The 288,358-nt window shown below is 42.4% G+C and overlaps 2 protein-coding genes across 4 annotated transcripts; one reads left to right on the forward strand and one right to left on the reverse strand.

The window, feature by feature from the left end:
* The first annotated feature begins 1,214 nt into the window (after positions 1-1,214).
* ALDH7A1 (aldehyde dehydrogenase 7 family member A1) lies at positions 1,215-73,222 on the forward strand. The gene is made up of 18 exons (XM_060235516.1): positions 1,215-1,463; positions 2,629-2,682; positions 4,607-4,672; positions 25,470-25,550; positions 26,583-26,706; positions 27,389-27,521; positions 28,701-28,745; positions 40,477-40,554; positions 40,989-41,086; positions 42,132-42,173; positions 43,649-43,743; positions 47,492-47,576; positions 49,494-49,600; positions 66,358-66,474; positions 67,768-67,865; positions 69,585-69,658; positions 71,630-71,705; positions 72,793-73,222. Exons 1-18 carry the CDS (start codon positions 1,266-1,268, stop codon positions 72,845-72,847), a joined length of 1,626 nt encoding a protein of 541 aa, XP_060091499.1. The 5' UTR covers positions 1,215-1,265; the 3' UTR covers positions 72,848-73,222.
* A 28,231-nt stretch (positions 73,223-101,453) lies between these two features.
* Positions 101,454-233,764, reverse strand: GRAMD2B (GRAM domain containing 2B). Of its 3 annotated transcripts, none has more exons than XM_060235521.1 (14): positions 233,522-233,764; positions 137,384-137,506; positions 135,818-135,905; positions 135,323-135,389; positions 134,771-134,874; positions 134,387-134,482; positions 125,459-125,530; positions 125,270-125,350; positions 121,854-121,965; positions 120,555-120,677; positions 113,234-113,321; positions 110,483-110,587; positions 107,095-107,188; positions 101,454-103,309 (listed from the first exon to the last, which is right to left on the reverse strand). In XM_060235521.1, the coding sequence occupies exons 1-14, from the start codon at positions 233,689-233,691 to the stop codon at positions 103,268-103,270; spliced, it is 1,365 nt and encodes a 454-aa protein (XP_060091504.1). In that variant the 5' UTR covers positions 233,692-233,764; the 3' UTR covers positions 101,454-103,267. The 3 variants fall into 3 exon arrangements, with proteins under 3 accessions (XP_060091504.1, XP_060091505.1, XP_060091506.1); XM_060235522.1 differs by lacking the exon at positions 233,522-233,764 and adding an exon at positions 203,455-203,895; XM_060235523.1 differs by lacking the exons at positions 101,454-103,309; positions 107,095-107,188 and having other exon boundaries at positions 110,203-110,587.
* Between the last annotated feature and the right edge of the window lie 54,594 nt (positions 233,765-288,358).

A 288,358-nucleotide genomic window follows, 5' to 3' on the forward strand; every position in this document is an offset into this window, starting at 1 on the left:
AGAAGTTTTCAGAAGGTAAATCCTGGCTCATATGAAGACTACTAATTAGTGAAAAAAGTTAATTTACTTTGCTTAATAGATGTGTTGGTAGAAGAGTTAGATTTGTAGCACTAGAGACCAGCAAGATATTCAGGTGTAAGCTTTTGAGAGTTGACAGCTTAGGCTCTCAAAAGCTTACACCCTACAAGTCTTGTTGGTCTCTAAGGTGCTATTGGACTAAAATCTAGCTTTGCTTAATACTAGGGTTATTGACTTCCCAGTGGGAGCTGGAGGTCGCCTGGAGAAAATGGTAACTGCTGCTTTGGACAGTGGATTACATGGCATTCTGTCATGCTAAAGTCTCCTCCCCAAACCCTGTCCTCCCCAGAATCCACCCCACAAATGTCTAGGAATTTTCCAACTCAACACCTTCTGCAAACATCATACCGTATAGAATTGCAAAGGAGCTTAAGGGCATTTTAAAGACGAACATTTCTTAGATATTATCCCAGCATAAGATTTCGTGGCCAACACCAATTTCAGCTCAAATTAAAAATGGAGAAGACCCTACTCTACACCCACAGTTACAATTTAAAACAAGGAAAACAACACCGTGCTTGTTAGTGGAGACGCGGGTTGGCAGGTATGGATGTGTGCAAATAATGCAGATAGATCCAAGTGGGCAGCTGTGTTGGTCTGAAGCAGTTGAACAAAGCAGGAGTCAAGTGCACCTTTAAGACCAACTAAGTTTTATTCAGAACGTAAGCTTTCGTGTGCAGGAAACTTTTATTACCTTCTATGGCTATCCAGACCAAATGGGCTTCTAAATTGCCACACTGTTCCACCATGTGATCCCAGCCAATTTGCCCTCTTAATCAACACACTGCATGTATTTCAGCCCACTATACCTGATCCCCTCGTCTGAAGAAGTGTGTTTTTTAGCACACGAAAGCTTACGTTCTGAATAAAACTTAGCAACTTGACTCCTGCTTTGCAAATAATGCAGCTTGGCTCGGCCTGCCATTAGAAGTGTGCGTTTACAACGGTATAGTAACGAGGGTTTTGTACTAAAAGGCAATCCCCATCCCCGATTCATTCTGTTCCTTCAACTCATTAACGATAAGGTGTCAGAGTTGAATAGCGCGTCTCTTTTACGCGGGCGATGGTTGGAGGAACTGCTTGTGGGTAGAGCTGAGCATTCACCAATCGGCTGCCCGAGTTTGAGGGCGAGGCTATCTTTTGCAGCCCTTTTCTGGGCGCTGAGAGCTTTACGGCTTTGGTGCATTATGTTGTTGAAGTTCAGCCTCGCTGTGGTCTCTCGGCGTGTTTTTCTGAGGAAGGGCGTCCCGAGCTTTTCCTGCAGACCCGCTGCGCCCATGTCGACGCTGCTGATCAGTCAGTCTCAGTATGCGTGGCTCAAAGAGCTAGGACTGAAAGAAGAAAACGAGGGTGTTTATAATGGCACCTGGGGAGGAAGAGGAGAGGTAGGATTGACAGAAGCGGCCCCGCTAACTTCCTAAAAGCTCGAGCTGAAGCCAGATCCTGAAGTCGTGTGAAGTTACAGCCTTCCAATCGATGTCCTCGTCTTTGCTTCAGCTCTCCGGGGTTTGCAACGCTGCCGGTGTTTGCCTTCTCTTTTAAGTACTCGTTGGCTCAGATTGCTAGGCACGAAGGGCAGCTTATTAGAAACGGCAGGGTCGGGGAAGGTTTCTGTCCGATTTTTTAAAAGGTTTTTTTTACTTGCAGTATTACTTCAAAAATTGATCTCTTATATTTAGAAATCATTGTTACAACATACCTAAAATGTTTTGTACACTACAGCTATTATGCTCATAACTGAGGTTGATTTGCTTGCTACTAGCTAGTGAATTAAGTGTGGATTCTTGCTTCTGAATTAGATGTGATATTTCCTGGCTTTTGATTTAAATTTATGCCTATATGACTAAATTAAACTTCTTGGGTCTAGTCACACATGCTAAATAACGCGGTCTCAGACCACTTCAGAAACACTTTGAAAGTGGATTTTGTCATTTCACACAGCAAAATCCTATTGGAAAGTGCCTTGAAAGTGAATTGAAAACGCATTATTTAGCGTGTGTGACTGCACCCCTTCACTTTTAGTTTTTAGAGCTTTACATGAAATGTATGTCATCTTAGAAACCTATGGTGCATTCACAGTACACTAAATAATGCGTCTTACATCTAGATTTTTACTGTGTAAGAATAGCAAAAATCCAGATGTAAAAAACACATTTTTTAGTGTACTGTGAACGCACCACTAGTGTGTGTCCAATGATTCATGGAATTCATGCTCTTGTGTTGGTAAAGCAAGCTTTCTTGGTTTTCTATGGAGAGTTGATATCACCCAAAAAAAAAGCAAAGAAGCCTTTATAAGCAAAGAAGCCTTTATAAGCTGGAAGCCTGTTCATTTTAGGTCAGTGTTGATATGCCACTGGACAATCCATACAGCCTCCCACTGAGTGTGGACTTCCCCTATTGTGCTTCTTCCTATTATGTGCAGAATTTGTGTATGCAGCCTGCTGTACTGAATTTCATGTTGAGCTGAGCTTGGCTAAACCTTTTTCAATATGTAGTGACTTTTAGCTATGTTTCTAATCTGCCCGTGTAAGATAAATGTCTCCTATTTAGGTCGTGACAACATATTGCCCTTCTAACAATGAGCCAATAGCCAGAGTTCGTCAGGTAAGATTTTATTTTCTGTGCCATACTGCAAAAACTGGTTATGCCCTTAAACTGTCACAGGTTAATAGAACAAAGCAGTAGACAAGTGCACCTTTAAGACCAACTAAGTTTTATTCAGAATGTAAGCTTTCGTATGCTCTTAAGCAGACTTCATCAGACAAAATGGGAATGGCAAGCAGCATTCTGGCTTTGTTAGTTTAAATAGAGGGCATGGTTTCTCAAGAGGTTATAACATCCATTATAGTTTGCCATTAGAAAAAAAGGAAGACATTAAAATACAGTGGAGGATGGGTTAGTATATGCAATAAGACAAACAGCTAATATCCCCCAATTGATTGTCTCATTACATATACTAACCCACCTTCCACTATACTTTAATGCACCCTGTTTTTTCTAATGGCTAACTTATATTATTTCTCTTTTAGAACAGTGTATCAGACTATCTGGTTTTTTGTTTTTGTCTTTTTTGTATTGACATACTCAAATGGGGGATGTTACCTAGACGTTACCTAGTTTTATGGCACTTTGCACCTACAACAGCAGTTTGCTTTTTTCACCCTCCAGTGTTGTTTCAGCCCTGCTTTGTTCTAACACTAACAAACACAGATCCCTATTTGTGATTCTTTAATCTGCTAAAAACATTCCCATGATTCTATATACCTACTCACTGTCCACTTGTATTAAGAATTGCTGGCCATTCCAATTTTGTCTGATGAAGTCTGCTTAAGAGCATATGAAAGCTTACATTCTGAACAAAACTTAGTTGGTCTTAAAGGTGCTCTTGTTTACTGCTTTGTTCTATTGCTTCAGACCAACACGGCTGCCTACTGGGATCTGTCACAGATTAAGTTTGGAATACTGGAATATTAATAGTGTAATCCTAAATAGCTGCTGTAGAAATTCTCTGTAGGATTGCAAAGTAAGAAACTAACTGTGATATGGATGCTGAAGTCCTGTGGTTAGACTCTCCTGTCTTTTTCAAGAGTGTTGAAATGGTGCTTTCTTGGAATATCACTGTAGAAGCAGGGGAGAGATGATGCTAGCATTCACCTTTTTTTTTTTTGCTGTTTGCCTCAGTGTTCCTTTATGGCAGTGGGATGTGGCAAAGCATCAGATATGCTGTGTCATTTTTTATAAGAATTGAACTTAAATTGTCTATTAGTCAACCCAGCCCTTTTTTCCTGGCAAAAGTGAAGGTACGCTCTGTAATAGTAGTGTCCTGTTCTGGATATCTGGGAGTCCAGGCTGCTGGAACTTATACTTGAAAAACCATAACTCTGTGTAAGATTTGATTACTAGTCCCTTACTACCTGGTCTTGTTGAAGCAGCTTGCTTTCTTCTCTGAGGGAATGCTCTAGGGGCCACTTTTAAAGATGACAAAGCCTCTTTCTGCACAGTTATGTTGAATAACACCTTTTGTGCACTGCAACTGAACTGTGTAGGTGTCAGTTGCTGCTGGGTCAGAAGTGGCTGTAGCTACTTTTATGGGGAGATCAGGGCCCTTGTTCAGAGCAGAGATAAGACCTTCCTTGTGTCACATCATACACACCACTCTAAAGCAACAATAAAATTTAGGATCAGATGATTTTTTAATTTGTACTGCTTATAAATAGTGTGTTAACTATTTTTGCTTGACAAGATTTGGGATTGGTGGTTTGTGAAACTCTAAATCGAGTGTCTTCTCTCTTCCTTCAGTTCTACATTTTATAGTCTTGGCTATGCTGATACATTTTGTTTAAATAACTGTGTTGCTTTTCACTTTTGGAAAACCTTCCATCTGTAGATCTGAATTAGAATATATCTACTGTGTGTCCCATGATTTCCAAAATCCATTAGAACTTCTTAATGCAGCATTCCTTTTACTTTGTTATTTTGTATAGATTCTTGTATCAATCATAAGCAAAGTTGATGATTTTTTTTTTAGGCCAGCTTGGAAGACTATGAAGAAACAGTTAAAAAAGCCAAAGAGGCTTGGAAAGTATGGGCAGAGGTGAGTAAAATTACTTCACGTTTTCCTGAAATCTCTTTTCTAGAATAAATACACTTCAATGAGCCATGAATCCATTGAATAGTCTTTTCTTCTTAAAGGAATACATTAAGTTTCTGATCTGTTCTCATTTGTTTTTCCACAAGTCCTTCTTTAAAAGGCTTACTTGCGGTACTGCCACTTGAAGTATCCTAGTTGCTGTATGATTTGTGCTCAATTTATGTCAGTTTCCATGGGAGAAAACCTGATCATTACTGTACTATACTGCGCTTTTTTCTGGTGGAATGAGGTGGAATGGAGTTCCAGAACTTCATGGAAACAACATTCTCAAAAAATATTTAAACATTCATGAGGAGCACCCATGTGTTTCTTCTTGATTTCCCTCTTGAGAATTCCAGCACTTCTCTTTCCAGAAAAAAAGGCCTGGTCCTATATTATAATAATAATAATAGATTTTATTTGTATCCCGCCCTCCCCGCCTAGGCGGCTCAGGGCGGCTAACAACATTTTATACATTTACAATTAATAGATAAAAACTTTGAATTTAACAATTAAAAATTAAACATATAAAAACCAGTTAATAAATTTAAAATACATCATTTAAGTTAATTTAAATTTAAATTCATCTGGCAGTAGTAATGGTTAGTTCCGTGACGCTGATTCTGCCAGTTTAAATAGTTCGATAGTAATGTAGATGGCGGGTCCTTTATTCACAGCAGTTCAGCAGTCGATGTCGATATACGCTTGTTTGAAAAGGACGGTCTTGCAGGCCCTGCGGAACTGGTCAAGGTTCCACAGGGCCCGCACTTCCTCTGGAAGCTGATTCCACAGAGCAGGGGCCGCAGCTGAAAAGTCCCGAGCTCTGGTGTTTTGGAGCTTGACCTCTCTCGGCCCAGGGATCACCATTTTATTTTTTCCCACTGACCTCAGTGCCCTCTGGGGTTCATATGCGGAGAGACGGTCCCTTAGGTAGGCTGGTCCTCGGCCATATAAGGCTTTGAAGGTAGTGACCAACACTTTGTACTGGACTCGGTATGTAATTGGCAGCCAGTGCAGTCCGTGCAGCCCCGGCTGTATGTGCTCCCGTTTTGAGAGCCCCAACAACAGCCTGGCCGACGCGTTCTGCACTAGCTGCAACTTCCGGGTCCGGCACAAAGGTAGCCCCAAGTAGAGGGCATTACAGTAGTCCAATCTTGAGGTGACCGTTGCATGGGTCACTGTTGCGAGGTCGCGACGCTCCAGGAAGGGGGCCAGCTGCCTTGCCTGCTTCAGATGGAAGAATGCTGACTTGGCAGTGGCTGCTATCTGGGCCTCCATTGATAATGAAGGCTCCAGTAAAACACCCAAGCTCTTTACCTAGCGCGCTGATTTCAATGGTGCGCCGTCGAAGGTTGGGAGAGCTATTTTCCCTCCCAGGGCGCAGCAACCCATACAAAGGACCTCTGTCTTTGCTGGGTTCAGCTTCAGCCCACTCAATCAGAGCCACGTCGCTACAGCCTGTAAAGCCCGATCCAGGTTCCCCGGGGCGGAGCCGGGCCGGCCGTCCATTAGTAGATAGAGCTGGGTGTCATCTGCATATTGATGGCAACCCAGCCCAAACCTCCGGACAATCTGGGCAAGGGGGCGCATATAAATGTTAAACAGCATTGGGGAGAGAACTGCTCCCTGAGGCACCCCACAATTTAGTGTGTGTCTCTGGGATCGCTCACCCCCAATAGCCACCCTTTGTCCCCGACCTGAGAGGAAGGAGGAAAGCCATTGCAAGGCCAACCCCCCAACCCCAATGTCGGCGAGGCGGCGCTTTAGCAACTGATGGTCGACTGTATCAAATGCCGCCGACAGGTCTAATAACATCAGTACCGCAGCGCCGCCCCGATCCAGTTGCCGCTGAAGGTCATCCACCAAGGCGACCAGCACCGTCTCCGTCCCATGGCCCGGTCGGAAGCCAGACTGGCACGGGTTGAGAACGGAAGCGTCATCTAGGAACCTCTGTAGCTGCAACGCCACTGCCCTCTCAATAATTTTACCTAAAAATGGTAAATTAGACACCGGACGGTAATTCGCCAATTCGGCCGGGTCTGCTGTACATATGGATCTGTGTTTAATATTAGTCTGTCATATTGACCTTTTGCTGGCATGATCTTAGTTTGACTTAAACTGCAATTTATTTTAGGTCTGTGAAAACCAGCTGTTTTGTAATAATTTGGAGTTGGGAGTCTTTATATCTGCACAACTGTTCCAAGGATAAAAAAGGACATTTTCCCTTCATGACCTATGGATCAAAATATATTTGTTACCAGGGCTTTTTTGGTAGAAAAAGCGCAGCAGGAACTCATTTGTATATTAGGTCACACCTCCTGATGTCACCATTGTTTCACATAGGGCTTTTTGTAGAAAAAGCCCAGCAGGAATTCATTAGCACATTAGGCCACACCCCCTGACACCAAGCCAGCCGAAACTCTGTTCCTGTGCATTTCTGCTCAAAAAAAGCCCTGTTTGTTATGTGAGATGTGTCACTAAACAACAGATGACCTCTCTTTTCTCTTCTCTGGGATGAAGTTGACCAAGCTATGTTTGTAGCATGTAATAACTGTGTTCTGATGTCTGATGACTTGGTTGATATTCCATAAAGAAGGAGTTTGGGATTATAGGATAGTCCTGGGTTACAAATACAGGGTTGCCACTTTCTGGAAAGTCAGGGAAATTGGGTTGGATGTCAGGGAAAGCCAGGAAAAATGTGATTAAGACATACTTTTGAAATGGCGATGCAAGAGGATAATCTACACTGGTGGCATAGATCCAGGTGGGCAGTGGCACCCGTGTTGGTATGAATGAAGTCTCCAGAGGCACATTTAAGACCAACAACATTTTATTAAAGGTATCAACTTCTGTGTGCCCTGCACTACATATCACCCCACCTCAAAGAAAAGTATGCTGTTAGGATACATTTACGCATCTGTCTCCTATTTTGACATATTTATTTGATTCACTATTCTCCCCTGAATTAAGCCCAAACAAATGGTGACCATATAAACTTACCTTGTTGTTCCTTTTTATATCTGTTGAAACATCTTCAATATGTTGTACGTTAATTTGCTGTTCAACCTCTACATATATGTATGGACTGGTAACTTCCATTTCAGAGTATCTGAGGAAGTGTGCTCGCATGTAAAAGCTCATAAAACGTTGGTCTTAAAGGCATCACTGGACTCACTTTGAACTTGTGGCAGTTGAAGTAGAGAAGTGGCAGAATACAAGTGTAATATAATGAACATATATTCCATAATTTGATTATATGGTTTTGAAAATGAGTCCAGTGTTACTTTTAAAACCAACAGAGGGGGGGGGGGCGTCGCTGAGTAGTGGCAGACGCGTCTTAGTGAAGTTCCTCAACCTTTCTGGCTAAATCTGGGTGCTACAGCCAAGTCGCAGACTCAGAATATGGTCCCAGATGGGAAAATCTTTAAAAACTAAAGTGAAGGCAAAAGATACAGCAAAAATCAAAGCGAAAGCTGCTGCAGAAGCCTCACCATCGGTAAGAGTCTTCTTTTCTCCGAACTCTTCCCCGGTGCAGGAAAACCACTCTCCTTTGACAGGCTCTAACATGGCGTCCGGGCAGAACTCTCCTGGTAAAGATCAACCCGATACCGATGATGCCCCAATTTGTTGAAAAGACCTAATACAGCTGAGGGAGGATATCCATGTCTACTTCAAAGAAACTGTAGAGAGCTTACTAGCGCCAGTTAATAGAGGGTGGAAGAAGTTGCAAATGTCTTAGAAATAACTGCTAAAATTGTGGAACACACTGCTGAAGTTTTGCTGGCTTTACAATCAGAATTAGAACAGCTAAAGAGTCCCTACTTAACACCAGGGTGGTAGCTCTGGAAAATCGTTGGAGGGCTCTAAACTTAAAATTTCGAGGGATCAAAGAAGGAGCGGAGGAAAATATGGACACAGCTACATTCCTATCGAAATGGCTAGCCAAGGTGTTTGCACAAGTAAACAGCGCAGCCCCTGCCACTGCTAAAGCAATGCGTTTTGGGCCGTTAGTGATGGCGGGAAACGGAAGACCAAGGGATAGACTATCCCAATTCAGCTATCCTAAGACAAGAGAAAAGATCCTTAAGGATGCTAGAAGACTAGGTACACTGAGGTTTGATGGGCAAAAAGTGCTGGTGCTGCTGGATTTGCCGGCTGAGGCTCTGGAGAAAAGAAAAAAACTAAAATTCTTTGCCACTAAGCTCTACAACAAAAACATAAGGTTTAGGTGGAGCCCAGTCTCCGACATACTGGTCTATAAAGGAGGCACGTTGTTTAAGGCATCAGACGTTGAGACGAGGAAATTGCTTTTGGACAACCTCAACATAAAACTGTCGAGAAGGGAAGAAGATTTGCGTGCCTTTTTGCCTGTATCAGAGGACCAACTATCTCCTGCAGCAATCTAAACTAACGACTAATAGAAACTACAAGATAGCAAATACTTGATGATAATGCAGAGTGTTTAAAGAGAAACTGTAAAACACAGACTTCACTAAAATGTCAACTGATTTTTGATTAGGTTAAATGAGTTTAATATGAACAGAGTTACAAAAGGTTTTTGATGACTTATTGCAACTTAAGTTATTTATAGTTATTTTAATCCTATTAATACTATTATGAATTAGATCTGGTAAAAATAATATAGTTAAGAGTTGTGAATAATGAACTTTTGTTACTGTATTTTATCACTTTAAAATAGTTATTGATTGATATATGAAATTTATAGATGATGAATTGAATTTTTTTTTATTAATGTTGATAGATGAAAGGTAAATCAGAAGACATGGTTTTCATATAATTAATTAATACTTAAATTTGTTTAGTAACGGAAAGGGGGGGAGGTCGGGTGGGGAAGTGATACAAAAATTTCAAATCACAACAAAGTTAAGGAGGGTAGTTAGTAATACATAGGGTTCTTAATAATAGGTTATGAAATTTAAAATCTGTGCAAGCAAACATTGCACATGTGTAAGGTTGAATATTTAGTATTGGAAATTAGTTTATTATTCAGGGGATATATAGTTAATGAATTTGAAAAATGTTTGTATTAAGGAATTTATTCTTGGTTGATAATCTCATTTACAATTTCTGAAAAATGTTAACTCATGCTAAATGAAGATGGTTTAGTTATAAGGATGGGAGGGCTAGAGGAAAAAGTGCTCTTACCCTCTACTATAATCCTGAAGGTTATAATTTTTTTTTAAAATAATATAGTTACAAGGAGGATAGTTGGGGTGAGTTGTTTTAAGTAATAGATGTAGTAAATGTTTAAGATGTACTAATATGTCAAAATTAAGTGGTTATGTTAAGCAATATTTTGTTGATAAAGTATAGAAATTCAGGATATGAACTAATAATTACTCCCTTATTGTATGTTTGAGACTATGTCTTATAGGATGAGTCTGTTTTTGTAACATGAAGTCTAGAAGCTTTAACATACAAAATTGAACATATGGGAGTCTGCTTTAAAATCCCAGAGAGGGAAGGTAAGAGAGTTTATTTTAGTGTGACCTGATTTACTGTAGTGTGATAGGCCTCCCTTGTTTGATAGGAAGGTTTCAGGGTAGGGAGAGTGTTGGTAACTCCCTATAAGTGGTAAGGTGAAAAGAGGTTGGAATCTTAGCTCCTGGTGGGGCGTTAGTGTTAAGTGTTCTTAATTTTCAGTATTGTCTTATTTATTTTCTATTCAATAGATCAACCTCATAACTTTTAACTTATTACTTCCTTGGTTTGGCAGTGATTTTCTCAATTTAATACAATTTGCTTTAGTTTATTCTGGTTTAAAGTGCTGATTGAAAAAGGATATAACAATGTCTCAGCGGTACAAAATTATTACATGGAACTGTAAAGGCCTTAACAACCAAATCAAACGTAGACGTATTATTAATTTGCTTTATAAGGAACGAGCTAACATTGTATTTTTACAGGAAACCCACCAAAAAACCACACTTACGCAATTCTTGAAATCCTCATGGTTCTTTCAATCATTCATTCCAAGCTAAGGGCAAGTCTTAAGTCAAGAGGGGTTGTGATTTTAATTTCGAAGATCACTCCATTTCAAAGTCGGCTAATAAAAATAGATCTCTTCGGAAGATATCTATTTGTGCAAGGTCAAGTCAAGTCAAATTTATTTTTATATCCCGCCCTCCCCCGCCAAAGGCGGGCTCAGGGCGGCTCACAGACATGGAAACCATGATTTAAATAAAATACAATACAATGTAAACATGAATTTTAAAATACAGTTCAAATACACAAATTAGTTAAAATAAATAAAAACAGATGTTATAAGGTGCTATAACATTACAAACAAACATAAGATGGCTAGATGGTTACAGGTCAATTCTAATTTCGATTTAGCCAGGTTCTATCTCAAAAGCCAGCTGGAAAAGATAGGTTTTGCAAGCCCTGCGGAATTGATTCAGGTCCTGCAGGGCTTGCATCGTTTCTGGAAGTTGATTCCACCATCGAGGGGCCATCAAGGTGAGCTAAATGGTTCTCCAATCACCCTAGCATCAATTTACGCACCTAATTTGGCACAGATAGACTTTATTAAGGATATCCTAGAAGAGCTAAACACTTTCAAAAAGGGGGAAGTAATCTTTGGGGGAGATTTTAATTTAATTTCAGACCTACTTTATGATAAAACATACAAGCAAGGGAAACCTGCCCGGTCTCTGTTACACACATCTGTTTTGCAAAGTACTATGGATAAGTACAATTTGGTAGATGTGTGGCGTACGCTAAATCCCGGTGCCAGGGAATATACTTTTTTTCTCCGGTACACGAGACTTATTCAAGGATTGATTTTATTTTTGTTTCAAAATCTTATATGAATAACTTTTCTAATGCCTCCATTGGGTTGCAAAACATTTCTGACCATGCTTGGGTCTCATGTGATGTAACCTCACAAGACTCGGACAATAAAGGGCCTAGATGGACTCTAAACAAATTATTACTAACCAACCAGCAATTTCTGAAGAAATTGAACAACAAATTAAAGAATACTTTTCATCTAATGCGAACTGTGGAGAGTCTCAGGAATGTGTCTGGGATGCTTTTAAAGCAGTTCTAAGGGGTAAACTGATTTCTGTTGCTTCTAAATGTAAAAAAGAAAGACAACAAAATTTTCTTGATTTGCAGTCAAAAATAGCTTTATTAGAAAAAAGACACATGAAATATGGAAAAAATTAGAATTAGTTGAAACTTCTGCTATTCAAAAAGAATTATTATACTTAAGACAAAAATACATTACTAGATCATCCAGGTCTCTTAAACTTTTGAAAAATAGGATTGCGCATCAGAAATCAAACTCTTTGATCCATGCTATTAAAAAACCTTCTGGTCAGATTGTATCCAACTCAAAGGATATGGTTGATTCTTTTCTTCATTCCTATAAAAACCTGTATGCCACATCTAACCCCAATCCTAAAGCAGCAGTCGGATATTTGAATTCTATTAAGTTCAATAAAGTCCTATCTCAGGACCATGCTTCATTTTTAGACAGGCCAATTAATTTGATAGAACTTGAATGCAGCTTTAACAAAAATTAAAAATAATAAAGCTGTGGGAAGAGACGGCTTCCCAATAGAATTTTACAAGCATTTTAAAGACCAGATTTCGGAACATCTACTAAACACCTGTAACACTATAATGACTTCTGGTAAATTACCTAACTCTTGGAAAGAGGCTAGGGTCATTGTTTTACATAAGACAGGGAAGGATAAATTGAATCCTTCTTCTTATCGCCCTATATCAATTTTAAATCATGATTTTAAAATTGTTTCTACTGTTCTTGCGGAAAGGCTGAATAAAATTATAGCACATTATATTAACAATGATCAATCTGGTTTCATACCAGGGCGATCTATAACTGATAACATCCGCAGAACACTCAATGTAATACAGTACAGTAGAACAACTAAAATCCCCTCCTTGATACTATCCCTAGATGCCGAAAAAGCATTCAATAAATTGGAAATCCCTTTTTAAAGTCTGTCTTAGTTACTATTCAATTTGGCCCTAATTTTGTACGTTCAATAGATGCGATTTATGACTCACCGAATGCACAACTAGTAATCAGTTTCGTTCTGATAATTTAATTTTAAACAGAGGAACTCAACAGGGATGCCCATTGGCTCATCCTGTGAGGGAAGACCTAGAAATAGAGGGCATTTTGCTGAATGGTACATCTCACAAAGTTATGTTTGCTGATGATACGTTATTTTATCTCAGTAACCCCTTGAATTCTTTACAAAATTTTTTAAAAAGTCATTGATTTATTTAGTTTATGCTCTGGTTTCACAGAACTTTCTGAAATCAGAAATTTACCCTATGGTGATATCTCCTACTTTGAAACAAAACATTTTGAGCAAATTCACCTATAAATGGGTAGAAAAATCTTGGAGATATTTGGGGATTAACTTCCCAGTAAACCTTAAAGATTTATTTCAGGCTAATTATTCCCCTATTATTCTCTCAGTCAAAAGGACGATAGCAGAATGGTCAAAATGCAACTTTTCAATTTTTGAAAAGGTAGATCTCTGAAAATCCTTTTTTGCTCATGTATTTTAGCCATTTTTCCTTCCTCCAATGAACTGGCCCTCGTACGTGCTGGCTTCGGTCCTGGCTTGTGTTCAGACATTATTGTCCTCCCATCACAAAAATAGACATTAAAGTTGGTCTCACAAAATTAAGATTAGACCACAGAATTTTATAGATTAGAACATGCCCTTTTCAATGAGCCCAAAATCGCCGTTCTCAGAGCTTCCTAGTTCAAGATATTAATTTTTTTAAATTTTTAATTTTTTGACCTTCCTTTAATGGCCGCCGAAGTTTTTCTATGGTTTAGTCCTAGAGAAGGTCAGGAGGCTTGACAATTTCCCTTCTTCTAATGGCGCCTTCCCGCTTTTCTTGCCACAAACTCTCGTTTTTGATGGTTGAGAAATCTTGCAATGCTTGAATGACGCCACTTCCTGTGACGTCTTCCAGATCAGCAACTCAGTGACAATGGGTTTTTTTGCAGAAACCACAAGTATTCCAAACATAAATTGTTTCTCAGCTTATAACTTTGTTTCTTGAATTTCAAAAGTCCCGAAATTGCCCCCTTTCCTTCTTCTTAACTTTAGAATATTGTAATTAAGTCCGAATTTCAATGCTTATCTCATAAAAGGTTTATTTTAGTCCCAGAATGATAACGATCTTCTTACCTTGAAACCAAATATATCCTTCTTTACTCTGTCCTTTCCAAAGATAAATTTTAAGATGTTAGAATAGTCCAAAGAAAGCTTGAATCTTGATGAATTTAAGTCAATTTAATGACCACGGAGACCCTCTGTAGACACTGGAATGTAATTCTTTGCCGGGGACTCTTCAAAGCCTAAAAGGAACCCCACTGGGACTCCTCGTCAGCCAAAGTAAATCCCCTCAGAATTTCCTAAGCATGTCTTGGCCTTTTCCCTAACTGAGAAAAGTAGGCAGCCGGTGTTGAAGTCACCTTCTCTGCCTAGAACAGAGGCTCCGGTCCGCTCCTCTTTGAGCAGTGACTCAACTCTCCATGATCCAACCTCCCAGGGTAGCCAAACTTTTTAAATGTAAGAGCTACATAGAATAAACGTCAGATGTTGGCGAGACGAGAAGGCAGGTAGGCTTGGTTTGGCTTGGCTTGGTGAAGTGATTTAAAGAGAGAAATGCCTTCTCCAAGCCATCTAATGGAGTGGTGGGGGCTTGAAGAGCCACACAATAAATGTGAAAGAGTCATATGTGGCTCCCAAGATGTAGTTTGGCCACCCCTGCATTAAATGTTCATTTTACATAAAGATGACAAAAATAATCACCAAAATAGAAGTATCAAAACAGTAATTTCCAATTACTTGACCATTGTATTTTAGCATGTTTCTTGTAGGCCACTGGAACATTTTAACTTGAAGCTGATGGAAGTGTTTTATGTTTATGTAAAATAGACTTAAGACATGGCACTGAAGTATCAGTGGCCTAACTCTGTGTGCTTAACAGTTGGCACTTAGTCATAAAATGTGTGCTTTTTAAAATGGCACTGAACAAAAAAGGGGGCAAAATAGGACTGTAGGAAACTGTTGCCTAATGGATTTAGATTTAGTCAACCTGAGCCAGTCTGGGCTTTATTAAGACCAAAGGAGAGTTACACAATTGCATGTAACCTGCAAATTATCCACAGGAATAGAACATTCCTGTAAGTACTGAGGTTAAACATACAAGGTTTAAAGTTAATTGATAATTTCCTAGCCATCCATACCTAATAGAAAAGCAACACGCGGTGTTGGGGTTCTGAAGGGAATTGGAATTATATATAATTATAACTCAGTGCTTAGTTAAATTCACTTGCAAGCTTTTTGTTTTGTTGCAGTTGGATTTCACAGAGGACAAACATCTTCCATAGTGCACTAGGCAAAGTGAAGTTTGCAAATGTGGTTTCTCTGCTCCTGATGAAACTTATGTAGAAGAGGCTGTCATTCCCCCTCCACTGACCCCTCCTTGTAGATGAGTCTGTCTGCTTCTGCTACATTGTAGAAATGGTCTGCAAGCTTGTAAGCTCCGCCTCCTTCCTTGGTACTGATCTACTAAGTACACATTCTACAACCCAGAATGCTCCAGCCCCAGAAAGCTCCTACTTGCCAAACAGGCAGGTGCTTTTGTGGAAGGCTGCATTGGGAACTACATTTTGAAGATGGCTTTTAAGAGGACAGTTTTTAATATGGAATAGCTGAATGTCAAGCTTCATGCTAAGTTCATTCCATGGCTATCATCAGTTGCTGAAGATAAATACAACAGTTATTGTAAAGTGTGCTTCAAACTTTTGAACTAAATTAATATGGGAATTAGAGTTGTGCAGTCTTATTCACAAAGAAGAACCTGCAAATTCAATCGTCAGCAATCCATTGCAATATGTTTCAGTTCAAGACTAAGTACATCAATAGATAAAATACTTCTCTGGCTAACTTTTAAAGTGTGGTAATCCAATGGTACAAATTTGCTGTGGACTAGAGGGACATCTGATTGGTCCTGTTCTCCTTTCACAAGGTGTTAAACAAGACTGTCTTGTAGTCCCTCTACTTTTTAATCTTTATGTACTCTTCAAATGTAATCTTCAGAAATTTATGTAATCTTCAAAAGTCAGCACTCCACACACCTATAGTGGCCTGTTTTACTTTATGCAGATGACATGGTGCTACTATCTAGATCAGAAATTGGTCTTTTTAAAGCATTAAATGCATTTACTGATTATTGTACTTAGGAGAAGCTATCTGTAAATTACGATAAATTATCCCCCCCTTTAAAAAAGGCCTTGTTCTAGACATAACTGTCTGGGGTGGGGGAGAGCGTAGAGGAGGCAGTGGCTCATTTTAATTATCTGGAAGTTATGTTCAGCCATAATCTCACCTGGAAAGTCCATGGATTGTTGCCTTTACTCTGAGGCTGAAGGTTCTTTTTTCAGTACCCAATGCCCATGATTCCCTGGCTAGGTGGGCATCATACATTGCTATAATAAGCACATTATTTCCCTATAAGTTTTGCTCTGCTAGGTGGTTGGATAATATTATATGTCTTGATAGAGCTACCATTGTTTTTGACAGTGTCAAGAAGTATGTGGAAGATTCAAAGCTCCCTAACAGTAAACCTACAGATTGCATAAAATCTGCAATGCAAGATTGACCCATGAAGTGTAAAGTAGCATTCATGAAAACAATTGCTGGATATTGCGAACCATTTCTACAAAGGTTTCAACCCTGAAACTGTTAGCACTTTTTTTGCATGAAGAAATTCATGAGCTAATCAGGAAGCTTGATGACACATTGCATAAAATCAAGAAAGCTACAAAAATGGTAATCTGATTCACAATTGTTAACAATTGACATGAAATCGAGAACCTGCTTGACAGAAGCAAGGTTGAAGCTGTGCAGGAAAGATCTGAAAAGAAACTAAATTAAGTGAGCATCAAATGGCTTGAGTTTTACCTAGAATGTCGAAACATGGTGGTAGCAGTTTTTGAAAGGTTTGTTGACATAAGTCTTTTGAAGTGCAAGATTGTTTGTGGCTTATCAGCATTAGATCCTACTAGTATTATAAACCAATGTTAGAAACACCAGAATAGGGATAGTACTTGAAAATTTAAATGCAGCAGTTCAGATCAATGACACAACAGCTGAAAAACTAAAGCAACAGAAATTAACATTAGTTGAAAATACCAAGTAAGTTCAGTTAATCATAGAAGCTGGAATTTGATGCCCCTAGGATGTGTTCATAGTGGGGTGAAGTGCTAGTGGAGTAGAGGTGTGATGGCTTGGAGGGGGTAATTGGAGGAAAAACTTTTTTTTCCAAAAGGACCCTTTCCCCTGATTTCCATTGGGAAATTTTGGGAAGCACTGGGGAAAAAACCTCCTATGAAATATTTACTTTTAGGTACAAATAATATTTATTGTGTATCGCTGAAGGCATTGCCATCAAACACAGGACAGAAAACAAGAATGGGTAAAATGATTCCTTAGGCAAGGTTTTTTACTCTGAATATATAGCATGAAAAAGTCTGAGAATGTTTTAATTTTTTTTTTCAGTGGAAAAATTGGGGAATTTTGTGGAATACTGGAAAAAGTCTTATAAAATGTGTGAGGGGAAAAAAGTCTTACAAAGCTTTTCACCAATTTCAAGTGTCCAGCATTAAATGGGTTGAGGAAATATTGGGAAATTTTAGGGAGCACTTTAAAAATAATGGTTATACTGTATACATAAACAACAACTTTTTGTTTGATTGTAAATAATTTGCCACCAATTAATGTGTTGTGGTGTTTCAGTGATAATACATTATTTTTGATGTTACAAAAGTACATAATATCCAAGGATGTTTGCAGCGCTGTCTGTTGTTTCTTGAAGAGAACTTCTGTCCAATTAACACATATTTTTATTTCCTCCAGAATTTTTCTACCTTGATTACCCCCCTCTACTTCTCAGATTGCAAAAATTAAAGATACATATGCTATGGTAGCATAGGGTACATCAGTTTGAAGATTTATTTCAGATTGGAAAATGAAAACATTAATTCTTTAAAATTATATAAATATGCTATAGTATAATTTTGTATGCTAAATTACAAATGGTACATTTTATGTTGTTAAAGCATAGTTTTGATAAGAAAGTGTTGCATATATTTCATTCTCCCCCCAACATTTTTTGTCCCTTCCCCCCCCCCCCCAAAAAAAAATGGAGGGTGGGGAATTAATTCTCCCCCATGGCTTGCTTCAAAATGTCTGACAATTTTACTTCTTTAGATAGGAGCCTGATAATTAAATCTATGATTTTTGCATGGGGGACCATAAAGTCAGTATTTTTCTATTTAACAGTCTATAGTTGCTAAAAACTGCATAATGTTTTAACTATTGGAGGTCTATCAATCAGTGTAAATTTTTTAAAAGCTAAATGAAATGGATTTCTTATGGCAATGCATGTGGTTTGGAGCCTTTTCCAGTGGGCAACCTAATTCTATGTAGATTTCACTGTATTTAGTTTATTTACTTCTGTGGAGACACACACAGCCAAAAGAGATTCCTGACTATGGCACAGCTATTTAAACAATACTTATTTGGACTTGGTGGGATTTTCAGACTTTTTTATGAACAGTATTTAAGAGTAATACTGATATCAGTTGCAAAAGATTAAGGTAGTTTTTGACTTCCCAAGACTTTTCGTCAATGAGTTTTAAACAGATTAAAGGAAAGGGAAAAATTAAGGTAAATTTTCCTTTTCCAGTTGAGTTCAGATTGAACAGCATTTTTGTAAGATAGAAAAATAGCAGGAAATTGGTTTCCTTTGAAGTATTTATGTTGTCTGAAAACTTTCCCTGTAGGCAACATGTTCTTGATATTGTAAAGATTTCAGTTAACACTAACTTTCTGTAGCTTTCCATATCTTTCTGTAGCTTTCCATATTTGACTCTTTATGGTTCTTTTTAATCTTTTTGACTTGAGCAACTATAGTTGCTGTATTTTTGTATTTTTCTTTCAGACTGGTTGCAATGTAGAGATTCTTTTTGTGTGCTATTTTATCCCTGGTTGATGTCTATTCAGCAGTAGTCAAATTGCAACTATGCTGTTTGAAACATAGGGTTAAAAAGTCTTCAGATTAAAGGTAAAAAAGAATAATTCAGCCTCTTGCTTAATTTCTAAATCCTTTGTACATTATATTTTAAATGTTGTAAGCCGCCCTGAGCCTGCTCTGGCGGGGGAGGGCGGGGTATAAATAAAATTTTACATTACATTACATTACATATGAGAGTAAATTTCCTCAAATACAAATATTGTGCTTATGTTAGGTTCCTTGCAGGTTGGGGATACCCATGAAGAATGCTTTACAAATATTTTAATAAGCATTTGTTACATGTTGAAATTAATCATGTGGAATGCCTCTTTGATGGAATGTAAGCAACAGCAGTGCCAGTTCAGAAGTTATCATTTGCAGAATTTAATGGGATTTAATGAAGCTGAATCTTAAGGCATAGAATGGGCAGGAGGTAATGCAACAATGGGGGAACAAGGGAGTATAAATGGAATAAGTGAGATGAAAAGAGGAAAGCAGTGGAGGTTGGGTCAACAGGGGAAGGAAATGTATGGAGTGGTAGAACATATGCCATGACTAATAGTTAGATTGACAGGTTGCTAGATGAGAATATGGTTTGAAAGGGAAGATAGGGCACCTAGAGAGGTTATTCCCTATAATTCTGTCCAGACCCCCAAACTACCTCCTTTTTGATTACCGGTCATATTGAATACAACTTTTCAACTTGCCATCTTTTTAATGTGGGTGAAAACTTTTTCCTCCCAATTTCTTTCAACATTCTTAAACTGAGATGCTATGGAAGGATCTACTTCTCAGGATTCAGCTGCAGTATTTACGAGTGGCTGGGTGATGTTTTTCTCTCACTCTATAGAAATACCTCTCCCTAGGGGTCCCAATCCTCCCGCCCTAGCGGGGGACCCCAGGTTTTCCAGCCTCTTCCCCCGCTCCCCAAAGAAACGGAAGCGGGGGAAGAAACGGCGCGAAGGAGCGTGGCGAGCCGCCCCTTCTCCGCTTCACCATGGCTGCTCCTCAGGCTGGGCCCATCTCGAAGGAGCAGCTGGGATGGGGCGGGGAGGGGGCGGCGGCGGTGCAGCGGCATCGCCCACTCCGCCTCTGAAGTGGAATGGGAGGGCGCGGGGGGGGGGGGCGGGCCGCATGCGCAGTGGCTCCGTTCGAGAGCGCGTGCCGTGCAGTTGAGGAGCAGGCTGAGGGAAGGCGGGCCGGCCGGCTCGCGGCTGTCTGGCCTCGCTCTGTGGCGGTGGTGGCGCCCGCAGGACGTTCCGAAGCCCCCGGGGCTATGACCTACCTCCCTGGCTTCCTCAGCGGCGGCTCTCCCTGCGCCGCCCTCCGCTCCCTGTTCAAATCCTCGGGGCGGCACCAGCAGCATCATCACCATCAACTGCGCTTCACCGCCCGGCGGAGGCGAGGAGGGTAAGCTTGGACGTTAAGGTGAAGCGCCGTTGATGGTGATGATGCTGCTGGCGCCGCCCCGAGGATTTGAACAGGGAGTGGAGGGCGGCGCAGGGAGAGCCGCCGCTGAGGAAGCCACGGCACCTCAGCGCGGATGCTTCCTCCGAGCTCCCCTCGAAAGCTGCCGGTGGGGGGTTCCGCCCCTCTCGGGTGGTGGTGGTGGCCAAGACCACCCGCTATGAGTTCGAGCAGCAGCCGGCTGGCCCGCCTTCAGGAGGACCTTAAGCAGCTGGTGAGTGGCCTTCCTTGGGTTGACTCAGTGCAGGGGTGGCCAAACTGTGTCACATATTGTGTGACTCTCGAAACCCCCACAGCCTCATTAAAACTAAAGTTACTTTCTTTCCACCTCCCTCCCCCTGCATCTATTTGTATCCCTTCCTTGTCTTGCAGCTCTCAGACATCTGCCGTTCATGGCTTGCAGCTCCCAAACATCTGATGTTTATTCTATGTGGCTCTTGCATTAAACAAGTTTGGCCACCCCTGACCCAGTGCGTGGGGGTGGTGGTAGAGTCCTCAGGTGCTTTGTGGGGAGGGCTGTACCACCTCAGAGAACAAGTGCATGATAGCAGTTGGGGGATGATAGCCTAGACAAAAAGTGGAGGGGGTTCTTTACACAAAAAAAATCTGGACTGGAGGGTTTCAGTCTCTTCTCCCTGGGCTGCTGGTATTGTGTTTGCAGAAAGTCCCTTTTTCTGTGCAAGGAGGAGCATTCAGAAACAATACCATCTCATTGCACTACTGTGTGGTCCCTTTAATTGTGATGGACAGAACTCCCTTTGGAGTTCAATTGTGCTTGTCACACCCTTGCTCCTAGCTCCACCCCAATGTCTCCTGGCTCCACCCCCAAAGTCCACAGATATTTCTGGAATTGGACTTGGCAACCCTACCTCTCCCCCTCCCCTGAACATGGTTTTCTGCAGGTGCCATCCTGCAAATGGGCAAGCTCAACAACTGCAGGTACACATAGGCCCTCCTACCCTATGGAGTATCCTGCCTGAAGAGGTCGGGAAAGCTCCGCAATTTTGACTCTCTGCAAACTAAGTAAAACAGAGCAATTCAGTTGGGATTTTTTTTATAAAGGCTGTGTGGAGAAACGCCATCTTAGGCAGGCTGTGGGCCTAGTCTTTTCCTCCTCCCTCCTGCAAATTCTTTTTCCTCAGCAAGTCTTTCAGGCTGGTCTTCCAGAAGGCTGCAGGAGAGTAAACCAGTTCCTGGGATGTAACTGCAATTTTTATATAGGAGATTTTGGGTGGGAAGCAGGGAGTTAAAGTTGGCAGCTCAGTCTTGGAGTTCAGTTCAGTTAGTCATTCTGGCAACAGTCTGAGGAAGGTATGGTCAGGCTTGCAATAGTCTAAGTAAAGTGCCTGCCCTGCATGTCATCCAGTTAGGGCAAGTATTAAAACAGGGAGAGGAGGAGCGTTTTTTCCTATTATGATTTGTGTCTTCTGTTCACTTTTTAAAAAATGCCTGTAAATAGTTGTACACTTTAAATAAATGTTATGTTTGTTAAAAGTGGAGTCCCTTTGTACCACATAGTTTCCCCAACCACTTGGAATGCTAGGAGTGGGTTGGGGAATCCCTAGGGTGGAAAGAAGTGGCACAGTGGCTGGTTGCCAACTCTCCAGGGGCGCCCCAAAGATCCCTAGAAAGCCCTAAGAAGGGTTCTTAGTGAGTCCAGAGGGAGGTTGGGAGACTGCTCCATCTAATCAGAGCCCAGAGAGGGACACTGGTGGCAGCAAGTACCTTGAGGCAGCAAAATAGAATAGCCCTTTCAGGTCAGTATACCAGGAAGGGCTAGGCAGGATTGGGTATATATATTCAGGTATATACACATACAGGTATATATATTCCTGACTATAGGAGCATCCCCCTTTTATACGTCAGAAACCTACATACATGTGGGACTGTTCTGCCCAGTATATACAAGTGCCAGACATTTGATATGACTCTTCATAAGGGTTTGCAGATTCTTAGAAATAGACAGGCATGTGTTTAAAGTCAATAATGTATTAAAAAAGAGTAGTAGCAAATGAAACCAGCAAATTGAATATAGAGTTGGAAACACACAGACACACTGAATAAGTGTACTACAGATTCTAATTTTTGTTAAGCTCTAACCTAAAGAATATTAATAATGTAAAGAGTACAAAAAATATAACAAAGAACCTGTAACAGCAAGTGGAGTCCACTAAGATTTGTCAGAGGGAGAAAATTGCATAGGTGAGAATGGGATGGAAGAGTAGAAGAGCATAGTCTTAATGTGTGTTAGGCGGGAGGGCTGATACAGAGATGCACACATTTCCTACTATGCAATCCACCTGGGGGTTTGAAGCCAGTTGCTGGAGCCTAGTATTGAGGTGAGATCGACAGTTGGAACAATGTGCTGGGTTAGGGTTCTTCATACCCCCATAGTGTTAGGGTACCAGGGCAAATAGGACACTTCTGAAAACATTGGATTGGAGCCAAAAGTTTCAAACCTCATTGGTGCATCAGGGAGATAACTGTTGTCTGGGAAAGATAATCTCTCAGAGTAGGAAATTGGGATGTGATGTCTTCTGTGAGGAATAAGTGGAATAGCAAATTAAGTTTATTTGGTCATCATTTTGTTAGATTGAATTCTGGGGAAAACATCATGAAAGAAATTAAAGATACATCCAACTCAAACAGTTGAGTTTGGTAGGCCACTCCTAAATCTCAGACACAACCTATTAGTGTTTATGTAATGCTAAAATCAATTGAGACACTGTTCTTACCTTTGAGGGAAGGGAGTGAGTGCACTTACATTTGTCTTTTCCTAAGAACAGTGTCAATTACCTTTCTTCCACCCTGAAGTGGAGGATATGCGTCCCTGCACTGAGATTCACTTCTGCCCACTAGATTAGAGGAATACATACCCTTCTCCTATTCCAAGTGTTTGATGAGGCCAAATTAATAAATATAATGAAAAGGTTGAATAACCTTTCTGAAGGATCAATGGAGGAATACAGCTATGTCTATATGTTTTGAACTGAGAGCTTGCTCAATGCCAATATCTGGTCTATAATAATATGTACTGTCTGTTGCTGAATTTTTAATCTTGTTCTCACTGCATTATATTTCTGCTTCTGTAGCATCATTTACTGCATTGTTCAACATATCATGTTTAATACTTATGCCTCGTTCCAGATTTCTGCAGCTCTATTATGTTGTTTATTAACTAATCCTATTGATTGACTAGTTTACATTACCGTGAATCTCTGTTGGAAAAGAGAACTGTAAAGAACATAAATGAGTGTACCCTGTACACAGGTTATACTTATGTTCACTGTAATTTGTGACCAGGGCTTCAGTCTGTTTTACCACAATCCCTTTTGACAACTGAACATGTGTGCTAAGTACCCTCTCCATATCTCTGCTGAATAACAGGTGTTACACACAATGCTTTTAAGTCTCTTATTTTTAATGGGAAATTAGCTAAGAGACTTGGTAGAGAGAATTAGGAGCAAAAATCTTTGCTTTCAATAATATGGAGTTCGGGTTTTCAGCCAAGAATAGACCACATGTTTGTATCTTTTATAGTGTTTACTTAAAATATATGTCAAAAGGATGTATATGCACACACACACATATGTTGTATAAACACACACACATAAGAGTCTAAGAAAATAGAGGTTATCAATAGAGGAATTCAAGGGTTGTTGAAGCGGGTGATATTCACCTGATCCAGAAGAGGATACATCTGTCCAAAGGAAAAATACACGGAGAGGAGCGCGAACGACCTGCGTAACGCATCCTGTAGACCCAATTACAGGAGTAACTGGTGGTACAGACTGCAGACGGCGCCCTACAAAATGCACACTGAGGTGGGGTTCTGACCCACACTTTATAGGGGTATGAGGATGGGGGTCGGTAGTCACAAAAGGGTCTTTGATGTCTTATAGATAGCTGTCTTGAATCGCTATGTTGGGAAACCTTGCACATTTTGCTAGAATTATAAGTTTAGAGAAAATGCATAATTTGTTACCGGGCTGTCTGACACTCAGAAAGAGATCAAAGACTTGAAGGTAGGATCAATCAAGTTATGCATTAGATTGGATTTTAGCAAGGTAGAGGTGATAGACTGGAGGAAGAGACATTTGGCAATTCCAGAAGATCAGAGTGAGAGTACTACTTACCTGCAGTTCCCATGTCATTATGCATCCCGTTTGGGTGGGGATGCTGGAGGGGAAATGGGTGAGATTGTGCTGAGATACAGACTGCAGGCGCCAACCAAACCAGGCTCTCTACTGGGTCCACTCTACCTATTCTAGATGGAGTGTTGTCTTGGCCTGTCTTTTGGTCAGACTCCATTTTGTTCACCAAGAATAGGAGACCCTCTCTCTATATTTGTACTGGGGTACTCCGTTTATATCAGGCAGTGCTTCTCAGTAACACAGGAGAAAGGGGGAAATGTTAAAAGTGTACGACAGACTTCTAAAAACTAAATAAAAGATGCAACAAGTACACTTGAACTTTTGAAAATATTTATACTTCTAGACAATTAGGTTTGAATTACCATTTTTTAGGTGGAAGCACCCAGTTTTGAACTTCTGTAACTTGACCATTTTTCATATAATTTTTCTGAAATTTGGGTGTCTTAGATCCCTTACTTTTCTGTATCAATTTAATACTAATGGGACTAGTATCTTTTTGTAGAAGAGAATTTTTTTGTGGTTTTATCAATGAATGTCTCATACTTTTACTGTGGCTCAAATGTGACATGTAGGCTGTAGTCCTAAGAACACTTCCCTGGGAGTAAGCCACGTTAACTATAATGGGACTTAATTCTGAGTAGACCTGCTTAGGCTTGCTCTCATAACTTATAAATTCTGTTTCTGTTGTTCAGATAACCAGAGCCAGCCCTAGAATGCCTGGCACCCTAGGCAAGACTAACTTCTGGCATCCCCCTGTACTGATAACATCACTGAGTCACATGGGGGAGTACCCAATTTGGTACCCCAGAAGGCTGGTGCCCTAGGCAGTTGCCTAGTTTGCCTAGTGGTAGGGCTGGTCCTGCAGATAACTATAGATTTAGTGCTGTTGTGATACTCTTGCAGAGTGTTGTTAGATAAGCATTCAGATGTCTTTATTCTGTACTGAGTGTTTGAATTAATACAAAATCCTTTCCTTAGTCTTAAGTGTTTTGAGGTTCATAAAATTGGGTTTAAAGAAACTTTATTTTTTTGCATAGGTTCCTGCACCTAAACGAGGAGAAATTGTGAAACAAATTGGTAATACTTTAAGACAGAAAATCAAAGTCCTGGGAAACCTGGTAAGTTTTGCTGCAGAAATCATGGTCTGTTTTTACATGCATCATTTCCAGATTACTTCTGGACATTTCCCAGGACTTTGTCACCATTTATATTGTGTTCCAGCTTTCTCAGTTGCATTAAGCCCACCCTGGTGATACAAAGCCATTTATGGTGTTATGCTCTGATTTACTAAAGATCTCTCTAGAAGTAGCTTTCATAATGGGAAAGAAATGCTTTAAAATATCAATGTGCTATACCTATGGAACTGGGGTGAAAGACTGCAGGCTGTTGAAAGAAGTGGAAGACTACAAAAAAAGGCCAGGTTTATTCTTAATGTGGTCATCCTAGATCTCCACATCTCATTAACCCAGAGATGCATCTATATGCTGAGATGATGGTCCAAACAGAAGTTTCCCTTACTGATTGAGAGATGTAAATGTATCCAAGGAATCAGAAATCATGTGTGAAATTTAAATCTGTGGGTTTCTGTGCAGTCATAGCAGATCACAGTAGAAGAACTTGTAGGCACTCAATGAAATTAATGAGCAGATAAAAGGGAAGTACTTTTTCACTGAAAGAGTAATTAACTTGTGCCAATTACAGCTGCAAAAAGTGGTCGTGGCTACAAGCATAGATAGCTTCAAGACGGGATTAGATAAACAATTTGTGATTGTTCATGGTTTGCAAACTGGTCATTTCACAAACTGAATTGCATTTTCCCAGTTCATGCCTATCCCTAATTCTAACTCTTCTAGAGGTTCATCTTCCAGAGGTTGTTAATTGCTGATATCTGCTTTACTTTCATATAGTGTACTTACCCTGTGGGCTGGGAAGGAGATATTCAGCTTATTTATTGTATAGTATTCTTTTTATTTTATACAAAAAGAATTACTGTGCCCTCTTCTCTTTCTTCTTCTGTGAGTCCTTTTGGATTCTTAGCCATTATGGCAAAGTTATTTCCTTTGTGCAGTGCTTGGTAATAGAGAAACACTAAAAGTAATAGAGAAAAACTATTCTAGTCCACTTCCAATACCTCTATTGAATATCTTCAGGTTTCCTTAGAGATGGGGAAAATCCTTATTGAAGGCGTTGGTGAAGTCCAGGAATATGTGGATATCTGCGATTATGCTGTTGGTTTATCCCGAATGATTGGAGGACCAATCTTGCCTTCTGAAAGTAAGCTTTTATGTTAATCTTCCTGCATATACTGCTTACTGCTAAAATAGCTCATTGAAGAGAGTGTCAGCACTGTGGGCTCTGTGACTGCATTTATTGCTATTGTCTATAATTTGAGGCATACAACTGAGATCAGGCACATTTTCAGGATCTCCAGCCTTCAAAAGTAGACTGAGATATACTATCTATGGCTGGAGCAGGAAATACCATCAGTCTTGTCTGTTACCTTTTGTAATCTTGACCCCTCAAAGTTACTAAAATGAATGGTATCCAGCCAGGTCCTATGCATGTTTATGTGAAAATAAGACCCACCCTTAGGATTGTCGTTTGGGAAATGTTAAAATCCTTATTTTAGATTCTGTAATATCTCTCACAATTGCTTTTCCCTTCAGAAATAAGAATAAAAATTAGAGTGCATGTGATCTTTAACTGGAATTGACTTGAGAATGACCACTGAATTATGCTCTTGTTCTGTGTATAATATCGGGGTCTGTACTCTTTTCATTGTTGACTAAATTAAGCTCACTGGACCAGACTAATTTAGCCTAACCTTTCACACAAGGCAGCTGTGATGATAAAATGGGATATGTTGTGTCAGCTCCTTGGATAACGGGATAAATAAAAAGAAACAAAATACTGTGCTTGCTAAACAAAAACTGTCTTCCTGATCTTTTGTTTTCAGGACCTGGTCATGCCTTAATAGAGCAATGGAATCCTGTGGGATTGGTAGGAATCATCACCGCCTTTAATTTTCCTGTAGCAGTTTATGGCTGGAACAATGCAATTGCAATGGTCTGTGGCAATGTTTGCCTTTGGTAAGATGACCTGGTTTACTCTGTGATGATTATTTTAATGGTTATTTCTCTTAACTTAGCAAACAAGGCAACTTTGCTTTGAGAAAGTATACAAAAAGTCTGTGTTTGCACTAGTTTTGCCTCTGTAACTTCAGCCCTGATTTCACCTGACCTTTTCCTTTGATGTTAAAATAACCCTTTTGTTATTTTTGAATTTCATAAGTGTCCTAAGTGCCATTTTTAAGGGTTTAAGTTAGAGGGTGAACCTATCCCTTTCCTCAAATTCCTGACTAAATAGCTCAAAATATAACTTACTGGCAGGCTGGGACAGACAGGGTTTCTTCAAGAGAAGAATAAAACACATCACCAGGGCTGCTCAGTCAGAGAAGCTGCAAGAGAAATGAAAAGGAAATGGAAGGAGAGAGGGGGGTCCATTATAGTTGTATTGATGAGGGTATCAGCATGTTGTATCCTTTGCATTTATTAATGGAGTCAGCAAGTGCTTAGCACTTATTAAAGGATTGAGTAGGTCTTTGGATTTTGGCACTGAGCAGTGACTGTGCCCATTTCTTAAACCACATTTTTTCAGCACTTATGATGGGTAAATATATAACTGAACAGTCTTGGTATTACAGTAGGAATAGCTTGCTGCCTTTTGGCTGCTGAAAACTTGAATAGGTAGATAATTATTGCCTGGTACATCAGAGCTCTCCATGACATGAGTATGTATTTTGAGTTACATTCTGTGGTAACTTAGCACTTAAGCTGTTTTAGGTGTCTAACTATGTAATCCAATGCAGAATTATTCAGTTTAACCTTGTTGCAAGTTATGGGTTTAGGCTGGAGTAACTTTGTATAGAATTGCACTGTAATCAGGGCTTTTTTTGAGCAGGAATGCACAGGAATGCAGTTCCGGCTGGCTTGGTGTGTACAAAAAAGCCCCGTATGAAACAATGGTAATGTCAGGGGGTGTGGCCTGATATGCAAATGAGTCCTGCTGGGTTTTTTTTCTACAAAAAAAGCCCTGACTGTAATAAATCAATAACTTGTCTTAGGCTGCAGTTCCAAGAATGCTTTCTTAGGAGTAAGTCCTACTGAAGTAAACTTACTTCTTAGTAGACCTGTTTAGGCATGCTCCCTTAATATACTGTGCAATGTATGTTTGAAGCAGGGATACAGATAATCTTTCTTTCTTTGCAGGAAAGGTGCTCCTACAACATCCCTTGTGAGTGTAGCTGTTACAAAGTGAGTTCATCTGTCTTCTTTTGTTTGTTCGTCACATTATTTTTAAGAAGATTGAGGGGATGGGTATACTTACTTTGCTTCTAGGGGGATGTTTCATGTTGTTCAAATGGTTCAAGAATTCCCTATGGCTGCATTCTAAACTGCTTTAGTAATGTGCACAAGAAGGAAAAAGCATGGAGGTAGGGTCCACATTAATGCCCCTACTACTATTTTGAGCCAGGGGTGGGATACTGGCAAGGTCAAATGAGTCCTTTCCATTTATTTCCTTTTTTCACGAGTTACCCAAGTAGAAGTGCAGTCTCTTTCAGGAAGGTGGCATTTCTTTTGCTTGAGTACTGTGATAATACTGATATCATGTAACTATGCAACATCCTACAGAGCAAAAGCTAACAATTCCATTAGATGCCACTTCTATATGTAAGCTGCTGCAAGTATGTTGCTTCCATTCTTGGGAGCTGGCATTCTGTTGTAGAAGGAGTTATTATCAGACCACTTTTGGAAGGAACTGTGTCCAGGGTTGGTGTCCTCAACCCCTCATTTATTTATTTAAAACATCTCTATGCCACCTTTCCGCCCAATCATGTTCCACGAGATGGTGAACATAAAAACATGAAATCATTTAAACAATTGAAAATATGGTTAATTGTAAAATGCACTTAAAAATACCTGTGCATACAGCGCTAGAAGTAGGGCCAGTACCATTATTGGGGGATGCTAGATAAAACAAAAAGGTCTTCACCCATAGAAACCTACCTGCTTCACTTCCATCAAGAAGGGAAGTAGGGCCAGTACCATTATTGGGGGATGCTAGATAAAACAAAAAGGTCTTCACCCATAGAAACCTACCTGCTTCACTTCCATCATCCTCAGAGGACCTGCTTCAGTTGCCCCTGCTATCTGAGGCTGGACAGGTGGTGACATAGACAGGGCCTTCTCTGTGGTGGCACACAAATTTTGGAACCTTCATCTGTGGGAGATTTGTCTGTCTACCTCTAATGGTTAACATCTCGCGCTTTCCTCATCCAGGTCTCAGTGATACATACCAGGTCAGCCCTCTCATCCAGAATTAAATTGTGGAAGGCTTTTGCTTTAGCTATAATGACCTGGTATTAAAAACAAGATACTAAAGCTCAGTGGGATATTGACATGGTCACCAGTATCACCCTCGCTGGAAGAAAAACCAGAAGTGTCAGCAGTACACAAATGTCTGCAGTCCCTTCCCTTTGCCTGGCCTGTTTTTCTTCCCCCACCATATCTCCGTTATCCTACACCAGGGGTGTCAAACGTGCAGTTCAGGGGCTGAATCAGGCCCCTGGTGGGCTCCTATCAGGCCTCTGAGCAACTGTCTGTCATCTGCTTCCTTCTCGCTGTATCTTGCTTCCTTTTGCATAACAGCTTGCTTTGCAAGGCTTGCTCAATTACTCAGGAGCTACAGAGTGAAACCTCTATTTTCTCAATTGGCTGAGGCTCCTCCCCCTGAGTTCCCTGGGGAAGGAAGGAAAGAGCCAGAGCTTCCTTTGCCCAGTTACCTGGATCCCATGGGAGAAATACAAAGAAAGCATCCTTAAGACCAATGAGTGCTAATGTTTTAAGCATGTTTTAAGTTTTTAAAAAAAATATAATTGTGTTCATCTATGTTCGTTATAAAATATATACATGTGCTACCTAATCTAAAATAGGTACACACATGGCCCGACCCAACCCAACATGGCCCGGCCCCTCAAGGTCTCATTTATGTCAGATCAGGCCCTCATAACAAATAAGATCAACACTCCTGCCCTACATTGTATTGATTGTGGCACCTTCCCACTTCTCCAAACACATATTCTCATCCAGCAGGTTAGACAAGTAAGATAACAAATGTAGACAGCAGTCCAGACATCAACACTCACCTGGATCTGGATAAGACAAAGAAACGGGTTAATACCAGCTCTCACCTGGTAGAATACAGAGACAATCATCTCTCACCAGGTAGAACAAATTGAAAGGCATATCCCCAACCTCTGTGCACTGTAAAAATGGAGGTCCTCTACATGCAAGTGGCAAAATTCTTCCATCCACTGCAGCTCATCACAGGGTTTGACATTAACTCTTTCCGCAGTCTGAGAGCCATAGGGCAAGAACCCTTCAGCTCATGCCAGAGGCTTTGGTCTGTTTAAATTGGCTCCTCTATAAATAGGCATGGTACCTGTGGAAGAGCCAAGAGCTTCAGTGAGTCAGCAGCTTGTGCCACCTTAAAAGGCCAGGTGATAAAAGCAGGTGGCACCCCATTGGAAGCCTTAGTGGTCCTGACCCAAGTCAGTTGATCAGGCTGTGCCATGGTATAAGTAGACTTAGCCCTTTAAGAGGTGGATCAGGGAGGAGCTGAAGAGGAAGGGCCAAGCAACTCCCCAGATCCCAGGGAAGAGAACTGCGGTGTTCAGGAGAGAGGGAACAAGGTGTGAGTTAATCCCCCCACTCCTGCTAACTGAGGCTCTTCCAAGGCTGCAGTGCAGGAAAAAAAAGGGAATGCTGGAGAGTGCTACAGCCCAGGATTCTGTTCCTGCACTGAATGAGTCAGATTAATTACTTCGAGTTGAGTTTAGTGTTGCTGATTGTCTTGCTCTAGAATCAAAGATCATAGAGTTGGAAGGGACCTCCAGGGTCATCTAGTCCAACCCCTTGCACAATGCAGGTAACTCACAAATATCTCCCCCTAAATCAACAGGATCTTCATTGCTGTCAGATGGCCATCTAGCCTCTGTTTAAAAACCTCCAAGGAAGGGAGAGCTCACCACCTCCCGAGGATGCTGGTTCCACTGAGAAACTTCTCTAATGGTCAGGAAGTTCTTCCTAATGTTAAGCTGGAAACTCTTTTGATTTAATTTCAATCCATTGGTTCTGGTCCTACTTTCTGGGGCCACAGAAAACAATTCCACACCATCCCCTATAGAACAGCTCTTCAAGTATTAGAAGATGGTGATCATATCACCTCTCAGCCTCCTCCTCTCCAGGCTAAACATGCCCAGTTTCTTCAACCTTTCTTCATAGAACTTGGTCTCCAGACTCCTCACCATCTTTGTCGCCCTTCTCTCTTTTTTTTTTTTGTGAAAACAATTTTATTATTCTGCAATATATTATATTAATACTCATCTATTATTAAAAAATTAGTACCAATACATTACATTTTCCACCTCCCTCCCCCCCCCTTTTCGTGACCTCCACGGTGCATTTTAATTAAAATACTAAAAAGAAATAAAAGGTAATTTTAACATTTTAAGAATTTTCATAAAAAGTCTTATAACTATAATAAAATAAAATAAGGGAAAAAACCATCTACTATGATTATAATCCATCTTAATTATAATCCTTTATTCCTTAATCCTTATAAAATTAAGATTGAAGAAATATATATTCCCATAGTTTCATTTTTAACTATAATCCTTATCAAAATAATAAATTGAGGAAAAAGATAAAGAGAGGGTATGATCCCATCGTCTAATTTTTTAACTGTAATCCATTTACTATTTCTCTAGCGTTCAACTATTGTCAAATCACCAAATGTCCTTTAACCTTCCATTGTTTTTCAACATATTTCTGAAATTTTCCCCACTCATCTTTAAACTTCTCTAAATCACATTTCTTTTAAGAGTCTTGTAAGCTTGTCCATTTCACTCCAATGCATAACTTTCATAATCTAGTCCCACTTTTCTGGTATTTTGTCTTGCTTCCACATCTGTACATATAATGTCCGTGCAGCTGAAAGCATGTACCATATTATTGTTCTATCTTGTTTCAGAAATTTTTCCATTTGTAATCCCAACAAAAAGATTTCTGGTGCGTTCTTAATGTTATAACCCAGAATTTTTGAAATCTCTTGCTGAATCATTTGCCAAAATTGCTTTGCCATTTCACAAGCCCACCACATATGGTAGAAAGACCCTTCATGTTTTTTACATTTCCAACATCTATCCGACACCTGATTGTTCATTTTCGACAGTTTCTTAGGTGTCATGTACCACCTGTAAAGCATTTTAAAACAGTTTTCTTTAATATTATTACATGTCGATATATTCAGAGTTCTTCCATAAGTACTCCCATTGTTCCATCTGTATTTCTTTATTTATATTTATCGCCCAATTTATCATTTGAGATTTAACTACCTCATCTTCTGTAGACCATTTCAATAGCAATTTATAAACTCTTGAAATCAATTTTTCATTATCGCCAAACAGCATTTTCTCCAGTTCTGTTTGTTCTTGTCTTACTCCATCATTTTTGATATCCTGTTCAAGCAAACTCTTAATTTGTTGCAGTTGAAACCAATTATACTTATATTCTAATTCTTCCGCCGTTTTTAATTCCACCTTACTGCCATGTATTTTTAACAATTGTTTATATGATAACCATTTCTCTTCATTAATATCTGAATATAACTTTATTACTTCTGTTGGCGCAATCCAAAGCGGTTTCCTCTCCTCCCCATATCTTTTGTATTTCGACCAGGTTTTTAACAAATTACTTCTTATATAATGATGTAAGAAGAAGCCATCCACCTTCTTTTCCCATAACACAGATATGCATGCCAACCAAAAATGTTTCCATGGCCTTCTAATGTTAATAATTTTCTATTTAGTAACGTCACCCATTCCTTGATTCACACCAAACAGACTGCATCATGGTACAACTTTAAATCCGGCAATTGGAAGCCTCCCATTTCTTTTGCGTCAGTCAACATTTTCATTTTAATTCGTGGTTTCTTGCCAGCCCATACAAATTCTGAGAGTTTCCTTTGCCATTTATTAAATTGTTTGTCATCCTTCACTATTGGAATTGTTTGAAACAAGAACATAATTCTTGATAACACATTCATTTTAATTGCAGAAATTCTGCCCAGTATAGACAGGTTCAACTTATTCCATTTTAATAAATCTCCATCAATTTTCCGCCAAAGTTTCTCAGTTGTTTTTATACACGCCAATGTTTTTTGTTGTAATTTCTACACCTAAATATTTTACTTTTGAGGTCACTTCACTCTCTTCGACTTTGTACTTCTTCCTGTTCATTCTTTGACACATTTTTACACAAAATTTTTGATTTCTCTTTATTTATATAGAAGCCTGCCAGTTCTCCATATTCTTGTATCTTACGAAGCAACAGCGGTGTAACTTGAGTTGGATTTTCATTTATAAACATTACATCATCTGCAAACGCTCTGTATTTATAGGAAAGAGCTTTCAATTTCAATCCCTCTATTTCTTTATCTTCTTGGATTCGCATAAGCAATACCTCTAAAGTCATTATAAATATCAATGGAAATAGAGGGCAACCTTGTCTTGTTCCTTTACTGATTATCATTTTTTCTGTCAAATCTGCATTTATACAGAGTCTTGCTTGTTGTTCAGTATATATCGCCTTCACCATTCTTACAAAATCTTCTCCCAATCTCAATTTCTCCATCACTGCAAACATAAAATCCCAATGCACATTATTAAATGCTTTCTCTGCATCTTGAAAAAATAATGCTACTTCTTTTTCAGGATGTTTCTCATAGTATTCAATAATGTCTATAACCGTTCTGATGTTATCTCTAATTTGCCTCTTGGGAAGAAATCCTGCTTGCTCTTCTTTAATAAAATTATTCAAATGCTGTTTGAGGTGTTCTGCTAATATTCTAGCATATATTTTGTAGTCATTGTTAAGTAATGAAATTGGTCAGTAATTTTTTACGTTTGTGGCGTTTCTATCTTCTTTCGGTATCATTGAAATTACTGCTCCTTTCCAAGTATTAGGTATTTTCCCATCTATTCTTATAGTATTCATTAACTTCTGAAGTTTTGGTAGTAGGGCCTCCATGAGGACTTTATAAAATGTTGCTGTGAAACCATCTGGACAGGATGCTTTTCCCAGTTTCATTGAATTAATTGCCGCCTCTATTTCTTCCTTTCCAATTGGTTCATTTAATACCTTCTCCATATTTTCAGTTAAGGGATTTACATTAATTTTTTGCAAGTATGCGTCAATCTTTTCCTTGCCCACCACTTGACGTTTAAACAACTTACAATAATATTTATAAAATTCTCTTTTGATTTCTTCCTGGTCAACAATTTCCTTGTCTCCTGAAATAATTTTGTTAATAACTTTATTTTCTTTACTTTTTTCATTTGCCAGGCCAAGTATTTTCCAGGTTTATTCACTCCTTCAAAAGATTTCTGTTGAAGTCTTTTTAGATTCCATTCCACTTCTTTATTTAACAAATGTCTCAATTGACTTTTTAATATTGTAATCTCCCTTATAATTTTCTTTTTCCCAGGCCTCTTTTTAAGCCCTTTCTCCTTCTTTCCAATCTCTTTTTGTAAGTCTATCATTTGTTTATCTTTGGCTTTTTTATCTTTATTATTCAATATAATTAGGATGCCCCTCAGTACCGCTTTATATGCATCCCACACCGTTTGAATTGAATGGCCTCATTTTCATTTATTTGAAAGAAAGATTTAGTCTCCTTTTCCAGAGACTCTACTACTACCTTTTATCCTCCATCTTAAAGTCTTTTTTATGGGTTTTGCAGACCATATTAATGGATTATGGTCTGCCCCTATTTTAGGAAGAATCTCTATTTTTTTCATTATAAGACCCAGATTTTTTGTAATCCATAACATATCAATTCTTGAGAAAGAATTATGTCTTGCTGAAAAGAAAGTGTAGTCATGTTCTTTGGGGTTGAATTCCCTCCATACTTCCTCCAAACTTTCTTGTTTAATTAGTTTAAAAAATGACTTTGGAAATTTTCCTTCATTTTTTCCCCCAGATCGGTCCAAGATATTTTTAAATGTTCCATTAAAATCTCTCATTAATATAATTTGCTCATATGTCACTTGCTCTAATTGTTGCATAATGTCCTTAAAGAAAGAGTCTTTTGCTCCATTTGAGGCATACAATCCCAATAACAAAGTTCTTTTATGATTCAACATCACTTCCACTGCAATAAATCTACGATCATTATCTTTAAAAATCAGTTTTGGGTCTAGTTCTTGCTTCACATAAAAAACACACACACATAAAAAACCACCCCTTCACATAAAAACCCACACTCCTTAGCCAATGAGCAAAATTCCACACCAAGTTGCTTATTCCATAAAAATTTATAATCCATTTGTTTGATGTGTACTTCTTGTAGGCAAATTATATTACATTTTTGCTTCCCAATCCAATAAAAAGTTGCCCTTCTTTTTTGTGGTGAATTAAGTCCATTTACATTCCAAGATATTAATTTGTAATCTATCATGGTTTTCTGTTTTTAATCTGTACCCCCAAATTCTTTATGTTCCTCCAAAAACTTTGTTATGTCTTGAGTACTTGTAATAGTAAATCTCTTTCCTTTGTATTCAAAGCTTAGACCCTCTGGAAGTATCCATCTGTATCTCATTTCACTTTCTCTCAGTTTGTCAGTCAGTTTTTTATACAGTCTAATGTCATTTATAACTTTCCTTGGCAATTCTTTCATTATTCTTACACTACTGCCATCCACCTTCAGTTTACTCTCAAATTGTTTACTTAAAATCCTATCCACCAAATCTCTTGTCACAAATCTCACTACCACATCCCTTGGTAGTTTATTTTTCCTTGCATAATCTGAATTAACCCTGTAAATATAGTCATAAAAATAGCTGGTTTCATCAGGGTCATCTCCCAAAAATTCAGCAATGGTTTTTATTATATATGTCCTTAAATCAGTCTCTTCAGATTCAGTCACCTCTCTCAAACGCATCTGATTTTCCGTTAGTTTATAGTCTTGTAGTACTGCTTTTACCTGCATTTTTTAAATAGTGGAATCCACTGTGTTGATTCATGCATCATGGTCTTTCACCTTTTCTTCAACCTCCTGCATTTTCTTTAACACTGCTTGAGAATCTTTTCTGAGCACTCCTGTATCTTTTTTTAATTCATTCTTACATTCAGTTAGAGTCTTTTATCACTTTAACCAATCTTGCCTCCATGGCATCCATTTGTTCCTGCAATTTAGCCATTTTCACTTCCTCAAGTGACTTAGCCCTTGTATGGATCTGCTTTGCTCCTGATTTGTGGATAGACATCACTGCCTTCCTATTGTAAAAATAGGCTTCAAAGTTGACCTCACCAAATCAATTTTTAATTATACAGTCTTATAGATTGGAGCATGCCCTTTCAGATGAGCCCAACATCGCCATTCCCAGAAGCTCCTAAGTTGAGATATTAATTGTTTTAAATTTTATTTTCTTCAAAATGGCGTCTGCGGCTTTTTTCCCCTTTAAAAAAAAATCTTTTTCTTCTAGAATGCTCCAAAATTAGTTCAAATCATATAATCCAATAAATTTAAGCTTCTAATGATGATATTTACCGGCTCTGCTAATTTTTAAAGTCCCGTTGTCTTTTTAAAAATTTTTAAACTTTTGACCTTTTTTCAATGGCCGCCGACATTTCTCTATGATTATAGTCCTAGAGAAGACTGGGAGGCTTGCAGTTTTCCCTTCTCTTAATGGCCGTTTCCTTCCTTTCTTGCCACGAAGTCTTGTTTTCTATAGATGAGAAGTCTCGCGTTACTTCTATGACGCCACTTCCTGTGGCATCTTGTTCATCAGCAGTTCTGTTTTCGGAGGGAGTTGTGTAACCCGACCACAGGTATGCATAACAATATTTATTCATCTCTTTTAACCTTGTTTCTCTAATTTCCTTAGTCCCAAATTTACCCCCTCCTTTGTCTTCTTTATTTTAAAATAATATAGATGAATCCAGACCTTTGCTTTTTCTCCAAATAAGTCCTATTTTAGTCCCGGAGTGATAGATAAAGATATTTACCTTTAAAAATTGTGATCCTTTCGAGCACCATTCTCTTCCAAAGTAGATGTTAATTAGTCCCAAAGAAGCTTTGGATCATGATGCATTTAAGTCAATTTAACGACCCCAGAAGTTCTCTGTAGATGTTGGAATGCAATTCTTCTCCGGGGACTCTTCAGAGCCAAAAAGGAACCCCACTGGGATACCTCGTCAGCCAAAGTAAATCCCCTCAGAATTTAATAAGCATGTCTTGGTCATTTCCTTGTCTAGAAAATGTAGGCAGCAGGTGTTAGAATCACCTTCTCTGCCCAAAACAGAGGCTCTGGTCTGCTCCTCTATTGAGAAGCACCTTAATCCTCCATGACTCAAAACCGGAAGCTTCTTCATCACCCTTCTCTGAACTTGTTCCAGCTTGTCTATATCCTTCTTAAAATGTGGTGCCCAAAACTGAACACAGTACTCCAGGTGAGGTCTTACCAGAGCAGAGTAAAACAATGCCATCACTTCACATAATCTGGAGACTGTACTTCTGTTGATACAGCCCAAAATTGCATTTGCCTTTTTAGCCGCTACATCACACTGTTGACTCATGTTCAGCGTATGATCCACTAAGACCTTTTCGCATATCCTTTTCACACATACTACTGCTAAGACAAGTCTCCCCCATCCTGTAACCATGCATTGAATTTTTCCTGCCTAAATGTAGAACTTTACATTTATCCCTGTTAAAATTCATTTTATTAGTTTTAGCCCAGTTTTCCAGCTTGTCATGGGCATCCTGTATCCTGTTTCTGTCTTCTATTGTATTTGCAACCCCTCCCAATTTAGTATCATTGGCAAATTTAATAAGCATTCCCTCTATTCCTTCATCCAAATCATTTATAAAGATATTGAACAAAACAGGTCCCAGGACAGATCCTTGAGGCACTCTACTTGTCACTCCTCTCCAAGAGGATGAGGAACCATTCACAAGCACTCTTTCGGTGCAATCTGTCAACCAGTTACAGATCCACCTAATGGTAACAGGATCCAAATCACATTTTACCAACTTGTCAGCAAGAGTAGTATGGGGAACCTTATCAAAAGCCTTACTGAAATTAAGATAAACGATGTCTACAGCATTCCCCAGATCCAGCAAGGTAGTCAGTTTCTCAAAAAAAGAGATCAGGTTAGTCTGACATGACTTGTTCTTGAGAAACCCATGCTGGCTCTTAGTAATCACATCCATTCTTTCTAAATGTTCCAGGACTGACTGATTATTTGTTCTAATACTTTTCCAGGTATAGACGTCAAGCTGACGAGTCAGTAGTAACCCGTATCCTCTTTTTTTCCCTTCTTAAAGATGGGGACAACATTCACCCACCTCCAATCTTCCGGCACCTCTCCTGTTCTCCAAGAATTCTCAAAAATAATAGCCAGAGGCTCAGAAATTACATCCGCAAACTCTTTTAGAACCCTTGGATGCAGCTCATCTGGACCTGAGGGATATGTACTATCCCTATGCTGATCCTAGGTTGGAACTTCATACCCTCCTTATATGTTTTGTTTTTGCCATGTTGAGCACTGTTTCCCTCAGAAGAGAATACTGAGGAAAAGTAGGAATTGAGCAGTTCCGCCCTCTCTTCATTACCTGTTACAATTTCACTTTCCTGCCTTCGCAATGGGCCTACCATGTCCTTGCTCTTTTTCTTACTCTGAACGTAAGAAAATAACCCTTTTTTGTTGTTTTTAGCATCTTTGGCCAGCCTAAGCTCATACTGAGCTTTAGCTTTCCTACCTTTTCTCTACAAGCACTGGTGATTTGTTTATATTCATCCTTGGTTATAAGGCCCTCTTTCCAATTCCTAAAGGAGTCTTTTTTATTTCTCCTTTAGAGAGCTGTTTATGGAGCCAACTCAGCTTCTTTAGGCTTTTTCCATTTTTTTTCTCATAGGAATCGTCTTGTGATTGCGTTTTCATTATTTCGCATTTAAGAAACTCCCACCCCTCTTGAACCCCCTTATTCCTAAGTATTTCTGACCATGAGATTTTACTCAGCATAGTTCTAAGTTTATTGAAGTTTGCCTTTCTGAAGTCCAGCCTATAAGTCTGACTGCGTATAGCTTTTCCCTTCCATAAGACTGTAAATTCCAAAATCACATGGTCAATACTGCCCAAGGTGCCCACTATTTCCACTTCTTCAATCAATTCTTCCTTCTTGGTGAGAATCAGTTCCAAGATAGAAGATCCCTTGGTTTCCTTCTTTACTTTCTGGAAAAGGAAGTTGTCAGCAAGACAAGTCAGGAATCTATTCAAACTTTCATTTTTATCAGAGTTGGACTTCCAACAGATGATCTTCCATGATCACTCTATCCCTTCTCTTGGAGAACTTTGCAATCTGTTGTAGGAGTATCTCATCCAAGTCCTCTATAGCAGACCCCCACAATAATATCACTGTTATTTCTTACTCCTTTTATTTTTACCCAGAGACTCTCAACTGAACTGCCATGCTCAAATTTACATATTTCCTCACAAGTACATACCTCCTTCACATATACTGCCACGTCTCCGCCCTTTCTCATTTGCCTGTCCCTTTTAAATAAGTTGTACCCCTGAATCCTAATATTCCAGTTGGGAGTGTCATCCCTCCAAGTTTCAGTAAGGCCTAATGTCATAGTCTCCTTCCTGTATTAGGCCTTTCAGTTCCTCCTGTTTGTTTCCCATACTCTGTGCATTAGTGTAGAGACATCTGAATCCATGTTTTATGCATCCTGAGGGTTTAGTTTTGGAGTAAGCTGAACACTGACATTGTCTTGTTTGAGAGGAAATTAAAAATATACATCTTGCCTTGTTGAACAAAAACATGCCCAAACAAGGATATCATATCATTTGCCATTCTTTGCCTACAAGTGGGAAGAAAGGATCAGTGATTCTAACAAATTCTTCTTTTTGGTTCTAGAATAATTGCCCAGGTTTTGGAGGATAACAAACTCCCTGGTGCAATCTGTTCTCTTACATGTGGTGGAGCAGATATTGGGTAAGCACAACCTTTTTATATAGAATTTGGAATGGTGAGCCCAGTGGAGCTCAAATTGCATGTTCAGTTTTTTAAGGTTTTAATAAAAGAATAATTATTTGATTCTTAAAATTTAGAGATCCTTAAATCTGTTTTTCAATGGACATACAGATGGATTCAATTGCTAAACATAAGACAACAATTAGAGTACTATCTATGTAATGAACCTTGAGTTTTGTAGACCAAGGTACTGAGACCCCTAATGTTTGGGTGTTACTATTCTTTAAAATATCATCTTATTTGGGTACACAAATAAATAACTAATGCTGAAAGAGTACATCTTCATTATTGTAAGTGTGCCAGATAATTTAAGATTGAAGAGCTAGTCCCTGCTGTTCTGTTGCATCTACGTGTCTTATCATTTAATAAGAGCACTCCCGTATTCTCTTGTGTAGCAACGCAATGGCGAGAGATGAAAGAGTTGATCTTCTCTCCTTCACTGGTAGCACTAATGTGGGCAAGCAGGTAGCACTGACAGTACAGGAAAGATTTGGTGAGTAAAGTATGGTTCTGTAGCTCTCCACCCTTCTTTTACCTCCTTTAAAAACAGTAGAGAGAAGCCCATGTGTGAAACTCTATCTTTATACTGTCCTGCGTAACACTGAGTCTTATTAAAAACATAATATTTATGTCCTTTTTATCGTAGTGGGTGCCCAAAGGAACTTCTGTTGTTCTACTGTCCTAAATTTATCCTTCAGCAGTCCTGTGAAGTAGGGTAGGCTGAATGTGTATGCAGCGGGCTCAAGGTCACTCAGCAAGCTTTCAGAGTAGAGTGGGGATTTGAACTTGGGTTTTCAGATCCTAGTCCAACCCTCTGACTTCTTCACCACACTAAGCTTGTGGGTGTCTATAACTAAGAGAGCTAAAAGCACCTTCCTACCTGGTTTGAATAACACAAGATTGGATTTAGTGAGAGGAGCCAGGCCTGGAGCACTCACTTTACCATAATTAACCCTCAAAATCTGGGTTAATGCTGATGGGTAAGAGCTGCAGAATGGACTTTTTCCAAGGAGTTCTGGACTTGTCACCCTGTAGTGTGAGATGCAGTGGTTGTACTGGAGTTCCCACCTTGCTGAATCCAGTCTTTGTAGCAATTCCAAGATGATCATGAACAGAGAGATGCATGTGTAGAAGGACTTCCTTGCCTTATCACCCAAAGTCACAATGTTGGTTTCCAATTCAAGTGTATGTAACTGCTGTCAAGAGAAAAAGGACCCACACCTCGTTGTTGAAGCACTATGTACATGGACTTCCAATTTAAATGACCGTGGGTGGGGTCACATACGTTCCTTTGTTTGCACTTAAGACTTTGTATGTTCGAAAGATACTGTTTTTATAAGTAAAATTCATACTTTGTATAAGATAGGAGTCTGGTCTTCATGGAGGTGTTTACCTACTTTCCCTGCACTACTATCCGGGTTGCTCTTTGTTTGTTACACGTCAAGAGAAAAGGTCATAATATTAATGTGAACAGGTCATAATATTAATGTGAACAGGGAGTAGCATGCAAATGACTTACTGCTTGTTTGTGTTTATAGGACGGAGTTTGTTGGAGCTTGGTGGAAACAATGCTATTATTGGTAATGAATACTTCAGTTTTCGAAGTTACTTAATGTTCTGACAATATCTTTTGGTTTGTGTAAGTCCAGTGACACCTTTAAGACCAACAAAGTTTTATTCAAGATATAAGCTTTTGTGTGCATGCATACTTCATCATAGAGTTGGAAGGGACCTCCAACCCTCTGCACAATGCAGGAAATTCACAAATACTTCCTCCCCAGTTACCCCTGCTCCATGCCCAGAAGATGGCAAAAAACAAAACAAAACCACTCACCCTCCATGATCCCTGGCCAAACTGGCCTGGAGAAAAATTGCTTCCTGACCCCAGAGCAATGACCAGCATTTCACTAGATGTGTGAAAAGAGGCCACAAAAACTGATGCAACCCTTTCTGCCCTCCCTCTCATGATCTGCCTAAGTTCACAGAATCAACATTGCTGTCAGATGGCCATCCAGCATCTGTTTAAAAACCTCCAAAGAAGGAGAGCCCACCATCTCCTGAGGAAGATGTCTCTTTGGTGCCTCTTCAGTGTGCATGCAGACTAAAACTTACACCTAGAATAAAACTATGTTGGTCTTAGGTGCCACTGGAATCAGACTTTGTCCCGCTGCTTCAGATCAGCATGGCTACGCACCCGAATCTAATTTTACTTTGTGTGTGAGGGCTATGGAAGGCCTTGCTTGCTATGCATGTGGTCTTTTGTCTAGAATGGTAAAGACTGAACTGTTTTTATTTTGGTTACTAGCATCTGTGTTAATAAGTTGTTCAAATTCCTTTTTGAGCTATTAAATATTCTTGTTTGCACATCTTCCTTGCTTTGCCTGTTACTTTCTGTTTATTTGCTTAAAAAAATTCCACCCTCATCTGTTAATGTACCTGAAAAATATGACTAGAAAATATTCCCCCTTCTTTCCCATTCCTCAGAAAGTTCACCTGCTTCCTTCTTTCTAATACATGTTATCATCCTCAAACTGGCTTTGAAAAAACAAACTAAAAAATGCCTCAGCTGCTCAGTGGGATTTATTACTCTTCTCAATAAATGATGGGCAGCTGTTGGCCTCATAACACGTGGTGGTAATACATGTCACTATGAACAGCTTAATGTTCTGCTGATTTCTCTCTTGGTATCCCACTATAGCAGAAGTGTACCTTGAAGCTAACTTAAAATTATAGATGCTCTTCCTGCATTATAAACCTTTACAGAGTTTCTCTTTCTGTATGACTATGTAGAGCTATGTTACGTCTCAACAGCAGCCTTGCACTGAGGAGGAAGCTTTCCCTTGATTGAAAATTCTGTTTCTTGGCAAGCTCTGTGTCCCATGGCCTTGGCAGATATGTAGCTTTCGGCTCCATATGCTGTTGGATGTACTTAGACTCAAAATTGCTTCTTCTCTTCCCTAACGCTTTTTGATGGACTTTTCAAACCACCAGTTAGTTTTCTCCATCCATTTGCATCTGATCTGTAACCTGTCTGCTTTTGTACAATACTTTGCAGTATTTGAAGATGCAGACCTTAATCTAGTCATTCCATCAGCTCTCTTTGCGGCTGTGGGGACAACAGGCCAGAGGTGCACAACAGCCAGAAGGCTGGTAAGTAAACGTAGTAAAATGTTTGTGTACCCTAATGCCTGATCAGATGATAGTCACCTTCTGCTGTAGTGACAGTAGCAACTGGATCTCGAGTTTATGCATGCCTCTAGCTCCTCTCCATGTATCATGACTTATCCAACTCTGTTAAAAAGGTTGGTTTTGGTGGTTATTGTGTAATTTTTAGTATTTGTGATAGTGTTTGTGCTGTGGTGAGCAGATTTTTTATAAGTCTCTGAAGATCAGGCATGTGTTGCTGAAAAGTATTTTATCACGAAATAATCAGTCTTTTCGTTTCATTTGTCTACTCAAATTAGCAATAGAACTAATTCATTCAGGAGCTTTAATGTTTCATGCTGCCTGACTAGCGCTGTGTGTGTGCATGCACGTGTATGTGAGAGCACTTTGGTTCTGTGATACAAACACAGTTGTATCCTTTGCTAGAAAGATTACGAGAATATTACCCATGCAGATTTAACAGATTGTGCAAATGAATTCATTGTTCATGGAATTAATAAGAAATATTTCTGAAAAAGCCAACTCCTTTTAACATTCTTGAAGGGATGTTTTAGATCGTAACACAGTTTGATTTTTCAATTTGCCCTTGCTGTTAAAGAAGTGGCAATTTGAAATAAATTATATTGTATATCATTAAATGCTAAACTCATGATTACTTCTAGCTTATAAAATCAGGTTATTTTCAGATCTATCTTACACTGCAGGAGTGGTGGACCAATTCAAATGGTGTGCTTCAGAGAGTAATGGATCTTGCTGGTATCCATGCAGTGCTGGGGTAGACACTTGTAGCTGCATGGAAGGATGGGCTAACTGGGGCTATAAACAGAGTTGTTCCTTGGTGTCCTTTTCCATGCTCTTTGAAGACTCCAGCTCCTTGCTTCATGACATGAAGTGGATGGAAAGATGGTTAGAGTGATATTTATGGAAGACTGGGGGTGAATCAGACAGAGTACATTATAAAACCCATTTGCAGGCCTATGAGGTGGCGGTAATGGCAGCAAAGAAGATTTTCATGTCTGCCACCATTGCATCAGTAGGATCTCATCCAGCTCAGTTGTTAAAAATGTTCATGACTCGATAGCACCTAAGTCTGACCCTACAGGCGATGAAAATTTGGCCCTCTGATGGTTTTGCAATCTTCTTTGCTGACAAATCTTTCTCATCCATTCCAACTTGGAGGTTGAGCTGAGGGCAGATATGGTACCTGAGGTGCAAGAAGTGCCTGCTTGTTCTTTTGTTATGGGGAGTTTCAGATGGATCCTGCCTATGGATGTTGACAGGGTCCTTGGAAGCATGAGGGTTACTACTTGTGCTTTGGACCCATCCCCATCATGGCTTTTTTAATATTGCTGGAAATGGAATTGGAGCCATTAGTGGAAATTGCTAAGTGCTCCCTGACTGAGGAAACTCCCCTAGGCCTTTGAAGGAGGCAGATTAGACCTCTGTTAAAAAAAACTTTCACTGGCTAGGGATGAGGTGGCTAGTTATAGGCTAGCCTCCAATCTACGTTTTCTAGGGGAGGTTATAGAGCTTGTGGGAGGACTTCCAAAGTTTCCTGAGTGACACATCTGCTTTTGATTCATTTCAATCTGGCTTCAGGCCTGGGTTTGGTACAGAGAGACTTTAGTTGCACTGGTGGGTGATCTGTGTTTAAAGTTGGACAGGGGACAGTCTTCCCTGTTGGTACTGTTGGATGTCTCAGTGTCCTTTGATATAGTTGACCATTCCATTCTGATCCATCAATTTGAAAATGGAGTTGGTATTAAAGGTGTAGTTTGAACCCTTTGGTGGGTTCACTCTTTTCTGTCTGACTGGACAGGAAGAGTCTGCACTAGAGGTGCAGAATTAACTGGGTGAAATTTGTGGGGTGCCACAGGATTCTGTTCTCTCACCTATGCTAGTGAGATTGCTTGAAGTTTTAGGGTTGGATGTCACCAATATGTAGATGGCACCCAGATTTGTATTCCATTATCCAGGCCTTCAGATGCATCTGTCTTAATTCTGAACTGGTACTTTGAGGCTGTGGTCAGGTAGCTAAGGCAGAGCAAACTGAAGCTGAATCCAGGCGTGACAGAGGTAATGCTGGGTGGGAAGGCTGGTATTTTAGAGGAACTAATGACATAAGAAAAGCCATGTTGGATCAGACCAATGGCAGATTCAGTCCAGCACTCTGCTCCAAAGTGGCCATAACCAAGGTGCCATCAGGAGGTCCACCAGTGGGGCCAGAACTCCTGAAGTCCTCTCACTGTTGTCCCCCATCGAGAATACAGAGCAGCACTGCCCCAGACATACAGTTTCAACAGTACTTTGTGACTAATAGCCACTGATGGACCTTTGCTCCATATGTTTATTCTCTTGTCTTAGAATAACATTGCCTTTTTTAGAGCAGGTTAATAGCTTGCAGGTGCTGTTTGAAAACCAGGTTGCTACAGTGGCCAGGAGTGCCTTCTATCAGGTGCATCTGATTAGCCACGCTGATCCATGATTCTGTAACCTCATGACTGGATTACTGCAATGCACTGTACATGGGGTTGCCCTTCAAGACAACCTGGAAACTGCAGCTGGTCCAGACTCTTGTCATTATGCATTTTGAAACAGCTTCACTGGCTGTCAGTCAGTTTGAGTTCAATTCAAGGTGCTGGTTATGACCTTCAGAGTAGGACCCACATATGTGAAAGTCTGTCTCCTTCCATATGTCCCTATGCACCAACCAATCATCTGGCAGCCCATCTGTTGGCTGTCCCACCACAATGTACCTCTGGCATTGACCAGAGCCTGGGCCTTTTCAATTGTGCCTCCAGCTCTATGGGAATGAGCTCCCTAAAGACATGAGGGGGAGCCCTCTCCTTGAATATTTTTCCAGAGGTGCTATGAGGCTTATCTGTTTTCCAGGGCTTTTTATGGAGTTTAATTAGCAGGCATATTTTAAGGAGGGAAGGGGGAAGTGATATAGGGCTTGTTATTTCATTTTTTAATTTAGCTGGGGATGTTTTAACTATTGTCAAAAGCTATGGACAAAGTGGAAGGGCAGGATATGAATGTTTTAAAAATAAAGAAACAAATTGGACATGAGTGACTGAATTCTGCAGATTAATAAAACAAAATAATTACATACTTAAATTGATGTTAATAGTACTTAAGCTTTTTAATCCACATAGCTTTTGGAAGGATTTAAGCATACTTAATTCTGTCTTCTGTACCTGGCTATGGCTGCTGATATTGCTTGTTTTGATGTTTAATCTAAATCTTGCTGTGCCTGGCTTGTTCTGTGTTTGGCTTCAAGGTCAGGATGGACGTTTCCAGCCCATGCAAGATAGATTTTCAGCTCAGTTGTGGTATGAAGGAAGGCACTTGTACAGTAAGATGAATATATCCAGGAGGCTTTTATGACTGCTGTGGCGCAACATTTTTGACTTTACTCATTGTAACACTGTGGTCTCTGTTGAAGTTTCCCTTCTCCATTTTCTGTCTTGCCAGAGTTGCCCTGAGATGGATTGAGCACTTTAGATTATGAACTGTAGTATGGCTGGGAATATGGGTTTTCAGTTGGTGCACAAGGAAGAAGCCAGCACACCCCTAACTCTCCTTTTAGTTTAATGATTCAAAGGGATGAGAAGAAATGGAAGTTCTCTAAATTTGTATGATTAGTGGAATCTTCAGAAGATACTAGTGTTGCATGACTCTCTGATGTCCATAAATAGAAACAATCTTATGCTCCTGACTTTTCCCCTAGCTTTTGCATGAAAGCATCCATGACGAAGTAGTGGAAAAACTCTCTAAGGCATATGCACAAATTCGTATTGGAGATCCTTGGGATGGTAAGAGCTCATCTCTGTTTGTGAAGGCATACTGTAATGGCCTTTGGTCATTCAAGAGTAGTTGCTGGGCTTGTGATAGAACCTAAGAGTCTAGAGCAGTGGTCCCCAACCTTTTTGGCACCAGGGACCGGTTTTGTGGAAGACAATTTTCCATGGACCAGGGGGGCAATGGTTTCGGGATGAGACAATTGTGCACGTTATTTTCGTGTGGTGGTTAGGTGTGTGGACTCTTATTCGGGAGAACCAGGTTTGATTCCCTACTCCTTCACTTGCAGCTGCTGGAATGGCCTTGGGTCAGCCATAGCTCTTGCAGAGTTGTTCTTGAAAGGGCAGCTTCTGGGAGAGCTCTCTCAGCCCCACCCACCTCACAGGGTGTCTGTTGTGGGGGAGAATGGTAAAGGAGATTGTGAGTCACTCTGAGATTCAGAGTGGAGGATATAAATCCAGTGTTGTTTTCTGATTGTTATTATTACTACCTCATTGTAAAATTTAATGAAATAATTATACAACTCGTGGCCCAGTTGCTAACAGGCCGTGGACCGGTACCGGTCCATGGCCCAGAGGTTGGGAACCCCTGGTCTAGAGTTCAGCCACTTTCAAGTGATAACTAGGGAATCACCTTATCTTCCTGGGTTGGATTCCACCAAAAAGACCCATGTGCTCTAGAGACAGAACAGTTACCCTCTCTGGTTGTTCCTGGGGATTCCCGTTCCTCCAAGAACAGGGAGCATTTTGAGCTGTTTCAGAAGAAGAGGGCACAAAGTCACCCTTCTGTGCATGGAATTTAGATGAGATCCAGCCCCCTAATTCTCCTCCTCCCCAACTATGGGAATGGTAGTGATGCCTGAAAAGGATCACTGTGTTTTCATATATAGATTTATACTGCACAAAGAAAATACGTGCTTGCATTCAAAGCCTTACTGCCATTCACACTATTCCTTTTTCCACTACGGAGGTGATCATCAACTGCACAGCATGTTCCCCTTGCACTGGTAGCTTTTGTTCATGCCAGTTCAACAATTTTCATCAGGACTTTCTTTGTATCAGGAACTCCTTTGCCTATTAGGCCATGCTCCCTGATACAGCCAATCTTCTAAGAGCTTACAGGGCTCTTAATACAGGGCCTACTTTAAGCTCCAGGAGGATTGGCTTCATCAAGGTGTGTGGCCTAATATACAAATGAGTTCCTGATACAAAAAAAGTCCTGGTTTTCAGTGTGCTTGAAAGTGCTGCACAGTACAGGAGCACCTCAGCAATGGACAAATAGGGGTGCAAATTGAAGGAAGGCTTATGGTCCAAACCACTATCTGCAATTGTTAATCTGCCAGTGAGAAGGCAGTTTTAAACACAGACATATATCTGTATGTTAAGCCCAGTAGATCAGTACACTGTAGAGGGGGGACATTACTGAGTAATCTGGCATATTTCAAAGGCCTGGGACTAATTTTCGGCCTCTTTGGTCACATAGTAGGGCTGTGAAAAGACATAAGTCTGTAAGCTTAGAGCATTGCTTTTAATTAAAGTAGATAGAATAGTGCTAAGTCGTACACTGACTTGACATGAAATTAGGCATCTCCCTTTATCCTTTCATTCTGAGGTGGTGAAATAATAGGATTGTTTCTCCTTCTCTTGCTCATCTTGAAGTCTCCTTAATTAATAATTGACAGTGGACAAGGCTTCATGATGCCTGAAAATTCTTTACCTGTTAATTAAAAAGCAGTTATTGGTGTCTCATTTCGCAGCTGCTGTTGAAGAAGTTGCCACATTTCATTATGAGAAAACTGATTCAAACAGTTCCCAGTGGCGAACTGCAGTTGATTTTTTCTAAAACATTGAGATGAGAATAAAAGATAATGTTCTGAGGACAAGGTGCAGGTAGGCATGACATAAATATTTGTTTTTGCTGTTTCTTTGCAGCTAACACCCTGTATGGTCCCCTGCATACAAAGCAAGCAGTGAAGATGTTCCTGGATGCAGTGGAGCTGGCCAAGCAGCAAGGAGGCTCTGTGGTCTATGGTGGAAAGGTGAATGTATTCTCTCTCTGGTCTTAAAGCTCATTTTGCTTGGGTAAAGTTTCAAGTTAGTGCATATATTTCATGGTTAGTTCACCACACAACAATGCAAACCTCTTCTGTACAACCCAGATAGAACAAAACCCTTTTTATGGCCAGCTCAGGGGATTCCAGTGCTCCTGGGGAGGGGGAGGTATGGCGGTGGGAGCAGATGTTATAAGGGAGGAGGACAGAGACATGCTAGTGCTCGGCCCCCCTCCAATCTGCGGCCCATCCCAAGGGTGACAGGTAGTAGGGCCAGGTGTAACCCGCCTCCGTCATTGGTGTTATGCAACGCCAGGTCCATTAACAATAAGACCTCAATTCTTCGAGAGTTTATGCTCGAACAGAATATGGACCTGGCTTGCGTGACTGAGACCTGGATCCGGGAGCGTGATACAGTGGCCCTCTCGCAAACAGCTCCCCCAGGTTACTCAGTCTTCCATCGCGGACTAGCGGGCGGGGGGGAGGAGTGGCATTATTTGCACGGGAGGCTTACTCCTTCAGGGCGCTCCCGGCCCCAAAGATTGAGGGTATTGAATGTGCCGGTCTGGCGTGGGAGGATGGAGAGGGGTTGGCAATTTGGCTGGTGTACCATACGCCTAACGCACCAGCCAACGCCTTACCGTCCCTGCTTGAGGTGGCGACAGGCTGGGCGCTGGAGCACCCAAGGCTGATAATCCTGGGTGACTTCAACGTCCATACTGATGACCCGTCCTCCAGTCAGGCGACGGACCTAGTGTCTTCCATGGCGACACTGGGACTCTCTCAATTTGTTGTAACCCCCACCCACCAGGCCGGACACATGTTAGACCTGATCTTTGCGGCTGGGATTGTAGTGAGCGATATAACCACAGAGGCGGTGCCATGGTCGGATCACTTCGCCCTCAAGGCCCGTGTAGATATGCCTCCCCAAACCTGTTTAGGCGAGGAGCCGATTATGGCTCGTCCGCGGAGCCAGATGGACCCGGAACGGTTCCAGATGGCTCTGCGGGACCCCTGGCCCTCTGGTGACTCCCTCGATGGCCTGATTGAGACCTGGAATAGCCGGCTCTCTAGGGCCATCGAGGAGATCACACCTCGGTGCCCTCTGCGACCTCGGACTAAGCTGGCTCCGTGGTATACCCCGGAATTACGCCAGCTGAAACAAGGCCTTAGATAGCTAGAGAGGCAATGGCGGCGTACTCGTGACGAAGCGACTAGAACATCTTATAGGAAGTTTATGAAGTCCTATGAGGTGGCAATCAAGGCCGCAAAGAAAACATACTTTGCGGCTAAGATTGCATCTGCAAATTCGCGCCTGGCCCAATTATTTAGAATAATTCAGAACCTTACCACATTGCCACAGGGCAACTCAAAAGCTAAGGAATTGGAGATTGGCTGTGAGGCTTTTGCGAAATTTTTTGCTGATAAGGTCCAATCGCTCCGCCACAACTGCCCTGCCAATTTGGATGCAGTAAGCGAACTCGAAGCCCAATGCGTGTCTTCTGATTTAACCCTGGATTGCTTCGACCTGCTCAGCTTGGAGGAGGTCGACAGAATTCTTGGCACTGCACGATTCACAACTTGTGATCTGGACCCATGCCCCTCCTGGCTAATTAAGGCCTGCCAGGAGGAACTAAGATATCCTATACGGGATATTATAAATCGATCCCTTTCAGAGGGTGCTTTCCCAACACCCCTGAAAGAGGCATTGGTCCGCCCTCTCTTGAAAAAACCTTCATCAGACCCGGCCGAATTGGCACACTACCGACCGGTCTCAAATTTGCCCTTTTTGGGCAAAATTATTGAGAGGGCTGTGGCGTTGCAGTTACAGGATTTTTTGGAGGACGCTTCCACCCTGGACCCATGCCAGTCCGGCTTTCGCCCGGGCCATGGGACGGAAACAGTCTTGGTCGCCCTCATGGATGACCTCCGACGACAACTGGATCGGGGCGGCTCGGCAGTATTGCTGCTGCTAGACCTATCGGCTGCGTTCGATATGGTCGACCATTGGCTGCTGACCCGCCGCCTCGCCGACGCAGGAATTTGGGGGCTAGCCTTACAGTGGCTCTCCTCCTTTCTTGAAGGTCGGGGACAAAGGGTGGCAATTGGGGGGGAGCTGTCTCAGAGGCACCCACTTCACTGTGGCGTGTCTCAGGGAGCAGTTCTCTCCCCGATGTTGTTCAACATCTTTATGCGCCCCCTTGCCCAGATCGCACGGAGATATGGGCTGGGTTGTCATCAATATGCAGATGACACCCAGCTCTATCTACTGATGGACGGCCAGACTGGTGATGTCCCTATAAATTTGGACCGGGCATTACAAGCCGTGGCTGACTGCCTCAGGCTGAGCGGGCTGAAGTTAAATCTGGCGAAGACTGAGGTCCTTTGCTTGGGCCGCGGCGGACCGGGAGGGGAGATTACCCTACCGGCTTTCGACGGTGCGCCACTGATACCAGTGCGCAAAGTCAAGAGCCTGGGAGTGCTACTGGAATCCTCTTTATCAATGGAGGCCCAGATAGCGGCCACTGCTAGATCCGCCTTCTTTCATCTCAAGAGGGCGAGGCAGTTGGCTCCCTTCTTGGAGCGCAGCGACCTAGCAACTGTGATCCACGCAACGGTCACTTCGAGACTAGACTACTGCAATGCCCTCTACATGGGGCTGCCCTTATACCGAACACGGAAACTTCAGGTAGTCCAGAACACGGCAGCCAGGCTGCTAGAGGGACTACCACGGTGGGAACATGTGCGGCCTGGGCTGCGGGATCTGCATTGGCTGCCGGTTGTGTACCGTGTTCTCTATAAAGTGCTGGTTATCACCTTTAAAGCCCTACATGGCCGAGGACCTGCCTACCTAAGGGACCGCCTCTCCCCATATGTTCCCCAGAGAGCACTGAGATCTTGCTCTCAAAACCTTCTAACAATCCCTGGGCCAAGAGAGGCTAGATTGAAGGCTACTAGGGAGCAAGCCTTCTCAGTAATGGCCCCTCGATGGTGGAATCATCTTCCAGAGATGGTACGAGCCCTGCGGGACCTGAACCAATTCCGCAGGGCTTGCAAAACATTTCTTTTCCAGCTTGCTTTTGAGACAGAGCCTGACTAATTTGACATGTAGCCATTTAGCCATCTGTGGATATTATGACTTACAGTATTTTAGCACCTATTTTATCTATTTTAAATAATTTATTATGTAATTGATTATATTTAAAACTGTTTACATTGTTTTACTTGAATCATGGAATTCCATGTCTGTGAGCCGCCCTGAGCCCGCCTTTGGCGGGGGAGGGCGGGATACAAGAATAAATTTATTATTATTATTATTATTATTATTATTATTATTATTATTATTATTATTATTATTATTATTATTATTATTATTATTATTTTAGATATAAATTGTGTTGATTCCGTGAAGCTAAGCTGAGCCATCTGAGATTTATAAAAGTAGATGGTTCATGACTGGCTTATTTTCCATTTTGGTGCATTCCTTACATTCATGAGAAGATTGTGCAAATATGAAGCCTACATTTTTGTTTGAACAGGCTGTTCTATAAATAGTTGATGGGTTTGTCAGGATTATGTTTGGTACATTGAGCTACAGGTGGTGGCTCTGTGGAGGTTTGGAGCAGTAGACAATTCAAGGATTAAGTTGTAAACCTTCCTATGCCTCTTGGGTAGGCACTTCTACTAGTAAGCAATGGGCATCTTTAATTCATTGTACCTAGCCTGCAAAGGGAACAAAGAATGATTCTAACCCTTAAGTACGCCTTAGGCAGAGGTTGGGTATTTTAAAGGAAGTAAACATTTCTTCTGGACTAAACCATGTCTCCCAAAGTTATGTTATTGAAATAGCACTTTATTTTATTTATATCATGTTTTGGCTGTCAAGACCTCAAAGCACTTCACAGCACTGTAAAATACAATGTTATGTACTGCTCTCTCCCATCCCCCCATCCCTTACTGGAGTTGTGAAGGCTCAGGAAAATTCCTCCCCTGAGGGGCTTACTTGAATTTTTGCAGTAGAAGTATTGGGGGCTGATTGGGACAAATGCCTGTGAAATATTTTATTGTTTGTTAATTAGTGAAATGCTTTTAAAGACAAGGTTTAAGTCCCTTAGAATGTATAGAATGTGTGAAGATTCTTATGGTAGTATGCTAATTCCTACATATTTTGTTGATATATACAACATAGTTTCAAGAATGTATCAATATTTAAGTGTGAATAATTTCACTAATAATTAATGTTGTCTTTGTGATAATACAATACTGAAAATTTTGGTATGTTCATTGTTTAATCCTGTATTCAAATATGATACTAGTTATAACAGAATGAGCCTGTTAATGTGCAGTTTTTTATTTGTTTAGAAAGCTTATGCTTCACCTTTCTGCCTTGATCAGAGCCACCAATGTGCCTAACATTAAAAACATACATAATAAGACACAAAAGCCACAAAAACCTAACCAAAACGCATCATTAAAACAGCTAAATTACACATAATATTAAAACAGTAATTAAAACATAAAGAAGGAAGAGAGATTACTGAGGGAATGTCTGACAAAACAAAAACTGTTTTCATCCATGGGTGGAAGACAGCAACAGAAGAGGGCAGGTGAGTCTCTGGGAGAAAGTTCCAGAGTTTTGATGCAACAGCTGAGAAGTCCCTCTCCTGGGTTGCCACCCACCTAATCTCAGAAAGGGGGACACCATAAGCAAGGCCTTGAAAGATGATTGTAGCAGTTCATAAGAGATTGTAGCTTCATAAGAGAGTAGTTTATTTTATATCTGTATTGCTCATTTAGCTGCATAATACTGCTATACCTCAGTTTTTCCTTATAACCTCTCCTGTCCATTTTTTGTGACTAAATAAAGAAAAACCCCTACTTGTATCATCTCAGCTCCATTGTATTATTTGTAGTCAGATCTGCATATCATGCCGAGGGAAAGGTGGGGGAAATTATTTATTTATTTATTACATTAAGCTTATATCTTGCCCTCTCCGCAAGCGGACTCAGGGTGGCTCACATCACATTAATTCCATTAAAAACCAATAAAACATATAAAACATAATTACATATTTAAATTATTTAAAGCATTTCATGGTGCTGTATTAATACAGTACAGTATAGCGGTTCTGAAAGTTCGATGGTGACCATCGGTACTCTGCATGGAGCTCTATATAATGTCTATATAAATGAGGATTCTAGTACAATTCCACTATAAATGCAGTTCTGTTGGCAGTTTCAGAATTTGCCATGCAGACTGCTTAGAAAAAACATTCTCTGGAGGGCTACAAATTTATTTATTTAGAACAGCTTTGTTGCCTTTTCAGGAACTGTCAGAGGTGGATTACAAAATAATAAAACAAAACATTAGGATATCAATTACAGGCCAGAATTAAAAATGCAGGAAAAAACATAGACCATACAAATAGTTAACTGACAGCTTCCAGTTTACAGACTAAAAGATGGGGCATCCAATAAGCAATGAAAAAGGATTAGGATTCTAGAAATCTGAAAACAAGGCATAAAGGTGCAAGAATTATGTTGCAGGATAATACATATAACGTATGCTATATGCCATACACAGTAGTATAGATCCAACCTAATATATCCGTCAGCAACAAACATGGGGCAAGGGGTTGCTCCTCTAGCAGACTTCTGCAGATTCATTCCTTTCTTTCACTATTTTATGACCACAAATAGATGTCTACTTAGGGCCTTAAAGATAAGAATCAGAATTTCAAATTGTGTGTGGAAAGAAATGATCAACCAGGGCAGGTCTTTCAGCATTGGGGTTATACAATCCCTGCATCCCACTCCTGAGAGTAGCCTCCTGCTGCATTTTGGATGAGCAGAGGTTTTCAGACAGTTTTCAGAGGCACCCCCATGTTAAAGCATACTATAGTAATCTCTCCAGGATGTTCTCAGAGCATGGATCACTATGGCCAGATAATACTTTTTTAGGAATGGCTGTAGCTGGTATATCAGCCAAAGCTGATAAAAGGCCCTGGATTCCACAGGAGAGGTTTGACTGAACATCTGTTGCCAAGGTAAAATCTTTTGCTTGGGCCAAGAGTAAAAAGACTACATTTTTGCTTTTTGTAGGCTCAGTTCACACAAATAGGTCCAGAACTACAGCAATAAAGTAATAAACATGACAGTCAGCCTTGATGTCTCTTTTGCAACAACTGATGCAGTTTTAGCCTAGGAGGTGATAATTTTATGCCATGGTGTGACAAACTACACTTTTTAAGAGGCTTAAAAATGCTGTACATACAACTACAGAACTGTGAAGGGTTAATTCTTTGCAGAGCCAGAGTGTCAAGCATGCGAGTTCAATTACGAGTCGAAGTTGATACAAAGACTACGTTTATTGATAGACCAATACTTCGGCTAGAGCCATTGCTTGAGAAGAATGAAACCGATACATTGATACAAAGCTTTTAAGGCACACTTCAAAGGGAGGGGGAAGCAGGGGAGCGTTCACACATAGAATATCAAAACTACATACATTCCCAGGGCGTTATCAGACATTCGGCCTTGCAATGCTCAGATGGCTCATCCTCCCGGAGGAGAATTCATGGGAAGGTGCTGATTGCTTTGTTCCTTCTAATTAAGCAGTCATAAAATGGGAGAAAAGCCAGGAAAGAATAATTAACAACATTTGGTTCTCTGGGATCTTTCCCAGGTCTGCTTCTAGTCAGGCCCTAAACCCATCAGTTATTGATCAGAATTAGCCATGCTTGACATATTGCCCCCCCCCCCCCAATTCAACCCCGCGGTCTTTGAGGAAACTTTCTGTGAAATTTATTGACCAGATCTGGAGCTAACACATCCTTTTGAGCTACCCATTCATTTTCGCTAGTTGGGAAATGTTTCCATTTGATCAAATAATACAATGTCCCATGTTTCATTTTGGAGTCTAAAATCTCCTGTACTTCATGGTGACTCTGATTCTCATTCTGGATAGGATGCAGAGCTATCGATTGAGGGTGCCAAAGAGAGGCACTGGGGTCTCTTCGCAGCAGACTGCAATGAAAGATAGGATGCACTTTACTAAACATTTTTGGTAGTTCCAATTCTACAGTCACCTTGTTGATTACCCGTTTGATTTTAAAAAGGCCTAGGAACCGATAAGCCAATTTTTTGGAAGGTTGATTCAACGGAAGGTTTTTTGTTGACACAAATACCGAGTTCCCCACCTTGAAGTCCCATGCAGGCACATGCGACTTGTCGTACTGCTTTTTGTACGCTTCCTTTGCAGACTCCAGGTTTTCTTGTATCCCCTTCCACCCATCATTCAGTTTTCCCCACCATTGCTCGAATGAGCTGGGTTCCTTTATTTGTTCCTCCCCTGGTAGTAACGGGATGGGTTTTCCTTCGTACCCATTGACGATTTGAAATGGGGAGGTTTTGGTGGAGCTATGCACACTATTGTTGTAACCATACTCGGCGAAGGGGAGCAAGTTCACCCAATTTGATTGCTGATAATTTATGTAGCATCGTAAGTATTGTTCTAACAAGGCATACATGCGTTCTGTCTGCCTGTCGGTCTGAGGGTGGTAGGCGGAACTTAATCCTTGCTCTATCCCTAACAGTTTGCAAAACTGCCACCAGAAGTTGGCAACGAATTGTGGCCCCCTGTCGCTAATCACCTTATCAGGAAACGATTGGAGTTTCACAACATGATTGAAAAATAGATAGGCCAGCTTTTTTTCTGTTGGTAATTGTGCACACGGGATGAAATGTGCTTGTTTGGAAAAAGTGTCCACTACTACTAGAATCACTGTCTTGCCTTGTGACAGTGCAGTTCGACAATAAAGTCCATTGATACTACTGACCAGGGCCGTGTAGCCATTTCTAGAGGTTTTAACAGTCCAGGCGGCTTCCCTCCCCTCCTTTTCGCCATTAAACAGATGAGGCAGGAGGCGACAAACTCAGACACATCCTTTTTTAGGGATGGCCACCAGAACTGCCTACTGATTAGATGGAGTGTCTTCACATACCCAAAATGTCCAGCCACTTTGGTGGAGTGGCAAAATTGTAAGACCTCCGCCCTCATGGTTTTGGGGACATGCAACTTCTCCCGATACCACAATCCATCCTCCTTTTTCTGAATTTCCCCCCGGATGGTCCTCTCCTTCCTTTTCGGTTTCTAAAGCCATACGTTCTCTTCCCCACCCCTCCTGATTGCGTTTCATATTAGACCGAGTTGTCACTACGCCGGCCACTTGGGAGGGGGGAACCAGAGAGTCTATGACCTCCTCTTTTTGGCTGTTGTGCTGTGGCAAGCGAGAGAGAGCGTCGGCCAAGAAATTCTTGGTTCCCAGAATTTCCTTCAGCACAAAGTCAAACTTGGAGAAAAACCCCGCCCACCTAATTTGCTTTTCGCTCACTTTTTTCCTTCCTGTGAGCGATTTGAGATTCTTGTGGTCCGTCCAGATCTCGAATGGGATTTTAGCCTCTTCCAACCATGACCGTCAGGTTTTCAAAGCATAAGTTACCGCAAACGCATCCTTATACCACACTGACCAGTTCCTTTGCTCTGGTGAGAATTTTTTAGAAATATATGTGAAAGGTCTCAGCCTCCCCTCCTCGTCTTTCTGCATGAGAATGGCTCCTACGGCCACATCGGAGGCGTCGCATTGCACAACGAAGGGCCACAACTCATTCGGGTGGCTCAGGACCGGCTCGCTAGTAAATAGTCGCTTGAGTCTGTCGAATGCCTCTTGCCATTTCGGTGTTCAATTTAGGCGGGCTTCCGGTTTTTTTGCCTCGGGGCCCTTCCCCCTTGTTTTTAACAACTCTGAGGGGAGCATGATTTGGGCCAACCCCGCAATGAAGTTTCTATAGAAATTTGCGAACCTAAGGAAAGATTGTAGTTGTCTACGTGTCCTCGGGGGAGCCCAATCCACTACCGCTTGTACCTTTGCCAGGTCCATAGCCAACCCCTGTGCAGACACCTGAAACCCTAGGTAATCTAATTCGGTTTTGTGGAATTCACACTTGGACAGTTTGGCATATAACTTATGCTTCAATAAGGTACTCAACACCTCCCTCACCAATTTTACATGAGACTTTTCATCCTGAGAATATATAATGATGTCATTCAGGTACACCACCACCCCTCTAAACAAGAACTTCTGTAATACATCATTGATAAAATTCATGAACACCCCCGGTGCTCCCTGCAGTCCAAACGGCATTACCAAATACTCAAATTGTCCCATAGGGGTATTGAAAGCTGTCTTCCACTCACCCCCCTCCTTAATGCGTACTCTAAAGTACGCATCCCTCAAGTCCAGTTTGGTAAAAATCTTTCCTTCGGACACCGTGCTTAGTAGGTCCTCGATGAGAGGGATGGGATAGGCATTTGAGGTAGAAATCCCATTAATCCCTCGAAAGTCCGTGCAAAGCCGGAGCGTGCCGTCCTTCTTCCTAAATAAAATGGGGGCGGCGTGAGGGGCCGTCGCCAGTCTAATAAATCCCTGTTTCAGGTTCCTGTCTAGGAACGTCCGCAGTTCCACTTTCTCTGCCCACCCCATGGAGTATAGTTTCGCCTTAGGCAGCGACTGCCCTGGTATCAGTTCGATGGCGCAGTCGGTGTTTTGGTGGGGGGGTAGTTCATCTGCCCCCTGTTCACTAAACACCCCTATTAACTAATACATTGATCCCTTTTAAGGCACACTTCAAAGGGATTCCAAAGGGAGGGGGAAGCAGGGGAGCCTTCACAAATAGAATGTCAAAACTACATACATTCCCAGGGTGTTATCAGACATTCGGCCTTGCAATGCCCAGATGGCTTATCCTCCCGGAGGAGAATTCATGGAAAGGTGCTGATTGCTTTGTTCCCTCTAATTAAGCAGTCATAAAGTGGGAGGAAAGCCAGGAAAGAATAATAAACTAACAACATTTGGTTCTCTGGGATCTTTCCCAGGTTTGCTTCTAGTCACACCCTAAACCCATCAGTTATTGATCAGAATTAGCCATGCTTGACATAGAGAGGCAATCTGATTGATCAGCATCAGATGAGCAAAAACAGTATTGAAAAAGCTTGGATGCTGAGTAGAGTCATTCAGATTCCTGTAATGTAATTTGGCCATCTGCTAATAACCCTGACGGAAAAAGGGTTTAGTGCTGACAGTCAGATTTCAGTCTTGACTGAACGCAGTCTGAAATCAGTGTTAGCTGAGGGCCATCTGAACACAGACAGAGAACTGGGAGAAAGTCTGGCAAGAAAGTTTGAGTAGTAGGGAAGACTCTGGCAAGGAAGTTTGGGTAGTAGAAACTTGGGTAGTAGACTCCCATTCAGGCCAAAGGAAAGGAGATCTTCTAGAGAGAAGAAAATTCCATACCCAATCAAACAGGGAGAAATAGGGGGGGCGTGGCATGCTCAGCTGAGAGGAAGACGTGTTTTGTTTGAGCTCCCGGTAGAATGCTAAAGGGAATTAAGTATTCCTTCTTCTGGTGATAAAAATAACAAAGCCTTGAAGACTTTAAAATAAGTCGGTGATAGTTGTGAAGTGGGAGTCTGGAAGTTGGCTAGAGGCTAAAGTTAAAACTAATTGGTGCTGAGAGAAACGGCAATGGCGACCTCGGACTCAGAAGTTGAAAGTGAAGATAAGGTAATGAAACCAAAAGACTTTCAATTAGAAGTTAAGAGAGCTGTGGAAGCTGCCAAACATAGCATTATTAAGGCAGTATCAAAGATTGTGGATGAAAAAATAACTAATTTAGCTGAGGCCGTTGAAGCCATGGCAGAGACTGTGAATAGTGCATGGGAAATGGCGCAGCTAAATGAGAAGAAAATTAACTTGTTGCAAAAACAGTCCAGACAGTTGGAAAAGCAAAATAAATACCTTAAAGATAAACTGATGGACTTGGAAAATCGGGCCAGAAGGTCAAATTTGCGGTTGAAAAATATTCCAGAAACGGAGGACATGGATAATGTGATTAAATGGATGGCTGAAATGCTCCCAGACTTAGGAATTTCAAGGGAAGATTTGGATCGTATTCATCGAGTTGGGAAGCAGACAGCTGAGTGGAGGTGGCCGAGAGATGTGATAATGTGTTTTGGAAAATATACATTAAAGGAGCAGGTGCTTAAAGGCATGAAGGCCTTGGATAGGCAAGATAAGTTACTGTATAATGATAAAAAGTGTTGGTTTTTGAAGATTTATCACAGGAAACAATCAACAGGAAGAAAAAGTTAAGAGTGTTTACCAAGGTGCTGCAGGATAAAGGAATGAAATACAGCTGGAGAATGGCACCCTTTGCTCTGAAAATGGTGCATGAAGGAGTAGAGCTGTTTGCAGAAGATCAGAAGCAGATGGAGGAGCTATTTAAACGTGTGGGACTGCAGCTGCCTAAGGATTACAAGCATTTCCCTGACTGGGACTCAGAAGGGGAAAATAGTTTGGAAGAGCAAATGGGAAACACTCAGAAACAGAAGAAGAAGAAAAAGGAGGAAAAAAAGACTTGGGACTTCAGGGAAAGGACTAAGACTAAGAAATGATTGAGGGAAGATGGATTAAGGAAGAAGGAAAGAAGATAGAAGGACCGGAATAGCTCAACATGAACAGTTTTTTTGGGGTTTTTTTTAATTGTTGCTGTTGCTCTTTTTGAGTTTACAGTGTGGGAGAGATGTCTTTTTTCTCCCCCCCCCCCCAATATGGATGTTAGTGGTAGCTGGATGTCTGATGTGTTTAGTGGTAGGATTGGGAAGAAGATGTGTAGATGGTGGCTGATTGGGATGATGTTGGTATGTTTGGATGGTGTGATTGGGGTATGGATGGATAATTGGGACCTAAGGGGTGAATGGGTGGATTATGAATGGAGTAAGAAGGTGAGTGAATGCATATTGGGTAGAATTCTTTATACAAGAGATATGCCACGAGCATTGGCATATTGCATTTTTCTTGGATGGGTAGAATTGGTAATGGAGGGTAGGTGGAGGGTAGATAAGCAACATCAGGTGGGGTTGGTTAAGGGTGATTGGGGTTTAGAATTCCAGGCTGGTAGAGAACAGAAGAGATATGGGGAAGAGCTATGGTTAGGTATAATATGATAAAAAATGTTAATGTTATATGTACAACTCTTAATGTTAGAGGGCTAGGAAATCCAGTGAAACGGGCAAGAGTTGGGAGATATATTCAAGAGTTAAAAGCAGATGTGCTGTTCTTGCAGGAGGTATATAATGGGGGGGAAAGAGAGATGAATTTCCCTGGATTTGGGAAAGGTAAGAAATTTATTGCTCCAGGCTCCTCAAAGAGCAGAGGGGTGGGAATAGTATTTAATTCTAAAATAGATTTTGTTGCAGATAAAGTAATGAGAGATAAGGATGGAAGGTTTATTTTTGTACAGGGTCATTTGGAGGGAGAGCCGGTGGCTTTAGCTTCTTTGTATCTCCCTAATGTGCATCAGTTGAATGTATTGTATAGATTTTTGCAGAAGTTTGAAAAATTTTCACCCTATACTAAAATAATAGGGGGGGATTTTAATATTAACTTGCAGGGGAAAGGTAATGTTAAAAAAAGGAAGGCGGAGAAATTTAAAAGAGTGTGCGGGAAATTTGGTCTGCTAGAATCATGGATGGAAATGTTTCCTAATGATGATGTATATTCTTTTTACTCTGCCGTGCATGGAACTTACTCAAGATTAGATGGAATCTTAGTCTCTCAAGAAATGAGGAATTGGGTAAAAGATATGGAGATCGGGATGATTAAGATTACTGATCATGCCCCTGTTTCAGCCTTTTTGCAAATAGGTCATTGTAATAGATCTTATAATTGGAAGTTTAATCCATGGTTAGTGGCAGATGAAGAAAGTAAGTGTAATATTAAAAATGCAATGGAAAGATATTTTGAAGAGAATAGGAAATCAGATACTTCATTAACAATAGTATGGGAAGCAATGAAAGCCACTATTAGAGGTGTGTGTATACAGAACTTGGTGAGATTGAAGAAGGGTAAAGATAGGAAAATTAAAGAAGTAGAAGAAGAAGTTAGAGTATTGGAGGAGAAATTTAGGAAATCTAAGAAGAAGGAGGATAAAGAACAAGTAATTAGGAAAAGGGAAGAGTTGAATGTATTGGATGTTAATAGGACTACGTTAAAATTATGGTATAACAGACAGAAGTATTATGAGTTTGAAGGGAAAGGAGGAAAAATTTTAGCAAATAAAATTAAGAATTTTCAGGTTAGGAAAAATATTAAGGCAATCAGGAACGATATAGGATTTTTGGAAACTGAACCTAAAATGATACTGGAGAATTTTATAGAATTCTATAACAAATTGTATGCAAACAAAGGGATTAAAAAGGAAGATATAGAAAAATTCTGTGAGGGGTTGGAATTTTTAGAATTAAGTGAAGATAGTAGGAAAGAATTAGATAAGGATATAACGGAAGAAGAAGTTAAGATGGCTATAGATTCTATGAATATGCAATCTGCACCCGGACTGGATGGTTTTAATGCGGTATTTTATAAGCATTTTAAGGATATATTGGTGCCTCATGTGACTGAATTGTTTCAAGGAATTTTGGATGGATCTCCTACACCACCTACATGGTTGGAGTCGAGATTGGTGTTAATTCCGAAACCTGGGAAAGATCAGACTTTAAGGGATTCATATAGGCCAATTTCAATCACCAATATGGATTATCGAATATTTGCAAAGGTTATGGCAATGAGACTCAAAAAATGTATTGCACAATTGATAGGGAAAGAGCAATTTGGGTTTATGCCTCAAAAATATTTAGTAGAGGCAGTTAGGAAGGTGATGGGTATGGTTTATTTAGCTAAAAATAAGGATTTGCCGCTTACGCTTTTGGCGTTGGATATTTATAAGGCCTTTGATTCTGTGGATTGGACATACATGAAGACTATATTTCAAAAGTATAGGTTTGGGGAGAAATTTCAAAATATGATTGAGGCAATATATTCTAAATCTAAGGCGTTGATAGGAGTTGGTGGTTCAGTAGAGGGATATGTTCAGGTATTGAGTGGTACGAAGCAGGGATGCCCTTTATCCCCTATGTTATTTATTTTAGCATTGGAACCGTTAGTGAATAAATTAAAAAAGGATAAAAGAATTATAGGCTTTGAAGTTCCAGGGAAAGGGAAAATAGATGGGAATCTCTTAACAATGTATGCAGATGACATGATGGTGACAATTAAGGATGTGGAGCCCGCAGTGGCACCTTTAAAAAAGATACTACAGGAATTTGAGGAAGTGTCAGGGTTAAAAGTGAATTTTTCAAAATCTTCAATGATGTGTGTTAATGTAAAACCAGGGTTACAATTAGCAGCTTCAAAAATTTTGGGTATTCCCATAGCAAATAAAATGGTGAAATATTTAGGGGTTAATATTCCTAGGAATATTAAAAAAATATTTGAGTATAATTATAAAAAAATCTGGAGTGGAATTCAAGTTAAAATGAGAGACTGGAGGAAGAGGAAGGAGTCAATTAGTACAAGGAATGCCATGGTTAAAATGTTTCTAGTTCCTAGGTTGACTTATTTATTTTATGTATTGCCTTGGCATATACCAGAATACGTACTGAAGAGATGGCAAGGAGATATAGATAGATTTGTTTTTGCATCAAAGAAACCAAGGACAGCCAATAGGTATAGATATTATGGTATTAAAGATGGGGGATGGGGGATTCCCAATATAATTTACTATTATGATGCATATCAATTAAGGCACTTAATGATTTGGTTGGAGGGAGAGTTAGGAGAAGAGCTGAACGGGATAGAAAAGGAAAATTTAGAGGTAGTAGGAGGAAAGGAAAGTTTATTTGATAGAACGAAAAGGAGGAAGAAGATAGGTGATAAATTATCAACCTTTATAGGGCCCAGTAGGGTATGGGAGAAGTGGAAGAAAGAACTCGCTCCGGAGATATCATCTATTATTAAATTGTGGTACTATGATAAATTTGCTCCATTAAGGGGATCACTGTCAAAGGAAGTAGGAGATAAACTGAAGAGGATTACGATTCAAGAATTGAAAGAGGTTTGGGGTAATGATGGGGTGAAGAAAGAGGAGTATAATATTTTGAATAATATTAATTGGTTGTTAAAAAGTCAAATCTCCTCATTGCTGAAGGAGGAAGAACTTAAAAACATTGGTAAAAGAATTAATACTCCCTTTGAAAAATTGGTGAAAGAGTATAGAGAAGATAAGTCAAAAATAGTTTCAAAATTGTATAAGATTTTATTAGGTACAGGGAAATCCCCGAGAGAATTTTTGAAGGAACATTGGGAAACAGATATTGGAGATAAAATTTTAGATGAAGATTGGGAGAGGATGTTTAGATTACCTCCCTTTGTTACAACATCTAGGTTAGTGCAGGAGCAGGGATTGAAGATGATACAGAAATGGTATTATACACCCATTAAGATGTATTATATTTCTAAATCAGGGAGTAAAAATTGTTGGAGGAAATGTGGAGAAATTGGAACTTTCAGTCACATGTGGTGGGATTGTCCCTTAGTGAAAAAATTCTGGATGCAGGTTGGCATAGAGATGACAAAGATTATGGGATGGAAAATAAGTATATCCAAAGCAATGGCAATTATTAATTTGGATGGTGTGGGTTTAAGATCAAAAGAGGATAGTAAATGGATTAATTTGATGTTGGTAGCAGCAAGACAAGTGATAGCAAGGAATTGGAAAGAAGCTGAGGAATTGACAATTAATCACTGGAGGGATAGAATGAATAATATAATTATTTTGGAGTATTTAACGATGAAGATACGAAGAATGAACGGATTAAAGGTTAGGGAACAGGAGGAGGGGTGGTTTAGGAAGATGGTGAGATATTTGGAAAAGTTTAAACAATTTAAGACGATTGGTTGGTTAATTAAGAAAATGAATGGATAAGATGTTTAAATAGAGTGACGGAGTTGTATTTGGACGAAATGTTAATAGTTATAAATTTATGGAATATTATAATGTATCTATGGCCTGGGACTCTCACAGAGGTGGATTGGTGGTGGAATACATAACAATAAAAAATTTTATATTAAAAAAAAAAAACAGGGAGAAATAGCTTTGAGGAGTACAGAAATCCCTAGTCTGGTGTGATTAGAAACTTCCTATAGAGACCTAAAAGTCTGTTAACAACTCAAGAAGAGTACTGATGTTACAAGAGATAGGGTCTGAGTACTTGGAAGAGGGTACTGGGCATCAAAAAGAGTCAGTGATTTTACAGATAAAAGTGAATTAGTGTTTGGGAAACACTGAAACAAAAGCCTCTCAGTATAAAGATCTAAGTGACTGAATAAAAAGAACCTCTCATTAGCCTGATACACATACACGCACCCCTCTGTATTTGTATTAGTTATACCTCCATAATTTCAACCCTTGATTTCACCTGACATTTTCTCTTGATGTTAAATAAGACCTTTTGTTTGTTTTGAACTTTAAAGGCATCTCAAGTGCCAGTGGGTGATCCTATCCCTTCCCTCTGGTTACTGGGCTCAGTAAATAGCCAAAACATACCTTACTGACAGGGTGGGACAGCCAAAGTTTCTTCAGGAGATAAGAAAACACGTCAGGACTGCTCAGTCAGTGAAGGGACAGAAAAATTGGAGGAAAATTTTGCTGATGAAGGGAAGTGGACATGGTACATCCTGCATGGTGAACACCTCTTTGTGAATTGAAACAGTTAAGCAAGTTAGTAAATTGGACATCATATTACAACATATTGTCTGAAACTAGTGGGTACCATTTTTTCTTTCTAGGTTATAGAGCGTCCTGGAAATTATGTTGAACCAACCATTGTGACTGGTCTTCCACATAATGCATCCATTGTGCAGACAGAAACATTCGCCCCTATTCTCTATGTGCTAAAATTCAAGGTAAGTAAATTAGGTCTGTGGTGAGATACAAGTGTGCTTTCCAACATATCAGAGGTCAAGGCTCTTCTCCCCCTGCCCCCTAAATTTAGAGGCATAATGGAAGAACTTGCAGTTTGGGTAAACTTTTGTGGCAAGTGATGAATGATGTTCAATTGTGGGTTATGAGTCAATGTAATTACATGAACTGGTCATTGCTTGGAAGCAATGCTTATTTCCTACATTTTAAAGCCTTCACTTTTTGTTTGTGTAACACCATTCTGGTATGGTGTCTGTGCAGGGACTGCCACTGTACCTTGTAATTAGTGTCTGTATTATAACTGTGGAGCTGTGCTATCTTAAACTTTTGATAGACTGTCCCCCCCCCCCAGTTAAAATTATTGGCACATTCTTAAATCAGAGATAGACTTTGTGCATGTATTCATTCTCACCTACCTGAACTGAACAGTGGGCTCTTGCAGCCTAGAGCAGTTAATAGTACTTTGCAGCATGCTGCTTTCCCCTCTTGTCCGGGCAATCGGGTCAGGGATGAAACTTCGCTCTTGGAATTCTTTCATTGCTATCATCTATTTAAGGAACTGTACCAGGGAATCCTGGTGCATCTTTATTGGCTAGCCTACCTTAGGGTAGCCAGAACCACAGTATACTCTTTGAGGGACAACCAGTAATCAAATGCATCTGTCAGACACAGCACGGAGGAAGTCAGTGAGGAACTGGATAGTGGGTTCATATTCACCTGTACCTTCCACTGTTCCCCTCACTGCTAAAGATGATTAAGTGTTCACATCTTTTAATTGTTCACCAGTTCTTTTTCTTTGAGCCCAGGCCAGTTACCTGATCTGTACACACATGGATGGACTTGCTTCTGGGTGAAATAATTGTGTAGAATAATGTCTTAATGTTTTTACAAGCAATAGATTGGATGTCCTTTTAAGATACTGTGAATTGGGACCAGATTGCTGAAAGAATAAAGTGTTTCTCATGGACTGAACTAAAACTTAGGAAGGTATTTTAAGGCCTGCTGTACTAGAAAACTCCTATTTGCCTTCTCATTCTTGGGATTATTTCACATCCAATATATTGGCAAGGAAAGTGGGATCCATGTTGCCTTATATTCGGATGGGCTCAGTAGTGTGTGATTCTAGCATGGTGGCTTGATTTTTCTTCAGTGCAATGTTCAGGACATTCTAAGGTGTCTTAACATGCTGTTTTGAAATCTGTGTAGAATTGCATCTAGTATGTTTTTTTCTGCTTAAATCTTCAACTTTTATTTGGCTTTGGTGCATTTACTTCCAGACAGAAGAAGAAGCCTTTGCTTGGAACAATGAAGTGAAACAAGGTCTCTCCAGCAGCATCTTTACCAAGGATTTGGGCAGGATATTCCGATGGCTTGGGTATAGTTCCTGTTCTGATTATGTGTAAATCAGGGGTCTCAAACTTATTTGTTACGTGGGACGGATTTGACACAGATGGGACTTTTCAAATTTAATTTTTTTAAATTATACTTATATCTCGCCCTCCCCTTACGGACTCTTTGTGGGGCCAAGCAATTAATATCATAAAATGTAATGCCAGGTAGTGGAGATACAAACGTTATAAAGAATACAGATAAGCACAAAGATATTATTTTTAACTTAAAATGCAAACATGCTTAGAACTCCTGTGATATTTTGTTTAAAATTGGAAATGTGGGGGAATAGTGGGATTTGGCAATACAATTTTAAAACTAAAATATCAAGAAAAAGCACAAGGATCACAGCAGAAACAAAATATAAAATGCTCTGGATATAGGAAAACATGAAATGGCTTGGCATGCAAGCTTCGCTTCCTGCCCCCCCCTCGGTTCTACTCAGATTGTCAATGGCTATCCAGTGTAATATCCCCCTTTGGCTGTGGGATCCCAGGTTAGAATACTCACTAGGCACCAGTTCTAAGGTCCATTCAGCAGAGACAAGCTGGCTCAAAACATCAACTCTTTATTTGCAAAGAGCTTCAACTAACCATAAATGCTCCAAAAAGTGAAACTGCCTTAGCTTCACTCCATTGAAATAATGCATCGCAGCACAAAGTTGCAAGGAAAATACTGAATGGATTTTCCATTAAGGTCTCTGGGTGCAGAGACCTTAATGGAAAATCCATTCTGCATTTTCCTTGCAGCTTTGCAAGCCCAGAAGCCAGCAAAGACAAGGCAGAAGGAGCTGGGAACGTTGTCGGCAGCCTTGGAGCTTAGGAGGGGAAGAAAATTGCAGTGGGCCTGACTGAAGCCCTGGGCAGGCCACATGTGGCCTGCAGGCTGGGAGTTTGACAGCCCTGGTGTAGTTTTTTTGTAAACAGAGAAAAGCAACTATAAGAACCCTACTGGTTTAGACCAATGGTCTATCTAGCCCACCATCTTGTGTCACACAGTGGCAAACCAGTTCTTCTGAAGATCTGACAACAGGGCATAGAGGCTGAGACCATCCCCTGATATTGCCACCTGACTCCTAAAGGTTTAGTGCCTCTAAATGTCAAGTTTCCACTCAATCACCACTGCTAGTGACCACTGATAGACCTATCATGATTCTAATTCCTTTTAAAGCTTTTTATTCTTGTCAGCATACTATATCCTCTGAGAGGAATTCCACATTTTAATTATTTTCTGTCTACTTTTGTCCATTCTAATCTACTGCTCATCAGCTTCATTTGATGCCCACAAGTTCTAGTATTTTGGGGGGGAGAGAGAAATTTGTTTGTCAACTTTCTCCACACCATGTGTAATTTTATAAACCTTTATCATGCGCCCCTTAGTCATCATCTTTTCTTAACTGAAGAGTCTCAGATTGTTTAGTCTTTCCTCATAGCAAAGGTAGTCCAGCCCCCAATCATCTTGGTTGCCCTCTTCTGTACTTTTTCCAGCTCTTTTTAAAGATATGGTGATCAGAACTGGACACAGTATTCCAAATGAGGCCTCATCATAGATCTATACAGGGATGCTATAATATCGGCTGTTTTATGTTCAGTCCCTTTCCTAATAATCTCTAACATAGCTCTTGGATGAGTTTTCCTTTTTCATCTTTTTCACTGGAGTTTCTCCCACCCTTTTGGGGGGATATGTTTTTTTGTTTGTTTTCTAGGCCTAAGGGATCAGACTGCGGCGTTGTAAATGTTAATATTCCAACTAGCGGGGCTGAAATTGGAGGCGCTTTTGGTATGTTGATGTTCTGCATTGTAGATTGCTATTTGTCCTACAGATATAGAGACCATGTGGATACAAGTGTAAAATAGCTATTCAATAAATCTGACCAATGGATTACAAAATTGTATTTTTGGGCGGGGTGGGGGGGGCTGCATTCTCCAAACCAGAGTTGAGCCTGAGAGCACTTTTGAAATTGTTTAAAAGAGGAATTGGTGTCACCACAAAATGGCTACTATAAAGGACAGAGCAATTGCAAAATGGCTGCCAGGAAGACAGGACTAGGTCTTTCCCTTGAGACAGACAGGAACACTTATGTGATTTCAGTTTCCAAAGAAAAATCAGAATTTGCTTCCTGCAGAGCCAGAGGAAAAGGTTTCCATGCCCGGAGAAATAAGACAATCTCTGTCTGTGGTTAAATCAAGAATGCATGTTTATGACTTACCTGCTCAGGATAAGCACAGCTGTTTGCTAATTAGTCAGCTGGTAGTGTGTAGTTTGAAGCTCCCTGTTCTTTCTGTTACATTGAAGACTATTTGCATTTTGTCTCTAAGATTCAAGATCAAGAAGCAAGTTGGTGTCAAAATCAAATAGCACCATCAAAGGAAGAACTTTTAACACTGGTTTGGATGCCAGAAGTATAGTTTGCTTATCAGAAGTTGGCACCTTCTAGTAACAGAGATTTTATTGTTATGTACAAACAGCATTTTATATTTGCATTCTATGTCTCATATCTCTTTCTTAGTACATTTTTAATCCCACTTTTTCTGTGAGGAGCTGAGTGGTACATGTTTCTTTCTTTGCCACTTTATTCTTGCAATAGCTCTATGAGGTAGATTAGACTGAGAGAAAGTCCAGATCAAATCATCTACTGAGTGTCACAGCCAAATGAGCACTTAAGGAGGGGTTTCCTAGATCCCATTCTCTCGCTCTGGGACAGACTGCAAATCAAAAAGTTATAGTACCTTGTTTCTGCAATAAAATAAGAACAGTAGAGCCAATTCATGGCTTATGTCTGCCTCTTTAACTTTTTGACCAACATATTTTGACTAACATTTGGTAGGGCCCCTACAACCTAGACAGTCTTGCTGTGATGGCCAATTCTAGCCTGCTTTTAGTTGACTGTTCTTGAACAATCTTTAACTGTTGGCTTAGGATCAATAATGGGATTTTTTGAATTAGCTAAGTACTTAATATGACCTGTAGAATGTAACTCCTTATTCTACCACAGAACATCAACCCAACTTCTTTGTTCATATATTATTGATGTTTTTTATGTGGAGAGTTCTTGTTGCTGGCAGTTAACAGGATGTTTTATATTTAAAGTTTTGTAGTAAATTAAGAATTAAATTGCTATTTTATCAAATGATTTCTGAAACATTAGTCATTGTAAGATGATCTTTTCTTTCATTTGTTAAAGTTAGGTTCTGAATTCTAAAAATCCTGGTTCTGCTCCAAGACAGAACCTGTACTGTGATGAGAAAAAAGCAAATGCTGGAACTTGAATAAATAAACAAGTGAAACATTATTCAAAACACTCTGTTAGTCCCGTGCTTCTTAGGGAATTACCTGGTGCTCACCTCTATAGCCACAAGGGCTTTAAAAGTCTGTAACTTTTTTCCAAAAAGAAAGCAGCTGTTCCAAGTACTCTTTATAATCTTATGCTATGTACTAAATTCTGCCATTGTAACATGCAGACGTGAGTATATAGACTTATATGTAGCCCTGCCCTCTTCCAGTCTTGGTTTCTGTACATGTTTTCAGTGTGGTTGAAAGAACATCTGAGAATGTTGCCAAGTTTTAAAATAAACACATGCTACTATGGAGATGAGTTGGGTATTTTCAGGTAAGAGGGTTCTGAGAATTATTTCTTTTCCAGAGGAGAAGAATGACTTCTGATTCTTCTGTGTCACTTATTAACATGGCTTTGAAAAATGCATAGCAGTGTTCCTTGATTGTAACCCTTGTTTTTCTTTCCCTTTCCAGGTGGTGAAAAACACACAGGTGGCGGAAGGGAATCTGGCAGTGACTCATGGAAACAATATATGAGACGATCAACCTGGTAAGAGCTGTGGGTTTACATATGTGGGATCATTCCCTGGCAGGTTTCCAGATTGTCTGTCACTAAGCCCATCCTGTCATCCCTCTAGTGAGATGTGGATTTTTGAATTCCACCCCCCCCCCCAAAAAAAAACCCAGGAAAAGAGAGATGTACCAGATAATTTTCTTCAGTAAATAGCCAGTCATGTAATTGGCATAGGCCTGTAAGAGAATATGCAATTCATACGTTATGTACAGAACTATGTACAAAATTTAAGGTAGGAGTACAATTTCAGTAGAGTACACCATACATGTTGACATGTGAGAATATTTAGAAGTGCTGGGAAATGATTCCTTGTGGTGGGGTGGGAAAACAAAGTATATTTATAATAATCTTGCAATGGACTTTTCAGTCGTCTTGAAAGGAATTGTTGAAATTAATGGTTTTGAGTTGGATTGTTTGGTCAGCAGTTATAAAAATGAAGACAGCTTTCTCCAGGAATATAGAATTTTCTCCAAGTATCTACAGTTAGATTTTAGAATTTGAAGTAAAACCATGCAATACAAACTTATTAAGTTGGCCTGTGTTTGACAGTGTAGCAGTACAGATTGATAAATACTTGGACCTCTTTTTTTTTTGAAAGACAGCATTGATCTTGATTTATGTGTATTTTTCCCAGTCTGGTTTTGTCATTATAATTCTATATAGTTGATTGGATTTAATTTTATAAAGTCCAGCCAGGTTGTATAAGAACAAATAATTTGTGGTCAGGCAATTATACTGGGTTTTGTGTTCACTTCAGGCTAATACCCGAGTTTCTTAGGTGCCTGATTTTCTTTCCCTGGGCATTACAGACCCATGCAAGAAGGAAGTGCAGTCTGTGTATGTTCCCAGTATATGCTTTCTTGTCTTCCTCTGCTAGCCTATGTGTAGGCATAAATGCAGAAACATCCTTGGGAGATCTGTGTGTCAGTGGCTCTTGACATTTTGGCACTAGCGAGAAGTAGTTTGTTTAACCCCTGTTTCCCTCGGTCTTTTAAAGGGCACCCTTAGACTGCACATCTAACTGATCTAACTGATCAAATCTGCTTCTCTGTTTATCCTTCAGTACAATCAATTACAGCAAAGATTTGCCTTTGGCTCAAGGGATCAAGTTTCAATAACCACCTTCCAGATGCTCTACCTTGACTGAACTTGGCATTTAAGAACTCAGAATCTGTTTATTTGAGCCTGATGAGATTGCTACAGAGAAGCAGCTAGCATTGAGATATATAGTAGTGGCTGTAGTTTTCACTTCCAGAAAAGGTGATTATGTTGAACAGTACAGTAATTTCAATAATGTATACAGGATTCTGAATCTGTTTCCAGGGATTCATATGATTGGAGAGGGGGGGATCTTTTCTATGTTTATGTGAAGCTTGCGTTATGACCTGTAAAATCACAAGATTTTTTAAAATGTGCTTTGGAAATAAACTTAAGTGCTCAGTGCATCTGAAAATGCATAATTATACAATGTAAAAATAAATTTTTAAACAGGCTATTATGATGTACTAGGTATTTATTTTTTAACTTCACATTTTCTGAAAAGCAAAACACATTTTTCATTTAGTCAAATCTTTGGGGTCAGGTAAGCATCATTTTCTGGCTTTTGCATGGTTAGGAAAGGTGTATTGCTTAAAATGAAAATCTCTTCCTCAGCCTCTATGATGTGTAAGAAAGACATCTCCTTTAAGACAGCTGGAACAATCTGCAAGGTTTATATGTGGGGGAGGGGGTTGGTATTCCTGTGCTTTTCCTCTTGTTTTCAAGAATGTCTTGAAGTGGTTCCTGTTTTTCATCCAGGAGTAGACTATAAAGTGCAGGAAGTTAGGCAATACTACAGAATACTCCAAAGGGCTAGTTTTAATGTTTATAAGAAGCAGTGTTACTTTGGATGGGTATGTTAGTTATGGGCTACAGACAAGGAGCAAAGTGCAGCACTGTGGCTGTGACCTCTGATCGTGGCAATCCCGATTACTCTTATGCTAGCATATGCACACTTCACTTCAGCATCTGATGTTTTTTCAGGCATTACCTTCAAATCTTCTTGCAGTCTTTAAAAGATGAGAAGGGGAGTTAATCAAAGCTGAAATTTGTAGAATGCAGAATTCTGCGCTTTCCATACAGTGCCATATATGTACAAAGTGATTGCAGAATAAATGCAGCTTTAAGATAAAGCTTGGATGTGAATTTGGAAAGGAAGATGAAATGACACGTACACAGTAATGTCTTGTACTTTTTCCCAGTGGATCAGAAGTGTTTTGAAAATTGTATTGTGGAAGAACAGCATACCAGAAAACCGTATTTTGTTCCTTTGGAGCATATGTGTAAGAGGGGGAAATAGCTCCTAGTAGTCCATTCCTTCTTGTCTCCCCTCCCTGTGTACTGTTTTTTTTATTATTGTCAATTGATTGTTTTAGGGTCCTGCCTAAATCTGATCTGTGAATTGTCATGGAGGACCCAAGTCCATTTGTTTGTTATTCTTTCCCTTTTTCTTTCCCGCTTTATGGCTGTTAATTTAGAGTAGTGTAAAGGGAACAAAGTAATTATCAGCACCTTCCCATATATCCTCCGGAGGGAGGATGAGACATCTGGTGAAAGCAAGGACAAAGTTCTGATAAACATCCTGGGAAAGTAGACAGTCTGATAGTTTAGGTGTGAACGCTTCCCCGCAGTCCCCTCCCTTGGAATCCCTTTGAAGTATGCCTTAAAAGTATTGTATCAATGTATCAGTTTCATTACTCTCAAGAAATGGCTTCGGCTAAAGTATCGGTCTATCAATAAACGTAGTCTTTGTATCAACTTTGACTCGTCATTGAACCCGCATGCTTGACATTTTGAGAGTAATCCTTTGAGAAGTTTAACTATCCTGGCAACTTTATAACCGAATGGCTGAAAAGATTCCAGTAAACGGTGAATTTCCAGAACCTGAAGAAGGGGTGAGAGCACCGACACCACCGTGACACGTGCTGGACGCCCGGAGAGGACCAAGTTCGCCTCTCCATATCCAACAGCTCCTGGTCACCCCCCGACAGTGGCAACCGCCATGATGGATGAGGCACCGGTGCGCAGAGAGGCCATACTAACCAGGCACATGCGCTGGGTGAAGATGGCAAATGAAGGGGGTGACAATCCGGGACCGGGAGAGGAGGAGATCGACACTCCCCCCCTCCCTGTTATATTTCTATGCTGAACTGTCTTTTTTGGGTGGTGGTGGTAAAGGATTACTTTGAAGGTTGTAGCAGTGTCCTGGGAAATATTCTCCCACTGGTCTATAACATTTTTATGCCACATGTTTCAAGACCAGGGGTGGACTGAGAGGAAAAAACAGCCCTGCCCCACTATGAAGGAGGGAGGGAGGGGGAAGAAGCCAGCTAACCCCATACTTTGCTTGACTGGGTGCTTCCTGGGGACTGCAATCTACACACTTCGGCCAATTTGCACTGCCTGGGGCAGCCTCCCTGAGCCGGGTAAGGCTCACGCCTCCTAGGAGCAGCCCTACCCAGGTGGCTCAAAGCAGGCAGGCCATTGGCCCACCAGGAAATTCCCTGATGACTATAATGTCCAGTCTTACCCTGGTGCAGACTGTCTGTTCTCCTGTGTACAATGCGGAAGGACAGTGTTGGTATCTGTCATGGAAGATGAACAGAAGGGTTAACATATGGGTTTGTTGCAAGGCTTAATTCATGGTTAATGTCTGTTGTTGCTAGTGATTCACAATGAGTGAACTTTGGGTATTCTTAAAACTGCTGTTCTCATATAGATGGCTTTTAAAGTGGCCACTCACCAGCAACAGTTGAACATCATCTCAAAAAATAATAAAGAACATAAAAGGGGGGAAGTCCCCCCACTTTTAATTGAGTCAGACCTGATGTGACAGAGAGGTTCTCCTCACTCCTGCATCTATTTCTTGTTTGAAAAATAAACCACTACCATAACAACCATGGCTTATACCAGCAGGTTGACATTGTTTCTCTGTTTAAATGGACATTATGGAAATACCTGACTTCTCAATCTGAAAACTCTGTGCTATATTAAACTGCTACGATATTCAGATATCACAGCTTTTTATGCCTCTCAATAAATATATGACTTTTCCTTCTCCCTTACAGAGTTCTCACTATTGCTTTAATAAAGTGGAAATAGCATTTTGTTTGTTGGTTCTTTTCTGTATGTAAACACAGGCATGATGTGACAGTCATCTTGTGTCTGAGAAAAAAAGAAAACCCTCTATGGAAGATGTGCTTCTTGATTTCCTTGACATGTACCTGAAGCTGCCTGTCTTTTACTCTTTGCTTTTTGTCTGTACTTGAATGCATGGCAGCAAATGGAACCCCAGGACCTCCCTGCTGCCTTCATCTCTGCATTGCCCACAGGCAATTCCAAGTGACAATCTGTTGTTCTATACAAACAAAGTTGACCTTCCAGGAGGAACAACCAGTTACTAGGTCTAACAAAGAAGTTGGTCCTGTTTTTCAAATGCATATATGTTTCAGAATTATTAGGTGGCCTTCACAAGTATGGTAAGGGGGCAGAGCCATTTCCAAACCTCTGCATGTGGTCTCCTACAGACATCCTTGGCATGGATTCCAGTGTTACAGATAAGTATTTTTTAAAAGCTATTTACGAGGAGCTAATAAAACCAAGATGAGTTTAAAGATACTGTAAACAAGTTGATGCTCCTTAATTTCTGGTTTAATTATCAGAGGCCATTGAACAGATTATAAACTGCAGTAGCTGCTAGTTGATTATTGTTCCCTGGGGATCAGTGTTTGGTTGTGAAATATGTCCTCGAGCTGTTACTATATTATGTGTTTTGGGGGGGGGGGGGAGCTGCTTACTGTTTAATACAGCTGCTGTTTCTGCTATAGCATATACTTAATTACTATGGAATACATAACAGTAGTGAATCCTGAGTGTTAAATTACAAGGATGATCAATAATTCATTTGCTTGCCATTGTATTGTTTTAGTCTGACCTTGAAGGGAAATAAAGGCTGAAAATAATGTTCCCCTTTTATATCTGCTTTACAGTTGATCAGCAGACATTCTGCAGTGATTAACTCTGTGTAGGTGTGGTTTGCATTAAGAAAACAAAGCTCTCCTATGTTCTTGTGAAAGGAAAGGTCCCCTGTGCAAGCACCAGTTGTTTCTGACTCTGGGGTGACGTTGCTCTCACGTTTTCACAGCAGACTTTTTACAGGGTGGTTTGCCATTGCTTCCCTCAATTATCTACACTTCCCCCCCAGCAAGCTGGGTACTCATTTTACCGACCTCGGAAGGATGGAAGGCTGAGTCAGCCTCGAGCCGGCTATCCGAAAACCCAGCTTCCGCCGGGGATTGAACTCAGGTCATGAGCAAAGCTTAAGACTGCAGTACTGCAGCTTTAACACTCTGCAAGAAAGAGTGGTTTCTCATATGCTGATGTCATGACTGATGCAACAAAGTCTTAAGTTCATGTATGCAGGTAACTTTTTGTTGTCTTCATCTTATTTCCTCCTAACAATTTGTGGTTCAATATTTGATGGAGAAATACCTTTCTGAACTTTGCTGTAAATGGATGGATGTTATTTTCATGTATGACAGCTGGATGTATCTCTTACATGTAACAAGTATGTGTGTCTTTTATCATAAGGGTTGGCCGATTCCAGTCTTGTGTGTTTTTTTCATTAGAGTCCTTTGGATTTACAGATTATGTGAATAGTCAGGATGTTTCAGCATATATCTTAACTATTTAAAACAGGGGTGGCCAGTGGTAGCTCTCCAGATGTTTTTTGCCTACAACTCCCATCAGCCCCTCCATTGGCCATGCTGGCTGGGGCTGATGGGAGTTGTAGGCAAAAAACATCTGGAGAGTTACCGTTGGTCACCCCTGATATAGAAGAAGGAGGAGGTTCTTTTCCACTAAGGGACTCGGGCAATAAGAACTCAAGGAAAGCATACAGTTTTATTGCAACCTCTCTGGTAATTCTCATAGAAAAGAAATCGAAGTCATAAAACATGCTTATGTGCCTTCTGATTGGGAATCCTAAGAACAACAGTGGATGGACTTCTACAACAGGCCAATGTGCACATTGCTGCTCCCCTATCTGGCCTAAACTAAGGTTTGCTATTTCAGGCAGTTCCCAGGGACTTATATACTATTTAGAAAAGCAGTGGTTTGCACCTCTGTGTGGGCTTGAGCACATGTTTTTCCCCCATAACTGACATTGTGGGGAAGTAATACATCCCAAGGTCAACTGATACGTGGTGGGGATGAGTGTCCAGTACAGATACTCCCTGCATTCTAATATCAGGTGCATCAGCATTAATATGAAAATAGACCACTCCCAAAGTGCAATAACGAGAGATTCATGAACATTAAAGAAAGAAAGAAAACATTTTTAAGAGAACATTTCTAGTGCCTGTTGCTTCCAAGCTGCTGTGTCTTGTAAGCAAAAATTCTATTTTGTGAGCTACTGGCATTAAAGCTGTGAGCTACTGTATAAATTATTGTGCTCTGAGGTCATCCTTCCTGAGCTAAGACAAAGATGTGTGAGCTGGAGGCTAAAAATCTGTGAGCTAGTTCACGCTGACTCAGAGGGAACACTGCCTGTAACTTCTTCAGGTCTGGCTCACAGGGCATCTTGTGTACAAATAGAGGAACTATAGTTCATGAGCAATTCAAGGAGGTATACCAGGGGTGGCCAGATTTGCTTGATATAAGAGCCACATGGAATAAATGTCGGATGTTTGAGAGCCGCAAGACATTAATATTACACCCATACCTTTATTAAAACTCTTAATATATTATTTGCACAGAAAGATAAAATACATATGTATGCAGTTTACAACATGGCCATGCTAGAAGGAGACTTTTAAAATAAAAGCTGGGAATAACAGTCCCCATAAGCCTAGCATAAGGAAAGGTTTTTTTATTTTTTGGCACCAGTGGAAGAAGGAAACACATACTGTATAAATTACTGACCACCATTTGCATCATTATGCATCTCAATCTACCTTAACACCAAGGTTAGTAAATACAAATGAAACTAAGGGGAAACCCTGCACAGCTCTCCATCCCCCCTTCTGGAGGCTCCCTTGACTCTTGCACTCTCTTCCCCTGCTCTAAGTCTCTGCACAACCTCTGGCGGAGAAGAGCTTGCAAGCTTGCCTGTTTCTTCCCCATCCTTTCCTACTTCACACACGGCAGAAATAGTTGCCTGCCTATGGGTCAGTGCTCAGAGACTGAATTCCCAATGCTAAGCATACTTACTTGAGAGTAAGCTTGCATTAAGTTCCCTCTTGACCTCTGGAAAACACACAATACGTGTGAAAGAGCCGCTTATGGCTCCTGAGCAGTTTGGCCACCCTGAGTTATGCTCTGTAAGATCATACCGAGGTTCACTTATGCAACATTCTTTTGATCCTTTCGAAGAGCCAGCAGTCATCTAGGCTTGCTCCTGCATGTGATTTAGTGTACCACCCAGTTTATACACATCCCTTTGTGCAATTGGTGTATGTGTATTAAAAGCTATGGCCAGTTGCAGTGTTCTATTATGTGTACGAGCAGCAAAATAGACATGAAGATTCACAGGTAGCAACATTCACAGGAACTTTTATACTATAATGTTTGTATACGAGTCAGCTTAAATAAATTTTGAATCCCTTGTTGTCCTTTAGGTTATAACATCCACCTTCTGAAAAACAAGTTGCAGTGATTTTAGCAGCAGGTTTTGAGATGTTTGATCAATATTTCATTTAGTATTTGCTTTTATCCTATGGAGTGCTTTCAAAATTGCTGCTATTTTTTTCTGTATAGAGATCCCAGCATCTCAGGGTTCAGATTATTTTCAGGTAGATGACTATTTGTCCTTGGCCTTTTCACATTATCATTCTAAATCAGATGTTATTTGTTGTTGGCCTGATTTCAGTTAAAGCAATATAGGGATGGGATTTCATAAAGTGAGTTTCCTTTCATTAATGAACTGTGTCTGAAACACTGGTAATTTCAAAAAGTGCCACTTTTTTTCCTATCCTTTTTTGCTGCACAATCTTCCTCAGACTTTTTTTTTAACATCCTACCATGGGTGCTGTGGCACTCACCTTAGAATGTTAAAAAGTCCAAAGACAATTGGGGGATAAGGTGGCATTGTAGGAAGTACTATGGATATTTTAAACAGCATGCCACAGTGATTCAGAAGTGCAACAAAGAGGTAGAAAATGGAAGAAAGCAGTTTCCCTCAAAGACAGCTCATCCATGCTTTGCTAACCCAATAAATTCTGCTAGCAGCCAGTTACTAAAATAGGTCTGTCTGAAATGACAGAAAAAATCCATTAGCAACCAGTTACTAAAATGGAATACAAAATCAGTTTGAAAAGGGCCCTTATTTGTCCACATGAATGTCAGCTGTTCACTAAGCTTTCCTTTGATATGAAAGCTTCGTGTGGCAGTTCTGTACTGAGTTCTCCTCATGAAGGGAAGTCATCCCAAAGTGTCTCAATATTGCAACTGCCAGGCAGGGAGAAAGCTGTGCATAAAGACTTTGAGTTGTATTCCAGCTGTTGTTCTGCCAAATGCTATCCTTTTTAGCGGTGTGGGAATGATCTAGCCCACACACTTTTCCCCTGTACTACTTGAGTAATATGTGAATTCATTCAAAAGAAAACAACATGGTGCTACTACTGAATCAAATGCGTATGTTTCTTCTTAGAAGAAAGAGCTTCATAGTAGACTCCGAGGAAATGTAAAGGCCCTGTCTCCAGATGTTATTAAAAACCACATGTGGACTACTTGTATGTGGTAATCTTCCAGTTTTCTGTCTGTTGAAAAAGTAGTTTTTATTTAAAATCTCTACTTCACCTGTTCAAAGGCTTGGAGCTGCTTACAAAGGTTAAAACAGAGCACCACTGTAAAACAGGCTTCACCATAATCAAAACCAGATTTTATAAATACCTCAGTAGCACTCTTCCCTTGCCATCTCTCTTCAGTTGGTCTCTGTAAAATGCTCATCTTGCATGTTTTATGGAGGGTGCTTCATCAAGGCCATTCCACAGCAGACACTTTTGCAATAAAAGATGGAGCTCTTGCTCAGGATGGCTGGATCTGACTAATAAATAGAACCAGCAGACGCATGGATCTGGAGTGATAGGTAGTACATTGGAAGAATACCACAACTGTGTCAGTGATTACTGCAGATCAATTACCTTCTATCTATGGTGAAAGATCTTGTGTCTTTAGCAGATTTCTTATGACAAAAACTTTTGTGAACTAAAACTCACTGTTATCCTTAGTTATTGGGTAGATTTATTATATGGCAGAAAGTAAAAGAATGTAAATAGCGGAACCCAAAGGCCATGCACTACAAGAGGGAATGATAGAGCCAAAACTGTTTACAACAGTGACTGATTTACAACATCAGGACTACTAATTTTTTAAAGCTGTGCTCTGCTATCCTAACATCTATAGTATGAAAGAAACCCATGTTCCAAATTAACTTCAAATTTGATGATAAATTCTAAATTGAAAATGAAACTGAACTATAATGCACCAAAACAACAAAGCCACTGTGTGACCAAACAAATCACTTAATATCTTGAACAAATTTACTTCAATAACCTTCTATACAAAAGTATTTTATGCAATACAAAGTGCCACAAGGCAACACATAAATAATCTCAAAATCCAAAGAGTCTTGTAAAAAACCACTAAGGTGTGGTCAACCCATGATAGTTCCAAACATGAACGGAGCGGTGAAAATATGTTCAGAGGATGACTAGCACAGTTCCTCTCCTCTCCACCTTCCGAGCACAATGATGAAGACGGAAGCTCTCAACACGTTTGTTGACTTGGTTTGCTGCGCGTTTCGAACAGCTGCCCGAGGGCAGTTCCAATGTTTTCAAACAAAATATCAGCCCCGCATCTTTAAGACCATGTGGGATTCACCAAGCAGGTGCTGTAAATTGCTGGCATTTGTTTGCGTTGTTTGAGCGTTTGCCTTGAGCGTGAGCCACTGTAGAAATGTTTTCCTAATTGCAGTACAAAGGAGGATGTTTTCATTAATTTGGAAATAATGAAGTTATAGTTTGCGTTTTCTTAACATTGTAACACTGGAGGTTTATGTGAATATGTTTATTTAGACTCTTGAAAAAGTTGGAACTGTCCTCAGGCGGTTGTTCGAAACGCGCAGCAAGCCAAGTCGACGAACGCATTGAGAGCTTCTATCTTCATCGTCATGCTCGGAAGGTGGAGAGGAGAGAGAAGGACTGTGCTACAGTTATCCTCTGAACATATTTTCACCGCTCTGTTCATGTTTGGAACTATCATGGTTTGACCACACCTTAGTGGTTTTTACAAGACTCTTTGGACTTTGAGATTATTTATGTGTTGCCTTGTGGCACTTTGTATTGCATAAAACACTTTTGTATAGAAGGTTATTGAAGTAAATTTGTTCAACATATTAAGTGATTTGTTTGGTCACACAGTTGCTTTGTTGTTTTGGTTTGAATTTTTTACTGTGTTCTGCTTTATTGTTGAACTATAATGCACCAGCAAATGTGATGGTATTCAGGATTAATCTGCAACATGGGTTTCTGTCTTGCTACAGGTGTTAATACTATTCACTTTGTTATTCTGATTACTAATGTTGAAAGTTGGTCATTCTGGTCTTGAAAACATTTGTGCTCTGCAGGCATAGTACTTCATTTTATATCTCATGGCCTTTTGCTCCTGATTGTTCACATCTTTCTCGTTTGTGTATGCATGCAAAAATTATGTATAGATATGCTGACAGTAATACGTCATGCATCTGTCAAAGCAAACTCATGCGGCAATAAAACTGTTACTGTTAGTCTTCTACAATCTGTTGCAATAATCTGGAATAAAACATAATAATTACATTAATACAAGAAGCTGAGCAGACTCTTGTCTCTCCTCTCTCCATCCCTACTGATCTAGATAAATGATCTGGGTCATTCCATTAAGATTATTTTAGTGTAATCAAAAGGAACAAAGAGAGCTATAAATGGAATTCATGCCATGGAGGAAGAGGAAACTGCAACCATCTGTGCTTTGTGGGTTTTGGTTTTTTTTTTTTTTTAAAAATATTCTTTAGTATCCTTTAGGTGTCGCTCTTGGTCAGGAGAAAGAATCCTCCATCAGAAGGAACTGTGCTTTCCCCAGTTCTCTATTTTATGAGGTCACAGTGGATCAGCCTTGGCATTCATTAAGGCAGATGTGTGAAATACAAGCCTCTGCTTTTATGAGCTCCTTTACTCACCAGCACATCTGGGGACATTACTTTTTTTAGTTGATAATTACCTCTACTTCACTCAGTTTAAATCTCAGTTGATTAATATCATTTTGCATATGCATACATACACAGCTCAAAAAGTAAGTTGAAAATAGGGTTTCAATTTAATTGTAGTCTAGCAACTGGGATGTTACTGTGAATTGTATGCCATGATATTAAATGAATCAATACACTGTCTTAGTCTCTTAAGTTTGCTTTTGCCTGTTGCAGGATGAAAATGTTCTCCCACATTGTGAGGTAGTGTTAATAATATGATTGTTGGATAAGCAAAACTCACTAGCTATTTTTCTTTCTCTTATATTTCTGCAACTGAAGTTTTGCCCTCCCCCAAATCAGCTGGCCAGTGGAGGGACTTAATCAGCCAGTGGGGCTGATTGCCTTCCACCAATCAGCTGGGAGTGGGGGGACTTAACCAGTACAAAGAGGAAGGCCTAGGCCATGTTGCCACCATCACATGGAAAGTGATGTCATGAGGCCACCAACATTCAAGTGATGCTTTGGTATTTGGGCAAAATCACAAATACCATAGAATTTTTGTCCAAATACCCAGAAGTCACTGATGTGATGATGTCACTTACTGTGTGATGCCTGCAATATGGCCCGGGCCTTTCTTCTGGTATATCTCCCCCATCCCTCCCATAATCAGTAGTGTATAATGACTGATTAAGTTCCAGTCTCTTACACAGTGCATCACACTTGAAAGATTTATGATAGGGCAAATGGTACCCACAATACTCACAGAGAGGATCACTTTACTGTCTTAACTTTAATTCTCTTAGTCACTGCCAGTGACCTGCTGTGGCTCCCATTTAAAATTTAACTTAAGTTGAGGGGAGTGAGTATCATGGCTCCCCCTGTTTCAGCTGCTTTTGCAAGCCCAGTTTGGCTCCATTCCTCCACCACCAGGCTGATGCCAGAGAACCTCACCTGTTGTGGCTCCTCCACAGTGTCATTGTTGAAATTTCAACAAAAGTATGTGCATTGTCTGCACATGTTCAGACAATACTTTTATGTTGGTAGGATTTAAACCTCCCAATGTAATGTTTTACAGTTTGATTTTTCTACAAACCTAGGGGGGTCTATAGAACATAGAGTCAAATGGCACCTTTAAGACCAACAATGTTTTATTCAAGCTAAGCTTTTGTGTGCAGGCACACTTTGTCAGACCATGATTTTTCTCATTGATGAATTGTGCCTGCACTTGAAAGCTTCCCTTAATAAAACATCATTGATCTTAAAGATGCCATTAGACTCTGTTCTGTTGCTTCAGGCTAACATGGAGAAAAACACCCCTAATTTCAGAACATCATAGTCACCCGTTTGGTTGCCAGGGTGCCTGGAGTTTTAACTCACACATCTGCCAGGAGAACGTGAGTTTTGTCTACCAGAATGTAGGGACTTATGTGAGTACTAACAGCCACAGCGTTGCAGCAGCACTTCGTGTCTCTGGAAAAGTGCTGACCAGGAGAACAGATGGGTTTCCAGCCGCTCCGTGCATGCACCATCTCGGCTGTTGCAGCGGAAGAAGTTGCACTGCCAGGAACTGTCCGGGCAAGCGGATTCCAGCCTTGACCATAGAATCCATATGGGAAGGCTAACATCACCAGCAGCTATCTTCCTGTAGTGCCAGACTTCATGACAGCAAAGTGGGAGGCTCACGTACTCAACAGATGTCACCTATGCATAAGGCAATCAAGCTTATCTTAGGCGTGGATCCTGTCAGACTGCCTAAGCCTTTGTCCGACAGAACCCAAGACGAAGGATGGTGCCAGTAAAGGAATGAAGAAGAGGAAGAACATCATCACCCAGAGCCAAGTTTCTTTGTATAGATCGGGTGTTACCTTAGGTAGCAATTTGGCCATCTATTGTCACCTCTTAGATAAGTTTTGATAGCCTTTAATCACCTCCACCCCGATAATTTCTCCCATTCTTTCCCTTAATAGTCATCCTGGAGCCTCCCCTTTTGACCCATTGTTACCTGAAATTCCAATCAGGTAACCAGGGCCAGGTCTGCTCATTGGCCAGGTTTGGCATCCAATCAGGTGCCCCCAATAAACTGGCTATTGGTTACCGCATAAGGCCAGCCCTTATGGTCACTGCAGAGCCCCCCCTTTTTCTGAGGTCATGTACCAGCTGACCACCTGTCATCCACCCCTGTACCTCCCTTCCCCTAAGGGCTCAAAGTAGTCCTTATAACCTGTGACCCAGCTCCCCACAGGTGTGCATCTAGCAGTACCCCATTCCTGCTGCTTAGATACATCCTCGATTCTTGGCCAGTTGAGGGTCCCCTTCCTCATCATCCTCGTTTGTCGCCATTGGAGCCTTCCTTGAAGACTACAGTCGGTAATTATCACCCTGTTTTGTCCATCCTTATGTTACATCTATGCATTTCTCTCTATTTTTATTAGGACTGTATGTTTGTTGTATGTATTCATTATTTTGTATGTGTGTTCTATATTTTTCTGTAATAAATTTTTAATGGTTTTACTTAATTAGTGTCCTTGGTAAATTTAGCAATAATTTCTGGCAGTGGAATCCTGTATACATAGATTCTAGATCCTTTTTAAGCCAAAGGTCAATTCCCCAACCTCGTTTGAGGGCATTTTGGCTTACAACCCACCTGGATCTAGGGGCTCTGTTTTGGAGAACGATTGCCTGTTAGTGGACTTTGAAAATGACGCATTCTCAGGATGAGAAATGTGTATCGAGTGGCTCTTTTTCAAACCTGATAGGCTGATGATGGGACCCGATCTCAGCAGTGTATTCTATGTAGGAACCAATTCATGCAATCATGAGGGATCATGGGTCCTACCATCATCCGGAGAATGCATCATTTTCAAGACCCTACATAGTCCACTTTTCTCAGAAGTGCACATCAAATTGAACATTAGCACATCAGAAATCATTGAAGTGAGACTATTGGAAATTAGGACTGTACCTTATTGTGGAGACTATTGGAGGTTGAGACTGTACCTTATTCTACTTTCATATATTGGATTGGTTTAATACTTTTTTGGTTCTGACCACAAACCATACAAGACGGGGTTTGGATTTCTGTATAGAATAAATTGCCTTTTTTGTTTTTGTTTTTAAGGTATATGAGTGATACTTAGTGGTCATAGTCAGCAGTTCTTTTCAATTTTTATGCCTCACCTAGAGATTGGCAACAGTGGTTCCCCAGTAGGAAAGGCCTGTAGTAGTACCTTAGGAATTTCCCACCAACCTGGATAGATACCACTAAAGGCCTCTGGGCAAGTGCCCTCCCCCAGCCTTGCTGTCTTCCCACCCACTCAAGTGAAGGCATTCACTCCCCCCATCTCAAGGGGAGCTGATCTCTGCCATCTGGAATTTGCTAACCTGGAGTTGCAATCCTGCAGCCTCTAGATAGGAAAGGGACAGTCTTTCTTCACAGTGAGGGGAGAGGGGAAAATGTCAAGACAGTGTGCGTTTGCAATAAAAAAGGCCAATGCCATGCTGGGAATTATTAGGAAGGGAATTGAAAACAAATCAGCCAGTATCATAATGCCCCTGTATAAATTGATGGTGCGGTCTCATTTGGAGTACTGTGTGCAGTTCTGGTCGCCGCACCTCAAAAAGGATATTATAGCATTGGAGAAAGTCCAGAAAAGGGCAACTAGAATGATTAAAGGGCTGGAGCACTTTCCCTATGAAGAAAGGTTGAAACGCTTGGGGCTCTTTAGCTTGGAGAAACGTTGACTGCGGGGTGACATGATAGAGGTTTATAAGATAAAAGGAAGTACTTCTTCACCCAAAGGGTGATTAACATGTGAAATTCACTGCCACAGGAGGTGGTGGCGGCCACAAGTATAGCCACCTTCAAGAGGGTTTTAGATAAAAATATGGAGCAGAGGTCCATCAGTGGCTATTAGCCACAGTGTGTGTGTATATATAAATTTTTTTGCCACTGTGTGACACAGAGTGTTGGGACTGGATGGGCCGTTGGCCTGATCCAACATGGCTTCTCTTATGTTCTTATGAGGGGGGACCAAAGCAGCTGACATCATTCTCCTCATTCCTCTCCCCCCTTTGATCTGAACAACCACCCTGTGAGGCTTCTTTATCTCCTCAGGCAACCATCCTGGGGTGAGGCTGAGGGGAGGAGGGAGTGAAGGACAGTAAAGGTGGGACAGTCATGCCCTCTGAGGAGGTGCCAAGCTCCCTGGCTATTCCAGCGGCCTTCGGAGGCTGTGTGTTCTGGGAGGCCGTCTTTGTGGGCTCTGCAGTCTTCTTAAGCCAGCTGACAGAGAAGAGCTAAGAGATGTGGCTGTCTCTGAGGTAAGACTGAGTCTGGCAGTTTATTCAACATTCCTGGGCCTGAGTAGGAGGACAGGGAAGTCAGCCAATGGGAGGCCAGAGACACAAACCGACATGTGATGGGCCAATTGTTTGTTCTCAAAATATTAGCAAATGGCCATCCTCAATTTGGTCATAGTGATAAGAGAATTATTACTATAGACAGCAGAAGTTATACCAATAATGAAGAATCTTTTCCCATTGGCTTCCTTTTTTTAATAGACACATAAAAAGGTAAAAATAGTTCTCCGGGCAAGCACCAGTCGTTTCTGACTCTGGGGTGATGTTGCATCACAATGTTTTCACGGCAGACTTTTAATGGGGGTGGTTGGCCATTGCCTTCCCCAGTTATCTACACTTTGCCCCCCCAGCAAGCTGGGTATTCATTTTACTGACTTTGGAAGGATGGAAGGCTGAGTCAACCTTAAGCCAGCTACTTGAACCCAGCTTCCACCGGGATCGAACTCAGGTTGTGAGCAGAGAGCTCAGACTGTAATTCTGCAGCTTTACACACATATCAGTGATTTCAACAAAACATTTTCATGTCTTTTTTCCTTAAAGTATAGCTTTATATCTAGATGGTTTTAAATATCTAGATGGTTTTAAAAGATGAGCCTTTAATAAATTAATAAATGTGGTACAGAATTTTAATATCTATGTACATTTTCTATATGTTGAAGGGTGGTGGCAATGTGCTTTACCCTAATCATTTGTTTCTATTTTTTTTTAAAAAAATCTATTAATGTGTATTTACTCTCCATAATTTGAAAATAAAACGTAAAAATCTGTATGCAAAAAAAAATTAGTTAATGGCACATCTCTTAATCCATGAGCACACAAACATTGGCCTCAGAGATATTGGAAGCTATGGCACCTCGATTTTAAGAATAACTCACATCAAAAAATAAAATGGGAAAATTACAATAGCTCTCTAGATTAATTTAAATTATTGGAAATATGTGAAACCTTCCTAAGAATTTTGAAATCTGAAAACCATGAAGAAAAAGAAGGGAATATATTCCATTTCTTAAAGATTGCCATGAAACTCCATAGCTTCAGGGTTGAGGTTGGACAATAAACTTTCCTCTCAATTTCACTTGTAACTGATTATATCCCCTTGAAAGTAATATATCCAAACATCCACTTGTATCTAGTGTATCTAAACATTCAGCTATGTGAAAAATCCAAAGAATGTGTGGGCAATAAAAAAATATACATCAGGCAAGTAAATAACCATATGTCTATGCAGCCATTAATGGAAATCTCTTCTATATGGTAAAGTGATTGATTGTATTCTTACCAACATATTGGACCACTCTGGAATCAATATAGGTCCTATGAAATATTATTTATATAGTAATTTTGTACTTTGTTGAAATAGGAAACTATATCTGTTTCAGGAAAAAAAAACAATTGTGTGGCAGACTAAGCAAATGAACAGGAGAGGAGTAGTGATAGTGGAAAAAATGAGGATATTGAATATTGTCATTTTACAGTTTCCTAGCTCATTGCTACAACGTATTTTTGAGGCAGGTTATCTTCAGAGAGTTAACAAAAGTCAGTGTTCAAAGTCTGTGAGCAAACTGATTTCAGCTGGTCTGAGGCTACAGAGTACAAGGCCAAGCTTCAGAGAGTGAGTGAAAAATTAAAAACAACACCCTATGAAGCAGAATCTGGCTACAGTCATCTATGCTCTGATCACAACCAGGTTAGATTACAACATTACACTCTCTGTGGGATAGTCTTGAAGACTGGAAACTTTTACCGGTTCAACATGCTTGCAGCTGGTAGATTATAGGGACCATATCTCACAAGTGCTGAATGAATGCCCTTGATTGCCTATTCATCTCCAGACACAGTGCAAAGTATGCTGATGACAGCTCTATCTACTGATAGATGGCTGCCCAGGCCTTGTCCCAGAAAATCTAGGCAGGGTTTTAGAAGCCATGACTGGGTGATTAAAACAGAGTCAGCTGAAATATGGTCCATTGAAGACAGAGGTCCTGTGTCTGAACCAGAGCAGGGTAAGTTTGGGAGTGACTCCTAATCATTGATGGGGCACCATTAGTGCCAGTGCTGAGGCTGCAGCACTTATGGATGATCCTAGATGCCTCGCTTTCATTGATCTGTTACTAGGTCGGCCTTTTATCATCTTTGGCAGATCAGGGAACTGGTTGCTTATCTCTCCACCCAGGATATGGCCACAGTAATCCATGCAATGGTCATTTCCAGGTTGGATTACTGTAACTCACTGTACATGGGCTAACCCTTGAATCTGATCTGGAAACTCCAGCTGGTACAAACACAATGGTTCACTTGCTGATTGTGACATCTATGTGGGCCCACATTCAGCCAGATTCCATCAGTTGCGCTGGCTGCTAATTGAGTACCGGATCCATTTCAAGGCGATGGTATTAATCTTTAAAGCCTTGAATGGCCATGGACCAACATGTTTTAATTGTTTTTAAGTACAACTGTAATAAAAATTAAAAAAAAATTAAAATCTGATGTTACCCATTCTGAGCCCACTTTGGGAAGGGTGGGATAGAAATTAAACAACTAAAATAAAAACAAAATAAAATACCTGCTTGGATACATTCAATATTAAATTGCAAAACCAAAATAAACTACATATTTAAAGACTATTTTTGTAATTATTTCCCCCCACAAAACTACAACAATTTTATCTTCAAAGAGATAGCAAAAGTATCATAGCACTGGACCAAATTACAGGCTTGGATCTTGGTGTTGCTAGGCCATGGACCATCTTAAGCAACTGGGTCAGGCAAGATACTGCTGATATAGAGGAGATGGTGAAGAATGATTTCATCACCACCACCACCACTGCTCCATAAATAAGCAAATGAGCTCTATGGTATCCTCTGTCTACATCATAGTGAGTTTTTGGATAACAGTACCGAAGCCATTTTTTCATATACGTCATATTCCCTAATTCTCCCATAAACCATGGTGATTTGAGGTGAGAGAGAGTGCTAGGGAGCAACCTTGTCAATATCTCTGCTTCAATGGTTCAGTGAATTCTTGTGCTTGTGTCTAAGATTGTGTGCACTTATGGCTTTTCTTCAGATCTTTTCTGTATACTTGGAATAATAGCCCATGCTGTTGTGCCAGTGCAGATGTAATATAATACTAATTACAGTTGTCTTTGAAACTGACAGCTTGCCTCTGGAAAATGCTAGCTCGAAGGAATAGGGGAGGAACACTTGATTGTTAAGCAATTGGACAGTGTTCCATTTATACCAGGCTGTTCTCAAATAGTGGCATTTATGGCCTATCCTAAATACTCCCTTTTTTTGCTTATCCAGTATGTTCTAGGATTTATTGGTCTATATAGTCTTTTAAAAGAATAGTGGGGCTACTGTAAAGGTTGTGTTAACTTAGAATACAGATTCTTTTCCAGGTCTAGGCAGTTGCTAAGCTTGCACTGAAATACTAATTAGTTTAGAGATGGGACACAAAGTAGGGATGAATAAATATAAAATTGCATGCTAAAATGGTGGCAGACAAAAACACTGAGCATAAGAACATAACTCCCTGGTGTGGAGTACAAGCTTTGGCTTGTTCAGCTTCCCTCCAAAAGTAACAGTTCTCCCATTTGAGCCTAGGACACAACAGTATTGCCAGACTTCAGGCCTTGGTTTCTATCAGGAGAAAGTATGAAAGCAGGCAAAGCACTTTTTAGGGCTGTTTTATCCTTTATGGGAACACTCCTTAGGGCTAGGCCTGGCAGCAACCATAGGTGACTTGCAGGATTTCTGCAGGCCTAGCTGCTTGCTAATGTTTAACAGCAACCATCCTATGGAGGCCAATGTTGCTTAACAGTTGGATTTTCAGACCTGGAAAAACCAGGTTTGAATCACCATTCTGCTGTGAAAGCTCACTGAGTGACAGTAGATATTATTAGCCTAATTTATTTCACAGGGTTATTGTGAAGATAAAATGGAGCAGAGAACAATGATACAAACTGCTTCAGGTCCCCAGTGTAAAAAAAGTATAAATAAGTACAGCTGAAGTCAGGCGGCAGATATAAAGTTGTTTGGTTAGTGAGTAGGAAGGAGAGAAGGAATCAGGGAAAGTTCAGGATATGTGGGTTTCCAGGAGGAAAAGAAGAAATAGTGTAGAAAGGGTGATTCAGGAAAAAAACCCTAGATGATGCCCACAAGACCTGGGGCGGTTTTCCACTATACAACTGGATCATAGTTTTCCAGGGTAGAAGATTTCAAGGGAGGGGAAGAAATGAAAGCTGAAGAGTCCAGGGGCAGATAAAACTAGTTTGGGTGCTGTATGGGAAGGAAGTTGGAAAAGGGGAGAGGCTATGGGGCTTTCAGGAAAGGGAAAGACAAAACAATGGAGGAGGAGGTCCCTGTATTATATATACTTGCAATGAACATACAAGAAAGAGTTAATTTTTAATTTCTTACTTGGCAGCACATTCAAATTATTGCCTTCCAATTTCCTTCTAAGCATTGGCAACATGCCTCCTCAATGGAAAATTACCTAATCTAATCCTATTATTTAAAAGAACAGCACCTTGCAACTGCCTTCATGTTCTTGACCTACATTTGTGTTATCAACAAGATAAGTAAAATTGTTTATGAAGAACTTACTGGATTTAATATTGAAAACACCCTTGTTTTAAATATAATTTTCCTTCTTCACTGTAGCAGGATTTAGATTATGATTAGCCAGTGCAGGAAACCTTTATAGCCAAGGTAATAAATGAATACTGAACCTGAGAAGAAAGCAGTCGTAAAAGAAGTACTCTGTGTGTAGTTGTTTGGACACTAGAAGATAAGATTTATCTAATTAAGTAAACTGCAATGAAAGATCATGCTGCAGTATATTAGCCTTTGAGGTACTCCAGAACACCGCCACCATGAATTAACATGACTAGTTCTCTGAAACATATGGAAACTAGATTTATTATCAGGGTGATATATTCCTATCTAATTTGAACTTCGCAACAAGGTCTGAAGGTAGTTTAGAGTAAAAGACACTGACTTGCAATAATATGGGTAAAGAGAACAAAGCTTAGAGTCCAGTGGCATCTTTAAGACTAAAAGTTTTATTCAGATATTCCAAAATGAAATCACTTCTTATTTGTTTGTTTCTTTAATTCAATTTTTAGCCCGCACTTCCCGTAAAACAGGCTCAAAATTTTTTTTGCTGGTAATTTGTATGTATTCTTAAATTTGTCATGGTACACAATGATTTTGTATAAATTGCTTGGTAATCAATAGAATTAATCTAGATTGTGGCACCAAATTTTGTTTTATAAGAAGATGCTTCAAATGGCAGAGCAGGGATTTGAATTTAGGTCCCCTAAAACCAAATACTATATACTGGTCCATGTTGACTCCAATGTTAAGGTCAAGCAGATATGGAAAATTGTTTCCGTATGTATTACAGTTCTTAGTGATACAAAATGTGCAATACAATTTACTCTAATTTTATTGTTGTCATTGAATACATCTACAGCATTAATTCCACGGTTAGAGACAAACCCATAATTGACATTTGAGTTTCACTAGTAAGACATGAGTTATGTAAAATATTTGGGTTAACAAAGGTGAATCCTGTTGTCCATGAATGTGAAAAGGGAATAAATAGATCTGGAAGTAATGGTAGCCATGAAAAAATGGTAGAGTTACTATAGAAATTGTAACCTAAATGCCATCTTCATTTGGAAATGTTTCAAGAAGAATTTGCTTGTTTATAATTGGAATTTTTCTGAGTGCTGTTGAGCTGTCTGTTCTTAAAATGCTTTTATTGAATTTTATTGTTTTTATATGTTGTGCTCTGCCTTGAGCCCTATGGGGAATGGGTAGAATAGAAATATACTTAAATAAATAAATGGTGATTAAATTTGAATCAAATTAATCCAACATATCTCTTATAGTTGCCTCAGCTGAACAATGGCCCACAGTTACATTTGCCAGGTCACCCATAGCAGGCAACCTCCCAACCCCACTGCTCCAGCCTCCCATTTTTCAGTGGAATAGTGGAATCATGGAGGATTCTTAGAGCATCATATGATACCATAACATCATTTCTAGGTATTCACCTGGAACAGACATCATGGCATTACACATCATCATTTCCCTGTTCTCTGCCTACCAAATGCTCCTGCCTCATCAGTTCTTTCATCTGGTAACCCTATTCACAGTGAACTCAATGCACCCCCCCCCCCGTTTTCATAAAATTTAGACTTAGTTGAAAATCACAAAAAGCCATGGGTCGTTTTCGCACTTACCTTATTCCGGAGCGACGTCCCTCTTCACCGCGCAGCGTCTGCGCGGATTTCGCACTACTTGCTCCGCAGAAGCCGGAAGTCCTGCGGCTTTTGCGTCGCAAATGTAAACTGGTTTTTGGCGGTTTACATTTGCGACGCAAAAGCTGCGGGACTTCCGGCTTCCCCGGAGCAAGTAGTGCGAAATCCGCGCAGACGCTGCGCGGTGAAGAGGGACGTCGCTCCGGAATAAGGTAAGTGCGAAAACGACCATGGTTTAATTAAACTGGCTGAATCCTATCTTGTTTCCAGTACTGTTGTCCTCAGATACAAAGGCATGAAATCAGTTTATGCTAAGGCAAGCCAGAGTCTGAGTGATCTGCATACTGAAGCTTGGTTTCATAAGCTACCCATTGTTAAAATAACCACAACTTCACACTATGTCTGAACCATGACATTCTCTTATCTACAACTACATAGTTTGAGATCTATAAAATTTATTTATTATTCATTACTTTAGATTTTTATCCTCTGCAAGTGGACTCAGGGCAGCTATCAATTTGAAGCAATTTTAAGATTACAATTTAAAATAATAAAATAGGAATTAAAATACATGTCATGGTATTGCTCAAAACTTCAATATAGGTGGGATCATAACTTTCTTTCTTCTGACAGTGATCCTATAGTATGAGAATCCTATTTAATATGAGAATCAGACCAGAGAAAGCAGGCTGTGCTTGTTCTCTTGAGTCACTTTGGTTTTTTTACTTCTTTGAAACTGTCACTCAGTCCTGCTCAAGGCAGATTATGCTTACAGAGTTCAAAGTTTTTCTACTCAAGATTGGGTTCCAGTCAGGCATCGGAGGGAGGCAGACGCGTAGTTTTCCAGCTCCGTTGTGATAAGTCTTTTTAACCTGGTTTTAATTTAGTTTTATTCTTTTAACTATTGTTTTGGCTTGAGGATTTTATCTTCTTTTAATCCTTTTCTTTGTGGGCTGCAGAACTAAAGACTATAACTCCCTCCGGCTTATTTGGATAATTGGCCGGTGTCTTCAGCATTCTTGGGCTTGGTGGTTGGCTAGCCGCCTAGCTCTTATTTTATCTTATTTTGAATACTAAATCTTACAATGTGCAGCTGGTGTGAAACATGAAGATTCCATGAAGAGAATAATAGAGATTTATTTACCTGCCTAATTTACAACTTCAAGAGTGTTTTGACCTGAACTTTCACTCTTCGGCAATTATTTACTTTACCTTGTCCTGGTGGAATGGAATTTGTTGGCAAGCAAGAAAGAGTGAAATATTGAAATACTGAAAATAAATGTGATTGTAATCAGCTGTCGGCATTTAGTCTGCTTAGTGTAACAGTGACTTTATGTACTTTACACTGGGAGTAGACTCTGAGCGGCAGCATTGTCTTGTGGTTTTTTCATTCTCATCTTTTGCCTGGATTATTTTCGAAAATTATTACAGCGATTTGTGGGGACTGTGTTAGATTTTATCCAAAGAAGAATTGCTCCTCTCAGTTATAGGAAGGGGTTAGATTAAGAGGACCCATGACTCAGATGACTTAACTCCTCCCCCGGTCTGTAAAAAGACAAAATTGGACTTCCCCCCCCCTTCAAACCGATTTGCTCCTTTGGCAGTTGATGCACCTGCAAGTCAAGCTGATGAGTGGAGAGATTTAACTGATTGCCCTGGAAAAAATAATGAAGTAAATAAAGATAATCTCAGAACATTTGATACGGAGGGTGATGATTCCATTTTAAATAATTATCCTAGTCTGACTGCTAAAACTGTGGAATTCATCTTTGAGAGATTAAATTGCATCGACACTAAAATTGAGCAACTATTCCTTGTCAAATCATCCGTGCTCTCCACCCTGCTCATTTGGACAAATTGCTCATAAAGAAAATCTGATTTTACATAAGGGTGGGACTGAGAGGCTGAATAAGCAGCAGCTAGTAAATGGGTCACTACAGTAACAGCTACAACTACAATCATGTAAAGTATGTATTACAGTCTGCATATTTAGGGGCCAGATGCCGCCTTGGAAATTTAAACATCAGGTTAAGCATCATCTAAAAGCCCTTTTGGGTGTGAGTTTTTATTCAATTGATTTGACTTCAGTGGAGCCTTTACATAACCCAAACCAGGCTCAAAAAATTCTTCTCACTTTTGATAGCGCCAAGATCCCTACAATGTTGTTGCATCAAAATGCCTTTCTGTCTCTAAAAGGGGTTTTTCCAGTTTGAGTGTTTGACAACTTAGTTGTATCTCCTTTGTTCGTGAAGTGCCCAGACCCCCCTAAGCTGAAGCTGAGAGATGGGCCCACGGAGTGTCGATCCCTTGATATCCCTCAGAAAGATTTGATACATTGGTCAGTTCTACCTACTCCCCTCACTTTGGAGGCAGAACACCCCGACCATTTTTCTCCTGATAATTCAATGGGGGAAGATCTTTTAAATTCATTTTTGGAACTACCAGCTACAGAACAAACAGGGATTACAACTAGGCTGGAAAGCTTAAGACTTAGGCTTTTGAGTATTAAAAGAGACTCTCCAAAAGTCGTACTAGCTGTCTCCTGTCAGAACATTGAAACTTCCGTTTGCCTGTCGAAGTCCGAGCTTCTGCCACCCTCTGCGTCAGTTCCAGCAAAACATAAGGCTTGCATAAATCAGACCAACAGGCTCCTTGATTCTAAATTTACATCAAAGGTTATTGATTCTTATTCGACTTGCAAGCCTGTATTGACTGCTGACGACGCTCAAACTGTAACCAAGGCATTTCATAAAAATGATTGTATAGTGTCACATTCTGAGGATGACTTAAATAAGATAATACATGAGGATTGACAATTAAAATTTCTGTCTTGGAATCTTGGGGGGTGGCGGAATAAGCTTCATGACCCTAACTTCTTGGCTCTTTTACAAGGACATCATATTCTTTTCCTTCAGGAGACCTGGAGTCAGGATTGTGAACAGCTTTTTATTAAGGGTTACAGGGCCTTTCCAGTTCCTGCTGTTAAATTGCATTTAAAGGGTCGGAGCTCTGGAGGTCTGGCTATTCTTGTATCAGTAGATTTGGATGTGGAGATTCAGGTCCTGGAAAAATATTATTCTCGCAATTTTCAAACCCTTTTAGTCAAAGGTTTTCACTTCGGTGATCTTATTTGTATTAATGTGTACATGCCCCCTAATAACTCCAAGTCTAAAGCTAATGAAAAATCTTGGGACTGGTTGGGTGCAATTATTGAGGCTTTAATGTCACAGTTCCCTAATTCCCATTTTATTTTGGGTGGTGATTTTAATGCTAGAATTGGTCCAGGTATTTTAGATTCAAGAACCAGCATGAATTCACAAATTGTAGTCCACGCTTCTCTTCTGGACCGGTCCTTGAGGGACAAGGCCATTAACAAATCGGGACTTAAATTCCTGGAATTGCTTTCATGGACTAATTTATATGTGTTAAATGGTACTTATTTAGATGGCTCTTTCACTTATTTATCAACTTTACGGGCTAGTACAATTGATTATTTTGTTATATCATCCTCCTTATTGAAGTTAGTGGGTAGGTTTGAGGTTGCTGATAGTCCTCTAAGTGACCACTGTCCATTGAGACTTATATTTAATCTCAATTCTAATATTCTCCTGAAACCAGCCCCAGAGTTTGCAGACGACTTAATTCAAGGGTTCAGGGGACTTAGGTGGTCAGAGCAACTACACACCAAATTATCCCAAGTCTTTGCTAACCCTGAGTTGGAGACTTTGAAACTTGCTCTTTCTCAGTCTGGCAATGATGCCATTAAAACTCTTGATGCTATAAATGGCTATTTTAAACCCTTTTTTATTAATAGTAGGCCAATTAATTCTATAGTGTATACTAGCAATGGCTGGTATGATTTGGAATGTAAGGCAACCAAAAAAGAAATTACGTCTTTAATGAGATTAGCAAGACGTAATAATTATGATTTGCTGATGTCACAAATTCTGAAGCTTAGGTCTCACAAAAAAACTTAATCAAACAGAAGGAAAGGGAGTATGCCAATTCTTTATGGAATGAGCTTGAATTAGTTGTCTCAAGGAAAAATGAAATTGGTTTTTGGGATATTGTCTCTAACTGTACTAACAGTCGCTCTCAACAGCTCGATATGCAAATCCCTCCTAAAGCTTGGGTTCAGCATTATAGTCCGGTATTTGGGCTATCTGTGGCTTCTTCCTCTGTAGACACACCACAATTGCAAAGTTTTAATTTTGATATAACAGATCTACCCATGTGGGCCCCAGTCTCGGAGAAAGAGATTAATGGAATAATCAGTTCTTTGGCTTCTAGAAAATCTCTTGGGGAAGATTTGATCCCCTCAGACTTTTATAAAGCCTTTCCTTCATGGTGGTCGCCTGTGCTAGCCACAGTTTTTTCACAAATTAATGATACAGGCATAATCCCTCCTGGCTGGAAGCTTAGTATTATTGTACCTATTCATAAGAAAGGAGTTAAATCAGATCCTCAGAATTATAGGCCAATCAGCTTGCTTGACATAGCAGCAAAAATATATAGTAAATATCTGTTGTTTAAGCTTGAGGACTGGGTTACTGAGAGTCACATTATTCACCCACACCAAGCAGGTTTCAGGAAAGGTCTTTGCACTGTTGACCATTGTCATACCCTCCATCATTTGGTGCATGCTGGCTTAAAAGGACCACAAAATCTCTATACGTAACGTTTGTGGACCTGGCCGCTGCATTTGATTCCATTGATAGGAACCGTCTATGGCAATAGCCATGTATTCCACATCCTATTACCTAGTGAAATTCCACATCAGTCTTTTGTATAAATTCTCTACTGTTCATATTTTGTTCAGTATCTAGCACATCTATGAGATTAAATAGGGTAATGATAAAGAGGAAGTGTTCAGTTCTTACTGTTACACAACATTCTTACATGAGCACTATTTGATTTTGTTTAGTCTTACCTTTCTTGGAATTTTGCCATGTAGAACAAAGGACATGGACAATTCCCAAACCTTCCAGATTGTTCAAGAATGACAAAAGCATACAGTAGAAATTACCATGGCTATAAGAACAGAGGCAGATTTGTATCAATGGATTTCCAGAGAAGCATCTAAAAATTCTGGTGACAACAAAGTTGACTGGCTTGTATGGTCCACTTTACTTATATACAAAATGTCTATTATATGAAACATCTACTGTTATTAAGGCTGCCCCTGCCTTGGTGTGGTAACATAAACAAACTCTGGCCTGGGTAGGCTCAGCTCACTTCCCAGTAACTCACATGAAAATGAAGGGGGAAAACTTTATTGAAGAAATCCAAGAAAAATTATGTAAATACTTATCCTAATGGCAGCACTTCTGGTTGTTACAGCTGAATTATAATGTTCCAGAGTTTACACAGAGTAAGCTCAGGAAACGAGGGTAGAGGAGGAAAAGGGATAGGAAGGGAATGTTAACATAAGAGAAGCCATGTTGGATCAGGCCAATGGCCCATCCAGTCCAACACTCTGTGTCACACAGTGGCAAAATTTTTTATATATACACACACACTGTGGCTAATAGCCACTGATGGACCTCTGCTCCATATTTTTATCTAAACCCCTCTTGAAGGTGGCTATGCTTGTGGCCGCCACCACCTCCCGTGGCAGTGAATTCCACATATTAATTACCCTTTGGGTGAAGATGTACTTCCTTTTATCCGTTTTAACCTGTCTGCTCAGCAATTTCATCGAACGCCCACGAGTTCTTGTATTGTGAGAAAGGGAGAAAAGTACTTCTTTCTCTACTTTCTCCATCCCATGCATTATCTTGTAAACCTCTATCATGTCACCCCGCAGTCGACGTTTCTCCAAGCGAAAGAGTCCCAAGCGTTTCAACCTTTCTTCATAGGGAAAGTGTTCCAGCCCTTTAATCATTCTAGTTGCCCTTTTCTGGACTTTCTCCAATGCTATAATATCCTTTTTGAGGTGTGGCAACCAGAACTGCACACAGTACTCCAAATGAGACTGCACCATCGATTTATACAGGGGCATTATGATACTGGCTGATTTGTTTTCAATTCCCTTCCTAATAATTCCCAGCATGGTGTTGGCCTTTTTTATTGCAAACGCACATTTTCAGTGAGTTATCTACCACGACCTCAAGATCTCTCTCTTGGTCAGTCTCTGCCAGTTCACACCCCATCAACTTGTATTTGTAGCTGGGATTCTTGGCCCCAATGTGCATTACTTTGCACTTGGCCACATTGAACCGCATCTGCCACGTTGACGCCCACTCACCCAGCCTCAACAGATCCCTTTGGAGTAACTGATAATGAAGCTCAAGACAATGCATCCTCCTGAACTGAATTGAGACCTAGGTTTCTTCTCTCATTACCAAAGCCTGCTATTGTCATTTGGCATCTGAAATCACTTCATTCTCTAAGATATAAGGAGAGATAGATTTACATTCTAGCTGTATCTGAAGAAGTGAGCAGAGACTCATGAAAGCTCATGAGTGATACTAATTTTTGTTAGACTCTTGCTCTCTTTCACTAATAAAGATGTATTTTTATTTTTATCTGTTAAAACTGTAAAGGGGGATCTCTCCAAGTGAAATAATGTGTGGATTTCAGACTGGGCAAAATCCGCTTAGTGCTAGTGATGATAATGAAACAGTTAAAAAGTGGGGAGGGGTTTAATGTGAAGAAAGGAAGCCAGTGAGATAGGAGGGGAGAGAGGGAGGCCATGTGTTGAACTGGAATATATTAAACCATCAATTTATTTTTAAATAATTAACTATCTACTTCCAGATTTGTAAGTCCTAATCAAGGCCTTTTTGAAAAAAAAAATAAAATCCCAGAGAGGCACAGAAAAATCTAATCTTTAAAAAAATCCCTTTCAGAAAAAGCCAAAATAATTTCCTTTAATTTCCCTTATCCTTTGTGCATCTCTTTTCTGTCCCCCTTCCTTTTTTAATATGTATGATCAGGTCTCGGCACCCAGGGCAAGCACCCCCTCTGCCCCCCCCCCCCAGATCCGGCCCTGCTCTCTTTCATTCACCCTCCCTCCCTCTCCCCAAAGGTGGAGGAGATCTCAGACAATGGAGAGAAGACAAGCTTGAAGACACAGCAGCTGCCCCAGAGGATGAAGCAGGAGAGAGCAATTGAGAAAGCTTTTCTCTGGTACACACACACGCTCTCTCATCCCTTTCCTCCTCCCTTCCTCTCCAAAGGAGGAAAAAGGGATCTCAGCCACAGCAGCAGCCCCGGAGGATGAAGCATGAGAAAGAGACTGAGAAAGCTTTTATCTAATGCTTGCATGTGCTCTCTCTCTCTCTCTCTCTCTCTCTCTCTTTCCTTCCCCCCTCACTTCCTCTTCAAAGGAAGAAGAGAAAATCTCAGCCACTGGAGGGAAGACAAGTATGGTGCCACAGCAGCAGTCTGGGAGAATGAAGCAGAAGAGAGCCAGTTGCTTGTGAGATGGATCCAGCCTTGGAGGGGCTGGTTCTGACCCACAGGCCACATGTTTGACACACCTGGTCTATAATATATGCATTGCTGGCCATAACCTCTTGACCTTCCCAACCAATTACAGAGCTGTCTCCATGGCACTTTCCAAGGTGATAGCAAGTTCCCCCCTTCCTTGCCAGATCCTCAGTTGGACTATGTGGGCTAATGGGCTCTCAAGATGACCTTGGTGAGTAACTGTCAGTCAGGATGGGATGGCTGACATCTCCAAGAAGTCAGAATTCCAGAAGCTGAGAATTTTAGCTGGAATTTTCCTCTAAGATGGTTTCTTCCTTGACAATTGTCACCTTCATATTTCCATTTACACCACAGAAGTAGTTTCAAAATCAGACACACTTAAAAGCATATGCACACTCACTGCACTTTTTCAGGGAATTTATTTAAAAACAAATAAGTTACATTTCACAGAAATGATAAATCACTAACATGTAAACAGAACACTGTTTGATGTCAGATCTAAGGAATTTTAAATAATTTATCAACAAGATGAGTTAACCTTTCTGGGAGACAAGAATTAAATCACCAGCATGTGCATTGGTAAGGCACCGTGGGAAAAAAAGGATTGAATTCTATACTAGTCTGAAAGGAGTCTTTCATGGTAGTTTGTGCCATTTCTTCCACTTCACTAAAAGTTGTTCCCAATGGCCAGAATGTGGGATGTGGCATCAGGAAGCTGCAGCTAGAGTGAAGAAATTTGTGTTTTGTTCCTCTTGCACTTCTGATATGAGCCATGGAATTCATGCTAAGAGAGGGAGAGGGGTGATTTCTGTTTATTCCCTCTTCTCGTTCAAGTTCCAGTTCCACATGCTGCATGCCACAGAATTTCCAAGGATTCCCCAGTCCTAAGGAGTGGCTTTGCATGAAGCTCAGGGAGCTACAGTAGGGAAGAAAGTGTAGCAAAACTCAGTTTCACAAACTTGTTCCATTCAGGGTAGTATAAGATCCAACCCACAAATATGCATCAGAAGATGAGTTGTGGATATTCTGTTGGGAAAAAAATAAGTTTCTTCATACTGAAAACATTATTGAGCTACTGGTTCCTACTACAATGTTGGTTTAGAAAATGCACCACTCCCAGAAGAATGAACAGGAATTACTCAGTAAAATAGCAGGAAAAACTGATATAAATTGCAAAACCCAAACTCAATAAAACACGTAGCTAAATTTAAATAAACTTTATATGGTACTAAACTCATTCAAAGTGCTTTACGCGCCACTATTGTCTACTCAGATTGGCAGCAGTTCTTCAGGGTCTCAGGATGAGGTCTTTCACATTAGCTCTCACCTGATCCTTTGAACTGAAATTCTGGGATTGAAACTGAGACCTTCTGCATGCATATCAGATGTGATACCATGAACATTCCTCAACTTTAATCAGATTGTGAATTATGTGCCTTTGGGCAATCTACAGACCATTCATTTCACTATTCACATTATGGTTAAGGTTTTTCATCTACCATTTGCTTACTATATAGATCAGTTGAATTCAAAAACTTGTGGAGGTAATATTTTAATTATTTGAAATTATGACAAACAATTAAACTGTATTATTCCAGTTTCTGGATTACTTGCTGTCAATTCTATTGCAGCTGTACATGCAAGAAGTCTTCCTCTTGCACTGACAAATGCTAGTTTGGTGTAAGTGGTTAAGCAGTTCCAAAGCAAAGAAGGTAATTAGGCATCAGATAAAATGACACCTAATTTCACAATACCTGTACATACTTAATTTCTGTACCTAATGGACAAAATTTTGCCAGTTCTATAGACAATCATATAATTAGGAGTATCAGTTGCTCCCTCAACCAACCCTTTACCAGCAGCCTTACATTTTGTTATCAGTTAAAGTGTTTTTGTGGTATTCTTTGAAGTTAGAAAATCATACACTCAACATAAATGGGATTACTGCAGATTTAGCAATATAGCAAAGTGTCAAATTCAGTCTTGTCAGTTATTCACACACTATTATAGATAACAAAAAGGCTTCCTTTAAACAGACATTTTATTGCACAGATACAAACTCTCATTGCTGAGTACAAGAGCTGCAAACAATAAAACTCTGGCTTTGGATTCAGTGGAGTGATATCCACTCTGGCCTGCAGAGCTTCATGTCATATTTGGAATTGCTTATCAGGAGCACAATGAGGTATGAAGTAGCCCCAAGGGACTGGCGATTCATCTACTGTCCTCAAGAAGTCTCTGTAAGTTGCTCTGTATCTTTAAAAGGAAAAAGACAGAAATAAAAGGATTTGGAAAAATAAACTATAGCCACAATACAAGTGCTTCTACAATACATAAACAGCCCACTTCCACTGTTTATCTGAGCAGGAGCTTCCATGGGACCAAGCCTGATTAAATCTGTTTTAAGAGGTTGCGGATTAAGTTGCACAAAGCTGTATCTAACATGCTATCAATTCTATTGCAGCTGTACATGCAAGAAGTCTTCCTTTTGCACTGAGAAATGCCAGTTTGTTGTAAGTGGTTGAGTGTGTGGACTCTTTTCTGGGAGAATTGTGTTTGATTCTCCACTCCTCCACATGCACCTGCTGATGTGACCTTAAATCAGTCACAAGTTCTTACAGAGCTGTTCCTCTCAAGAGCAGTTCTAGGAGAGCTCTGTCAGCTTCACCTACCTCACAGGGTGTCTATTGTGGTGAGGGGAAGGGAAAGGAGATTGTAAACAGCTCTGAGACTCCTTTGGGTAGTGAAGGGTTGGGTATAAACCCAATCTCTTGTTCTCTATAGTTTTTCAGATCCTTCACATGATGGCAACAGCAGCAGCAACAACAACAGCATTACTCCCAGTTTACAAATTTAGTGTTAAATTCTGCACAGCACCAATATAAGGGGCTGGTGGAAGTCAATTTTTTTCTAGTATCCCCCTTCCCTCAGAAGTCACCTATGAAATATTATCCCTCTGCTATGATTTTTATGGCTTTTCTCTCCTCAACACATGTATGACTTTTCAATCATAGTGTCCCCACAGCATCACTTAGGTGATGGGGAAAGTGAAAAATTCACTTCTGCCCTTATGTTCATACTACTGAAAATTCAACCCCTTATTTATACATATGTTCCATAAAATTGGTTGGAATAGCTTGTATATAAGGAAAATAATGTCTGAACAAGAGCAAGCTTATTGAATAGTGCCTGAGATAAAGTGAGAGCAAGATTTTTGCCTGCCTATTCTCTAAGATCTTGAAACCTCTCCATAAGGTGGACCTAGTGGAGGATACTTCTGTGTCTGTAGTAGGGAACACACAGCAGAGGAGCAGCCAGTCTGTTCCAGAGTCACAGAAGTTTAAGAGCACTATGCAAACAGAAAAGGCAATGCAGAGACTAAATGGTTTCTATCACAAGTTTTTCCTTTAAGTAATGAGCATCCTATTGATAAAACTTCATGCATGGTTTGCATCATGAATTGTTAAGCAGTTCTAAAAAACTACAGCTGAGCATGCAATTTTATGACTGCTTCACCAACACATAAAACTGTGTGTGGATTCTAAACATGACCAGTGTGTGGGAGTAGGCCAAGTAGGCAACCACCTAGGGTGCCACCTACCCCACCAGGCACCCCCACTCCCCAAGCACAGTGTGTGTGCTCCTTGGAACCTGCCTTCCCCAATGGAAAGCAGGATCTATAGAGCACAGATGCTGCCCAGGCAGTTTTGCATTCCCCAGGTCTGTTACAGGCCTAGGAAATGTGAAAGTGGACAGAGCCTGCACAGTGTGCTTCTCACAGCCCAGCAGGGATAAATTAACCAGTTGTAAAAACTGAAGAGACAATTACAGTTTCTAAAAATTGGCTTCTGTTAAAGTTGTATGCTGCCACTCATCCTACTCTACTTTAACAGAGCCATGGGGTGGGAGCCATAACTCAGTGATAGAGCATCTTTCTTGCATGCACAAGGTCTTGTCATTGGCACCTCCAACTAAAAGGATCAAGTAGAAATGGTCATGTGAAGGTCTTGTCCCTGGGACCTCTAGCTAAAAGGATCAAGTAGTATTCTCACAATTTTTATTTCTTAATCTCACAATTTTTTTTAAAAAAAGAATTAAAATTTAAAATAAAAAACTAAATTAAAATGTAAATACGATAGTTTCAAGTTTCTTCATTTCTCCTACAATTCTGTTTTTTAAATTTCTGGGGGGGGGGGGGTGCTAGTGGGCAGCTCGCCTAGGACATCAAAAACCCTAGCACCGGCCCTTATCCTAAACAAACCTATACTTATCGCTTGCCACTTCGTTGGATCAGAATATATATATATTTGTCCATTCTGATCCAACGAAGTGGCAAGCGATAAGTATAGGTTTGTTTAGGATAAGGGCCGGTGCTAGGGTTTCTGATGTCCTAGGCGAGGTGCCCACTAGCACTATATGCCTCTTCTCAGGCTGTGCTAAACGCAACTGTGGAGCACCTCTGCTTTATTAGTACATTAAGGGAAAACAAAATCTAAAAGCATGTGCAAACACCAAAAAATAATACAGACTTGCATACATATTCAAATAGTGTGTGTCAGCACTTAACAGTTTCTGTTCTTTCAGGCATCACAACTGACTTAGACAGCGTCTCAGTCAGAATGTGGAGAAGGAAATAAAACAATCTCATATAAGGGTAAGAGGTAAGGCAGATGTGTGGTGGGCAACCTTTCAGTCATAATTATTGTTTTTCAGGGAGGATATGAATTTAGCCTAGTGAACATGAGCTCCCTGCCTAGTTTTAGCCTTCATTAAATCTCTCTGGTAGGGGTTAGCAATACATTTATTTCTGCAGTTAGCAAATGAACCAGAACAGATGCCATCTGCAGGGAGCAGACAACCAGACAAACAATGCTTTCAATAACAAGCAGCAGTAGGCAAGTCCTGTCAGCTAGAATTTCAGGACTGTTTGGAAAAAAGAATGAATGATTAAGAGGATTCCCTCCCCCATAAGACTTTGTCTGTCACATGAAACTCTAACAACTGCATCAGACACTGAAAAAAGGTTTAATATGGTATGTCTCAACTGTCCCCAAAGTCTCAATCTCACAGGGAACAGTAGCAGGTAAAGTGATCTCTTCAAGTTTCCTCACGACCACATCTGTTAAAAGCACTGGAAGCTGTGGTTCTGTTGGCATGGTTCATATGCTATGATTCCCCATGCATTCTCATTCATGGGAATAATCTGGGTGCTCTGCATGGGGATGTTCAGTAATGAGTGAGCTGGTACTAAGAAGTGGTTTTCAAAAATAATTCATCAAGGAGGGAGATTTTAGTGTTGAGGCTCCAGCTTGGGAAATACTAACAAGGAAAGTTAGGTGACTACTTTGGTACATGTGTGCATATGGATGCTCCATTAGGACTCTGCAGTTTGTTGTTGAATGAAGCTGCCTTACATGAAATTAGGCTGTTTGCTCCTTTAGTTCACCCTTGTCTGCTCTACCTGGCAATGACACTTTAGGTCTCACGGAGAGAAGTCTTTCTCAAAATCTGAGATCCTGTTAACTGGAGATGCCAGGGACTGAGACTAAAACCTTCTACATGCAAAGCAAGTAGGGTTTCCAGCTCTGGATTTGAGAATACCTGGAGATTTTGGGGATGGAGCTTGAGAAGGGTGGGGTTTGGGAAGGGGATGGACTTCAATGTGGTATAATGTCATAGAATTCACCTTGCACAGCAGCCATTTTCTCCAGATGAACTGGTCTCTATTGCCTGGTCAGTTGCAATAACTGGAGATCTCCAGCTACCATCTGGATACTGGCAACCTTAAAAGCAAGTATCCTGCTACAACATGGCCAGAGAATCATAAGGCCACCTTTATAAACATTAACTTCACTTTCCAATCCTTAATACTGTAATCCTATGCAGAGTGCTCCATTCTAAATTAACTATTTCAATGGGCTTAGACTGGAGGACCTCTGCACAGAACTGCACTGTTAGACTATCAAATAGCTGTTTTTCTATCCTTTGATGAATTTTTTTAGCCTAACGCATTTTTAGAGAATTATTGAACTATAACACACCTTTTCCAATTTGATAAGATTAGCCATTAGCTCCTCACAGAAACCAGCCATATTAAGATGCAGATGAGATTCCAAGTCTTCTTGAATTGGATGTCTGAAATGAAGAATGTGGGTGGGGAAAGGGAGAAGTAGGACAAATTGAAAATGAACAAATAGATAATTGGAGATGAGCAGGACTGACAAGGAACCAGAACTAGCAAAATTACTTAAGTGTTGCATTCCTGTATGCTCTGTTTCCACATGCTTGGTTACCATGGATCAGTTTGCTTAAGAACAAGGCAAAAGAAAAATAGCATCTACTGCACCCAAGTCACATAGCAGTCATCTTTTTGTTCCAGTATTGGGATATCTTGGAGGCTGATGCAATTTTGACTTTGCTGTTCAGGATGCCTTAATTTATTTTCCCCACAGAATGGGAAAGATAGCAACTAGACCCATACAAATTTGGGAGCTGCCACTGGACTCATGTACAACCGAAATCACATGGAAATGTTGTTTGTTTATTTATTTTGTTAATTTCTATTCCGCCCTATCCCATGAGTGGACTCAGGGTGGAGTACAACAAATTTAATCAGGTAACAATAGACAGTAGATAATTAACAACACATTTAGCAATTAAAACAATAAAAGCAATACAACAATTAAAATTATTCCAGTTCAGGTGGAAGACACACTAACCAAACCTTAATACAAACAGAGCTGGAACCAACGATACATCAATACATCAGTAGGTCCAATAGATGGAATACTGCAACAAGGGAGGTCAGACTTGATGTACTATGAACACCTGGTAGAACAGCTCTATTTTACAGGCCCTATGAAAAGGTAGTAGATCAGGTAGGACCCTGATCTCTAATGGGAGCATGTTCTATCAGACTGGAGCCAGGGCAGAAAAGGCCATGGTTCCAGTTGAGGCAACGAAATCACCAGAGGAAGCCGTGGAATCGTAAAGCTGTGATGAATAAAGAACAAAACTCATGGCTGTAATTACTAACAAGGTTAAATTATAATAAATAGATGAATCACATATGCTTGTGAAAGGTTTGACAAAAATTGTACAAATATATATATATGTTCACAAAGTGTGGCACACAAAAAAATTAGTCAATTACAATTCATTTCAATACATGACTCGCCAAAGTCCCGCTAAAAGCGAGAGAAAGACATTAAAAAAAATCAAAGTTCACTGCATTTTACACAAATTCATATTTGGGGCATAGCCCTTCTCTTGAATTGCTAGTGGAAATGAATGTATGAAGAACCCCACTAATTCTGATAATGGGGCTGCAGGCTGGAACTGGCTGTTTCACAGATAAGCTTCATCGGATGTTTGGATTGGGATATATAGGCTATATTTCATTTACATGCAGAATATAGACTTGACGAGTCATAGTGTGCTGGCTTCTTCCGGACTTTGAATTGTAATTGACTAATTTTTTTTGTGTGCCACACTTTGTGAATATGTGTGTGTGTGTGTGTGTGTGTGTGTGTGTGTGTGTGTGTGTGTGTATATATATATATATATATATATATATATATATATATATATAGTACAATTTTGTCAAACCTTGCACAAGCATATGTGATTCATCCAGTTGAGGCAAGGCAGACAACCTTCGGGCTGGGGTCAACTGGCAAATGATGATTGAGTGATTATAAAGTCCTTCAGGGCAAATATGGGGAAGGGTGGTCCTTCAGATACGTTGGTCCTGGCTTTAAATGTCAATATCAAAACCTTGAAGCAAATCCAGAACTTGACAGGTAGCCAGTGCAACTGGTATAGTGCTGGCCAGATGTTCGCCCATAGAGGCAATGCAGTTAGCAAGCATGCTGCTGTATTTTGCACCATCTGGAGTTTCTGAATTAGCCCCAAGGGCAAGCCCACATAGAGCAAGTTACAGTAATACAACCTGGAAGTGACCATTGCAGGAGTCACTGTAGCTAAATTCTGAGGGGAGAGACAGGATGCTAGTTGCCTGACCTGCCAAAGGTGGTAAAAGCAATCCAGTCCAGATCTGGCAACTGCAGTGACCTGGGCCTCCATAGAAAGTGAGGCATCCAGTGTTACTCCCAGACTCTTCAACTTCTGGACTGGTGTAAGTGGTTCACCATCCACATGTTGGTGCTGCCACATGTTGGTATTACTGCTATGATTTCTGTAATTATGTCAGCCTGAAAAGAGGTGTCATGATAACACACGTTGCAGCACTGAGGTAACAGTACTACATGGCAGTGCCAGTTCTCAAAACAGAGGCTCCATATAAATGTATGTATCTAGGCAGTGAGTACAGAAATGGCTGGGTGGGGAGGGGGATCAAAATCTATATGGAGTGAGCATGGTTTTCATTACAAATTGCTGTTTCTTGCATGTGATTTCTCCATGACCTTTGAGCTGAAATTGTGCATCTGTGTGATTGAACAAAATGGACTCTGCACAATGTCAATTTTTTCTTAGCAATTTTTTCCTGGTTGTTCTGTGGCACACTGGAATTTACAGTGCAATCCTATACAGAGTTATGTCTTTCTGGCCCACTGACTTCAATAGAAGGGTATAATTCCCTTGAGAATAGTGCTCCTAATAGATTAAACTTTCCCCATCACTTTAACTCCATGCTAAGAAATGATTAACTTGCTACTGAATATCAGGCTTTTATCAAAAGCACATACTATCAAAAATTCTGGCAACTTTATGGCAACGTTTGGACATCCTAAAAAACCAGAGTTCATGGCTTGATTAAACCCTGCTGTAATATGAAATCTGAATGCACACTGCCCAACATACTGCTCATGAGTTTTTAGACTGTGGGATAACCATGCATTGCTATAGGGTGCAATGTATGGACTGGAATTTTGATCTGTGGTGACAGATGATGATCAGCCCTTAATCTATACTATGACTGAATTTATCATTGATAAGGAAATATGTCAATGGTACAGTGACAAAATAAATAAATTTCAGACCAACATCACATATTTTGCCTTCTGAGTTCCAAAGCATTTTACATTTTCCAAAGCATTTTACATTTTCATGCATTTCCCTTTAATCATGATGAATGAATACTTTCAAATAGATTCTAACCTGTTAGGGGTTTTTTTGTTTAAAAGTCACAGGACTGAGTGAGAACAAGAGTACAGTTTTTGAGCTAGTTCCCATATATTATTCTACTAATTACCTTGCAATATGAATTTTGCCTCTCTATAGATTGCCAAATGGGAAACTTCATTAATGAGTGCTTTAAAGTGATAATTTGATGAAGAGGCAGAGCACAACTGTAGGGAAGGTGACCTTCATAACTCTCAAATAGCATATGGAAACATAATCCAGAAGGATGAATATTAAAGTGGAAAAAAACTAGAGGATTCCTTTAAAGAAAAAAAGTACACTTACTCATTAATATGTGAATCCACGAAGGATGCCATGGAACCAAGTTGCTCCTCTAGAATGTGGATTTTATATCTCATGTAGAATGTAGAGAAAATTAGTATACAAACACTATAGGAAAAGGATGGAAGAGAAAAAGGATATTTATGACTATTAGGCAAAACAGGGAGAAAATCGTCAGTTTTGGAAACATATTAAAGAGATTTAAGTCATGTTTTACATTAATTTAGCCATCTAACATTATTGAGGATTTAACATTTAAACCCCACCCCAACAAAGCCAATATATTTCAGTTTAAGAAAGAAAAGCTTGTCTCCGTGAAAAAGGCAGACTGTATGTGGATTTCAATGCAAATGATACAAAAACCCATATGGAAAACCAATTGTATGAATGCACCCAGACTTTCACTCTGTAGAACAGGTATCTCCAACATGGTACTCTAGACTTCCCAATCTCCAGGTCCCAACGGGGGATCCCCCGGTTTTACAGGCTTCCCCCCACCCCCAGCCAGCTGGCTAGTGGGGGAAGCCTCTCCCCCACAGCCATCATGTACCTCTAGAGCTCTGGCAGGTTTAGAAACCCGCAAACAGGTCCCGTTTTAAAATGCGTGTGTGTGCTTCTGTGTTTGTGTGCCTTTAAAGTTGAGCAGGAAGCAGGAAACAGGAAGCACTTTATGGGGAAGGGTCAGCAGCTGCTTCGTCAGAGCATAGCCCTTCTGTTTGTTTTGCTTTCGTTTTCAGAGCAAGTAAGTGTGTAAAAGAGAGCAGCTTGTAACCCCTGTACTTTTCAGATGCCATTGTGGAGGAACCAGACCCAGTAAGTGTGTGTGGGTGTGTGAAAGAGAGGGAGGGTTGCCAATCCCCAGGTGGGGGCTGGAGATTCCCCAGTTTGGAGGCCCTTCCCCCACTTTAGAAAGTGGTGGGGGGGGGGAGAGAAATGTCTACTGGGCACTCTATTATTCCCTATGGAGAATGATTCCCATAGGGAATAATGAGGAATTGATCGGTGGGTGTCTGGGGCTCTGGGGAGGGTGTTCGTTGAAGTAGAGGCATCAAATTTGCAGCATAGTAACTGATGCCTTCCTCAAAACACCCTCCAAGTTTAAAAAAGATTGGACTGGGGGGGGGCAATTCTATTAGCCTCCAAAGAAGGTGCCCCTATCCATTATTTCTAATAGAGGGAAGGCATTGAAAAGGTGTGCAGTCCCTTTCAATGTGATGGCCAGAACTCCCTTTGGAGTTCAGTTGTACTTGTTTCAACCTTGCTCATGGCTCCACCCCCAATGTCTCCTGGCCCCACCCCAAAGTACCCAGATATTTCTTGAATTAGACTTGGCAACTCTATGGTACCCGTGGCCACCAACATCTTTTCTGGCATCAGCCAAGTGTGTTTAGAAAGTGGGTAGGGCCAGCTGGGGCTTTTATCCAGCAGGGCTTCAGTTTGGCCACTGGAAATCTGATTTGCTGTGCAGATTTTTAAAAGTTGCTTCCACAGCAGCTGCCACAACAGTACAGTGATCCAGGGCTATAGCCAGCAGGGTGGGCACAGGCATGGTGCCCCCTATAGAATCTGCAGCACCCCCACCCAATCTTCCCTTTCAGGGGAATATTGGGTAGGGGGTGCTGCAGATTCTATGGGGGGCACTTCTCCTGTGCCCCCCTGCTGGCTACAGCCCTGCAGGGATCTTCACTGCTTGATGGAAGGTGTGTGTGAGAAAATATTTGTAAACAATATGTTCATGTTAAACAACATCCTGTTAAACAGAACTTCTGATTGAAATGTTTAAGAATTACAATAAGAATGATGCATGACTTCTGTCCTGACATTTTGAAGTTATCTCTGCTTCTTGAAGCAGCATTTTGTGCTTGGCTTCACCTCTTGTGGCAGCCATTTTGTGCTTGTGCCCATCATCTTATCTCAGGATTCCAAAAGTGTTCACAGGCTCACAACAGTTGGGGATCCCTGTTGCAGAAGATTCTGTTGAAGGGCTATTCTCATAGATGCTTGGACTCCTGACACAGAGAGAGACCCCACTATCTTATAGGATTTACTCTTTGATATTCTGCAATTCAAATTTAGCAATGCTGATTCATCTACATGCCACTAGGTTTGTGATGCTACTAGATGCTCCAATTTGGATTACCCCCCCCCCCCATTAATCTTTCCTAGATTAGCCTTCCAAATTTGGAAAATGTTTTTTGAAATTTCATAAGCCTATTACCTACAACATATAGCTCTGAGCAATTTAGAAAAGTCACATTTTCTCCTACCACTTCACACAATGGAAACATTTCATGTGGAATACATTCAGGTGGGTTTTTTTTTTTGGTATGCAATAAATAAGAAACAAGGACTACTAAACCACAGGAAGTCCAACTCTCAGAAAAATTTCCAATTTATACTAGCTCACACTGATTCCTCACCAGCACTTGCTCTACCCTTCTGCTTGAGCTGGCTCAAGTGATGGATTTCCCACCAGTTGATGAATGGGCACCTTTTGATCCATGGCTACCTCTCATTCCCTTTGCGGTGACTGGATCTCAAAAACAAAAACAAACAGATCCAGTCACTTCGAGGGGAATGGGAGGTAGCTGTGGATCAAAAGCTGTCATGCAGGAACTAGTGGGGAATTGATCGCTTGAGCCAGCTCAAGCTGAAGCCCAGGGGCGGAGCAACTGCTGGTGAAGAATCAGTCACAGTTTTTACTGTGAAGGTGCCCTTAGGCATATAGTGTGGAAGGGGATGGTTCATACTTACAGAATTGCATATAAAACAAGTATGTGGTTCACAGACAGAAGTTTTTGGTAATTCATTCTGTAGAAGAACCCAAGGATTCTTGGAGGAACTATAAATGAACAGAATATTTATGTCCATTGACCACTGAAATCTGAAAATAACATAACTGAACACACAACAGGAGATTATCAGACATTGGATTGGATACCACGGAGGATTTTTGGTGACGGATAGAGAGCTTTTCACCAATCCTCCAGTTTGGTGTAGTGGTTAAGTGTGCAGACTCTTATCTGGGAGAACCGGGTTTGATTCCCCACTCCTCCACTTGCACCTGCTAGCATGGCCTTGGATCAGCCATAGCTCTGGCAGAGGTTGTCCTTGAAAGGGCAGTTGCTGTGAGAGCCCTCTCCAGCCCCACCCACCTCACAGGGTGTCTGTTGTGGGGGAGGAAGGTAAAGGAGATTGTGAGCCGCTCTGAGACTCTTCGGAGTGGAGGGCAGGATATAAATCCAATATCATCATCTTCTTCTAATTACAGGCCTTCAATTTACCCCTCATGCTGTTCCTGGAGTATCCCTGTCCCCCAAATATACCATCTACGGGATGTGTACCATCTCTGGGTTGTGGATACAGTGGGAGTGGGAAATGAGGAAATTAGGATACTACCTTGTTAAGGCAAATAACATGTTGAAAAGATGGAAAGAAGGTTGATAAGTTTTTGTCTCCTATGAAACATGCATGTCTTCCATCTTAAATCAACTGAACATATTCCTAACAGTAACACCATCAGCTGTAAGCCAAAATGCCCTCAAAAGAGGTTGGGAGTTGACAGGTGGGCAACTTCGGCTCAAAAGGACCTAGAATCTATGTATATAGGATTCCACTGCCAGAAATTATTGCTAAACTTACCAAGGACACTAATTAAGTAAAACAATTATGAATTTATTACAGAAAATACAAGACAATGGATACATATAACACACATACAAACCTAATAAAAATAGAGAGAAATGCATAGAGGTAATACAAGGATGGACAAACAGGGTAATAATTACCGATCGTAGTCTTCAAGGAAGGCTCCAATGGTGACAAACAAGGACTATGGGGAAGGGGACCCTCAACTGGCCAAGAATCGGGGATGTATTTAAACAGAAGGAATGGGGTACTGCTAGATGCACACCTGTGGGGAATTGGGACTGTGGTTATAAGGACTACCTTGAGCCGTTAGGGGGTAGGAGGTACAGGGGCGGATGACAGGTGGTCAGCTGGTACATGATCTCAGAAAAAGCGGAGGCTCTGCAATGACCATAAGGGCTGGACTTGTGCGATAGCCAATAGCCAGTTTATTGGGGGCACCTGATTGGATGCCCATACCTGGCCAATGAGCAGACCTGGCCCTTGTTTCCTGATTGGACTTCCAGGTAACAATGGGCCAAAGGGGGAGGCTCCAGGATGACCATTAAGGGAAAGAATGGGTGAAATTATTGGGGTGGAAGTGATTAAAAGGCTATCAAAACTTATCTAAAAGGTGACAACAGACAGCCAAATTGCTACCTAAGGTAACACCCGATCTACGCAGAGAAGCTTGGCTCTCGATGAAGATGTTCTTCCTCTTCTTCATTCCTCTACTGGGACCATCCTTTGTCTTGGGTTCCGTTGGACAAAAACTTAGGCAGTCTGACAGGATCCATGCCTAAGATAAGCTTGATTGCCTTATGCATAGGTGACATCTGTTGAGTATGTGAGCCTCCTGCTTTGCTGTCATGGAGTCTGGCACTGCTGATGATGTTAGCCTACCGACATGGATTCTATGGTCAAGGCTGGAATCTGCTTGCCCAGACAGTTCCTGGCGGCGCAACTTCTTCCACTGCAATGGCCGAGATGGAGCACGCACAGAGCGGCTGGAAACCCATCTGTCCTCCTGGTTAGCACTCTTCCAGAGACACGGAGTGCTGCTGCAACATCGTGGCTGTTAGTACTTGTCACGGGCTGGGGCCGAGTCAGGCGAAGTCCAGGGTAAGTCCAAGGTCTGTAGCTGGTGAGCAAAGAGAGTCCGGTGCCCCAAAACCAAATCACAGTCCAGGTATCACAGGTCAGGGGTCCAGGGGCCGAAGTCGGGGGGTCCAGAAGTCAAAGCCAAAGTCAGGGGGTCCAGAAGCCAAAGTCAGGAGCCGAAGTGGATGCTAGAGCGTCAGGTAAGTGACTAGTTGCTTCCACAAAGCCTCCTCCCAAAGCTCACAGCTATATAGCCCTTTGCTGTCTGTTGCCCATTTGGGCTAAGTGCTGACTCAGAGGTTGGCCAGGATCCTGCTGAGACTCAAGCATCCTTACTCCTAGAAGAGCCAGGATCCTTTCAAAACTCAGGGCTCAGGGAGTGTCTTGCTCATGAGCGTGCCGCCCTCCTCCGATCCCTGAGGTCCTGACGAAGGCGGTCACGCACCCAAGCCACCCGAGAGGGCGAGGCTTGGGTCTTCTCCCACAGGAGGCAGGGGCACTGGTGCAGGTGGCCAGGGCACTGGTGCAGGTGGCAGGGGCACAGTTTCTTTGCAGGCTCAGCTTCTTCTGCGGGGTCCCCAGCACCCATGACAGTACTCACATAAGTCCCTTACATTCTGGTAGTGAAAACCCATGTTCTCTTGGCAGATGTGTGTGAGTTGAATCTCCAGGTACCCTGGCAACCAAATGGGTGACTACGATGTTCTGAAATTAGGGGTCTTTTTCTCACACAGCACTGGGCATAGGAACATATGAACATAAGAGAAGCCATGTTGGATCAGGCCAATGGCCCTTCCAATCCAACACTCTGTGTCACACAGAAGCAAAAAAACAAACAAAACAAAACCAAATGCCATCAAGAGGTGCACCAGTGGGGCTAGAAGCCCTTCCACTGTGCCCCCCCACAACACAAGAATACAGAGCATCGCTGCCCCAGACAGAGAGTTCCAATAATAAGCTGTGGCTAATAGCCACTGATGGACCTCTGCTCCGTATGCTTATCCATTTCCCTTTTGAAGCTGGCACTTATCTATAGGAAAGCTTTGACTAAAACTCCATAGTGTAAATTGATGAGCACTTGTTTAATGGGCTTCCCAGTCATGTGGGAGATATATACAAATCAATTTACAATTTGCATTATGAATTATATGCTGAAGGACACAGAGAAGAATTCTGGAAATATGTAAAACTGTTCTTGTACAATTGAAATAAAAAAGCTTACTTAAATCAACTAATCTTCCTCCTATCCTCCTATCCACTCAGATCATTGGTTGATCGCTCAGTATGGCATACTCTGATTGTTAATCATTTTTAAGGAGTCAGAGAAAGGACTTTCCCAACATTTTGTAAGCATTTGTGCATGTCATATCCCTCTCCTCTAGAAGTTAAACCTCCTAGCATAATGCTAGTGTCAAAGGTGGACTCAGAACCTGGGGGGGGGGGGATGTATGCACCTGGACCAATTCCTGACTAGCAGTTGCTCTACCCCTGGGCTTTTCCCGTTTCAAGTGATCAATTCTCCACCAGTTGCTGCACGGGCACATTTTGATCTGCAGCTCTCTCCAATTTCCTTAGCAGTTTCTAGCTTTTTTTTTGGGGGGGGGGGAGAGCAAGAAACTATGAGATAAATTAGAAGGACCCATGGCTGCCACTGCAGGGAAACAGCTTTCGGAACAAATAGCACAATTTCAGGCTTTAATGATGCAATCTCAGAACAAGATAGAGGAAACTGTTGCTGAGATAAAAAATGAAGTTAGTCAGATAAACAAGGAACTGCAAGATATTAGGCAGCTGGCCAACAAAGCAGATAAGGCAGCTTCAACAAATAAGAAGGACATAGTTCATTTAAAGGAACAGATTAAAAGCCTCTCTGACAGAGCAAGAAGGGCTAACCTTATCGTCCATGGTATTTCAGAAGACATTGACTCACGACACTTGGAAAACGGGATAATAAATTGGCTTTCAGAATAGCAAACAGGTGTTATGATTAATGCTGACCAGGTTGAAAGAGTTCATAGGCTTAGAACCAGAAGATCAGGAGGAGATCCTAGACCAGTGATTGTTAAATTTACAAGAGAAAAAGTGCAGCAGCAAGTGTTTTTGGCTTTAAAGAAGAAGAAGGGACTGGAATTTAAAGGGAAAAGGGTATATGTGAGACAAGACTTTTGCAGTGAGACACTGGAAGAAAAAAGACAAATGAAGCCATTTGCAGATAAACTCTTTCAGAACAAGATATTGTTTACATGGGCTTACCCAGCCACTATTGTAATCTATAAAGAAGGCAAAAGACTCACAGCAAGGAACCCAGCTGAAGCAAAGAAACTCTTGGCTGAATCGGGTATCTAGATGGACGCCATTAGAAACGTTGATGGAAGGAGATAAGGAGCATAGGTGGAGCGAACTACTTAAGGCTAAAGGATTTAGAAGGGTCGAAGATTTGTTAATACTAGATAAGTTAAAACCATTACATGAGTTTCAAGAAGTCGTAGGAATACAATACTGGCTTAAGGCTATAGGATTGTATACTAAAGTTAAGAAGGAAGGGGAGAAGAGTAATTTAAATGAAGAAGAACCTATGGAAAAGTTTTACAAATTAATGGGCAAAACAAAAAAAGGATTAGTAGGCATCCTATACAGGAGTATGAATTCAGGCAACGAAGGAGCAATAAGCTACCTTCAACTGTCATGGAGTTTAGAAGGCCAAATAACGAAACGAATAGGGGAGAAGATAATGGAAGGTTTAAAAAAAGTTAAGATACATAAGGTTAGAGAAATGGAATTGAAATTTTTTACCAAATGGTATAGAACTCCAGCTACTTTAGCCAATATGTTTCCTGGGTTGAGCCCTAAGTGTTGGCACTGTAAGAAAGAGAAGGGATGGTATACCCACATGTGGTGGGAGTGCCCTGAGGCCAAGAAACTATGGGATATGGTAGTGGGAATGATAAAGAAATTCTTTCAGGTAGAGCCAAGAATTAACTTTGAACTAATGCAGATGACTTTATTAGGGAATGAAAAAATAGGGAAGAATAATCAAGATTTACTAAAAGCAATGATATCAGCGGGTAAAGCGGTAATAGCGGCAGGATGGAAGGATAAAAGTAAATGGAAGGAAAGAACTTGGCATAACTATCTCTTTGATTTTGTCCAGTCAGATATAGCTGCTACAAGAAGCTATATGTCGCAAGAAGAATCATGGGAGGAAAGAAGATCAAGAATCAAAGAAAAGTGGCAGACCTATCTGAAATGGGCGAAGGAAGAAAGGAGAGTGGACATTCAGTGGAAGCTTCAAGTCCTTTGTCCCTGGCTGGAAGAAGAAGAAGAAGAAGATATTGGATTTATATCCCGCCCTCCACTCCGAAGAGTCTCAGAGCGGCTCACAATCTCCTTTACCTTCCTCCCCCACAACAGACACCCTGTGAGGTGGGTGGGGCTGGAGAGGGCTCTCACAGCAGCTGCCCTTTCAAGGACAACCTCTGCCAGGGCTATGGCTGACCCAAGGCCATTTCAGCAGGTGCAAGTGGAGGAGTGGGGAATCAAACCCGGTTCTCCCAGATAAGAGTCCGCACACTTAACCACTACACCAAACTGGCTGTATAGACTAAGGGGGGTGGGTTGGGGAAAAATGTAAAATGGATATCAGAAATCATGTAGAGAAATGGATAATGTATAATAATAATAAAAATATACATTGGAAAATAAATTAGAAGGACCCATGAATCAAAATGTGCCCATGCAGCAACTGGTGAGGAATTGCTTGCTTGAGCCAGTGAAAGCAGAAGCCTGAGGGTGAGCAACTGCTAGTGAGGAATCAGTCCTGGTTTCTTTTGCCAGTCTTTTTCTTTTCTTTATGATGCAACTGGTGGAGAATGGCTGGAAACATCTGCAGTATTCTCACCGGCATTCATCCTGACCTCTTTCCAAGACTGTACAGTATGCTACACGTGTTCCCTTACTGTTTGCAGCTTATTAGGAGGAGCTGCCTCAGCTGTCTTTGTAGTCCTGCTCTATCCCTTTAGCTAGTCAAGGATACCGCTGATAAATTGCAAGGGTGGTAGTGTCCCATTAAAAAGCAGCCCACAGCTGCAGCTCAAGTGAGCAGTGACCTCTTCTCCCTCCTGTGGCAGCCTGCTGGTAAGATCAAGTATTCCTGTTGTGTCCTAGGTTCAAATGGAGAGCTGTTACTTTTGGAGGGACACAGGGTTCCGTAGAGCCCGCTTCGGCCCAGCAGGAGGAGACCCCCGACCGCGCAGCTGAACCCAGGTCTCCCGGGGCCGCCGTCCCAGATGTCTCCAGCTCTGCAGCCGCGGAACCACCAACCGAGTCAGAACGCCCAGTCCCCTCAGAGCTCCGACGCTCGACACGAGACCGCCGCCCTCCGGCATATCTCCAGGACTATGTCACCTGATAGCTGGAACTATGGGGGGAGGGGTGTTGTGTCCTAGGTTCAAATGGAGAACTGTTACTTTTGGAGGGAAGCTGAACAAGCCAAGCTTGTACTCCACACCAGGGTTCCAGAGAAGGCCTAAGCGTGCCCAATCAGGGGAAGGATTGAAACATAAGTAGCCAATCAACATCTAGGCTCATACTGTACCCTGATAGGCCCTTAGGCCTCTGTAAATAGCCAATCCATGTACATAGTTAAGGTCCAATCAGAAGGGGGCAAGAATTGTATAAAGGAGCGGGAGGTTTGAATAGAACTCAGTCTGTGTTGGTGTTCCTGAAGTAAAGCTTGCTGAAATCACTCTCCGACTCTGGTCTCTTACTGCGTCAACCCCAGTACTTTACAATTCCCCTAGCCCTAGACACATTTGTTGTCTACGATTTCTTTAACTGTAGGTGCTAGGGATCAAACTGGAATGTTCTGCATGCAAAGGAAGTGTTCTGCCACTCATCTGCAACTCCTTCCATGCTTATCACAGTCTCTCTGTTAGCATATGGAGACCCTCAGCTATAATTAAATGAAAGCACAGCTGGGGAAAAGCTTCCAATTCCAGTATGTGAGCTAGGTCTGCTGAAGGATGAGAAACCAGAAGACACCAAACTCTTGCTCATTTATTCTATATAAAAAACATGCAGCTGTCCCTCAGTGCTTTACTTTCCTTCCTGCTTCAATTCCCAGGCTCTATTAATTTTTTTTGGATATGCTACCATCTTTCCCACCATTCCAAATGTTGGCCTCTAAAAATAAATAACAAGTTTATCAATGCACATCTTAATTGCATCTCTGCTGCTTATTGCACAAACTGGGGTTGGCATGCAAATATGGAGATGAATGCAAAAGAACTGAGAGAAGAAAGCAAATCCACCCTGCCCCTTAACCCAAAGCTGGATCTAGTTTATTTACCATTGCAAGAAACATTCTTGAGTTTACCATCACACAAACATTTTGAGTGTACATCTGCATAGGCAGGTGATCCCTCTGCCTTGGAAGCTTTCAGATGAGTCTTGGTGTCAACAGCATGGTAATCTGACAGAAACAAAAATGTAAAACTACAAGTAAAGCATGCTCAATTTAGATAATTATTTTGCACAAAGAGCAACCTAGCCTCATTGCATTTATATTACTTTTGCTACTGTTCCAATAAGATGCATTGTGTTTAGGAATGGATTTCTCTGGTAATCGGAATTAGGGAATATGGTGTTCAGTGACAGTATATTCCTTTTATGTACTTTGCATAATTCAGCACATTATTTCAGCAAAAAAAGGTTTCATTACCATATTTTGAAATGCAAAAAAGGGACATATTTCCCAACTATTTCAAACAAGTAATCACTGTGAAAAATCTCATTTTAAATTTTAGCTCTGGTAATTGCTACTAACTAGGAATATTCCTAACCTTCCAATTCCAAAAAGGGACATTTTCATCAGCTTTTTAAAAAGAACCCAAAATGATGGACACACAAAAAGAGGACATCTGGTAAGACAACCCTGCTTCATTAGATTCTGCAACATTTGCAGGAAGCAAGTTTTTAAAAGTGATGATTTATTAATGAAGATATAGATCTAAGAAGTAAAGTTTTTAACATATTGTATCCAAGTTCTCCCATCCCCCCAAAGGTTGCCTGGAGTGGGTCATATGGACTATATGACTCCATTCTTGTTCCACTTATACTGTCTTGTTCCAGCTGTATTGGGTCCCCATTCAAGGTGCTGGAATTGACCTTTAAAGCCATATACAGTTTAAAAACTGCCTACACCCATATCAGCCTACTCAACCACAATGGTCATCCTCAAAGACCCTTCTTTATGTGCCCCTGCTGCCTGAGGCTAGATGGGCAGCAACCCAAGAAGGGATCTTCTCAGCTGTGGTGCCAAAACTTTGGTTCTCCCTCCCCCAGAAGCTTAATTTGTCTCCCTCAATTGTCTTCCACCAGCAAGTGAAGACTTTTTTGTTTTGTTTGGTGTTCCCTTATTAACTATCACTGGCCCTCCTCCTTGCTTGTATCCTCAGTGTTTATACATTTATGTTTTATTTAATTGTTTTATATATTTTTATCAGTATTTAAAAATTGTTTTGATTGTTTTCTGACTTGGGGACCCTAAAATGGGTGGAAATGCAGCATACAAATGTTTTAAGTAAATATTACAAAAATGATTAATGAGAACCTACACCTGCCCCTCAAAACAGTATTTTATCTTAACCTTGAACATGTTCCAGTTCTGGAGTCTGAGAACCAGTACTGCTAGATTCTTCCATTTCCTGCCTCCGCTGCCGAATGATGCCATCCAGTTCAGAATAATTTGCACTGAAGTCCTAAGGAGAAGATGCATCAGAAATGCCAGCCATGACTGAAGGGCATGTTAGCTAGGTCCCCTGTGCCTTCAGTGATTCACAACAGTAAGAGACTCTCAGCTTATCTGAGACAATATAGTTCGGTGAACAGAAAAATAGTGGTATGGGTGTGGAAGACTTAAACACCAGTCTCATGAAGCTCAGCAGATATCCTTCATCAAGTCTCACTCTTTCAACCTAATGTAGTTTTAAATTTTTTATAATTAATCTCATATGTTTAAAGAAAAGAAATACTGCAGCTGTGTTTGCTTTGAAGAAGTTGCAAACCTGCCTGGAAGAAGTCACTTGAAATAATTCATTGTGTCAGATAAACTGCAGTTCACTTCTCTAATCTGAGGGACTGAATATTCTGAATAAGTGTTGCAAACCTATAAAATACAAATAAACCTTCAGAGGTTTGTATTTGTGAATGCATGTGTGTAGCAACTCATGCAACCTCAAGGGAGGCAACTTGTAGGCCTGGGAAAAGCTCAACTCTAGTAAAATGTGATCTATCATTTGAAATTTATAAAGACAGAAGTCTACAAAAAGGATGATCTAAATCAGGGCTGTCAAACATGTGGCCCAAGGGCCGGATCAGGCCCCCAGAGGGCTCCTATTGGGCCCACAAGTAACTCACTGTCATCTGCTTCCTTCCTTCTCTCTCTCTTGTTTCCTTCTGCATCACAGCTTGCTTTTTCTAGGCTTGCTCAATTGCACAGGAGCTACAGAGCAAAGCCTCTATTTTCTCCACTGGCTGACCAGCACATAAGCAATTTATGTACTAAAGCTCTCAATCCACAGCCATTTCATATTTTCCTCTGGATCTTAGGCTCAAAGCATTGACCATGAGATTTCTGTAATGAATGAAACTAAATTAAAAGTAGGTTTGCAACTTACGGACACACACCTGAACAATACTTGAACAGCATACTCAAAATAGCTACAGCACAGCCATTGTCTCCAGATTTTGATGCAATAATTCAGAGCAAGAGGTGTCAATTATCAGAAACTGTTAACTAAACAAAATATTGCAAGAGAGCTAATCTTTTAAGCATATTTTAAGTTTTTGGTTTTTTGTTTTTTTAAAATCTTTAATTGTGTTTGTCTTTGTCGTTTATAAAGTTTACATCTCTGCTACCTGGCATGACATTTTATGACACACATGGTCCGGCCTGACAAGGTCTCATTTATGTCAGATCTGGCCCTCATGAGTTCAACACCCCTGAAAAATAGTGCAACAAATCCATGTGTCCCAAGTAAGCCAGGCTGGAGCTCAGTGCCTGGTATGTGCAGTTCAGGGATTTCCAATTAAGTACTGCAGAATATTTTTTATCCACATATACTTAGCTGGTCTCTTTGCCAGAACAAATGGTTAATGGGTATGTGTGAAAACTGGAGAAACAAGTGCTTTTTCTATACTCTGATGGAGAACATTCTGTTCCTGATAAAAAATATGAGTATCATTTGAAAGTTCACATGCTCCTAATGAAGTAAGCTTCAATTGAAAAGCCACATCATGATTTTTCATCTAATTTTCTAATGCAAGCATGGTAATATTTCATTCTCTGATCTCTCATCTTTCTTGAAGCTAGTTTTCTGTTCTCAATTAATATTACGTTAATACAGATCGATTCCTCACTAGCAATTGATCTGCCTCCAGGCTTCTGCTTTCCTGAAAGCAATCAATCAATTCCTCACCAGTTGCGGTGCAGGCGCATTTCTATTCACAGTTCCCTCCAATTTCCCTTGCAGTTTCCTGCTCTGTTTTTTTTTGGGGATTTTTTTAGATCTGGAAGCTGTGAGGAAAATTGGAGGGAGCCATGAGTCAAAATGCAGCCACACAGTGACTAGTGGGGAATCGATTGCTTGTTCCAAGGAAAGCAGAAGCCCGGGGGCAGAGTAAATGCTAGTGAGGAATCAGTCATAGTGTTGTCATTCATGGGGAAATCAGACTCTTACATCTTGTTCTCTACTTTTAGGAACAATCAAGGCTGTATGCCCTCAAAATACTTTGGTTTATCTTACCAACAGTCCTGTGAGGCAAATTGAGAAAATGTAATGTGCTAATAGTTGTCCATGGCTGAATATAATTATATTCATGGAATATAATTCTACCAAACTCATAACCAATACACTGTTCAATGTGCTACAATAACCTATGCTACCAGTTAAGATCACAATGGGGGATTGGTGTTCCCATTATTATCCCATTGCAAATATTACTCTTGAGGGGTGGTAAGGATACTTGTGTACAGAGAAACCAGCTCTAACCAATAAATAGGCAGTGGCATTTTGCACCAATTGAAGTTTGTGATTTGTCTTCAAGAGCAGTCTTGTCCAATGTTTCCTGTAAGCTGTAGAGTCTTGTGAGCAAAAATTCTACTCTGTGAGCTACTGGCATTAAAGTTGTGAGCTACTCAGGGCTTTTTTTGTAGAAAAAGCCCAGCAGGAACTCATTTGCATATTATGCCACACCCTCTGACGCCACCACTGTTTCACAAAGGGCTTTTTTGTAGAAAAATCCCAGCAGGAACTCACATGCATATTAGGCAACACCCCCTTTCACCAAGCCAGCTAGAACTGTGCGTTCCTGATCCAAAAAAGCCCTGGAGCTACTGCATAAATTAGTGTGCTCTGGGGTTATCCTTCCTGAGATAAGTTAAAAATGTGTGAGCTGGAGGCTAAAAATCTATGAGTTAGCTCATGCTAACTCAGCTTAGAGGGAACACTGGTCCTGTCCCGTGTAAAGCGGATTACAATAGTCAACAGTGTGATGTTGTCATGTCTCATATTAAGTCCTTCTGCATCTTACAACATCTTCACACTGGGATATTAAGCCTCTTGGTAACTATAAAATGTAAAGCAGCTCATTTTTTCAAGTGTTCTGTGCTGTTTGTCATAGGCATCATAGTTCTCTGTGATTAAATACAACCCTTTTCTAATCATTAAGCCAAGAGCTCTGAAGGAAAGGTAGAGACTCAGATCCCCTGGTTTATATCCAGACTCTGCATAGTATTCCTTATTGATTCTGTGACTGCTCACTCATGTATCACATGTACAGACAGATTTCTTTGGCAACTGCTAGGTTACTTCTTTTCTTGCAGGGAGCTTTAGATAGCCACAATGATCTAAAACATGCCCCCCTCAAGAAATGTAACTATGATAAAAATCTGCACTAAGGATTTTGTATACATATTTCAAAACTAATAATTTTATTTAACAGTATTTTAACTTACACAAATTTCTTTAAAAATCCATGTTATTCATAAAATAAGAAAATTACCAAAGGTAAGGTTGTAGGGCGATCAGCTCTGAAGCTGTTTTCTGGAGAAGAAGGACTGGGACTGTTTCCAACACTCACATCCTAAAAATACAGTGTTAAAATAATACTTATTGATCAACTAACAACACATTACAAATGAAGAGAAACAATATACAAAGCATACACACAAAAAGAGCAGTCAGTACATACCTCTAAGTGCTGGCAAACAGACTTTAATAATTTGTAAGCTGTGTCTCTGGAGAGAAAAGAGACGAACATATACTGAAAAGAAAACAATCAATAATTATTGTTCAGTGACCTCCAGATTTTATCTTACCAATATTACTATCGTAAATTATAATAAAAGCTGAATGTGTTGGCTCGATCCTCAATTTTTATTGGATGTTGTGGCTACCACAGGAGTGGCCTTGCACTCTGTCTGTCACCACTTCCCCCTGTTGAACATATGAACATATGAAGCTGCCTTATACTGAATCAGACCCTTGGTCCATCAAAGTCAGTATTGTCTTCTCAGACTGGCAGCGGCTCTCCAGGGTCTCAAGCTGAGGTTTTTCACACCTATTTGCCTGGACCCTTTTTTGGAGATGCCAGGGATTGAACCTAAGACCTTCTGCTTCCCAAGCAGATGCTCTACCACTGAGCCACCATCCCTCCCTGTTATTGGATAGCCTTGCTATGGCCCGCCTACTGCAGGCCCTGTCAAGCCAGTACCCCATCCGTTAGCCTCTGACCTCTAACAAAGACAGTTGTCTGCTGAGAGGTTCTCCTGGAACCTTGCTGATTACTACTGCCTTTCCTCAGTCCATTTCCCCGCCCCAAAACAATGCTGACACTGTTTTGCCACCTCCATCTAACACTGCCCGCCAAAGCTGCACTCACCCAGTACGCTCCGCCCGCCCCTACAGTCTGGGAGGTGAGGTATTTATATTTACAAATATGTCAGAAAATCCTCATGGGGCAGTATTCCACCTCTTCGTTTACAGCACAGTCTGTGGTTGAATGCAGTGTGAATTAATATCATGTGACGCACATACTTGCTTAAGTAACATTGAACATCATTTAATAACTATATATATGGAAGGAAACTCTGACAGAAACCAGGAAAGTTCCATCACAACGGGGGGGAGGAGCAGTTCAGCAGAGCAGATAAACAGGCTCTCTATACTCTATATTCTCTATACTCAAGCCCTCTTTCCATCTGCAAATAGTCTTCACTCTTTCTATTCAAATTAGGCTACAATGGGCTGCTTACTTTAAGAGGCAGGAAGCCATTTAAAGGTTCCCTTTCACCCCCCCTCCCACATGCAAGTGGGAGGGGGTGAAAGGCAGGTTTCTAATGGCTGCCTGCCTGCTTGCCTGTCTTCCTGTCACTTTTATGTCTCTCTGTCTTCCTTCCTTCCCCTTTATTTTATTCCTTTCTTCCAAACGTTAACGTAACTTACTTCATAAGAACATAAGAGAAACCACGTTGGATCAGGCCAATGGCCCATCCAGTCCAACACACTGTATCACACAGTGGCCAAAATACACACACACACACACACACTGTGGCTAATAGCCACTGATGGACCTGTGCTCCATATTATTATCCAATCCCCTCTCGAAGCTGGCTATGCTTGTAGCTGCCACCACCTCCTGCAGCAGTGAATTCCACATGTTAATCACCCTTTGGGTGAAGAAGTACTTCCTTTTATCCATTTTAACCTGACTGCTCAGCAATTTCATCAAATGCCCACGAGTTCTTGTATTGTGAGAAAAGGACTTCTTTCTCCATTTTCTCCATCCCATGCATAATCTTGTAAACCTCTATCATGTCACCCCGCAGTCGACGTATCTCCAAGTTAAAGAGCCCCAAGCGTTTTAACCTTTCTTCATAGGGAAAGTGTTCCAACCCTTTAATCATTCTAATTGCCCTTTTCTGGACTTTTTACAATGCTATAATATCCTTTTTGAGGTGCAGTGACCGAATTGCACGCAGTATTCCAAATGAGACCGCACCATCGATTTATACAAGGGCATTATGATACTGGCTGATTTGTTTTCAATTCCCTTCCAAATAATTCCCAGCATGGCGCTGGCCTTTTTTATTGCAATCGCCCACTGTCTTGACATTTTCAGTGAGCTATCTACTATGACCCCAAGATATCTTTCTTGGTCAGTCTCTGCTAGTTCACACCCCATCAACTTGCATTTGTAGCTGGGATTCTTGGCCCCAATGTGCATTACTTTGCACTTGGCCACATTGAACCTCATTGCCATGTTGACGCCCACTCACCCAGCCTCAAAAGATCCCTTTGGAGTGCCTCACAATCCTCTCTGGTTCTCACCACCCTGAACAATTTAGTGTCATCTGCAAACTTGACCACTTCACTGCTTACTCCCAACTCCAGATAATTAATGAACAAGTTAAAGAGCATGGGACCCAGTACTGAACCCTGTGGCACCCCACTGCTTACCATCTTCCACTGCGAAGATTGCCCATTTATACTCACTCTTTGCTTGCTATTAATTAGCCAGTTTTTGATCCACAAGAGGACCTGTCCTTTTACTCCATGACTCTCAAGCTTACTAAGGAGTCTTTGATGAGGAACTTTATCAAAAGCTTTCTGGAAGACAAGGTAAACAACATCTATTGGGTCCCCTTTGTCCACATGTTTGTTCACCCCCTCAAAGAACTGTAACAGGTTAGTGAGGCAAGATCTTCCCTTACAGAACCCATGCTGAGTGTTCCTCAATAACCTGTGTTCGTGAACGTGTCTATTCATTCTGTCCTTGACAATGGTTTCTACCAACTTTCCCGGTATTGAAGTCAGACTGACTGGCCTGTAATTTCCTGGATCTCCTCTGGAACCCTTTTTAAAGATGGGGTTGACATTTGCTACCTTCCAGTCCTCAGGAACGGAGGCAGATTTCAATGAAAGATTACATATTTTTGTCAGGCGATCCACAAGTTCAACTTTGAGTTCTTTCAGAACTCTTGGATGTATGCCATCCAGACCTGGTGACTTATTAGTTTTTAATTCATCAATCAGTTGTAGGACCTCCTCTCTTGTCACCTCAATCTGACTCAGGTCTTTCAACACCCTTCCAAAATTAGTGGTTCTGGAGCGGGCAAACACTTCTCGTCTTCCACAGTGAAGACTGAGGCAAAAAATGCATTCAGCTTCCCAGCCATTTCCCTATCGTCCTTCAGTAATCCTTTTACCCCTTGGTCATCCAAGGGCCCCACTGCCTCCCTGGCTGGTTTCCTGCTTCTAATATATTTGAAGAAATTTTTATTGTTGGTCTTTATTTTTTTTGCAATATGCTCCTCATAGTCCCTTTTTGCCTGCCTGATCACAGACTTGCATTTGATTTGCCACAGCCTGTGTTCCCTTTTATTAATCTCACTTGGACTAGCTTTCCACTGCTTTTACAGCTTCCATTACTTTGTTAACCATGCAGGCCTTCTCATATACCTGTTTGTGCCTTTCCTAATTTGTGGTATATATTTTATCTGAGCTTCTAGGATTGTAGTTTTAAACAGCCTCCAAGCTTCCCCAAGGGTTTTGACTGTATTTACCTTTCCTTTCAGTTTCCTCTTCACATGCCTCCTCATCTCAGAGAATTTACCCCTTTTAAAGTTAAACGTGGTTGTGCTGGTCTTTTGGGGGCAACTCCCTATTTATACAAATGGTGAAATCAATAACGTTATGGTCACTGCTCCCAAGCGGTGCGATCACTTTTACATCTCTCACCAAGTCTTGGGCATTACTTAGGACCAAATCCAGGATCGCCCCACCCCTGGTGAGTTCTGTGACCATCTGCTCCATAGCACAGTCATTGAGAGCATCTTGAAACTCAATCTCTTTCTCTCGACCTGAACACATATTGACCCAATCAATCTGCGGGTAGTTAAAATCACCTATTACAACACAGTATTATGTTTAGCCACTATCTTTAATCCTTCCATCATATTATAATCGACCTCTATCTTTTGATTTGGTGGGCGATAACAAACTCCCATAGTTAAATTTCCTTTTGGGCCCTCTATTTTAACCCAAAGCATTGCTAGAAGGGAATCTAATTCTTTGACCTCAGTCTTACTGGACTGTATACACTCTCTGACATACAGAGCCACCCCAACTCCAACCCTTCCCTCCCTATCCTTCCGATATAACTTATATCCAGGAATCACAGCGTCCCACTGATTCTCCTCATTCCACCAAGTTCCTGAAATTCCCACAGTGTCTATGTTTTCCCCCAACACTAAACATTCCAACTCACCAATTTTACTTCGAACACTTCTAGCATTTGTATACAAACATCTATAATTTCCCAGGCAAGTTAGGTCCGCAACCTTCCTCCTGCAGCCTCGAGTGTTTGGCAGGCAGCCCATACTGTTTGTCACCATCTCAGTGGAGAACTCTGATCCATTACCCAATCAGTACGCAGTTTTGCCACCCAGTTGTCTACTTGCCTAAGGATCGAATCACCAACTACCTAGACCCCCCCTCTCTCTCTGCCCATGGATGGTTCCTTGGCATGAAAGGATATCCGCTCACCAACTAAAGAAGAGGTCCCTACTGAGGCCGCATTCCTTTTATCCTCAGCCCGGTGCCCTGTTCCCTTGTAAGCCAAAATGCCCTCAAAAGAGGTTGGGGAGTTGACAGGTGGGCAACTTTGGCTCAAAAGAACCTAGAATCTATGTATACAGGATTCCACTTCCAGAAATTATTGCTAAATTTACCAAGGACACTAATTAAATAAAACAGTTATGCTTTTATTATAGAAACTTATAGAACACATATACAAGGTAATGGATACATAAAACACACATTCAGACCTAATAAAAATAGAGAGAAATGCACAGGAATAGACAAACAGGGTGATAATTACTGATCGTAGTCTTCGAGGAAGGCTCCAATGGCGACAAACTAGGGCGATGGGGGAAGGGACCCTCAACTGATCAGGAATCAAGGATGTATCTAAACAGCAGGAATGAGGTACTGCCAGATGCACACGTGCAGAATGTTGGGTCAGAGATTATAAAGTCTACTTTGACCACTAAGGGGGTAGGAGGTTCAGGGGCGGATGACAGGTGGTCAGCTGGTACATGACCTCAGAAAAAGGGGAGGCTCCTCAATGACCATAAGGGCTGGACTTGTGCTGTAGCCAATGGCCAAGTTTATTGGGGGCACCAGATTGGATACCCATCCCTGACCAATGAGCAGACCTGGCCCTGGTTACCTGATTGGGTTTCCAGGTAACAATGGGCAAGGGGGAGGCTCCAGTGTGACAGTTAGGGCAGGGAAATGGGTGGAGGTATTGGGTGGAGGTGATTAAACAAGTTATCCAAACTTATGTATAAGTGACAATAGAGGGTCAAATTGATACCTAAGGTGACACCTGATTTATACAATAACTATGGCTCTGAGTGAAGCTGTTCTTCCTCTTCTTTACTCCTCTGCTAGCACCATCCTTTGTCTTGGGTTCTGTTGGACAAAAGTTTAGGCAGTCTGGCAGGATCCACGCCTAAGATAAGCTTGATTGCTTTATGCAGAAGTTGAAGCAGCTGTTGGATATGTGAGTCCCTTGCTTTGCTGTAATGGAGTCAGGAAAACAAGATGGATTCTGGTGGTGTTAGCCTTTGGTTCATGGAAACAGGCTGGAAACTGTTTGCCTGAACAGTTCATGGCGGCGTGGCTTCTTCCACTACAACAGCCGAGATTGTGCATGCAAGGAGCGGCTGGAGGCTTGTCTGTAGTTCTGGCTAACACCCATGCAGAGATGTAGAATGCTGCTGCAAAGCTGAGGCTTATAGTACTCACATAAGCCTTAGAAACCATGGGCAAAGTCCACTTCTTAGAGCAGATGTGTGTGAGTCAAAACTCCAGGCACCCTGGCAACCATACTGGGGATCACGATGTCCATGTGTATGAAAAGAAGGGGGCTTTTTCTTACACCCTCTCGACCCTCATGCTCCTTGGCAGCAATGGGGCTGCCACGTTCAGAGTGGGGCTCATCTAATACGTCCCCGAGAGTCTTCTCCGAGTGCCTAACTGACTGTCTCTGCTTCTCCAGGTCAGTCACCTCGGCCTCATGGGTACAAACTCGTTCCCTGAGGACCAGGAGCTCCTTGCATCGAGCACACACCCAAGACTTCTGTCCTGTGGGCAGATAGTCATACATGTGACACTCAGTGCAAAACACTGAAAATCTCCCCCCTTATAGCTTTTTTCAAAAATATACAGTCCCCTTTTAAATCCTGTTTGTTTATGTGGCTCTCCTTCTGGAGGGTCTACTTACCTTATTGGGAACACAAGGAATCTGGGTTCCTGGTTCTTACAGAGCCCCCAGGCTAAGAGCCACAGGCCAAGAGCCCTTTAGCTCTCACACTTCAGCTTGCGCCAAAGGCTCGTGCCTCTGTCAAGGTGCAACTTAATAATGCAAAGGGGGTGGGGAACACAGCCACTCCTAATCAATCAGCAACAATTACCTTCAGCGCACTCAAACCAAAGAAACAGCAGTTCCCCAGCAATCACAAACTCAGAATTTTCAGCAATCACACAGTCACACAAACTCAGAAATTCTCAGCAACTTCCCCAGCTGCTTAGAAAGCCTAGAAAGCTGCTTAAAAAGCTGTTTAGAAAGCCAAACCTCACCCTTGTAGCACTTTTTCTCTGCTCTCTCTCAGAGCTCTCTTCATTCATTCCTCTCATTCTTTCTCTGTCTTTGTCTTTTTCTTTCATTCTATCCAGTTTCCTTCTCCTTTCTACTTCTCTCACAGGCCTTATTTTGGGCAGGAGCTCACAGGAGTGGAGTTCCAGAACCTAAATTTTAGGTGCTTTGAAATTGGATTGAAACTGCATTATTTAACGTGTGTGATTGCAGCCTCTGTCTGTCTACCTTCCTTCCTTCCATTTCTCTTTGGTTGTTTCTACACTTGGCAAATCCTGTCTGTGAGTATTTAAAAGTAATAATTTACATTGCATATCACTGTCACTTTTGTCTTGCTTTGCAATTTTTTAAGTCTTCTACATTTATTTTTTTTTATGGGCACTGAAAATGCTTTCATCCTGGAGTTGCCCTGCTGTTCTCAAGAGTACTTTTGAAAAGGAGTTTTCCTGAACATGCGGATCTAAGTTTGTAATTGTAGAACTTCCCCTCCAAGTTTTAAAACTCCTCCCCAAAGCCCCATCCATCGTTCACTTGTGAGGGTACTGATTCAGGAAGTCACTAGGTGCGCTGCTCAGAAGTGTGTTGACATGTGCTCTCCTCCAAGCAGGGCTTTCTTCACAAGGAAAGCCCAGATCAGAGGAGAATGCGCCCTGCCCGGCTGCTGTCGCCTTCAAGGTGAAGGCAGCTGGGTGGGTTGTCGGTGCAGCTTCTCCGAGCTGGGTTTCCCTTGTAAGGGAGGTTCAACTCAGAGAAGAATGTGCCCTGCCTGGCTGCTTTTGCCTTCAAGGTGAATGCAGTCGGGTGGGGGCATCAGCGCAGCTTCTCTGAGTATGACTTGGAGGACAACGCTTCTGCAGTGCATTCTCAGAGGTGCTCTACACCTCCAAGAGTGCACTACGCAGGCCTGACTCGGCTGGAGCCTGCCCACCCCTCCTTTCACACAGCTTCGCCTGCTCTGGAATGGCCTGGGGTCAGCCATAGCTCTCACAGGAGTTGTCCTTAAAAGGGCAGCTGCTATGAGAGCCCTCTCAGCCCCACCCACCTCACAGGGTGTCTGTTGTAGGGGGAGAAGATATAGGATATTGTAAGCCGCTCTGAGTCTCTGATTCAGAGAGAAGGTGGGGTATAAATCTGCAGTCTTCTTCTCTCCCCATGGGTGGGGGTGTGGCGGCAGGGCAGGCACAGTTGGGAGGCACAGGACAGGTGCTGGCCTGGGGTGCCTGAGGCCCTAGCACTGGTCCTGCCCCAGGGTCCTGGGCAGACAAAAGAGGTGGTGGCAAAGGAAGGCAGCCTCCAAGTGACTCAATATATCTGGAGCAAAGCTGAATGGAGAAAGGACCTCTCACTCTTTTATCTCCATCTTCTTCCTATCATTCTTTCTCTGTATCTCTCTTTCATTCTGTTTGCCTATCTTCCTTCCTTCCTGCCACCTACACATTCATCATCCCCCTCCCAAATATTTTTTCTAGGGCCCATGGTATTTCTTCCTACAATGGGCTTTACTGCTAGTTGAATATAAAAAGCAAATGCAATTTGGACTGTATCAACAGAAGTATAGTGTCCAGATTATGTGAAGTGATGGTATCACTTTACTGTGCTCTGGTAAGACCTCACCTGGAGCATTGTGTTCAGTTTTGGGCACCACATTTTAAGAAGGATATAGGCAGGCTGGAATGGGTCCAGAGGAGGGCAACGAAGATGGTGAGAGGTCTGGAGACCAAGTCCTATGAAGAAAGTTGAAGGAGCTGGGCATGTTTAGCCTGGAGAGGAGGCGGCTGAGAGGTGATATGACCACCATCTTCAAGTAATTAAAGGGCTGTCCTATAAAGGATGGTGTGGAATTGTTTTCTGTGGCCACAGAGGGTAGGACCAGAACCAGTGGTTGAAATTAAATCAAAAGAGTTTCCGGCTCAACATTAGGAAGAACTTCTTGACCGTTAGAGCAGTTCCTCAGTGGAACAGGCTTCCTCAGAAGGTGGTGGGATCTCCTTCCTTGGAGGTTTTTAAACAGAGGCTAGATGGTCATCTGACAGCAATGAAGGTTCTGTGAATTTAGGGGGAGGTATTTGTGAGTTTCCTGCATTGTGCAGGGGTTGGACTTGATGACCCTGGAGGTCCCTTCCAACTCTATGATTCTATAATGAACCATATTTTGGTTTTATTATTGATTGAGGTTATTCAGGAACTGGCAACTTAGCAAATTTTCTTGAAAAGGGGTTTTAGAATATTTATGGAGTGCTAGCAAGCCTCCTGACCATTATTACCATTCCATCATATACCCTTTGTCTTTGGCTTGGCAATCGGGAACATGACAGTCATCTCAAGAGACTGGATTTAGACCAAATGCTGGCTGAGGTTTCCTGCTACTGAAAATGAATTAAATCACAGAGGAACATGGGTGTGTATGGAAAGATAAAAAGGGGGAAAAAAGACTCCTATATCAAAACATGAACTTACCCTATCAGACACTGTTGATATAACAAGAGCATTTGGCACTAGAAGGGCAGTTTTAGTTTTCTTTAATAGAGTTACTGAGGGCACAGGTATACTAATCTGAAATGAGATCAAGTCAGCCATTAAAGTGTGAAAACAAGAGCTAACAAGCCACAATACAATATCTGCTTCAGGGAAGACCCTTCCACAGAAATGTTCAGACAAAACCAACACCATCTGTTTTTATATTCAGGCTCGGGTATAAGTGCAAATGTATCAGCCATACTGTGTTATAACAAGGGTGATGCTGTTTCTCTAATAACTGTGCATCATCCTTATCCATATTAAATAAGAATTAGGCGTGACCTTTCTGAATCCAAGCTTTCATAAGATAAGGACTTTACTAACCTTAGTGTCTTTGCCAAACACCTTAGAATGGAAACAAATCCAGTTTTCTGATATGAATAGCTTCCCCTGGTACACAATTTCTTTCTGCAAGGCACAGGTGAAGCCTATAAAGCAATCATGTGTGTCATGTTATCAGACTTGAATTTGCACAAGAAAAACATGCAGTATTAATTGCTATATGAAAAATACCAAGTATAGAATCTATTACTCACTAGTAAATATACAATTTTGCAAAACCCAGTTTGTCTTGGATTATGTCCTAGGTGCCTCATAACTTAAACTTTGGTATGTAGCAAAAGCTACCCAGCAGCAAACACCCAGTGGATTGTTACAAAAGTGATTTGAAATTACATTTTGGCGATAAACTAAAACAGTCCATCAACAACTGAATATCAAAACCAAGAATAGAATGGCACAAAACCTTCCATAGATAGAATAACCAACAATAGATGTTGCTCCATAAAGCTTGTAAGAAAGGCCACTGTGAGAAGAAAAAAGGAACATGGCATGTCACAACAACCCCAAATAACAAAAATTAGTAGATATACTTACTTTGTCTCAAGGGCTCATCGATTGGGACATCCAGAAACAACTTGTGAAAATGAGCATTGGACTTAAACTAGGGGAAACAAACATGTTAATTAATTTCAGCTATTGCTATGCTAATACTACTATTCATTTCAGATATTTTTGTCTAGTGTGTAAAGATAGTGATGGCTAGTTATTGTAACATTATGAAGAACATATTTTATGAAGAACACATTATTATTATTTATATAAACTAATTTAAATAAATGATGATGATGATGATGATAAAGATAACATAAATAAGTGGTGCATCATTAACAACTACAGGTGGAGTTGGTGGAGTTTAAAGAGAAGGAAAGGACCTCACTGTCGCTTCTGGATCCTGGTTCCCTTTTGGGCTCCACAGAATAGTGTAAAAGAGATGTGCCCTCAATTCCCATCTTTACAGTCTGCCCTATGTTTTTACATGTGTCATCTGTCACTTGACCCCCCCCCCCCCATGTGGAAACCCCTCAGTACCTTATTTGAAGCGTGCTTCTTCCTTTCTAGCTTTGAGTCATTCTTACCATCTGCTGCCAGGATAGTATTATCCACAATTGTCTTTGACCTACATTGAGAAAACACCCTATGCTTAGCAGTTTCATCACTTTTTCCCCACTCAAGGAGGATTTTACTTTTAACATTTCTCTTGGTATCATGGTAGCCCTTGAAAGTCAGAATGAGCATGCTTTTACAGAATCAACTCATTATTGATAGTTTATTATTTCCTAAATTATTTATGTTGTCTAGTTAGATCTGATATCAATATACTTATTTTGATTTTTTAAATTACTACTGGAAGCTTTGAATCACAGATAAACCCACTCACTGACTCATCAGAACAATGCATACAAATTACACATTTTAAAGGGTGCAATGTCTTTTGAGGTGGCTGCTGTGGGGAAGCAAAAGATGAAGAAATGTGCCTTTACCAGCACTGCATGGAATTCAGACTGCTGTCTTTATACCAGGGATGGCCAAACTTGTTTAATGGAAGAGCTACATAGAATAAATGTCAGATGTTTGATAGTTGCAAGGCATCAACCTCAGATGTTTGAGACCCACAAGGAAGGAAGGCAGGCAGGCAAATAGATGGGGGAGGAAGGAGAGGTGGGAAAAAAGCAACTTTAACTTTAAACTAATTCCCCAAGCTGCTGGCTGTCTTGGCTTGGAGAAACAATTTAAAGAGACAAATGCCTCCTCCAAACTGGCTGACGGGGCAGTGGGGGTTGGAAAGCCATGCCAGATGTGTGAAAGAGCCATATGTGGCTCCTGAGCTGCAGTTTGGCCACCCCTGCTCTATACAATTTACTGTTTCTAGACTCCTCATTAATTAGTGCTGGTTCTTCATTGCCATTCAAGCTACGAGATTATGGAAATAGGTTATATTCTGCCCTGGTGCTCAGCAGGCTACTTGCACGGTATGAGGAAGAGGAAACTTATCATGGAGTTTCTGAACAATGAAAAGAAGTGAGTTTGGTTGTAAAGTAGATAAAGAGGGGAAGCAAAGAGAAAACATGAATGAGGCTGAGATATACAAGCATGCACATTTATATAGACTAGTCTGAGTACATTAAGAAATGTATGTACAAAGCAGAAAGCAAGAATAGAGATCTGATATATATTGTATGCCCAGTATGGAATTCTTGGAGTAGCTTGTAGATAAGGCAAACTGAAAAGCTATCATGCACTGAGATTTAAAGACTACTACAAAATGACTGAAGACTATGAGAAAGTGGCAGAATCCCAGTAGTAAGACCTTGGAAAGGGAGGGTTGTGTTTATTTATTTTACTTCATTTGTACCCTGCCTTTCTCTCTAGCGGCGACCCAAAGCAGCTTTCCACATTCTCCTCTCCTCCATTTTATATTCTCAACAACCATGTGGTTGTAGATTGAGTTCTTATCCTAATTCAAAAATCTGGATAAATCTGCTGAAATAAATAAGTCTTAAGATGACTAATGCCTGTGAAACATGTAGGATATATTCTTGCAAGGTTTTTAGCAGCTGACATGGTTGAAAAAATTCTGCCACTGTGATTCATTACCGTGAAGCTTTGGTTTTCTTTTGGTCTTCAAGATATTCTGTATCAGTCAATGGTGTCTGTGTCATCATAGTAGATAGCTTTCCACTCTTCCTTTTTTCTTCTGTTCCATTTTCGTTCTCTGAGCTAAAGGAAGTAACAGTTTTAATCGGCACTAGCAAGGAATAAAACTGTAGCAGGAAAATAACGGAGCCCCACACATTGCTTGGTATGAATCGATTTTACTCTGACTTAGCCATCATAGCCTTCAAAATGACTAAGTTATAGTTATTTTCATACAAGCCATTTTTATTCACACCCAAAACAAGCAGGCAAGCCTACAGCCTTATCTACTCAACATGCCCCATCCCCTTGCTTTCCTTCCAGTAATTTTCCATTCCTTGTTCTTCAGCGTTATCGGCTTAGCAGAAGCTTCTCAGAGGGGCCTCTTTTATCTACTTTTACAACCTTGAATCCACTCCCATTTGGGCTGTGTGGCCTCTAACAGTTACTTTAAACGTTGCATCAGACATTCTCTTCTGAAGGCAAAAAAACATATTTTCATTCATTATTATAGGGGTATTCATTAATTATTCAGGGGTCCCTCTTCAAACCTATTGTGTAACTGCTTGAATTCTCATTGCCAACCCTAGTTTTGCAGTTGCTTACCACACAGTGAAAGCTTTAAAAAAGGGGGCAAACACAAAACACATAGTTCCTTCAGTTGAAGCAGCACCAGGTGTTATGCAATGTGGAAAGAACAGGAAGCACAACTGAATTAGACTCTTAGTGACACAGGAAGTTTGAAGCAGAGCTTTTCCACCATCCCATCACCGTTGATGGATGAGCTCTTGATGCAGAGAGAGCTTTCACATCGCATAGTAGATCAGGTGAAAGAGAAAAGGAAATGTGAAGGAAGTTACTTAGGACACTGAAAAGCACCATAGAGTGTTTCCTCCTTCCCTTGAGTTACATATTACATAGAAGCTCTATCAGTTTTACTGAGCCTCAAATTAAACAGGGAGAGGGACTGTGTCTCACTGCATATTTCAGACTTTTTCCTACCTCAAGGTTGTCGACATCTAGGTGGGGCCAGAGATTCCCCAGAATTACAACAATCTCAAAACAAAAGCGAGCAGTTCCCATGGAGAAAATGCCTGCTTTGGAGAATGGACTTTATGGCATTATATGTTGCTGATGCCCCTCCCCTTCCCCAACCTTGCCCTCTTCAGGCACCACCACCCAAATCTCTAGTAATTCCCAACCTAGAGTTGGCAACCCTGTCCTGCTAATCAGGGCTTTTCCCCTGCCAGAGCCCACAGGAACAAAACTCTGTCTTGTCTAACCAGGGCTCTGGCTGGCTGCAGTGGCGTGGGGAGGGGGGGCGTGGGGGGCGTGGGGGGGGTGGGTCGCCCCAGGTCTGGGGGGTCTGGGGGGCCCCTTGGCAATGCCAAGGGGCCCCTCAGAAGCCGGCTGCACTCGCCGCCTTCCCCACCCAGTCGCGGGGCCCGGCGGCGGAGGCCGGAGAAGCGGCGGAGAGGCCAGCGCTGGTCGCTGGAGGGCCTCCAGCGACCAGTGCCGGCCTCTCCGACGCTTCCCCGGCTCCACGACCGCCGCAGGGCCCCGTGCGCGGGCCTCCAGTGCAGGCGGAGGCCGGGGAGGGCATCGGAGAAGCCGGCGCTGGTCGCTGGAGGCCCTCCAGCGGCCTCGCCGCCGGACTCGCCGCCTCGCCGCCGCCGGACTCTCCGCTGCCCTGGAAGCAGGTAAGGAGGGCAGGCAGGGAGGGAGGGTGCCAAAAGCGGGGGGGGGGGGCTGGCGGGAGGGGGCGGCCTTCCTTCCTTCCCTCCCTCCTTCCTTCCTTTCTTCCTTCCTTCCCTCCTCCCTTCCTTCCTCCCTCCTTCCTCCCTCCCTCCTTCCTTTCTTCCTTCCTTCCCTCCCTTCTTCCTCCCTTCCTTCCCTCCCTCCCTCCTTCCTTCCTTCCTTCCTTCCCTCCTTCCCTCCCTCCCTCCTCCCTTCCTTCCCTCCATCCCTCCCTCCTTCCTCCCTCCCTCCCCTTTCCTTTCTTCCTTCCTCCCTCCTTCTCTCCCTCCCTCCCTCCTCCCTTCCTTCCTCCCACCTTCCTTCCCTCCCTCCCTCCTTTTTTCCTTCCTTTCTTTCTTCCTTCCTTCCTTCCCTCCTTCCCTCCCTCCTTCCTCCCTCCCTCCTTCCTTCCCTCCCTCCTCCCTTCCTTCCCTCCCTCCTTCCTTCCTTCCTTTCTTCCTTCCTTCCTTCCCTCCTTCCCTCCCTCCCACCTCCCTTCCTTCCCTCCCTCCTTCCTTTCTTCCTTCCTCCCTCCCTCCTTCCTTCCCTCCTCCCTTCCTTCCCTCCCTCCTTCCTTCCTTTCTTCCTTCCTTCCTTCCCTCCCTCCTCCCTTCCTTCCCTCCCTCCCTCCTCCCTCCCTTCCCTCCCTCCCTCCTCCCTCCCTTCCCTCCCTCCCTCCTTCCACCCGCTGAAGCAGCCTGTCGGTCACTTCCGGGTTCCTGTCCTGCATCTTGACCTGTGTTATTAGTGACAGGCTGCTTCGGTGGGTCGCTGCGCCGCCCCCCTGGGTCCCACAACGATGGGACTGATGCCACAGGGATGGGCTCGAAACACTCTATAACCCCTCAAAAGAACAGCAGTCTAGCTCGCTTCCCCCGAGCCCTGCCGCCATAAGCCTCAAGGGGGCTCATTTTGCGGCATCTCCCGGCGGGAGGGTGGCACCCGCACGGGACACATATCAAATGAAAGAGGGGGCGCAGGGCTATCAGAAACAGCCGGCGGAGGGAGTCGGGAGCCCACCACACTGGGGGATCCACACCCCGAAAGTGATGAAGGTGGCGCAGATAGAGCCAACAGAGCAAACAGGACAAAATAAATAGGCTGCATTATGCAGCACAGTTGAGAAAGTGCCTTATCCCATATACTGATGAAGTATATACAGGATTTGAGAACAAAATTGTTTCCGGCGGTGATATTTGGGGGATTTTTGGGGACGTCACAGGAAGTGCTGTGAAGTCACTTCCTGTTTCCGGCAGTGGCATTTGGGGGAAATGATGTCATTTGGGGGAAGTGATGTCACTTCCTGCTTCCGGCAGGTGGCGCGGGGGGGGGAAATGATGTCACAGGAAGTGATGTCACTTCCCGTTTCCGGCAGGTGGCGCAGGGGAAAATGATGCCACAGGAAGTGATGTCACTTCCTGTTTCCGGCGGTGGCATGCCGTCACCGGAAGTGACGCCACTTCCTGTTTCCGGCGGCGTGCGCACACGTAGGGGGGCCCACATAAATCTTGGGCCCTGGGCCCCGAAAGCCCTAGCTACGCCCCTGGCTGGCTGGACCCACCATGCAGCAGCCACATACTCCCAGACCAGGTGGTGTGGCCTAATATGCAAATGAGCTCCTGTGGGCTTTTTCTACAAAAAAGCACAGCTGCTAATTCACATAGAAACCTGCATATTGTTTTTTCCTCACTTCTACACAAAATCCATGAAAACAACCCCCTGTGCTTTTTAAAACTAAAAACAAAACCTGCCTTCATTCTCTTTTAAAGTATCATGTTTATTAAAAATGTTGAATTTATTATGTATTTTCCTGATCAGATTTTTGAAATATTTTCCCCAAGAGTAGTTCTGAAGAAGAGTTGCATTAAAACAAGTGGAACTCCATGAAGATAACAGTCTTCAGATAAGACCCACACAAGATGGTAGATTATCTTCCAAAATTCCAGTAAAAAAAGGAGTTAGACAGGGTTGCCTTCTACCACCTTTTTTATTCAACATATATGTGAATTCCCTAATTCATTCCTTACATGCTATTGATACCCATGCCCCCTGTCTGTCAAGTGGAAAAAAGATATCAATCTTAATGTATGCAGATGATGCTGTCTTCTTATCACAATTGGAAATTGACCAAAAACCTTCCCCTAAAATTTTTAGTGAACAATGTGACATTGAGCATTTACCAATTAATTACTCTAAATCAAAAATAATGCACTTCACTAGACGATATAGGAAAGCTAACTGGAAGATCAATGGTAATATTATTGAACAAGTTAAAACTTTCCAATATTTAGGTGTCACCTTTTCGCACAATGCCAGCCTCAAACAGCATACAATAATTTCAGCAAACACAGTGGAAAAGAGCGCTAATGCTATCCTCAGATTGCTCAGAAAAGATGGCCTGGGCTTTATTCCTGCAGCTTTAAAACTATTTCTTTTTTAAAATATAAATAGTCTTTATTTGTTATTCTATTTAGTCCATTACAACAAATATTTTTATTTCCAACCCGCCCTTCCTCCCTCCCCCCCTTTACTCCTACTCTCTTCCCCCCAGCCATGGGCACAAAGTCTTAGTCTTCCACTGAATGTCCGTCCTTCCTTCTATCGCTGTCCAATCTAGGTAGGTCTTCAATCTGGTCATAATTTCCTTGGTTTTCACATCCCATGTTGTCTCCTTGTTAAGTACCGCCACGATGTCTGACTGTATAAATTCAAACAAATAATTGTGACAGATTTCTACTGTCCATTTACTTTTGTCCTTCTAACCCAAAGTGATGACCGCCTTACCTGCCAATACCATAGCCTTGACTAAATTTTGCATACTCGTGTCTATTATCGGGCCATCTATTGTGCTTACCAACATAAGATTAAACTCTATGGTTAATGTTATATTGCATACTTTTCTGATTATTTCGATAATTTTGTTCCAAAAGATCTTTACTACTGGGCATTCCACCACATATGAGCATACCAACCTTTAGAAAGTTTACAATGCCAGCATAGCGGACTCAATCCTGGAATCATATTAGCTAATTGTGCTGGGGTCTTATACCATTTTGTAAGAAATTTATATTCAAGTTCTTTAAATTTAGTTACTTTGATTTCTTCTATTCCTTTCTTAATTTTTTCCACCATCCTCTCTGATATCCAGCCTTCCTGGCTGCATCTCCTCTGTAAATACTCTACTATTTTTTCCTTGTTTTCTATCATCATTCTATTTATCTTCCCTACTTTGCCATTTCTTTGCATAGTACTTCCATTGGCGTATCTATCCAAAAATCTTCATTTTTGCTAATCTTTTTTTACTGTCTTGTATAGCCCAGCTACTTTTAACTAATATTGTTTTCCTATTTCTTCTGTTATTTCCTGTAAGGGTTTAAGATTTCCACTTCGAAACATGTCTTCCACTCTGCAATAACGTTTGAGATTTAACCTTTCCCACCAATTAGTTTCTTGCACTTCCTCATTGACAGTTTCCAGGGGTGCCCATCTAGAAACTCTTCCTAACCAATGCGGCTGCCATTTCTTCCAAACCTCTAATGAAGCTCTTCTAGGGCCTATTGTTAATTGTAAGTCTTTATTTGTAACTTTAGAGAAAATGCCTGATCTACCTATATTATTATTTATTTCATTCTCTGACCCACTTCTGAGACTTTTCCTCACCTATTTCTAATAATGGCTTTAGTTGGAAGGCTTCGTAATAAATAGGTCTGGAATTCCCCATCCAAATTCTGATTTATGATTATATATTATTTGCTTATGGAATCTGCAATTTTTACTATTGAATATCCATTCTCTTAATACTCTATTCCATTGTTCAATTTTATTTTTCCTTGTTCCCAGAAGCAACGTTTGAAATAGGTATGTTAACTTTGGTATCAAAAACATTTTAGTGCTTCTTATTCTAGAAGATAACCCTAACGTTTTATTTTTCCATCTTTTCATGTCTCTCTCAATTTTTTCCCATATTTTATCATAGTTTTCCTTTATCATTCTATCAATATTTTTATGCAGAACTATACCTAAATATTTAAATTTCTTAACTCCCAATCCTATTTTCGTAAACGTATTTATCTCATGCCTTTTTTTCTGTTAACATTTAAATAAATAATTTCTGATTCTGTCAAATTGACCCCTAACCCTGAACACTTTTCAAAGTCTTCTAGGATAATCTTAATCTCTTTAACACCCTCTTTAGGGTTAGTCATAATTACAATAATATCATCTGCAAAAAGGTTAAGCTTAATCTCTTCATTACCAATCTTATAGCCCTCAATTCTACCCAAATTTCTAATCCGTTCCGCTAGTTGTTCCATTGCTATTATAAATAAGAGAGGAGATAGGGGACAACCCTGTCTTTTCCTTGTATAGGAAATGCTTGTGTATGGTTATTATTTACTCTTTCTTTCGTATTTCCTCCTTTATAGATCTCCTGAAATGCCTGTTGGAACCTTTTCCCTATCCCAGTTTTCCTCAATATTTGCCATAAAAATTTGTGAGATAGAGTATCAAAAGCTTTATAAATGTCCAGTTTTAGTAACCCTATTTTTTCCTTCTGACCATGATATAGGACATTGAGTATATTTCTAATGGGTGTGTGATGTTAAGAACATAAGAGAACAAAAGAGAAGCCATGTTGGATCAGGCCAATGGCCCATCAAGTCCAACACTCTGTGTCACACAGTGGCAAAAATTTATATATATATACACACACTGTGGCTAATAGCCACTGATGGACCTGTGCTCCATATTTTTATCTAAACCCCTCTTGAAGGTGGCTATACTTGTGGCCGCCACCACCTCCTGTGGCAGTGAATTCCACATGTTAATCACCCATTGGGTGAAGAAGTACTTCCTGTTATCCGTTTTAACCTGTCTGCTCAGCAATTTCATCGAATGCCCACGAGTTCTTGTATTGTGAGAAAGGGAGAAAAGTACTTCTTTCTCTACTTTCTCCATCCCATGCATTATCTTGTAAACCTCTATCATGTCACCCCTCAGTCGACGTTTCTCCAAGCTAAAGAGTCCCAAGCGTTTCAACCTTTCTTCATAGAGAAAGTGCTCCAGCCCTTTAATCATTCTAGTTGCCCTTTTCTGGACTTTCTCCAATGCTATAATATCCTTTTTGAGGTGCAGCGACCAGAACTGCACACAGTACTCCAAATGAGACCGCATCATCGATTTATACAGGGGCATTATGATACTGGCTGATTTGTTTTCAATTCCCTTCCTAATAATTCCCAGCATGGCGTTGGCCTTTTTTATTGCAAACGCACACTGTCTTGACATTTTCAGTGAGTTATCTACCACGACCCCAAGATCTCTCTCTTGGTCAGTCTCTGCCAGTTCACACCCCATCAACTTGTATTTGTAGCTGGGATTCTTGGCCCCAATGTGCATTACTTTGCACTTGTCCACATTGAAGCGCATCTGCCACGTTGACGCCCACTCACCCAGCCTCAACAGATCCCTTTGGAGTTCCTCACAATCCTCTCTGGTTCTCACCACCCTGAACAATTTAGTGTCATCCGCAAACTTGGCCACTTCACTGCTCACTCCCAACTCTAAATCATTTATGAACAAGTTAAAGAGCATGGGACCCAGTACCGAGCCCTGCGGCACCCCACTGCTTACCGTCTTCCACTGCGAAGACTGCCCATTTATACTCACTCTCTGCTTCCTATTACTCAGCCAGTTTTTGATCCACAAGAGGACCTGTCCTTTTACTCCATGACTCTCAAGCTTTCTAAGGTGCCTTTGATGAGGAACTTTATCAAAAGCTTTCTGGAAGTCAAGGTAAACAACATCTATTGGGTCTCCTTTGTCCACATGTTTGTTCACCCCCTCAAAGAAATGTAACAGGTTAGTGAGGCAAGATCTTCCCTTGCAGAACCAATGCTGAGTCTTCCTCAATAACCTGTGTTAATCACTGTGCCTACTCATTCTGTCCTTGATAATGGTTTCAACTTTCCCGGTATTGAAGTCAGATTGACTGGCCTGTAATTTCCCGAATCTCCTCTGGAACCCTTTTTAAAGATGGGGGTGACATTTGCTACCTTCCAGTCCTCAGGAACGGAGGCAGATTTCAATGAAAGATTACAGATTTTTGTTAGAAGATCCACAAGTTCAACTTTGAGTTCTTTCAGAACTCTCGGATGTATGCCATCTGGACCCAGTGACTTGTTTCTACCCTTAATAAACCCATATTGGTCCCCTTTAATGATTGTTGAAATGACCTTCTGAAGTCTATTAGCCAATATTTTTGCAAACATCTTATAGACTTGGTTTAATAGGCTTATTGGTCTATATGAACCTACCTCTTCTGGGTCCTTTTGAGGTTTTAGAATTAATATTATTTCTGATTCCCTCCACATATCTGGGGCATTCTTTCCTCCCAACACTTCATTGAAAACTGCTTGCATTTCAGGTGCAATAGTTTCAATCATTTCTTTATAGAATTCACCTGTAAAGCCATCTAGCCCTGGTGATTTGCCTTTTTAAAAACCTTTTATTACATCCTTTATTTCCTGGACTGAAATATCGCCTTCTAATGCTTCGATCCTCTCTTTCTCCAAAGAAAGACTAATTGACTCCTGGAACTCCTTTATGGGCTTTTCCGTATACAGATTTTTATAAAAATTCTCAAAGGCCTTAATAATTTCCTTAGGGCTTTGTGTTAAGTTTTTGTTAATTTTTATACTTCTAACCTTCTGTTTTGCTTTTTTAATCTTCAAATAATTCACCAGTCTTTTCGCCGTATTAATACTATTCCTCTGAAAATCATTCCTTACCATAGTTTCCTTTTCCCATATTGTAGCTATGTCTTGTGCCTCCAGCTGTTTTTGGATGTCTTTTATTTTGTTCCGTTTTGCAGGGCAATATTTTATCGTTTGTTCCTTTTGTCACTTCTCCAATTCCTGAAATTTGGCTTGTCTTTTTTCATACCATTCTCTTTTCATCCTCTTTTTGCTCTTTATACAATGCCCCCTTATTACTGCTTTGGCAGCATCCCATAATATATTAGTGGGAACCTTTCCTCTATTTTCCTTATAAATATAGATTTCATAAAGTTTCTATCCTCTTCTTTTGCCATTATTAAATTATTATATCTCCAGGGTCTATTTGTTATTGGTAAATTTAATTCCAATTCAATACTTAAAGGAGCATGGTCAGATATCCAGATTGGGAAGGTTATAATTTTTTTTATAGACATATTATTATTCTTTTCCAGGATTATAAAATCTATGCATGATGCCGTTTTATGCCTACTAGATATGTGTGTGGGTCTAGGTCTTGAACTTGTAAACTCATGTGCTTCTTTCAATCCCCATTCTCCCAACTTAATATTTTTATTCTTTGTTATGTCCATGTTAAAGTCCCCTCCAACTATTAATTCACCCTCTGAGAATTGTTGAATCTTCTTGAAGACCTTAATTAGAAAATTCTTTTGTTTTTGTTTGGTATATAAATAGTCACTAGGGTAACCCTTTTACCTTCCATTTTAAACTTGACTAATAGGTATCTACCTTCCTTATCTGTTAATGTTTCAGTATCCTCTACTGTTAAGTTCTTATGGATCAAGGTTGCCACCCCCTGGCCTTGGAAGTCCCGCTAGCTTCTGCTAAGACCTGCCAATATGGATCTTTTATTAACGGTGTTCTATCTTTTTTTATGTGTGTCTTGTAGACACATCAAATCTATCTTTTGTTCTCTAGCTAATTTAGTTAACCTGTATCTCTTAAGATTTGATGTTAAACCATTTACATTCAGTGAAAGTATTCTTAATGACCTATCCATTTTCTTTATTTTTTTTACTCATTGGCCTCCCTGACTGTGGGTGTTTGTTTATATATATTAGGAAATGCCTTCCCTTCTCCCCCCTACCCTGTGGTTGAGACAGAATTGTGGACGAAAACATCATCCCATCTCCCACCTTCCAGAGTGTATGCATCCCTAATTCTCCCCCTACATATCCTTCCAGATAGTTAGCTCATTAAACTCTTGTATACTTCTCTTTATGAGATATCCTCAAGAGAAGCCGTCCTTCGCCTTTTATCAAGCCTGCTTGATGCTCCTTCTCCTGGATCGTCTGGTGTCTCCATGGTTTCCTCTTCTCTATGTACACCCAAGTCATCTGTGGCAAGTCCCTATCTTCTCAAAAGTTCTTCTGCCTCCTTGGGGTTTCTAGCTATCATCCTCTTCCCATCTTTAAATATTATTATTGTAGATGGGTACCCCCATGAAAATTTTACTTTGTTGTCATATAGTTTTTTCCCATAAGGTCTCATTAGGTTTTTCTGCTTAATAGTCTCTTGGCAGAAGTCTTCTCTCACCCAGACCTTATTGGCTCTGAAGGACAAGTCCTTCTTCTTTTTCAAAGTTTTATAAACTTCTTGCTGTAGCTTCTCTTTTGTAAATTTAATAATAACATCTCTTGGAGCCTTTCCCTCTCTTCTCCTCTGTAGTCTATGGGCTCTTTCTATTTCTTGAGGCTGAACCTTAACTCCCTTTTCTTCAATCCATTCTCTCAGCGTTCCCTCTAGAAGCATATTATTTATCTCTTCAGTAATTCCTGAAAAAAATGAGGTTGGCTCTCCTGTTTCTGTCTGAAATCATTGCCAGCTGGCTAGATAACTGATCTATTTTTTGTTTATTTTTACTTGCCAGTTCCTTGGCTAAATTGGCCATCTGAGTTGTATCTCTAAGTTCTTCAGCAATACTCGAAACAGCTTTGTTTATTGTTTTGATTTCTTCCGATAGCTGCTCCAGTGAGGCTGTTACTATATTTTGAAAAGCAGACAATTGCAGATTGAAAAGCAGATAACTCCCTAATTGTCTTTGCCATTCCTCACACTTTACTAGGCCTAATGAGAGCTTGTATTCTCTCAGGGCGTTGCCTCCTTAGAAAAGTAAAAAATAGTTGTTTTCTTACCCTTGGAATGCACAGATAAGACTTCTTTCAATCACCAAAAACTCCTACAGCAATTTCCTCTTACTATTAGCCTTGAGGATGGACTTATCTCAATTTATTTGAGCTTTTAGCAAATTACGCTGAGGAGAGAACAGGCCAGCTTTCGGCTTTCTTCAGCACATGTATACAATGCTTTAAAACTATTTCAAGCCAAGTCTCTCCCCCAATTACTTTATGGGTCACAAATCACCCTAATCAGCAATGTAAAAACCTTAGAAATCATGCTGTCAAAATTTCTTAGATCATTGTTTAATGTCCCTAGATGCACCTCTAATGCCATTTTAAGACAGGAAGCTGGCCTCCCTAGAGTAGAATTAAAAATATGGAATCTTGCGATTTGCTTTTGATTAAAAATTCACTTAAAGCCAAAGGGCCTAATCCCATTTTTACTTGCAGCAGACCCCTATCCTTTCCGATCTGCTAAGATTATTGAAAAAATCAAAGCGATTGGACTGAATTCAGAAGAACTTTTTGATAGGGGCCTGAATGAAACAAAAGCTCTGGTATCTTGGAGACTGAGTGACATTGAACTCCAAAATGATAAAGCACTGCTCCCTGCAAATTATTCCAGATTAAAATCATGGCCAGATTACACATCTACTCCTTATCTGTCAAATATAACACATGCGAGACACAGATGGGCCTACTCAAGGGCTCGCCTTGATTTTTTCCATCTGCAGTATTAGCTGGTAGGTTCTCTCATCTACCAATGCAGAAATGATGTTGTATTTGTTCTGAAAAAGTTGTTGAAATGGTTTCACATATCCTTCTCCACTGCAAACGTTATCAAGAGGAAAGATTGCATCTAATTATCCCACTTTAATCTAAAATCAAACCCTTGGAGTTTTATATACATTTTAGATCTGAGGTACTTCAGAAATTTTTATTGGAAGATAGACAGACCTTAACAACTTAGGCAGTAGCAAAATTTTGTTACATTGTAATTTGCAAGAGGAAATATCTGGAAGAGCCTTGAGTTTATGGACTGTATTCTTATGAGTTGTCTTGTTCTGGTCTTTGACTGAAATAAATATTGATTGATTGACAAATGGAACTTTTTTCTCTTGATGCTTTTTGAAAAGTCATGGACTTAATAGAAGATGGCAAGTTCCAAACCATGTTACTGTTTTTCTTGTTCCATGTTTTAAATTACTGAATTGGATCCCATCAGCCTTTTTCCCAGTATAAGAAGGAACAATGGTCTCTTTTGATTCCCAAAAATGTATGCAGCAACATGCATGAATTAAAAAAAAAAAAAGCTGAGATGAGCTAAAGTGAGGAGATATAGTGTAAAAAATGACCCTTCCTCTCTCTTGATCCTGCTAAAAAAACTTGGTAGGATCTAATTCACTGTTGCAGTACATGCCTCTAGCTTTGCTTACCAGCAGGACTTTTTTTGGAGCAGGAATGCACAGGAACACAGTTCCAGCTGGCTTGGCATCAAGGGGTATGGCCTAATATGCAAATGAGTTCCTGCTGGAATTTTTCTACAAAAAAGCCCTCCTTATCAGCAGCATTACTTTAAAAATGGAGTAGTAGGATTGCTGTCTATAATGATATAGGCTTGTGGACTGTAAAACACACATACACTAGCACATATCTATCCCTTTTCTGTTATTTGTTAGTTTATTTCAAGTACTGCTGGACTGGATATGGGAAAAGAATAAGACTTCTATGGATTTGATATTTTAGGCTACAAGAATTTCTAACTGTGCATACATACACAAAGCAAGGCTCCCAATTGCACAGACAGGGTAGGCATATATAGTTAGGTTCCATCCAAGGAGCATGTGCAGGTCATGAATGGAGCTTGTCATCCCACCCTTCCCCATGCACTATCATTCTACATAGGCCTGATTTCAACATGGCACTACAGAACCAATAGACTTAGCTCTCCAACTGTGGCTGTGTAACATCTTATTACATTGGGTTGCTCCATATGCAAATCATGTGTTCAATGTTAACACACCAGTTCAAGAGCCACCTGAGCTATGGGATTTTACATATTTTACATATGCATGTGCAGCAGTGTTACAGGCAGTGTTTAAGTCTCTTATTTTAAATGGGGAAATTAGCTAAGAGACTGAGTAGAGCTAATTAGGAGCGAAGATTTTTGCTTTCAATAATACGGAGTTCGGGTTTCAACCAAGAATAGTCCAAGCAATTGAATTTTTATAGTGTTTACTTAAGATATGTATCAAAAGGTTTTACACACACACACACACACACACACACACACACACACACAGATCTTATATACAAGCAATCAAGTGACTAAGAAAAATAGAGGTTATTGATACTCCGTTTATATCATGCAGCGCCTCTCAGTAACAATCCCCCCTTTGCAGTCATGCTTATCTACGGATATGATGACTGCACATTCATGAGGCCAGGTGGCACTGCTGTTGGGGAACTGCACTTTCCAGAGAAGAGGCACAGACTGATAGAGAATGAGACAGCAAAAGGATCAGAGATAGGAATGTCATCTAGAAAAATGGGGTGCCAGCTTTTTAAGAGCTCGTTTCTTCCTGGAGACCAAATCCAAAAATACCAAATTAAAATGGAGGGCTACAGGACACTTTCCCCTTCGGGATCTGTGCTAATAAGAGGGTACATTTGAATAATAATGGCGAGCCAAACTGACTTCTGCATAAGTACAATGTGACAGGGTGAGTCTATATACAAGAAAATATGAGGATGCTTACTAAATCAGTCTATCAGGAGGATCAAAATCATTCATGTAAAATGTGCACACATTATATATGAGGGGGTGGGTGGGCTCCCTCTGGGTATCCTACCCCCCCCCCAGGGAAAGTGTATGCGCAATACATAGCCTCTCCTCTCCCGGTGTAGTGAACGCCGCGTGGTCACTGTCTGGCTATGCCTGGCAAATGGTCACTGCAATGGCCTCTCCTGCATTACTGCATCCGTAGCAACACCTTCTCGCTGGTCCCCCCCCCGTTTTTCACAGAGTTTGCTACGTCATGGTGCGACCGAATTGTCCGGCGGTATAACCGGATGGGCAGGCTGGGCCCACCAACCTCGCCAGCCTAAGAGAAGGAAAACTCTAACATCAAACCCGGGCAGATAGAGCTCGTTAATGTAACACCTACCACCTGGAGGACTCGCTGCCGGCGTCCCGGCTTACTGGGCCATGGCAGATGACCCCCAAGTGAAAGGGTGGAGCCAGTACCGCGCACACTGCACTTCACCTAAAAAATTCCCCTGCGCAGGCCTGAAGGGCATATCCACATACACAACCCACAACGCATCAAGTCCTGCAGCGATGGGCAAGGGGCGAAACGGCAGGTGGAAGGTGCCACTGGAAGCCGCAGTCCCGATCCTGCATGTAGGCGGTTCAGGGTATTGGTCGCCTGATGCTAACCCGGAGACGAAAGCATCTTTCGGCAGCACCCTGAACGACCAAGCAGCCTTATCTAGGGACAGCACTGCTTGCTCCACACGGAGAGGGGCCTAGAAAAGGTGGCCTAAACAAAGCTCGTCTCCTCCACCCCAGTTGGCTAGCCGCGGTCAACGGGCATCCTTACTTGTGGTCAAAAAATAACAACAAAGAAAAGGCATGCACCTGCCTCACAAAGTGTGCAAAGACTAAAGCTTGCGTGTTGGAACATCAGAACCATGCTTGACACAGTAGACAGTGGTCGCCCTGAACGACGCTCTGCTCTAGTTGCCCACGAACTTCTCAGGTTGAATATCGACATAGCAGCTCTCAGTGAGGTCCGTTTCCCTGAGGAAGGTAGTCTTCAAGAACACGGTGCTGGCTATACCCTCTACTGGTCAGGTAAGTCAAAGGCTGAGAGCCGCCTTTCTGGCGTTGGCTTCATGGTCAGGAACTCCATTGCCTCCAAACTCGAAAACCTGCCAACAGGTCACTCAGATCGCATCATGTCCATGCGCCTCCCACTTCAAAACAAGCAGCATGCAACACTCTTCAGTGTGTATGCCCCAACCCTTCAAGCAGATCCTGCAGAAAAGAACAAGTTCTATGCTGATCTACACAACCTCGTACGGAAGACCCCTACAGAGGACAAGGTGATCATCCTTGGCGACTTCAATGCCAGAGTAGGTAAAGACTTGGAAGCCTGGAATGGAGTACTTGGCAAACACGGCATTGGCAACTGCAATGACAACGGGCGCCTCCTGCTAGAATTCTGCATGGAGCACCAGCTCACCATCACCAACACTATCTTCCAGCAGAAGAACAGTCTGAAGACAACCTGGATGCACCCACGGTCCAAGCACTGGCACCTTATCGACTACATTCTGGTGCGCCAGAGAGACCTTCGAGATGTCTTACACACCCGAGTAATGCCCAGTGCAGAATGTCATACGGATCATCGTCTTGTACGCTGCAATCTCCGTCTTCACTTTAAACCCACACCCAGGAGAGGAGGTATCCCTCGGAGGAAGTTTCAGGTTGGCAGTCTCCAGTCAGCCGAAGTTAAAGCTGCCTTCCAGGCAAAACTCCAGTCAAGAATTGAGGACCCCAGTTGCCCCACAGACCCTTCTCCAGAAGCACTCTGGGAACACCTAAAAACTACCGTCCTGCAGATCTCTGAAGAAGTCCTCGGGTTCTCCACAAGGAAGAACAAGGACTGGTTTGATGAGAACAATCAAGAGATCCAAGATTTACTGGCGAAAAAGAGATCTGCCTACCAAGCACATCTTGCTCAGCCCTCCTGTCCTGGGAAAAAAGCAACCTTTCGCGCTGCATGTAGCAACCTCCAGCGCAAGCTTCGAGACATTCAGAACGATTGGTGGACCAAGCTTGCAGAGAGAACCCAGCTGTGTGCAGACACTGGTGATTTAAGAGGGTTCTACGAAGCCCTGAAGGCAGTATATGGTCCATCATATCAGGCTCAGAGTCCCTTGTGTAGTGCAGACGGCCAAGTGCTCCTCACAGACAAGGCATCCATACTGAACCGGTGGTCAGAGTATTTTCAGGTTCTCTTCAGTGCCAACCGCGTAGTTCAAGATTCAGCAATCCACCTCACCCCACTTCAACCAGTGAAAACAGAGTTGGATGAGATCCCCACCCTAGAAGAGACTGTTAAAGCCATCAAGCAACTGAAAAGTGGCAAGGCAGCGGGAGTTGATGGAATTCCACCAGAGATCTGGAAGCATGGGGGCACAGTACTACATAGCTCACTTCACAAAGTACTTGCCACCTGCTGGGAACAAGGCAAATTACCACAGGACTTTCTCGATGCAATCATCATCACCCTATACAAGAACAAAGGGGAAAAGTCAGACTGCTCCAACTACCGGGGGATAACCCTGCTCTCCATCGCAGGCAAAATCCTTGCCAGAATACTTCTGAACAGACTGGTGCCCACCATTGCAGACGAACTCCTCCCAGAGAGCCAGTGCAGCTTCAGAGCTAACAGGAGCACCACCAACATGGTATTTGTTCTCAGGCAGCTCCAAGAGAAATGCAGGGAACAGAACAAGGCTCTGTATGTGACTTTTGTCGACCTTACCAAAGCCTTCGATACCGTTAGCAGGAAAGGCCTGTGGCAAATCTTGGAACGTTTAGGATGTCCCCCAAGGTTCCTCAGCATGATCATCCAGCTACACGAAGACCAGCGAGGCCAAGTCAGACACTGCAACGACCTCTCGGAGCCCTTCCCAATAGGCACAGGTGTAAAGCAAGGCTGCGTTCTCGCGCCAACTCTCTTTACGATCTTCTTTAGCATGATGCTTCAAAGAGCCACAGTAGATCTAGATGATGACGATGGTGTCTACATCCGCTATCGCACCGATGGCAGCCTGTTCAACCTGAGGCAACTAAAGGCCCACTCCAAGACAATGGAAAAACTCATCCGAGAGCTACTGTTTGCTGATGATGCTGCACTCGTCTCCCACTCGGTATCAGCTCTGCAACATATGACGTCCTGCTTTGCAGAGGCTGCCAAGCTATTCGGCCTAGAAGTTAGTCTGAAGAAGACAGAAGTTCTCCACCAGCCTGCACCCCAGGAAGGTTATCACCCTCCCTGCATCACTGTGGGTGAATCAGTTCTGAAGACAGTCCAGCAGTTCAGCTACCTGGGGTGCATCATCTCCTCAGATGCCAAGATCGACAAGGAGATTGACAACAGGCTGGCAAAGGCAAACCGTGCATTTGGCCGACTGCACAAAAGAGTGTGGAGCAACAAGCATCTAAAAAAAGGCACAAAGATCCATGTTTACAAAGCGGTTGTGATGACAACCCTCATCTACGGCTCCGAATCATGGGTTTTATACCGTCATCACCTGCGACTCCTCGAGCGCTTTCATCAGCGCTGCCTTCGCACCATCCTCAACATCCACTGGAGTGACTTTGTGATCAACACTTAAGTCCTCAAGCGGGCGGAGGTTACCAGTATCGAGGCACTGCTGCTGAAGACACAGCTGCGCTGGGCAGGGCATATTTCTAGGATGGAAAACCACCACCTTCCCAAGATTGCCCTGTATGGCGAACTCTCCACCGGCCATCGAAATAGAGGGGCACCAAGAAGAGGTACAAGGACTCCTTGAAGAAATCCCTTGGCACCTGTCGCATCAACCATCACCAGTGGTCTGACCTAGCCTCAGATCGCAAAGCATGGAGACACACCATCCACCAGGCTGTCTCTTCCTTTGAGAACGCACACATAGCTGGTCTTGAGGACAAAAGGAGACTGAGGAAGAATCGCACTGCTACAGCACCAACCCTAAATCAGACTTTTCCCTGCAGCCACTGTGGCCGGACCTGCCTGTCCCACATTGGTCTTGTCAGCCACCAGCGAGCCTGCAGCAGACGTGGACTATTGCACCCTTCTTAAATCTTCGTTCGCGAAGCCAAGCCGAGAGAGAGAGATATATGAGGGCTAAATACATGGTGGGTCTGGCAGGCAGAATTTTGCAATACACATATTTAGTTTAAAATTGTAAACATAAATCTTGAAATGATTCAATTAAACTTATTGATCTATTGCTAAGACAATACTTCCTAAAATGCAATAAAACAAAACTTATCAGGATCCCTAAGACATACAATGCTAAGGGAAATATGCAGTGACAATTACAGGCAATAATACAGAGCATGTGTAATATGAGACATATGTAAGCAAGTAAGACTATGAAATGAGTTAACTCGTGTGCCTTCATAGCAAGCAGCTTATTGTAGCATGGATGATTTAGACAACACATTCAAACATACTTGAGCATTGCCAAAGATGGGCAGTCCATACTGGCTACAGACATTACATAACAGATTTCTTTATTTATCTCCCCCCCTTGCTACCCATAAAATTTTCTCTCTCTTCAGGGCTAATCCCAAGCAAAAGTCCATGAGGGTATATGTGACAGCCTTTATTTTGCTGGGAAGCCTGGATTTATTGCAGTCAATAGGAATTATTCTTGTAAACCCAACTTGGATTTGGCAATGGTGCCTTCCAGTCTGTCCACCTATGAGCATTGAGCAACTGTGAAATTGAGGAAAGAACCAAAAGGAGCAAAACATTCACATATGACCACGTGAAGGGTGATTGTTTACTATTGATGGGGACAGTAAAAGCAGAACAAAATGCATACATTCAACCATATATTCAACCAAGAAGAAAGGAGCCTTAAAAGCTATTAGTAAAGTGTTCTCCTGTCCAGGAGATGGCACCCAGTGAGCTTTTATGTCACAAGCTTGCACATGTCATGATAGGACCTGCATCAGGCAGGTTTATTTATTACACTAAGCATTCAGGTCCTTAGGAGGCTTTTTCTTTTTCAAGGAAGGTAAAGAACACACACAATTCAGAAAACAGAAACCCACAATACTCTGTTGCAACAGAAATGAATAAAAGAAACATGAAATTATACTTGTGCACATGGTTGGAGCTCCAGGAGAATGGCAAAATTGGGGGAGCCATTAAAGTAAGACTAGTCACAAAGAGAAAAAAAACCTCTTACTATAGCTTTGGAATAATATTAGAAATTGTTAAAATGAGTAGAAAAGGTTTCAAAACATTGAGATCTCAAGGAAAACAAGCAAACAAAACAAAGCTGACTATAATATATATATGTGTGTGTGTGTGTGTGTGTGTGTGTGTGAGGGGTCAGACCCAAAAATGACAGGTGAGATGGATCAGAGAAATTAAAACTCTGGACATAAGTGAGGTGATCAAGTCCCACTGAATCCAGCCTTTCTCTGTGCCAGTTCAGCCAAAACCTCTTGGTATAGATTTCAACAAAATTTAACAAAACAAGAATTCTGAAAAGCAACATAATGGTTACACATACATAAAACAATTCTTAATAGGCCTATCAACAACTCATAAAACAACTAAGCATGCCATAAACTTGACTTGCAGGTCCAGATCTCCTATATACATTGAAAAAGATGAGCAAAATGTGACAAAATCCTAGAAAACAAATTCTGGTTAATGCAGAAACAATAAATTACACACAAAACAATTCTTAAACCTACATGATAAGCATGCAATATATGAATTTAAAAGAGAGAGGAAAATCTTGAGATGTTGCAAAACAAGTCAAAAGAGAGATTGGTGTATAGAAATCAGGGTGCTGGACATACCCCCTTGAAGAAACCTTTTATAGAGTAAAAGGCAGAACTGTCTGGTGGCACAATGCTCCAGACTTAAGGCTTGTGCCAGAGAATAATTTTCTCTGTGCATGTGCAGAGTGCAAAGACCATGTTGCTAGAAGCCAACATGCTGTAATCACAATCAATGAGGGAGAGAATGGTCAAGGCAGATGACCAATGTCATATTGAAATACAACAATCAAGAATACCAAGCAGCAAGTTGGGTCTAGATTGGTGACCAGATTTAAAGCATAACACAAGACTTAATTTGGGAAGCCTTGATAAGCTCAGACAACGGGCTATATATGCAAATATACCCCAAAAGGACATTTAGTAGCAGAGAAAGATACCATGATTAGAATTGAGACCTTGAAAACACAGGCTAAGAATAATTGAAAATTCCAGTATGAAATGTTTGCACTTTCCAAGTGACATTGATAGAGCAGGTAAAGGTAACTGCTGAACATGAGCATTGCAGAATGCACACTATATTAAAGTCCAAGTTCCTAATGAAAACCAAGAAAGAATGCTTAACAGTTTATCAAAAGACCTAGAAACAATATTGGAAAACACAAGAATAATGGTCAGAAGAGTCTAGCTGTTCATGTGTTTAAAGAAAGGAGGAGAAACATGATGTAGGATACTTGCAAGATTACTCAGTAGGAACACATCAAATTGGAAATAAAGGGACCCAAGCTTCAGTAACAACAACAGAAAGGAATTTTCAGCTTGGTTTAAAGAGAAACCTTAAGGAAACTTTAAGGAAAGACAAAACCCTTTATTTCCCTGAAGCAGTTCCTTTTACTGGATATGCTATGAACAAGGAAGGAGTGGATTCAGCAAGATGCTACCTCCAAACTGGAAGCTCAAGGAGTCTTGAACACGAGACTTGGAAAGACAGGGTGCACTGTTAGCAGAAACACAAAGAGTGGGAATCACTTCCAGAATATTGCAAACTATAAAATACCATCCTCAGCAATCTGGGATTCTTGATAACATGGGAGATTGCAAGGGAAAATATTCTCTGACCGTTTTCCCACACAGCTTACCCACCATCTGCGCCGAAGTTACAGGAAATGCCGTGGCTTTTGCGTAGCAAACGTAAACCGCTAAAACCCAGTTTATGTTTGCTACGCAAAAGCCGCGGTACTTCCTGTAACTCCAGAGCAGATGGTGGGAAATCTGACTGAACACTGCGGAGGGAACAGGATTGTGACTGTGTGGTAAGCTGTGTGCAAAAACGGTCTCTGTTAGATGTTCCAACTCTTAGAAAGAAGAAGATTTCTGCTAAAACTAAAGCACAAAGACCCTTTTTGAGAGTGTCTCTTCTTAAAAGGAGGGTAAAAGCTATAAAGTCTGAGTATAATGATGGCAGCAACCAATAAAAATATTCGAAACTCACAAGAAAGAACAAAACAATTTGTAAAAGGAGAAACAAAACTTCTATACAGGACTCTCCTGTATAGTCAATTACAGGCTGAGTATTTTTCTCTGCAATTTGAACCTTAGGATGCCAGCTCCAGCCTGGAGATTACCAGATATTTGAAGGCTGAGTTTGAAAACCATGAGGAAGGGATCCATTTTCTTAGACCTTTTTCTCCCAAGGCAATGTACTAGGGAAAAGGCTATGATTTTGGGAGAGTCTTCCAGGTTCCACCTGAAGGCTGGCAACTTTTGCAAAATAAAAGTAGTGTCTTAGCAAGCTAAGGAACAAACTGGCTGGGAGTGGCTGCCTCTGTGGGAAATGGCAGCATTAAAAAAAATGGTGATCAAAAAGGTTTTGAATCTATATCTTTTAGACCCCAAAATCAGGAGATGAGAATTCAAAATAGCACAAAATATCTCAATTGTATTTCCCCCCTTTGATAGATATGGAAAGTGGGGGAGGTTTTAAACAAAAACATACAAACAAGATTCCTTCCCTCTTGGATAAAGGGAAAGCTTAGCTTAAACAATAGATTTGACTGGGAGTGGCCTTATGTAGCTGGAGTTGACCAGATTAGGCAAATTTTCCTGCCTATTGGAGCCAGAGTTTCAACTTCTATCAATTTCTTTAACTCAAGCTGAATTTGGCTGAGTTTCTTTCCTCTTTAATACATATAGACTGTTTTTGCACACAGCTTACCACGGGGTCATGTTCCTGTTCTCTCCGCAGCGTCTGTCGGATTTCCCATTATTTGCGCCAGAGTTACAGGAAGTACCATGGCTTTTGCGCAGCTAACGTAAACTGGGTTTTATCTGTTTACGTTTGTTACGCAAAAGCCGTGGCACTTCCTGTAACTTCGGCGCAGATAATGGGAAATCCGACGGACGCTGCGGAGAGAACAGGAATGTGACCCCATGGTAAGCTGTGTGCGAAAACGGTCATAGATAGCTAGAGAGAGTCTGCTTGAGATTTGCCAATCAGAACTATATTGATAGTTGCTGCTCCTGCAGCTGGAGGTTCCACCTTTTGCACTTTAAGATTTAAATTACAGACTTGCTCATTCATGGTTAGCTGACTTATCACAATTACCTTTTGGGAAATGGAGGACAAAACCTCTTTATTACTGACACTGAATTTGATCTCTTCTGAGGCTCTGCAGAAAGTTTTCCTAGCCAGAAATCTAGTGGACGATATTAAGACAAAAGTTTTTTGTAAAGATGTTGGCAAACAAAAATTATTATTACTTAAGGCAGTTGTATCAGAGACAAACCTCCACCTCTTGGTCAAGATTTTCAAAAGGCCAAAATCTCTCTTCTTATAAGAAAATGAGGGTTCTTTCTCAAAGACACTGAATTGCTTGTATTTTAAGGGGAGACCTGAGGTAAAACAAAAATTTAATTTCTCAGGGCTAGTCTTTAGGCACTCTGCATAAGCTCAGTCAGTCAGTCACATTTTATTTGTATCCCGCCCTCCCCGCCAAAGCGGCTCAGGGCGGCTAACAACAAGAACTTAATACATACATTGTACAATAAATAACATTTAACTACAATTGATTAAAATCTATTAAAATTCTAAAAACATCAGTATAGTTGGTGCTATAATCGCTGGCAAGTTTGCTTGGTAGTTCAGTAGTTTCAGCTGGTGAAGGCCGTTCGGAACAAGATGGTCTTGCAGGCCCTGCGGAACTGTTCAAAGTCCCGCAGGGCCCGCATTTCTTCTGGAAGCTGATTCCACAGCTGTGGAGCCATAGCAGAGAAAGCCCGAGTACGGGTACTCTGGAGTCTTACCTCTTTTGGCCCGGGGATAGTCAGCAGGTTCTTCCCTGCTGACCTCAGTGCTCTCTGGGGTTCATACGGGGAGAGACGGTCCCTAAGGTAGGCAGGTCCTCAGCCATATAGGGCTTTAAAGGTAATAACCAGCACTTTGTAACGAATCCGGTATATAACTGGCAGCCAGTGCAGTTCACGCAGCCCCGGCTGTATGTGCTCCTGCTTTGGGAGCCCCAGCAACAGTCTGGCAGCCGCATTCTGCACTAGCTGCAGCTTCCAGGTTCGGCACAAAGGCAGCCCCATGTAGAGGGCATTACAGTAATCCAGTCTCGAGGTGACCATTGCGTGTATCACTGTTGCCAGGTCCCGACGCTCTAGGAAGGGGGCCAACTGCCTTGCCCGCTTCAGATGGAAAAAGGCTGACTTGGCAGCGGCTGCTATCTGGGCCTCCATTGATAATGAAGGCTCCAGTAGGACTCCCAGGCTTCTGACTTGGCGCGCCGCTTTCAGTGGTGCCCCGTCGAAGACCGGAAGAGTATTTCCCCTCCCAGAGCGCCCCGACCCAAGCCAAGGACCTCTGTCTTTGCCGGATTCAGTTTCAGCCCGCTCAGCCTTAACCAAGTTGCCACGGCCCGCAGTGCCAGGTCCAAGTTCTCTGGGGTGCAGCCAGGCTGGCCGTCCATTAGCAGATAGAGCTGGGTGTCATCTGCATACTGGTGACACCCAAGCCCATACCTCCTGGCAATCTGGGCAAGGGGGCGCATATAGATATTAAATAGCATCGGCGAGAGAACTGCTCCCTGAGGCACCCCACAATGTAGTGTACGTCTCTGGGAAAGCTCACCCCCGATTGCCACCCTTTGTCCCCGCTCCTCAAAAAAGGAGGAAAGCCATTGTAAGGCCGACCCCCTAACCCCAACATCGGCGAGGCAGCGGGTCAGCAGCCGATGATCGACCGTGTCGAACGCGGCCGACAGGTCTAACAACATCACCACCACCACACCGCCTCGATCCAGATGCCGCTGGAGGTCATCCACCAAGGCGACAAGGGTCTAGGATGGAAGCGTCATCCAGAAAACTCTGTAACTGCGACGCCACTGTCCTCTCTATAATGGTAAATTCGAGACCAGCCGGTAATTTGCCAATTCGGCCGGATCTGCTGAACTTTTTTTCAAGAGGGGGCGGACCAAGGCCTCTTTTAAGGGCGTTGGAAAACGCCCCTCCAGGAGGGATCTATTTATGATGTCCCGTAGAGGACATCTAAGCTCCCTCAGGCAAGATTTAATTAGCCGAGAGGGGCATGGGTCTAAATTGCAAGTTGTTGGGCGTGCAGAGAAGAGAATTCCGTCGACTTCCTCCAGGCTAAGCGAGTCGAAATGATCCAGGACTAAACCTGAAGACAGGCATGGAGCCTCCAGTTCATATACTGTATCCAATGTGATGGGTAGGTCCTGGCGGAGCGACGTGATTTTGTCTGCAAAAAATTTCGCAAAAGCCTCACAGCCTATTTCCAATTCTCTAACATTTGGCCTGCCCTGGGGCAGTGTAGTTAAATCTCCAATTATTTTGAACAATTGTGCCGGGCGCGAATTTGCAGACGCAATCTTGGCTGCGAAGTAATCTTTCTTTGCAGCCTTGAGTGCCATCTCATATGACCTCATAAGCGTTCTATAAGATGTTCTCGCCGCTTCATCACGAGTGCGCCGCTACTGCCTCTCTAGTCGTCTGAGTGCTTGTTTCAGCTGGCATAACTCCGAGGTGTACCATGGAGCCAGCTTCAAACGAGGGTGCAGAGGACGTTGAGGTGTGATCTCGTTGATTGCCCCAGCTAGCCGATCTTTCCAGGCATCAACTAGGGCATCAAGGGAATTGCCAGGGAGCCAGGGGTCCCGAACCGTTCCGGGTCCATCAGGCTCCGCGGGCAAGCCAAAATAGGCTCTCCACCCTTACAGGGTTGGTGTGGCGTCTCCATACGGGCCCTGAGGGCTAGGTGATCCGACCATGGCACTGCCTCCGTTGCGATATCGCTCACCCGAATCCTGGACGCAAAGATCAGGTCTAATGTGTGTCCCGCCTGATGCGTAGGAGTCGTGATAAATTGAGAGAGTCCCAGTGTCGCCATGGAAGACACTAGGTCCATTGCCCGACTGGAGGCCGCGTCATCGGCATGGACATTGAAGTCACCCAGGACCACAAGCCTCAGGTGCTCCAATGCCCAGCCTGACACCGCCTCCATCAGGGATGGTAAGGTGCTGGCTGGTGCGTTAGGCAGACGGTACACCAGCCAGATCGCCAACCCCTCTCCGACATCCCACGCCAGGCTGGCACATTTAACGCCATTGATCGTTGGGGCCGGGAGAGCCCAGAAGGAGTAATCCTCCCGTATGAATAACGCCACCCCTCCCCCCCGCCTACTAACCCGCGATTGATGAAAGACCGAGTAACCCGGGGGAGTAATTGGTATAGCTCAGAGGCTATACCAATTAAAATTCATAGAACTGAGGCAATAAATATTTTCTGACTATATAAGTGAGAGAGGAAGATGGAATTGGGAATTTCACAGATTTTCATTCAGTCAATTTGAAAATTAAAATGGTCAGTTTCGTACATTTTGCTCTGAATGCTTTGAATTAACAAAACTAGGTTAACCTCTCCTTCAGAGGTACATTTTAAAGGGTTAAACTAAAGATATTACACCAAATTTCCATTACCCTGCAGAGAAAACTGAGTCTGCAGCCTGGAACTTTGTGCTGTGATTCCAGGAGATCTTCAGGCATCACCTGGAGAACTGGCCTGGTCTAATTTTAGTCCAGATCATAGCTTTTCTGTTTCCTTATTTTGTTAAGGAGAGAGAGGTCTTTGTTACCTTTATACCTTACAAAGCCAGGTTTCTCTTATTCTAAGAGACAATCAAATTTAAAATGTTAACAGACTTCTGGCTTTTAAGTTCCCCAAATGTGATGAGCTAAGGACAGAAAATTTCTGGCAAAAAGGACTGCGGCTTGCTCATGTAGGAGTGTCTGGAGCAAGTCCTTACTAAAAGGAATACCTTGTGCCATGAGTGTGGAACTCTGTATAGGCTCAGAGACCACATTTCCTTCATGATTCTGGGGTAAGAGAACTGAAACAGGGACTGTTTTTTCATTTTCATGGGGGAAAGAAGTCTGGAGCTGCACAGCTGAGTTTGCCCCACCATATCTCCTCTTATTCAGCACTTCCAGAATTTCCAGTCTCCTCTCTTTGGCCCTGCAAGACTCCAGGACATTTTGCAGGAGACTGGCAGTTTCCTTTTCTTTAATACTATCTTCTAACTTTTGCTGAAGTTTCTGATTTTTCTTAGCAAGCTGCTGGATTTCTGAATCCTTTTCATGAGTGGGATTTGTAAGTTTCTCCACCTTTTCCTTATTGGGGAAATCTTCCAAAGCAGTAGCCTTGAGGAAGCTACGTCCATTTTCTGCAAACCTTGAGGCTTTGGGAGCTGCATGCTCTTATGGTCTCATGATATCTGAAAGGGCAGCTAATGGCACATGTGTGGATTGCTTATCAAATTGCCTCATGTTTGCTCCAGTGGCTTTGAGCTGTGACCAGGCTGCCGTTGTCTCTATTGCGCCACTGTGCATAGCGAGGATGGGGTTGTTCTAAGGCTGGTTGTGTCTCTCTAGGATCACAGGTCTGCCTGCATGGGGGAGTCCCTGTATGGTGCTTTGGGGCAAGATGGGGATGACAAGAGGAGCTGGGACCAAGGCCATTGTTCTGGTCCTTCCAGTTCCATCTTCCTCCCCCATACCCATCCTGTGCTTGACTCCAGTAAGCAGAACAGTTGCTTCTTCTATTCCTATGGCTGAGCTGGGCTTACCACAACTTTCTGTTCAGAAGCTTGAGCACATGTTAAAGCATTCTCCAGTCTGCATTGTACCTCTTGGAAAGTGTGGTTTAAATTTTGTTTGTCTATTAGGTACTTATATTTCTCAATTCTGAACCTTTCTCTTTCTTTCTCATAGGTTTCTAATCTAGCTTTTGCTTTCCTAAACTCAGATGATGCCCGTTCCTCCTGTTAAAGTTCTTTTAACTTACGGGCAGCCTCTCTCTGGACCTCCTGTACTCTATGTGAGGATTCTGCCAGATATTTCTGTAATTTACAGGCAGCCTCCTCCTGGTATTTCTTAATTTCCACAACTACTTTTTCCTCACACTCTTTTAACTCAGTGGCTGCTTTCTTTCTGAATTCCTGTATCCTGGTTTCTGACTCTACCTTGAGAGTTTCCAATTTTAGGGAGGTTTTCTTATAGAGCTGTTGGGCATTCTTGGCATATGCTACTGAGGTTTCTAATGCTGTGAACAAGCCTCATGCAGCAAACATGTCCAATTCAGACGCTCTAAGTTCACGGTCATTTACAAAGAACTGCTTAAGTGACTCTAGGGTATTCATTTCCGGGAAGACATCTTCATGCCAGGGGTTTGGTCCTAGGTTTGCCAATCATTCTCCCAATTTTCCAAAGGTTCTCTTGATATACATCCTATTGCTCTCCATTTTAAAATGTCTGGATCTAAGAGAACCATAAAACCCACAGCTACAAGCTTTTGAAATTCCCTAATATTCAAGACCCTACCCTCAGGGCTTTGCAAAATGTGTGAGGGCTGCTAATATCTGGCCTCTTTGTCCACACGCCAAAATCTACCCAGTGCAGGAGCCTTTTTCTGGCACTTCTCTGCCTATTGGGGAGCAAAGAACTCGCAGGACCCCTCTGTGCCACTCATGAGCGAAGGAGGGAGTTGCAGAACCTTTCCTTAGTACTCTGCAACACTAACATATATGTGTGGCATGGGCTTATGGCCTTCCTCACACAAAGATGGGTTCCTCAACAGTGCGATCAACTCTGCTTAAATTTAACCTTAATCTAAACCTATTCACCTAAATCTACTCTTCCTTAACCTAAAACCTATGTCTTGCACTCTTCCTACACCAAAACCTCAAACCCTAAAGCTCTATTCCTAACTTCAGTTCAAAACCTTACTTAGTCAATTACACTACAAGATCTCTCTCCCTGCCTTTTCTGGACCTGTGCAAGCTCCAGTGCGAGGGAGACGGTTTCAAACAAAACTTTAACTTCAGCAAGCAGCAGCTTCCAATTTTGCTCTAAACAATACTTTTCCTTCTTACTTCAAAAGGAGAGTCCACCTGTTTCCGACCTCGTGTCAGCTCCAAGGGGGGAGCAAGAGAAAAGGGGGGGGGGGGTTGGGAACTACTCTAAACTACACCTTTCTGACTTGTGCGCCAGCTCAGGTGCGTGCTATGCAATTTCTAAACACTACTCAGAGAGCTTGGAAGGTTTTTCGGCTGGGAGGGGTATTAGTCTCCACAGTCCAGGAAAAAAATGTCTAACCCTAACAACACCAAAAAGAGGGTGAGCTGCTCACTCTGGCCCCTTGACTCTGTGGGAGCGACCCTAGGAGGACTTAATGCTATACTTCTTGCAAGATTTTCCTTTTTTCTTGCCTTTTAAAACCGTGGGCAGGGGAAGGGGGCTATAGTGCTTCTTTTATAGTCTTTTATATATGCCTATGTGTGTTGGTGTAGGTTTTCCTAACCAGAGATCCTAGCCTGGGTTCCACCCACAGAATAGCCGTGTTCAGAAGGCCTTGGGGGCAGCCAGGGACTTGGGGATCTTTAGCCACTTGTGTTCGAGCGATACTCATGGATTGGGGTGGACCGCAATCCTTGTGGAATCATCAGGGCGTCTTGCTAAAGATCCTTGCAAGAGGTGAGAGGGGAAGCCAACCCACAAAAGATCTGCTCGACTAGAGCCACTCACTCACACACATTCACACTGTTTTAATATCAGTCTTTATGGCCCAATTATGGAGCTATTCTGCTGAAAACCTTCCCTCTACGTTCTGAGCTCTGAAAGACATGTGTGCACTCGTGTAATTCAGATGCTCAGAAAATGCCTGCTGTTTTAACACCAATTTGTTACAGGCAGTGCTTTAAGTCTCCTATTTTAAATGGGGAAATTAGCTAAGAGACTGGGTAGAGTGAATTAGGAGTGAAGATCTTTGCTTTCAATAATACGGAGTTCGAGTTTCAGCCAAGAATAGTCCAAGCAACTGAATTTTTATAGTGTTTACTTAAGATATGCATCAAAAAGTTTTACACACACCCAGAGATCCTATATAATAATAATAATAATAATAATAATAATAATAATAATAATAATAATAATAATAATAATAATAATAATACTTTTTATTTATATCCCGCCCTCCCCGCCGAAGCAGGCTCAGGGCGGCTCACAACATATTAATTCAATATAATACAATAAAATCATATAATTCAATAAATACTCCATTATAAAACCATTGTTTAAATCAACATTCCAATTAAAATTAACATTTATGGTGCTAAATTTCAGGTTTTTAATAAATTGATGGTGGAATACAACAGCAGCAAATCCATCATTAACTCAGCATTCAGCGAAGGTCTTCTTAAAAAGAGCAGTCTTGCAGGCCCTGCGGAATTGCTCAAGACTCTGCAGGGCCAGCACTTCGTCCGGAAGTTGATTCCACAGGTGTGGAGCTGCGATAGAGAAGGCCTGTTCCCTTGTGTTCTTTAATTTGGCCTCCCTCTGCCCAGGGATGTTAAGCTGGTTCTTTCCCACTGACCTCAGTGTTCTCTGGGGTTTGTTTGGGGAGAGACGGTCCCTCAGGTAAGCAGGCCCTCGACCATATAGGGCTTTAAAGGTAATAACCAGCACTTTGTACCGGACCCGGTATGCAACCGGCAGCCAGTGCAGCCCGCACAGCCCTAGCTGTATGTGCTCCCACTTCGGGAGTCCTAACAATAGCCTAGCCACTGCGTTCTGCACCAGCTACAGCTTCCAGGTTCGGCACAAAGGCAGCCCCATGTAGAGGGCATTACAGTAATCCAGTCTTGTGGTGGATCACTGTTGCTAGGTCCTGGTGCTTGAGGAAGGGGGCCAACTGCCTCACCCGTCTAAGATGAAAAAATATGGACTTGGCAGTGGCCGCTTTCTGGGCCTCCATTGCCAATGAAGGCTCCAGTAGGACCCCCAAGCTCTTGACCCGGTGTGCCGCTTTCAGTGACACACCGTCAAAAACTGGGAGAGGAATTTCTCCTCCCAGAGCGCCACGACCCAAGCAAAGGACCTCCGTCTTCATTGGATTCAGCTTCAACTCACTCAGCCTGAGCCAACCTGCCACGGCTTGCAGTGCCAGGTTCAGGTTTTTTGGGACGCAGTCAGTTTTTTGGGATGCAGTCCATTAGTAGATAGAGCTGGGTGTCATCCACATATTGATGACACCCCAGCCCATACCTCCGGGCAATCTGGACAAGAGGCGCATGTAGATGTTAAATAACATTGGAGAGAGAACTGCTCCCTGCGGCACCCCACAATCTAGAGAGTGCCTCTGGGACAGCTCTCCCCCAATTGCCACCCTTTGTCACCGTCCATCAAGGAAGGAGGAAAGCCACTGTAAGGCCATATACAAGCAATCAAGAGACTAAGAAAAATTGAGGTTATCGATAGAGTTGTTGAAGTGCGTTGCTGAAGTTGGTAATATTTACCTGATCCAGAAGACGTCTGTTCAAAGGAAAAACGCGTGGAGAGGAACGCAAACGACCAGCGTATCACACCCTACAGACCCAATTACAGGAGTAATGGATGGTATAGACTGCAAATGGTGCCCTACAGAATGCACACCAAGGTGGGTTTTTGACCCACACTATATAGGGGTTCGACGGATGGGGGTTGTTAGTTACCAAAGGGGCTTTGATGTTCCATTGATGGCTATCTTGAATAGCTATGTTGGGAAACTTCACATCTTTTGCTAGGGTGATAAGCTTGGAGCGACTGCATAGCGACCAACAGGATTTCCAGGGAAGGAGCTATCGCAAATCACTCAATACTCCACCAGATAGCTTTGACCTCTCAAAAACACATATCCTGGAAATCTTGTTGGTCTTTAAGATGCTCTTGGACATGAAGCTTGCTTTTCTACTGCAGACCAATATAGCCACCTACCTGAATTAATCTGTATTACTAACTCAGCATTAAATTAGAACTGCAATTTAATTTTAATTTTACATATAACAAATCAGAAAGTCTGCATAGATTTATACAGTGCCACCAGTGTCATTTTTATCAGCATTTAGAAATAACTACATCCTGTAGAGTGTGAAATTGCAGTGGTATCTAATTAGCTATATTTTATTTGTCAAAAAACCAACTGAAATCAGTGAGACTTATTCCCAGATTAATATGTTTTGGATTAGGTCGCTGATGTTTCTGCTTGGGAAAACTGCTGTATGAGAGTACTGCTTTCCTTTGGCCCATCTTTTGTGGAGTTGCCTGCAGGGCTGGCTCGTTTACTATGCAAACTAGGTGGTTGCCTAGAGTGTCGGGAGGAGGGGGCACCAAATTGGGCTCCCCCATCCCAGTGCCCATGACAACTGCCTAGTTTGCCTTCCTGCCTCCCCCCACTGCAGGCCCCCCGCCGCCTGCCTTTCCTCTTTCAATGGCGCTGCAATGCAGCTGCGCTCCATCGCCCCTCGAGCCGTGCCACGGCTGGGTCCTACCAGCTTCGATGCGGCCAGTGCACCAGCTGATGCTTTGAAGCCCATGGGGGAGAAGGCTTCCCCCCCTCTTCTTGGAACTGGAAGTGAGGGGGAGCAAAGCCTTCTCCCGTGTGGGTTACAAAGCATCAGATGGCACACTGGCCACATCGAAGCCAGTAGGGCCCAGCCTCGGCACAGCACAGTGCTTTTTGATTGGGGGATGATGGAGTGCAGCTGCATTGCAGCACAGGGGAGGGAAGGTGAGCGGCGGTGGTGGGGGCTGCAGTGGGGGGAACCAAGGCTCATCACACAGGGGGGACAGAGCATAGCGCCATGTTGCGAGGGCTGGCGGGGCAGTGGCAGGGGGGCGGCGGGCAGGAAGCCTGCCTAGGGCACTCTGTGCCCTCGGTTCGGAACTGGTTTTCTGTGTTTAAAACAACCTGTATTTATTCATCACAAAGGCAATATAGTAAAAGAGATAGTACAAGCTGTATCTCTAAAGACAGCATTTATTTTGGCGCACCTTAAATACTGGTATGTAAATATTACCAATGGAGATAGGATGAAGGCAAAATACCTACTTGAAAAGACCTAACAAAAGAGACTGGATGTGTTGACAGAAGATGACCATGTTATACTGGTACTGTGTACACAAATTGTACCTGTTTGACATAGTGGTTAAACATGTAGACTCTTATCTGGGAGAACTGGGTTTGATTCCTGACTCCTTCACATGCACCTGCTGATGTGACTTTGAGTCAGTTGCAAATTCTCAACAGCAGTTTCTATTAGAGCTCTTTCATCTCCACCTCCCTCACAGGGTATCTGTTGTGAGGAGGGGAATGGAAAAGAGATGGTAAGCCACTCTGAACTCCTTCAGGTAGTGAAGGGCAGGCTATAAATTCTACCTACTCTAAGTAACATGAGCTGCAGGTTGAAATTCACAGCAATAGATAACTAGTATATTAGAAGTTTATATAATCACCTCAGTAGCTCTAAGGAGGGAGGGAGTAGATTAAAACAGTCAACAGCTTAATTAGGAGTTTGATGCTGAAGTGCAATTAATGAGATTTACTTCCATATAAGGGTGCTTAGAACTCCAGAGTTTAGTAAGTAGTAAATAATTGTAAAATTAAACCTAAGTTTTTGTTAAGGCTAAGGACAACTAGGTGAATCTCTGTAAAGGGACCATTCAATTAGTCAACTGGACTTATAATATAGTGGGTTCTCTGGATCGATGAGGCTAGGTGTAGTGAAACATCAGCTCTTTATTGATACCAACATAGTAAGATTAAGCATAAAACTGATGACTGGACCCACAAGGCCAAATTATATACACGTCAGGGTTCCTGTGCAAACACTCTATTGGTCCACACAAACCAGCAGGGGGGCCATGATTGGAGTGGGGCAGCAGGAATTAGGATCCTGCTGCCCATTGTTCCCCTGGTCTGGTTGTCTGGCTCCAATAAACCAGGCAGGAACACCTGATTCAGTTCTCACATGAGTCCACATACATAGCAGGACTCTAACACCAATGGTTTTTCAAACTCTGTTATCTGTTCCTAAGGGTAAAAAAATCTGCCCATCTTCTTCAGTATCAGTTATTATCTATTGTGCATATGTGGAGTTTATCCTGCTTCTAAATAGAGGTATCAATGAGTCCGATCGATTGTTATGCAACTATTATTACTGATTACTCAGCCCATCAGGGGAAGGCGGGATAGAAATCAGATAAAATAAAAAAATAATAATTGATGTTTATATTTGGATTTAAATAATTGTTTATATTTATGTTTTAACTGTGGTATTGTGTTGCTTTATTATACTGTTGTAACCTGCAATCCAGGGGAGGGAGGGCTAGAAATCAAATAAATAAATGAACAAACCTCTCCTTCCCTGGTGAAATTCAAAAGTTCATGTTGGTATTCAGCAAAAATGATCAAATTATGTTCTCTATAATGTGAGTCTGCAGAATTTTCGTTCCACTACTAGAAACCAATTTACTGTTCCATCATTCTCTAGGAACAACAGGAGTTAGCAATGAGAACTGTTACTGAGACCCTCCTTTCTTAAATTCTTTTATCCTCCAGCTTGATTTGTTGATACAAAAAAGCTTCTGTAGTTGCAGTGACAAAACAGGTTCCACTTGAGGAATTAATAATCCAATAATCTCACTGCAATACTAAAGCCGCATATTTTCATTCTTGCTAGACAAATATTATATTATTATTTCCAGGAAACTTCATTTTCTGGGGGAAAGGGAGATTAGATTATTTGTCTGGTAAATTGTAGCACAATCCAGTTGATACGACAGGCAGTAGAATAGGGACTATATGGGTGATGATGGGCATTTAGGAGCAGATGGGAGGCATTCCAGATCAGGCTGGCTCAAAAAGAACCGTCCCAAACCCTCCACACACTCCCCCACAAGCCGTCCCCATCCTGTCCACAGGGCAACACGGGCACAATCAGATGGCTGTCATGCACCTTGGTTTGGCCCCCCCCCCATACATTTTTAGTGGCCACGTGCATGTGTGCACACATGCGCTAATGCACAATTCATGCACTCATGTGCTCTGAACAGGGTTTTTTGTAGGGAAAAAAGTCAGATGTGGCTTGGGGTGGCTTGGTGGTTTCACACTGCCAAGATGCCTCACTTGTGCCCTTCTGCTTCCAGATGCTGAGGAGACAACTGGCATGTGGCTCAAAATTTGCTACCACTTTGAAAATGGTAGCTTTTTGAGCTGCTCTCAGGATGCCAGAGGATGGGGAGAGTACGGGATGGGCAGCAGATGTTTGTGTTTGGAAGGATTTTTCTAGTAGATTTCTGAGGCGTCTCTGAGTTGGCCCAAAGTGCTTGTTTGTAATCACCTTAAGTGTTCCTTTGGGGATCTGAAAGTCACTTGATTAATCATTTCTTTATCTTCTCAGATGGAGGCTGCATTTCCCGCTTCTTCCTACTAGAAGGCCTGATTTCTGGTTCCCTCTAATACCATTTTATCCAGGGCTTTTTTGGTAGAAAAAGTCCAGCAGGAACTCATTTGCATATTAGGCCTCATCCCCTGATACCAAGTCAGCCAGAACTGCATTCCTGTGCATTCTTGCTCAAATCCCACCACCATGAATTTAAGAATGGATACCCCTATGCCTTCATCCTATCCTAGTCTCCTATCAGTCTACATAGTGCTATGGCAACAACTGCAGGCCCATTGCTGAGTGCCTGCAAAATCCAGACCATCGTGAAAGTCCATGGGACAGGACTCTTCCACTAAAATCAATGGGGTATATCAGGAGTGGCTAATGGTAGCTCTCCAGATGTTTTTTGCCTACAACTCCCATCAGCCCCAGCCAGCATGGCCAATGGCTGGAGCTGATGGGAATTGTGGGCAAAAAACATCTGGAGAGCTACTGTTGGCCACCCCTGGGCTATATAGTGGCTAACTCTAGGCAGGTCATGGTCTTATCATATACATCAGGTGTGGCCAATGGAAGTTCTCCAGATTTTTTTTGCCTACAGCTCCCATCAGCCCCAGCCATTGGCCATGCTGGCTGGAGCTGATGGGAGTTGTAGACAAAAAAAATCTGGAGAGCTACCGTTGGCCACTCCTGATATACATACTTCTATAGTATATGAGGTAGTTATTCATCTTTTTTTCACCTCCCCACTATGCGTAGGATACAGAGAAGTATATGTTAGGGAACTTTGGCTAAACAACACACTCATCCCACACACTGATTTTCTAATGTGTAAATGCAGTGGGAATAAAAAAGTTGCATGTACCCCTTTCACACATTACAGGGTAGAACCACCAAAGTAGGTAGCTTCTAAATCTTTTCATTAGTGTTCATTCCTACTTTAAAGATTGAAGCAGGATATTTTACTCAAAGATGAGGTGAACTGAAGTACACATAGCTGTTTTTAGAGCAAGGTGGAACTACTGATTATTTTTTTTTGTTATCACAGAAATCCAGTTTAGCAACATAAAATGGTTGTTGTGTTGGTCCATTAAAAGACAGAGGAGATGCACCATTAACCAGCTCTATCAGAAGTGCATAGAAAGAAGATTTTAGAATGCATAAACTTCTCACAAATGAAGTGAGAGAGCCCTGCCTGAAGCAGACTTCTCTACAGCTCAGAATCCTTGCTTTCTTTCCTTGTTGATACAGTTTGTCAAATATGTTATGAGAGAGAAAGAGAAGCCAAAGCAAGTAATAATAATAATAATAATAATAATAATAATAATAATAATAATAATAATAATAATAATAATAATAATAATAATAATAATAATATTTTATTTTTATATCCCGCCCTCCCCGCCAGGCGGGCTCAGGGCGGCTAACAGACATGGGAGTCCCATGATTCACATAAACAGCATAACAGACATGGGAGTCCCATGATTCACATAAAACAACATAACAGTTTAAATATCAGTTACAAATAAGTTATTTAAAATAGATAAAACATATAAAATAGGTGCTAAAATGTTGTAATCCTGATGTACATAAGATGGCTAAGTGTCAGCTCGTTAGTTAATCAGGTTCTGTCTCGAATGCCAACTGAAAAAGAAATGTTTTGCAAGCCCTGCGGAATTGGTTCAGGTCCCGCAGGGCTCGCACCATCTCTGGAAGGTCGTTCCACCAACGAGGGGCTATCACCGAGAAGGCCTGCTCCCTAGTAGCCCTCAACTTAGCTTCTCTTGGCCCAGGGATTGTTAGTAAGTTCTGGGAACCAGACCTCAGTGCTCTCCGGGGTACATATGGGGAGAGGCGGTCCTTTAGGTAGGCAGGTCCTCGGCCATATAGGGCTTTAAAGGTAATAACCAGCACCTTATAGCGAACACGGTAGACAACCGGCAGCCAATGCAGATTCCGCAGCCCAGGCCGTGCAGGTTCCCACCGTGGTAGTCCCTCCAACAGCCTGGCCGCCGCGTTCTGGACTACCTGGAGTCTCCGTGTTCGGTACAAGGGCAGCCCCATGTAGAGGTACACACTTTTGTGATCTCACTGGGGCAATTTTCTCAGGAGAGGTGTTGAATGTAACCAAGTTTCAACCGGGTCTTTAGACTAGCACAGGGAAACAAAAAGCCCTAGCTTACTCTTACTAAAACAAATGCAAAACAGAGACTCACAGGTCAACAATAGCTGGCCAGAAATAGAGCTCCCCGGAGTTCTGGAAGGTGCTCGGGAAAGGGGTGGGCCATGGGTGCCCAGAGAGCATCTGGAACACTCACGTGTCCCATCCACAGCTCCCCGGGCATTCTCCAGGTGCTTCCCGGCCTTCCAGACAGCAGGGGAAGCACCTCAGAGGTGCCCCAGCGAAAAGGTATCACTTTCAAAGTGGTGCCTTTTCAAGCTGGCTCCCAGCAAGCTAGGGGTGACTTAGGGATAGGAGGGGGACGGGAGGCATTTGTGTGTGTGTGTGGAGATGCTTTTTGGGTCCTGTGACGGAACCGGCCCGATTCTGCCTTCAGGCCCAGTCCCGTCAACTTCCTATTGAGTCGCCAACTCCTGGAGGGAGCTATTTCTCCTCCTGCCCCTTGGGCTCGCTGCCACCACCTGCTCAGTCTAGGGGTTCAGATTGAGAGGAACAGGACTCCCAATCCCCCTCTCCAGCTATGAGGCCAGGCCTCAAGGTCCTCCGCCACCCTGTACTTGGGTTTCACAGAGACCTCAGCACTTCTTTGGGGCACCCCTGGAGGATTGGCACCTTATCCAACTGCATGCCTTCCCCCTTCCCTGGGGCCCCCTTTATAAAGCAGCGTGGTCTAAAGCGGTTTGGGTATCTATGTGGTACAGAGATTGACTGCCAGCATTCAAAACAGAAAAAAAATATTTATTTACAAGAGAAAAAGAAAGGGAAAGAAAAACAAAACAAAAACAGTTGCCTATAAAAAGTTAGCACAGCACAGCACCCACACAGCAAACAGCATGATAAAGGAAAGGTGTTATAAACACATCCTACTGTCCCTGGTCTAAACTTGCCCCACCTTGGGGATGACTTACTTGGTCTGACTGCCTGGGGGCCTCACAGGCAGGAGCCCCCATGCCCACCACATGCTCCCTCGAGCGCCAGTTGCAAACTGCCTTCTCTTCCTGCCAACTCCAATCCCAAGAACAAAAGAACTTCCTGCCTCTCTAGGAGACTTTCTCCCTAGCGTTGTTGGTTTGGCTCTGGAAGGGAGGGGGGGTTTGGAGGGAGGCTAGGCCAAAGCCTGCTTAGGAGTTTCATGTTTTCCCTCCCAATGAAGCACCAACATTGACTAAAATGGCGTTTCTCCACAGGTCCGCCTGCCGCCATCCCTGGGGTGGCTTTAAATGCCTGTTCTCACCCAAAGAGACTTTTTCACAGCTTCACAATCTACATGTAGACTTCTAAAACCAATGCAAAACAACAGAGGCTCCCAACTTTTTTACAGCTCACTGGGAACAGCAACATTGTTCAGCCAGCTCACCCCACCCCCATTCAGCCTTGCTCCTACAGAAATTTAAAAACACACATGTTGTATTCTGAGCTTAAGATACAACACAACAGACCGAGAGCATCCAAAGATCTGCATCCCAATTGGCTGCATAATACAAACTGGCCAATCAGAAAGCAGTATCAGGGAATCCTAGGATCTTCCAGTAGGTATGCATATTCTAATGAAGGATCCAAAAAGGGTTCAATCACAGGGTGTTTTCTTCTGCTTGGGGGCTGGGTTTTCCCTGCCCCAACTGTATATATTGCTGCATATTCAGAGTGCAAGTAAGTAGGATGTAGTCACTTCATAAAGATGCTGAATCACTATGCTGACTGAACTCGCTACTTGTTGTGTCCTAGGCTCAAATGGGAGAACTGTTACTTTTGGAGGGAAGCTGAACAAGCCTAAGCTTGTACTCCACACCAGGGTTCCAGAGAAGGCCTAAGCGTGCCCAATCAGGGAAAGGATTGAAACATAAGTAGCCAATCAACATCTAGGCACATACTGTACCCTGATAGGCCCTTAGGCCCCTGTAAATAGCCAATCCATGTACATAGTTAAGGACCAATCAGAAGGGGGCAAGAATTGTATAAAGGAGCGGGAGGTTTGAATAGAGCTCAGTCTGTGTTGGTGTTCCTGAAGTAAAGCTTGCTGAAATCACTCTCCGACTCTGGTCTCTTACTGCGCCAACCCCAGTACTTTACACTGGTGACGAAGGTGGGATGCCAGTAAGAACCAGCAACAGAACCAGGAACACGGAAAGGTGGCTAAATCCAAGCCATCTGGGTCCGCACCTCCGCTCTGCGCACACCCCAGCTCGCAAGCCGCCCAGACACGCTGCCAAGAATGGAGGCTCCAGCCAACCTCCTACAGCCCTTTAGCATCGATCGCCCCGAGCTGTGGGACTCGTGGGTCGAAGGCTTCCAGTCATACCTGACCTTCCAGAAGATTACAGAGACTACCATGCAGAGAGCTCTGCTTATCAGTACCTGTGGCACGGAGACCGTGAACTTAGCCAGGGCTCTTCTCCAACCCAGGAAGCTCTCAGAGACGCCGGTGGACGACATCATCAGCGCTCTGGAGAAGTATTTCCAGCCCCAGCCAACCAAGCTCACCCGGCACTGGGACTTCCGACAAAGGACACAGAAGGCAGGCGAAACCACGATGGCGTTCTTGACAAGCCTGCGCCGGGTGGCAAGCCGAAGCAGTTTCGCAGACCTCAACGAAGCCCTTCTCGACCAGTTTGTATGGGGCTTGAGGGATGAAAAACTGGTACAGAAACTCCTGTCCCTCTCCGAGTGCGACCTAACAAAGCAATCGATGTGGCCACCAGCTGGGAGAAGGGCAGATCAGCAGAGCCACGGCTGACAAGACAGGCTGTGGCACACCAGATCAACCCTGAACCATCTACAGAGGACTCAGACAAGGACAAAGCTCTACAAACCGGCTATCGTTCAGCAGGAAGGAAGACCACCCACGTCCCACAGGGCATGAGACACAAGACACTACCTGCATGTGCAAGTTGCGGGGGCCAGCACGAGCGGAAGACCTGCCGATTCTGGAATGCCACCTGTCGACTCTGCAACAAGGAAGGCCACATCGCCTGCGCCTGCAGATCCAAATCCCGAGCACGTGTCCCGCAAAGATCTGCGCACTCCGAAGGCTAGCCAGACTTCGAGACCGACGCTCTCCACACCCACCCATACTCGGTACAGTACCTACCCTCGCCAGTCAGGCCCTCCAAAATCCAGGTCAATGTAGGGATCGGGGGGGTGCCCTGCCAAATGGAGGTGGACTCTGGGTCAGCATCATCTATTATAGTGGCAGAGACATTTTTTAAAATTCCCACCAGGCTGAGGCCTCGTCTCAGGGACCCGGGGTTTACCTTAGTGGACTTCCAGAAGAATAAGGTGCCTATCTTGGGAGTGGGCCCGGTCCCAGTCCAATACAAGGGGTTCAAGGGCCAGCTACAAGTGCTAGTGGTCAAGAACCACCTTACAAACCTTTTGGGTCTCGACTGGTTCAAGCCCCTGGGAATAGAGATCAGGGGGGTCAATAAGACTGTCGGAGTGGACTTTAACAAGGTTTGCGAAGAGTTCCCGGCCGTTTTCGATGGCACCTTGGGCTGCTACACGGGTCCCCCGGTTACACTACACCTCGACCCCACAGTGCGGCCTATTAGGCTTAAAGCGCGGCGAGTTCCATTCGCGCTCAAGCCTAAAATTGAGGAGGAACTGGATAAACTGATTGCACAGGGAATACTAGAGCCTGTCACCCACGCAACCTGGGAAACTCCCATCGTGACTCCAGTCAAGCCCAGTGGAGAGGTGCGGATTTGTGCAGACTATAAGTGCACCCTCAACAAGGCTTTTCAGGCCCACGCATACCCTGTGCCCATCGTCAGCCACGTTTTAGCCACCCTAGCCGGTGCAAAATTTTTTGGCAAGTTGGACTTGGCCCAATCTTACCAACAGCTGCCGGTGGATGAGGCCACGGCCAACGCCCAAACAATTGTGACCCACCGGGGGGCCTTTAGAGTAAAGCGGTTGCAATTTGGCGTGAGTGTGGCTCCGGGGTTGTTCCAGGAACTCATGGACTCTCTTTTAAAAGGACTTCCCGGAGTCACTCCATTCTTCGATGATGTGCTGATCGCGGCAGCCTTGCCTGAAGAATTCGCCGCCCGCCTTAGAGGAGTCCTATAACGTTTTGAAACAGCCGGCCTCAAGGTCAAACGGGAGAAGTGCCTCCTGGGCGTGGATCGGGTGGAATTCCTGGGGTTCTCCATCGATGCCCAGGGGGTCCATCCCTCCGACGCCAAGCTGCGTGCCATCAGAGATGCTCCAGCGCCCACCAACAAGCAAGAACTCCAGGCCTTCCTCGGCCTCCTAAACTTTTATCATGCTTTTCTCCCCCACAAGGCAGCGGTGGCCGAACCCCTGCACCGGCTTCTAGACAAGAACCGACCCTGGGCGTGGGGCCGCCAGCACGCTAAAGCCTTCCAGGATATCAAGGGCCTCCTGATGTCCAACTCCGTCCTTGCCCATTTGGACGAAACCCTGCCCTTGGTCCTTGCATGCGACGCATCCCCTTATGGCGTGGGGGCAGTTCTGGGCCACCAACTCCCTGAAGGGACCGAAGTCCCTATCGCGTACTACTCGCGGACTCTCTCGTCGGCGGAGCGGAACTACGCCCAAATCGACAAAGAAGGGTTGGCAGTCGTGGCCGGCATCAAAAAATTTCATGATTACATCTACGGCCGGCCCTTTACCCTCTATACGGACCACAAACCCCTCTTGGGCCTCTTTGCATCGGACCGGCAGACCCCTCAGGTGTTGTCCCCACGGGTCCTCCATTGGTCCATTTTTCTAGCAGGCTACACCTACACCCTAGTGCATCGCCCGGGCAAGGCAATGGGCCATGCTGATGCCCTGAGCCGCTTGCCCTTGCCTGACGTGGATCCTGATCCAGCCCCGGCTCATCAGATCCTACTGATGGACATGCTTCCGGACAGGCCATTGCTCGCCCACGACGTTGCTGCCCGCTCCGCTCGTGATCCAGTCCTCTCCCGTGTCTTGGACTGGGTGGGGAGGGGGTGGCCCAAGGGCTCGACTGGGCCGGAATTTACTCCGTTTGCAGCCCGGAAAGACGAACTATCCACCCTCAAAGGCTGCCTACTATGGGGCAACAGAGTCGTCATCCTCAAACCCTTGCAAGACCAAGTGCTTAGAGCCCTGCACGAGGCACACCCGGGCATAGTCCGCATGAAGGCTCTCGCACGGAGCTATGTCTGGTGGCCCGGCCTCAATGCAGAAATTGAGGCTTGGGTTAAAAGGTGCCCGACATGCCAGGTGTCAAGGCCTGACCCCCCACGTGGCCCAGTGCAACCATGGGAATCCACCAAAACCCCCTGGTCAAGACTGCATATGGACTTTGCTGGCCCCTTCCATGGGCGGACTCTACTCATACTAGTGGATTCATACTCCAAGTGGTTGGAGGTGGTCCAGGTGCCCTCGCCATCATCGCAGGCGACCATCACGGCTCTGAGGGCCATCTTTGCAACCCACGGGTTGCCGGAGACCATCGTCACCGACAACGGCACAGCATTCACATCCGCAGTGTTCCAGGACTTCTTAGCCAGGAACCTCATCAGGCACATTCGCTCTGCCCCGTTTCATCCAGCCACCAACGGCCAGGCAGAGCGGATGGTGCGCGCGGCGAAGGAGGCCTTGAACCGTCTGGGCCCCTCAGACTGGCCAAAAGACTTGGCGTGTTTCCTAATGGCCTACCGGACCACACCCACCGCCTCCACAGGTCGCAGTCCAGCCGAACTCCTCATGGGCCGCCGCATCATCACCCTGCTGGACAAGCTGCACCCTGACCGAGCCCCAGACAGGCGACCGACGCCGGAACACCTTAAAGCCCCCAGAGGGTTCTACCCAGGTGAGACAGTGTGGGCACGGAACTATGCCACCACTGGCCCCGCCTGGCTCCCTGGAAAGGTGGACCACGTCACCGGACTGGTCTCCTATGCAGTGACCTTGGAGTGTGGACATCTCCTGAGGCGACACATTGACCAACTCCGTGGTCGCCTGCCTGCCGGGGAGCCAAGGTCAGAGGCTCCAGATCCGGACAACGTAAGTCCCCGTGAGCCTGACACAGAACAGGGTTCCGTGGAGCCCGCTTCGGCCCAGCAGGAGGAGACCCCCGACCGTGCAGCTGAACCCAGGTCTCCCGGGGCCGCCGTCCCAGATGTCTCCAGCTCTGCAGCCGCGGAACCACCAACCGAGTCGGAACGCCCAGTCCCCTCGGAGCTCTGACGCTCGACACGAGACCGCCGCCCTCCGGCATATCTCCAGGACTATGTCACCGGACAGCTGGAACTATGGGGGGAGGGGTGTTGTGTCCTAGGCTCAAATGGGAGAACTGTTACTTTTGGAGGGAAGCTGAACAAGCCAAAGCTTGTACTCCACACCAGGGTTCCAGAGAAGGCCTAAGCGTGCCCAATCAGGGAAAGGATTGAAACATAAGTAGCCAATCAACATCTAGGCTCATACTGTACCCTGATAGGCCCTTAGGCCCCTGTAAATAGCCAATCCATGTACATAGTTAAGGACCAATCAGAAGGGGGCAAGAATTGTATAAAGGAGCGGGAGGTTTGAATAGAGCTCAGTCTGTGTTGGTGTTCCTGAAGTAAAGCTTGCTGAAATCACTCTCCGACTCTGGTCTCTTACTGCGCCAACCCCAATACTTTACACTACTTAACACATACCTTCTAAAAAGCAAGCCAGTCTTCTTCTAGCCTTCCAAGGTGGAAAGGCATATGGTGGGTGGGGCTTCCCCAGCCAGCCAGCTAACTGGCGGAGGAGAAGAGCCTCCAAAACTGGGACCTGGGAACTGGCAAGCCAAGAGGCAGGCAGGCACTTAGCAGTCTTCCTAAGTGCCTGCTTTCTCCAAGCTGCATGAATGGAGGAAGCAGGCTTGGAGAGGGTAGCCACTTCAAGAGACAGTCCCCCAAGTTCCTGCCTTCTCTCCAAGTCAGCCGGAATGCTCTGCAAGCCAGTAGGAATGCTCCCAGAGCTAGCAGGAACTGCATTCCTGTGTGTTCCATTTAAAAAGAAAGCCCTGATTTTATCTATTGAAATCTGTCTGGTATTTGATACTGAGTACACACACATGCCTTGCTACTAGAACCCAAACAATTCGTTTTCAAACCCTCACCTTTTTCTTTAAAAATAAAACTGAAAGCTTCCACACTGTTATGTATTATTTTTGGTTAATTGCAATAAAAGATAATAAATTTTCAAAGCAAACAAAAATTATCCTAAACAAAGTTAGAAGACCGTTCTGAATATCTCCAGGACTCCTCACACAATGAACAGCATGCTAATTTCTTCAGGATGGTGTGAGCCATGTAAGCAGTACAACCATGGGGATGGGGCCAAATGCAGGGGCCTTTTTCAACAACATCAGTAAGCATTCTTTTGGAAAGACCTTACCCATAGCTTTGCTCCATCAGCAGGTAGAGATGCCAGCATCCAGGTGGGACCTGAGTGGCCGCTGGAATTACAAGTCATCTCCAGAATATAGAGATCAGTTCCCTTCTAGAAAATGGATTCTTTGGAGGATGGACTCTATGGCATTGTAACCCACTGAGGTCCCTGCCCTCCCAAGGTTCCATTCCCAAATCTCTAGGAACTTCCCAACCTGGATCTGGCAATCCTACCTCTTACATCCCCTTCTGGTGGCAAGGGAGGACATGGGAACTTGTCAGAAGGCGATTACATGGCACTGAAGGGACTCCAAAGCTGCTGGACATACATTTGAAGGACAACAGGGTCTCCTTGTAAAATTAAGAGCTTTCACATAAATTTGGTGAATGTTTACTCTATAGATTCCAGGGATCATTTTGTCAAAAAATAGGTGGTGGAGCTCATCCTGGGATTGTTATGCAGCTGCATCTACTAGGTGGGGAGGAGGAGGGGGGGCTGTCAGAAAGGTTCAGGAGCTGTGCTCCTGTGAGCTCCTGATGAATTCAAGGCCTGGTGAATTCTGTTTATTTCAGCCTTTAAGAAAGAATAATTTTGTTGAGTTGCACTTTTTGAAGAACACCTGTCACTTTCTGGGATGCAAAGCCCCCCAAAGTCTTTCAGACCACACATGTACAGGGCCTACTGTAAGCTCCAGGAGGATTGGCTACATCAGGTGGGTGTGGCCTAATATGCAAAGGAGTTCCTGCTACAAAAAAGCCCTGTAGTGATAGATAGTCAAAAGCAGATATTTTGTGTTCAATCTCCTATACAAAAGAATTAGCGTTTCCTCTTTAATGAAAATTAACTTCAATCAGAACTGCAGTTTGACATCATTTTAATGACTTTGTCCATTGAGGGCATTTTCATTATGAAAAAGACAGAACTTGGAATGCTGTTTTTGCTTTATGCTGTTTATATAAAAGAACATAAGAAAAATGTATATTTTGCAATAATTTAGTACAAGAGACATTGGATCAGTTTTAAAATGTATGGCCCATAACATATCACTTTGTAATTTCAACAAAATCACAGGGCAATAGGGGTTATTTTTGCGCAGTGATGCTGATTAGCTATTTTGAGAGCAGCAAGTACCAGTCTTTCCCCATCAAAGGAATAAAGAAGTGGCAAATACCCTCCTACTGGCAGTTAACAGAATTTAGGGGCCAGCTTTGCTTACAAAAAGCCTTTTGATCTACTTCTGTCCTTTGTTGACATAATGGATAATAAAGTCTTGGTTTCTGGTAGAGAATGGGAATTGCATTGAAACTGCCTCCCCACCCATCTTTGAACTAATTTGAGAGTAGGGAATGTTTAGTTCCATGTACCTTCAAATTTACCCTCTGCTTCTCTTATTTGCTGGAGCCAGAGCCAGCAGTTGCACATCTCATGACCTGAAATAACTTTTAGGCATTGTAAAGCAACACTCCAAGGGTTGCAACAAAGATACAAGTTCTAGGTAAATGTTCTTTGCATTGCCCAGGAATCACCTGACTGCTCCTTTGGTGGGGTGCAGAGCAGCTGAGAGAAGGGTGGGAATGGGTTACAACAATTTATTTATTTACTAGGGTTGCCAGGTTCGACTCAAGAAATATCTGGGGACTGTGAGGGTGGAGCCAGGAGCAAGGGTGTGACAAACACAATTGAACTCCAAAGGGAGTTCTGACCATCGCATTTAAAGGAACTGTGCACCTTTTAAATGCCCTCCATTTGGAAATAATGGATAGGGGGGCATCTTCTTTTGGGGATCATAGAATTGGACCCCCAGTCCAATCTTTTTGAAATCTGGAGGGCTTTTGGGGGAGGGGTATTGAATGTTATGCTGAAAATTTGGTGTCTCTACCTAAAAAACAGTCCCCCCCAGAGCCCCAGATACCCACAGATCAATTCTCCATTATACCTTATGAGAACTGGTATCCATAGGGCATAATGGAGTGTCTGGCAGACATTTTCCTTCCCCCCCCCCATTTTTTGATAACCCTGAAGTGGGGGGATGGCATCTAAATTGGGGAATCCCCTGACCTCAGCTAGGGATTGGCAACCCTATATGTATATTCTTGATAATTTGCCTTACTCACATGGACTCAGCTGTGTTTACACACTGTAAATCAATACAACCAACAAAATGGGACATCCGATAAACAATGCAAGAGGATTCAGATTGTAGAAATCTGTAACCAACCAAGCCTGAAATGAAGCATACGTATTATGAGAATACATGCATACAAAAGCTGTTGATGTAATGTAGGCAGTCCAAATCAGTCAAACAGGACTGAATCTACATGTTTTTTGAGGGGGGGAATTAAAAAATGATGCCCCCTTATGGGCCATTCTATCTTATGGTCCCATAGAATACAATGGACTCCATACAAAATTCGGCGCGCCCCCCCTCAGTCAGTGCCTGGGGCAAGCACCCCCCTCTGCCCCCCCCTAGATCCGGCCCTGCAGCCAAACAGAGCGGTCATACCCAGGGCTTTCTTTCTTTCTTTCTTTCTTTCTTTCTTTCTTTCTTTCTTTCTTTCTTTCTTTCTTTCTTTCTTTCTTTCTTTCTTTCTTTCTTTCTTTCTTTCTTTCTTTCTTTCTTTCTTTCTTTCTTTCTGCCAAGGGATGTGGCCTAATATGCAAATAAGTTCCTGCTGTGCTTTTTCTACAAAAAAGCCATGTGCAAAACAATGGTGACATCAGCAGGTATGGCTTAATATGCAAATGAGTTCCTGCATACGTATATTTATTGCTGGTATATATCATAAGGCTTCGGCCAGGTCTTCATCTTAGATCCACCCAGGAACAGAAACAACTCACTCCCCCACCCCTGCTTGGATATGCCCAATGATATTCCTTAACAATGACTGACAAGGTCACTAGGATGCAACAACAACTGAACATGTATTATAGTCAGGGCTTTTTTGGTAGAAAGAGCCCAGCAGGAACTCATATGCATATTAGGCCACACCCTCTGACACCAAGCCAGCCACCCGGAACTGTGTTCCTGCTAAAAAAAAAAGCCCTGATTATAGCTGATTTTGCCCATTTGCAGTGTGGCACCTGCAGAAGGCCCTACTCTGATGATTGAAGCCATTGTGGAACATAGGGGGAGACGCAGTCCTGCAAACAGGGATAGGCACAAACCAGGAAATGTGGTTTGTGTAGGTTTGTGGCTGAACTACAAACCAAATCAAACAGGGAGGATTGTGGTTCATGGCCCCACAAACCCCATTGACAGGGACTGCAGTCTTTTAAAATAGGGTTTGCAGAAAGCCTGTTTCAGGCTGTTTTGTGCAGCCTCTTTAAAGTTTAAAGAAACTGCAAAAGAGCTCCCCACAGCTCAGCTGTTTTCCAAGCTGACTTGTGCAGTCCATTTAAAGTTCCCCACTACTCAGCTTTTGGGGGGGGGCTGTCTTAAGTAATCCCTTTAAAGGGAGAAGGTGCTCCTGGCTGCTCAGCTATTTTTGGGGGGCTTTCTTGTGCAGTCCCTTTAAACAGGACAGCACAAGACCGCCCGAAATAGCTGAGCGGTGGGGAACAGCTCAGCTGTTTTTGTGGCTCTTGTGGGGAAACAGAAAGCAGGAACTTGGAGTCCCTTTAAACTCCTTCTTTCTGCTCTATCCATGAACCGCCATGAACTGCTTTAAAAGTTCATGGGAGTTCATGATGGTAGAACCATCACAAACTTCAGTTCACAAACCATGAATAGGGCAAAATTCATGATGAATTTTGCTTTGTGATTCAGTTGGTATCCGTCCCTATCCATAACAACTGGGACAGAATGAAAGGATGAGCAAAGGTTAGGTGGATTTCTGATATCATAGCCTTTCCTTTCATCTAAATAACCTCCTCATCCTACTTGTGAAATTTCACAGGCATTTTTCTAGTTAGTATGTAATCAGACAATGTAGCTGCTGTGTGCACATGCAATAACTATGATAAGATCATTTTAAAATTATTTCTTTGTATGCTGTGGAAAGAATAGCAACTGCTGAATCCAGCTAAACATATTAGAATGAAATTATTCAGGTGAGAAAGGAAAATATAACCATGTGGATGAGGTAATAATAGCTATTGATTTGTTATTCAAACCCTATCTGAGAAACCCAGCAATTCCATTTAAATGGAGAGATTTTAATTTGCATCCTGCCCTTGCTTTCAAGTAGTCATAACAGGATGATTTAAATCTGAGTGACCCACCTTATCAGCAAGCATACATACACTTTTGCTCAATATAGCATGTAGTGAGGACTGTTAATATGAGCAATAGACTAATCACATTAGGAAATCTGGATAATATGATATGAAGCTATTAGGTACTGCATATGAATGACTTTTTAAGAATTTCTGGCTGGCCCTTAAACTAGAAATAAAAATGTGTGAAAGCGTTCTAGAGATATAGAAATAAATTGAAAGTTGAATTCCCTGAAAATTCTTAAGGGAAAAAAATAAAATGGGTGGATCCAATGCAACATTAAACAAACATTTGTGTTAGATACACTCCAAAAACTTTGTACTTTTCTTAATTTGGATTTTCTAATATTTCTTTCTTCCAGATCAGAATAACAACCCATATCAGAATAACAGATCACATATAAAAACAATCATTTCTGAAAAATTTTAATGGGGGAGATGAGGTTGTTCTTGCCACCATTATGTGTTTTCAACTTTATGCCAATACTTCAGCATAGCTACATGACTTAACTTCTGCACGGACAGATAACTTGTCATTAACCCTAATGAAAGAAGTCCTGTGATAGATATCAATTTGTCTGGCAGCTGGGTGTGTTGAAACTGTGAGTAGAACAGCCATCAGCATCATAGTTTTAAATGACTAGTTCCTTCAAGAACTGTAAGACATTTCTTCATTTATACTGTGATGTAAAATAGCATTATCAAGGTTTTAGGAATGCCCAAGGCATTCTGTATGGGCAGTTAGCAAAAGTGATCCATCACTAAGAAGTGATCCATACAGAATGTGAAATTAGTTACAAATGAAAAAGCTGGCAGCTGGACTATTTTATGGAAATATTCAATAAATCTATCCACTGCCAGAAAAAGATACATATTCTGACAGAAACAGAAACAATCAATATTATTTGAGTGACTTGAGGGTCATCCATTGAAGTCCCTCTCCTCCCAAATCAGGCCCTCCTCAGGCTCCACCCCCCAAATCTCCAGGTATTTTCCAACTTGGAGCTGGCAGTCCCAGGATTAAAGGTTCTTATATAAAATAAAATAAAAATAAATCACATTCACTTTGCCTCACACTCCTAAAGCCAAAAAGAGACCGTTTAGCAGAAAAAGAAGATGTGGCTGGTGAAGTAGGGTGTTTTTAAACTGACAGTTTGTGACTCTCTATCACCACATTGGAAACTCACCTTTTACATTATCTAATGTTCTCACAACTGTTTTGCCTTGTTGCTGCCTGAAACATCTACATTTGTTTCAGTGAGATGAGTTTCGGAGCTGCTACTGCAATGTTTTTCTCCACACTAGTTTTGATCTGGTCTTTTTTCTACTTGTATTGTAGAAGTTTTCATGCGTTTTAAAAGACTCCTCCAAAAGCCACCACAAGGTGCAGTAATTTGCATGAGAACTGACAGCACTTGAAATTTTTACATATCATTGCTTCCCTCATCTAGTGATTTAAATTTGTATTGTTTTTGCAGTGTTTACACGATTTCCAAGCAATCGTATACATTTAACTAAGCACTGGTATTCCGGCTGTCCTCTGATCAGAGACCCCCCCCCTCCCCCACAATTGAAACGCTTAAATATAAAAGGAAAATAATTAAAGCGGAATAGTGGCAGGCGATTTGAAGACTCTAAAACTCTGGATCAAACTAAATGTAAAAACACCCATAGTTCACAGCCTTGCAACCTAAGGGATTTGTTTCAGGGTGGCAAAAGAAAAATACATATAGGGAAGAACCTGGATCAAGGGTTGCACAGGCCTATTCAAAAATAATTGTCTTTGTCATAGGCAGGGCTTTTTTTGAGCAGGAAAACACAAGAACACAGTTCCAGCTGGTTTGAGGGCTCTGGCTCAAAAAAAGGTCTCCAGCAGAGGCAGGGAAGGCACTAGGCAGCCACACACTCCCAGACTACACTTTCCATCCTCTCTGCTACCTCCAGCCGGCTTGCAAAGAGAGCAAGAGATATGAAGCTGCTGATGAGCACCCCACCCTGCTCCTGGGAGAAGCTAGGCCGCCACTGCCTGCTCCATCGCACATGGCTCTCTCTCTCTGGCCATATTTGTTGGGGGAGGCCAAACAAAGTCTCTTGGGCTGAGTGAGAACACACATTCATGAAATACAGCTGATGACACTGTACTGTTCTGTGTCAATGTGCAAAAAGTAACCTACTGAATGGGTGATATCACTTCCAATGATGTGAGTGTGTGTATGGCTTAATATGCAAATGAGTTCCTGCTGGCATTTTTTTTGTGACTGAACCAGTTTCTGTTGCATTGTCTGGCGTCATCCACTACCCTTTCTCAGATTTTCAAGAATGCCATAGGTTCAACAGAGTTGGGGATTATATGGCAGGTAGAAGCAGCAGGTTGAGAATATGGTGCTTCCCTTTTCTACCTACTACTGTTTTTCTGTACTATTTTCCCCATCTGTTGTTTTTAACTTCAAATAGAGTTTTCTCACCATTCTTAAGTTCTGCAAGTCATATAAGGCTGCCAGCTCTAGAAATCCCTGGAAAATTGTGCATGGAACCTGGGGAAGGCAGGGGTTGGAGGGGGAGGGACTTCAGCAGAGTATAATGTCATTAAGTTCACCCTCCAAAACAGTCATTTTCTCCAGAAGAACTATATCTGGAAGTCAGTTCAGGTGGGTAGCTGTGTAGGTCTGAAGCAATAGAACAAAGTTTGCATCCAGTAGTACTTTTAAGACCAACGAAGTTTAATTCTGGGTATAACCTTTCATGTGCATGCACACTTTTTCAGAGTGTTAACACATGTGTGTGTTAAATGCTATCAAGTTGCTTCTGACTTATGGCAACCCTATGAATGAATGACCTTGTAATGTACTGAGTGACGAGACATGTTGAAGGCAACATACTTTATTGGCGAGTACATCACAAGAGAGAGACATGTGGGCCGGGTCCCAATTATATACATCCCCCGGAACAACCCTCCGTCTGGCCAGGTCCAATCCTGACCAGTTAAACTTCCCGCCACAGATCTTGATTGACGGAGTGTATTAGCGAGCTACATCCGGGGCCCGTGGGCTTCCACTGGTCGCCTCTGTAGCGTTCGCTATGTTGTAACATTAAGACTGAATTGCAAGACATAACACTCCTCCCCCCTAGTTCAGGACACAAAGTCTTTCAAGTAGGCTGGCACCCTGCGTTCCCTGGTCGACCTCCTCGGGGTTATTTGGGGAGTTGGAGTGGCCGCCGTGGCTGGCAAGGCGGCTGGTTCCTTGAGTTAGGGTGACGCCAGAAGAGGACTGTCCGCCGCTTGTTGCTCTTCTGGAATCCCCCCTCTGGGGGGGGTTGCTCCCACCGCTGTGGTGCTCTTCCGCCCGTATAGTTGGTGCGGCTGGCATGGGCTGGGTAACTTCCGGGGGTGTTGCTGTCAGTTCTCCCCCGCTCCCCCAATTTTGGTCGGTTCCTTTGGCAAAGTGTGGTGGCACAGCTGGTCGATATGCCTCCTTAGGATCTGGCCCCCCTCCGATGAGACCTCATAGAAGCAGGACCCGGTCACCCACAGCACCCGGGCGGCTAAACACTCTGGGCTGCTTGCAAAGTTCTTAGCGTACACCGGATCCCCAGGAAAGAACCCCCTAGCGGCTTCCCTGGTTTCGGAGGAACTGTGGAGGTCCATGGCCTGGTCACGATGCAACCTTTCTAGCCTCGTGATCAACTTCCTCCCCATTAGTAACTCGGCAGGGCTTAACCCGGTGACGGGCTTGGGGGTGATTCTGTTATCAAATAGGAAGGCTGCCAGGTGGTGGTCCCAATCCACCTGTACAATGAGCCCCAGGGCCTCTTTAATGGTGTGTACCATGTGCTCTGCTTGGCTGTTGGTGGCCGGATGGAAGGGGGCGGACCGAATGTGCTGTATGAGGTATCTATTCAAGAACTCCCAGAATTCCCGGGAGGTGAACGCGGTCCCATTGTCCGTGATGAGGGTATCGGGAATCCCATGCATGCAAAAGACCCTACGCACAGCTCTGACTGCCGCCGCAGTGGAAGTTGAAGCTACAGAAATAACTTCCAACCACTTGGTGTATGCATCTACAATGATAAAGAATATTTGGCCCTGGCATGGCACCACAAAGTCTAGGTGTAACCGGGACCATGGCCTCCTATTGGACTCCCAGCGGTGGACAGGGGCACTGGGCGGATCAGGCTGGGACTCTTGGCAGGGTCGGCACCTTCAAACCCACCCTTCAATCTCTTCGTCCATTCCCGGCCACCATACATAGCTGCATGCCAGGGTCTTCATCCGCACTATTCCCGGATGTGTTTTGTGTAGGGTTTCCAGCACTTGTTTCTGCAATGTGTGTGTGTGTGGGGGATCACCGCCCTGCTTCCCCAGAGAAGGCACCCCTTGTGCATTTTCATTTTCATTTTCATTTTATTTTATTTTCATTTCATTTTATTTGATTTATATCCCGCCCTAACCCACCGAGGCAGGCTCAGGGCAGCTCACAACACAATAATTCTAACAATAGGGTTTAAAAATTTAAAATACAATAATAATTTACATAATTAAAACAACCAATATATCAATGTATCAGTCAATGTCAGTTGCTATCTTATTGTCTTCCTTTAGAATATTTCAATGCTGGTCAGTTATAAGCCAACTGGAAGAGGACTGCCTTACAGGCCCTGCGGAACTGTCCAAAGTCCCGCAAGGCCCTGACCTCTTCCGGTAGCTGATTCCACCAGCAAGGGGCTGTGATTGAGAAGGCCCTGTCCCTAGTTGACTTCAACCGGGCCTCCTTTGGCCCGGGGATTACAAGCAGATTTCGAGAGCCGGATTGCAGCACTCTCTGGGGAGCATATGGGAAGAGACGGTCCCTAAGGTAGGCAGGTCCTAGGCCATATAGGGCTTTAAAGGTAATAACCAGCACCTTGTACTGCACTCGATATATTATTGGCAGCCAGTGCAGTCCCCGGAGCCCCGGCTGAATGTGCTTCCGTCTAGGGAGCCCTAATAACAGCCGAGCAGCGGCGTTCTGCACTAGTTGCAACTTCTGGGTTCGGCACAGGGGCAGCCCTATGTAGAGGGCATTACAGTAATCCAACCTTAAGGTGACCGTTGCATGGATCACTGTTGCCAGATCGTCCTGCTCCAGGAAAGGAGCCAACTGCCTTACTCACCTAAGATGAAAAAATGCAGATTTAGCAGTGGCTGCTATTTGGGCCTCCATAGTTACGCCTTCCCAAGATTGCCCTGTATGGCGAACTCTCCACCGGCCATCGAAATAGAGGGGCACCAAAGAAGAGGTACAAGGACTCCTTGAAGAAATCCCTTGGCACATGTAGCATCAACCATCACCAGTGGTCTGACCTAGCCTCAGATCGCAAAGCATGGAGGCACACCATCCACCAGGCTGTCTCTTCCTTTGAGAACGCATGCATAGCTGGTCTTGAGGACAAAAGGAGATTGAGGAAGAATCGCACTGCTACAGCACCAACCCTAAATCAGACTTTTCCCTGCAGCCACTGTGGCCGGACCTGCCTGTCCCGCATTGGTCTTGTCAGCCACCAGCGAGCCTGCAGCAGACGTGGACTATTGCACCCTTCTTAAATCTTCGTTCGCGAAGCCAAGCCGAGAGAGAGTTAAGGCAGGCTCCAATAGTACCCCCAAGCTCTTGACCCTGTGTGTCATTGTAGGTGGCACACCGTCAAAAGCTGGTAGGGGAATTTCCCTTCCCGGACCACGGCGACCCAAGCAAAGGACCTCTGTCTTCGCTGGATTTAGTTTCAACCTACTCAGCCTGAGCCATCTAGCCACGGCTTGTAAAGCCAGGTCCAGGTTTTCTGGGACACAGTCAGGCCGGCTGTTCATGAGTAGATAGACAGTTCTTCTCTGCATGATGCAAATGCCCTGAATTCTGTGTCTTGTTTGCCCGCAGGCCATCCCCTTCCCACCCAGTCTAAAACCCGGGCGAGGATGCGGTCTCTACCCGTGGCCTTAGCTACCTCGGCGGCATGGAGGGGCCTCTCCGGTAGAGTCTCTATAAGCATCACATGGTGGGCCGGGGCCGGGTCTATCGAGGGCAGTGGCAGGTGGCTGAGGGAGTCAGGGTGTCCCATAGTTTTGCCCGGGTGGTGGACCAGAGCATATGTGTATGAATTGAGGAACTGATTCCACCGCAGGACGCGCTGTGACAGAATTTGCGGCGTCTGGCGGTCTGGGGCGAAGAGGCCCAGTAGCAGCTTATGGTCTGTGGAGATCGTGAAATGCCTACCATACAGGTAGTCGTTGAATTTATGCACACCCACTACTATTGCCAAGGCCTCCTTGTCTATCTGGGTGTAATTACGCTAGGCGGGGGTCAGGGTCCTCGAATAATAGGCCACGGGAACCTCTCTCCTGTCCAGGAGTTGGTGCCCCAGGACAGCACCCACCCCGTACGGCAAAGCATCACAAGCCAGAATCACTGGAAGGATTCGTCAAAATGGTGGAGCACCTCGTTGGAAACTTGTAGGTCCTTAACTGCCTGAAAAGCAGCAGCCTGCTTCTTTCCTCAGACCCATGGAGCGTTTTTATTGAGGAGCCTATGAAGGGGTTCTGCGATGGCCGCAAAAATTAATGATAGAAATTTAATAATCCCAAGAAACTTTGTAACTCCGTCTTGCACGTGGGGGCCGGGGCGTGGACAATAGCCCTGGTCTTGTCGGCCATCGGCTGGATGCCCGCGGCATCTACTGCAAACCCCAAGAACTCCACCCTCGACAACCCAAGGGAGCACTTCTCTCACTTTACTTTCAGTCCCCCTGCCTGAAAATGGCGGAGTACCTTATGCAGATGGCTGCTGAACTCCTCAGCGTCCGGGGCGGCGATCAAAACGTCGAAAAACGGTTGCACCCCAGGGATCCCTTTGAGAAGAGAATCCATTATGCTCTGAAAAATCCCCAGAGCCACACTAACCCCAAATGGCAACCACCGCACTCGAAAAGCTCTCCTGTGGGTCACAATGGTCTGGGCTTCTGCTGTCTTGGCGTCCACCAGGAGTTGCTGGTACACCTGGGCCTAGTCCAGTTTCCCAAAAACATTAAAGCCTGCTAGTGTTGCCAGTATGTGGCTGACCACCGGAACGGGGTATGAATTGTCCTGAAGTGCCTTATTTATTGTGCACTTATAGTCTGTGCAGATGCGCACATCTCCATTAGGCTTCACTGGAGTGACTATGGGTGTTTCCCATGCAGCGTAGGAAACTGGTTCTAGAACTCCTTGGGCCGTGAGGTGGTCTAGCTCCGCTTCAATTTTTGGCTTAAGAGCGAACGGAACTCACCTGGCCTTCAGCCTTATCGGTCTCATGTGGGGATCGAGGGGTAAGGTGATGGGAGGCCCTTTGTAGCACCCCAGGGACCCATCAAACACTTCTGGAAATTCCCGGCACATGTGCTCAAAATTTTGTGTTCACAGCTGCTGCACCCCAACTATCTGAATACCAAGCGGTCGAAATCAGGCCAGCCCCAGTAATGTGGTGAGCTGGCGTTTGACCACGAGTATGTCCAGTTTGCCCCTAAAGTTCTTAAACTCTACCCTAACAGTGGCCCAACCCAAAATCTGTACAGGGTTTTTTTAAAAGTCCTGCAGTATGAAATCAGCTGGTCGCAGCCTGAGCCGGCCATGGGAGCAAAGTTTTCTTAGAGACTCCTCCAAAATTATGGAGATGGAGGAGCTCGAGTCCAGCTCCATTAGGCATGGAGTGCCCTCGATTTGGACTGACACCCTGACCTTATCGGGGGTGTTGAATGCAAGTTCAGTACCTGTAGGCTAGTCGATACGGTCGAGTAGTCCTCGGTCGAGTTGTGGTTGATGGACTGGCATCTGTGGGTGGCCTTGGCCCGGCAAGCCTGCGCTATGTGGCCCACTCTTCCACAGTTCCTGCAATCTACGTTGCGATAGGGGCAGTCCCGTCGCTCGTGTGGATCCCCACAGCTGGCGCATTTGGTGTTGGCTGGTCTCTGGGTCGCTCGTGGCCGATTGGTCGCTCTCAGCACCATTCCTGGTTGGCGACGGAGCTGGTGTGCCTCCTCCTCCTCTGGGTTTCCCGGCGCCATCTCCTCTTGGTGGACGGCTTCTGCTCGCAGGTTGTGGAAAGCTTTGGTGGCTCTCTTGAACGCGGTGGCTTTGTTGAAGGCAAGTTGAAGGGTGAGCTCCTCCTTTGCGAAGAGCTTTTGCTGCAGTCTTTTGTCTCGGAGGCCCCAGACGAATCGATTCCTCAGGGCTTCATCCAGCTTGTCGAAGGTGCAGTTCCCCTCAAGTTGGTGGAGGGCAGCCAGGTAGACTGCGGCCGTCTCTCCTGCCCCTTGATCTCTCTTGTGGAAGAGAAATCGGTGGGCGATGATGGTGGGCTAGGGCAAGAAGTACCTGGTCAGGAGTCTGACTATCTCCTCGTACGTCTTCTCCATGATCTTTGCGGGGGCCGAGAGACCCTTTGCGATCTCAAATGTGGCCTCCCAGCAGACACTCAGGAGCACATCTCTCTTGCAGCTGTCGTCCGTGATCATGTTTGCTCATAGGTAGCAGTCGACCCGCTCCGTGTAGGTCTCCCACCTATCGGGGTTAGCGGGGTCGAACTCTGAAAGGTGGCCCATTGTCACACTCAGGTTAGCCATCACGGCAGTGGTGGTGGGTGCTTCTAGACTGCGTGCCTTCCTTGTCTTCGGCCAAGTCAGCGAATTCCCGCTTGGGGAGTTACCTTGCTAGGATCCCACCTTCGTTGCCACTGTAATGTACTGAGTGACGAGACGTGTTGAAGGCAACATACTTTATTGGCGAGTACATCATAAGAGAGAGACATGCGGGCCGGGTCCCGATTATATACATCCTCCGGAACAACCCTCCGTCTGGCCAGGTCCAATCCTGACCAGTTAAACTTCCCGCTACAGATCTTGATTGGCGAAGCGTATTAGCGAGCTACATCCGGGGCTTGTGGGCTTCCACTGGTCGCCTCTGTAGCGTTCGCTATGTTGTAACATTAAGACTGAATTGCAAGACATAACAGACCTCTTATTGTTAACATACTTGCTCAGGTCTTGCAAACTGAGGGCCGTGGCTTCCTTAATTGAGTCAGTCTGTCTCATGTTGGGTTTTCCTCTTTTCCTATTGCCTTAAACCAGGGGTGCCAAATGTGTGGCCCACAGACCATATCTGGCCCCACAGGGCTTGTATGCAGTCCACAAACAACTCCCTGTTGTCTGCTTTCTTCTTCTTCTATCTAGGTTTTTTATTCATTGCAGCTTGCTTTGCCAAGCTCTCTCAATCACACAGGAATTATGGAGGAAGACAGCTTGCTTTGCCAGACTCTCTCAGTCGCACAGCAGAGCTACTGAACCAAGCCTCTCTGCCTTCCAGTGGCTGAAGCTCCTCCCCCTCCTTGTCCCCTGGGAGGGAGGGAAAGAGGAAGAACTTACTTTGTCTAGTTCCCTCAATCACACAGGAGAGATAAAAAGAAAGCAGCTTTAAGACCAACAAAGTTCTATTTAAGGTATGAGCTTTTTGCCTTGCTACACAGAGAGAGTTTGTGTGATTGTGTTTTGTTGGGTTGATATACCTGGCCTCTCCTGGGTGCAACTGGGTTCCCCTCCTGTTTTTCACTATATTTTATGCTCTCATGATACAGTCTTTCTTGGCAGGAAAGCAATGTGAACTATTTAGATGAGGAATAACAACAAGTCTGTGAGGTGGATTAGACTGAGAGTATGTGTCCAGACCAAGTTCACACAGCACATTTCCTTTGCAGATTGGGGATTCTGAACTTAGATTGTAGGCTGATACTAACCACTATACATTGTTGTCTCTCTATTCTTGCACTGCCACACGGGAGTTGTATTTATTTCTCTGGGGAAGATTATAGTTTTGTAGACAAACACATATCCTTCATTCTGTGTCATGGTGCCTACACATGTTCTTGACCAGCACACAAAACAACCTACGTACTAAAGATTGCAATGCTGAGCCATTTCATATTTTCCTCTGGGTCTTAGGCTCAAAACATTGACCATGAGATTTCTGTAATGGATGTCAGTAAATCAAAAATAGGTTTGCAACTTACAGATACACACCTGAACAACACCTAAACACCATACTCAAGATTGCTACAGCACAGACATTGTCTCCAGTTTTTGATGCAATAATTCAGAGCAAGAGGTGTCAGTTAGCAGAGACTGTTAAATAAACAAAATATTCCAAGAGTGCTAATATTTTAAGTATGCTTGTAATTTAAGGAAAAAATATTTAATTGAGTTTGTCTATGTTCTTTATGTTTCCACTATATGGCATTACATTTTATGAGACACATGGCCTAACCCAACCTGGTCTCATTTATGTCAGATCCGGTCCTCATAACAAATGAGTTTAATATCCCTGCCTTAAACTTTTCCTAGCGTTATTGTCTTTTCCAGTGACTATTGTCTTCTCATCATGCAACATATAATTCTTTTTTGTCATGTGTTAATGAAAGCTCAGCAAAACAAGTAGGCTGCAGATAGGAGATTAGTTCTAATTTGGAGGAGATGGATCAAAAAAGCTGTCTGGATCCAAATCTATGGATCTGAGCCTCAAACATCCAGGATATTATCCTCCCCTCTACATCCATCAGAATCCCAAAAAAGAATGACTAAATCAACAAGATGTGAAATTCAGAGAGTGATGACTTAGTGCAAAAATCTAAGAAGTGACCAAGTTTCAGAACTGGACACTGCATCTTGCTTTAAGCTTTATCATAACCTCAATGGTTTGTCCACAGCCACAGTCATAGATTTCCGTCTTCAATATATAGATAACATTGACATATTGTTGTTATAAGACTTAATGAATGTAATTTGATTTATATCATGGGAAAACACAAATTTCTTCCTATCTTTCCTAAACAAAAATGCATACAAATGATTTAATCTAACCATCCCTTCATGTCAACTTACTAAACAGAGCATATACACTATACACAAACCATGGTGGGAATCCCCTACCCTCAGTTCCCATTTCTCTCCACTTCTGCTACAGCTGGTGGAAGAAAATATTTTTAAAATGCTGTTGAGTGATGTCAGTCCTCTCTAGGAATCATTCTTAGAGAGGTGTGACACCACATCTGGATTTTCCTCAGAAGTGAAGCTGCCTCTGACAGTATTCCCATGTTTCCATCCTCCAGAATGAAAGAAAAAGAAAGAGAGAGTCAGAGAAAGAATGGTAGGGAAAAGATGGGGAGAAAAGAGTGAGAAAAAGGCCCTTTCTCCATTCAGCTTTGCTCCAGATCTACGGAACACTGAATCCACTTGCTACAAACTTGCATCATTCAACATGTTTCTACATTTAAAAAGATGTTCCTCACCTTTTTTGGAGTCTTACTTCTATATTTGAAAAGGAAGCCCCAGGCAAGGATCCCCGCCCACCATGTGGCACTGCACACATTGCTGCCACGAGCCGCCTCTTTTGCCTGCATGGGACCCAGGCAGCTGAAGGGGGTGGCAGGGTGCCTCTCCACTACTTGGAGGCTGCCTTTCTTTGCCTCCTTGAACAGTTCCGCAGGGCCTGCAAGACCCTCCTCTTCCGACTGGCTTTCGCTGATGAAAATGGAAATTGCTAAAGAAACCGCCATCATAAACATAAACAGCAAACATAGCATTAGCACTTTACTAATTTAATTTAATCAACTTTTAAAGCTTACGCAGAATTTTAATTAAAATGTTTACAATGTTTAAATGTATTTTTATCTATTTCTGTATAACTAAACCTAAATTGTGTTGTTAGCCGCCCTGAGCCTGCTCCGGCGGGGAGGGCGGGATACAAATAAAATTTTGTTGTTGTTGTTGTTGCCACTACCTCTTACCCCAGCTGTCCCCAACCTTTTGGCACCAGGGACCGGTTTTATGGAAGACAATTTTTTCAGGGACCGGCGGTGGTTTCAGGATGATACAATTATGCACCTTATTTCTATTAGTTTGGTGTGGTGGTTAAGTGTGCAGACTCTTATCTGGGAGAACTGTGTTTGATTCCCCACTCCTTCTCTTGCAGCTGCTGGAGTGGCTTTGGGTCAGCCATGGCTCTCGCAGAGCTGTCTTCAAAAGGGCGGCTTCTGGGAGAGCTCTCTCAGCCCCACCTACCTCACAGGGTATCTGTTGAGGGGGAAAAAGTTAAAAGAGATTGTGAGCCACTCTGAGACTCTGAAATTCGAAGCTGAGGGCAGGATATGAATCCAATGTTTTCTTCTTGTTACAACATTGTAATATATAATGAAATACTTATACAACTCATGGCCCGGTTGCTAACAGGCCACGGCCCAGTACCGGTCTACGGCCCGGGGGTTGGGGACCCCTGCTTTAACCTCTGTCCTGTGCCCCCCACCTGCAGCTGCCCTGCTGCCACACCCCTGCCCACAGGGAGAGCATGCACAGTGGTGTGGAAGGAGGGGTGGGCGGGCTCCAACTAAGCCGGGCCTGTGCAGTGTGCTCTCGGAGGTGCAGAGTATCTCTGAGAGTGCACTGTGGAGGTGTTCTCCTCTGAGTAGTGCTCAGAGAAGCCATGCTGATGCCCCGCTTGGCTGCTTTCAGCTTGAAGGCAAGAGCAGCTAAGTGGGGCACATTTTCCTTTGAGTCAGGCCTCCCTAGTGAGGGAAGCCCAGCTTGGAGAAGCTGCGCTGATGCCCCACTGGCTGTTTTCACCTTGAAGGTGAGAGCAACCAGGAGGGGCACTTTTCCTTGTGAGGGAAGCCCTGCTTGGAGGAGAACACACATGGATGCACCTCTGAGCAGCATACCTAGCGACTTCTTGAATCAGTTCTCTCACAAGTGAACAATGGATGGGGCTTTGGGGAGGAGTTTTAAAACTTGGAGTTCTACAATTACAAACTTAGATCCGCATGTTCAGGAAAACTCTTGTTCATAAGTACTCTTGAAAACTGTAGGGCAACTCCAGGAGAACCTCTCAGCAGAGAACTGTCTTGCTCAAAGGTCAGTGGCCTTCTGATGGGGTTCTGGCCTGACAGGGCCGGCAGTAGGTTGGTTACAGTGAGGCTACCCAATGACAGGCAATGGAAAACCAACTCTGAACATGACTTGAAAACTCTATGGGGTCACCATAAGTCAGCTGCTACTTGATGGCACTTTTCATCACCAAGAAGAAAGTAAGCAGTAGGTAGTAAGATTATTGAAGAGTGAATGTTCTAGATGCCACAAGAGAAGAAACACCATTGGTTATGTTGGTCACCACCCTTGAACTGTGGAGCTTCTACCAGACAGTGCTGCCGTGTTTTCCACTTTACTTCTAACCCTATGATACAACTTGTGATGTACAGGGCTGTCTTTTAACTAGGCAAACCAGGTGGCACGGCCCTGGCAAGGGCACTGGTGTGGGCCCTGGGAGGGTGCTGGAATGGCCCTCCCTCCCACCTTCACCTCTGTGGTGAGGGAAATACCAGCAGAAGTGGCTCAAGGGAGCTGCACACCTGTGCTGCAGAACATGCTGCAGGGCTGCCTGTCACTCTGCCAGCTGCGTCAGAGACAGGAGCGGAGCTAAGGCAGCCTCACAGCGTGCTCCATGGTGAAAGAGCGCAGCTGCTCCCTGCCACTTTTGGAGGGGGTGGGGCACCCTGTCTAGGGCGCTGTTCTGCCTCAAGCCACCGCTGGTTATGTAGCAAACTTACCAAAGTTAAGCAGTGCCTGGAAAGTAAACTTCTTGACACCCAACATATACTACCTGTTCCATGATGGAAGAAAGGCAGTCTATAATTTTAGAGAATTCCTATCAGAACTAAAAAATTGTTTTTAGTCTGAGGAATTTTAGAAATCAATACTAATTCTATATCATACACTGACATTGCAACCCTGAGAACATTTTCCTGCAAGTAAGCCCCACTGAATAGATCTGAGTAGGATTCTGAGCAGACCTGCTTCAGGTCTCATTACACAAGACATGTGATGTAAGTCAGGCTGGAAAAAACCCAGCCTGACTTTTGTCAAACATGTGACAAAGAACTTATCTTTAAAAGTATTTCCTGCTCCCAATGTGATCAGCAGTCCAGCACTGTGGGAGGAGAGTCTTCAGCCTTCCCTCCTACCTTGTGCCCTTTTGGTGACTTAAAATGGTGGTGGGGGGGAAGGGGGCTGCAGGCAGACATCTGGTTACTGGCAGCACCCTCCCAGACGTTTTTAGTCTCTAAATGGGTGCCTTTCCTCCCACCATGCAAGGCTGTAGAGGGCAGAAAGTACTTTTAACGGTGAATCTTCAGTCACATACTTGACACAAATTGAGTCTTGGTTTTTTCAATGGCTGTTTTCGCACTGACCTTAATCAGCAGCGATGCCCCTCTTCACTGCGCAGGATCGGCGCGGATTTCGCACTAATTGCCGCGGAGCACCCGGAAGAGCCGGAAAGTCCCGCGGCTTTTGCGGCACAAACGGAAACCACCAAAAACCAGTTTCGATTTGCGCCGCAAAAGCCGCGGGACTTTCTGGCTCTTCCGGGTGCTCCGCGGCAATTAGTGCAAAATCTGCGCCGATCCTGCGTGGTGAAGAGGGGCGTCGCTGCTGATTAATGTCAGTGCGAAAACGCCCAATGTGTTATGTAATGATAGGACTGCTTTCTCATTTGTGTATACAGCTGCAGAATATGACTATACATGGAATCAGTGCTTCATTTTGAATCACATCTGAGAAGAGTGCCTTCTATGTAGTGGAATCCCCAGCTTCAGTCTTGTGTTCTGATGATGTACTGAGAATATATCGAAATAAAGTTGATAGTCACAGTAGTACTCCCATAATAGACCTGCTCCTGAGTCCAGATATTTCATCAGTTCTACAACACTAATTCTAGCCAAAATGACAAAAATGCGTGCAGGTTCCAATGATGCTGGCAGACCTATATAAAACCCATTCCCTATAAAATGCACCATCCATTTGATCTAATTTTCTCAAAGTAATTATTTAAAATGATAAACATATCTCTCTTTATATTTATGGCTTGTTTAATGCTGTGGGAATGGTAACTGCAAAGTCAAGTGATTAAGTAGAAGCAGTGCTACATTTTAAAAACAAATTCCAATAAACACTCTCATGTGAAACCATTAATCACATGGGCAGAATTCCACACCATCATTTGACTTTCTAAATGGAATTTCCATGTCATACACTTGCACAGCTGGTTACTTTTGTTCATATGACGAGTCTGAGACCGTTTTCGCACACAGCTTACCACACAGTCACAATCCTGTTCCCTCTGCAGCGTCCGGTCGGATTTCCCACCATCTGCGCCAAAGTTACAGGAAATGCTGTGCGTAGCAAACGTAAACCACTAAAACCCAGTTTACGTTTGCTACGCAAAAGCCGTGGCACTTCCTGTAACTCTGGTGCAGATGGTGGGAAATCCAACCGGACGCTGCGAAGGGAACAGGATTGTGACTGCGTGGTAAGCTGTGTGCGAAAATGGTCTGTAAAGGAGACATGGATTGTAAAGGAGCAGGATGCATAAAATTAGCTAACTAGCAGAATTTTCTTTTGAAATATTTGTTGCTAATGTAGAATAAAACAAAACAAAATAACCTCTCTACTGTCCTTAAACTGTCTGTGTATCAAGCTAGTCATATCAGAGGTTTGTGACATGATTTGGGAGGCAATTTACCCTTTCCTCTACTTTCTTGTTTTCCTGTTTCTCTGCTGTTGACCTTTGCCTCCATTCCCCCTCCCCTTTCCTCATGTTTTCTCCTTCACTGTCAACATTTCACTTGGAAGAAATGTCGGCCACAGAGCTTTATTCTGCTTATGCTCCTCTGTAAAATTCCATGTACTGAAATGGTGCTGTAGACCCCACAACAACATAAAACTTTTTAAATTTACACGTCACACCAATATTTGTGGCATTTCAGCTTTTAAGTGGAATTACTTATATTGGAAATAGAGTCAGTTTAAATATCTGCCATATAATATTTAACAAGAATTTCTTCAGCAGTTATAAACATGCAACATGGGTTCTGTACCTTTTCCATGTGACTTCTTGTTTCTAAAGGGCTGCCTCTAATTTAGGTACTCAGTTTCATGCAACCCAAAGATTTTGAATACATAGCTTACATTAAAAAAGCTAAAACTAAAACCAAAACAAACACTTCCCTCCAAACTAAAGGGCCAAGAGGGAACAAGAAAAGTTGTTTTATGTAATTTACTGGTTTGAAAATTTTTAGGCTTGCCCTTTTTCCAGCACAGCTGGAATCTCAGGGATGGTATTGTTCCTTTGACAGAGGCACCGTATCAGTCAGAAAAATTAGCGGAAGAAGCTTCCCCATTGTTTCATTGCTATGCATCACCTGCTCAGCATTTGTCTGACGTGTTAAAGGCACAAAAGTATGGCTAGAAACCAGGCTTGGTAACCCTGCTTGGTTTATGGGGTCTTGGAAACTGTTTGAGCATAAGAAGCAGCAAACTAAGCATGGCCATAAGAGCCAGATTATTAGAGTTCATCGTTAGATTCATACTCAGGACAGTTTACTGGTCATACATGGCTGCAAGTGTAATAGAGTAACCAGAAGAGACTTTTAAGGGGAAAGTAATCTATATTGGCCCTAACATGGATAGCCCAAACTTGTCAGATCTTGGAAGCTAAGCAGGGTTGTCCCTGCCTAGTATTTGGATGGGAGACCTCCAAGGAATACCAGGGTCATGAGGTGGAGGCAGACAATGGCAAACCACCTCTGAATGTCTCTTGCCTTGAAAATCCTACGGGTTGCCATAAATAATCTGTGACTTGATGGCAAAAAAGGAGACATATATTGAGATATGTATATTGCATTCAATGTTACTTGCATGGTAATCTCCCCCACCCCTGATTCTATGAGTCTTCCCAGCACCCTTGAATTGGGTAACAGGAGTTTTTCTCAGTTCCATAGAATAAATTGTCAAAGGAGAGCCCTCAAAAACGTCCCCTGCTGATCAACATAAAAATCTAAACCAGTAAGACTAAAATGTAACCTTTTTACTCCAGGGTAATCAAAAAGCTTATCTGTACATAGTTCTCTGCAATCTGACAGAAAAACATAGGGAACCTACATGAACAGAATGCCTTCTGCTTTATCACTGAGCACAACACCACAGATAAGAAGACAGGGCTACCAAACAAAGGACTGGACCAGGCATACATGGGCCTTTATTAACTCCTGTGTATCGTATATATTGAGTACAATATATACTGTCAAAACCTGCTGAACAGAATCTTACAGAGAATGCAAGATTTATGACAAGAGGCAACAACTACTTCCGGCTCAGGCATGACTGAATGGGAATTTCCTGTAATACCTGTTCAGTGTTCAATCAAATATGATGTTCAAATCAACCAAACACCCAATTTCATAAGTTTCATACATTATATTAATCAAAGGCAATCCCTGATTTTATATGAACAGCTATAAAACCCAATTCAGTTGTATGTCTATTATTTTAGATTCACACATGTCACAGAACAATTTTAGTGAACAAGCCACTAAAATGCACCCTAAATGAAGGCTGTGATTGATATGGAGAAAGGAGAGTTCATACATGTATGTTTGCCAACAGGAGCTCCCATGTGAATATGTGTCACTGAACAGCAACATTAAGAAAAGATTTTCAAGGGTGAAACTATCAAAAGAGATCAAGTACCAGTCAGTGCTTTTATATCGCCTGACATCACCTCTAATATGTATGTTTTAATTGGTCGGTTTACACACTTACCTGAGATGAGCTGAGATGATCAAGTGACAAGATATTGATTCACTTGCAGATTTTAGACCTAAACTAGCAATGGACTATCATTATTGTTCACTTTCTGAATGTTCAGGAGGTGAATGATTATGATAGTGCTATGTTTAACAACCTGTGGATCCACAAGCCTGGTGTAACCACACTGAATGAGATGAAGTCTTATATACCATCTCATTTAAAACTTGCAAAAAACAGTATCACATTCAGTTTTAAGTTGATGACATCGCTTAATCCTATTTTATTATACACTCTTCAGAGGACAATGTAACCAATTTTAATTACAGCTTAAAACCACATGCAAACTCTATCTCCCCTCTAACCCTAGCTGTAGCCTTTTGAACTACACAAAAAGCCACACATAGCTCCAACGTAAAATAAGATCATCACGAATTCACACTACGCACAATCATTTGAAACAAACCAAGTTTTCATACAAACACATTTCTCAAGGCATACAAGAGGCAGAGTAGTCACCGGAAAACTTTTTGTTAAAGTTTTCTCTTTCATAGGTTGTGAGATTTTGTCAGACTTGACAGGTAAGCACAGAGATCATCCACACAATATATTGAGCAAAAATACTTACTGGGTCAAAGCAGCCTTGTTTTCTTTTTTACTGATCACCCTGACAGGTTTCAGTTCTTCCCCCTCATGTGGTTGATCAGTCATTAGCACCATATGAAGACAAGACCCCCCTCTCGGTTGTCTGGGTCTGTTGACTGCTCTCTATTTTCCTATCCCTAACAACGTTTGAATTCACTCCAGCCTTTTTCTTCTCACTTTTCTGTCATATTATACTGCTTTGCAACCTTAGAGAGCAAACTGAGAGAAAGCTTTTTGTCTCCAACTAACCTGAGCAAGTTTAAACTGGTATTGTTGCCTGGCCTGTGGTTGAGGCGAGTGAAGAGAAAGGAGGGGGAAAGCCCAGGGAAGACACATCCCTCTTCTCAACCCACAACTAGTTAGGTGGAGAAAGTCAGGGAGGGAAAGAGAGAAAGAGAACCTGTTTGACGTGTTCATCAGAGAAGAAATAGCTCAGTTAAGCACATGGAAATTCTAACAATAACTCCACAGCTGCTTTAAGCTGGAAAGCATTAGGACTTTTTATTTCAAGAAGGCTGTCAGAATTGGATACAAGCATGCTTGACATAGGAATAATAATAATAGATCAGCCAAACAAGAACTGGGAGCAGGGTAGGCAATCCAAGGCAACTGACCACAATCCTGGTTCCTTATATCACACTAGGGGGCTGACCCAGCTTCAATTATTCATATGGCTTGTTGCTTCCTCAGCTATTGTTTCTTGGTTACTTAAAACAAAAGGGCTGCTAAATATTTTATATGGGAATGAACTAGGAAGGTGACAAGAGAAGGAAAAGGTAAGGTGACAAACCTGTTGGTGCCAAGCAATTGTTAAATAACAACAACAACAAAAACCCTGAACAAAACACCTATTTCAGAGAAAGGAAAAGAAAATTTTAAAAGTTTCCTCCCAACCTGGCTTGAACAACACTGTATTATTGTCAAGCATGTCTGTTAGACATCTAGCATGATAACACAGTGCCCAGTTTCATTGTGGATCAACAGTGTCATCAGCTTACTGTTCTAGCAGTGCTCTGGTCTCTTTCCTGCAAAGCAGAAATGTAGCTCATGAAGCTTTTCCTGATAAAAATCTGCTAAATGTTAATGTTATAGACTGCTTAAAAGGGGGAAACTCTATGATTCTTCTAGAAAAAGTCAAAAGACTGCATCTTCTCAATTCCCTGATTAATACATTAGATCATGTGGCTTCCTTCCAATTACTTAAACTGTGATAGTTCTTGTGGTTCTGTACTATGATCAATAATACTGGTTTGAAATCATTATTTCTTACAGAAGCATGCACAGAAGGATGGATGAAAAATAATTTTCTTTGTTTAAGATTTAATAGTGTTGATAAATAGGTCAGATTGGTTAATCTACTTTGACCTGAATCCAGGCTTGCAACAATTATAATAGAATCACCACTGCTGTTATCAAATCATTTTAACGTGTCACATATAAATAAGATTAACAAAATATCAATGCATGTGAAAACTGGAATTTTCTGACATATCGTTGAATTATATTAATCTTTATAAAGTCTGCTGTGAAAACGTTGTGATGCGACGTAACTCCAGAGTCAGAAATGACTGGTGCTTGCACAGGGGACTACCTTTACCTTTTTAATAATAATAATAATAATAATAATAATAATAATAATAATAATAATAATAATAATAATAATAATAATAATAATAATTTGGTGCACTTTCACATCTCAAAAATTGATAGATGAGCAAGTCAACTTTTAGACATTATTTCTAAAATTTAATATCCTGTAATGTCAATATAAATTAACAACATACTTATATTGCTAAAATTAGAGGCAAGTGCTGAAGACACATCAGGACTAGCAGGAGGCTTGTCAAGCCCCACTGGTGGCAGGGGTCCCCCACTGCCAGTGGGAGCTTTGTTCTACTGTTCAGCTGGCCACGGGGAGGATGTCAGGAAACTAGAGGAAATGCCAGCAACTTCCCAACATGCTAGTGTGACAGGGAGTAATAGCTGATGTCACCGGCAGCATGCTGATGTCATTCCTTGTGTTCTTAGAACTGTTATCAGCATATCATCAGGGGATGGCAGGAATGCTCTGAAGTTTGGGCAACATTCTATAGAATTTTGCCTAAATGCCATAGCACCCACAGAGTATCCTGGCAATGCACTGACATAACTCCTGGGCATACAGGGAGTTGCTGGTGACATCTGTGTGTTGCTGGCAAGGCCTCCCCCCCCAACAAGGTGAGTCTCCTGTCAGTCGCTAGAGGACCTTGAAACAATAGCTAGCAGCTTCTGCCTCAGCCAAGGTATGTTCCAATAACTGGACTGTACCAAGAACTTTATTGGGTAAATGAAAAAAACAAACAAGCTTTATCTAAAAGGGCAGGCAAATAATAACTGGGTTTGGAGGGTGTATCTTTTAACTAGGTCTTGTATGCTTTACAGTAAAATGGTAAGAGGTCACTGGTTCCAGGCCCTTCTTCCTGATAAAGCATGAGCTTCATCTGATAGCGGGACTCCAACTTCTGACACCTCTGGTGGTGCTAGGTTTGCCACTTACCTGGTTTTGTATGTGAAACCAGAGAGCTCACGGGTATGAGTAAGGTATATAGGAGAACACTCTGTGACAGCTTTAACTAATAAATTGAAAACAATATTTTAAACAATATTTTAAATCACAATATTTCCACATTAATTTGAAATTATTCACAGTCCATTTTACAATATACAATGTTTTTCTTCGTCTGTAGGACTTCCTGTAGTCCAATTCACCAATGCAGGTGTGATTGTAGTTCCCAAACTGGTGTGGCTGCAACTGGACTGCTGCTTCTGTCTACTTTCAGAGAATCCTTCTACAGGCAGCTCACCAAGGGATACAGTTTCAATTTGGCTCTGCTCTGCTTATCTCCAGGGATGAACCACGGCTCCACATTTCTGTTTGTCCTTAGCTTCCTTTGAAAGGGCCCCTTACTTGGTTTTGGCAGGAATACTTCCTGTTCTCCACCCTTGTTCAGTGGAGGGGAATGGCATCATCAACATTCCTGTTTTAGTCTTCTAAAGCCCTGTGTGTGCCATTTTCTTTAAAAGTAGCAGACATGCTTTTGAAGATACTGTGCTGCAGTCCTAATGAGACTTTCCTAGGGGCAAGACTCACTGAAAAACGTACACCCAACAACTAGGGTTGCCAGGTCTTCTCTTCATTGCAGCAGGGGATTTTGGAGGGCATTTCAGGGGTAGATGGGACATTACATGTGATGTCTCTGACACAGTGATGTCACCTAGAAGTGACATCATTGCATTGGTGACATCAGAAGTGACACTGATTTTTGGGCAAAACACTATGTTTTTTTTGGGGGGGGGGGTGTTGCTTCAAAATCATAGTGTTTGCAAAAAACCCCAAAACCTAGAGCATTGCTATATCATGTCCTCGGCATGATGACATCACCTAGAAGTTACATAATCACATCAGAGACATCGCACAATTACATCACTGTTTTGCAGTGGGGTTTTCCAAAGCTTCCAAAAGCAGGGGGAACTCCTGCAGGGACCTGGGGGCTGGCAACCCTACCAACAATTGTATTGATTCTAATAATTGCATGATCTCATCTCTGTGCTACTATCATAGCTCCTAGTACTATAATTGGATTTACAGTGGTGGGATTTGACAACTTCCCTTTATTCTTTTGCTTTTGCATGATTAAGATCAAAGACACATGGGCATTGGGTTTTATATCTGCATAGAATTTAATTTTAACTTCATCTTGCCTCCTGTGGGAGAAGAGTATCTAGTAACTGACCATGAATGTTTCTGTTGGAAATTATTGTGGCCAGAATACTACAGAGACAGCTGACGCTATAATAGTTTACACAGACTGCAGTTCTAAGAGCACTTTCCTCTAAGTCCTATTGAATAAAATGGGACTTACTTCCAAGTAAACATTCTAGAAACTATTGAATACAGCCAGAGACCTCATAAGCAGAAAGGTGTAACTCTGCTTAGGGTGGCACTATCTACCTCCTGGTTTTAAAGGGCTTTAGATAGATAGATAGATAGATAGATAGATAGATAGATAGATAGATAGATAGATAGATAGATAGATAGATAGATAGATAGATAGATAGATAGATAGATACATAATTTTATTTATATCCCGCCCTCCCCGCCGGAGCAGGCTCAGGGCAGCTAACAACATCATTCAGTTATACAAAAAACAAAGTTACATTTAACATTAAAATTCTGATAAGTTTAAAATTAATTAATTAATTAAGTGATAAAAGTGCTAATGCTATTTGTTCTTTTATGATGGCGGTAATCATTAGCAATTACTTTCTTCGTCAGTGAAAGCCAGTCGGAAGAGGAAGGTCTTGCAGGCCCTGCGGAACTGTTCAAGGTCACGCAGGGCCCGCATTTCCTCTGGAAGTTGGTTCCATAGGTTCGGGGCTACAGAGGAGAAGGCCCGATTGCGGGTGCATTGCAGCTTCACCTCTCTTGGTCCGGGGGTGGTCAACAAGTTTTTTCCAGCTGACCTCAGTGCTCTCTGGGGTTCATATGGGGAAAGACGGTCCCTAAGGTAGACAGGTCCTCGACCATATAGGGCTTTAAATGCTGCTGTTTACTCACCCTTGTCTGTTCATATATATATAGACCAACTGAGAACAATTTTCATATACCTGATAAAATGGGTATCAGTCCACAAAAAGCCTATTATGTCATACATCTGTTAGCAGGGCTTTTTTTTTTGCAAGCAGGAATGCACATGAACGCAGTTCTGGCTGGGTTGGCATCAGGGGGTTTGTCCTAATGTGCAAATGAGTTCCTGCTGGGCTTTTTCAACAGAAAAGCCCTGTTGGTTAGTATCTGAAGTGCCCAAATGCTCCTTTTTGTTTTTGAGTTGCTGGTGTTTTTAAAAAATATTTCCTTTTTTCCATAAGGGAAGTCTGTTTAATGTTTTCAATGGTTCTTACTGTTCTGCTGTTTTGCTTATATTCCTTCTGATGTTTAATATTTTACTCTTGCTATATTAAATAGAAGAAAAGGAAATAGGTGATGCATAACAATAGATGATATAACAATAGTGATAGAGAGGTTAAAGAGGCTAGACTAATAAACATCTCCACCACTGCTTGTTTGTAGACAGTACTATTTTTTTCTTGGCAAGATTTAAAAGAAAGAAAATTGCTAACCCTCCTTGGTTTTACTGATGACACTAATCCATATAGAGTGAGTTTTCCTAGGTTATCTTAAGTGTTGGTTATTTGTTATCTTCTAGTACCTTCTGTAGCTGTTTTGGAGGTGATTCTCTTGCTTTCCACAAAACAGCCTGAGATATAAAATGAAGGCATGAGAGAGCTGTGGCAGTTGTTAGAATCTTACCAGTAGAGGGGCCTAGGTACAACCCAGAAAGTAACCTCTGGTGAGCTGGAGGACAAGTCAGCTGTGGCTTCTTGCTGGAAATAAATAGAATTTGGTTTCTACATATTTAATCTTTGTAACATAGTTTTTCCCTCAATAACTTTTCCCTCTTTCTGCTGATTATTAATTCCGTATTTGAAATTCCAGCATTTGTAGGGGAAAATGCCATTCTGTTAGATAACTGACTGCCTTTGCTTTGCTTTCAGTTTTAGTCCTGGAGTCTGCGGTTTCCAGTCAACAAATCCAATCCCACGTAGTATGCTTGGCCCTATCACACTGCCGTCTATTTTTTCGTTCTAATGCCCTCCTGGATGTGAGTTGCATATACCCCTTCATACATGAAGAGCTTTTGTCTCCATGCTTTGCCTAGGCTTGACTCACAAAGAATATATAAGTTCAGAAGCATGAACATGTCCCTAGATTTGCTTTGATAAAAGAGATTATACAAACTGATTTTGCCTTTGTTATGCTTACACCTGGATTTCCTGAAACCACATGGATTCTGGCTGCGTTCTTATGTGTCTCCTCTTACAAAGTCAATACTGTAAGAATGACTGCCAGGCAGTTTTGTTCCACAGAGCCTTTAATAGAGGTGACTGTATTTGGAAATTGTTTTGTGAGCAACAGCTGGCTTTCTTGTTGGTTTTTGTGATAGTGCTTTTATTGTTTGCTGCGTTTAGTTCCTGGAGAAAGGCAGGATAGAAATACTTTATTAAAATAAATCTATAAGCTGCCCTCTGTTGAGTAGAGGCTGCAGAAAGCTTTTGAACAGTATATTACCCAATAATGAGAGTTATGAAAAGGTGTAATGAGAAGCAAAAGAGTATTTAATTTGGTGTATGGTTGTCAGAAAACTGCTAACCAGTATAAATGGCTAAAAGGTGATGCAGATCTCAAAATGTAACTGATTTTTAGAGAAGCCCTCCTGCCCCAACACCTAAAACAAAAAAAATCAACCAACAAACCAACCAAAACACATCCACTGCATGTTTTATATATTCATTCTTAATGCAGCCTGGAAGACTCTGGGCTCAAACAAATAAAACACTCATCATACAAGAGATCATGCCTGCTGCTACATGGGACTTTTGCTCAACACCTCCCAACCCAATATTGTTTTGTTGTTGTTCACTGGTTTTAAATATTTTAATTGTGATCTGCCTTGAGTGTTCCTGAGAGAGGCAAAGTAAATATGCTGTATAACAAATAAATGAGAACAGAAGGATAGGAAGAGGTAGTGTGCAATCCCACAACACATTTGTGATTACAGCATTTTACATCTATCCTGGCTCTTTATGGTAAGTGCAGAACAATCATAATTGTATTAAGGTTTTAAGTCTAAATCCTGAAAGGGCTCCTGTATCTTCCCCTGCATGGAGGGAAAAGCTCAGCCAAGTAAGGCTTCTCTGGCTATTGTAGTACTGTAAGGGGAAAACATTACACCTGGTGGCACCAAGTTGATATTTCAAATTAGGGTTTGCAGTTGGCTTGTTAACCACAGGATGTACTATCTATAGTTAATAATGATATCTGCTTCCACAGTTCATAGTATTAATTATGCCAGAGAACTAATCAGAGTTTGTTACACAAACTAGAGTTTTTTTAAAAAAAACAACAGCTGTGGTTTATTATATCTGATTGCTACCTTTGAACCTGAACTTGGCAATTTTACATACAATGGGGCCACCGAAGAAATCAAAATGAAGGACTCTGTGCAAATGAGAGCAGAGAAGATTTCTGCTGTACTCCTGATTCTTTTTGGAGTGAACTGAGCCACTAATGATTTAATTGACAATAGAACATTAATGTTTCAATGTGTCCTTCTGTTTCAAGCTCACAGGATCTTATAAAAAATGAATAGGAAATTGAGCAGTTGCCAGTGTGGATGGAAAATATTCACAAACTGTGAGCTTATATTCCAGTGCTCCGTGGAGAGCTCTTGTTACACAACTGGGGGGGGGGGGGTCAATAGTAGCTGTATTATTATGTAGTCTTAATGGCCTATGTATTATACATGCTGTAAAACATCTAATTGAATAGCAAATGCAATGTAGTTGAAACTCACCATTCTGTTTGACAATCCATACTCTAAGAGTGCTTCTAGAAGATTAACAAAATTGCATTGTTACCCTTTAGTGTGATATCCTAGCCCTGATTAACCTGCCAGCACTGCAATACCCCCCAGTTACATTCTATTACATTGCATAACTTGTTGACAAGTTGGTAAAATGTAGTTTGGATCCTGTTACCATTAGGTGGATCTGTAACTGGTTGACAGATCGCACCCAAAGAGTGCTTGTGAATGGTTCCTCATCCTCTTGGAGAGGAGTGACAAGTGGAGTGAACATATGAACATATGAAGTTGCCTTATACTGAATCAGACCCTCAGTCCATCAAAGTCAGTATTGTCTATTCAGACTGGCAGTGGCTCTCCAGGGTCTCAAGCTAAGGTTTCTCACACCTATTTGCCTGGACCCTTTTAGCTGGAGATGCTGGGGATTGAACCTGGGACCTTCTGCTTACCAAGCAGATGCTCTACCACTGAGTCACCGTCCCTCCCCAAGGATCTGTCCTGGGACCTGTTTTGTTCAACATCTTTATCAATGATTTGGATGAAGGAATATAGGGAATGCTTATTAAATTTGCAGAGGATGCTAAATTGGGAGGGGTTGCAAACACAGAAACAGGATACAGGATGACCTTGACAGGCTGAAAAACTGGGCTAAAATCAATAGAATAAATTTTAACAGGGATAAATGTAAAGTTCTGCATTTAGGTAGGAAAAATCCAATGCATGGTTATAGGATGGGGGAGACTTGTCTTAGCAGTAGTATGTACGAAGAGGATCTAGAGATCTTTGTGGATCATACACTGAACATGAGTCAACAGCGTGATGCAGTGGCTAAAAAAGGCAAATGCAATTTTGGGCTGTATCAACAGAAGTATAGTGTCCAGATCACATGATGTGATGGTATCGCTTTACTTTGCTCTGGTAAGACCTCACCTGGAGTATTGTGTTCAGTTTTGGGCACCACATTTTAAGAAGGATATAGACAAGCTGGAATGGGTCCAGAGGAGGGTGACGAAGATGGTAAGGGGTCTGGAGACATAGTCCTATGAGGAAAGGTTGAAGGAGCTGGGGATGTTTAGCCTGGAGAGAAGGAGGATGAGGGGTGATATGATCACCATCAAGTACTTGAAGGGCTATCATATAAAGGACAGTGTGGAATTGTTTTCTATGGCCCCGGAAGGTAGGACCAGGACCAATGGGTTGAAATTGAATCAAAAGAGTTTCTGGCTCAACATTAGGAAGAACTTCCTGACTGTTAGAACGATTCCTCAGTGGAACAGGCTTCCTCAGGAGGTGGTGGACTCTCCTTCCTTGGAGGTTTTTAAACAGAGGCTAGATGGCCATCTGACAGCAATGAAGATCCTGTGAATTTAGGGGGGAGTGTTTGTGAGTTTCCTGCATTGTGCAGGGGGTTGGACTAAATGACCCTGGAGTTCCCTTCCAACTCTATGGTTCTATGATAAGGAAAGCTTTGCTGGTTCAAAAATATGCTATATCCATTCCAGCATCTTGTTTCTCACAGTGGTCAGCCAGATGTCACAGAAGGCCCAGAAACAGAACACAGACACTAAGGTAGTTGTAGTTTCTCAGCTAATGGCTTTGAGAGCTACATTATCTCTGAACATGGGGGTTCTCTTTAGCCAAGATTTATGATGCTAGAGATAAACAGGAGACTATTAAATTGAAACACAAAGGGCCAAAATATATTTTATTTATTTATTTATTTATTTATTCCGTAACTTATATCCCGCCCTTCCCACAAGTGGCTCAGGGCGGCCACATATATGCCATGTGTGTCAAGAGTCATGCCATGGGTGTCTGATCTAACTCAGGCATATATGCACATGAGGACTATTTTTTAATATCTTCTCTGTTGTTTCACATGGCTCCAAACATGAAAGGGGTAAAGGAGGGGTTTTAGGCTTCACTTCAATGCTGTTTTTGCCAGTGCAAACAGCCATGGGCAGGCTGTCCATCACAGTTCATGTGGAGCCCAAGGAAGTAGTAAACAACCTCCCTGTGGTCATTTCTGCTAGAGAAAATGGTGCTGGAGGGAAGAGTGAAGCCCCTTGTTCCCCTTTGCATCCTTGTGAATTGATGGAGAGGTTTTTACAAGTTAGTCCCTGCATAAATATATGACCGATAATTGAAGCAGGCACTCATGATCCAACTAGTGTCACATGTAACATATATTTTGGCCTAAACTGGGAGAAATCGAAATGTATATCCTTCCAGGAACAATCTCAATGTTATATTTTTTATGTAGTGAGGAGCACAATCTTCCTTAGATAAAAATTGGTTTTCCTGATTGTATGATCTGGTATGCTGACAAAGTGTAAATTTAACATCAAGATGTCCTAATAAGGCAAACTTTTCTTTTGGTATTATGAGCACATTTTGGCATGATATTCAGGTTATTGTGGATAAATATTAACAGATTTCTAAAGAGCCAAATAAACCTTGTTATCTAAAATGTTTAAGAACTTGATGAAACTGGGAATGCTGGAGAATAAAGGTAATATTATGTGGGAAACTCTCCCTGACAAGGCAGGCTGGAAGAAAAATGGCCCTGGAAAACGGTCCCCCCAAACCTCTTGGCCCTTCTCCCCCAAAGGAGGGAGGGAAGGAGAAAGGATCAGCTTCCAGCTGGCTAGTTACACATCTTATACAACTCTTCTGGGCAAGTGATCCATATGCTGTGTGCAGCTCACCTCAGCTGGATGACATTGTTCATGTGTGGCTCACCTAGCCAAGCATCTGTATCCATGGCTTGCTCAAGCCAGGCACCCTCTTCCCTAGGCTATGCAGATACATTCACACTTCTGCTAATGGGCTGAAGTAACCCAAGTAAGGGAGACAAGATATTGACCCACTAGGATTTTGCCAGTGGCCAGGGGTCGTTTTGTAGAAAAATAGGTGGTGGAGCTCATCCAGGGATTGTTATGCAGCTGCACATACTATTCAATGGATAAGGAGGTGGAACTCTCAGAAGGAGGTGGAACTCTCTGAAAGGTTCAGGAACTGTGCTCCTGTGAGCTCTCACTGAATCCGAGGCCTGCCAGTGGCTATAATGACCAGTCTGCTTCTGATTTCTGTTGAATATATGTGTAAGGTTTAGAAGAAGAAGAGCAGGTTTTCTCTACCTGAAGGCATCTCAAAATGGCTTACAATCACATTCCCTATTCTCCCTGCAATAGGCATCTTGTAAGGTAGGTGGGACTGAGAGAGTTCTGAGAGCTGTGACTGGCCCAAGGTCACTGAGCAGGCTTCATGTGGAGGAGCAGATAATCAAACCTGGTTCTCCAGATTAGAAGCTGCTGCTCTTAGCCATATAGCATCCAGATTAAGTAAATTACAGTTCTTCTAATGGTATTACAGATGGCAATTCTGATAACCTATCTTGGACTTTTGTGTAAAAATCCAGACTTGGATACATGTGGTAGAAAATCATGTTCAATTAACTATTAGATATAGACTTGCTTATCTGTTTATAAAAATTGTATCAGTGAGGTTCACCATACTGGAATCTTTTACAGCAGCTAGAAAAATGATCAATAAATGTTTGAGGCCAATTAGAAGAATTGACTAATCATGTATATGAATAAATTGGTTATGTTCACATGAAACAAAAATAGTAAGATAGTTCATAAGATATTTGTCGTGTTTTTGTGTCTTCTTGAAACTAGATATAAACATGTAAGATTACAAGCTATTTGTTGTAAATTTGTAAAAAGTGTCTCTTACTCTTTCTGATATAGATATAGAAATGTTGCAATTAATGGAGTGGAAAAATGTGAATTTCCTGCAACTGAACTGCTACTTTGAATAATAGTACACAGAGTGACAGTGCAGTGCTAGGCAGAATTACATCCTTCTGGTCCCAAATGGGCTTGTAAGGGTGTATATCTGTTTAGGGTTGCACGGCAGGTAACTTGTAGAAAGGAAGGTCCTAACAGGCCACAGTGTGGGATATGGTTGGAGTGTCAGACTAGAATCTGGGGGACTAAGTTGTTTCCAATGTGTTGTGGAACCTTGCTGTATGATCTTGGGCCACTCACTTGACATACCTCACAGAATCGTTGTGAGGATAAAACAGGACACTGGAGAATGATATAAACTGACATATCTCAATTGGGGAGAAAGGTGGGGTATAAATTAACCCCCAATTTTTATAAATAACCCCCCATTTTTCTAGCTAATTCATTTTTTTAGATAAGTTTTTCTGGAAACCTAGGGTTTATCGGATTCAAATAAGGATTTGGTTTATCTGTCCATCACTCCAGTCTCCAGTATGCACAGATTTGTCCATGTTGGGAATTAGATATATTTACAAGGGAGGATCTGCAAGAAACTTGTGGGAAGAGGGCATCCCATTCTACTGCCTTTGCTTTCTCCCCACTGTCCCACTCCCCCCCTCTTCCCCCCTTCTCCCTCTCTCCCTTCTCTGTTACTCTTCCCCCCTCCAGTCACTGAGCTGCTCCCACTGCAGCTCCAGCTTCTGCTCCCCACCTTGCTCCTCCTTGTGCACCCCCTGCCTCAAAGAACAGTTGTCTGAGCAAGAGTACACAACTGTTTTTCAGCTTGGTTCTTTTGCAACCCTTCTCTCCCTTCCCTCCCCCGGCTTCTAGGGTTTTTCTGAAAACCGGAGTCTTCCCCCAGGTTTGTGATGAATATGTTTTTTGTCTACATGGCCTTCATCTGCTGTGGACAGAACGTCCCCCAGAACCTAGCCTGTAACTATTGTCTTTACACCACACTGCCTTTTATGGCTCCTGCTGAACACTAGGAAGCAGCCAGGCCTGATTGGGTCATGAAAGTTGTATGGTTGCAAGTAGCCTAGAGGTTGCTGCTAAACCTGGCCCCAATGAGTCCTCCCTCAAAGATCAAAGCAGAGCTGGAAAGTGCCCTGACCCCCTCCTCTTTACTGACAGAAACCAAGGCTTCAATGGGGCTACCTAGCAGTGGTATATTTAAAACTATAATCTATCCTATAACACTATATTCGCAGCTAAATTTTTATCTTTCTTACAGAACAGTTCCTTCCCAGCAAAAATGTCCCATATAGTTATCTTGGAAAATTGGGAATTTATGTAATAAGACATATTTCCATCTCCTCTCGATGTAACCATGTGACTTCTTTAATAGTAGACCTCTGCGCATTATTAGTCTCAAAACCTTCTTAGTTTCAAAAAAGATTTGCTATATGATGTGGGAGCTGCTGTTCAAAGAATACAAATCTAAGGATTTTTGGGCACGTGGAAATAGCTGTGCAATTCTTTGAATGCTGGACATAGTTTTTAATTGGATTTAAAGCAGAAGTGCTATCATGTATTTGTTTGATATTGAGATATATTTATTCATTGAAAATATACATTTTCAAATCGCAACATGTAAAGAATCTCTTTACCACTTCAGGTTGTGAAAATGGATATATCATTTATTCTGAACATTACTTTTGTATTCACACGGCTTGAGTCTGAATAATATGCAACAAACGGTTACAAATTAAAAAGGCATATGAAAAAATACTGATTTTAACATTTTGATTAGACTGCTAGATTAATGCCAGTGTTTTAAATGTTTAATATCTGTTTTAGAAGCTTTCATGACTGACTAAATTTCATCCCAACAAGGAAGAATTGATTGAAAAAGTGGAAATAGTGGGCACCCTGGGCAGTAGTGACCATGTGATTTTGGAATTTACAGTCTTAGGGAAGGGAAAAGCTATACCCAGTCAGACTTATAGGTTGGGCTTCAGAAGGGCAAACTTCGATAACCTTAGAACTATGCTGGGTAAAATCTCATGGTCAGAAATACTTAGGAGGAAGGGGATTCAGGAGGTGTGGGAGTTTCTTAAAAGCGAAATACTGAAAACGCAATCACAGACGATTCCTATGAGAAATAAAAATGGAAAAAGCCTAAAGAAGCTGAAGTGGCTTCATAAACAACTCTCTAAAGACTTGAGAAATAAAAAAGACTCCTTTAGGAATTGGAAGGAGGGCCTTATAACCAAGGATGAATATAAACAAATCACCAGTGCTTATAGAGAAAAAGTTAGGAAAGCTAAAGCTCAGTATGAGCTTAGGCTGGCCAAAGATGCTAAAAACAACAAAAAAGGGTTCTTTTCTTATCTTCAGAGTAAGAAAAAGAACAAGGACATGGTAGGCCCATTGCATGGGCAAGAAAATGAACTTGTAACAGGTAATGAAGAGAGGGCAGAACTGCTCAATTCCTACTTTTCCTCAGTCTTCTCTTCTGAGGGAAATGGTGCTCAACAAGGCAAAAACATAACATATAAGGAGGGTATGAAGTTCCAACCTAGGATCAGCATCGGGGTAGTACATAAACACCTAGTTTCTTTAAATGAAACTAAGTCCTCAGGGCCAGATGAATTGCATCCAAGGGTTCTAAAAGAGCTTGTGGATATAATTTCTGATCCTCTGGCTATTATTTTTGAGAATTCTTGGAGAACAGTTGGAGGTGGGTGAATGTTGCCCCCATCTTTTACCCCATCTTCAAGAAGGGGAAAAAGAGGATATGGGTAACTACTGACCCATCAGCTTGTCATCCATACCTGGAAATGTTTTAGACCAAATCATCAAACAGTCGGTCCTGGAACATTTAGAAAGAATGGATGTGATTACTAAGAGCCAGAATGGGTTTCTCAAGATCAAGTCATGTCAGACTAACCTGATCTCTTTTTTTGAGAAAGTGACTACCTTAGGGTTGCCAATCCCCAGGTGGGGAAGGGCTGTCTTTTAGAGGATGGTGTGGAATTGTTTTCTGTGGCCCTGGAAGGTAGGACCAGAACCAATGGGTTAAAATTAAATCAAAAGTTTCCGGCTTAACATTAGGAAGAACTTCCTGACTGTTAGACCGATTCCTCAGTGGAACAGTCTTTCTCGGGAGGTAGTGGGCTCTCCTTCCTTGGAGGTTTTTAAACAGAGGCTAGATGGCCATCTGACAGCAAGGAAAATCCTGTGAATTTAGGGGGAGGTGTTTGTGAGTTTCCTGCATTGTGCATTGGGTTGGACTAGATGAACCTGGAGTTCCCTTCCAACTATATGATTCTATGATCCCACCCTTAAAGAACTGCACAATTTGCTCCTTAAAAGACTGTCATCTCCTATACTTTAGAACCCATTGTCAGTGCATAGTGCAGTTTCTCAAAGAACACTGGTTCATTAAGCAACCTTCCCGCCCCCACATTTGACTACTAAATATGCAACAGAAGAAGAGCTGGAGAATTCTTAACCTTGTTCGCCAGCACTGCTCTTATCTGATCAGTGCTAATCAAATATATATAAGAGAAATTAATACCTTTGCTTCTTACCAGCTCCCCACCTGTACTCCACACAGACTTTGCTTCTGCTTGCCAGTTTTCAGCTGTGCATCTAATTACTGCCTCAGATCATTGATCCATCACAGCTGACAATTATATGGATTTTGACCAGTCTGAAACCTGTCATCAAATTACTTAAAGATTAAATAGATGTCAATACAAGTGTGAATAGGAACCTTACAAATAAGAAGGGTTGTGTCGTTTCTATTATATTTTACCAAATTAACTATTCTGAGCTACCAGAAATATCAGTACGTTTTGCATCTATACTTTTTTTAAAAAATGTGATTGCTGACCAATAATTCATCAGTAATAAGAATGAATGCTGTACCTGAAGTGCTGATTCTCCACTTAGATGTAAAAAGACTTTGCAAAATTTCTTAGATACCAAAATTTAATTGAGATACATTAGAAATATAGTGTACAGCCCTCAATGTGAATGGGGTATACATGCATTTATTTAATCATGGATAGATACTAAAGATATTCTGAAGAAAGCCACAATTAGGGATGGGCACAAACTGGGAAAATGAGGTTCATGATGGTTCGTTGCATACCCAGTTTGCGAACCACAAACCATCACAAACTTTCAAGAGCTAAATGAACTGGTTTGATTTATGATGTGATAGAATTCCAAATCCCACCCCCCAGCATGCTCACAGGGTGTCTTCAGCTGAATCTCTTATACCCACCCTCTAAATTCGGGGATGATTGGCTTTGCAAGGTCCCCTACCCTCAGAAGGTGCCCCATCCAACATTGTTTCCAATGTAGGGGGGAAAGCAAAAAAGCAAGGGCAATAGAAGTTCAGCAGAAAAGATTCAAAGTCCCAGAGAATTTCTGCAGTAGAAACTGAAGATGGGGAGCATTTCTGCAAGCCCAGCAGAACCAGTGCAGTGTACAGAGTGCCCAGCAATACCAGTGCAATCAAAGAGTGCCCAGCAGAATTCTGTGTCATTGTGGCAATACCAGTTCAACAGGACTGATGTCTAGAATTGCACTCCATGTGGGGAAGGGGTTTGCAAACCTAGCACAACCAATGCAATGTGCCAGTGCCCAGCAGAATTCTGTGCCATTGTGTCCATGAAAGCTCAACAGGACTGATGTGAAGTACAGAATCACAATCCAAGCAAGGGGGATGCAAGCCCAGCACAACCAGTTCAGTGTACAGAATGCCCAGCAGAACCCTCTGCCACTGTAGCACTGCAAGCTTAAAAGGATTGACTTCAAAGCACAGAGTCACAACAAATCCAAGCAAGAGGATGGATTGTGCGAGCTCAGCACAGCCAGTTACAATGTGCAGAATGCCCAGCAGAAAACAAGTGCCACTGGCATTGCAAGCTAAAAAGGACTGATCTCAAAGCTCAGAGTCACAACTAATCCAAACAAGAGGTTTGGAATTTTGCAAACTCTATGTAAGAAAATAGGAAGGGGACACAAAGGAAGGAGCAGGGCAAAGGGGGTGGAACTCTCTTGACACTGACACAACTACTTTGAATCTGACAACATTATTTCCAAGGCTGTAAGATCCCCCCACCCCCCCATAGTTTGAAGTTTGATAAAGATTTTGTTTGAGTAGAGACAGTTTGTCTGGAAGTGTATCCATAAGCAAACTGGCCTGAACCTCCACAAACTGCTTGGAAGTTCATGGAAAGTTTGTGCTGGTTGGCCTGCCATGAACTTCAGTCTACAAACCACAAACCGCCCAATTTTTTTTTTAACTTTGAAAAATAAGCTTTATTGAAGATATTTAAATCAAAATAGCATTGTGAAATATCGAGTCAGTAGTTGCAGAAAGAAAAACCCTTATACTGTTACATACACAGTGTAAAATGAATAAACTATACTGGTGGTAAATTATGATAACAGTACCAAGCATTCAGTAAATTAAATTAACAGCATCTAAAAATGTAGAATATTCTTCATATGATGCCAAGCATTCCAGAAAAGGGAACCAGATGGTTTCAAAACGGGAATTAAAATTGGCAGAGTTAGGATTAGAAAAGGAGTCAGATAGTTTGTCTAAGATGCATATTTCTTGGAGTATGAGAAGCCAGCTTCTGATTGTTAGAGATGTAGAGGATGTAGCGACCAAAGGATTAGGAGAAAGAATTCTGGCTGTAGTGGAATATGGATGTGAAGGACTTGGGCTACAAAAGACTGTACTGAGGACCAAAATTGGGGCAGGTCCACCAACAATGCAGGTAGGTGCCTGGTGTATCACAGCCTTTCCAGCAATTACGGAAAGGGTGAAAATGCACGTGGAAGGATTTCTTAGGGGTGAGGTACCATCTGGCAATAGTTTTTAAAAACTGCATGTTTAGTTTTACATTAGGAGATTTAAAAGTTTTGAAATTTCAAAGAGTTTGCCAGTGATGGGGTAAAACAGTAGTGCTAAGGTCTCTTGACCAAAGTTTAGTGTAGTTTGGTATGTTAGTGTCGGTTGATTGTAATATATACATTTATATAGGAATGAGATTAAGCTTCTATTTGTGGTACAATGTTTTTTTAAAGAAAGTTTCAAATGGTGTCAGTGGTCTAATCTGGTTTTAATAATAAGGGATGAAAAAAAGATGGCTTAACTGGAGGTATTGATACCATGGGATTTTAAATTTGCCTTTGTGTTCTAGTTTTAGTTTGTCTTCTAATTTACCATGTTTTGAGATGTCTATGAGGCGAGATAATTTATGTTGATACCATATATTGAAATTACTATTATTGTGTGCTGGTTGGAACCAGTATTTGTCAATGAAAGAGGCTAGGGGAGACATATTAGGTGCTAACTTTTAATGATGTCTATCCCAAATTTTTAAAATGCTGGATAGAAATGGATTTGATAATATTGATATTTGTCGAAGCTTAGGGGAGTTTCAGATGATGCTTTCAAGAGATTGTTTGGCAAAGAGCCCCTCTATAATAGCCCAATCGAGGTAAGCTATGGTTCAGTAATTTTACCATGGAAGCCAGATGTGATAAAACATTAGGTTGGGGAAACCATAGCTTCCATCCTGGGGGAGTTTATGTAGTGTGGAATAGTTAATTCTTGGATGTTTGGTTTTCCAAAAAAATTGTAAACGTGTTCGCTGCCTCTGGAGGAATGCTTTCCTAGGGAACTTGAACTGTAGAAATCTAAAAAGAAAGAGAAATTTGGGAAGAATAAATGATTTTGTGAGATTAATTTTTTCTTGCTACGATAGGTGTAGGTTTTCCCATAATTTTAATTTATTGTGAACTGATTCTTGTACTAGTGTCAAGTTGTGAGCATAAATCACAGAATTGGAAGGGAACTAGAAGACCGAAGTATCTCCAAGTTTTTGTGATCCACTTATATTTGTATTGTGTGTTGAGATCTGATTGTGTTGTGTGATGGAGAAATATAGGGTATAGTTCTGTTTTCTTGTTGTTTAAGTGGGGTCCTGATATTTGGCTAAAGTTGTCAATCAAAGAGTTAATTTGTGGTAAAGATTGTATTGACTTGGTTAGATAAAGGACTGTGTCGTCTGCAAATAAAGATAATTTAAATGTCTTGTTAGAGATGTTGACTCCCAAGATGTTAGGATGAGATCGAATCATTATGGTGAGAGGTTCAATGGCAATATTGAAATGGAGGGGGCAAAGAGGGCAGCCCTGCCTCTTGTGGGGGAAAATAATTCGAAAGGGTGTCATTGATTTTCAGTTTGACTTTTGGGGAGCTGTATATTGATGTGATTGCTGTTAGGAATTTATCGCCAAAGCTCATTGCTCTAAGTAAGTTAAGTAGGTAATTCATTTCTATAGAATTGAAGGCTTTTTCTAAGTCTAATGAGAGTAAGACAGATTTAGTTTTGTGCTTGCAGCAATGATGGTTGATATTTAAGATTTTATGAATATTGTCTGTGATGTTTCTTTTAGGAATGAAGCCTACCTGGTTGCTGTGGATATATTGGGAGATGAAAAGAGTTAACCAATAAGTGAGGATGGAAGAGAGGATTTTAAAGTTTTGGTTTAAAAGACTGATTGGCCTGTAAGCTTTGACATCTGCAGGATCGCATCCAGGTTTTGGAATTACTATTGTTACAGATTCAGTCCATGATGTGGGGACTGTGCCCACAGATAAGATATTATTGCAAACCCTCATTAGATATTTGGAGAAGATATGGGAGAATGCCTTATAAAATTCACTTGGGAGACCGTCTGTCCCCAGGACTTTACCATTTTTAGGTGTTTGGTTGCATTAATTATTTCCTGTTAACAACCCAAAATTCATCATGAACTTTAATCTGAGAGTCACTTTGTGCCCATCCCTAGCCACAATTAATCCTAGTGCTTGGGAGCATGATTAATTATGCAATCCTAAATAGAGTTACACCCTTCTAAATTCATTGATTTAATGGGTTTAGAAGGTTGTAACAGTGCTTAGGATTGCACTGTCAGTGCTGTAGAAATAATGAAATGCATGCATCCCTGAACATGTTAACTCATGTTAATTGTGTCTGAAAAGCACATGGTGCTTTGAGAACAGGGGGAGATGTTAGAAGAGTAATGGATGAATGAGTCACAGCAAACATTTCTTGAGAGGAGGTTCTCCTGAAGGATCAGTATTCTCTCTTACGCTCTAATGTGTGTGCTCCCCAGGTCCACAGACAGAACTCCTTCATCACTACACTTTTATCCCTTTCCTTCATGTAGGTAGGAGGGACAGTAATATGTTATAGTAAAAATAGAAAGAATTCATATAGTACCTTTAAGGCTAAAAACTTTATTGAAGCATACGTTTTTGTGGACTAGAGCCTTCTTCATCAGATAGAGGAAATGAATTCTTTTCAAATATTAGGGTTGCCAATTTCAGGTTGGGAAATTCCTGGAGTTTGGGGGGTGGAGTCTTGGGAGGGTATAATGCCATAGAGTCCACCTTCCAAAGCAGCCATTTTCTCCATGGGAACTAATTTCTGTAGAACCAGTTGTAATTCTGGGAGATCTATAGGAGGCTGAATATTTGTAACCCTAGTCAAATATACTTGTAGTGGAATAATGATTACAGTAGGTTAAAAGACAAGGTTAAACATGTTTGTGACAGTGATCTTGCACAGCATTGCTGTGTTTATTTTGTATCCTTTTGAGTTTTGAATAGTGACAGAATGTTTACCCTTTGTACTTTCATAGCCTTTAAGTTCATTGTCCTCAATTCTCTGCCCAGTCGGTCTTCCAGGGGAGGAAAATGCCAAGCTGAGCTGCTTATCATAATGGGAGCAGGCTGGAACTTCTTTTCGGGGTAGTGGAAGGCAAATTAATGCCTACTGCCTACTTTTCTCAGAGATTAGTCCAAGATATGCACAGAAAACTTTGAGGAGATTTACCTTGGCTAAAAGGAAGTCCGGGGGGGGTGGTGGTGGTGGTGGTCCTTTGATGCTTTGAGGGGTCTCCGGAGAAGAGTTGCATTTTCATTATCTGCAGAAGTTCTCAGAGTCATTTATTTGACATAAGCTCAACAGAATCCTAACCTTCTTGGACATTACTAAACATCTAAAGCTGCACAAGACCGGTATGGATCTGGATAATTTGCAGGAAAGGTACAGATTACTATCTTTCATTCTGGGACTATTTACAGTTAAACAGAATAAATTCAGAAGGTGGGAAATGGAAATCTAGAAAGCTTGGAAGAAGAAGGGATGAAGAGGTGAAATTTGGACTTTGTAAATTTAAAGGACAGTGCTAAAAAGTGGGAAAAAATTTATTGTTTGGTCTACTTGCCATTTTGAAAAAAGAGCAACATCATCACAGACCTGCAGCATATACAGTCAACACAGGAAGTACGTCAAGTATCGTGAGATCTCTTTACCAGTGAAAATGAGATTTGGTGGCAAGTAAAGCAAGAAGCAGTAGAGGAAAAGCCTACTCTAGGACTATAATACTACAGAGAAACATCGGCGGCCATTGCAAGGAGGTCAAAATTAAAATATTTTTAAAGTGTTCGGGACATTAAAAATTGTTGGAAATAATTGAGGTGATAATAAGAAGATAAATACTATTGGACATATTGTTTATAATGGAATTTAGAAGCTTTTAAAGGAAAAAAGAAAAAATTTAAAGGGAAGCAGAAAGTCGCGACCACCATTTTGAAGGATTTAAAAACTTTAAAAATTAATATCTCGGTCTGGGAAGCTCTGAGGATGGCGAAATTAGGCTTGTTGGAAAAAGCAAGCTCTAATCTTTTGAACGTGATAGTCAAATTTGAAATTGGTGAGATCAAAATTTTCGGTGTTTTTAAATGTCAGAACACAAACAAACCCGTGCAAGGCCTACTTCACTGGAGAAAATGCAAGAACAATTAGAGGCAATGGAGGCCAGAATGATGAGAGGCATGAAAGAGATGATAACTGCATCTAAAGAAGAAATTATAGAAGAGATTTAAAAAGATATTGAAGATCTCAGAAATGAGACTGAGGAAACATCTAAGAAAGTGCAGGAGGTAGAAGGGAGAATGAAAGTACATGACTCCACCTTGTTGAAAATACAAGAAAAAGTGGCAATCCATGACTGCAAATTGATGGAAACTCAGATACATCTGAGAGGAGTACCTGAAAAGGAAGATGGTGACTTGAAAGAATATATAATAAAAATAATTGCAGATTTTTTAGAGGAAGATCCTGAAGAGACTAAAAATATGTATGTCTATATGTATAGAGTGAATTCACTCTATGCCAAAAATATAATTTACCAAGAGATGTTGTCATAAGATATATGACAAAAGAAATGGTGGAATAGATCATGAACAAAAATTTTGAAAAGACATTTATTGTGGGAGGCAGCAGAGTAAGTATTATGAAGGAGTTGCCAAGGCAAGTGATAAATGACAGAAGAACATACAAAAAACTGACAGAAAAATTATGGGACAATCAAATGAGGTATAGATGGATAATACCTGAAGGTTTGAGTTTTTAACTTCAGGGGAAAAGAACCACAATTACAAACGCACAGGAACTGCATAGATTTTATGGTGAACATAAAGAATTTGCACCATGATGGATTACAAATTATTATCTTGGAATGTAAATGTACTAAATTCACCACAAAAAAGAAAGGCAACGTTTCATTGGATTAAAAGACAAAATTGTAATATAATTTGTTTACAAGAAGTGCATATCAAACAAAAGGATTACAAATTTTTATGGAATAAACATTTGGGACTAGAATTTCATTCATTGCCTGAACAGAAGAAAAGGGGTGATTTTTTATATTAAACAAGAATTGGAGCCAAAATTAGTGTTTAAAGATAAAGATGGAAGATTTGTAGCGGTAGAAATAATATTAAATGCAAAAAAAAAGTTGTTATTGGGATTGTATGCACCAAACGGTGCAAAAGATGCAACAATTTGATGAACTGACTTATGACCAAGTTTTGATAATGGGGGACTTTAATGGAACAATTAAGAATACACTGGATAGGTCTGGGGGAAAAAATAATAACAAAGAAGGAAAATTGCCAAAATCTTTTTTTGAATTGGTCAAACAAGAAAAGTTGGAGGATATATGGAGGAAATTTAATCCTGAAATGCGGGACTATACCTTTTTTTCAGCAAGATATATATTTTTTTCCAGAACTGACATGTTGTGGGGCACTAAAGACTTAGGCCTTATAACAAAGAAAATAGAGATTTTACGTAAAATTGGGGCTGACCATAACCCAATAATGTGGATTACAAAATTGTCTAAGAAGTTGAGAAGATGGAGATTGAATGAAGATTTACTACAGAATAAAGAATGAAACTAAAGCTTTCTTTCAAATGAACGACAAAGAGGATACAGAATTTCAGACCGTCTGGGATGCCTATAAATCAGTAATGAGTGGAATATTGATTACTTTGAATAACAAAGATAACAGAGCAAAAGAAAAACAGATGTTGGACATTCAAAATGAAATAAATAAAAAAGAAGGGGAGCTGAGAAAAAAGGCCAGGGAAAATTATAAGGAAAATTACAATACTACAAATGCAAATGAGACATTTGTTAAATAAAGAATTGGAATGGAATCTGAAAAGATTGCAACAGAAATCTTTCAAGGGAGCAAACAAACCTGGGAAATATTTGGCTTGGCAATTGAAGAAAAAGAGAGAAAGTAAATTATTAATAAAATTGTGGTAGATGGAAGAGAGGTGGTTGGCCAAGAGGGAATAAAATTTTTTAAGTATTATGCCAAATTATTTAAAAGTGTTAAAATAAATAAAGAAAAGATGGATGAGTATTTACAAAAGATAAAAATAGAGCCCTTAAAAGAAAATATGCGGAAAGTTTTGAATGATCCAATTGAAAAAATAGAAATTGAAGCAGCAATTAATGCAATGAAAAATGGGAAGGCACCTGGGCCAGATGGATGTACAGCTAAATTCTTTAAAACCTTTAAAGAGGAGTTAATACTGAAATTGCAGCAATTGATGAATATGATAAGAATAAAAGGGAAAATACCAAATACATGGAAGGAAGCTGTTATTTCGTTGATTCCAAAGGAAGATAGAGATGTCACGAATGTAAAAAATTACAGACCAATTTCACTATTAAATAGTGACTATAAAATATATACAAGAATCTTGGCAGAATGGCTTAAACAACACTTGATAAATTTTATAAAGGAAGGTCAAGCGAGGTTTCTTCCCAAAAGGCAAATAAGAGACAATATTAGAACTGTTGTAAATAATGTAGAATATTATGAAAGACATTCAAAAAAGGAAGTAGCATTATTCTTTGCAGATGCAGAGAAAGCATTTGACAATTTAAACTGGGACTTTATGTTTGCAGTAATGGAGAAAATAGAGCTGGGAGAAAGCTTTATAAGAATGATAAAAACAATATATGCTGAACAACGTGCAAGGTTATGTATAAATGCAGATCTTACAGAAGATATGATAATTAGCAAAGGTACAAGACAAGGCTGTCTGCTTTCCCCACTGTTGTTTATAATGACTCTTGAAATCTTACTGATGCAAATCCAGGAAGACAAAGAAATAGAAGGATTGAAAGGATTTACTTATAAATATAGAGCATTTGCAGATGATATAATGTTTATAAATGAAAATCCCATACAAGTAACACCTTTGTTCTTAGCTAAAATACAAGAATATGGAGAGCTGGCGGGATTTTATATTAATAAAGAAAAATCAAAATTTTTATGTAAAAATATGCAAAAAAACAAGCAACAGCTCTTGCAGAGACTGACGGGTTGTGCAGTTACCTCCAAGGTAAAATATTTCGGTGTGGAGATAACAATGAAGAATATTGATTTGTTAAAAAATAGCTATGAGAAGCTATGGCGTAAAACGGATGAAGATATGTTAAAATGGAATAAACTTAATTTGTCATTGCTAGGTAGAATAGCTGCAATTAAAATGAATATTCTATCAAGAATAATGTATTTGTTTCAAACTATTCCAATTGTGAAATATAGTAAACAATTTAATAAATGGCAAAGAAAAATTTCAGAATTTGTGTGGGCTGGGAAGAAACCAAGGATTAAAATGAAAATTTTGACAGATGCAAAAGAGAGAGGTGGATTCCAATTACCAAATTTAAAATTATATCAGGAAGCAGTTTGTTTAGTGTGGATAAAAGAATGGATAATGCTGTTAAACAAAAAACTTTTAGTGCTGGAAGGTCATGGAAATAAATTTGGCTAGCACGCGTATATGTATTATGGAAAAGAAGATAGAACTGTAATTTGGTATGTGCTTTCAGCTGCTAGGACATTATATGTGCAGTTGTGGAAGCAAGAAAAAATACCAGAGAAATGGGATTGGATTGTAAAAGTTATGACATGGAGTGAAATGGACAAGTTAACAAGAATATTAAGAGACAATGATTTAGAAGTTTTTAAGATGGAGTGGAAAAAGTTTAGAAGATATGTAGAAAAAGGGTGAAAAATAAAAAGACATTGGACAATTTTTGATAATGATTAAGTTTTAGAAAGAAGAAGAATATTAATTTTAGTTTTATTAGTTAAGGGTACCTTTGAATATTAGCATTTTAAAGAAATAACACCGGCGGGGGTCAAGTAATGGTGGGAGGGGTGGGTAGAAAGTAATATATGGGATAGAAATATAAATGTTACTAAAGATGTAAGAAATAGATTTATTACCATATGTTACCAATAAAACTGTTTTAAAGGAATTCTCTGCCCAGTCTACTGTGTTTCAGGTTTATTTATTATTATCATCAGATATACAGATATTCATGTGAAGCTCCAGTTAAAATAAAAATATAAAATTTAGCAAAAATATATAAAATTATATAGTAGAAAGAGACTGTCTGCTTTCCCCACTGTTGTTTATAATGACTCTTGAAATCTTACTGATGCAAATCCAGGAAGACAAAGAAATAGAAGGATTGAAAGGATTTACTTATAAATATAGAGCATTTGCAGATGATATAATGTTTATAAATGAAAATCCCATACAAGTAACACCTTTGTTCTTAGCTAAAATACAAGAATATGGAGAGCTGGCGGGATTTTATATTAATAAAGAAAAATCAAAATTTTTATGTAAAAATATGCAAAAAAACAAGCAACAGCTCTTGCAGAGACTGACGGGTTGTGCAGTTACCTCCAAGGTAAAATATTTCGGTGTGGAGATAACAATGAAGAATATTGATTTGTTAAAAAATAGCTATGAGAAGCTATGGCGTAAAACGGATGAAGATATGTTAAAATGGAATAAACTTAATTTGTCATTGCTAGGTAGAATAGCTGCAATTAAAATGAATATTCTATCAAGAATAATGTATTTGTTTCAAACTATTCCAATTGTGAAATATAGTAAACAATTTAATAAATGGCAAAGAAAAATTTCAGAATTTGTGTGGGCTGGGAAGAAACCAAGGATTAAAATGAAAATTTTGACAGATGCAAAAGAGAGAGGTGGATTCCAATTACCAAATTTAAAATTATATCAGGAAGCAGTTTGTTTAGTGTGGATAAAAGAATGGATAATGCTGTTAAACAAAAAACTTTTAGTGCTGGAAGGTCATGGAAATAAATTTGGCTAGCACGCGTATATGTATTATGGAAAAGAAGATAGAACTGTAATTTGGTATGTGCTTTCAGCTGCTAGGACATTATATGTGCAGTTGTGGAAGCAAGAAAAAATACCAGAGAAATGGGATTGGATTGTAAAAGTTATGACATGGAGTGAAATGGACAAGTTAACAAGAATATTAAGAGACAATGATTTAGAAGTTTTTAAGATGGAGTGGAAAAAGTTTAGAAGATATGTAGAAAAAGGGTGAAAAATAAAAAGACATTGGACAATTTTTGATAATGATTAAGTTTTAGAAAGAAGAAGAATATTAATTTTAGTTTTATTAGTTAAGGGTACCTTTGAATATTAGCATTTTAAAGAAATAACACCGGCGGGGGTCAAGTAATGGTGGGAGGGGTGGGTAGAAAGTAATATATGGGATAGAAATATAAATGTTACTAAAGATGTAAGAAATAGATTTATTACCATATGTTACCAATAAAACTGTTTTAAAGGAATTCTCTGCCCAGTCTACTGTGTTTCAGGTTTATTTATTATTATCATCAGATATACAGATATTCATGTGAAGCTCCAGTTAAAATAAAAATATAAAATTTAGCAAAAATATATAAAATTATATAGTAGAAAGAGACTAAAATATAAAACATATAAATATAAAATGAAATATAAAATCTGCTTTGAATCTGCTGACTGAAAATTCATTTTGCACATTTATTAAGATGGACCATTAGTTCACAAAACCTCATATCTCAATCAATGTGTTAATCTTTATGTTGCCACAAGGATTCTTTTTGCTTCTATGCTGTATGGATGCCTGACATAAAGAAATTTAACAGATTAAGTTCCTTCAAAAAGACAAGAAGGCTTTGGGAAACAACCTTTATTTGAAACTACACTATAAATCTTTTGTATAGTGATGTTGGCTAGAATAGTCAGTTACAGCATTCCAGTTCATACTTATTTAGATACTGATACAGTCCAAGCTCTCTGCTCACAACCTCCGTTCAAACCTGGTAGAAGCTGGGTTCAGGTCAAGCCCAGTGCTAGGGGTGCCTGCGCCCTTAGGCCAGATTGCGATCCTCTGCCCCCCCCTGTTATCTTAGCGCATGAGAAGCGCACCTGCTGGTGATGTAACAATGACATCACTGTCACCCCCGATTTTGCTGAGGACTCCTGAGCCTTGAGAGGCCCTAGGAAAGTCTGAAACGACAGCAGGCTCTGCCCCCCTCCAGTGGGGGATGGCCCCCAGTGCTGTTTGCAGGGAGGGCTCCTCTATGCAAACAATCTCCCCTCAATCTTCCTGTACCTCTTTCCTCCACCTGAGTCTCGCTCCTCTTCTTCGTTCTCGGTCTGCCTTTCCTGCAGTCCGAGAGTCAAGCCGAGCCTCCTCTTTCCTCTGCCTGAATGTTGGGAGGGGGAAGGAGCTGGCGTGGCCAGACTTCCTCTTTGCTCTTGGGCTGCCTTTCCTGCAGGGGAGTCAGCCTGAGAGCAAAGATGAGCCCTCTTTCCTCTGCCCAAGTCTCAGGTGAAGGAAGGAGCTGGCTCGGGGCGTCCTTTTCACTCTCGGGCTGCCTTTTCTGCAGGGGAGCCAGTCCAAGAGCGAAGCCGAGCTTTTTTTCCTCCGTCAGAGTCTCAGGTGGGGGAAAGAGCTGGTGCAGGGGCTCATCCTCACTCTCGGGCTGTCTTCCTTGCAGGAGAGGCAGCCTGGAGTGAGGCCAAACTGCCTTTTTCCTCTGCCCGAGTTTTGGGTGGGAGAAAGTGGCAGAGCCGGGCCAGCTGGCATGTGGGGAGGGGGCGCCTTGCGACACCCTGTAGGCCATGTGGCACCCGAGGCAGCTGCCAACATGGTCTACTCTCATGCACCGGGCCTGGTTCAGATAGCCTGCTCAAGGTTGACTCAGCCTCCCATCTTTCCAAGGTCAGTAAAATTAGTATCCAGCTTGCTGGGGGAAAAGTGTAGATGACTGGGGAAGGCAATGGCAAACCACCCCATAAAAAGTTTGCTGTGAAAACATTGTGATGCGATGTCACCTCAGAGTCAGAAACAACTGGTGCTTGCACAGGGGACTACCTTTACCTTTTTTTACCCTCCTTAGCATAAGCCCAGAATCAGAGATAAGGTGAAAAGATAAATTTATCGTCTTCCTAGCATAAACAGTTCATCTGTGCAGCAAAAAGATAATAGAAGGTAAATTAAATCCTTGTTTTCTTCCTTACCGGAGCATGCACGGAGGCTTGACCGACGCCATCTTTGTTCTTCAGAGCAGTAATGTATTATAATTTTAATTTGTATTTGACAGACTGACTTTTGAATTATTTTTGTACAGATTTTAGATCTTTTTAGAACGTTCTTTTGTCTTGACTCATGTTGGCATGTTTTATCTATTTGTATGCATATGTGTGTACATCTGTTTTTTTTCTTTCCTCTCTTTTATCTCTCCTTTTGCCAAAAAAGGTAACTGAAGTGAATTGTTACCCTCCTTATCTACCCAAAGAAGACCCAAAACTGTTTACAACATCATTCTCCTCTCCACCATCCTAATAACAACAACTCACTGAGGTAAGATTAGGATGAGAGAAAATAACTGCCCATGGTCTCCCAGTGAGTTTGCATGGCAGATTAGGAATTCAAACATAGGACTCCCAGATCATAGTCCAACACTGTAACTCCAAAAGGCTTCTCTCTCTTTTTTAGTAAGAACAGAAGGCACTTAATGTTTTTAGTGGTATTCTGTAGTTTACCATCCCTTGTAGTTTTAAAGTATAAAAAGCAGTTTATCAATAGCATATCATTCTAGATATCTCACCAATTGTACAGCAAAAGCATTGCAATGACATTGTAACAGGCATAGCAGAATTTATTGTAGCAGTATCCATTTTCACACAGTAATCTCCATTACTTGGTACACAGAGCAGCTGGACATGATTCAGATAAATATTGCTTGCTACACCACAGTAGTTTGATTCAATCTACTTCTCCAACCTACAGGTACTTCATAATCATAGAGACATGTTATGGTATGCACTCTTGTCCACATCAGCCAACCCGAATCAGCTGTGCCAGACTCCCCAGCTCAGGCATTGTCTTCTGGGGTACTCCATGCCTCTGCCAAGTTCCTTTGCCAGCTCCACACTGGGTCCTGCCGGCCAAATCAGTGCAGCAGCCACACCAGGCCCAAAATCCAGCATGGCCATACTTTATTTTTTCTTTGATTTGTAGTACTTTTACTACAAATTGTACTTGCAGCAACTACATGCTTCTGCTAAGTGCATCCAACCATGATCTCTGATGGACCTTGTCAACCAAACCAGAGGGTACTCAGGTGGGCCCCAAGCCAGAATGGCAATGCCAGCAGGTACCCCTTGCCTCCACTAAATGTGTCCACTCATATTTCTTTCTGTGGTTGACATGCTTGCTGTAAACTTGCTTTTGCACACACATCTGTGGTTAAGAAGGATCTGAAAAGATAACATTTTCACTGCCCCCTGACATAATGGGCAAGCCACAGGTAGGCAGTACCTGAGAAGTTAATAATTATGGAGTGATACTTAGAGAGTGATGTTGCCGCTGCCAGTTTAACTCCCCAGGTAGAGTGAATTGTAAATATTGGCTGAGGAACAGGACTTAGAAATTAAGACTATAGTGTGAATCAGACCACCATTGTGCTGAGGGAAACTATCTTTTGTAGACAGCCCCACCAAGTTGATGTCTTGGGTAGCTCCTGCTTAGCCACACTTTGAGAATACCGGTTAGGAGGATGGGGATGCCAGCTCTTATTTAAACTTCACCTCCCTCCCCCAAATATGAATACAGCTAGAATTCTCTGCGTGACCTGAAGTTGTGCATTACAGTAATTGGGATGTAATTAAAAATTATCTCCATCCAGATGTCCCAAAGTAATTTTCTAACTTTTTAACTAGGGAATAGACTAATATGGCTACTCACCTGAAAATATTTTTTTATCTAGGGAGATACTTTTGTGAAATTTGAAGCCTGTTAACCCTGATCAGTGGGTTGGAGCAAAAATATGTCTCAAGAATCTCTATTTGTGAGATGGTATATAAATGAGGTGCAATAATTATTTGGCACAAGGCCGTCATAAATTTATCATGAACATCCAGTTGCTAAACTTAGCCAAGTTTCTTACAGTCCTTAGATCTAAGTCTTTATTTTTGGAAACACCTTAATAATAAATTATCAGACTCAAATTGCAAAGAAACCCCCCAACCCTTACAACACATACCTTATAAACATGGATCCAGTACTATCAGTAGGGCTTAGAATTGATGGCTCGTCACTTGACTTGTGGAAACTGGGTGGATTCTTGTCATAAAAAACTGAGTCATCAGAAGAATGCCTTTTTCTTTCCATGTTAACCAAATTAAAGAGGTAATAAAAAAAGAGAGTAAGCATATACTGCCTACCCAAAACTGATCGTTCCACAGCATGAGCATTTGCTGACTATAGGACGTGGGTTCTTCCTATCAATCTAGTTCAAGCAGGAGTTTTTATCAGTTAATAAGTTACTTATTTGCATGATATCACATGGTATATTTTACCTTCATGTGCAATCCTTTATATATGTGTCTAAAGGTAGTCTTATTTGATTCTAGAAAAGCCTAAACAAAAGCCAGTATGGTGTATTGATTAGACTGTCAGACTACAAAGTGGGAGAGCTGCTTTCAAATGCCAATGGGAAACACTGGGACAGTAACCCTCTCATCTAATCCACTTTACAGTATTGGATGCAAAGTTGCAATGGGAGGGGGGTCAGGTATGCTGCTTCAAGCTCCTTGACTAAAAATGTAGCATAAATAAAACTGGATATTAGTAATACTAAAGCATAACAGAATAGTTATGCATAATAAGTGAGCCAATTGTTTGAAAAAAACTTTGTAAAATTTGAAAGAAAAAATAAACATAGCTGTGCCAGTTTTTGTTATAGATTGAATCTGGTATGGGATGTGAGCTATGTTTCTACAAACTAGAAAATCCTATGTTAAATTTAAGCCCCATTAAATTTGTGTTAATTTGAATGGATCAGTGCTACGAAGTAGAACACACTTTTTGCATGTTTAAGGTCATTTAAGCTTTTTAAGAGTGCTGGTGACCTTGGAAAGATTATGTCCTTGATGCCCTCTACAGGTTGTACATGAATGGAAGAGCAGGATTATCCCCCCTTTCTTCATTCTTGACTTGTGTATGTCCACACACTTCTGTCCACACAGAGGCAATGAATATGTGGAAGTCAGGGGTGGGTTCAGCAAGCTTTGATCCCACTCTTCCTTTCTTGTGATGGTTGGATATAGTTTTGGACTATGTCAACAAGGCTTCAGAGATTGATTGATTGATTTAATTAGATTTCTAGTCCTTCCTCCCCTGCACAGAAGGGCTCAACAATAAATATAAACAATAAATTTGAGACAATTAAAATGTAATTACAGAAGATTAAAGCCTATATAGAACATCAGCTAATACAATTTACAAGAAGGTGGTCAGACATGTTGATAAATGCTCTATGTAAAAGGTCTTTGTATGTGTGCCCATAGATGGTAATACATACCAGGCAAGTCGGCAAAAAAGCAGCAAAGCAAATAATGCAGACTAAACAGCACAATAAACAGCACAAAGCAGGGTAAGGGAGACCAAAGTAGTTAGACATCCACTGCTTCAACTATATGCTTGGCAGAACATCTCCATTTTACAGGCCCTGTGGAATTGCAATAAATCCTGCAAGACCCTAGTCTCATTTGGGAGTGTTCCATCAGAGCCTGAAAAGGTTCTGGTTGAGGCTAAGCCTTTGGGACAGGGACCACAAAAGATGTTGGTCTATAGAGTGTAAAACTCTTTGAGGGACATACAGGGAGAGATGGTCCTGCAGACATGTTGGTCCTGGATAGCACAGGGCTTTAAAAGTTAATATCATAACTTGGAACTTGAAACAGTATTCAACTGGAAGCCAGTGCAGCTGACGGAACACCAGTTGTATGAGGGCTCTCAATGGTGTCCTGATAAGGACACATGCTGCTTCATTTAGGATCAACTGAAGTTTCTGTGTCAGTGTCAAGAGCAGCCTTATGTATAGTGAGCTAAAATAGTCCAGTCAGGAGGTGACCATTCAATTGGCCTCCATTGAAACTGGCATCCAAAATCACACCCAAGCTCTTTACCATAGGTGTTGGTGTTAATAATGCGACATAAAGAGTTGGGAATTGTATCGCTACATCAAGAGTTGGGAAGAGCCTAGGGGTTATCCTGGATCCCTCCCTTTCCATGGAGGCCCAGGTTACCTGAGTTGCAAGATCAGCCTTATATCATCTTTGACTGGTCAAGCAACTGGTCTATCTCACTGCCCAGGACCTCACTAAAGTGATCCACACAATGGCCACTTGCAGACTAATTGTTGTTGTTGTTGTTATAATTATTGTTTTGATTTTATTAATTGCCCCATCTGGGCCAAGGGATTGTTGTAACTCGCCCTATATGGGGCTGCCCTTGAACTTGACCCTGCAGTTAGTGCAGAATGTGGCAGTATGTGTGCTAACAATGATGCCTGTGTGGGCTCACATTCAGCCAGTGCTCTGCCAACTGCACTAGCTCCCTATAGAATACTGGATTCAGTTCAAAGTTTTAGTGTTAACTTTTAAAGCCCTTTGTGGCCAAGGATCTGCATATCTCAGGGACCAGCTCTTCCCCACAGAGTTTTGCAATCAAGCAATCAGCACCTTCTGATTATCCCTGGCTCAAAGGATGTCCTATTGGCCTCAACTAGGGCCAGGGCTTTTTCAGTCCTAACCGCAGCCTGGTGGAACAAACTCCCACTTGAGATCAAGGCCCTGCGGGATCTACTCAAGGCTGGCTCACCCACTAGGCAAATTAGGCATTTGCCTAGGGGACTGGAAGGGGGGGGCACCGAATTGGGCTCCCCCCCTCCTGGTACCCCAGACAAACGGCTAATTTGCCATGTCCTCCCCGGTTGTGCTGAGAGGAGCGACACCAGTCTTCCCTTCCCTGCTTTGATGCAGGTGTCTCCTTAAAGTGTTCTCTTATGAGAGCACAGGACGCGACGAGGTTTCACTCACCCCTCTCTTCTGGTAGGGGGGAGAAGCCTTGTTGTGTCCTGTGCTCTATTAAGAGAACGCTTCACAGAGACGCCCATTTTGAAGTGGGTAAGGGGAGGCTGGCATCACTCCTCTCAGCCTGTCAGGGGATGGAAGATGGCCTCCCCCCACCGCGTGCTCACAGGAGCATGCCACTCTCCCCTTACCTGGGCCGCTTTGACCTGGGCATTTCTGTAAAGCATTCTCTTTTGAGAGAGCACGAGGAAGCTTAGCTCAGGAATGAAGCCTCATCACATTGTGCGTTCTCTTAAGAAAAAGTGTTATGGAAATACCTGGGTCAAAGCAGCCTGGCTAAGGGGAGGCTGGGGCTGGGGCTGGGGCTGGAGCGCGTGTGGTGGGGGGGCTGGGGCTGGAGCATGGTGCTGAGTTGTAGCACCACAAATAAGGCAAGGGAGGGAGGGGAAGGAAGGGAGGGGCGTGGCATGGCATGGTTGGGTGGCCAGAGGGGCGGGCTGGCAAGGCTTGGTGCTGCAGGGTGGTGCCGCAGAGGGGGCGCCATGGGACAACTTTGCCTGGGGCATGGAGCACCTTAGGGCCAGCCCTAGATCTACTGCAATTCTCAAGGTCCTGTAGCTGTTCTGCTGTGCTTTCAGTTGAGGCAATGGATCTTTGGCCACAGCTGCTATCAGCTAGGCCAGTAGATCAACCAGAAAGCTTCTATTGATGTGTTACCATAGTGATGACTCCCATTCTGGTTCTGTATGAATCTGAATTTAATTTGTGTGAATGTAAAACCCTATTATTGTTTTCATCACAATACTATGTGATCTGTAAGTTGCCCTGAACCCACCACAGGGGGAAGGCAGGATATAAATAAAAGAAAATGCATAAATAAATATTACTTACATCACTCCAAGAATCATCACTCCTGTTTTCTAAACACAGCAAAAGCTTTACATGGTACAATAATGGGACATGGTGGAACTGGTGAATGACAATAATGGGACATGGTGGAACTGGTGTAGTGAGAGCCAGTAGTGGTTACATGCACAGACTCTTATCTTGAAGAATTTAGTTTGATTCCCCACATGCAACTACTGAGTGACCTTGGGTCAGTCATAACTCTGTGAGAGACTGTTCTGGAAAGAGCAGTTTCTGTCAGAGCTCTCAGCCGCACCTAACTCACAGGGTATCTGTTGTGAGGAGGGGAAGGGAAAGGAGATTGTAAACTACTCTGAGACTTCTTCAGGTAGTGAAGGGCTGGGTATAAATCCAATCTTCTCCTCCAACCACAAACCTAGAAGCCTGTTTGCCTCCATAAATTCATAGGCCTGATTCAAAATCCATTGGGGTGAATAAAGAGGCTTTCCTCAAAACTGTTATCCACAGCCTCACAACCTCAAAACAGAAGCCATAAAATAAGACTTGTCTATTAAGATGAATTATGGCTGCCTGTATGTTCTCTCTCTCTCTCAGAAAACTATATGATCTTCAGTAATCAATATGTATTTTGAAATAATTGGAAGGGGGGTCTGATAGTATTTATTGTCTTAGGAAGTAGATAAAGTGCTCTTGAGAGAGATTGTAGGAGGTAAGCTGGTCAGGAAGTACTAACAGTAAAATTCTTTCAACAAGAAATGTTCCTTGCTGTCTTGGTCTAAAGCTTAACATCCCATAGTACTTGATTCTAGCCTAATTCTTATTTACATGTAAAACTGATGAAATGATATACAGGCAAACTTGATAAATCTGATGGGTTTTAAAAATTGTGCTTATCTCAATGAAATATGACAAAAATCTGGATAGCAGAGCTGTTTACAAGATGGAAAAGCTGTTAGTATTTACATTGGATTGGATCCTGACTAAAATGTCTGTATGCCCAAGTGGGGAATTTTTGCTGGTTTTTCATTTCCTGCAGCAGATCTCTGCCTCACCTTCCAAGTTATTCCTATGGGTCTCCTGTTTCCCAGAAATAGCATTTTGAGCTGCAGAAGGAGAAGGGACATGGGAAAAGTCACATATTGTGGATAATCTTTTAAAAGTCTTTCTGTCTGTCTGTCTGTCTGTCTGTCTGTCTGTCTGTCTGTCTGTCTGTCTGTCTGTCTGTCTGTCTATCTATCTATCTATCTATCTATCTATCTATCTATCTATCTATCTATCTATCTATCTATCTATCTATCTATCTATCTATCTATCTTTGCTAAACACATTACAGAGTGAGGTTAGACATCAAAACTGTTTATGGACAGAGAAAAGAAAACAATACTTAATACGTCACACAGTTAACATATGGAAGTTGTGGTAGCAACAGTTAGTACTGAACAGTGCTGGTGCTGGGAAGCTGACATAAGGCTGGCACCCCAGGCCAGGTGCCCTCACCCACCATTGCCTACTCAGTGAGGGCAAGCTCAGCGGCAGCTGGCTCAGGGCTTCTGGGTTCAGCATGCATGTACGTGCACCTGCTATCGCTCCACTTTTTGCGCTTGTGCTTGGAACCACAGATGCAAGGAACAGACTGACAGTGAGCAAGTGATGTGCATGCACATTGAGCCCAGAAGCCCCATGTCAGCTGCCGCCAAATTTGCCATTTCCCTCACCTTGGAGGTGAGGGTGGGTGGAAGGGCCAAAACCAGTGCCCTCCCCCCAGGGCCACACTCCAGGCAGCCACCTCAGGCTGCCTAATGGACATGCCAGCCATGGTACTGATAGCTTTTTAAAAGGGATAAACTCATGAAGGAGACATTTATCCATCATTATTAGCTATAATAGCTAATGGAGCATCTATAATTCTGTGTTATATAGCCCAAATATGCACATGTTTGTATGTTTGAAGGCTGAGGGACAAAATTGTATCTGCTGGCTCTGTCACTATATGTAGCCACAAAATATCTGCACAGATCCTTCCCACGACATGCCCATGTGAAGAGTGGGTTCAATGATCACATATGTAAGTCTTGTATACATATTTAGGGATGAAGCCAGCAGGCATGATCAGCTTATCCTATGCAAATAGGTGTGAAAAACCTCAGCTTGAGACCCTGGAGAGCCACTGCCAGTCTGAGAAGACAGTACTGACTTTGATGGACCAAGGGTCTGATTCAGTATAAGGCAGCTTCATATGTTCATATAAGGGCATGAGTATCATTATCAAGGCTTTTTTTCTGGGGGAACACAGCAGAATGGAGTTCCAAAATCTCTTTGTGGAAAAAAATGTGGAGAAGTTCATGAGGGGCACTTAATGTGTTTCTCCTTCATTTCCCTCTTGAGAGTTCCAGCACCTCTTTTTCCAGAAAAAAAAAAGTCCTATCATGAGAGCTTTCCAGAGGCATGTGGGTGCTCTTTTGGAAACAGCATGTTAGGCTAGATGGTCCTTTGGTAACTAGTGCTCATGATGATGGTATTGTGATGTAAAAATTGGTTGCTTTTTGTGTAAGATGCAGTGTTATTTGGAACTGAGCAATGTAGTAAAGTATGTGTTGATGTATGTCTCTATCCAAACTGCTTTAATCATCAGTGCAGACCCAAAACAACTTACAACATAGTTCTCCCTTCCTCTGTTTTGTCTTCAACAACTCTGTGAGGAAGAGTCACTGGCCCAAGGTAAGCCAGTGAGTTTCCATGATAGCGTGGGAATTTGACCCTGGGTCTCTCATGTACTAGTCCAGTACACCATGCTGGCTTCGATGCAGATATTATAGGACACAGAATGTTTGAACATGCTCAACCCAAGCATACTTTCATTGGCAATGTGTTGCAAGTCAGCACCTGGATTTACAACACAGTGCAGCTATGAGCGCTGAGGTGAGCAGTGGGAAACTACAGGTCACCTGACTGTAAGGGACAGACGCTAACCACCTATGAAGATCTGTGGCAGGAAGTTTAACTGGTCAGGATTGGATCTGACTGGGAAATGGGTTGTTCTGGGTAATGTATATAACCCAGCCCCACCATCTTGTCTTTTGTGATGTACTAGCTAATAAAATATGTTGACTTTTACTCATGTCCATACCCAGTACATTACACTGGCGATGAAGGTAGGATCCTGTTGAGCAACCAGCCTTTCTTCCAACCACACCACACGCTCTGTGCATCAAGCTCCAGTGTTCCCTCCGTGCTCTAGCAATGCACCGTGGTCGAGGTCATGACTGTGGCTCCAGGACAACCACTGCTGGAATTCAACTCCACCTGGCCAGATCTATGGGAATCATGGGTGGACCAGCTCTGCTACTACATTGAGCTGCACAAGATGGAGGAAGCAGCCGAAAAGAAGGTGCTCCTCCTGAGTTCGTGTGGAGTAGAGACCATCCAGTTGATGAAGCGGCTCATTGCACCGATGACGCTGGCTGCTGCCACCTATAAAGACTTAATCAAGGTCATGACTGACCACTTGGCACCGCAGCCTACCCACCTTGCACACAGGCAAGCATTCTACATGAGGCAGCAGTGACTGGCCGAGTCCGCAGCCAACTACCTCTCTGAACTCCAGGGTTTCGCCCTGTGCTGTGAATTCACAGGGGACCTGGAGGAGATCTTGCTCGACCGCTTTGCAGTGGGTGTCTGAGAGAAGAAACTGCACCAAAAACTGCTGGCCACTGACGGTATCACCCTTGCCAAGGCACTCAAACAAGCAACCGTTTTCGGATAGGCCCACAGCAGCCACTCCATGACAAGCACACATCAAGCCGCCACCTCATTGACTTCTGACAACTCTGACGGGGAAGAAGCGCACCAGCTCTGCTGCCAGCCACACAGTGGGCAGCAATTTTCAGCCCAACCATGAGCCACAGAGAAGCTAGCCAGTACAAAGTGTGCCAGCTGCGAGGATCCACACGAGCGCTATAACTGCCCCTACCAAAATACGGATTGCAGAAACTGCGGGAAATTGGGCCACATTGCTCAAGCTTGCCAAGCCAAGCCTGACCGGAGGCACCAGTCCATGCACCATGATTTGATGGACACACACACGACAGCCTCAACCAGCATCCAGGTAATGAACTTGCCCCTGGACACCCCAGACAAGGTCAAGGTGTCAGTCCAGGTGGAAGGACACTTGCTTGATGGAACTCAACACTGGCTCATCCATCTCCATAATCTCAGAGGAAACCCTTAAGAAACTGTGTCCTCATGGTTGCCTGCTGTTGCAGCCGGCTGAGTTCATTTTGTGGGACTTCCAGAAAAAACCAGTCCAGATTAAGGGGTGGGCCAGGGTGAGAGTAGAGTTCAAACAATTCAAAGGAATGCTGGACATACTGGTGGTGAAGCAGCAGCTCACCACACTACTGGGATTAGCCTGGTTCAAACCCTTGGGCATAGAAATTGTCAAAGTGAACAAAATGCAGTCCCACAATTCCCAGAGGTGTTCGATGGGGCTCTGGGGTGTTACAAAGGGCTGCCCATAGTAAGACCTCATGGTAAGGTCCATAAGGCTAACGGCTCGGCGAGTTCCGTTCACGCTGAAATCTAAAATTAAAGCCAAACTGGACTGCCTCGTAGCACAAAGAGTCTTAGAGCCCATCTCCCACATTGCCTGCAAGACCCCCATCGTCATGCCCATGAAGCCAAACGGGGACGTACGCATCTTTGCAGACCATAAATGTACAATAAACAAGGCCCTACAAGACCATGTGTACTTTTGTCCCGGTGGTGAGTCATGTACTCGCATCCTTGGCCGGCTCTAAAATTTTGGGGAAACTGGATCTGGCCCAGGCCAACCAACAACTTCCGGTGAACACTCAGACCGCAGAGGCCCAAACTATACTAACTCACTGGGGGGCTTTCAAGGTGCGTCAGCTGCAATTCGGGGTTAGTGTGGCTCCGGGAATTTTCTAAAATCTAATGGACTCTCTCCTCAAAGGGATTCCCAGAGTGCAACCATTATTTGATGATGTTTTAATAGCAGCCCCAGACATCAAAGAATTCAGTTGCTGCCTACACAAGGTGCTGTGCCGTTTCCAGTCTCCGGGGCTTAAGGTAAAATGGGAGAAGTGCTCGCTCGGGGGCCGAGGGTGGACTTCCTGGGGTCTGCCATTGACGCAGTCAGCATCCACTTCACAGCAGACAAGACCAGGGCAATAGTGCAGGCTCTGGCCCCCAAGAGTAAATTTATTTATTTATTTATTTATTTATTTATTTAATTGCATTTATATCCCTCCCTCCCCTGCCAGGCTCAGGGTGGCTAACAACAGCTATCAATTTGATAACAGATTTAAATTATTACAATAAAACATTATTAAAATATTAAAAGCAGTTTTAAATACAGTTTCAGTTTCAGATGGCGTTCTGTCTGGTTCAAAACAATTTATGTTAATGCTGAGGGACGGTAAGTATTGCACACTCCCGTAGATGTTAGGAGCACCTCCAGTTAGTTATTAAAAGCCTGTCTAAACAGGTATGTCTTACAGGCCCTGCGGAATTGTGGCAAATCCCGCAGGGCCCTGGTCTCTTCAGGGAGGGTGTTCCAGAGGGCAGGTGCAGCCACGGAGAAGGCTCTTGCCCTCATAGTAGTTAGACAGGCATCCTTTAGTCCGAGGATCTTTAACAGATTTAATGAATTTGATTGTAGTGCTCTCTGGGGCTCGTGTGGGGAAAGGCGGTCCTGGAGGTAGACAGGTCCCAAGCCATATAGGGCTTTAAAGGTCATGACCAGCACTTTGAACCAGGCTCAGAACACCACAGGCAACCAGTGCAGCATCTTTAGTGCAGGCTGGATGTCCACCTGTAAAGGCAGCTCCAGGAGTACCCCTAAACTTTTGACCCTTGAATCTGGCACTAAAGGTGCCCCATCGAAGGTCAGTAAAGGGACGAGCATGTAGGTGTAGGCATTGAGAAACTGGTTCCACCTCAGGATGCACTGGGACAGGATCTGCAGGGTCTGGTGGTCTGGTGCAAGGAGGCTGAGCAGTGGCTTGTGGTCCATGACAATCATGAAGCGTCTTCCATACAGGTAGTCATTGAATTTATGCACACCTGCCATGATCGCCAACAACTTATCTATTTGGGGTAGTTATGCTCTACCAGGTTTAAAGTTCAGGAGTAATACACCACGGGGACCTTTCTCCCATCCAGGAGTTGGTGACCCAGTCCATAGGGGGGAACGTCGCAGGCCAGAATCACCAGAAGGGACTCACCAAAATGGTGGAGGACCTCATTTGAAACCAAAATGTCCTTGACTGCCTGGAATGCGGCAGCCTGCTTTTGTCCCCAGACCCATGCGGATTTTAATCGGGGTCCTGGCCCTGCCATGTTTTCTTTTGTGATGTACTAGCTAATAAAGTATGGCTAATAATGTATGGCTGTGAGTTGGACCATAAAGAAGGTCGAGTGCAGAAGAATAGATGCTTTTGAGATGCGGTGCTGGAGAAGAATCTTGAGAGTCTCTTGGACTGAAAGAAGATCAAATCAATCAGTCCTAAGGAAAATCAACCCAGACTGTTCCCTGGAAGGTCAGATGCTGAAGCTGAAGCTCAAATACTTTGGCCACCAAATGAGAAGGGACCACTCACTGGAGAAGATCCTGATGCTGGGAAAGACAGAAGGCAAAAGAAGGGGATGGCAAAAGTTGAGATGGCTGGACTGCATTACTGATGTAGCAAACACGAATTTGAGCAGACTTCGGAGGATGATGGAAGACAGGAGGGCCCGGCGTGACTTTGTCCATGGGGTCACAAAGAGTCGGACTCGACTGTGCAACTGAACAACAACAAAGCTAATAAAGTATGTTGACTGTTCCTCATGTCTGAATCCAGTACATTACACAACGGAATTGTAGTTCAGAGCCTTTCATGGTCAATGCCAGCAGCACAAAAAATAATAATACATGTATATGAAAGAAGATTCAGACTAGGAGTTTTAACTTTTTTAAAAAATGGACTCTATGGGTGCTTTCACATGGTGACTGTTTGGAACAATCCAGTTGCAAACTATGTTATTTAGTGTGTGTGGATGCACCCTATGACACTGTTCTTGGATACTGAGAAATGAAAAGCAGTATCAAGTTTAAAAGTTTATATACTTTTATATGTTCAGTAAACCCACTTGTTATTCACCTAGTTTTATTGGTACTTTTTTGTTCTTCTGTTTTGTACAGAAGAATGTATGGCTGTATTTATAGGTATTTTTGAAAGATTGCATGAATGAGTAGGAAAGGAAATAATACTGGGCACAATCCAGTCTATTGATTTCAATAATTCTCTTCTATTAAATGAATAAATCTTTAATTTGCTTATCTTTGACAAGCTACAGTATCTACTTATATCTTGCTTAAGAGCAAATAACAGTATAGAACCTTCCTTCAACATCACAGTGTAATTATGCCATCTACTGTTTTATTTCAAGTATCACATTTAATTTGACTTGGTACATTTGTTTGCTAAGCCCTCTTATTTTACTTGAGATCCATTTATAGATAGGTAGACAAGCTTGGTTCATGACATCAAAGACACAAATAGCAGGGCAGGTAGATGAAACAATACAGGACTTCATTTTTATAAAGCCAGAGGACAGAACCTATATCTTGGTAGAAACAGATCTTTTTTTTTTGATAGCACATGTCTTTACTTTAAGGGAACCAAATCCTGATGGGTTTCTGTCATTACTTGGGAATTTACCTACCTTGGATGCTGATGATTCTGTTGAGGTCCTCACCATTCTCTGGAATGAAGACAAAATTGTTCAGATTTGTGCTTGTTTAGATGCTAGCATGGGTGTATGTGCAGATGATATACATTTGACATCTTTTATATGGATGTTATTCAATCTGTAGATTCTGAGGATGTGGACAAGATCCTTGTCTACCTCCTGTGTTCTTGACCCTTTATTTATATTTCTCCTTTTATCCTCACAAACAACCCTGTGATATAAAGTTAGGCTAAAAGTGTGTAAAGGTCACCTAGCAAACTTCCATGGCAGAGTGGGGATTCAAACCTTGCCTTTCCTGGCTGATAAAAGCTGCCAGAAAGGACTGGCTGAGTGGGTAGGAAAGGAGGGTTTGGGGAGGGGGGGGGGCTCAGCATGGTACAATGCTATAGATTCAACTCTTGAAAGCAGCCATTTTTTCCAGGTGAGATGATCTCTGTCAGTTGTAAAAATGGGAAATCTCCAGACCCCACCTGGAGGCTGGCAACCCTAATTTACACATACGGCTCTTCAAATCCTGAGAGCACAGAAAAAACAAGGCAACAGATACATTTCATTTCATTTCATTCGATTTATATCCCGCCCTCCCACCGAGGCGGCTCAGGGCCTTAAGATTAAAATTACTGCAAATTAATTTTAGATGATGACATTTTATGTCTCTTTTATGGTGGATTTATGGAAAATTTATGGTGTCTCAGCGTTTTTTATTTACACAATTCCCAGGTGGGGGCAGGGGATCCCCCAGTTTGGAGGCCCTCCCCCTGCTTCAGGGTCATCAGAAAGTGTGTGTGTGGGGGGGGGAGGAAATGTCTGCTGGGCACTCCATTATTCTCTATGGAGACTGATTCCCATAGGGTTTAATGGATAATTGATCTGCAAGTATCTGGGACTCTGGGGGCTGTTTTTTGAGGTAGAGGCACCAAATTTGCAGCATATTATCCAATGCCTCTCCTCAAAACACCCTCCATCTTTCAAAAAGATTGGACCAGGGGATCCAATTTTATGAGCCCTAAAGAAGGTGCCCCTATCCATTATTTACAATGGATGGAAGGCATTTAAAAGGTCCCTTTAAATGTGATGGCCAGAACTCCCTTTGGAGTTCAATTATGCTTGTCACAGCCTTGCTCCTTGTGCCTCCCCAATGTCTCCTGACTCCACCCCCAAAGTCCCCAGATATTTCTTGCAATGGACCTAGCAACCCTAGGGAAAAGTGTGTCAGTCTAGGTTCCCATTCACTTACTGGGTTGACAAGGCAAGTCCCATCTGGGTGCCAAATGGACTTGTTACCTGTTATGTCAACACCTAATAAAGGACACAACAGGGAGATTCCAAAAGAAGACAGAAATTTATTGCAATAAAGGAGACTCCAGGAAGCAAAGTCCCAAGAAGTCTAAAGTTGTCTCCAAACTTTTTATGCACTGCAGACAACAACTTCTAGACATGTGCAAATGGCTATGACATAGGCAGGGCTATTTTTGCAAAAAAAAAGCCCGGCAGGAATTCATTTTTTTATTAGGCCACACACCCTGACATCATCATTGTTTTGCACAGGGCTTTATTGTAGAAAAAGCCCAGCATGAACTCATCTGCATATTAGGCAACACCCCCGGACACAAAACCAGCCGGAACTGCGTTCCCGTGCGTTCCTGCTTTAAAAAAAAAAAAAAAAAGCCCTGGACGTAGGTCTTTGGTTTCCTTTATGTCTATTAAGAGATCCTTTGCCAAGCAGACATACAGCCAGACATATAGTTTATCTCTATAAGTACTTTTTATTCTTTAGCTCAGCAACTCGGCACTTTCTAGTCCTTGAATATGCTTAGGTGGGGTTTTCCAATTCCCAAATATATTTTCTGCATAAACAACCTTATTCTTACTGGCAGACATTTACTTGGTCTGGGATTTTCTAACCCTCTATTACCACATCTTTTTTCTCTCATGTGCTTGTTAGACCCTGATGCTGGAAACAGCTTGCTTTGCTGCGAGCTTCAAGTTACATACTATTAGGTTTGCCAGTCCCCAGGCCTGGATGGAGGAATCCCCTGGTTTTGCAGGCTCCTCCCCACCAGCAGTCAGGGTTGGGAGGGTTAGGATATCCTTGCAACTCTCTGTGTTTCCAAATATGTATGTACCCTTAAATCAGCCAAGAAGAGTTGTAGGAGGGCAGGGTGAGCAGGCAGAAGCATGTGGCTGTGAATCGGCTTGTGAGAAAGGCAGAGGAACCAGCACAGTCCCTCTGTTTTGGATTTGTTTCAGAAGTTGTTTCTACAGTAAAATGGATAGTAAAGAGTTAACTAGAACCTGATTATGGGAGGAAGGAAAACTCCATCCCCTAGGCTGTGTTCCTGTGTTTGAAGCAGTTGCTTGAAATACAGCAGATTTTTACATTCAGCAGCTCCCAGTGAGTAAATTACCCCAGTGAGATCACACAAAAATGTGGGCTTGCAAACTCACTGCTTTTTGAGTGTGTGTATGTTCCTTTAAAAAGCCATACTTGGAACTGCTTCCAAAGCCCAACAAGGGGATTTGCGGGGGTATGACAAATTTCACTTTCATTTAGTGGAAGTGCAGCTGCCAGGGTAGGCAAAGAAAGAGGATGAGGAAATGAAGCCTGTATTCAGGAAAATGGCACTGCTGTTTATTTCTTTATTTAGGGAATGGGAAAGTCTCCTGGCTCCACCTCCAAAGTCTCCTGGTTCCATCCCCAAAGTCCCCAGATAAGCATAAAATAATATAAGCATTGCTTCTTTGCTGATCAAGACCTGTGGTTGTGAGGCACAAGGAAGCAGTCAGCAGTTGATAACTGTTGTCTGTGGATCCTGCTTGTGGGCTTTTTAATGGTGAGTGACTGCTGGAACTGGATTGGAAACCAGATTCTAGACCAGATGGACCACTGGTCTAACCGAACATGGCTATTCTTATGTTCTGATAGTAATACGCAGATCCTTGGTAAATAAGGCCTTTAGAGAACAGTTAATGAAACCCAGTTGCCATCAGGTCCCCATGTGGATCACTTAGCATTTTTGTTCCAAATTCCATTTTCTCCAACTTTCTAGCCTCACCAGCTCCAAAAACGATGCATTATATGTATTCAAAATTCTATGCCTAGTATTTAATGAAAACTCTATGCTTATAGGATTGGCAGGTCCAATTCAAGAAATATCTGGGGACTTTGAGAGTGGAGCTAGGGGACTTTGGGGGTGGAGCCAGGAGCAAGCATGAATGAATTCCAAAGGGAGTTCTGGCCATCACATTTAAAGGGACCATGAGCCTTTTAAATGCCTTCCCTCCATTTGGATTAATGAAGGATAGGGGCCCCTTCTTTTGGGGCTCATAGAGTTGGACCCCTTGCTCCAATCTTTTTTAAACTTGGACGATGTTTTGAGGAGAGGCACCAGATACTATGCTGGGAATTTGGTGTCTCTACATCAAAACACAGCTCCCCCAAGCCCCAGATACCCATGGATCAATTCTCCATTATACCCTATGGAAATTGGTCTCCATAGGGTATAATGGAGTGCCCAGCAGACATCCCCCCCTTTCTGATGACCCTGAAGTGGGGGGAGGGCCTCCAAACTGGGGTATCCCCTGCCTCCACCTGGGGATTGACAGCCCTATCTGCTTAAGATTTTGGAACAAGTGTGATTCATGATTTTTTGGGAGCAAGGTTTGGGAGAAATCCACTTAGGCTACTGAATTTCATGACTGTTGAGGATCTTCTTTTCCTGAGAATCATAAACTTTTAGAATACTCATCACAGTATGCAAAATAAACTGGTTCAGGATTTAGGCACACTGGCAGTTTGTTTATATGAGTAGCCATATACATTTTTGCGTAGCAGCAGATTTAAGTTTTTCCACACACACACTCCCCCTCCCCGTAAATTTATACAATTTTCGAAGTAATAACAGTGCGAAACATTGAAGATTGCTTCATACGTTATGCAACAGCCATGTGTATTTACTGTTGCTTTTATACATCATGGGGATTCCTCTCCCAGATCCCTAGTGTGTATACCTGTTCGATGTGATACACATAGTGATAGATGCATTTCATACTGTTATGTACTGGGACTGGAGTTTGGCCTTAGGGCCAGCAGAGACTTGGCTGAGCTTGAGACCCTAAAACAATAGCCACCTGGATTCAGGAAGGAGGCCTGTCAGGGATCGTTGGGTCAGCTATTAACCTATAGTTGTGTGTAATGGGTTTTGGGTGGGGTTATTTGCATGCATGTAAGCAGGGCTGTTGGTCCTGTGAGTCAGTTCTGTTTCTATCTCACTATGCTGAATCACTGAATAAAAAGCTGAACTCACTATCTTTTGGGCGTCCTCATGCTTCGAACCCAGTACATTTCACTGGTGACCAGGATAGGATCCTGGTGAGTGAGGAGCCCCAGCCATCGGCACCGTGCCATGCATAGCTGCTTTCTGCATCCAGCACTGCGCAACACATTGCCACCGCTGGACGACATGGCTGCCGCTCCAGGACATTTTGATGAGTTCAACGCCACCACCGAGGACTGGGAATCCTACACCTCCCACTTTGCTTTCTTCTTGGAGTCTTTGGACATCACGGATGATGGAAAGAAGAGGGCCACTTTCTTCTGGGTCTGCAGTCGCTCGACATTCGAGATCGCCCGTTCCCTGCTGTCTTCAGCCGACCTCAAAGACATGCCATACCGGATCATCTTGAACCGGCTTAAAGAGCACTTTGTGCCCAAACCCTCCATCATAGTGGCTCGCTACACATTCTACAGAAGGAACCAGGCAGTGAGTGAGTCAATTACGGCATTCGTTATGGCTCTCCAAAGGGCGGCCCGCCACTGCAATTTCAGCAACCTGGAGGAGGCCCTCTGGGACCGGCTAGTGTGCAGCCTTAGGGATGAAAGAATCCAACGGAGGCTCCTTGCCAAGAAGGACCCCACGTTGCGATGGAAGAGGCCCTTGCTGCAGAAGCAACAGACCAGTTCAACGCAGAGGTCCGTCTGCTGCCAAGCCAACCAGTTTCCAGGAGGCCCACCATGGCAGCCCACCATGTGGAATTGGCCGATGAAGCGGAAGAGGTCCTACAGCTGCCCCAACCAACTCGCTGTGCCTCATGCCCGACCACAACGCCACCTCATGCTGCAATCTCGACTCCCTGCACCAGGTGCAGAGTGAAGGACCTGCCAGTTCCAAGATGCCCAATGCTGGAACTGTGGTAAGGTCGGCCACATTGCCAGAGTCTACCTCTCCAAAGGGACCTGAAGGTGACAAACCATGCACCAGGACGAGATGGAGCTCCACACTACGTCAATCCAACCACTACAGGTACTGCATCTACCCTTGGACACCCCAGATAAAATCAAGGTGACTGTTAAGTTAGAGGGGGCCCCTTGCCAGATGGAATTGGAAACAGAATCGTCCATTTTAATCATTTCGGAGGAGACCTTCAGGGAAATCTGTCCCAATGGATGGCCTTGCCTCCGGCCCGTGGGATTCATCCTCAGAAACTTTTTACAGAACAATGTGGAAATAAGGGGGTGGGGAAAGTTCTGGGTGCAGTACAGAAATTTTGACGGACTTTTGGACTTGTTGGTTGTGGGAGGCCAACGCACAAGTTTGCTGGGTCTGGCATGGTTCGCACCTTTGGGGTTTGCAGTCATAAGAGTGCATAGCTTAACCCCTACAGACTTGGGGAGGGTTTGTGATGAATTTCCATCCATCTTCGATGGTACCTTGGGCTGTTACAAAGGGCCGCCAGTGTCCCTAGATCTAGACCCCCCCAAGTGCGGCTGATCAGAATGAAGGGCAGGAGAGTCCCTTTCGTGCTCAAACCTAAATTTGAGACAGAACTAGACTGCCTAGTGGCCCAAGGGGTGATAGAACCAGTGCCCAACGCAACCTGGGAAACCCCTATTGTCACCTCCATAAAGCCTAATGGAGATGTTCGCATCTGTGCAGACTACAAGTGTACGCTGAACAAAGCACTACAAGACCACGCCTACCCAGTCCGGTGGTCAGCCATGTTCTAGCTTCCCTCACTGGTGCAAAAATCTTTGGCAAATTGGATCTGGGACAGGCATACCAACAACTGCCAGTCGATGAAGCCACCACCGAGGCGCAAACGATTGTTATGCATAGAGGGGCATTCACGGTTAAGAGAATGCAGTTTGGGGTCAGCATAGCCCTGGGGATCTTCCAAAACTTAATGGATTTCCTCTTAAAAGGTATCCCTGGGGTCCAGCCCTTCTTTGATGATGTTCTGATCACCGCCCCGACAGAAGAGGACTTCATCAACTGTCTCCGCACCGTCCTACAACATTTCGACTTGGCTGGGCTAAAAATGAAACGGCAAAAGTGTCTCCTGGGAGTCCCGCAGGTCGAGTTCCTGGGATTCTTAGTTGATGCAGAGGGCATCCATCTGGCTCCCAGCAAAATCAGCGCCATAGTTGATGCCCTGGAACCCAAAACCAAACAGGAGCTACAAGCATTTTTTGGGCTCTTGAACTTTTATCATTCCTTCCTGCCCCTCAAAGCCATGTTTGTGGAACCCTTTCACTGTCTCCTCAACAAGAATGCTCCTTGGGTCTGGAGTAAGAAGCAAGCCTCCGCATTCCGGGCCGTCAAAGACCTTCTGACCTCCAACAACGTCCTGGTGTACTTCAATGAATCCTTGCCGGTCATCCTCGCCTGCAACGCTTCCTCGTACTGCATCGGGCAGTCCTTGGCCATTGCCTCCTGGATGGCAGGGAGGTGCCAGTGGCTTATTTCTCCTGCACTCTGAATTTGGCCAATTGCAACTACACGCAAATCAACAAAGAAGTTCTGGCCATCATTGCGGGAGTAAAAAAGTTCCACAACTACCTCTACGGGTGGCCGTACACCATTGACACAGATCACAAGCCCTTGCTGGGTCTACTCGCTCATGACTGGCAACCCCCCCCCCCCCCAGATGCTTTCGCCCTGGGTCCTGCGCTGGTCTATTTTTCTCACAGGCTACCAATACTCCCTGTAGCACAGGCCAGGAAAAGCGATGGGGCATGCTGATGCCCTCAGCTGCCTGGCGTTACCTGCCCAAGAGCTGGACCCAGAGCTGGCCCACCAGATCCTACTCATTGAGGATCTCCCTGACTGACCCTTGCAAGCTGCTGACATCGCCCGCCACTCGGGTAAGGACCACATCTTATCCCACGTCCTCAACTGGGTGGGGAGGGGGTTGCCTACCGGCCGGGCAGACCTCAAATTTACAGCCTTTTCCTCATGCTGGGATGAACTTTCTTTCCACAAGGGATGCTTACTCTGGGGCAGCCGGGTGGTGGTTCCCTTGGCCTTGCGCTAACGAGCTCTGGAAACTCTGCATGAGATTCACCCAGGCATCGTTAAAATGAAAGCGCTCGCCCAGAACTATGTGTGGTGGCCGGGGATGGACAGTGAGATTGAGGCCTGGGTCAAGCGATGCCAGATCTGCCAGGAAACCTGGCCAGAATCACCCCGCACCCCTGTGCAACACTGGGAGTCCAGCTGCAACCCATAGTCCCGGTTGCACTTGGACTTTGCGGGCCCCTTCCAGGGACAAATATTCTTTATTTTGGTAGACTCATACACTAAGTGGTTGGAGGTAGTCCCAGTCACTTCCACCTCCTCTCGAGTGGCAATTTGAGCACTCTGTAGGATTTTCTGCACACACGGCATCCCGGACACGGTGGTCACAGACAATAGAATGGCCTTCACTTCAGAGGAGTTCCAAAAGTTTCTGGGTCACTACCTCATCAGGCACATCCGCTCTGCCCCATTCCACCCAGCCACCAATGGACAGGCAGAACGGATGGTGCGCACCACAAAAAAGTCTCTCCAGCGATTAATTCATGGGGACTGGGACCATCAATTAGCTGTGTTCCTTTTCGGCCATCAAGTGACCCCTAGTGCTACCACAGGTCGTAGCCCAGCAGAGCTTCTCATGGGCTGCTTCCTGATGACCAGACTGGACCATCTCCACTCAGATAGAGCCCCTGAACGTTTGTCGTCACTGGAATGCCAGGAGGCGCCCCGAGGATTTTTTCCAGGAGACTCTGTATACACCCAGAACTTTGGCAGCAACCCAGCATGGATCCCTGCCCGAGTCATTCGAGTCACGGGCCCAGTTTTGTACAAGGTATCGACCGATGGGGGCCAAGTCCTGCGCAGACACATGGATCAACTCTGCCGCCTTATGCTCCCTGCTGAGCCAGATTCTATGCCGGACACCGCAGAGCAACCTTGGTCGGTGCCGCTGCAGGAGCCAGTGGGAGTCAGTGCCCAGCCAGACCACCAGGAATCAGAGGAACCCCCACTGGGCACCTCTGACATCGGGGACCCTTCAACCACTTCACCGTCACAGCCTTCCAGCAGCTCGGCACTGGTAACCCTGACAAGGGAAGCAGACTCCTCGGCCACACCCGGTGGGCTTTGTCGGTCCAGCCGGGAGCGGCGGAAATCAGCACATCTGAGAGACTATGTTTGTTAGGTGTTGGGAAACTTTGGGGGGAGAAGTGTTATGTATTGGGACTGGAGTTCGGCCTTAGGGCCAGCAGAGACTTGGCTGAGCTTGAGACCCTAAAAAAATAGCCACTTGGATTCAGGAAGGAGGCCTATCAGGGATCGTTGGGCCAGCTATTAACCTATAGTTGTGTGTAATGGGTTTTAGGTGGGGTTATTTGTGTGCATATAAGCAGGGCCATTGGTCCTGTGAGTCAGTTCTGTTTCTATCTCACTATGCTGAATCACTGAATAAAGAGCTGAACTCACTATCTCTTGGGCGTCCTCATGCTTCGAACCCAGTGCATTTCACTTACATACAAATATTATATTTTATATATAAACATTATACCACTGGGCACCTCTGACATCAGGGACCCTTCAACCACTCCACCATCGCAGCCTTCCAGCAGCTCGACACCGGCAACCCCGACAAGGGAAGCAGACTCCTTGGCCACACTTGGTGGGCTTTGTTGGTCCAGCTGGGAGCAGCGGAAACCAGCACATCTGAGAGACTATGTTTGTTAGGTGTTGGGAAACTTTGGGGGGAGGAGTGTTATGTATTGGGACTGGAGTTCAGCCTTAGGGCCAGCAGAGACTTGGCTGAGCTTGAGACCCTAAAAAAAATAGCCACCTGGATTCAGGAAGGAGGCCTATCAAGAATCGTTGGGCCAGCTATTAACCTATAGTTGTGTGTAATGGGTTTTGGGTGGGGTTATTTGCATGCATATAAGCAAGGCCGTTGGTCCTGTGACTCAGTTCTGTTTCTATCTCACTATGCTGAATCACTGAATAAAGAGCTGAACTCGCTATCTCTTGACACTAAATTGTTAAGGGTGGTGAGAACCAGAGAGGATTGTGGGACACTCCAAAAAGATCTGGAGTGCCTCATGCTTTGAACCCAGTACATTTCACTTACATACAAATATTATATTTTATATATAAACATTATATTTTATATATAAGTAAGAACTGCTACTGTAAGCTCAATTGTTTCTGATAGTCATCTGGTCCCTCCCAATTTCCCCTGATTTTTCAACCTTCAAAACCTGTTCTTCCAGCTGCTGTTGGCTCTAGAGATCAAGAACTATGCCCCAGAGTAATAAGAACATAAGAGAAGCCATGTTGAATCAGGCCAGTTCCCCATCCAGTCCAACACTCTGTGTCACACAGTGGCCAATATATGTGCACACACACACATACATACATATGCACACACATACACACACACACACTCACACACACATATATACTGTGGCTACTAGCCACTGATAGACCTCGGCTCCATATTTTTATCCAATCCCCTCTTGAAGCTGGCTATGCTTGTAGCCGCCACCACCTACTGTGGTAGTGAATGCCACATGTTAATCACCCTTTGGGTGAAGAAGTACTTCCTTTTATCCTTTTTAACCTGACTGCTCAGCAATTTCATTGAATGCCCACGAATGCTTGTATTGTGAGAAAGGGAGAAAAGTACTTCTTTCTCTACTTTCTCCATTCCATGCATAATCTTGTAAACCTCTATCATGTCACCCCGCAGTTGATGTTTCTCCAAGCTAAAGAGCCCCAAGTGTTTTAACCTTTCTTCATAAGGAAAGTGTTCCAAACCTTTAATCATTCTAGTTGCCCTTTTCTGGACTTTTTCCAATGCTATAATATCCTTTTTGAGGTGTGGTGACCAGAATTGCACAAAGTACTCCAAGTGAGACCGCACCATCAATTTATACAGGGGCGTTATGATACTGGCTGATTTGTTTTCAATTCCCTTCCTAATAATTCCCAGCATGACATTGGCCTTTTTTTATTGCAATTGCACTCTGTCTTGACATTTTCAGTGAGTTATCTACCACAACCCCAAGATCTCTCTCTTGGTCAGTCTCTGCCAGTTCACAACCCATCAGCTTGTATTTGTAGCTGGGATTCTTGGCCCTAATGTGCATTACTTTACACTTCACCACATTGAACCTCATCTGCCATGTTGACGCCCACTCACCCAGCTTCAACAGATCCCTTTGTAGAGCCTCACAATCCTCTCTGGTTCTCACCACCCTGAACAATTTAGTGTCATCTGAAAACTTGGCCACTTCACTGCTTACTCTCAACTCCAAATCATTTATGAACAACTTAAAGAGCATGGGACCCAGTACTGAGCCCTGAGGCACTTCACTGCTTACCGTCCTCCACTGCGAAGACTGCCCATTTATACTCACTCTCTGCTTCCTATTAATTAGCCAGTTTTTGATCCACAAGAGGACCTGTCCTTTTATTCCATGACTCTCAAGCTTACTAAGGAGCCTTTGATGAGGAACTTTATCAAAAGCTTTCTGGAAGTCAAGGTAAACAACATCTATTGGGTCCCATTTGTCCACGTGTTTGTTCACCTCCTCAAAGAGCTGTTAATGAGGCAAGATCTTCCCTTACAAAACCCATGCTGAGTATTCCTCAATAACTTGTGTTCATCAATGTGCCTACTCATTCTGTCCTTGATAATGCTTTCTACCAACTTTCCCGGTATTGAAGGCAGACTGACTGGCCTGTAATTTCCCAGATCTCCTCTGGAACCCTTTTTAAAGATGGGGGTGACATTTGCTACCTTCCAGTCCTCAGGAATGGAGGCAGATTTCAATGAAAGATTACATATTTTTGTCAGAAGATCCACAAGTTCAACTTTGAGTTCTTTCAGAACTCTTGGATATATGCCATCCAGACCTGATGACTTATTAGGTTTTAATTTGTCAATCAGTTGTAGGACCTCCTCTCTTGTCACCTCAATTTGACTCAGGTCTTTCAACCCCCCTTCCAAAATTAGTGGTTTTGGAGTTGGCAAACACTTCTCATCTTCCACAGAGAAGACTGAGGCAAAAATGCATTCAGATTCTCTGCCATTGCCCTAACTTCCTTCAATAATCCTTTTACCCCTTGGTCATGCAAGGGCCCCACTGCCTCCCTGGCTGGTTTCCTGCTTCTAATATATTGGAAAATTTTTTTATTGTTGGTCTTTATGCTCCTCATAGTCCCTTTTTGCCTGCCTGATCACAGTCTTGCATTTGATTTGCCACAGCCTGTGTTCCCTTTTATTAATTGTAATGTAATGTAATGTAAAATTTTATTTATATCCCGCCCTCCCCCGCCGAAGCAGGCTCAGGGCGGCTAACAGCATTTCAAGTAAACAATACAATAATAAAAACATTAAATTCACATTAAAATTCACATTAAAAACCAGTCAATAGTCAATAATTAATTAAAACATTCCTAAATTAACACTGGCGGTAAACGTTATTAATCTGGCGGTAAACATTAAATTCAGTTATTGGTGAACGCCTGTTTGAAGAGGGCGGTCTTGCAGGCCCTGCGGAACTGGTCTAAGTTCCGCAGGGCCCGCACCTCCTCTGGGAGTTGGTTCCAGAGTTGTGGGGCCGCAACGGAAAAGGCCCGAGTGCGGGTGCTTTGAAGTTTAACTTCTTTTGGCCCAGGGATATTCAGTCTGCTTTTCCCCACTGACCTCAGTGCTCTCTGGGGCTCATATGGGGAGAGACGGTCCCTCAGGTAGGTCGGTCCTTGGCCATATAGGGCTTTAAAGGTTATGACCAGCACTTTGTACTGGATCCGGTATACGATTGGCAGCCAGTGCAGTCCGCGCAGCCCCGGCCGTATATGTTCCCATCTTGGGAGACCAAGTAACAGCCTGGCCGCCGCGTTCTGCACTAGCTGCAGCTCCCGGGTCCGGTACAGAGGCAGCCCCATGTAGAGAGCGTTACAGTAGTCCAATCTTGAGGTGACCGTCGCGTGGATCACCATTGCTAGGTCCCGACGCTCTAGGAAAGGGGCCAGCTGCCTCACCCGCCTCAGGTGGAAGAATGCTGACTTGGCAGTGGCTGTTATCTGGGCCTCCATTGATAATGAAGGCTCCAGTAAGACGCCCAGGCTCTTCACCCGCTGCGCCGTCTTCAGCGGCGCCTCGTCAAAGGCTGGGAGAGATATTTCCTTCCCCAGAGTGCCACGACCCACATGGAGAACCTCTGTCTTCGCTGGATTTAACTTCAGCCCACTCAGTCTAAGCCACGTTGCAACTGCCTGCAAAGCCCGGTCCAGGTTCCCCGGGGCGGAGGCGGGCCGGCCGTCCATTAGTAGATAGAGCTGGGTGTCATCTGCATATTGATGGCAACCCAGCCCAAATCTCCGGGCAATCTGGGCGAGGGGGCGCATATAGATGTTGAATAACATCGGGGAGAGAACTGCTCCCTGGGGCACCCCACAGTCTAGTGTGCGCCTCTGGGATCGCTCACCCCCAATCGCCACCCTCTGTCCCCGACCCATGAGGAAGGAGGAGAGCCATTGTAAGGCCAGCCCCTCAACCCCTATGTCGGCGAGGCGGTGGATCAGCAACCGATGGTCAACTGTATCAAATGCAGCCGACAGATCTAATAACATCAGTATTGCTGCACCGCCTCGATCCAGTTGCCGCTGGAGGTCATCCACCAAGGCGACCAGGACCGTCTCCGTCCCGTGGCCCGGCCGGAAGCCAGACTGGCACGGGTCTAAGACAGAAGCGTCATCTAGAAATCTCTGTAGCTGCAACGCCACTGCCCTCTCGATAATTTTACCTAAAAATGGTAAATTGGACACCGGTCGGTAGTTTGCCAATTCGACCGGGTCTGCTGTAGGTTTTTTCAAGAGGGGGCGGACCAAGGCCTCTTTCAGAGGCGTTGGAAAATGCCCCTCTAGGAGGGATCTATTTATGATGTCCCGTAGGGGACATCTAAGCTCCCTCTGGCAGGATTTAATCAGCCAAGAGGGGCAAGGGTCCAAATCACATGTTGTTGGGCGAGCAGCAGAGAGAATTCCATCAACTTCCTCCAGGCTGAGTGGGTCGAAGTGGTCCAGTACTAAATCTGAAGACAGGCGCGGAGCCTCAGTTTCACTTACTGTATCTAATGTGATAGGCAGGTCTTGGCGGAGCGATGAGATTTTATCTGCAAAATATTTCGCAAATGCCTCACAGCCTATTTCTAATTCCCTAATATTTGGTTTGCCTTGTGGCAATGTTATAAGATCTCCAATTACTCTAAACAATTGTGCTGGGCGCGATTTTGCAGATGCAATCTTGGCTGCAAAGTATTCTTTCTTTGCAGCCTTGACTGCCATCTCATAAGACCTCATAAGCGTTCTATAGGATGTTCTCGTCGCTTCGTCCCGAGTATGCCTCCACCGTCTCTCTAGTCGTCTGAGCCCTTGCTTCAGCTGGCGTAACTCCAAGGTATACCATGGTGCCAGCCTCTTGCGAGGGCGCAGAGGGCGCCGAGGTGCAATTTCATCGATAGCCCTGGATAGCTGGCCCTGCCAGACTTCCACCAGGTCATCGAGGGAATTGCCAGTGGGCCAGGGATCCCTCAGGGCTGTTTGGAACCGTTCCGGGTCCATCAAGCCCCGGGGGTGAGCCAAAATAGGCTCTCCGCCCATACAGGGTTGGGGCAACGTCTCCATACGGGCCTTAAGGGCTAGGTGGTCCGACCATGGAACCGCTTCAGCCGCGATATCGTTCACCAAAATCCCAGATGCAAAGATCAGGTCTAATGTGTGCCCGGCCTGATGCGTGGGAGTTGTGACAAATTGAGAGAGCCCCAGTGTCGCCATGGAAGACACTAGGTCCATCGCCTGAGTGGAGGCCGTGTCATCGGCATGGACATTGAAGTCACCCAGGACCAAAAGCCCTGGGAACTCCAATGCCCAGCCCGCCACTGCCTCCAATAGTGATGGTAAGGCGCTGGCTGGTGCGTTGGGCGTACGGTACACCAGCCAGATCGCCAACCCCTCTCCAACATCCCACGTCAGGCCGGCACATTCAATGCCATCGATCCTTGGAGCCGGGAGAGCCCGAAAGGTGTAATCCTCCCGTATGAACAACGCTACCCCTCCCCCCCGCCCGTTGTTCCGTGACTGGTGAAAGACCGAGTAACCTGGGGGGGTCATCTGGGAGAGAGCTACTGTCTCTCCGTCCCGCACCCAGGTCTCGGTCACGCAAGCCAGGTCCACATCCTGTTGGAGTAGAAACTCCTTGAGGGTCGAGGTCTTGTTGTTGATGGACCTGGCGTTGCATAACACCAGTGACACCAGTAATTAATCTCACTTGGACTAGCTTTCCACTGCTTAAAGGTGTCCTTCTTACCTTTTACAGCTTCTGTTACTTTGTTTGTTAACCATGCAGGCCTTTTCTTATTCCTGTTTGTGCCTTTCCTAACTTTTGGTATATATTTTATCTGAGCTTCTTGGATTGTAGCTTTAAATAGCCTCCAAGCTTCCCCAAGGTTTTTAACTGTATTTACCTTTCCTTTCAGTTTCCTCTTCACATGCCTCCTCATCTCAGAGAATTTACTTCTTTTAAAGTTAAACGTGGTTGTGGTGGTCTTTTGGGGCAACTCCCTATTTATAAAAATGGTGAAATCAGTAACGTTATGGTCACTGCTCCCAAGCGGTGTGATCACTTTTACATCTCTCACCAAGTCTTGGGCATTACTTAGGACCAAGTATTACTTAGGACCGAGGATCGCCCCACCCCTGGTGGGTTCTGTGACCATCTGCTCCATAGCACAGTCATTGAGAGCATCTAGAAACTCAGTCTCTTTCTCTCGACCTGAACACATATTGACCCAATCAATCTGCGGGTTGTTAAAATCACCTATTACAACACAGTTTTTACATTTAACTGCTATCTTTAATCCTTCTATCATATTATAATCATCCTTTATCTTTTGATTTGGTGGGCGATAACAAACTCCCATAGTTAAATTTCCTTTTGGGCCCTCTATTTTGACCCTAAGCATTGCTAGAAGGGAATCTAATTCTTTGACCTCAGTCTTACTGGACTGTATACCCTCTCTGACATACAGAGCCACCCCACCGCCAACCCTTCCCTCTCTATCCTTCCGATATAACTTATATCCAGGAATCACCGCGTCCCACTGATTCTCCTCATTCCACCAAGTTTCTGAAATTCCCACAGTGTCTGTGTTTCCTCCCAACGCTAAACATTCCAACTCACCAGTTTTACTTCGAACACTTCTAGCATTTGTATACAAACATCTATAATTTCCCAGGCAAGTTAAGCCTGCAACCTTCCTCCTGCAGCCTTGAGTGTTTGGCAGGCAGCCCATACTGTTTGTCAGCATCTCAATGGACAACTCTGATCCATTGCCTGGTAGAAAAGTAACAGCTAACCCTTCATCTCTTTGAGATGAGTCCTCCCAAACCAGAGACATTTCATCTCCTGTCGGCTTTCCCCCCAAGATTTAGTTTAAAAACTGCTCTGCCACCTTTTTGATTTTAAGCGCCAGCAGCTTGGTTCCATCTGGGGACAAGTGGAGACCGTCTCTTTTGTACAGCTCCTGCTTGTTCCAGAAAGCATCCCAGTGCCTAACAAACTTAAACCCTTCCTCCCTACACCATCGTCTCATCCACACATTGAGACTTTTAATTTGTGCCTGTCTCTCCAGCCCTGCATGTGGAACAGGTAGCACTTCTGAGAAGGCTACCTTGGAGGTCCTGGCCTTCAAGGACCTCACAACTGCATTTCCCCACATCGTTGGTGCCAACATGCACCACTGGCTCCTCCCCCAGCACTGTCCATCAGCCTATCTACAACATGCATAATGTCCACTTCCTTCGCACCAGGCAGGCAAGTCACCATATGGTCAGTACGTGGTTTTGCCACCCAGCTGTCTACTTGCCTAAGGATCGAATCACCAAGTACCAAGACCTGCCCCCCTCTCTTTGCCCAGGAATGGTTCCTTGGCGCGAAAGGATACCCGCTCACCAATTGAAGAAGAGGTCCTTTCTGAAGGTGCATTCCCCTTATCCTCAGCACGGTGCCCTGTTCCCTCTTGACCCTCATGCTTCTTGGCAGCAACGGGGCTGCCACGTTCAGAGTGGGGCTCATCTAATATGTCCCCAAAGTCTTCTCCAAGAGCCTAACTGCCTATCTCTGCTTCTCCAGGTCAGTCATCTCTGCCTCAAGGGTACGAACTCGTTCCCTGAGGACCAGGAGCTCCTTGCATTGAGCATCAAGACTTCTGTCCTGTGGGCAGATAGTCATATATGTGACACTCAGTGTAAAACACTGGAATGCCCCCCCCACTGCTGGCATTCTACCTTCATGATAGCTTTTTTAAAATATACAGTCCCCTTTTAAATCCTGTTTGTTTATGTGGCTCTCCTTCTGGAGGGTCTACTTACCTTATTTGGAACACAAGGAAAATAGGGATCTGGGTTCCTGGTCCTTACACAGCCCCCAGGCCAAGAGCCACAGGCCAAGAGCCCTTTAGCTCTTGTACTTCGATTTGCGCCAAATGCAAATAATGCAAAGAGGGTGGGGTCTCAGTCTTCCCCAGGAACATAGCCACTCCTAATCAATCAGCAGCAATCACCTTCAGCCCACTCAAACCAAACAAACAGCAGTTCCCCAGCAACCACAAACTCAGAATTTTCAGCAATCACACAGTCACACAAACTCAGAAATTCTCAGCAACTCCCACCGCTGTTTAGAAAGCCAAACCTCATAGCACTTCTTATGTGCTCTCTCTCAGAGCTCTCTGAAATGTATAAGTGTCCTTGTAATAAGTGTCCTTGTAACAAAAGATACAAGTTGCTTCCTCTCTTTTATCATTGAAACCTGAACATAGTGTCTGAGCAGCACTCTCAGTGTCTGCTGACCTGTAGACAAGAGATCAGGAAACAAAAGACAAAGCTAGGAGGGCAATATGGCCTGGTATGTTAGATTAGCATTTTTGACTGAGAATTATATGAGCTGAGATCTGCACTGCATTTGTATGCTCAATTATATGAGCTGAGATCTGCTGCCCTGAGCCTGCTTCGGCGGGGAGGGCGGGATATAAATAAAATGATGATGATGATGATTAACCTCTCCGTTTACTAATGGCAAACCACCCTGTAAAAAGTCTGCCGTGAAAACATTGTGAAAGCAATCAGAGTCGGAAACAACTGGTGCTTGCACAGGGGACCTTTCCTTTCCTTTCCTTACTAAGCTTAGTAAAACTATTTGGAATTTTGGGCTATGCATTCCTGGTTTCAGGAGTATCAAATTTCTGCTCACTATCTTTGGTTGACATTTTCATTCTCAGTTAACATACTAAAGAATATATCAGAAAGAGAGGGCTACTAGGGAAGAATGGGAGTTTGTGAAAGCAGAATTAATTAAGAATAATTTTAAAAATATACTTATACCAAAATATATCAGATGGTTTTAGAAGACAATTTCTGAATGGATATTTGGTATACACCCAAAAGTGATGATGCTTCTTGCGGTCTTATAAATTTCTTCCTGCTCCAATGATGCAGAGGAAAGCCAAGACTGGTTCTTTGGTCTGTGGAAAAGGAGTTTGGGGGCAGAAACTACTAGGCTCTAGGGAGTACATCGGCTAACATCATAGTGCCCACAGGTGCCACATTGTAGATCACTGCTGTAATGAGTTGTTCCAGATTCCGACAAAGATGATAAGGGCTGAAATTATGTTTCATTTAAAAAAAAAACACACACCCTTCCTCGACATCACAGTTGGAGATGAAAATGTGTAGGCTTGTCTATTAAAGACATGGGCTACTTTCACAGTGATACAAATGAAATTGATTTATAATTAAGGGAATTCTGACATTTCCAAATAGCCATCCTCTGTTTTCTATCTCTTTTCAGGAACATTCATATGCTACAAACTAAATGATGTGTTTGTTATCACAAACCAGTTGAACATGTCTTCCACCAGCCAGCTGTCTCTTCCTCTGGCTTTACTTCCTTGTGTTAATATACCTCTTACCATTAGTGATTGATTTCATTCTTTGGTACAATAATCCAGTTTGTCACACAGATTCAGATTTTTCAGTTGATACCACACAAAAATACATGTAAAACACCTTAGTTTTCAGGGTTTCATCCAGTTCTCCTGGTGACAAAATCCTGCTTTTCCATTATAATTCATGACAGTGTTTGAATACTTACAATAGCATACAATGATATCAGCTTACTGTAGCCTTGGTTAGATTTTTCTAGGATCCCCTGTATCTCACATTACAGCAAATTTGTGGCAAAATTGTCCCCCCTTCTCCTTAATAAAATGTGTATAAAATGATGAGTACAGTAATATTTTTGAGCGTATATATAGGATATAACTATGAAATAGAGAAGAGGAAAATTATTGTGCATGTAAAGGTGTTTTTAAGGTCTGATTTATTTTTCTCACTCTCTCTCTAGTAACACACCACCTCTTCTTGCCTGCTGAAATCCAGTCTTGATTGTATTTCCTTTGACTGTCAGAATATTCACTAATAAGGGCAAAAGGGACAGGAACAGAACAGATTCAATAAACTCTTAGTTGCTTCAGTAGATGATGCATTTGCATTTCAACAAACAGAACTAAATGGATTTTTCTGAAAATCAGTGTTAGGCCACAACATTTGCACAAGACCACATTTTCATCACAGATACTTTATCTATACGGGAACAAAATTATTTCCATAATTATCATGGCCAGGAGCAGCTAGACTCAATGTTATAGTAATTAATTTTGCCCCTTCTATTACTTTTCCTTTTGGGGGGCAAGACCCTCCCTCTGCCCCTACCCTAGTATATTTGCACCCGTCTAAACCCACTGACTTCAAATGATTCCTCTGATAGTCTCCTAAGAGGGCAAGCCTATGCAGGTTTTTTCGATAGTAAGCCCTATTTTATTTACTGAACTTTACTCAAGGAATGTGCCCTTAGGACTGCAGCCTTTCTCTCTCAAAGAATGGACTGATGTCTGCCTCATGAAGTCCTTTGTGGTTACATTAAAACATTTCCAGGCTGCCTCAGTGTAACTAAAAGTATAGCTCTATGTTGGCCTACATGGGCTTGCTGGAGCTTAGGTGTGCATATTTAGTGTATGGCACAGCAATTCTTCCTATGAACATAGTGACAATTGCCTGTTATGTTCTGCACATTACCAGAGAGAGAAGGAGAAAAATACTTTGGATATTTCTGTTTCCATTTTTTTAAAATTGTAAAGCAAACACAAAAAGATTTAAGTGTCTTTTGGAAATAATAGGGAATTGTTTCCAGACAGCTGAACACAATTAGGCACTAGTGTTGTTAATGTTTACTTTAAACAAATCGAATGCTGCTGGACAAGTCCAGCAAATAATGCAACATTCCTCCCCTCTGCTCTGTGATGTTCTTATTTATGGTATCCTTAATTGATTCTGTGATGCTGAGAGATTGCTTCAGCAGCCAACAGAATGATTTCAAGCGGATTGAATTGTAAATAACCAGATGTTAGTGGAATTTCAGACAGAGGTCACTACAGGAAAACATAAAAGCAGTTGCCTTTTAATTCCATTGTAACACTTTGTACCTTGTCTAATTGATGTGCATTACTGAGACACCAGTTTAATATTGTCTAGCAGTCAGGCAAAAGAGCAGGCCCTTTGTGGTTTCATGTAATGATCTCTCTTTTGATGGTGCTTATTTTTCATCTGTAAAATGGAACAGAATAGAGATAATTTACAAGGAAGTGTAGAAATGCATTCTAGCAATTAAAGCTGAAATAAAATATTGGAAAATTTCCAAATCTGTCAAAATTTGAAAATCCTACTCTGATCTCAAAGCATGGCTTAAAAATGTGATTAAATGTGTTGTGTTATGTGCATTTTCCTTGGTAGCTTCAGTCACCTGATTAAAGGGATTGCTTCATATTTATCTGTATAGATCATTAAAACCCTCTTTTCTTCCCAATGGGGACACAAAGCAACTAATAACATTGTTCTCTCTTCTATTTTACCTTCACAACAGCAGTCTTGTGAGGTGGTTTAGGCTGAGAGAATGACTTATTCCACATAACTCAGTGAGCTTCTATGGCAGAAAGAAGATTAGACCCCAGGCTCCAGAATCCTAGTTTGGCACTGTAACTGTTACACCACACTCACTAGCTCTCATAGCATTCCCTGACCTAATTCTTCCATTTCTCTGTTTCTAGCTAACAGAAACAGTAAGCCTTCTGGGCAGGATCTGTTTCCACTACTGTAGGATGCATATGACATGTGTTTTCCAGAAAGACATGAACTGAAACATTTTCTGGTGCCCTGCATGTTTATTTTGAGAGACCACACAAGAGCTAAACATTCCTTCTCAATAGTAGACAAATGTCTCTCTCTTGGCAGAAGCTTCTTACTCAAAAACACTATAGTATGCAGCTCCTCATCAACACCCCTTTGCAAGAGCACACATCCAATGCCAGTATGAGAAGCATCCGTTGGGTAGGGTCAGGAGCCTGCAGAGCAGGTGATTGTAACAAAGCACGTTTCAGGCCCTCAAAGGCTTTCTGACATTCAGGCGTCCACTTCACTTTAGTAGGCAAATTTTTCATGCACAACTCAGTAAGGGGAACTGCCAGGGTACTGAAATGGGCCACAAATCTTCTATAATAACCTATCAATCCTAAGTAGGCTTGAACTTGTTTCTTTGTAGTAGGTACTGGCCAGTCAACAATGCACTGCACTTTGGCCTGCAGAGGCTTGATGGTTCCAGATCCCACTCTGTGTCCCAGGTAATCCACTGTAGCCAACCCAAACTGACACTTAGACAGCTTGATGGTTAAATTGGCCTTCTTAATATGCTGAAGCACATTTTGCACATGCTTCAGATGTTGTTCCCAACTATCAGAAAAGATGGCAATATCATCTAAGTAAGCACAGCAATACTCAGACAGACCACTAATCATAATGTTAACCAAACGTTGAAAGATTGCAGGGTTAATATGCATCCCAAAAGGCATTACTTTAAACTGATATAATCTTTGTTGGGTTACAAAAGCAGATCTTAGGGCAGCTTCCGGAGTCAAAGGTACCTGCCAATAACCTTTGGTCAAATCAAAAACAGAAATAAACCTTGCTTTCCCTAGATGTTCTACTAATAGGGAGAGGAAAAGAATCAGCCACTGTTAAAGCATTTAGTTTACGATAATCCACACAGAATCTTATGCTTTGATCTTTCTTTGGGACTAATACCACAGGTGATGACCATGGTGACTGACTAGGTTCGATCACACCCAGTTCAAGCATTTCGCTATTTCCTTAGCCACATCCTGTGCATGAGCATCATTTACCTGATAAGGTCTACTTGAAACTGGAGTAGCAGTCCCAGTATCAACATGATGATTTATTAAAGAAGTTCTTCCAGGCCGCCCACAAAAAACACTCTCAAAGTTTTTTAACAAACTATATAGTTGAGCAGTCTGCACTTCAGACAAGCTGGAATTAGACAAAGCATCTTCAAGGCAGCATGAAGCTTGATACTCTTCCAATAAATCACGGGGACCCTGAAACAGCTCCTCTTCCTCTGATTGCAAACTTACAACATTAACAGTTCTTTCATAATATTTTTAAGTGAGTTCCCATGATACTCTCGGGGCTTGGAATGCAATTCTGGACAGGCCACTAAATAACGCACTGAACTTAGTCTCTGAACAATAGTGCCAGGTCCCAGCCACTTTGGACTCAATTTATGTGGCTTAACTGGTTTCAAAATCAGTACCCTTTCATTAGGAAGCTGCTTGTAGACAACGTTTCCACTGCTACCTCTTCACCCCTCTCCAATTGACAACCTGCCTGCTCCAGATTTACAGCTGGCTTCAACTCAACAGCATGCAGGGGAGATTATTACTAGAAGACACAACGCTGCTGCTCTCACCCTCAGTCTGAGTTTCTACAGACTGACGGGTTTCACTGGACCAAGCAGGGTTCGATAACAAGGTATGTTTATGATAAAGATACCCGAAGTCATTACCCAGAAACACAGGAATTTTACAGGCTGCATCTGGATGTACAATGACCTGCAAAACCATCTTCAGTCCTTTATACTCCACTTCCACTTTAGCTAGCTCTTTCTGAACTGCAGTAGAAGTATAAGGAGTTATCCATACAAATTTGTTTAACATTTGATGGTCTTTAACCAGAGATCGCTGAACTGCAGTGACATCACTTCCTGAGTCCCGAAATGCAGTAACAGGGATAACATTAATCCTTATCTCTCTTGAAAATTGTAGAGTTGCCCAATTCACACTGGGTGGAACAGAATTAACTCCTCCTGAATTGTCAAAGCAGTAGCAAATGTAAAAGTCCTAGGCTCAGCCACTAATTCAGTAGTGACTGGAGCAACAGTTAAAGCACCTGTCAATGTTTCTTCTTCCTTCCAGCCCTCGGTTGCAAGAGGGTCCTGGGAAATAATTCGAACTGCTGGACTGCTAGTACTGGGAGGTTCCTTAACTGGTTTTTTAGCTTTTAAAAGTTCACAGTCTCTACGTAAATGGCCAGGTTTCCTACAGAAAAAACAGATTCCACTAGAAGGACCCACCTTAGAATGAAATTCAACTGTTAGGGAAGAGCTCTTCTCCTTGGGGGTGGAGGATTTACTCCCCTCCCCACCTTTTCCCACCCTACCCATCTCTGTCACAGCAGAGCAACTGCTAGCTCCTCCAACTGAAAGCTGCTTTCCAAATCCACGCTGTCTATTCAGTTTTAAAAGTTCCACTAAGCCTGCTGCATCCTCTACTGTAGCAGGGGCTCTATCAAGGACCAATGGGGCAATTTCATCTGGCAATAATTTCTGGAATTGCTCCTTCAGAATCAGTGCTCTCAGGCCCTCAAAACTACTAACTCCTTCAGATGTTAGCCAATAATCCAGATTCTGCCCCAACTTGGCTGCAACCAAATGGAGACTTCCAGTCCATAAGGTATGGTCCACCCTTCTAAATGCTCTTCTATATATTTCAGCATTCAGTGCAAAATGCTGCCTAGCCAAAACTTTAAACTTGTCATAAGACAGAGCATCTTGGGGAGGTAACTGTCCCATAAGTTCCAAAAGATCCCCAGACAACAAAGAGCTCAAAATAATCATATAAAATTGTTGGGGAACTTGCATCTCTACACAGGTACGTTCAAAAAGAGAAAAATAAGCCAAAATATCCATAAATGGCTTATACAATGGAAACATTTTCCTATCATAACACCAAGGACTCTGTTCTCTCTGGTATTGCTACACTGGGCTATCATGCCTCTGTCTTTGCTGTGGCAATGCATCTTCTCAGTGCCTCTGCCAATTCCAACATGGAGAGTTGTAATCCCCAAATCTCTGCCTAGGGGGACACCAAGGACTCTGTTCTCTCTGGTATTGCTACACTGGGCTATCATGCCTCTGTCTTTGCTGTGGCAACCCATCTTCTCGGTGCCTCTGCCAATTCCAACATGGAGAGTTGTAATCCCCAAATCTCTGCCTAGGGGGACTGGCTGCTCGAGACCTTTGTCTAGGGGGAGAGAGAGAGGTGAAGCTGCAGCACTCCTTTGCCCAAGCTCCGTCTCTACATACTTATCCCTCTGTCTGGGTAGATGTTGTGGTAATTGTAAGCCCTTAGCCTCTTGTGGCTGAGACTCCCCATCTTGATCTCCTGTTGATTCCCAAAAAGCAGTCTCCTAGAGTGGTGGCCCTCAGGAGGTGCTTAATTGGGTGCCCCATGTGACTTGCAGATGGGATCCAGTTGGGCAGCAGTGGCAGTGGTGGGAACAGAAGTTGCCCTCCTCCCAATCAGCCTAGCAGCAGCAGTCCTTGCGGAGGCCCCTGTTCCAACTGGATGGAGGTATGGCAGATAGTGGCAGAGGGCAACAGCCCAGGCACTGTCCTCCTGCTTGGTTTGGTAGCAGCAGCCCTCACAGCCCAGACCCAGGCAGGACTGGTCCTTACATAACAGTGGGATCTCCCTTCCAGCTTTTGACGGTGTGTCACTGATACCAGTGCGCAAGGTCAGGAGCTTGGGAGTGCTATTGGAGTCTTCCTTGACAATGGAGGCCCAGATAGCAGCCACTGCCAAATCCGCCTTTTTCCACCTTAGGCGGGCGAGGCAGTTGGCTCCCTTCCTGGAGCGCAATGACCTGGCAACAGTGATCCATGCAATGGTCACCTCGAGGCTAGACTACTGTAATGCCCTCTACATGGGGCTGCCCCTGTGCCGAACCCGGAAACTGCAGCTAGTGCAGGATGCAGCAGCCAGATTGCTATTGGGCCTACCTCGGTGGGAACATGTTCGGGCTGGGCTGCGGGAGCTGCATTGGCTGCCAGTTATTTACCGAGTTCGTTACAAGGTGCTGGTTATTACCTTTAAAGCCCTATATGGCCGAGGACCTGTTTACCTTAGGGACCGCCTCTCTCCATATGTTCCCCAGAGAGCACTGCGATCCAGCTCACAAAACCTTCTGGAAGTACCTGGGCCAAAGGAGGCCAAACTAAAAATAACCAGAGAACAGGCCTTCTCTATAAAAGCACCCCAATGGTGGAACCAGCTGCCGGAAGAGGTGCGGGCCCTACGGGACATTAGCCAATTCCGTAGGGCGTGCAAAACCGCCCTTTTCCAGCTAGCCTTCCAAGATGGAACCTGAAATAAACACCATGCCATCACTAACATCAATAATCAAGATTGCAATAAAATGAGATTATTTTAGATTGATTTTAGACTTTTATATTATGTAAACTTAATGTTAAATTTTAAATGGTATAGAAATGTATAATTGTTTTATTGTTCAACATGGCTTTTGCCACACCCTGTAAGCCGCCCTGAGCCTGCCCCGGCGGGGAGGGCGGGGTACAAATACAATTTTTTTATTATTATTATTATATGGAGAGGGCTGGGCTGGCAAGAGAGACTGGGACAGCTGTGTGCTCTGGCCTTGCTACTGCTTCTGGTGCTGCTCACCTGTACCTGGGCTGGCTGCACAGACACCTCCTCTGGTGAGTTGCAGCAGGGGACCAGGGGCTCACTGGGGCTGGTCTTGTGCTGGCAGCACACTGGGATGGTAGGTGAGGCCAGATGGCACCCTGCCTGGGGAAAGGAGAGGCTGGATAAAGGCGGGGTGTGGGGGAAGGAGAGTGATCAGGAGCATGGTCATCCTATGAGAATCCTTAAGGAAGAGGGGATGCGGGTGGGTAAGAGCCAGCACTCACCCAGAAGGGCTGCTGTCATTGCAAGTGACTGAGCTGTTGAGCAGCAAGTGGAGCCTCAGATCCTGGTGCAGATTTTGCACTGAGCAAGGGTACAGCGACTGTGCCAGACTTTTGATCTGAATTATGAACTGTCCATGTTGCCCTCAACAGTGGTAAAGTCCAATGGGAAGCTTTCCATCGGTTGCCCAGTGGCCTTGCTCCGCTCGTGGACTGCTGCCTCGGGCTGCTGTTGCTGTTGTTCGCTCTGCCTCCAGCTTTTCCTGCCCTTCCTGCTGGGTCCTCAGTGCAGCAGCTCCAAGAGCAGCAGCATTTGTATGGTCCCTCTGCCCATCGCGACATGCTAGGTAGGAGAGAGAGGAAGCCTGTGAGCTTGGGAAGCAGGAAAGCCATGCACTCTGCCCCTAGCAGTGAACGGTGCTTTGTGGGCTCTTGGCTGGGGGTTCTGGTGGCCTATGCCTGCTCCATGCATCACCTTGCCAAGGGTCTCACCACAGTCTGGCTCTGACAAACAGGGAAGTGGCAACTGGCGTAGTGGGCAGGAGCCAGTGCCTGGTGCCAGAGTGGCCTGGGCTCTGCGGCAGGGCTCAAGAGCACTCTGCTTTTCTTGGTGCTTGGACTCACCTTCTAGTCCCAAACCACAAAGATGACAAAAAAGGCAGGTCACCAACTATACAGGGATTGCCTATAGGCAGCTACCCTTAGATATTAACGAAGTTTTGTGCTCTTAATTTTTTAAAATTGGGTTTTTTTGGGGGGCACAATTAGGTAGCCTTGCCTATTGCACCAAAAAGCCTGGTACCGGCCCTGCATGTAAGAAAGAGCCACAAGAACTCAGCATTGATACAACCCTTCCTACCTTCCCTCCCATGATCTGCCTAAGTTCACAGAATCAGCATTGCTTTCAGATGGCCATGTAGCTTCTGTTTAAAAACCTTCAAAAAAGAGAGCCCACCACCTCCTGAGGAAGCCTGTATCACTGAGGAACCACTCTGTCAGGAAGTTCTTTCTAATGTTTAGCTGAAAACTTTTGATTTAATTTCAATTTGTTGGTTCTGGTCTGACCTTCTGAGGCAACAGAAAACCACTCAGCTCCACCCTCTATATGACAGCCCTTCAAGTTCTTGAAGTTGGTGATCATGTCACCTCTCAGTCATCTCCTCTCCAGGCTAAACATACCAATCTCCTTCAGACTTTGCCTCCAGACCCCTCATCTTCTTTGTTACCATCCTCTGGACATGTTCCAGCTTGTCTATATCCTTCTTAAATTGTGGTGCCCAAAACTGAACACTACTCTAGGTGAGGTTTAGCAGAGCAGAGTAAAGTGATACCATCATTTCCCTTGATCTGGACACTGTACTTCTGTTGATACAGCCCAAAATCACATTTGGCTTTTTAGCTACCATGTCACACTGCTGACTCATGTTCAGTGTATGGTTCACTAAGACCCCTAGATCCTTTTTGCACATACTGCTTCCCAGGGGTGGAATTCCAGAGGAGCTCCTTTGCATATTAGGCAACACACCCTAATGTAGCCAATCCTCCAAGAGCTTACAAGGCTCTTTTTTGTAAGGTCTTGGAGGACTGGCTACATCAGAGGTGTGTGGCTTAATATGCAAAGGAACTCCTGCTAGAATTCCACCCCTGCTGCTTCCAAGACAAGTCTCCTCCATCCTATAATGATGCACTTGATTTTTCTAATCTAAATGCAGAACTTTACACACACACACACGTTGAAATTCATTTCATTTGCTTTAGCCCAGTTTTCCAGCCTATCAAGATCATCCTATATCCTGACCCTGTCTTCAACTGTATTTGCTACCCCTTCAAATTTATTATCATCTGCAAATTTAATTTCCTCTATTCCTTCATCCAAATCATTTATAAAGATATGAAACAAAACAGGTCCTCCCAGGACAGATTCTTGAGGAAGTCCACTTGTCACTCCTCTCCAGGAGGATGAGGAACCATTCATAAGCACTCTTTGGGTGCAATCTTTCAACCAGTTACAGATGCACCTAACAGTAATAGGATCCAAATTACATTTTTACCAACTTGTCAACAAGAATATGATGTGGAACCTTATCAAAAGCGTCACTGAAATCAAGATAAATTGTCTCTACAGCATTCTCCTGATCCAGCAGGGTGGTAACTTTTTCTGAAAAAAGAGATATCATTAGTCTGGGATGACTTGTTCTTGATACACCCATGCTGGCTCCTAGTAACCACAGCCGTTTTTTTCTAAATGCTCATGAACTGACAGTCTGATGATTTGTTCTAAAACTTTTCCAGGTGTAGATGTCAAGCTGATGGGTCGGCAGTTACCCAGCTCCTCCTTTTTCCCTTCTTGAAGATGGGGACAACCAGGGCTTTTTTTTGAGCAGGAATGCACAGTTCTGGCTGGCTTGGTGCCAGGGGGTGTGGCCTAATATGCAATGAGGTCCTGCTGAGCTTTTTCTACAAAAAGCCCTATGTGAAACAATGGTGATGTCAGGGGTGTGGCCTAATATGGAAACGGGTTCCTGCTGGACTTTTTCTACAAAGAAAGCCCTGGGGACAACATTTGCCTGCCTCCAGTCTTCTGGCACTCCATCTGTTCATCAAGAATTCTCAAAAATTATGGCCAGAAAGTCAGAAATTACATCCCCAAGTTCTTTTAGTACCCTTGGATGCAATTCATCTGGCCCCAAGGACCCCTATGCCAATCCTAGGCTGCAATTCCCTTCCCTCATCATATGTTCTGTTTTTTCCATGTCAAGCATCATTTCCCTCACAAGTGAAGACTGAGAAAAAGTAGGAATTGAGCAGTTCTGCCCTCTCTTCATCACCTGTTACTATTCACTTTCCTTTCCCCGCAATAGGCCTATCATGTCCTTGCTCTTTTTATTATTGAAAAATTAAAAGAACCTTTTGTTGTTGTTGTTTTTAGCATCTCTCACCAGCCTAAGTTCATACTGCACTTTACCTTTCCTAACACTTTCTCTACAAGCATTAGTTAGCTTTTTTTTTTTTACATTTGTCCTTGGTTATTAGGCCCTCCAAGGAATACCAGGGTGGGAATGCAGAGAAAGGCAATAGCAATCCACCTCTGAATGTCTCTTGTCTTGAAAACCCTACTGGCTCACAATAAGTCAGCTGTGATGGCACTTTCCAATACCACAAAGGTTTAGTCATTGCATTTTATCTCCCAAAGCAGCAGAGCATGGTGTAGGATTTCAGGTGTAGGTCACTTGCTTGGAGGCTTGTTCAGCTGTCCAGACTCCACTCCAACAGGTAAGGCAAAAGGTACTTTATTGGTGAAGGAAAACTCAAAAGACCTCAAATGCCCATCATTAACAAGGCAAAGAAAATTTGGAATGCTCTCAGAGGTCTACAAACTATAACAAGACAATTAAAATCAAATAAATTTAAACTTCAGGGACAGGAGGGTATCCAGACTGGCAGAACGTGTGATAAAAAACCTTTTTCTCCTGCTTGGCTTTATGCTGGAGGCAGGGAAAAAAAGGTGACCCAATGACTTTTGCCTCCTCCAGCCCAGCTGTTAATTAGGATGACTCAGCAGCTCTGGCAAACTGAAAATCAGGCAGCTCCTGGCAAAACTTAGGTCAGTAACTTGCTTTAACTTCTCGGCTGATCTCTTCCTTACACATGACATGGGAAGAGGATGCCGCCAACACTTGTGCTTCTGCCACCCAGCTCCAATATAGGCTGTTTTGGAGGTGGGTGGCAGGGGCATGAGTGGGGAGGCAATTACAGGTGTGAACTCTCTGCCACTTCTTCACAGGTTCTACCTTCAGCCAGTTAGATGCCTGAAGCAGCCGCTTGGGAACTGAATTGGCCCTGGTTTCACTATTCAAGTTAATACTTAGTTTCTTTTAATCCCCCACCTCCAAACTATCACCTGTAAACATAACGATATAAGAACTGGTTATGGTATTGTTGATCAATAGGAAAGTCTGCAGATATCTGAAGGCATATTTCTTTTTTGGTACTTCATATACTAGGCTGATGGAGAGCCATAAATTTCTGCATCATTTATAAAGTTGCTTGTACAAAAGCATATCAGGTTGGCATTGAACTGAACTTCAAAATATTACTTTTGTCTCTAAGCCTCTCTCTCGGCTTGGCTTCGCGAACGAAGATTTAAGAAGGGTGCAATAGTCCACGTTTGCTGCAGGCTCGCTGGTGGCTGACAAGACCAATGTGGGACAGGCAGGTCCGGCCACAGCGGCTGCAGGGAAAAGTCTGATTTAGGGTTGGTCCTGTAGCAGTGCGATTCTTCCTCAATCTCCTTTTGTCCTCAAGACCAGCTATGCGTGCGTTCTCAAAGGAAGAGACAGCCTGGTGGATGGTGTGCCTCCATGCTTTGCGATCTGAGGCTAGGTCAGACCACTGGTGATGGTTGATGTGACAGGTGCTAAGGGATTTCTTCAAGGAGTCCTTGTACCTCTTCTTTGGTGCCCCTCTATTTCGATGGCCGGTGGAGAGTTCGCCATACAGGGCAATCTTGGGAAGGCGGTGGTTTTCCATCCTAGAAATATGCCCTGCCCAGCGCAGCTGCGTCTTCAACAGCAGTGCCTCGATGCTGGTAACCTCCGCCCGCTTGAGGACTTCAGTGTTGGTCACAAAATCACTCCAGTGGATGTTGAGGATGGTGCGAAGGCAGCGCTGATGAAAGCGCTCAAGGAGTCGCAGGTGATGACGGTATAAAACCCACGATTCGGAGCCGTAGATGAGGGTTGTCATCACAACCGCTTTGTAAACATTGATCTTTGTGCCTTTTTTCAGATGCTTGTTGCTCCACACTCTTTTGTGCAGTCGGCCAAATGCACGGTTTGCCTTTGCCAGCCTGTTGTCAATCTCCTTGTCGATCTTGGCATCTGAGGAGATGATGCACCCCAGGTAGCTGAACTGCTGGACTGTCTTCAGAATTGATTCACCCACAGTGATGCAGGGAGGGTGATAATCTTCCTGGGGTGCAGGCTGGTGGAGAACTTCTGTCTTCTTCAGACTAACTTCTGTCTGTCTCTAAGCAAGGATAAGATAATCTTAACTACTTATCCAGCATTGTATACTCCCAGTTTCACTCTTAAAATAAGTTATCCAGCATTGTATACTCCCAGTTTCACTCTTAAAATAAGTTTCCTGTCAATATGATAAAATTGTTTAAATGGAAGGATCATTTCCCTCCAATCCTGTGGCTAAAAGCAGAACTATGTCATGCTGTTTTTGTAATGACTACTTGAAGTTTCTAACAAGGAATGGGTATGAACCATTTTTTTGCAGTTCAGTTTGTGGCTAAACCAAGAACTTAACCAATAACCCATACAAATTGGGATGTTGGTTTGTGAATCAACCCAATTTGTATCAGTTCTTGAGCCATTTAAAAGTTAAATCCCTGCTTTCTGCTTCCCACTACTTTTAAATCAAACAGCTGTTTAAACCCTACTTTCTGCTCTTCATGAACTGCCATGAACTGCATAAAAATTCATGAATGCCTGTGGTGGTTTTTCAGCTGATTATTAGCAGTCAGTTTGTTCTCTGCCTAAAACTAAAGACCTGTAATGACTAAGATTGAGTTCTATAATCTGAATTTATTTAACATGATAATTAAATATTTAAAATCAGTTCATTTACAGTCTAGATGGAATTACCTCTCAGCACATGCAGATTTCTTTCCCTTCATTAGTATGCACAGCTGCACTCCCTCAATTTTTGTTATAGCCTGTCTTTCAAATCTCATATCTCCATCTTTGGCATAACAATTAGGGTGGTTAAAAAAAAGGTTTAATTATCCTAGAAACTAAAGCAAAAGAGAAAAGGATGAAATGCTGAATAAGTCAAAAATAGATCCAGTCTCCAACACAGTGGAGAAAAGTTCTTATACCTAAAGAGAACACTGACTTGGAAGAAGTAAAAATTACAGGCCTATATCGCTCCTTAATGTAGATTATAAAATTTGCACAACCATGCAGGCTACTAGATTAAAAAAGATTCTGATAGATGTAATGCATCAAGACCAATCGGGATTTCTCCCTAAAAGGCAAATGAGGAACAATATGAGAATCATTTTAAATGCCTTAGAATATTATGAGACCAATTTGGATAAGCAGATGGCGCTGGTTTAACTTGATGCAGAAAAAGCTTTCGATAATCTAAATTGGGATTTATGATAGAACAACTAAAAATAATGTGCTGTGGAGATGAGTTTATAAGAATGGTACAGACCATTTATGGTAAACAAAAAGCTAAAATTATGCTGAATGGTGAACACACAGAGGAGATAAACTTACTAAAAGGTACAAGACAAGGATGCCCTTTGTCCCCACTGTTATTTATTTTGTCGTTAGAGGCCCTTAATATAATGATTAGAAAGAACAAGGATATTAAAAGTCTTAGAGTCAGAGGGGAGAAGTATAAAATACAAGCATATGCAGATGATGTAATATTGATTTTACAAAACCCACTGGAATCTATCAATAAGGTTTTAATAGATTTAAAAGAGTTTGGTCAAGTGGCAGGTCTGAAAATAAACAAACAAAAATCTAAAATGTTAACTAAAAATATGACAGACTCAATGACGAAACAATTAACAGAAAAGGTTGGTTTTCAATGTGAAAAGAAGGTTAAATATTTGGGAATATACTTAAACAATAAATGTAATACTATTTATGAAAATAATTATTTGAGGTTGTTGAAGGAGATAGAAATAATGTTAAAAAAGTGGGGAAATCTACGGTTGTGTTTAATGGATCAGATTGCAGTAGTAATAATGGTTATTATTCCAAAAATTATGTTTTTGTTTCAAACAATAAATATAACATTAAGGAAAGACTTTTTTGCAAGACTAAACAAAACAATTATGTACTTTATATGGCAGGGTAAGAAACCCAGGATAAAACGTAAAATCTTGTGGGACAAAAAGGAAAACGGCGGACTGGGTTTGCCAGACTGGGAAGCATATTATACGGCTAATGCTTTAGTTTGGTTAAGTGATTGGGTGAGATTGGAGAATAAAAGAATCTTAACAATAGAAGGACACTATCTTAAAGTAGGATGGCATGTGAATATGTGGTATGTTAGCAAAGGGCATAAGTATTTTAGTAACCATCTGATACGTAAGTCATTGCTGACCTGTTGGGGAAAAGTAAAAAAGAAAATATATACTAAGATTCCAAGATGGCTCTCCCCCAACGAAGTTTCTATACAACCACATTTGTTTACAGTGTCAAAGATAGTAAGATATCAAGAGTTACTAACTCAAGGCGATACGTTAAAAACAGTCGAGGAGTTAGAGAAACAAGGTATAAAAGTGGATTGGTGGTTAACAATGCAGGTTAAAGCAAAATTTAATAAGGATTAATTAATTGGCTTCAATAAAGGGAATTTTGATTTCAATAAATTGTTTATGAGTAAGGAGGATAAATTAATAAAAAAATTATAATTATCTTATGCAATTGAAATTGGAAGACGAGATTGTAAAAGAAGTAATGGTAAAATGGTCACAAAACCTGCGGAAAAATATAGACTTAGAGCAATGGGCGCAGTTATGGCAAACCAACTGTAAGATCACTAAGGTAAATTTTAGAGAAAATTTATTTAAGATGTTTCACAGGTGGTATATCATGCCAGTCCAGCTAGCTAAGATGTATCCGGGTCTATCACCAAAATGTTGGAAATGTGGTGAAAAAAATGACACTTTCTATCATTTATGGTGGAAATGCAGAAGGGCAAAAAAAATTGGATAAAAGTTTACGAACTCCTCCAAGGAATGTTGAAAAAGGCAATTCAGTTTAAGCCCAAAATTGTATTGTTAAGTTTGGTTAAGAGAGATGTGGATAAGGAAGATGTACATCTGGTAATACACATTCTCACCACCATGAGAATGTTATATGCAAAATATTGGAGACTAGAGAAAACTCCAAATATGGAAGAATTAATAGATAAGGTTTTACAAGCTGCAGAAGCAGATATACTTATGGCAATAGTTAATGGGAAATAAAAAAAAACTGGCTAATCAAAGATGGGAGAAATTATATGCGTGGATACAAAATAGAACTAAAGATGAGAAAAACAAGTAAAGGGTTAAAATTTGTGAGAAATGATTAATAGAGGAAAAATTTATGGCAAAAGGAATGATTGGACTGTAAGCATATTAATTATTATACTAAGTTATGAAACAATCTACCTTCATTCTCTGTTTTAATAATTTTGTGGTTCTTTGTATGTAATGTAACTGAAGAATTTATAACTAATAAATTTTTTTTGGGGGGGGGGATTTAAATCTCTGCTTTCTGTTCCCCACTACTTTTAAATCAAACACTACTGTTTAAACCCTACTTTCTGCTCTTCATGAACTGCAAAAAAATTCATGAATGTCTGTGGTGGTTCTTCAGTTCACAAACATTACTTCACGAACCATGAATTGGCCAAAATTCATGCTGAACTTCAGTTCATCAGCTGGTTCATGCCCATCCCTAATTTCTAATGCATTTGAACTAATTTGATCCAAGAATTTAAATTTCTAGATATTGTTCATGACTTTGCAGATCATATAAGGATCTATAGAGATGATAGGAGTAAAAAACTTGCATATGGCATAGTAAGAAAGTTTTTTTGTTTGAATGTGGTGTTGGAGGAGGGTTTTATAGATTCTACGGACCACCAAAAAGACAAATAAGTGATCTAGATCAAATGCAGAAGCTAAAAGGACCACACTGACGCTATTGTAGTTTGATCATACATATGAGAAGACAGGGCTCACTGGAAAAGACCACAATGCCCAGAAAAGTTGAAGGCAGCAGGAAAAGAGAAAGAACCAACGTGGGATGGATTGAATCTATAACAGAATCCATGGCTCGCAGTTTGCAAGACCTGAGCAAGGCTGCTAATGATAGGATGTTTTGGAACTCATTAATTTATAGGGTCACCATAAGTTAGAAGTGACTTGATGGCATTTAAAACATACATGCATAAACCTAGAGTTATTTTATTCCATACTTATTTGACTATGGCTGATTATTAGCAGTCAATTTGTTCTCTGCCTAAAACAGGCTGAAGACCTGTAATGACTAAGATTGAGTTCCATAATCTGAATTTATTTAACATGATAATTAAATATTTAAAATCAGTTCATTTACAGGCTAGATGGAATTACCTCAGCACATGCAGATTTCTGTCCCTTCATTAGTATGCACAGCTGCACTACCTCATTTTTTTGTTATAGCCTGTCTTTCAAATCTCATATCTCCATCTTTGGCATAACAATTAGGGTGGTTAAAAAAAAGGTTTAATTGTCCTAGAAACTAAAGCAAAAGAGAAAAGGATGAAATGCTGAATAAGTCAAAAATAGATCCAGTCTGCAACACAGTAGAGAAAAGCATTCTGAAAAATGATTTAAGCTTTGGAAACAGCAGCAAGATAATTAAAATGAGGCTTAATTTTATACTGTATTCATTCAGGGATGTTTTTGCCTACAATGAAGGGATTATCAAATACAACATCCATACTTTTGATTACATTCTCAGAAAATTGTCATGCCTGATATTGAAGAGCCAGACATTTGAAAGGGAGGGAAGACTGGGTGGGTAAATGAATGCTTCTTTACATTTTTAACAATGTTGCTATATCTGTCAACACAGAGAAGCAAGCAATTTGCTGCTGTGGGCAAGGTAAAACGTAAGTGCATTCTTTGCTAAAATAAGTATTTTCTAAAATGGTCTGTGATTATAACGTGATGTGGCAGATTAAAGGTATGTGCTTTATGTTACAGTGTTTTAGAAAATTCCTGAGCAACAGCTCTTTAGGATCCAACAACTGTGGACATGTGTGGCAGTTGCTACTGAAATCAGCAGCCCTGTGTCTCCTGTCACACCTAATAACATTCAATAAAACAAAACATATGATGTGATGTCTTCACACTCCTTCTCCACCTTCACAAGAAGCAACTGATGAATTAGAGCACCAGGATAACTCAGAGCACTGGACATCACATCATGCAGTTTGCATTCGTGAGCTTTATGGGAAAGGGCGTGGGGGAGAACATACATCGGATTTCCAGATGTGATAGCACCTGTGCATAACTATTTTTGGCCAAATGGTGGTATTTCTGTATTTGGTCACTGACAGTGAAAAAGTGCCCTCTTTGTAGCATTTCACTATATCAAAAGTTTGTTATGAATGCTAAACTGACTGAAAAAGAAATTTAAACAGGAGTTAATACCATCAACTCCTGACAGATTGTTTGCATGTATTGATGATATGATACAAATTTTCCTGCAAGCTCTGCTACACATAGCAACAAGCATCCTGGGAGTTAAAGCATAAACACAATCTGTGCCACTCCATTTATGTTCAGATGTTTGGAATCAGGGTTTGCCAGTAGGGTTTTTTTTTTGCTCATGTTTACAGTCAATTAAATGCTCAAATCACTTGTTGAACATGATAATGGCATTTCAATTGGATACCTTGATTAGTAATGACATTTTGATGAAATCCTATAGTGCACCTTCTTTCTCTTCTGTGTTTAGAGTGAAGTTAGACCTTATATATATGGAAATATTTTAAAAGACTGGGTGAGTCTAGGCAAGTAACTCTCCTTCACTGATCTCACTGGACTTTTGTAAGGATGAAATGGGGTAGGGGAGAATAATGTATACCATCTTCTTGGAGGAAGGGAGGAATAAAGATTTGAAATGCGGTACATTGTGACTCCTTAAGGAAATGGTCAGATGAACCAAATGTACAAATGAACCAAGCTTTAAGAAGTTCACTGGGTCATATTTGTCTCTCCTCCCCTTCTGCTATGCAACTTCTACTGATACATAAGTTCTACCCCTCTGTTATTTCCTTTCTACTGATTTTCCATGTTCTGCAGCAGTTGACAGCTTGTGTCCTGAACCAGAATAGCCTAGGCTAGCCTGATCTCATCAGATCTCAGAAGCTAAGCAGAGTTAGCCTTAGCTATTATTTGGTAGTGTGATCTACAAGGAGTACCAGGCTTCTGAGGCAGGAGCAGACAATACATACTACCTCTGAAACATCTCTTGCCTAAAAAAAAAGTTTAGCTCATCTCCTAGGTCGTTTTTGCACTCACCTTCCGCCGGCGCAACCCCCCTCTTCACCGCGCAGGATCTGCATGGATTTCGCATTAAATGCTGCAGAGCAGCCAGAAAAGCCGGAAGCTCCCATCGCAAAAGCCGCGCAAATGCCAAACTGCTTTTTGGCGGTTTCAGTTTGAGTGGCTTTTGCGCCGGGAGCTTCCGGCTTTTCTGGCTGCTCCGCAGCGTTTAGTGCGAAATCCGCACAGATCCTGCGCGGTGAAGAGGGGGGTCGCGCCGGCGGAAGGTGAGTGCGAAAACGACCCTAGTGGTGCATAATGCTAAAAGAGCTAGAACTTCTGCCTGCCAGGCAATCTTAGGATCTCCTAGCTATACAAGACACAAGGGCATATAATAATAATCATTATTATTGCCAGCTTAGTAAAATAAAGCCAGATACACTCCAAGGTCATCTTGAGAATCCTGATTAAAGCCAGACTCTCAAAGTGTGCTTGTATCTACATCTGTGGTCCACTCCTGATCCCTAAACCCTGATTCTTTTCTACATTGAGACTTAACAGAAGAGATGTTTTACAGGACAAGTTTGGGCCTCTTGTTTTAGTGATAGCCTTCCATGGTGCAACTTAGCTCTGGAAGTGAGCTGCTATATATGAAAATTCCTTTCCTACATAATTACCAAAATGTTTGGCATAAGGATTTAGGTGTTTCTTTATCTGAAGTTCAATGGAGTCATATTTGGAATCACCTGCTTTTAATATTAGGCTTCAAATGTATAAGGTGATTTCTAGATGGTACCTAACTCCTGCTCAACTTTTGCATTCGATTCCTGATATGCCCCTCACTGTTGGAAATGTTGTGGTTCTAAGGCTACCTTTTACCATGCTTGGTAATCTTGCCTGGTGATTGTTACCTTCTGGAAACAGGTGGTTAAGGAAATTTTCAGAATTACAGCGGTTATGATGCCATTCTCTCTGAGTCTGATTCTTTTAAATCTTTGGGAATCTGGATTTGCTTTGAAACAGGATAAAGAGCTTATAATGACTTTACTCACTGCTGCTAAAGCGGTTATTGCTTGTAAGTGGAAAAATGAGCAATCCTCTAGTCTATGGGCTTGGTATTTCAAAGTATGGGATTACTTTACACTAGATAAGATTACAGATGAGGTGCAGTCATGTGCTAATATACCTCAACATAAATCTGTAATGGAAAAATAGTCTTCTTTTTAAATAATCCATTTTGCTAATTATTTATCTTTGTCTTAATTTGTGTAAGATTACTGGTGAGTTTATGTTTTTTCATATTTTGGAACTTTATGTTTTTCTGTAAGCTGTTTGAGTTTATAATAAAGAAAAATTATTTTAAAAAAGAAAAGAAAAAAATGTATGATCACCCCACATATCCTGGATGCACTGTTGTTAGTAAGGTGACATCATACATTAATGGAAAATACGATGCAGATACACACCAAATTTAATGCATTGTTTCTGTATCAGAGACATTCACAGCACCTTAGCTGCAACTTAAAATTATAACTGGGAGTGGGGGGTGGGGGAGGTTGGAGTTCTGCAGTTGGGCCCAATGTTATGTATTTTCTAGAATAACATAGCCAAACTCATCTTATTTCTTTTGAGGGGACAGCATATATGAAAATTAAACCAGAAATTCATCAGTGGGACTGAAAAGAGGATTAATCCTCACAGATGATTTTCCATGGTGTCAATTTATTAATTCTTCAAATGAAATGTACAGCTGTGTTTGAAACTGACTCCATTAGCTGTTAATTATTATTCTAAGATCAATAATCTCAAATGCATCCAGAAATTTCCATTTAGGGCTGAAAGGGGGAAAAATGTGTTCCTTCAAGTCACCCCTAGGTTTTGAAGAACACTGGGTGTGTGTGTGGAGGGGGAACCTAAGATTTAACTAATAACAAGGCCTTTTATTGGCATAAGTATTTACTAATCTCTCATTTCTTATAGGTTGAGCTCAAGTTCAATCAGAAGCCAGTTCCACTCAGTTACATGGGAATGCAGCCTTATGGCCAATTTGAGTAAAGCCCAAATATATATATATTTAAAAAAAATCTGTGTTTAACTTGTTTCTCCACCAATTAACATTTGTCCTTATACATTAGAACTGGACCTCACCAATGAATAAGTTAATATCTTATTTGCTAATCTGTCCTTGAAGCCCCTTAAAACTTGCATTTCTGCTAAGAAAGGTATTTGAATTTATTATGCCTGTTGATTGAAAGAACCACACTGATAAGAGCAAGTGCTGACTTTTAAAACAGTTCTGTTTTGCTCTTATTATGTCACTTAGAGAAATATGAAGTTAATGATTTATGAACATGGTCCCAGATATTCAGAATAACTAAGCCCACCTTTTGAAAAATGAGTCATCCTTCCAAAATGTACTGCAGTGCATGTCCTAGTAATATATAGATTAGATTACTGCCATGTGTTTTACATGGTGCTGCCTTGAAGACTGTCTGGAAGCTACACTTGGTACAGAATGCTGCAGCTAGAATGATAAATAGGTCATAAGAACCATATTGCTTCAGCAGGGCCGATGCCAGGCTTTTTGGTGTCCTAGCTGAGGCTACCTACTTGCGCACCCTCCCAACAACTCCATACCAACTCCCCCCAACAACTCCAAGCTGTTTGTCATTGTTGCCTCAACAGCCCAATGGTTTATGCATAAGTAAGCCCACCCCCAGTAAAACCTACACTGGGCTGGAAAACTTTATTTGCATTCATGAGTCTCATGAGGTGCTTTGAGCAACCCAATCTGTTTAACTAAAAGGAAACTGAGTTCAATGGAATTTACTTCCTGGTTCTTGTAAAAGTATGTTCTCAGTGTCATGTGTGAAAACACTCTGTCCACATTCTCTTTACAGACTTTGGACACTATAAATGCCACTTATTAGAAAGAACTATAAAAGTGCCATAGGTGCACATCACAAGGAACTGGAGCACATTATTCAGTGCCCTTTTCTGGGCTTGAAGCAGTGCAAAGGATCTTATCTGCCTGAGGAAACCAAGAATGCTTGCGCTCTCATAGTTTTCCACATACTATGTAAAAATGAAATGTACTTTCTTGCTTTACAATGTTACTTGGAGAAATTATTAGGCATTGTGGTCAACATTGTGTATAGTTTGTTATAAGCTGGATCCTATTGTGTAATATTGCATCTTTTAATTCAATGTGTCATGTTAACACTTATCCTTTGCTTCAGTTCTGTTTTTTAGACTTGAGGCTGGTTCAACAACCCAAGTCCTAATTTACTGTTTATTGATGTCCCATCTTGTTGATCAGGCTCTTTTTGTAGAAAAGCCCAGCAGGAACTCATTTGCATATTAGGCCACACCCCTGATGGCACCACTGTTTCACATAGGGTTTTTTTTTGCAGAAAAAGCCCAGCAGGAACTCATTTGCATATTAGCCCATAACACCGACACCAAACCAGCCAGAACTGTGTTCCTGCTCAAAAAAAGCCCTGTTGTTGACTATATTGACTCTGTGTAACTCACCTTGAGTCCGAGTGAGAAAGGCAGGCTATAATGAGCACATGTAGCTGTCTTACACTCAATCAAACCACTAGTCTCTCAAAATCATTATTGTCTCTTCTGCTCTCTACCTGACCAAACTATCCACAAACTGGCAGAGATCTTACACATGCCTACTTCCTCATCCCTTCTGCTTGAGATGTCAAGGACTGAACTTGGGAACTGCTGCATGCAAAGCAAATGCTCTACACCCCCCCTCCCTGAGCCACAGCCCCTTCCCTGAACATTCTGGCTAATGTGGGTGTGACGGACTCAGGCCCTTAGCTTGAGTAGCTGAGAAACAGGCTTGCAGCGATTGGCTGGAACATTGCCCAAGCAACGGAAAAGTATCCTTTGAAGGTTTGCTCAGCAGAAAATCACCTCAGGATATTTAGTTGGAGCAGTGTGAAGTAGAGTCTAGTGGGACTCTAAAACCTGCCTGGTTTATTGTTTATTTTAAAGATATTCTGCCAAAGTCTTGTTATATTTTTACCTCAGCCTGAAAAATCTCTACTCTCTGTAATTGAATTATTCTGCCAACTGATTTATCTTTTTAATATTGAACAGTTATAATCAATATTATTTCATCCCTCTCCCTTGCCTTTTGTTCCTTAATAAATATTTTGTGGTTTTTAACTTTAAAACCATCTGGTGCCAATTATTAATAGTTCTGACAGGATTCCTGGGAGTGTTACTGAAGGAAGGTGACCGGGGAGAAATTTAAAGTGGTCACCCTCCTGAGTGAAGCCTCTGACTGGGTTCTTCACAATTGGTGGCAGCATCATGATCCGTAAATACCCACGGAAAATAAAAACAAATTTTTATATTTTTATACCTCAGAACTATTTTTGAGGAAAAATTCCTGTCAGAAATGGCACCACCACAAAAGGTGGGAAAAGCAAAGGGAGATGACGGTCAGCCTGAGGAAGCAGCTGCTGGGGAGAACTCCAGTCAGGATTTAGAAAGAATGAGACTACAGAATGAAAGAGCCAGAATTGAAGCTGAGAGAGAAATGGCTGAAAGAACAGAGAGATTAGAGAGAGAAAAGGCTGAGAGAATGGAAAGAGTAGAGAGAGAGAAAATTGAATTAGAGCAGGAAAAAATGCAGGCAGAAAGAGAACACCAGTTACAAATGGCCAGAATGTAGGCAGAACCGGAGGAAAGGCAAAGAGAACAAGAAAAAGAGTTATATGAACTTAAAATCAAAGAAATCTGAGGGCAGAATTTCCCAGTCCTCACAGGGACAGGCCTCCTGTGGAACAGAAAAAGTTTCTCAAATACAATAAGGGAGATGAAGTGGAGGCATTCCTCTTTAGTTTTGAGAGAACATGCCATGATCTGCGCATCGCTGATGGGGACAGGATGCTTTATTTACGCCCTCAGATCTGTGGTGCCCTGAGTGAGATATACTCAAAGATGAGGGGCGATGAGACATCAAATTATGACATGTTTAAGGAAAGGGTATGAGAAATAGAAAGGGTGTGAGAAATATTAATTTCAGTAATATACAGACATTGTGATCACCCGTTTGGTTGCCAGGGTGCCTGGAGATTCAACTCACACACATCTGCCAGGAAAGCATGGGTGTTGTCTACCAGAGTGTAAGAGTCTTATGTGAATACTAACAGCCACAGTATTGCAGCAGCACTCTGTATCTCTGGAGGAGTGCTAGCCAGGAGGACAAATGGGTTTCCAGCCGCTCCGTGCGCACACCATCTCGGCCGTTGCAGTGAAAGAAGTTGTGCGGCCAGGAACTGTCCAGGCAAGCGGCTTCCTGCCTTAACCAGAAAAGCCATGTTGGTAGGCTAACATCATCAGCAACTATCTTCCTGCGGTGCCAGACTCCATAACAGCGAAGCAAGAGGCTCACTTACTCAACAGCTGTCACTTATGCATAAGGCAATGAAGCTTATCTTAGCCGTGGATCCTGCCAGACTGTCTAAGCTTTTGTCCAACGGAACCCAAGACAAAAGATGGTGCCAGTAGAGGAGTAAAGAAGAGGAAGAACAGCTTTACTCAGGGCCATAGTTATTGTATAAATCAGGTGTCACCTTAGGTATCAATTTGACTCTCTATTGTCACATATAGATAAGTTTGATAGCTTCTTAATAACTTCCACCCCAATACCTTCACCCATTCTTTACCCTAATAGTCACCCTGGAGCCTCCCCCCTTTTTTTGCCCATTGTTACCTGGAAGCCCAATCAGGTAACTAGGGCCAGGTCCTCTCATTGGCTGGATATGGGTATCCAATCAGGTGTCCCTAATAAACTGGCCATTGGCCACCGCATAAGTCCAGCCTTATGGTCATTGCGGAGCCTCCCCTTTTCTGAGGTCACATACCAGCTGACCACCTGTCATCTGCCCCTGCACCTCCTACCCCCTAAGGGCTCAAGGTAGTCCTTATAACTTCTGGTCCAACTCCCCACAGGTGTGCATCTAACAGTACCCCAGTCCTGCTGTTTAGATACATCCCCGATTCCTGAACAGTTGAGGATCCCTTCCCCCATCTCCCTAGTTTGTTGCCATTGGAGTCTTCCTCAAAAACTATGATCGGTAATTATCATCCTGTTTGTCCATCCGTATATTACCTCTATATATTTCTATTTTTATTAGGTCTGTATGTATGTTACATGTATCCATTATCTTGTATGTGTGTTCTATATTTTTCTGTAATAAAATCATAATTGTTTTACTTAATTAGTGTCCTCTGTAAATTTATCAAGAATTTCTGGAAGTTGAATCCTGTATATATAGATTCTATGTCCTTTTGAGCCAAAGTTGCCTACCTGTCAATCTCCCAACCTCTTTTGAGGGCATTTTGGCTTACAAGGGTCAGGGTCAGATTTGGTTTCATGGCGGAACAGAGCAGAAAAACCTTCCATGAAATCAAAAGGAAGTCTAGGGAGACATATTCCCAGATGGGGTGCAGGCTGGACAGAGCCCTCAATAGGTGGGTAGAATGCAGCAAAGTCACTACCTTTGAGGAGCTAAGGAACTTGGTAGGGCTGAAGCAATTTTACAGCCTGATCCCGCCTTAGTTCAAATGGGTTCTCAGGGACAAAAAGTTAAAAACTGTGGAGGAGGCAGACACCATCCTCGATGAGATAGAAGGGGACTTGGGTATGTCTATGTGGGTGGCACCAGCCAAAAAACCCGAAGAGTGGGCTCCCTCAGACAAATTGAGGTCTGAAAACAACAACCCTGCCAGGCGGGCCAGTCCTCCACAAGTCATAAGGGGGACAACAGTGTGATACAAG

Source organism: Heteronotia binoei, chromosome 4 (assembly GCF_032191835.1).
Source record: "Heteronotia binoei isolate CCM8104 ecotype False Entrance Well chromosome 4, APGP_CSIRO_Hbin_v1, whole genome shotgun sequence".
Classification (NCBI taxonomy): Eukaryota; Metazoa; Chordata; class Lepidosauria; order Squamata; family Gekkonidae; genus Heteronotia; species Heteronotia binoei.

Coding starts and splice junctions, on each gene's coding strand:
- ALDH7A1 (XM_060235516.1), top strand. CDS start 1,266: ATGTTGTTGAAGTTCAGCCTCGCTGTGGTCTCTCGGCGTGTTTTTCTG. Junction 40,555..40,988: donor TGTGGTGGAGCAGATATTGG/GTAAGCACAACC, acceptor TCTCTTGTGTAG/CAACGCAATGGCGAGAGATG. Junction 69,659..71,629: donor TGAAATTGGAGGCGCTTTTG/GTATGTTGATGT, acceptor TTCCCTTTCCAG/GTGGTGAAAAACACACAGGT.
- GRAMD2B (XM_060235521.1), bottom strand. CDS start 233,691: ATGCTTACTCTCTTTTTTTATTACCTCTTTAATTTGGTTAACATGGAA. Junction 134,483..134,770: donor TGTTTGGCAAAGACACTAAG/GTTAGTAAAGTC, acceptor ATCTCATTTCAG/ATTAGTATACCTGTGCCCTC. Junction 113,322..120,554: donor CAAGAATGTTTCTTGCAATG/GTAAATAAACTA, acceptor GTTCATTTATAG/TTCCTCCAAGAATCCTTGGG.